The 288,358-nt window shown below is 37.9% G+C and overlaps 2 protein-coding genes across 2 annotated transcripts; one reads left to right on the forward strand and one right to left on the reverse strand.

The window, feature by feature from the left end:
* The first annotated feature begins 56,168 nt into the window (after nucleotides 1-56,168).
* LOC145986587 (ATP-dependent chromatin remodeler Mi-2-like) lies at nucleotides 56,169-183,640 on the forward strand. The gene is made up of 37 exons (XM_083120765.1): nucleotides 56,169-56,381; nucleotides 60,120-60,217; nucleotides 62,875-63,003; nucleotides 65,283-65,406; nucleotides 69,307-69,452; nucleotides 70,560-70,829; nucleotides 87,076-87,279; nucleotides 88,706-88,905; nucleotides 94,148-94,271; nucleotides 94,759-94,968; nucleotides 95,904-96,064; nucleotides 97,282-97,456; nucleotides 98,618-98,712; nucleotides 106,464-106,633; nucleotides 110,771-110,856; nucleotides 111,316-111,630; nucleotides 118,058-118,297; nucleotides 118,706-118,828; nucleotides 124,660-124,847; nucleotides 126,310-126,486; nucleotides 134,431-134,554; nucleotides 138,357-138,545; nucleotides 138,832-138,987; nucleotides 141,483-141,629; nucleotides 142,723-142,813; nucleotides 143,821-143,862; nucleotides 148,236-148,336; nucleotides 154,656-154,747; nucleotides 158,333-158,519; nucleotides 159,186-159,383; nucleotides 160,843-161,220; nucleotides 162,657-163,390; nucleotides 168,145-168,310; nucleotides 169,822-169,989; nucleotides 172,881-173,064; nucleotides 178,212-178,352; nucleotides 183,042-183,640. Exons 1-36 carry the CDS (start codon nucleotides 56,345-56,347, stop codon nucleotides 178,343-178,345), a joined length of 6,363 nt encoding a protein of 2,120 aa, XP_082976891.1. The 5' UTR covers nucleotides 56,169-56,344; the 3' UTR covers nucleotides 178,346-178,352; nucleotides 183,042-183,640.
* Nucleotides 183,641-207,818: 24,178 nt separating this feature from the next.
* Nucleotides 207,819-280,634, reverse strand: LOC145986588 (uncharacterized). Its single transcript, XM_083120767.1, has 16 exons — nucleotides 280,431-280,634; nucleotides 278,138-278,213; nucleotides 267,812-267,878; nucleotides 265,579-265,678; nucleotides 264,550-264,655; nucleotides 263,046-263,112; nucleotides 257,324-257,423; nucleotides 256,727-256,823; nucleotides 256,370-256,464; nucleotides 253,085-253,178; nucleotides 251,268-251,334; nucleotides 247,139-247,238; nucleotides 246,409-246,496; nucleotides 241,337-241,464; nucleotides 210,958-211,114; nucleotides 207,819-210,195 (listed from the first exon to the last, which is right to left on the reverse strand). Exons 1-16 carry the CDS (start codon nucleotides 280,590-280,592, stop codon nucleotides 210,050-210,052), a joined length of 1,650 nt encoding a protein of 549 aa, XP_082976893.1. The 5' UTR covers nucleotides 280,593-280,634; the 3' UTR covers nucleotides 207,819-210,049.
* Between the last annotated feature and the right edge of the window lie 7,724 nt (nucleotides 280,635-288,358).

Here is a 288,358-nt window from a genome sequence, read left to right on the forward strand (position 1 = left end):
TTTGTTGTCACATATTTTACAACTAGCTACAAAAATTTACATGATGCAGCAGCCAAGAGACATATATTGGCCAATCTCAGTGGGCACATATTGCATAGTGGTTCAGCTACAATTTTAATCCTAGCTTACCGAGGGGGAGGGGGGCTTGCAATCCAACCACCTCTTATTTTTTAGATTTTTCAACTGTTTGAAAATAAATTACATGGTTCCCTGGAATGTTCCCAATATTTCTGTATTACTTCTGCTCATAAAAACATAAATGTAATGCAATTAGGAGGCAACATGCACTTGGTGGACATATCATGTGCAATCTTTGAATGCGTCTCATTCCAGATACTCATGCCAGTGACAGTGTACAATTAGTTGGTAATGATGGTAATTATTGTAATAATTATATTTAATAAACAACTGCACTTCTACAAACAAAAAATCATTAATAAAAATGTCATGGGTTTTGAGAGTTTTAGGGAATGATAAAATATATGACACACTCATGTAATAATTTATTATATTTTATTCATGATATTAATTTCTGTAATTATTATAATTAATAAATAACTAGCCATATAAAGGGTGTTTCATAAAGTGCGCAGTTTTTGAAAATGCAATAACTCAGCCAAAATTGCATGAAAGTTGAAGTTTTGTTTTTTATTATTTTACACATTCACTACGATTTAATAATTCAAAAGTCAAAAGTGTCCGGCATATGCCTGTGTGCGATTTAAGAGTGAAAAATTATGTCTGGCATATGACCACCTCCGTTTCGTAAGCAGGCAGTAACTCGATCTGTGAAGTTCACCATGACTCTTGTGCAGACGACTCTGTCGATTGAACCAATTACCCGTTAGATTTCCCTCTTCAATTCGGGGATTGTTTGAGGTTTGTTCATGTACACTTGTGACTTCACATAACCCCATAAAAAGAAATCACAAGGGGTGAGGTCACAAGACCTCGGAGGCCACTCCTGGTCACCACGAAGTGAGATCATGCGCCCTGGAAACTTTTCTTGCAGTAAGGTTATTGTTTCGTAGGATGAGTGACAGGTAGCCCCATCCTGCTGAAACCACATACTCATGGTATCCAGTTCATCCAGAGCAGGCCACACAAAATTTCTGATCATGTTCCGATAACTTGGACCGTTTACCGTAACTGCATTTTCGTTCCCATCTTCAAAAAAAAAGGGGCCAATCACACCTCCTGACCAAAATTTCAAACAAGCCCCGAATTGAAGAGGGAAATCCAACAGGTAATTGGTTCATTCAACAGAGACGTCTGCTCAAGAGTCATGGTGAACTTCACAGATAGAGTTACTGCTTGCTTACAAAACATAGGTGGACATATGCCAGACATCATTTTTCACTTTTAAATCGCATACGGGCATATGCCGGACACTTTTCACTTTAAAATTATTAAATCGTAGTGAATGTTTAAAATAATAAAAACAAAATGCCAACTTTCATGCAATTTTAGCAGAGTTATTGCATTTTCAAAAACTGCGCACTTTATGAAACACCCATTATAATCAGCAAAGGAAGCAGTGATTCAATAATAAAATGGTTTCAATGTGACAACTCCCCTACCATTCGTTGCTTTGGTCTGAATGTTCTTCTCTATACTTAACAAGATTATTAGCTATTTCATCTGAGATTAAGATTTAGTTTAGCCTGCAAATCAGAGAGAACAATTTGCAAGTACTGTTGTTGGAAAAAGGCCAGCTTTTTATATAAGATACCTTTCATAATAATAAATGGACCTCTGGAGTGGAATAAAGTAAATGCTCTTGCCTTGTAATAACCTCAATGGAGGCAGAGTGCTTCAGATCTAATTTCAAACTGTAGGTCCAGTCCCGATCTCTTAAATATTTTTTTGGCCATTTGCAGTCAGTCTTATTTGCTTCTGCTTCAGTTTTAATGCCAGTGCATTTCAACAAACGGTCCGTTGCACCCAGGGGTTGACAACTAATTTAAATCTAATTTCATATTTGACAGCAAGCCTATACAGAATTGAACTATTTATTACTCTTTATGATTATGCCATAGTTTATATATTAATATTGAATATTCATTGAAAGTGCATGTTAATTTACACAAACTTTAAAGATCAGAAATGTATTTATGAATGAAATTCTTGGGATCAGGGCATCGACTTATAAGAAATAAATTTAGTGGGCTGTGATCTCAAAGGTCAGAACCACTGCAACAAGTAGCAAAATTACATCACTAGTTGATCCGTGTCCAGGTTTAGCCGCCATTTAAACAAATTATACATTATGTACTGGAAAGCCAGAATACAAATGTATTTTACTGAACACAAACATTAATGTAAAGAGATTTCATACTAGATTCTCAAAAGATAGAGCAGTATATTATTTTTTGCTTCATGTAAATGATCCTATAACAAATTCAATCATTGAAAATCATATCATACTATTAGTTATATTAAAAACACATACAAAACTACTCTAGTTATGTGAATAGTTTTATACTACATAGATATATTTAATAAGCCTACCGAAATATGAAGATGACAGTCTGAAAGAGCAGCCCATTCAAAAAAAAAAACAGCTTTTTTAAAAACACTGTTTATATCTAGCTACGAATTTCATATTGTAAATTGTATTTTATATTTAGAAATGAGTGCCTATTTTACAGTACGGAGATATACGAAAACCATGCAACAGGAAAAGTACTGCCAACTCCTGCATTTTCATTGATTTGAGACACTTTTGTGAAAAAGCTCAACCAAAAGAAGCTACGGAGAAAAAAACAACTTGTTTTTTCCCCAAAAAGCCAGTTTTTCCAACCACTTCCAAACATGGAATGACAGTTAATTTTTACATTTATATCAAAACTTTTACAGCAATTCCTTCAATCAAACATCTCAAACTCTCTCTGCCACATCTAAGGGCGTAGGGGGTGCTTGCGAAAATGTTTTTTTAATGGATTTTTATGCTTGCCATATGGAGGGAAAAAGTTTCAGCAAGTTTTCTTGCTATATATGCCTTTAGCAAGCTGTCTGGTGGGAGGAACAATGGCTGATGGGAGCAATGGCAGATATCTATATCTTGCTGATACCAATGTTCTCACTGTAAATCAAGCAGAATGTGACGGTAGATTACACTTTAAAACTAGCACAACCACAAGCCCGGCAAATATCTAATTTGTGGTTAGGTTTCTGTAACTGCAGTGTAAATATGTTAATCTGAATCAGTGTATTGCTTTTCATGACTTTTGTGAGTAAAAAAATGCAAATTATCCCAGTTTCCATTACATCATTATAACTTACTTGTTTTTGTTTTTTTTGTTGTTTCTGAGTTCGACCTGCACACGCCACTTCTGCCATATTAAACACCTCTTGCTATAGCATTTGGCCAGTGTTGGTTAACAGTTCCTAAAAGAAGAAATTTTATGAATTAAAGCAGTAGTAATTTATTTCTATTTAAATTCGATTTCTGATGTGGATGAGTAGTCAAATAAATTACTTATGAATTAACATGTGAAATGCTCGGAAGTGCATAGAAGACAAATTGCAGAAACAATAGCGCAACCTTGGACATTGGGTATATTCTACCCCAGCCCGAACATAACCATTCCATGCAACAGTCAGTAATGAACTGACATGATTATTTTGATGGGCAACTGATAGTGGAATTAATGTAGAGTATAAAAAGGGTAGTGGTGGAACCTACCCCACATCCAAGGTTGGAGTTAATGTTTCATTTCTCCCATAACATTGCAATTGAACATTCATCCCCCCACCAACCGTGGGACCATTATTACCATTACAGCAAATTACTTTTCCCCCCACAATTTTATAATGGAAAATTATTCATCCTTGTAGCATTTTATAATAGTAGGATTCAATTGTCTGGAATGGAACAGCAGCATTTATCAATCGTAGCACCCTTTTCATGGACTTTCAATTCACCCAGCACTAAAATTGTTGCTTGAGAATAAGAACAATATTAGGTGTATTTTTTTCATTATTTTATTATAAGAGGCATGTTCCTGGCTATGATGTTTATATAACTACATATTAACCATTCAGTACCACGAAGGTCCACCTAACTAGCAGACTCACATTTTCATTTGGTTGACAACCCCCAACCCCTCTCATACAAAAAATATTCTCCTCTCCTCGATTGCTGACCTTCCTTCGAACAATTTGGTTTGATTTTAACCACATGTCTATGTATGCAGGGCATCTCAAGCCTCACCAGAAATAAGTCATACCTCCATCCTCAAAAGACTGGAGATCAAGGGGAAAAAAATGAGAAGAGAACATACTTTTTTAAAACAGTTATGGCTTGGCTCTCAAAATGTATATCACAAAATTTAAAAACAGGTACTGCCAGACACAATGAAAGGAAAACATGTATTCTCTGCTTACAAGTGATAAGCCTAACTGAGTAACTTAACGACTGGTGCAAGTAAAGAATAAATAAAATTAGAAATTAAGTTTTGACACAGAAAAAAATACCCAAGTGGTGATTAATGGTGAAAATATTGGAAAAGCAGACTAAATGTCTAGTGATATGGTCATTCCAAATTTTTAGAGTGGTGCTTACTTAACCCATGCACATAACTGCTTAACCTGATAAGCAGCATGGAAACTAATAATACAACACAATCTCTTATGAATTAGGGCCTCCCCGATGGCGCAGTGGTAGCGTTGTCACCTTGTAATCAAGGGGTCCCGGGTTCGATACCCGGTGGAGGCACAAGTGGTTCGGAACCCACTTTAAACTGTAGGTCCAGTTCCGATTAGCCTTACTGTGCATAAAGTGGACTTAAAACAACAAATCAAATCAAATCTTTCTCTTATGAATTAGTGTGTGTCTCGTAACAAACATTCCTCATATTACAATGAATAATGAGACCAGATTAAATAATAATAATAATAATAATAAAAGCATTAGCTTCATCACCTGGCACAGTTGGTCACTGTAATAGGAACGACTGAAGATGACCGGACCCTTCTCCGATTTTCTTCATATTTGGCATACTCACTAATTGAGGCCTCTTAATCACGAATCTGAAGTTAAAAGTTGTTGGAAATGTCTAGAAATTGCAAAATAAGCGAAAACAAGGCGTTAGTTTTTGGAATGAAAACAGTCTATATTCGCAAAATTTTTTGTTTCACAAGCAAATATATATATATTCCTGATACTACTACGACATGAAATTTTAACTATGTTTGCCTAACATAACCACATTAACCAATTGTCAATGGTTTGTGGGGCTAGCATCATCAATGGTTCACAATTATTTTGCAATTTCTAGATCCTGATACTACCATGACACGAAATTTTAACTAGGTTTGCCTAACCTAACTGCAACTAACCTAACCACACGTCAATGGTTCGCAATTATTTTGCAATTTCTAGACGTTTCTGACAAATTTTAACTCCAGATTCGTCATTAGCAGACCTCAATTAGTAAGTATGCCAAATATGAAGAAAATCGGAGAGGGGTCAGGTCATCTTCAGTCATACCCTGTAATAATATACAACCAGTCACAGCACTGTCATGGCATGCTGTATCTTTCAGAGGGCTATGGTAGCCAGTACCATGTCTGTTTTGTCTATAATTGTATACTTAAATGTAAACAGAATTTTGATTAAGTGTGTCATGTACATTTTGCGTTATCAACGGCTAATTTATTATTGCCACCAAAAGAGCTGAAGGAACAAGAATCGAGATTCAAAAATAATTTACAATTTTACTTCGTACATGTTGTAGATCCCATCCATATTTAAAACAAAGGCTGATTGCATAAGTTTGCAAGAATGTGAAAATTATATTTTTGCAAGCAATGTAATCAAAAATAGAGTTGGGAAAAACAGCTTGGAGACATGTGCGAACATGTAACAAAAAATATTTTTGGGCCATTTATACAGTATGTATAAACCTGACCTGCCTAACCTACTGACGTATGCATCCAATAGCAGAAATAACCTAAACTTGGCTTACCTATACTATTCACATATTTATTTCTGCTATAGATAGGATGCACACATGAGTAGGTTAGGCAGCTCAGGTTTATGCATACATAAGGGCAAAAAAGGTTTTTGTTACATGTCAGCACATATCTCGAAGCAGGCATAGCTGTTGCTATCTACTCATCTAGCCAGTGTGTAAAATTAAAAAAAACTGCATGACAATGGTGCTGCCCTCAATTTACACATTGTAACAATATCGCAGAATGAATTAGTTGAAATGTGAATATTTTTAGATAGAGGCTGGGAACGTAACAACTTATATGGTACAAGGTATTCTACACCTCTTCACTATACACAGGAAAGATAGAAAATTTTATTTTTCAAAGAATAGGGTAAGTTTTGTGCAAAATTTAGGGGGGGGGGGGGTTGTACTGTAATGCACCTGATGAGAATAGCATATGGAATTGCGGTACTACTTTACTATACCGGAGACACCTATCAATGATTTATTTCGCAATCTTTTACATTGCTTACATTTACGTACTCTTCTGCATTGCGGAACATTTCTTTAGGTGAAATAATGAATTTATAACGAAAATAATGTATATTTCTTACATTAACGAGTACTTACTGTTGTTCCTTATTTCCGGCAAACCATCCACGGGTAGCCCGAAAAGCCACTGATGTTAGCCCAAAAATTCACGATAGCCCCACGAACCATCACGGGGACGAGGTATGCCTACTAGGTTAGGTTAGGCCTGTTAGGTTAGGATCCATTAGCACTCTTTTTGTTCAATTTAGCATATATGGACAACATTGTGGCGGCAGCAGCAATAGTACATCGGAAATAGATTTTCGTAGAAAACCACATGCATTAGCATTAAAATGGAACAAAACTACATTCCCGAACATCAACAAGGCTACAGAAAATGATTTGCGTAAGTACTTTCTCCTGTAAATTTGAAGAAATCTGTCTCCGGTATAGTCAAGTGTTACCGGAATTGCTATCACAACAGCCCTAAACCTGGCCTGCCTAACCTAACAAATGCATTTAGGAATGTAATACCCCTTCATACCTACATCACGGGCATTGTAAAGTATTTAAGGAAGAATTTTAATGCTAACAGCCCTAAATTTGCTGCCTAACCTAACAATGAAAGCATTTAGGTCTGTAATAATTATTCATACCAACGTCAAGTGACATTAGCAGCAGCAGCAGTCCACAACGGAACACTTTGCAGTATTCTTCCACGTTATTTTATTTGTGTGCGCTGGAAATGATCACTGCAATAGTGGTACTATTGTCCCTCTGTACCCCAAAAGAAAGTGAAATATCTTGCATTGTTTATGAAGATTTTGTTGTTTATGAACGTTTTCAGTTGATTTTAGCTCTCCAAAATGTGTTATTGTGAAGTAAAGTAAGTTTGTTCCCTTAGCATGTTACTTTACTGTGAAGCAGAACAGCCCGAAGGCTTCACGCAAGTGAATATAGCACCCAAAACGACTTTCCTCAAAAGCAGCTATAATTTTACGTAGTTAGGTTAGGATTGTTAGGTTTGGTACTGATAGTCATTTTCGGCGCGTTCTTTCGCTATTTTGGTGTACATACAGTTTTTACAAACAAAAAAAGGCGAAAATACTTAGAAATTGAAGATTTTAACTTACGTGTGCCATTCTATGGTATCAAATATATCCGTTATTTGTGCTTTCCTAACGCTGGAACCACTTTTACATTACATAAAACATTGAAATCTGTCGATTAAAAAAATTTTGATGTAATTCTCGAGGGGTCCAGTGGGTAAACGGTCCCGCGATAGTCAGCCACGCTCGGCAGAACGATAACAAACGTTACATGCATGATTACGTTGCACGTAGAAATAGGAAATAAATTACACGGTACGTGAGTAATTTTGTGTGTGTGTATATATATTTTTTAATATATGTATGTTCACACACACCACTTTAATTTCACAATAAAAGTAACATACTTTTCGCACTGATCTGAAACTGACTGTTTCCAATCATGGAGGAAGCAGAATTAATTATAGTAGGCTATATTTAATTTCTTAAATGTTTGGAATTCTGTATTTTCGTCGTAAAGAAGACTACTGTTAAAAAAATAAATATTAATACACTTACCTCTGCCTTTATAAAGACGATTGTCCAATGTAACGAAACTCAAACCACGCTACTCTGCGTTTGCCTTCGTCGGTGCGCTGCGTCGTTCAACTTCTTTGGCGCAGTGGATGATGGGAAGCAACGAGGCAGCTATCGCACGTAACTACGCCGATAGTTCCCTGTGCAAGATGTAACGAGCTCCAAAAACGAAAGCACCACGCAACGTTAAAGCAACCACGACAGGGAAACTTTGAAGTATGTTATGTAAATGAGACTTCGTAACCTTTCAGAAACATGATTCTGACTTCGTGTGCTGTATGGGAAGCGCCTGCGGATTTGTATTCAGCATGAGGGTGGGCATATTGAACATTTGCTGTGACCAATGTTTTGTACCATAACTTTTGTACCACACCAGATAGGTTCAATGTCTTTACGGAAATGAATTCCTGAGAAAATTTCAATGTATTTTGATATGCCGCATGACCCCCTTTCCATTTGAAAATTTTGACTTGGATCCAAGATGGCGGCCACATTCATTGAACGAACAAAGAGAGACTTCAGACATGGAAAAAGAGAGACGTGTCGCTTGCAAACAAACCATCAGAAATAAATGAGACCTTCCGAACCGAAGCGACACGCCAAGCTGCACGTGTCGCTGCGACTGGGCCGTTTTTTTAATACAGTCCATCGTGTCACCTCGTCCTGTTGGTGACGCATGCACGGTTAATTTTCTTGCTTCAGACTGGAGGAGTCCGTGTCGCTTGTGGCCTCAAATAATGGGGTTTTCAGATGTAATGTACACGCGACTCCGACTCATGTCCCGTCGGAACGAACAAGCCAACGTTTACACCTGCCTTAGCGGAAAGACAGGCCGCACAGCACAAGCCAGGATTGGTGAAATCCTCAAAGCGGATTCTCTTTATTCAGACCGAACCGTCAAGCAACACGTGGCGCTTGGAAGCGAACCCTCAGAAATCAATGCAATTTTTTGAAATAATGCGACACGGCAAGCTGCATGTGTCACTCAGAATGGTCCGTTTTCCCAATAGCGTTTATCGTGTTGCCTCGGTCTCTTTGTAGCGCATGCGCGTGAATGTTTGCTTTTTGGGAAAATTTATACTGAAATGTGGCACGCGGAATGTGTAGCTTAAAGATTTCACCAATCGAAGGCACGCTAGTGCGACCTGTCACGCCTCTATGGTGTGAAACATTGCTGTTGATAGTCTCGTTTCCAAGCGGCATGTGTCGCGCGAGCACCAGAGAATTCACACCAGAGTGGCAATCGACAAGCGACACGACATTTCGCTTGAGGATTTGACCAATGCAGCCTTGTGCGGTCTGTCTTGCCGCTAAGACAGGTACAAACGTTGACTTGCTCGTTCGGACGCGACAGTACATTAGATATGAAAACTGCATTATTTGAGGCCACAAGCGACACGAGCCCCCTTCAGTCTGATGCAAAAAAATTAACCGTGCATGCACCACCAACAAACCGAGGCGACACAATGGACTGTATTAAGAAAACGGCCCAGTCCGAGCGGCACGTACAGCTTGGCGCGTCGCTTCGGTTCGGAAGGTCTAATTTATTTCTGATGGTGCAGCTTGTGATGTCGCTACAGTGTGAAACGTTTGCTATTGTTTGGGTCGTTCCCAAGCGACATGCGTCGCCTGTCGCTTCGGTGTGAATTCTCACCAAAGAAAAATATTCACCTCAGATGCGCGAACAACACACCGAAGCGACACTATGTATGGTATTGGGAAAATAATCCAGTCCGAGTGACACTTATCGCATGTCGCCTGTCGCTTCGGTTTGAATGCTTCCATTGAATGAACGCGCTCCTTCTTTTGTCGCCTATCGCTTGATGTTTCGGTCCGAAATCTACCTATAATTTCGACTTAGTCTTACATATTCGCGATTAAAATTATCCGATATGCCATCTGGTGAGATTTTCAGGAACTACTCCACGTAGGACACCTCGCTGCACTTCGCCGTGTTGAAGTCGTTCAAAGCATGGGGAACATGCGAAAAAGTAGCGTATGCTGTTCATTTTTTGCTCTAAATCGTTTTGTGGTTCAGAACAAGCGAAAAGTTTACGTGTGTTTTCCACCCCGTGGAATCAACAAAATGAAATGTTTAAATAAATCAGAGAAAACAACTGATTGAGAAGATTGGCATAACTGAAATGCGACAAGGAAATTAAGAAGAATGTACGAGTCTGTTCACTCTATTTTCCGAAATAATCTTTCCGAAAGATGATTTTATTGTCATGAAAGTAAGTTTTAAATTGTTCTTTATGAATATAACATTTTTTTCGAAAACAATATATTATGCATGTAATTTGGAACAGGTGCAAGTCGATTAAGTGCAAAGATGAAAATAGTTTGAGAATTAATTAATGTCCGTAATCATAAAGGTAAGTCAGAAAAACATAATTGACATGCTAATGTTGCTGTTTCATTCAGTATGTTGATTTTCAGTAAAGACTGAAAATAGCCTCAATGAAATTGTTGTTATTGTTATTATTATTATCATTATCCAGTGTTGTTATTAATCCAGCTTGCCTCTTTGGGGGAAAAACTGTAACAGCATGTTTTCATTTATTTCCTCCCAACCTTTGCAATACAGGCGAATTACTTTATTTTCAAATCATTTCTGAGAGCCCCATTTAGGCAGTTACAACCGAGGTGATGTGCAGATGAAACAGCACAGCTTTGGAAAACCAGTGCGTATAGCCTACATTAGTTTCGTGTGCGTTTTCCGTGCTATTTTTATTATCTTAATTAAATGCTCCACTCTCAGCACAGCTTCACCTCCGTTATAATTCCTGGAATTCACATCGAGTAGTGGGATTGGTGGTATTATAAACCCGAGAAAGTATGAACCCCCCTCAAACAGATTTGCTTACACTTAAAACAAGCTCAACATGAGCATATGAGCTTTTTGCTCAAGTGTGGAACCCCCTCTAATCCAAGATTTTTGTAAAAATGCCCTCGGGAATTTCTCGGGAAAGTATGACCCCCCTCAGATTGATGAGGCTATACTTATAAAAGGCACTTCTGTGAGATTGTTGTCCATAAATTTGTTAAAAATATGCCCCTCTTGATATTTTTTTTGGCCACACTTAAAACTAGGCCAAGATACACATACATACACACATACACACACATATTTATTTCCAGTTTAAGTTTAATTGGACCCCAGGTTCAATCTAATATTAAAACAATGCAATTCTTCTAGAATTGCTCCGTGACTCTCTCATTTCTTACATCATAAACATATGATTTTTCACCTATGAGAATAACACTACATATGGTGTCATCAGGTAAAGCCTCATGGAATTCACAGATAATTTTAATGTTTGTTCTGTCATTCACCACAACTTGTTTCCTTTTTGAAGTGTTGATGACAAACATGGGCCTCTGTGCTTTGAATTCATCTGGTGTGTAATACATGTCAGTATTGCCAGTGGTGACCCGTTTGAAGGATGTAAATGCCTCATATAATTTGAGGAAATCATTCTTGGACATGTCTAAATTGTAATTTTCTCTAGGAAATACCTCATTTCTGCCATTTTTAAGATATATGTTCTTGATGTTGCAGTTATCAAATTTGCTTGAATTTTTTTCCTGATTGTTGTGTCTTCCAGTCTGAAACAATACTACTACAAAATCAGGCATGTCATATTGTATACTGGAGAATGAATTTGTAGCATCAAACTCATAATATGTACCAGATGCGGGCTTCTGTACACATTGATATGTATAAAATTGCAGAGGAACCTGTGGATTTTTTATTATATCAGCTTTGTATTTAAGAGCATAACTGGCCTCATACTCAACAACAGGGATTCTTAACTCCATAGTCTGAATAATGCATTTGCCTGCATCTGGTAGGGTATTAGGCAGAGCTTCTCCTGTAGAGTTTAATGTGCTGTACCTCATCAAGGCATTATTATCATTTGCAGCTCTTCTAAATGTAATTCTTAACCCACCCTTCCACATAATATCTTTGTAATCTGAGAAGAATCCTGGCAATAGGCGCATAGGGAACAGCACAGTGTGGTTCTTAGATAATATCTTATCACCAGCCTCAAATCCCCCGATTTTGTAGTAAGAAGCCTCGGTTTTGGATAATTTTAATGTGGCCAAAGCTGTGGAGGTAATGCCGGGATAATCTATTCTGTTTATAACAACACCATGCTTTCTGATCTCAATTTCAGAGAATAGATGTGGCACAAAATTGTCTACAAGTCTTATATTTGAATTTGCCGGATAATCTGTTCCATCGAGCTTTACAACATCAAATTTGATGTATAAATCTGCTCTGTGAGGGTGTATAAATCCATCCCCTACATCAAGATCAACCTCAATTTCTGTGTTGGGTTGATTTAAATTTGCAAATGTCCTCCTGTTTGGGGGGAATGATTGTAGCTCATAACTCTCAATATTTTCCATTTTCTTCTTGTATGTATTTTTATTTAAATGTTAATCTCTATGATTGCAGTTGTTGTGGCTCCAGCAAAATCAACTAATTCTTCTTTTTCATTAGTGACCATCAATTCAATGTAATCTATTCTATTATGGCACACAGGAAAATATAATGTTGGGGATGGATTGTAGATGATGGGCTCCATGAATTCAGAATTAGGTTTGAATGTTGCAATGATGCCTGTTTGTTTGTGAGTGCCTATGCCATTTGATTTGGTGATCATACCCTCTGCTATATTGCAGTGAATATTTAGAGTCTCTATGGCTAAGAATTTGGGTATATTCATAGCAGTGTGTTTGATGCCTGGTTCAAGTTTTGTGTTGTTCTCAAAGCCTAACAGCTCTCCTATGGTACTCAGATCCACTGTTTCTGTAGCAGATACAATTTCTACTCTGTGAGTGACAGAATTTTGACTTAAAACTATACCTCTGGGTAATTGAGCATTTAGAGTGGACAGATTATACTGCCCTGGAGTGATGACAATTTTTTCATCCCCTATTGCAATTGTGTTGTTGTGGTGTGTAATATTTGGGATCAGGTACATGCCATAAAATGCCCTGAGAGCTATTGTTTTGGGATATACAATGTCATCATGTAATTTGAGTTTCAATATTGAATTTTGGCTGGTGAGATGAAATACCCCCATGATGTTTCAGATACCACAAGGCTTTTTGAAAATCTTCAATTGATGGTTTATTTATTTGAGACATGTATCTAAGAACTGATAAACACAAATGTCCACAATTAACATCTTTGAAGTTTTGAACACGGGCATTATTGTAATAAAGATTAGATGAATTTAGATATTTTATTAAATTTTCAGGTGGAACACCTCCAAATGAATCAAACACAAATGCCTCATTTTTTAAATATTTAAGATAACAGATCCAGTGAGTGCCCTGATTTTTGTACTCATCCAAATTAACAATGCCACACTCTTTGTTGAGTGGTTGTTCTGGTAAAGAATCAGACATGTACACACCTCTAAAATGTTTGTTGCCCAGTGGCCTGATTAAAGCTTCAATATCTTGGTTTGTAAGCGGCTCTTGTTTTTTTAAAACTTATTCATGGCTCTCTTAACACCTTTGCCCTGTTTCTCCATTGCCAGGTTATGGCGCCTCTGCTCATCTAATTCTGCCCTATTCTTCTTGGCATCTATTACTGTTTTTGCTATGGCGGCTGATCCCCCGGCCAAGCTCCCCACAGCCCCGAGAGCAGCTAAGATGGCAGGGATGGTAAATATGAATCCCCCCACATGTGATTTTTTTCTTGATTGCTGTAATTTTTTTAATTGGGGGGTACTAAGCAACAATTTCATACCATGGCCCTTGGCAATACAAGAATTTTTTTTCTTCCGCTGCTTTTTGGTCAAGAGACTGTCAATAGTTTTAAGAGATTTGAGACCTGCATAAGGTATTTGATACATAACACCCTTGGCCTTCATTGTAGGTTTATTATATACATATTCACAACCCCCACCCCAGTTTTTGTTTGGTGCTCATAGCTATGGTGGTTCCCAATGCTGCTATTTTTTCACTCAAAGAAGCATCTTTGCTTACAAATCTGCCAAATGCAGCCTCTTCTAATTTCTTATCTGCAACATGTCTCTTGTCAAGATCAGAATGTGTGTTGTATGCAATATCATGGTCTCTACAAGCAGCATCTAAAGGATTAACACCAGGATCACCTCTGTTTAATCTATGATCCAATTTTGTACCTGGACCACAATATTGATAGCCTGGAATGTGCAGTTCAAATGGCAGCTTGTTTATAATGTCATTAACAAGCCCCCGGCCCTCAGAAATATTCCAAAATTTAGGTGGTAGAGTATTAATAATTTTTATAAGATATCCAATCCCCTTAGTGTCATTCACTATAAAATTAGACAATTTGGTGCTTATCATGTCCATAATTCCAACCTTTTCATTGTAAAAATTGTGGTTGCCAGCATTTTCCTCCCCAGCTATCACCAATAACCTATCTACAAGTTTCCTGACATCATCAACCCAGACAAATTCTTTGGGCAGGGTGTTGTATTGTTTGATTCCACTGCCAGTCTTGATTTGTGACCATATGGGCTTGATTAAATTATTGTATTTTGCCCCACTGCTAGACTTGACTCTTTTTTGTGTGGGATCATTGTTCTGGTATAGAGCATCTGATTTTATTAATATTTCTTTGTAATCCTCATAATCTTGATCTGTATAGCTGCCAGGCCTTTTCCTAGTCATCAGTTCCCACAATCCAGGTGTGCCGGTGTACTTAACAAAAGCACCTTTTTCTCCAAGTCGAGATTCTGAATATACAATTATATCATCCCCCATAAATGTTACTCTGAAATTGCCAATTCTATGTATGATGCTACCATCAAGCTCTGTGTCAGCATATAAGCCAAAAACCTCATCTTTATTGTCTTTAGGTGTGGTTAAATATTTTTGAGCAAGAAGACCCAATTCAATAGGATCCTGACTAGCCTCAATTCTTCTAGGAGCAATAGGACTAGGTGTATGAATACTGGAAAGTGGGGTGAATGGATAATCTAATATGTTCCTAGCAGCTACAGGTACAAGCTCTGTGAGCAAATTTTGATTTTGCTCTGTAACAGTTTTGATATTTTTACCTAAATTATTAATAGCATCAATTACAGGCTGTTCTGTTTGTTTGTGTTTTTCATAAATTCCACGGTTCTCTGATTTCCATCCCTTAAATCTTTTTACAAGATAATCTCTTAATTTAAGATCATCAATCATTGGCCTTTTCATGGTTATTTATTTATGTTTCAATGTCTAAAAAATTGTTAATTTTATTTCTGTATTTGCCACTATTGGGTGTTCTTGTCATATCAATTGTGACAAACCCATAACTGTCCTGGTTCCAGCACTTGCTGCAAAACTTGGAAAAATCATTGTAGCTCAGGTCCCCACCTACATATTCATCATGTATGTGTTTGAGGTTGGTATGGTCTTGATGAAATACACATATAAAATTGCTGTTGTCCCGGATCAGTTGCTTGGGTATTTTTGAAAAAGTCTGTGCCAGGTAGAAGCAATCAATGTTTTTGTGTCGGCCCTGTGTAAAAAAGTTTCTAACCTTGTTTTGATTATCCAGTATAATGTCATCAAAAACAACAACAGAATTATCGAGACATTCATGAAGTGGCTTAACATCTGGTTCAAAAGTGGCAATATCCAATCCATCATATAGCTTCATCAGCTGCTGATATTTTAATTGTTCCAAGCTCTTAGAGAAGATATACAAGTGCCTGTTTTTCCAGTCTAACCAGTTGGGTGCCAATAAAAAATTATCAACCATTAGTGTAGTTTTACCACAAGCAGATGGCCCAACAATAAGACACCTAATATTATCAGGTAGCAATTTTCCATTTCTCTTATTCTGTTGTTCAGGTTCTGGCAGCCTCTTTATAACATCCCAGGTGCTCATATTATTATTTTGTTTGCATCGATCCAGCTGTGTTCTGGAAGTCCTAGCCATTTGACAAGTAACTTGTTGCCTTTTCTGCGGATAATTTTTTCTATGAGATAAGTGTCAGGCTGTTTAGTTTTGCTGAGCTCTTGTTCATAGAACCTGCCTTTGAGAATTTCTCCTCGGTGATCCTTTATTATATATGTGTTAAGGGTCCCGGGTTTAACTTGAACCACTGTAAATAATTCACTGCTCCAGTTTCTTGTAAAGCCTCTCTTGAATAAGTGCTTATATTTGCTGATTCTTACTTGATCACCCACCCTGTATTTGGCCTTTCTTGTTGTTGGCCGATATTTAGGATAATAAACAGTTCTGATCAATTTTTGCTCATCAGATGAAGTTACTTCAGAGGGTTTCATGTTGATTGTGGAATGGACAGAATTGTTATATTTATGTAGAAGTTCTGGAAGAATATTAATCCATTTATAATTACCTTGAAGTGTAAATTGTTTATACATAAGATTTTTTAAGGTTCTGTTGAATCTCTCTACAATTGAGGCCTTGAGGTCACTGTAACTCGAATAATGTTGTATTGCCTGGCTTTTAATAAATTGTTGAAACACTGAATTATAAAATTCTTTGCCATTATCTGTTTGCAAATAGCGCGGGGATCTTCCACTCTGATTGATGATTGTTCTGATGGCTTCTGTAACACATTTTCCAGTCTTGGATTTGAGTGGCACAGCCCAGGCAAATTTTGAAAATGTGTCTATTACAGTGAGTAGATACTTGTAGCCCTTGTTGATTTTGTCTAAGTTTTTCAACTGTCCACTTGCCATTTCAATCAAGTCGCTTTGCCATAAATCATCTATGCTTTTTGTGACTACTGGGAGTCTCTTAAAATTATGTCGGGCTTGTCTGTGTAATTCATCAACAATAATTTTTCTAGACATAATATGTAAACAAGAATATTGCAACTATGGGGTGTTCAGCAGCTGATACTGCAGGATTTTCTAAATATAATTTGTCCCCTATTTGTATTTTAAATTCCAAAGAGCCATCATCTTCAGTATAGGCTGTTTCTAATGTATTGGGGTCTGTAAAATCCTCTAATTCTACACTGGTGATTTTCACTTTGTTATCAGCATTTGTTATTGATAAGGTGGGGTAGTGGTGTGCCTGTGGTTGAAGCCAATATTTGATCTTGATTGGTCTCAATGTGCCCCCAACAAAAAATTGGTAATAAAATTGTGCAGGGGACAGCATATATATTTTGCCACCTGGTGTAAATGGTGAATCATATTCTTTGTTGGGGATGCTGTACAATTCAAGAATTACTGTATGTTTAGGATTTTCAATTATGCCTGTTATTTCTTTTTCTGCTGTGAGCAATCTACTTGTTACAGATTCAAGGTGCTCATTGATAGTTCTAACAACATCATCATGGCCCGGCTTGATCTTTATGTCCACAACAAGTTTCTTGTATTGTTGCACAATTTCTTGTAGCTGGGTGGCAAAAACAGACAGAGCATTTGCTTGATTGGATTCCATGGTCCCTAGCTGTTGCTTGATATTAGCAACAATTTGTTGCAAATTTTCAACAATTGCCAATTTTGAATTTTGAGCTGTAAGATCATGGACCTGCCTTCTGATATCCTCAAACAGGGCATGCAGTTCATTAATATGTTGATTGGTTGGAAGAGTGGCCACTGTCTGTGTGAGATGTTTGATCTCTGCCTGGATATTCTTGATATCTTCTGATTTTAATATCCTATTCACTGCTCTCTTAATATTTTTAAGTTCCTGTGATGTAGGAAGATTTGACACTGTATTTTGCAAAGATTCAAGTGCCAATTTCACAGTGTTTAATTCAGATGCATCGGCCACATTTTGCATAGCATTTTGGAGCAGGGCTATATCTGCCTGAGAGGGTGTGGATTGTTGTAAAATTTCAAGTTTTGTTTGGATATCATCTATCAAGTGATGAAAATGAGATAGTTCAGATTCAGTGTTGAGGTTTTCAAGCTTTGTGATTTGTTGCTGGACACTGATGAGGGTATCTACAATCCCAGGCAATCTGGATTCAAGTACATTTGCCAAATCACTTTGCACTGCTGCTATGGTACCTTCAAGATGGGTTATGGAACTTTGAATTTTTCCAAAATCTTCATATGTTTCAAGTTGCAGCTTAATATTTGCTACACTCCGAGTTATTGCATTTAAAGCATCAGAAGATGGCAAATTGTTCATAAAATTTTCAAGTGTCTCAATTTTTTCTTTAACCTCGGCTATGGCATTGTTCAGAGGGTCCAGATTAGGTATTTGGAGTGACTGAATCTGTTCCTTTAGAGTGGAAATCACGAGATCAAAATCTTCTTGTGATTTTATGCTTTTGACAATTGTTTGGAGTTGTGCCTGGACATTATTTATCTGCTCTTCCAATTGCTGTTTCAATTGCTCAGAGTTGTTAGCCTGGGTCTTAAATTTGGCTAGAAGAGCTGCAACAGCTTCTTCTAAACTTTGAAAATTATCCAATGTAGCCAGGTCAGTATATTTCTGAAGCAGCAATTTGAGTTCAGAATCAATTTTAAGAAGAGGGTCCATGCATTGTGATTGCAAATTTGTAATTTCTAATTGAAGACTGGCATTGAGTGTTGTTTGTAAAGCTTGTAAATCACTTCTTAATTTCTTGACTCTGACATCAAGCATCAGAATCTCATCACTGTGATCTTCATGTCTTGTATGGCCAAAAATATCATTAGGCATTTTGTTTAGTAGTTATTTATTATAGAGTATCTGATTCTTAATTCTATAAAAAAGGGTATAAGCTTATCATAAGATCCAGGGACCTCAATATATAAGCAGTCACCAGCAGAAACAGTATAAACAGTGCCAGAAACCATGTTTGAATGCTTAATTCTGTAAATATTTTTCCCTACTGAAATTTTAACATCACCCTCAGGGGTTGTAATAAATTGTAATTGCCCACCTACAGGTAATTGGTAATGATTTAAATTATTGTTAAATATGTACAATATTTTGCCTGTTTCATCATCAACATCTGTAAATATGCTGTTCAGATGAATAATTAACAAGCCACTCAGTTTAGACAGCATATCAGAAGAGGGTTGTGGTGTTGGCAGGTCCATAATACCTTGTTTTTTAAACCCAAATAAGTTCATAGGCATGTTTATTTATTTCAAATCATGCTCTGTAATTGGGCATTGATTCCCATTTTTCAAATCACAATGACCCCATGGTAAAGTATGTATGCCACATGATAAAATGCATCTCTTATCATCATGTGGGTCCAGAGCCACTTTTCTTACAATATTTGAAGTCAATAAGTGATCCACACTCTGGATTCTGGATTCTGATGTTTTGATTAAATTCTGGGATTTGATGCAATTTTTATAATCTTCAAATTGGAGCTCTTTTTCAACAGTTACTCTGCCAATGCCCTTGGCCTTTTTGACAACAGCACTACATGTTTTAAAACTGTACATCTTGGCACTTAACCCAGCAAATTCCACAATAACATCACCAAGTGTCTCCTCTTTTAACTTGCCAGGCACTTTTTTGTTGTGGTGTTGTTGAATCTCTTTATGTTCACTGGTATCAAAGTATTGAAACAATTCAGGCTGTGCCATATCTTGATAAACATTTTCTGTTTTAATATCAAGAATAAAACTATCCGTGTCCATGTATATCAGTTTTACTCTATCACCATAAAAAGGTTTGAACACATCATAATACAATATTAACATATGTAATTTGGACAATTCCAATATTGCAGCCCCTACATAAATAGGTTTATCAAACTTAATCTTTGTTTTTTTCATGTTGAAAAGTGCCATATTTTCATCATAAATTCTTCTGTAATTGAAATTAGGCTTTGCAACCAATTTTTTGCTCAGGCTGGGGTCAGTAATTATTTTAACATCGGTATGTTTTCTGACATTTTCAATAGTTTTGCCATACACAGAATTGACCATCAATTTAAACAAGGCCTTATCAAATTGGCTCTTTGCAGATGTTCGAAGCTCTGTATTTGTATCAATGCATGGTTTCAACCATTTTGAGTGCCTAAACCTCAAAACTTTTCTAACTTTGGTCACTTGAACACCATGTTTCATCAGGAACTGGAGGTTCTTGTAATATATGACATAGCCCTGTTTTGACTCCAGTGTCATCATGAGCTTCTTCTGTTTAGAGCCAGGTGAGCACTGAACCTCAGGAATTGGGGGCAGATCAGAAAATTTTTTGTGGAATTTTTTTGGAATTATCAGATCAACCTCTAAGATTAGGCCATATTCACGGTCATCATAGTTCTGAAGATCCTCAATATTGAAATCTTCGACCCATTCAAGCCCTGCATATGGCAGTTTATCCATCATGGCATGACCATAGAGGCTGTTGGCATCTACATACACTATATAATTTGATGGCCGTGCTGGATTATAATCACGCATATATTTGTTATTTGCTCTGGCATATCTCTGAGAACATTGCACCATGCCTCCTCTTATACCTTGCTCCATAAACAGATACATATTTTGATCTGGGATCAGATCCAATTGCTTTTTGGTGTTTAAAAACATTGCAGCCCATGCTAGGCCCGGGGCACTGAAAAAATACACTGGGTCCAGTCCATAATTTTGCATAGAAGATTTTCTGAATGTCTGCATTATATCTGCTAAGATGGTCACATCAAGTTTCAAATATGCCATGTGATAATCACCAAATGTCTGGCATTTTAAATTGTTAAACATCAATTGGGCATGGTGATAATCTTCATCAGTGATTCCAGATCCTCTGATTTTGCTGTAAAACTCTTCTTGTGGTGGCAAAGAACATTCATCAAATTTAGAAAAATCTGTAACATAATCATATGGATATACACCCTTCCGCCTAATTAATTCCAGGTCCTGATTTGGAAACAATGCACGTGTGATTTTGAATTGATCATCAGATAATTGAGTGGCCAGTGTAGCCAGGCTAGCCGATAAAATTCTGTAAGAATCAAGAAATCTTATGTGAATAGGAACACCATTAACTTTAATTATTTTGCTAATAGATATATATTTTTCATCATTTTCTGCTAAAATATTTAAATTCTGCTTCTCAAACCCCTCGTACCTGATCAAATGATGGAAATCATAATTGGATGCTCCATGGCAAAATATGGGGACAAATCTTGGTCTCTTGATCTTAATATTACAGCTATTACACAGGGCCATTAAGAATTTACCATCTGTATGAGAATGGTGTTTCACCTTGATATTTGTATCTGAAAATTCAGAATCACATACCGGGCATTTTTCTGCATTGTTGAAATCTTCAATCTGTTTCTCTGTTAAAGGCAACATGGGTTTTGATTTTAATAAAATATTAGATGCTATGTCACGGCACTCATTTTCTATTCTATGTGCAAATATTTTGATGGCATCTGGCCCCATGTATGAACATTCTTTAGTAACAACACCATCCTGTACAACCACATAACAAAAGCTGGAAGGTTCATGTAGCTGGTATGGTGTAATTGAAGATTCTTCAGGATCTGGATTGCAGGATGCAAGAGATTTGAGGATTGATTCAAAATCACAGACAATATATGCTGGGTGTTCCAACAAGGCTTCAAACTTTTTGAATTTGCAATTCTCACTTGGATTTGGCATCACCATATGAACAGGTTTATGATTGCCACAATATTTCAGATGCTCAATTAACTTGTTTTTTGCAATTTCTGCATTTTCTTCCCGAACCCCATTTACCATTTTCCTGCCATCAAATACACATAAACATCTTCTGCACAACTTGAATATTATATTGGATTTGTCTAGTTGTGCTCTCACTAAAGCTTCAAGATTATGTATCAGAGTGTAATGATATTTGCCATCCCCTTCAATTAAGAGCAAATCAATTGGAATAGCAGTTTCATCATCAATTGCACTGATTCTGAGAGGTTCTATCGGGCAATTGCCAGTGGAACAAATAAATACATTAATAGATAATTGTTTGCCATTGATATGCCTGGCCCTTTTTTCAAATTTATCAATATTCTGAACAGACATTGGATATTCTAAACCCTCCATTGCATCGTCAAAAATATGTTCATGTTGTTTGTAATAATTTATTCTCTCAGGATGCCTTGAAACTGGATACAAAGCAGCTAATATACACCACAAAAAGCATTTCAGGTCGGTATTTTCTATATTAACCACGGCTCTTCTGTTTTTAATATTATCAGGTAATGGCAAATATGTAGAACCTTGTAATGGGCTGAATTCAGAAATATTAACATATAACCTGTGTGAAGAACCGCATAGGCTCCATCCAGACTCTTTTGCAGCAAATTCAGAGTGTTTAATGTTCAATTGATCTATCAACCTGCTTATTATTGTGTCTGAATTTGCATTTGAATATACCGGTACAGTTTCTGTTATGTGGGGCTGTGTAAATTTTGTGCCGTTTGGCTTCTTATATTGTGTATACAATTTGAGGGACAGCTTATAAGAGCCATTTTGTGCATTTAGAATTGCATGCAGATCAGAATTTATACTGTTCAAAAAATTGTTAATACTGCATCTTGGCTCTGATACAAACCGATAATCTCTTAATTGGGCATTAAAACTGCTATGGATAGGTGGTGCATAGCGTGGCTGCTTTGCTGCTCTGGCATTAAGAGGTGCTTCATGCTTTCTTTTCACACCAGATGTGGATGGTTGTGGGGGCAATGTTGATGACTGTGCAGAACAAGTATTTTTATGTGTATATGTGAAATATTCCATGCTGTATTTTCTATTGCATTTGGGGCAAATTTTTGTGGAAGTTCTGTATTTGTCCGGGTTACAAATCTTTTGGTGCTTGGCCCAATTGGGGCTGGATATATTCTTATTGCATTGATTACAATATTTTTGATTCGGCATTTTTTCTTGTTGTTTATTATATACAATTTCCTGGGATTCAAATCAAAACTTTATACTGAATAAAAAATATCAGTTGGGTTCAGCACTGTGCTTTGTGTGTGTGTATGTGTGTATGTATGTGTGTGTGTTAATATTTTTGGCTTTGGTATTTATATAAAATTTCCTGGGTTTTAAATCTAATCTCTATGCTTAATCAGTTGGGTTCAGTACAGACAAAAAAACTGCATAGCTCTATGTCAATTAGTTCTTGAGATATTGTATTTAGGAACCACTTTGGCCCCCCTGCCAAAAATTGGCTTTTATTGCATCAGTGTATATTGTTTCTATGATCAAAATTCTATGCTTAATAAAAAATATCAGTTGGGTTCAGTACAGACAAAAAAACTGCATAGCTCTATGTCAATTAGTTCTTGAGATTTTGTATTTAGGAACCACTTTGCCCCCCTGCCAAAAATTTGGCTTTTGTATCAATATATATTGTTTCTATGACCTTACTTGGGTTATTCCGCCAAATTATATGCTTCAATTCTCCTATACTTTGGTGGAGCCTGTTCAGGTTCTGCCCCCCACTTGTGGGTTCCATTGCCGATCCAGCAATGGTGAAGAATCTGCACTGTGCCCTGGCTTATATAGATTTACAGAGCCAATAGGAGCCCTGCTTATTTAAACCAATCAGAAAACACCACATCAGCACATTATGTCATAAGCATTTAATCAATTAATAATGCAATAGAACTGGACCGGGAAGTAAATATGTATGGATGTGGGTATGGGTGGGGGTAGGTATAGGTGTGTGGGTGTGGGGGTGGGGGTGGGTATGGGTGTGTGGGGGTGGGGGTGTGTGGGGGTGGGGGTGCATCTTGACCTAGTTTTAAGTGCTGTGTTCAAAATAAAAATATAGTGGCTGGTAGCTATATCCAAGCCCTATTATAATTTTTGTTTCTCTATTCTGTCACTAATTTTGATCCTAGGATAATTATATTTATGGGGGTGATTCTGCATAGCTGGAGTATTTTCTCCTGTGCGTACCTCCCGTTTCTCTGCTGGGTGTATATGCAATCAGCACTGCAGTGCCATGCCCTGGCGCTCGCAAGAACTAATCCATCAAGGCAATAGAGCAGCCCCAAGTATTGATCGTACTACAATGCTCCCCCATCCTACAGCTCCGGCGGGAAAAACCGATGCTCATAGCTCCAGCGGGAATTTGAGGAACTAATGTATTGAACCGATGCTGATAGCTCCATGCGGGAATCTGAGGAAGTAATGTATTGAACCGATGCTCATAGCTCCATGCGAGAATCTGAGGAACTAATGTATTGATCTGGTACTTTGCAGGAGCTGCTAATAGAATTGCTGAAGGCAATCAATATATTGATTTCCAGAAGCTTGGGAACTGGGTCAGTTGAGAATCCATATATTGATTCCCAGGCTGGTTGAGAATTGCCCGGCCTGTGTTAATATAAGCCGAAGCTAAGTTTTCCCATATGCATGACTTACTGCTCGGCCCCCCGAGCAACATACTGAAATTTTGGAAAAAATCAATAATTTTATTTCTCTGATATCTTCGGAACCATGAATCCTAGAGACATGGGGTTTGTTGCTTTGGCATGGGCATGAAGAGATGCAACTTTTTGATCTCTATAAATTTTTCAAAATATCTTGTTGTTCTCTAGATCTTGAATAACTTGCCTATTTTTCAAGATAGGTGCATGGGGGTTGCATATTTGAAATCTAGAGGCTGTTTAGAAGTTTTGTTAAAAAATCGATAATTTCTTTAAATTTGAGATTTTTCAGAAACTATCAATACTGGAGACTTGAAATTTTGTAGACATATTCTAGGCATAATTCTCTATATTTTATGTCTCTATAATTTTCCTTATATATGCAATATTTAAGCTGCAAATCTCTGATTTATGTCTGTTCTATAAATAGAATTTTCTGAAAAATGCAATATTAACAAAGTTGTTAATATCTTCGGAACCATGAATGCTAGAGACATGGGGCTTGGTGATTTCTCATAGGCATTTCAAGATGCAACTTTTTGATCTCTATAATTTTTCAAAAATCTCTTGCCATTCTCTAGATCTTGAATAACTTGCCTATTTTTCTTGAATAACTCGCCTATATCATACAATATCATGAAGAGCATATTTTTAACAAATTTATGGACAACAATCTCACAGAAGTGCCTTTTATAAGTATAGCCTCATCAATCTGAGGGGGGTCATACTTTCCCGAGAAATTCCCGAGGGCATTTTTACAAAAATCTTGGATTAGAGGGGGTTCCACACTTGAGCAAAAAGCTCATATGCTCATGTTGAGCTTGTTTTAAGTGTAAGCAAATCTGTTTGAGGGGGGTTCATACTTTCTCGGGTTTATAATACCACCAATCCCACTACTACATCGCATTCGCAATACTTAAATATAGTCTCGTAATTTCGTCGGGAAAATTAAGGCTGCTTGTTATGTTTCTTTATGTTTAAATCGTCAGAAACTCGAAGCTCTTAGTAACTAGTTTTGACGAAGAAACAAAGAGATCTATACCTTTTTATGTACTGGGGCGTGTTCATTTACCATATGTAATGCTACGTAGAGCGGCCATATTGGAAGCGACACTAGCGCTCAGGTGGTAATTTTATTCGCGAATTGAGGTGGCGTAAATTGTGTTATTAAATCGTATTAAGCCTTTGTACGTACATACAAGTAGCTCATATTTTTATATAATAATGTTTTGTGATGCATTTACGAGTGTAGGAGTTTTAATGCAATTCCTATTTTGATTATATTATTATTTGATTAAACTCTTTCTGATATACTGACGTAGCATTACATATGGTAAATGAACATAAAGGTCTAGATCTCTTTGTTTTTTCGTCAAAACTAGTTACTAAGAGCTTCGAGTTATTGTTTCTGACGATTTAAACATAAAGAAACATAACAAGCAGCTTTAATTTTCCCGACGAAATTCCCTCTCACCGAATGTTAACAAATAGACGCAACAGCCGTGTGGCACATCCCAACATGGCGGCCGCCGCAAGCTATTTTGGCTTCAGCTGAAGTCACACACGCTCTTTCTATACCTTCTACACTCTAAGGACAGTAACCATAGGCATGATAATATTGTTACTATTTCTACTATTCAAGTTTTATAAATTGCCTGAACACACCCTACAAAAATTTCTGGTGACGCCTATGATATTGATATTAGTGGCTATGGTGCAACGTTAGAAGTAAACATGCGACTTACCATTCGCCGTCTTCACCTGGAAGAGCTCCTCGGTCGTCAAAATGTATTTAGGTCGCCATCTTGAAACCACAACTGTACCAGGACGGGAAGCAACTTGAATCGAGCTGCCCATGACCTAACTGCACACGAAGTTGTACATTGTCTGTTGGAAAAAGAACACAGAGCTAACGTATGATGTAAGAGTAATTTCTACTGTGGAATTTGTTTCGGAATTTTTACGAGTGAACATGTGTCGTGTAGTGTATGCATAATAAATATTAAATATCACCCACACTCTTGTGGCTCATACAAACAGACAGCCGGCCTTAGATGGGCAACTCGGCCACTCGCATGAGGCTCCGTGTTTCATGCGGCCCGCGCCAAATGAAAATAAATATTTCTGCGCGTTTTATTACGAGTTTAGAGGACATTGGTGGCTTTCAATCAAGGCGGATTGATACAAATAGCGATTTAAATCACTTTAAAGAAATATTTTATAGAATAATGTGCATACGGATTTTGTAAATATCAGAATCGCTTTTGGTGAAAGTACATAAGTCTCGTAATTATTTAATGGTGTTTATTAGGCTCTAAAAGAAAAAAAGAACGGAAACAAAATATATATACTGATTTGGTGCAGTTCATACGAAAGGAATATGTTTGCTGTAAACACACTTAAATTTCTATTGATTAAAAAGTCAATAATTTTTATAGGCAAAAATAGCAAAAATGTTGTGTACAATAATATACAAATACTATTCATGTTAAACCGTAAATATTGTCTTTATCATGAAACTGTAAATAAACGTGGTAGCTGATATTTCGCTATGGAAATGTAATATGTTTGCTGTCAACACACTTAAACTTCTCTTGATTAAAAATTCAACAATTTTTATAGGCAAAAATAGCAAAAAAAAATTGGGTAAAATAATATACAAATACTATTCATGTTAAACCGTAAATAGTGTCTTTATCATTAAACTGTAAATAAACATGGAACCTGATATTTCGCAAACTATCATACAGCTACAAAAACTGCAAAAAAAGGTTAAGTTAGAATTACATAGTAAATCCAGAATGTCTTATTTTCCGTGGAAGAAAAGTTACTGAAATTATTATGGTTTCATTAACATCTTCAACAAACATTTCCATGATAGGTTAATTATACATTATCAGAAACAGAAAATGTATATTTACAAATATTTTATTTTTATTTGCTTTAATCATACTATTCAAATATGGTCGTTTACCAGAAAACCCTTTCTATAAAAAAACATGTATCTGTATGTATGGTGCAAAAACCAAACAATCAATTTTAAGCATGTTTTTTTCTTTTAAAAAATGGAATTAAATAAAAAAATATTTAAATTTTAAAAAATCATCAAAAATGTTTTTTTTTAAATAAAAAGAGTGATTTTTTATCAACCCTGCTTTCAACTAAGCAATAAATCTAATATTTCCTGACTTCATGGATAGTTTTAGCATAGGGGAAGGTCGGTGGGTATCGGAGAAGAGTCTTTTCAATGTCATGTAACTGGTGTGCCCACTGAATGAAGAGAGGTGGGGCTTCGCCATGTTGGAAGTAGACGCCGTGCCGTTTGTGAGCTGTGGTAAATTAAATTTATATTTCTGGCTGCGCGGAGATAATTTCAACGACTAGTAACTTCATCTGAAGTAAGCGTAACTAGGATTTTGGTTTATTATTACAAACATTACCTATTTTTCTGTAAGACGTATGCTTAAACTTTTGTTTGCATATTATGATGTTATAGTGTATTATGTTGTGTACAGATGTAAAAACCGAAGAATAAGATATTACATCAACTCCATCAAAATAATTAATGCTCAATTTATTCATTTATTAATTCATTAGTTGATTTATTCTGTATCCAAAAATTAATTGTTTCTAGCGGGCGGAAGTCGAAAGCTACCTTTTTGCTTCAACGCGTCAAGGGCAATCTGTAGCTGTGAAGGTGGCGACAGCCAGAAAAAAATGAATGGGATGGCAGAGTTGGGGCGAGGATATTTTCTATAACTGCGCGCTGGCCTGTTACGGTGTACGAGATGTCCCGTCTTACCAGGGGTAGGATGTGGGGAAGGTCGATGGATCTGCTTGGCAGTCAAGGTAGACCATCTTTGGCAGTCCTACAGGCCAAGTCTGATGGTCCCGCTGACCAACAACAGGGGCTGTCCTCCCACATTATGAATTGGTTAGGCTAATGCATATATTCCGTAAAGCAACGACAGCTGGAGGAAAGCAGCTATTGAAATACTGCGACGTGGAAGGCAACTGAAAACCACCACATTATCTTTCTCCAGGATATCAAGATCTTGTGATGGCGTTCTCACGAGCAAAACATGCTGGAAGTAATTCGGATCTCCCAGGGGAGGGGGGAGGCTGTCGAGAGGACACATCAAAGACGACAACACCACCGTAACATTACGTTTTCACCTCATTACCATACAAATAAGCATATTTGGACTAGCAGAGTATTTATTTATCTAAATTTTCTTCCTTGCGGGGGGCGTTCCACCAGAAAGAAAATCCTGAATACGTGCCTGAAACTCGTTGATCAGAGCTAATGAAGGATTGGAGTAGACTCAGTAACCTCAAATGATAAGGACTGGGTCAACCAAGATATTCAAATCTCAGATCAATATCCTTACTCTATCTTAAACATGGTCAAACTGCAAAGTGCAAACTACACTATATTATAACTACTAAATTTCACAAACCTTATTATTCGCTCATTCAGTCATTATTCCTTACACTCTTGTTCCAAATGTATGTAAGAAACCATACTATGATAAAACTGCATTTTCCTCACTAAAGCAAGCACGTATGAACCTTGGAAGTGCTTGTATGAAGACAAGTGAGATTAAAAGCGCAGATAAACTAAACAACATTAATGGCACTACCGGAGATTGCCATTTTTCCTCCCCGTGCATAGTGGTGAACACGAGGAAGATATTACGATTAAAAGCATTGATAAAAAAAAACATCATCAAAATAGAAAGCTTTATGAAGTCTCATGTCAGCTGTTATACGTTTGTTTGAGGTAGTACAATATTGGTTACCCTGCATAGTATACAAAGTGACCACAAAATGGGCGTACCCCCCTCACCTTTATTTTCGACACTACGGTGGTTGTGGTTGAATGTTTGATATGGACACATAACTGAGAGTGAGAGTCCACAACTTCGGTATGGAGACAAGGCGTCTTTCACAGCTGCCCGTAACTCTTGTGTTGTGCGTTACCGATTATTTCAGACAAGGACGTATTGGAGGGGTCCATGGGGTTCGCCCCCCCGAAAGATTTATCAAATACTAAAACTAAAAAAATTAAAAATATATTCGTCTAGCTGTTGTTGTGTAATTTCCTCTGAACTTATTGTAAGACAAGGATTATATTGGGATCATACGGCTTTGAATGACAGGAAGTACGTATTTAGGGGATCCGGATCCCCGATCCCCCCCGAAAGATTTATTAAGTACGAAAATTAATTATGAAAATATACTCGTTTAGCATTTGTTGTAATTTACTCTGAACTTATTGGAAGACAAGGATTATATTGGGATCATAAGGCTTTGAAGGACAGGAAGGACGTATTTTAGGGGGTCCAGGGGTCTGGATCCCCCGAAAAACTTACCAAGTACTAAAATTAAGTAATGAAAATATTAGCATTTGTTGCATAATTGATGGTTATTACTTTCCTCTGAACTCTTTACAAGGCAAGGTCGAATCATACGGCTTTGAATGACATTACAAAGAAGATTTATGTACACTACTTCTCAAAATAATATCCATAGAATTTTAATCAGAAACTTACTTTTCTCCAACTACATGTAACATCATTTTTGTTATTCGATAAATATTCAATTATTCATTTATTTGACATTAATTTCATTTGCCAGGGTACTTGTTTATGTAAATTATTCCGATCTTAACTGCAAGTAAGCTACGTATTGAATATGCATTCGCACTCTTATATCTCTATTCTTATACAGTCTTTTTACCTAATCGTCTAATAATAATGTATTGTTGAGTGTCATGGACGAAAACAACTCGTCCGCTATTTATCCCCACCCCATTTCCTTTGTACAGTCTTGGACAATGCTGGGTTGTAACGACCCTATTGAAGAAGCACTGAAGCAAGCCCTCGGTGTCTGACCACCAAGCGCCTTGTGAGTAGACAACCCAAACAGCATTGCAATTCTGCGGCTTGTATACCAGTCACGGGTATACATCACTGTAAATTGAGTAGTGATGCCTAAGAGAAATACGAGATGAAGATTGTTGGAAGTAATGTCTCGTGTTCTCGACATGGAATAATTCTCGGTCCAAGTTACGTTCCATTATTTAATGTTGTTTGGTAACGAACCTGACGGACTGGGTTTATATTTTCACCCCTTGCAATACACTAAGTTCTATATTTTACAGTTATATTAATGTTTTGAACGAAAATAATACCTAGAACAACATCCAACACACGTTCACACCACTCTTGTCACACACATGCACGTGAAAACGCACACACAAAGCTAAGTTTTAACTTCCAAGTGAATGTCCAAATGACAGTAAACGGAGAAGCATGATGTGCGAAGCATGTGATATTTCACAGAATGAATGCGTCTATTTTTGACACACGTGGTTTCTATTAATAGAGAATGAGACAATTATCAGAAATTAAGATGCATTTGCTTTTTCATGTGCTGAGGAAGGAAACAAAATGACTGGAAAAAAGAAAATGTAGTGCTATTGATAGTGTGTTGGTTAGCGTGCAGAGCTTTCATCAGCGAGGCCTGGGTTCGATCCCCACCATGGGCAAATTTTTTTATTATTTTCTTGCAGTGAACAAGTTTATTATTTTGTTTTCTAGGCATTTTAACGAAAGGATACACATCAAATTTAATATTTTAATCTGTCCTTTCATTCTTCTAATACGTTCTCTATCACAAGGGATATAGAGATTCTCTATCTTGGCCAAGGATATTTTCTCAATAGTTCCGTAGCTACGATTCTCCAGTCCCTTCCACCCATTTATTTATTTACTTTCTTCATATCTACTCACGAAATACCATGAATCTAACGAAAAGACACAGATATAGTTAGAACAAGAAACACACCTCGCATCGAAGGTTCCAGGTTTGAGTTCTGGATTTATTGCGAGGGTGGATTATTCCTGTGTGTTTATTTATCATCTTCGTCTAAAAAACATTTCTCACTATTCCCGTGCTTAACTTAGGGAGAGACCAAAGCTACTCAAATAACAAAAGTACAGAAAAAGCAAGACACACCTGGCTACGCATGTTACACCTTGGGAATTAGCAATCTGAAAATAAACTTTCGTTTTGGTGGACTACTTTCAAAATCTTTTCGTGTTGTCTCGTTTGGAGTGTTGGCTAGCGTGTCGGACTTGCGTGCGGGCAACCTGAGTTCGAGCCCAGCAGAAGGTAACTTTTTTTTTTTTTTTTTTTTTGTCAAATTTCATCCAACCTTATTTATAAAACTCAGATTTCTTTAAAACCTTTTGAATTACATGCCACTTCGTATGTTAGTAATCTGAAAGCAGCAAAGATGAACATTTCTTGTTCCGAAGCGACGATGTATTTGTGTATAAGTTAAAAGACACAGTTATTTATTAGCGAAAAGCATGCAGCCACGTTATAATTGAGATCATAGTTGTCAGTGCTAATATGGCAATAGCTACATTATGTCAACACACCAACTTAACGTTCCCCGTAAAATGATTACCTTTCCACGTTTCAAAATCGTGAGTGCTGTCTAAAGTAAATACTTTGATACTTGCGTTTGCATGTTGGAATCCAAAGTAATACGATTTTCTTTCCCAGCAAATGACATTGAAACCATTAATAACTGTTTTTGCAATGTGATATTGATATCATATATTGAAAGATTAAAAATGGAGAATTTCTCTTAAACCAACTTATAAATACTACTGATGTGAAGCGTAAGATGACGATCAGAAAGCCTGAATGTTGCATTGAAAACTGCAGAGAACCATGACTGGCTTATGAACAGCGAAAAGTTTTTCTATGCTTCAATGGGATTTTAGATATTACTATAAATAAACAAGGGAGAAGAACACAGGTTGGTTTGATGAACTAATTTGTAAACTAAAGAAACAAAATACGTTCACGATTTAATATGTCATTCAATTTCAGGCACATTCCACCAACTGAAAGAGTATTTTCAAAATTAATAATATTTGGATAACCGACAAATCCAAACTTGACGTTGAGCCCGTAAAGCACTTGATAATTACAGAAATATACGTAATTTTACTTGAGCATGCCCTTAATTTTGTGTCTTGATTGTGGAAATAATGTGTTGCAACGAGCAGTAGTATGTTTTAGAGAGTGTTTAGAATCTATTGTGTACTGCATGAGAATACTGAAGTCATTCTTAGTTTCCTAATCAAATAAAAATTATTTATTGTAATCTTTGGTGACGGAGGAACAGTGTGGGAGGGAGACCAGCAGCCGGTAGGTAAGCCAAGGCCCTCACGGGCTGTAGAGCTATGGGTTATTATTAATCTTTGGTGACGGAGGAACAGTGTGGGAGGGAGACCAGCAGTCGGTAGGTAAGCCAAGGCCCTCACGGGCTGTAGAGCTATGGGTTATTATTATTATAATCTTTAAATAGGAAAGCCTTTGTTTCTTTGCAGCTGTTAATGATAGAAATCCAATTGCAAACAAGTTACCAAATTAACAAATATTTCTCTTACATATTTGTGCTATGTGCTCGTATGCTTTATACAGGATGAGGAAGGAAGCAGATTGTTCTTGGGTAACCTGTCCTGCTTTTGTCAGAAAACCTGATCAGCATACTGAACCAAGCCATCATACGAGATACGACTTCAATAATAAGATCCGTTTCTACGGCCAACTAATTCCAAAAAGGGTAATAAAATTGTCAGTGTGAGGAGACTGAGAAATAAATGCCTCCCATATTACATTATACTCTGTATGCCTAGTGTGGGTTGCCTGTCCCTAAAGAATAAGCTGAAGACAAACCTCTGTCGATTGTAACGCGTGTAAAGTCTGTTCCAGCTTACAAATCACATGAAATACCTTCGCTCGCTTCAGTGTGCTGCACAAGGCCATTTTCGACTGATAACCAGACACCACGTGACTCCGCGGCCAACCGACAGCACCCCAGAGAACATTCTGTAACTTTGCGAGGTTCCTTCGCATCCTTGATAAAGCGCATGCGTGTAGTCCAGGCACATTTTGCATAACTGGGTAACTAGCAGTGAGTTTGGATTCTGGATATTTTTTGAACTCTGAGAAAAGTAATGATGTGCAGAAAAAACATTTTTTTCTGTATGTTTTGATTGTGTGCTCAAATGTTGCAGTAAACATATCTCCTTGACACACAACAACAATTACATTAGTCAGTCACTCCCGAAAAAAAGCGCTTCAATGTTTGGAAACTTGAAGAACATTTCTCACTATTCCCGTGATTAACTTAGGGAGATGCCAAAGCTACTCAAATAACAAAAGTACAGAAAACGCAAGACACACCTGGCTACGCATGTTACACCTTGGGAATTAGCAATCTGAAAATAAACTTTCGTTTTGGTGGACTACTTTCAAAATAGTTTCGTATTGTTTTGTTTGGAGTGTTGGCTAGCGTGTCGGACTTGCGTGCGGGCAACCTAAGTTCGAGCCCAGCAGAAGGTAACTTTTTTTTTGTCAAATTTCATCCAACCTTATTTATAAAATTCAGATTTCTTTAAAACCTTTTGAATTACATGCCACTTCGTATGTTAGTAATCTGAAAGCAGCAAAGATGAAAAGTAATACGATTTTTTTATTATTCCCAGAAAATGACAATGAAACAATTAATAACGGTTTTTGCAATGTGATATTGATATCATATATTAAAATACTAAAAATGGAGAATTTCGCTTAAACCAACTTATAAATAATCATATCCTGATGTAAGATGCACGATCAGAAAGCCTGAATGTTGCATTCAAAACTGCAGAGGACTAACTAACTAACTAACTCTCTAGGCTTTTTAAACCCGAAGGTTCATGGCTGCAGCAACACAGGCTTTCCATCTGTCCCTATCCTGAGCAATATATATATATATATATATATATATATATATATATATATATATATATATATATATATATATATATATATATACTCTTTTCCTTCCCTACAAATTTCCTTTAGGTCCAACTGAACGTAGTCCCTCCATCTTCGTCTTGGCCTTCCTACAGGGCTCTTACCATCAGGTGCCACATGGCCTGCCCACCTAAGTCTTCTTCATTTCATTATTCTAATATTTAATAATATCTGGACATGAAAACAAATTATGTAACCTTCTCCACTCACTTGTCTCCTCATCCCTTTTAGGTCCAAATATTTTCCTAAGGATCTTATTTTCAAATACTCTCAATTTATGTTCCTCTTTCAATGTAAGGGACCAAGTTTCACACCCATATAATACTACAGGCAAAATTACTGTTTTGTATATTTTAACTTTTAGTTTCTTAGATATTAAACGAGAAGACAAAAAAAGTTTATGAAGAGAAAAGTAACATGCATTTCCTGAATTAAGCCTATTTTTTATTTCCTCTTTAATATAATTTTCACTTGTTAATATTACTCCTAAGTATTTGAATTTGGAAACTGGTTCAAGCGAGTTGTTATCAATAATTAGATTTTGATTATTATTATTATTATTATTGGTTTCCGCTTGTGAGCATATATTTAGTTTTCTCTTTGTTAAGTTCCAAACCTATCTCTTTAGCAGTTTTGAAAAATATTTTAGCATTATTCTTAATTGTATTTATATCATCCCCTAATAAGTCTACAGCATCTGCATATGCTAACAACTGAGTCACACAATTTAATTTAGTCCTTTGTCCTTTTATCTTCCTAACAGCATATTTTAAGGCAAAATTAAAGAGCAATGGAGATAATGCATCTCCTTATTTTAATCCATCATGAATTGTAAATTTGTCAGACATTAATACCCACACGAATTTTAATTCCTGTTTCACTAACAAGCTTCTTAGGTATTCCAAACTCGACTAATATATTATATAATTTATCTCTTTTGACCGAATCATATGCTTTTTTGAAATCAATGAATAGCTGATGGACATTTTGATTATATTCCCACTTTTTCTCAAGTGTCTATCTGATGTGAAAAAATTGATGTGTAGTTGATCTGTCACGTTTAATGTAATTACATAAACTGCACTTACTACACAAAACTGCAGAGAACAATGCATTATTTTTTATTTTTTTATAATGCATGACTTATGAATTGTGAAATTATTTTTTTTACTATAGTAGGAATTTAGTTATTAATATAAATAAACAAGAGAGAAGAATTAATGATGAAATAAAATTGTAAACTAAAATAAAATATCTAAGTTTCTCAGGAAAAAGCACACAAGTCACAAACTGCGAATATCTGTTGATTCCATCTAAGAAGGAGAGGCTTCGGTTTGGGACGGGACTTTGTATAGTGGTAGGGTACCCTGTAGCTTTTTTTTATTAATGAATTAAAGGAATACACCTACTCGTCAGTATCCCCAGTTCTTCACATTTTTCTCAGTTGTCATACATGTCAATTTTCTCTATGTTCTCTTTATTCTCATTGGGACAAACACAAACATCCATGCCCGAAAAGAGTATTGATAATATCGCACGTTAGCCAGCAATTTCCGAGGAAAAGTTTGATACCCGGTTTATACGCGAGTGGTTGGGATCCCACATAAACTAGAGATCCAATCCGGTATAAGCTTTCTTACTGTGCATAAAGTGGACTTAAAAGAAGAAAAAATCCAAGGAAAAGCGCTTGAAGGTTTCAATGCTTTCCAAGTGCCTTGATGAGGAGTTGCTATAGTAGCGAATAAGTATCACGTCCCGAAGGTTATGGGTTCGATTCCCGTTCTACTTCCCAATTTTATTTTAATAACTCGAGCAACAAATGTTTGCATTTTATTTAATAATTTATTGAAATAAAGGTGAAATATATTTTTACTTAATTTTTGATGGAAATCTCTATTTTACCGTTTTCAATTTCATTTATGGAAATATTTTTTTAAGATACGAGGGTCACTGTAGGTTCGAATCCGGCTCTGGTCGGAATTTATTCGGCCTACGTATAGGGCCGGTGGCAACCCACCATCGTGAGGAAATTGGGAAGGTCCGAGTGAGTGAGCGTAACCCGATCGAGAAGACCTGCAACGGCTGAGGGTTCGTCGGGCTGATCCCCCGACACTCCAATACTGGTCTAAGATCTCCACGCTACAACAGGTGACGGAGGAACAGTGTGGGAGGGAGACCAGCAGTCGGTAGGTAAGCCAAGGCCCTCATCGGGCTGTAGAGCTAGTGGGTTATGGTTATGTTACGAGGGTCACTATTTATATTTTGAGCCTTGGCAACACTGATTGAAGTTAGGCGCGATTTGACGTTTGCACGGAATCGTCTGGCATTATTGACCATAACGTACTTCAAATGTTTTGTCAATAGCTTCATTTGTGTTGTTTATGTTGCCTTGGAGATTGCGCGACAACAATAAAATGGAATTAACTCGTGAACATTTTCGTGCGATGACTTTTTACGATTTTCGACGTGGATTATCAAGACAAGAGTGCATCGATCAACTTACTTCCACATTTGGCGATGAAGCCCCATCCTTTGACACTGTGAAACGCTGGTATAACGAATTTAATCGTGGCCGCCATTCGCTCACCGACGAGATTCGCGAAGGTCGTCCAAAATCAGTTGTTGTTCAAGAAAACATTGATGCTGTGCAAAACCTAATACTGCAAGATCATCATGTGACATACTGTGAGACTGAGGCAACCATAGGCATTACTTCCACCAGCATATATAAAATATTACATGATCATTTAGCTGTGAGAAAGGTATGTTCTTGTTGGATCCCACACAATTTGACAAAAACTCCAAAAGACGCTCGCGTTAATTGGTGCAAACAAATGCTCAATAAATACAATCGTGGTGCTTCAAAAGACGTATATAAGATTGTAACAGGTGACGAATCATGGATATATGCATATGAGCCGGAACGTAAACAGCAGTCGACTGTATGGGTGTTTCAAGATGAACCCAATCCAACAAAAGTTGTTCGCGCTCGAAGCACATCGAAACAAATGGTTGCCTGTTTTTTCGGAAAACTGGTCATGTGGCAACTGTGCCTTTAGAGGAACGTAGAACGGTCAACTCTCAATGGTACGCAACAATTTGTTTGCCAGAGGTCTTCGGTCAAATACGGAAAATAAACAAACGCCGTCGGATCATTCATCATCAAGACAATGCCAGCTGTCACACATCTCGTCTAATAACCGACTTTATGAACAGTCAAAAAATCGAATTAATGGGTCATCCGCCGTACAGTCCTGATTTGGAACCCAATGACTTCTTCTTGTTCCCGAATGTCAAGAATAAATTGCGTGGACAACGATTTTCGTCGGCGGAAGACGCCGTTGATGCGTTCAAAAACCATATTATGGAGGTGTTTCAAGAAGATTGGAAAAACTGCTTTGACAAATGGTTCGAACGAATGCAAAAGTGTATTGACCATAAAGGAGAATACTTCGAAAAACAATAAAGCATTTTTCAATGCCAAATTCCTGTTTTTTCATTGTTAGGTTCAAAATATAAATATTGGGCCTCCCCGATGGTGCAGTGGTAGCGTCCTCGCCTTGTAATCAAGGGGTCCCGGGTTCGATACCCGGTGGAGGCACAAGTGGTTCGGATTCCACTTTAAACTGTAGGTCCAGTCCCGATTAGCCTTACTGTGCATAAAGTGGACTTAAAACACCAACTCAAACCAAAATATAAATAGTGCCCCTCGTAGTTTTCCAATTTTCTCATCATTTTACAAACATTTACATATTAAATTGTCCACGTTTTTTATTCAAAAAATGTTATCCTGGTGAAAAGTATACATTTCTTTCGAGAAAATGAACCAGGAATAAATATAATTCTATTCGCAACTAATTATCGTAAAAGTTTGGAAAACAAAATTCAATTCGAAATTCAACAATTCGCAAAGCAAATAAAATAAGAATGTGTGTAATAAATAAAATGAAATAATTAGTTGCTTGCGTTAAGAAAAAAAATTGGAGGCAATCAAATGGAATCGAACCAAGCACCTTCTGCGTGCCAAACTAACACGCTACCACCACACCACCGGGCCTTCTGACAAACGGACAATATATTCGTCTCGTGAGTACTGCTTGATAAGTTTCCAAACATTGAAGCGCTTTTTTTCGGGAGTGACTGACTAATGTAATTGTTGTTGTGTGTCAAGGAGATATGTTTACTGCAACATTTGAGCACACAATCAAAACATACAGAAAAAAATGTTTTTTCTGCACATCATTACTTTTCTCAGAGTTCAAAAAATATCCAGAATCCAAACTCACTGCTAGTTACCCAGTTATGCAAAATGTGCCTGGACTACACGCATGCGCTTTATCAAGGATGCGAAGGAACCTCGCAAAGTTACAGAATGTTCTCTGGGGTGCTGTCGGTTGGCCGCGGAGTCACGTGGTGTCTGGTTATCAGTCGAAAATGACCTTGTGCAGCACACTGAAGCGAGCGAAGGTATTTCATGTGATTTGTAAGCTGGAACAGACTTTACACGCGTTACAATCGACAGAGGTTTGTCTTCAGCTTATTCTTTAGGGACAGGCAACCCACACTAGGCATACAGAGTATAATGTAATATGGGAGGCATTTATTTCTCAGTCTCCTCACACTGACAATTTTATTACCCTTTTTGGAATTAGTTGGCCGTAGAAACGGATCTTATTATTGAAGTCGTATCTCGTATGATGGCTTGGTTCAGTATGCTGATCAGGTTTTCTGACAAAAGCAGGACAGGTTACCCAAGAACAATCTGCTTCCTTCCTCATCCTGTATAAAGCATACGAGCACATAGCACAAATATGTAAGAGAAATATTTGTTAATTTGGTAACTTGTTTGCAATTGGATTTCTATCATTAACAGCTGCAAAGAAACAAAGGCTTTCCTATTTAAAGATTATAATAATAATAACCCATAGCTCTACAGCCCGTGAGGGCCTTGGCTTACCTACCGACTGCTGGTCTCCCTCCCACACTGTTCCTCCGTCACCAAAGATTAATAATAACCCATAGCTCTACAGCCCGTGAGGGCCTTGGCTTACCTACCGGCTGCTGGTCTCCCTCCCACACTGTTCCTCCGTCACCAAAGATTACAATAAATAATTTTTATTTGATTAGGAAACTAAGAATGACTTCAGTATTCTCATGCAGTACACAATAGATTCTAAACACTCTCTAAAACATACTACTGCTCGTTGCAACACATTATTTCCACAATCAAGACACAAAATTAAGGGCATGCTCAAGTAAAATTACGTATATTTCTGTAATTATCAAGTGCTTTACGGGCTCAACGTCAAGTTTGGATTTGTCGGTTATCCAAATATTATTAATTTTGAAAATACTCTTTCAGTTGGTGGAATGTGCCTGAAATTGAATGACATATTAAATCGTGAACGTATTTTGTTTCTTTAGTTTACAAATTAGTTCATCAAACCAACCTGTGTTCTTCTCCCTTGTTTATTTATAGTAATATCTAAAATCCCATTGAAGCATAGAAAAACTTTTCGCTGTTCATAAGCCAGTCATGGTTCTCTGCAGTTTTCAATGCAACATTCAGGCTTTCTGATCGTCATCTTACGCTTCACATCAGTAGTATTTATAAGTTGGTTTAAGAGAAATTCTCCATTTTTAATCTTTCAATATATGATATCAATATCACATTGCAAAAACAGTTATTAATGGTTTCAATGTCATTTGCTGGGAAAGAAAATCGTATTACTTTGGATTCCAACATGCAAACGCAAGTATCAAAGTATTTACTTTAGACAGCACTCACGATTTTGAAACGTGGAAAGGTAATCATTTTACGGGGAACGTTAAGTTGGTGTGTTGACATAATGTAGCTATTGCCATATTAGCACTGACAACTATGATCTCAATTATAACGTGGCTGCATGCTTTTCGCTAATAAATAACTGTGTCTTTTAACTTATACACAAATACATCGTCGCTTCGGAACAAGAAATGTTCATCTTTGCTGCTTTCAGATTACTAACATACGAAGTGGCATGTAATTCAAAAGGTTTTAAAGAAATCTGAGTTTTATAAATAAGGTTGGATGAAATTTGACAAAAAAAAAAAAAAAAAAAAAAGTTACCTTCTGCTGGGCTCGAACTCAGGTTGCCCGCACGCAAGTCCGACACGCTAGCCAACACTCCAAACGAGACAACACGAAAAGATTTTGAAAGTAGTCCACCAAAACGAAAGTTTATTTTCAGATTGCTAATTCCCAAGGTGTAACATGCGTAGCCAGGTGTGTCTTGCTTTTTCTGTACTTTTGTTATTTGAGTAGCTTTGGTCTCTCCCTAAGTTAAGCACGGGAATAGTGAGAAATGTTTTTTAGACGAAGATGATAAATAAATACACAGGAATAATCCACCCTCGCAATAAATCCAGAACTCAAACCTGGAACCTTCGATGCGAGGTGTGTTTCTTGTTCTAACTATATCTGTGTCTTTTCGTTAGATTCATGGTATTTCGTGAGTAGATATGAAGAAAGTAAATAAATAAATGGGTGGAAGGGACTGGAGAATCGTAGCTACGGAACTATTGAGAAAATATCCTTGGCCAAGATAGAGAATCTCTATATCCCTTGTGATAGAGAACGTATTAGAAGAATGAAAGGACAGATTAAAATATTAAATTTGATGTGTATCCTTTCGTTAAAATGCCTAGAAAACAAAATAATAAACTTGTTCACTGCAAGAAAATAATAAAAAAATTTGCCCATGGTGGGGATCGAACCCAGGCCTCGCTGATGAAAGCTCTGCACGCTAACCAACACACTATCAATAGCACTACATTTTCTTTTTTCCAGTCATTTTGTTTCCTTCCTCAGCACATGAAAAAGCAAATGCATCTTAATTTCTGATAATTGTCTCATTCTCTATTAATAGAAACCACGTGTGTCAAAAATAGACGCATTCATTCTGTGAAATATCACATGCTTCGCACATCATGCTTCTCCGTTTACTGTCATTTGGACATTCACTTGGAAGTTAAAACTTAGCTTTGTGTGTGCGTTTTCACGTGCATGTGTGTGACAAGAGTGGTGTGAACGTGTGTTGGATGTTGTTCTAGGTATTATTTTCGTTCAAAACATTAATATAACTGTAAAATATAGAACTTAGTGTATTGCAAGGGGTGAAAATATAAACCCAGTCCGTCAGGTTCGTTACCAAACAACATTAAATAATGGAACGTAACTTGGACCGAGAATTATTCCATGTCGAGAACACGAGACATTACTTCCAACAATCTTCATCTCGTATTTCTCTTAGGCATCACTACTCAATTTACAGTGATGTATACCCGTGACTGGTATACAAGCCGCAGAATTGCAATGCTGTTTGGGTTGTCTACTCACAAGGCGCTTGGTGGTCAGACACCGAGGGCTTGCTTCAGTGCTTCTTCAATAGGGTCGTTACAACCCAGCATTGTCCAAGACTGTACTGGGTGAGTCTGTTAAAAGAGGCCCCTTGGAAAATGTGCTCCTTGCATGTAGGCAACCCTGGTACACCGAAGAGAAGAGCGGGGTAGAGAACAATCCAGGATATCGGTTCCAAGCAGTTTCGACAACATGAATAGAGGCCTGCATAGTTTGGCTTTGGCTACCTGCTGTCCGCTTGCCCGCAAGAACAGGTATACCTGATCTCCGGCCCACGGCAACGAGTCGACTTGCGTCTTTACCCGGGTTCTTCGTCTTCAAGGCGCTCTGAGCTTACAAGGTAACTGGGCATTCAACAAGACCCGGGCGCCTGCAAAACCTGCTGAAAGGAAACAGCCATCCGGCAGCGTGTTGCTCCAGGCTAGGGATGGCCAAACGGATCCGGATCCGAAAAATCCGGATCCATTCGGATCCGGATCCGGATCCAAAAGTTACGGATCTGGATCCGGATCCGAAAATTCCGGATCCGGATCCGGATCTGAAAGTTTCGGATCTGGATCCGGATCCGAGAGTTCCGGATCCGCGGATCCGGATCCGAAAGTTCCGGATCTGGATCCGGATCCGAGAGTTCCGGATCCGCGGATCCGGATCCGGGTCTGAAAGTTTCGGATCTGGATCCGGATCCGAGAGTTCCGGATCCGCGGATCCGGATCCGGATCTGAAAGTTTCGGATCTGGATCTGGATCCGATAATTTCGTATCCGGGTCCGAAAGTTTCGGATCTGGATCCGGATCCGAAAATCCGGATCCGGATCCGAGAGTTTCGTATCTCAATCCCATTATAATATTACCACACCTTAGTCCTACAAGAATTTTTTTTCAAGTGTTGTTCCTAAAATACTTTGCTACGCATCGGCTAACACACTCGTGCACAAATGTCCGAAGTGATTTTGTAAATGCCATTGAAACGAATATGTATTCATTCGAATGTATTGGAAATGAAAACACACATAAATGTGAGACATTCCATTCCAGGATGAAACCTTTAACACATATAACAAGATAGAAATGTTATACAAAAATTATACAATTGTTCTACAGTTACAGTTTTACAAATTAAAATAAAACATTATAATATATGCAGTGTTAAATAATTACAAAGTGTAAGACTAACAAGGGAGGTTATCTAAAGGTCCCACTCCGATTTCCATGAAACTTGGCAGTATAGTGGGGCCCAAAGGAAGAATTACGTGTTTTTTTGTTTCAGCTAAAAAACGGTTTTAGGGGGCAAAACCCCCTCAAATGTCAAGATGAGGACAAATTGAAGTGAGGATCTGACCCTGTGTCCCCCTCCGATTTCCATCATACTTGGCAGGTGTGTGTATAAACGGGCCCAAATGAAGAAATACGTGTTTTTTTTGTTTCAGCTAAAAAACTGTTTTAGGGGGCAAAACCCCCTCAAATGTCAAGATGAGGACAAATTGAAGTGAGGATCTGACCCCTGTGTCTTTCCGATTTCCATGAAACTTGGCAGGTGTATAGTGGGGCCCAATGGAAGAAATACGTGTTTTTTTGTTTCAGATAAAAAACGGTTTTAGGGGGCAAAACCCCCTCAAATGTCAAGATGAGGACAAATTGAAGTGAGGATCTGACCCCTGTGTCCCTCCCATTTCCATAAAACTTGGCAGGTGTATAGTGGGGCCCAATGGAAGAAATGAGTGTTTTTTTTGTTTCAGCTAAGAAACGGTTTTAGGGGGCAAAACCCCCTCAAATGCCAAGATGAGGACAAATTGAAGTGAGGATCGGACCCCTGTGTCCCCTTCCGATTTCCATGATACTTGGTAGGTGTGTGTATAAACGGACCCAAATGAAGAAATACGTGTTTTTTTTTTGTTTCGGCTAAAAAACGATTTTAGGGGGCAACCCCCCTCAAATGTCAATATGAGGACAAATTTAAGTGGGCATTTGATTTGTGTGTCCCACTCCGATTTCCATGAAACTTGGCAGGTGTATAGTGGGGCCCAAAGGAAGAAATACATGTTTTTTTTTTTTTGTTGTTTCAGCTAAAAAACGATTTTACAGTGCGAAACCCACTGAATTGTCAAGATGAGGACAAATTGAAGTGGGAAGATGAGGACAAATTGAAGTGGGGATCTGACCCCTGAGTTCCCCTCCGATTTCCATGAAACGTGGCAGGTGTATAGAGGGGCCCGAAGGAAGAATTACGTGTTTTTTTGTTTGAGCTAAAAACTGTTTCAGGGGGCAAAATCCCCTCAAATGTCAAGATGAGGACAAATTGAAGTAAGGATCTGACCCCTGTGTTCCCCTCCGATTTTCATGAAACTTCGCAGGTGTATAGAGGGGCCCAAAGGAAGAAATACGTGTTTTTTGTTTCGGTTAAAATACTGTTTTAGGGGGCAAAACCCGCCTCAAATGTCAAGATTAGGACAAATTGCCGTGGGAATCATCTGACCCCTGTGTCCCCCTCCGATTCCCATGAAATTTGACAGGTGTATAGAGAGGCCGTATGCCCCCTGTTTCTTCCTATGCCATATTTACGTGGTTTCGGGGACAGATCCCCACTTCAATTTCTCCTCATCTTGACATTTGAGGGGGGGGGCTCTATACACCTGCCAAGTTTCATGGAAATCCCTAGTAAGTAAGTGCATTAATTAATTACAAATCGCGCACGCGAGCACACACACTATATATATATGTGTGTATGTATATTATATATATATGTATATTAGCAGGTAACAATATGTTATAAGCACATTCTTACTTTCCAAAGAAGCGCATGTGGGATGGCAAAACGGATCCGGATCCGAAAATTCCGGATCCGGATCCAAAAGTACCGGATCCGGATCCGAAAGTACCTGATCCGGATCTGAAAGTACCGGATCCGAAAGTTTTGGATCCGGATCCGAAAATTCTGGATCCGGATCCGAAAGTTCTGAATCCGGATCCGAAAGTTTTGGATCCGGATCCGAAAGTTCTGGATCCGGATCCGGATTCGGATCCGAATCTGAAAATTCCGGATCCGGATCCGAAAGTTCTGGATCCGGATCTGAAAATTCCGGATCCGCGGATCCGGATCCGAAAGTTCTGGATCCGGATCCGGATCTGAAAATTCCGGATCCGCAGATCCGGATCCGAAAAATTTTAGGATCCGGATCCTAAGGATCCGGAACCAACCGGATCCGGATTTCGGATCCGCCAGGATCCGGATCTGGCCACCCCTACTCCAGGCCACGTGGACAGCTGCAACCAGTGTTGCCTACTTACGTAGCTCCTAAATCCTACGAAGTCATAGGAGGAGCTCTGTCTTCCAAGAAGAATTTATATACTTAGCGATTTCAGTTCAGCGTAAGCAGTTTTTATCTTATTGTCAGGAAATGCACGCAATATTACAGCTTCATTTATCTAAATGAATGATCGAGCAAACAAAAATCTCCTCACTGAAAACTAATTGTTTTTCATTGTATGGTGCCTTAACCAGGCACGCAGTGGTGAACCAGAGGGGGCAGGGGGCATTGCTCATCAACCTTGGACGGAAATTAAGTCTAGCGGAGGGGCAAGGGTGGGGTCAAACATTAAAGAACAAGAAAAAACAGGCTAGCAGAATTTAAGAATAGCAAGGCTAAAGGGTACTCAAGATGGAATTAGTTTTCATATTTTTCTTTCATTTTCCTTCCAGACGGCCAAGGGCACCTGCAGAGGGGGAACGGAGGGGTAATTGCAACACCTTGATTTGAAATTTTATGAAAGTAGAAATATATTATAATATATTATACAGTCTCATCAAGTTCAATGCCTTAGGTAGGGGGTAGCGGGAGTCGGCCCTGGGCGCCGAACGATTTAAGTGAGAAAAGTTTTAAAACAGAGAATGCCATGGCGGCCCGTGATATTATTTGCTATTAATGATCACATCACCCCCACTCACGACCGGATCAAGAAAGTGTGGGGCGTTACCCCCACACCCCCTATACGCCTTCATGGCGTGGTGCTAAGCACAGGGGAGCACTTTACCTTTTTTTAATGTTGGTTTGTTATAGATGCTTGAATTGATTATGTAATGTATTTAAATAATATATATACTTTAATGAAACTTTGTGTACACAATTTAGTGTTAGCATATGTATTTGTTATTTTACGTTGCTCCATGTGAAGAGAAAATATTGTAGATGGAAATTTTACATGTCATATGTATGTACATTCGGAATGCATTTATCATGTACTTTCTGTCTTTCAAAAACAGTTTGTGTGCTTGTTTTCCATTATTAGCTAATGTGAAATTGACGTGTTAAAAAAATATTTCTAATCCTCTGTTTCAACACAAATGCGTGAGAACCGACTTCTACCCCCTTTTTGCATGATTTATGAGGATGATAATGCCTTTGATGCTACTTTATTACTATTATTGTTATGGTTGTTGTTGACACGTTTATCCAGGTACTTGCCCCTCCCCCAAACGAGGGTAACAGCAATGTCCCTGACCCCTGGCTGGCTACGGCCCTGATGTTTGCAGTAGAACAGTGTGTTGTTCGACTCGCGACCTCAGCGTCGAACGTGACATGTTTCAGTCCTGCGCTATATCCCTATAAATATATTGGTTGTTTACGACATATACTTATGGATCCTGTGCCACGAAAACCTATTTCAATGTGTGTGTGTGTGGGGGGGGGGGGGGTAGCAACATTCGTAAATCTCATTTCATTGGCGATGTGGCTTACGAAGCTTTGAGTTCCCTTTCTAAGTAGTGAAAATCTATTGCAGTTGGCAACGCTGCAGACAGATGTGCGTCCGGTGCAGTTTCTACTAGAAGCAACTACGTCATGCAGAGGGAGGGGCGTGCAGTTGATTGAATGAACGCACTGAGACCTACTAGGTATCTTAAGACTGCGGGTACCCGACGGGTTTTCAATACCTGCCAAGAACGATCTGGGCAGATGGGCAGGCAAGGTGCTGGTTGATTTGTTGTTTTAAGTCCACTTTATGCACAGTAAGGCTAATCGGGACTGGACCTACAGTTTAAAGTGGGATCCGAACCACTAGGTGCCTCCACCGGGTATCGAACCCGGGAACCCTTGATTACAAGGCGACGACGCTACCACTGCACCATCGGGGAGGCCCCACAGGCAAGGTGCTCAAGGGAGGGTGTTGCGCAGGGTGCATGGCATTTCAGGAGCGATGACATAGAGGGATTGAAAAGAAAGTGTCTAGTAGGGACCTTGAGGCAGTTGAGTGCAGTTGAGCGGCGAGGAAGGTTGTGAGTGTGCTTCGGTCGGTCAGCATGGTATTAACGGTGCAGGAGCGTATCTTTGTTGTCGAGATGTGTGTAAGCTTCAATTCTTGGAAACAGTGTGCAGATTTGTTTACGACGGAGTTCGCTGTGAATGCAGTTCCAACGAAGGTCCCAACCGAATCAGTAATGCAAACACTGATTGCAAAATGGCGGGAAACCGGATCCGTGCTGAATAAGCCAAAAGTGCGTCCAAAGACTGTCCGCAGTGAGGCAAAGATGGGCGACGCAGCGCAGCTAATGATACGCAGTCCAAGAAAATCATCTCGGTGTTTGGCACAACAGTTGCAGGTGTCCCAGTCAACCGCTATGCGGATCCTGAAGCAGGACTTGAACTTGCAGACATTCAAAGTTACTGTGATGCATCAGGTGAGGGTCATGTGACAATCCACACGTGTTCACGGAGGTTCCACTGCACGCCCAGAAACTCGGTGTCTGGTGTGCCGTGTCGTCACGCCGCATCATCCCCGTGTTCTTCCATGAGACTGTGAACTCGGCTGCTTACATCACTAACATATTCAACGTGTATGTTGAACAACTGACTGAAGATGAGCGAAGGAACGCTTACTTTAAACAGGATGGAGCCACGGCGCATACAGCACGTGCATTGAGCCAGTGTTCCCGCCTGATCGCATCATCAGGCGTGGCACGAACCAACCTTGGCCACCTCGTTTTCCAGATTTATCACCCTGTGATTTCTTCTTGTGGGGAGCTCTAAAGGGACAGGTGTACGAGGGTCACTATTTATATTTTGAGCCTTGGCAACACTGATTGAAGTTAGGCGTGATTTGACGTTTGCACGGAATCGTCTGGCATTATTGACCATAACGTACTTCAAATGTTTTGTCAATAGCTTCATTTGTGTTGTTTATGTTGCCTTGGAGATTGCGCGACAACAATAAAATGGAATTAACTCGTGAACATTTTCGTGCGATGACTTTTTACGATTTTCGACGTGGATTATCAAGACAAGAGTGCATCGATCAACTTACTTCCACATTTGGCGATGAAGCCCCATCCTTTGACACTGTGAAACGCTGGTATAACGAATTTAATCGTGGCCGCCATTCGCTCACCGAGGAGATTCGCGAAGGTCGTCCAAAATCAGTTGTTGTTCAAGAAAACATTGATGCTGTGCAAAACCTAATACTGCAAGATCATCATGTGACATACTGTGAGACTGAGGCAACCATAGGCATTACTTCCACCAGCATATATAAAATATTACATGATCATTTAGCTGTGAGAAAGGTATGTTCTTGTTGGATCCCACACAATTTGACAAAAACTCCAAAAGACGCTCGCGTTAATTGGTGCAAACAAATGCTCAATAAATACAATCGTGGTGCTTCAAAAGACGTATATAAGATTGTAACAGGTGACGAATCATGGATATATGCATATGAGCCGGAACGTAAACAGCAGTCGACTGTATGGGTGTTTCAAGATGAACCCAATCCAACAAAAGTTGTTCGCGCTCGAAGCACATCGAAACAAATGGTCGCCTGTTTTTTTCGGGAAAACTGGTCATGTGGAAACTGTGCCTTTAGAGGAACGTAGAACGGTCAACTCTGAATGGTACACAACAATTTGTTTGCCAGAGGTCTTCGGTCAAATACGGAAAACAAACAAACGCCGTCGGATCATTCTTCATCAAGACAATGCCAGCTGTCACACATCTCGTCTAACAACCGACTTTATGAACAGTCAAAAAATCGAATTGATGGGTCATCTGCCGTACAGTCCTGATTTGGCACCCAATGACTTCTTCTTGTTCCCGAATGTCAAGAATAAATTGCGTGGACAACGATTTTCGTCGGCGGAAGACGCCGTTGATGCGTTCAAAAACCATATTATGGAGGTGTCTCAAGAAGATTGGAAAAACTGCTTTGACAAATGGTTCGAACGCATGCAAAAGTGTATTGACCATAAAGGAGAATACTTCGAAAAACAATAAGCAGTTTTCAATGCCAAATTCCTGTTTTTTCATTGTTAGGTTCAAAATATAAATAGTGACCCTCGTATAGCAACCAACAACCCTCACACACTCGAAGAACTCCAGAACAACATTATCACAGCTATCCAGGCCATCCCACAGGATGTCCTTGCCCGTGCTTTTCAGAGCATATGGTATCGTCTGCACACGTGCCTCGAGGTCAACGGAGGACATTTCCAGCACTTTCTCTAGGTAGGTTGTTGTCACACTGTACTGTATTTAAAGAAGAGATGTTTCATTCATTTACGTTTATGTCAAGTTGTCTAAACTGCTTGGCACCGATATCCTGGACTGTTCTCTGCCCCGCTCTTCTCTTCGATTTACCAAGGTTGCCTACATGCAAGGAGCACATTTTCCACGGGGCCTCTTTTAACAGACTCAGCCGGTACTTCGACGTTAACGAAGTTAACGCGTGGACTATATACATATGTACATATCTCATTCTTTGTTTTGGCGCGTGAAAGATTATGTTCTTTGTGTGCCTCGGAAGGAAGGTCTAGTATTTTGACTGCTGAAATATTTTTTTTTGCTGTGGTATTGAATTATTCAGGTAATTATTTGTCTTTTAAAGTTCTTTACTGTCTTATGATATAGTTTTGTCTCTCGTAGAGTATTTTGTAGCCAAAATCTCTGCAATCCAAAATTTGTACCACCACGCAGTAAAGGTTGTAACTGCTGTGTCAACAGAGTTGCTGAAATTCATTTTAACGTCGATATTTATCATGTTTCTTGTGTTTACAATTTATGTACCCTAAAAACACGAGTTATCTTTCTATCAATAGTAAACTCATTTAATTATTATATGGTGATATAGAGGGAGAATTACAGCATACAATTCAGAATACGTATTAGTTACAGCGCACACAAACTCATAGTTTCTGTTCAGAATGAGGTTAAAACTACTTCCATTATAAAATCATGCAACTTTTCTTGCAATGTTTAATGGTAAAAAAGGTAAAAAGGTAAAGTGCTCCCCTGTGCATAGCACCACGCCATGAAGGCGTATAGGGGGTGTGGGCATAACGCCCCACACTTTCTTGATCCGGTCGTGAGTGGGGGTGATGTGATCAGCATCACGCCCCTGACCGCCTTTACCCCCCAGGGTTTCCCCCAGGTACCCATGTTATTCGACACTGGGTGGGCGCCGGGGCCGCTTCCATCGTTAGAAAAGTTCCCGGATTTGAACCGGCCGGGGATCGAACCCGGGACCTTTAGCATGGTAGTCAGACGCGTTACCGACTGAGCCACCTGGTAAATGCTAAAATTATATGTAAATTGATCGGCTGAAGTACAGTCGGGAGCAAAAAGATTTGTTGGCTGACAAATTGATTATTTGCGACTGATCTGAGGTAGTGAGCTCAAAAAGGCAACAGGTAGATAGGTTCAGTGATACCAGTGCACATAACTTGCGAATTGGATTCTCATTTGCTCAAAACAAAATTGAGAAAGTTCACTTTATCTGGAAACAGCTTTCCTTTCTCCCTACTGGAGAGAGTTGCTTGTAGCTTTGTAAATACAAATCACGCTTTCTTTGTTGTATTGTTTACAGCACAATTATTCATTGGCTTACATAAGAAAATGAATTCGTGAGGAAAGTTATTAAATATGTACATTTTGTACCATTTCTTGAAAGATGACGACAAATATCTTTAATAAATTTTATTTTATTTTATTTCAGCATTCCTCATGAAGCGTTATAAATCTTCATTGTCTACAAAAGATATTGCGAGCGCCCTTGAAGATATCCCTTCTGATGGCTCATCTGTTGATACCGATACTGATGAGAGTCCTGATGATCCAGAATTCCCGGAACCGTCCATGTAACCAACAATTGAGAGCTCTGATTCAAGTGATTGTGAAGGAGAAATCCAACCCTCTGTAAAAGCCAAGGATTGCACAAAAGTCCCAGTCACAAATCATCAGTTGGATCCAACACCTGGACTATCTAATTATCAAATCAAATAGGATAAACACCACCGTCCAAACCAGCCACAATTGTTTTCTTCTGAAAGTGGTCCTAGTGATTGTGTAAAAGAATTCTGTGATCCGTCACCATATGCATTGTTTCAAGCTCTAATTTCAGATGACATTATTGATGAAATTGTTTTTCAAACTAATTTGTATGCCGAACAGAAATATTTGCAAAGTAACAAACCATATACTGCAACAACAAAAGAGGAAATGAAAACCTTCATTGAATTAATATCCTCATGGGAATAAAGCCCCTCCCGGGTTATAGAGACTATTGGTGTTCAGCTCCTGACTTACACGACAGTTACATAAGTAATCTCATGACAGTAAAACGTTTTGATTGGTTCTTATCAAAGTTACACTTGAATGATAACAATGCAATGCCGCCCAGAGGGAATTCAAGGTGCGTTCATTCATATCCAAACTTGCTGAAAACTTCAAAAAAGCCTTTTCTCCACATGAAGTTGTTGCTGTAGACGAGTCCATGATTAAATTCAAAGGAAGGTCCTCAATTGAACAGAACACGCCAAAAAAACATTCAAGAGAGGGTACAAATTGTGGGTATTGGCCGATAAATCAGGTTACATGTACTAATTTGAAATCTATACTGGAAAGAGGGATGACGTCGTGGAACGTCAACTAGGAGCAAGAGTCGTGAAAAACCTTGTTGCAAACCTACACCATAAAGACCACAAGCTTTATGTTGACAATTATTTTACAAGTGTACATCCTCTAGAAGATTTGAAAGTGAATGGTGTGCATGCTTGTGGCACAGTAAACCCTTCCAGAAAGAACCTTCAAATTCTTAAATTCGATAAGGACATGAAAAGAGGTGAATATGACTGGGCTACAAGTAACACAGGCCTGGCCATGATGAAATGGAAAGACAAATGAAGTGTCCATATACTTTCAAACTTCCATGATCCAACAGAAACATCTGAAGTAGTCAGAAAGGAAAAAGATGGGATAGAGATTAAAGTCGCTTGCCCTAAAGCACTATCTGATTATAAAAGCAATAAGAACTGTGTTGACAAGTTCGAACAGCTGAAAGGAGCCTCCGAAATTGATAGGAAGAGTAAAAAATGGTGGCACCGTATATTTTGGTATTTTATTGATGCAAGTGTTGTAAATGCTTATGTAATACACAATGAGTTGAGGCTCACAGAAATGAGCCTCAAAAACTTCAGAAGAGAGGTATCCAGAGACCTTGTGAGTTCAGCCCTGTCAGGACCTGCAACCAAGAAAAGAAAATCCACCAGCGTTATAGAAATAAGGGAAAAGAAGCCTTATGTACATGGACGCCTTCAAAACTCAGCTCATCAGCCAGGAAGATCAAGAAGAAGATGTGCAGCATGTAGTACCAAGAAACATCAAGTACGCACTGTATGGAAATGTTCTACATGAAATATTCCTGTGTGCCTCGGGAAAAAAAGTAGTGTTTTCAAGACACCACTCACGTTGAAGTGTGGTGGTAGTACAATATATGAACCACCACCATAGCGCAATAACTGTTACACAAATGTGCAAAATTTGCAAATCGTATGTAAACTTACAATATTCTAACATACAATTTGTAATATAATATTAATAATTTGAAAATATTAAATCTGTGGCCATTAAGAATATATATTTTTCATTTTCTGGCGTGGGCATGAAAGACTTAATTAATATGTGCCCTCGAAATTTAATGTTTATAAATAATTTATCGCATAATCATAGAGAATATCAGTTCAATTTTATCTAGGCTTGTTGACAAATATAATGTATGGTTCAAACTAGTTGGCAAGGATTGGATTTAATGGAATAAATTAATTTGGTAAGTGCTGATTTTCATTGGGCATGGGCGTGACTTGGGACCTAACTTTGGGGGGACAAAAACGATTTTGGGGCTTAACTTTGGGAGGAAGGGGTAGAATCCAGTGGCGGAGCGTGACCTTTCCAACAGTGTAAGCCTATCATGATTATTTCCCGTTGTGCTTATTTTTGGGCTGACATGGTTAGTGATTTATCCACACACATCGACCCCCCCATTTTTTCAGAACACTTCCCTGGAATTTTTCACCTTATTAAAAATTCTGGATAAATCCCTGGTATTGGTGTTTTCTTTGCTAGGCTGTGTATCTCCTACATTTCAACTGATAATTAAGTCAGTCTTATTCCTATCACAATGACTAACGTAACGATAAAAAAATCTACAAAGTTAGATAAAATGAATAATAATAATAATAATAAAGAAACGAAAACAGAAGGAAACAGAAAAGTGCTGAATACTTTTTACAACCGCATAACCAAGTATCAGGTTCGTACCCTGAATCACAAAATCGGCGCACTTTATTTTTCGTTTCTGTTACTATGCCTGCTAGAGAAGGAAGGGGTTGGCCTACCTACATCCACAAGTTTCTTCTTGGCAGCAAAATCCTTGCTGGATAACGGCGTCTTCAACAAGTTATCCACCCCACGGCACAATCACACTCATTTTATTCCATAATGCACTTCACTATCACACCACAGCACAGGACCCACAGTCCGCTTTCAATAGGTGGAATTCGCAAAATCATTACCTCGACAACAAGAACGGCGAAACAAAAAGAAACCAGATCCAAAATTGGTCACTGCTCAAAGCAGAGATCTTTCGGACTGTGAAGGGAATATCCCTTTCGGATATAAATAAATTCCCTCTCTTGCCCTAAAATTTCCTATATTTAGTAAAAAAATAAATACAATATTACTTATAAAAGAAATGCTCACTAATTGTAGGAACATATCCAGAAATGTCTATCAAAGGGCATGTAAGTGCTTCCTTAGGATACTGTAAAAGCAAATCTAGCATCTAAAAGACCATAAACAGGCTTTTTGAACGCTGTTCGAAGAGTGTTTGAATTGCAGACTACGTAATTAATAATATTTGGTTCACATTTGACATGTGTTGTAAAATTGGTTCAATCTTCAGCTTTCATTAACATTTATTTCTTTATTTATTTATTTTTGCACTTTTTAGCTCAATTATTACCAGCTGAGTTCATACATAAACGGAAAACAGAGATCTTAATATTTCTGAGATGTTTATGCTCTCCTACAAGTTAAAAACAGAAACAAGAATTTAGCACATCAATGTGTATCTAGTTTTCCCGTATCCCGCTCATTTTTAGGTTTCTCCTTTTTCCCCTTCCTGTTAGGTTTTTGCTTCAGAATTCCCTGTTCCTGGGAAAAACCTCCTCGAAGCACCACCGGCTCAAATTTCCTTTGCAGTCTACCATTCATACCCGACAACGCTGGAGCCCCTTCTCTTGCAGGACCTGTGTCTCGCTGGCGCGTATTCAGTGAAGCCAACCCAAGCATAATGGTGCTAAATCTCGCACAAGTTTAAAAAGTCGTTTGTAAGTTGGGGATATAAATAAAACAAGAGGGTCACTTTTCGTTGTGGTTGAATTTTCTCAAACTTTTCACGTATAACGTCGAACCCATGCCGTTGGTTGAACCATTCGAATTTATATTTATGTTTTTGTTATAAATTAATATTAATAATATGAAAATCACAGAACAATTTAGTAATATGTAGCATAATTTTGGAGTTTAAACGACACCATGGATGTCCAGAAGGAGCAAGGCAAGGAGACACTTCCTGAAAAATGAATGTCAACCATTTTCACACATACAATTTCATTTCAGTCACATCAAATTGTTAATTATTGTAAGGGCGTTGCAGATATTTTGAGAAGGGAAATATACCTAGTTTACCCCAACCCCTGAAAAAAAAAATGCTTAATCCTTCCTGGTGGAAAGAAATACTGCGGACGTCCATGAACAACACTTTTTCTAAACATGAGGTTTGCAACGCTGCTGTAAACCTGTGGCCGTAGGTTTACAAACCTAGGGTTTCGGCCGCTCTTCTCCCTATATTCCTCGCTCTTCTCCATCCAGATAAGGTAGGCACTGCTCCTTCGCGGTCAGAAATTTGTAACGCAACATTCAGACGGCTTACAACTTTCCGCAAGCAGAAGGCGGGGTTCCCATGTGCCTGCCCCCTGGTGCTGAAGTGTTTCAATCTAATAAACAGGATCTCGAAGAATGGTATCGGGCCGAGTTGAACTTTGACGTTTTTACGAATTTTGCCATATAATTACATACATTTTACTAGAACTAATAAAGTGTAAGCCCGGCTTACATGGACGCTCCGCGCCTGGTAGAATCCAACTTGGAACTTAACTAGGGGGGTTGAATGAAACTTGGGACTTAACTTTAGGGGGCAGAATCTAGAGATTTGACTTGGGGGCAGAATCAAACTTGGGACTTAACTTGGGGGAGGAAGGGGGAGCAGAATAAAACTTTGGACTTAACTTGGGGACCAGAATCAAACTTGGGACTTAACTTTGAGGGTCAGAAAAAACAGCTTTGGGGGCATAAGCAAACTTGGCACTTAACTTGGGGAGGGGGCAGAATTAATAAGTGTTCCCATAAAAATAGCGTTCAAAACTATTTTGCTTAATAGCTTACATTTGAACAATCATAAAAAATACACTTCAATACTTTGCTACTCAGGTCCCAAGAAGTTAAAAAAGTATCATTATGTTTTAAATTTAGTAGCCTGAAATTTTGGGAGGGACAAGTGCCCTCTTGCCCCCGCCAAGTTACGCCTATGTGGATTGGCATGTTCCAGTTCGGCCACCAAAAAATTCAAATTAATCAGAATATTTCCACTTCAATATTTTTGTTAATGAAAATCGCTACGCAAACTAAATTGACCGTGGTGCCCTTCTTCAATTTCCAAATTTGGAGCCGAAAAGCAACGCGCTTTGAACTTTTTCCGCCTCGACGGGAAATGGTGAATATTTCCCGTCCCGAATATCGGGATTTAAAAAAATCCCGTCCCAACCAAAAACATTCTGTCCCGCACACCCAATATTTTTTTTTTAAATGTAATTATAATGTATTTATTTCTTGAGGAATTTGGAAGTGGCAGAAAGTGCCTTGCTGCCCAAGTCGGCGCCTATGCTTTTGCACCCCCCCCCCTCCCCTCTAATCAGAGGGTCTGCTCACACCTATGGCCTATGGTCTGTACCGTTTGCACTACGTTCTGGAGCGGTGTAGCGTTTGTTGAATCTTCTTTTTCCTTGCACCAGCCTGACACCGGGGTACAACTGCAGTACACCGAGTGTCAAAAAGTGCAGCGAACTAGACGGGGCTTATATATCTTTGTACGAGTTGAGTTGGCAATACTGATGCACAGTGTGTAAATGCTATGGGGTTAAGCGCCAGCTAGTGTTGTTTCTGATTTGGCGCATTTTAGTGATGTAAAGAGAATATTTTTTTTGTAAAATCCGTCCATTCTGGTTTCTACTTATTCAAAGTACTATTCTCTAGGGTGAAGTCTATAATTGTACTAAATTATGGCTTCAGACGAACAAGAAGAGGAATCTTTTGCCGGTAAGTCGAGGTTGTCATTTTCTGAAAAAGATTTTACCATGCTATAGGCAATTTTTTTTTTTTTGTTATTGCTGTGTCCTTTGGAATCTTAATTTTCAACATTATTACATTATTATTCAACTTGACTGTGCATTCCATTATTAAAGAAATGCATGTCCTGATTAATTTTATATTCCTTGACAAGTTAAATATTCCATTATTTGAAGGAAGATTTGTTACGGTAATGTGCACTAAACATTGACATTCGCTGCCATTGCGCCACGAATATACCAATTTGAAGCCTATAAGGCAGTTAGTACTATGTGCTTTCCTGTATCTTGTTGGTTAATGGAAGCATTGAAACCGTAGAGAATAGTAAGAATTACGTTTTAGACTGTATTTGTCAGACCTCATACTAGTTCAGTGTATACTCATTTTTCCCCCAGAAAGTCCACCTCGCAGCAAGTTGGCGGTTTCTTTGTGGAAAAGGGAGTGAATGGGATGGGGTAAGAAGGAAACGATAGTTAACAGTTTCCAGTACATGACCCAATACAATAAAAACTGAATTCACAACATGGCTATGGATGTTCGTTTATTTAACGTATAATGGGGGAAAAAAATAAACTTGAGTTGGCAGGGAAGGGGGTTACCTCAAACCTAACTGTATTTCTTATGGTAATAGGTTGATATAGATTATACTTTGGTAAAATTTTAGTATCCGCAAAACGCATTTCTTCAATTTTACAGGAGAAATTACTTACCGAACTGACTTCCCGTACACTTTCGTGGAAGTGTTTTTTCCCATCGCTTAATTTATATCGCCGGTAAATCATCTATTTTTGAAGAGTAATGTCTTTCCAATGCACGAAAGCTGTTGCCTCTATGTCCTTCTACTACGTGAAACAAATGCTGCGTGCTTTCGATGATGTAACCCTCGGTCAGTGTTTCCAACCACGCCGTTTTTTTTGCAAGAACATGACTAACCTTGCCGTGCATGGTTCGTGGGGCTATCCATGAATGGTTCATGGGGCTATCCGTGCATGGTTCGTGGGGTTTTCAAACCCGGAAAAAAATACAAAATCAGTAACACGAAAGTAGGTATTTTTCGGTGAAGAAGGTTGGAAACACTGCACACCCAGTGTTCATGGACAACGTTAGTCAAGATTTGCTCGCCATATTGTGTGTAACACAACCGGAAAATGAACGAACAATAATTACTCGATATGTGGAAAATTGTCGTGAAAAAAATGAAATCCCACCTTCAAGAATCCTTAGCAATGCAGAATATGTAAGTACCAATGTGAAAAATAAGAAAATAAAGGAATTTCAGACGTTGGGCGGATACTAAAGTTTTACTGTCAATCACTATTTTCATTATATATTTATTCCACATCCTATATTGTTTGACAGAGTGGAATTCTGTTGACTCAAAGCAGGTGTTGACCTCTACTTATTGTCCTGGAATGGTATCATTTGAAACTTCTTCAGTATGCACTAAAGTCCCGGAATTGGGTGGGTAAGCAGAAATGATTAAGACTATATTTCTACTTAAATGTGTGAACGTAATTTTATTTGAAATACTCCCTCTCAATACAAGAATGATCTAGTTACAAGATTATGCTGCAGAGACCTTTGACTTCATGATATCCCATAGACGTGGGCAAGGGGGGGGGGGGGGGCAAAAGCCTTTATGAAAGTTCAGTCAGGAAAGAAAAACCTCATTTTATCTCACTGTTTTTTAGTTAGTTGGGTATATGTATATACATACATTATATATATATATATATATATATATATATATATATATATATATATATATATAATGCAGCAAGAGTCTGAAGTACTTAGTAGTTATAACTTCTCTCTCTGGTAATTTACAATGCATTACAGAAAACAACAAAATTGCGAGCAAGAAAATTATTAGATCCAAATTTTTGCAAATTGAAAACAATATTGATTTAATATGGCTCAAAAATTTTCACTGGGCACAATCTTTTACAATTTTTTTTATTTAGATTGTTCGGCGAGGCCTGATAGCTATGGCTCTGAACTTTACAAGATTGTAAGAAAATCAGAGATTGCGAATGAAGTGAGGAAGACATATTTATGAAATGTATTTTTATTTGTATAAAATTTGATACCGGGGGTGGGGGCAATTGCCCCTCTGTTTCACCCTGCATGTGTTCTTGCACGTCTGAAAGAAATAATGCAAGGAAGACATGAAAACTATTTGCATCTTGAGTAACTTTTTGTCCTGCTACTAGTATTGCTATCTTTTACCTCAATGTTTGCCCCCCTAGAATTGAATTGAATCCAAGGTTGGAAAGAGGCAATGCCCATTGATCCCCTATGGTTGCACCACAGCACCCCCATCCCCCATAGTTGCTTTGAACTTTAATTGGCTTAAAAATACTTAATTTTCTTTAATTAAGAGTATAATATCGTTTTATAATGGCGATAAGAATCCACTCCACTAAATCCACTCCTCATATGTCCATACACTCCTTGCCCACCGAGCAATTCACTCCATCCACAGTCAATAGATTTAATATACCCCCACCAACGATAAATGAACTACCGATTAAGCCCGGTGAAAGTACAATAATGTAGGAGGCACATGAAGACCTCCCCCTTAGAAATCGAATGTCCACCTAAAAGTATATATTTCACACGTATAATTTGATTTCCGTCATAGTAATTTACATTAATGTGATAATTTTAAGTTCAAGTAGTGTTTTTTAAGGGGCAACACTATTATTGGGGTATTATGCCCATGGAAAAATTCACTGTTTGCCTCTCCGTAAAAAAAAATCTGCGAACATCCATGATTATGGAGGCAATTGCCCTCTCCCCCCCTCCCTGTGTGCACGCCTATGCGATATCCCTGGTCAGTGTACTTGCCGAAAACAGTTAGCACTAATGCTACTTTTATTTCTCTTTGTTTGCAGTGCAGAATTTCCGTTAAGGTTCTTTTCCATTGTATAGTAAGCTGCTTACTGTAGGTAATCAGTACTCGGGTGCCTATCTGTTCAGTCTGCATATAAAATAAAGTTTCGACATTGTGACATAGCAACTTAGTTCATTGTGACACTGAAAAGGAATGTAAGTTTAATGATAAATTTCCAAGTGAATCTTTGTTTATTGAGAATTGTAAAGAATATGATAATGAGATCATCCATAATAATTATGGTGTACATACATACTATATTATCGGGTTCAAAAACCCCCAATCCGTGGCATCCTGGATTTTCACTTTCGAAATATAGCTAGCAAGACTAGAGTATAGACCTGTCAATGTTGCAGTTGATGGGAAAGTTGATAATTGGATTATGGTGACCTGCCATGTACCTGCGAGAAAGTGGAAATTTTGAATGATTTATGAAGCTTGTTTCTTCATACTATGCTTATTATTTTTTTTAGGAGCTTGTGAAGATGTTATAGTAAAGAAATGAGTGATATTTGAAGGTGAGGCTGGTTTTGTGTAATATTGACACATAAAGTGAAGTCTCTATTTCTAAATGTTCACAGTTCAAGCCTAAATGCTATTCTCAGAAAAAAAGGTTTTTGCCTTAAAATACAGGTTTATTATTAGAGAAGTGAAAGTGGGAAAGTTTGGCCGTTTTCTTCTTCCAGCCTCTCATATTGCAGTTATGGAAATTTCCTTTGTAAAATCTCCATATGTCATTTCTGAAGAACAAGTAGTGTGGGCCAAGCTTAAATATAATTTGTGATGTTGAAACAAAGGCTTGTGTCTTTCAGGAGACGAGGAAGATCAAGAGGAATTAGAGGATGAGGATGTTCCACAGCAACGGCAAGATGATGATGAGTTCAGTCCAGAGTCTGAGGAAGCCCCCCAGGTAAGTACTTAATGCACATAATGGTGCTTCTCTCTAAACTGCTGCAAGTAATTTAATTTTCCCAGTCTTCTCAATATAAATGCTTGAGTGCCACCTTGGTTTTTGTACAGTTCAGCATTAACATGTTGCTTCTCTGATGACTGTTGATCAGTTTAACTTACCCTGTAGTGTGAAATCACTTGGTGGCCTTGATTTGATCCGCACAGTCCTTTGTTGCTTCAGGCTAATTGAGGAGGCCAATCTTTGAATTGTCCTACAACCTACACTCAACCGAGATTAAAAGAACCGTGGCAAATTTGTAAACTAAAGTGAATAGCAATTTGTTTTCTCCTCTTGCTCCCCCGTTGTTAGTGCTTCCATGTTGCCATGTGTATGGCTTCTCAACCTTGCTTTCTTGTCAAAAAGATTCAACACTGTTAAATGCTACATCTCTACTTTGCTGTGTACGCTTTGCACATTTTGGCAAGGCAAAGGCATGATTACATGATAAAACAGCTGATTGTGTTGCCCATGCTCCCTCTAATTGTTTGAGATTGAAAATTTGACGACAGCTTCACAGGAGTTTTCTCATCTTGATTAATCTGTAGTTTCTTATTTGGGAAACAAATATGCTCTTCTTATGCAAAAAATAAAATATGCGTTTATTGCAAAAATTGCTGATTCATACAAACACGCATGTACAGTCATGGACACTTTTGGGTTGTAACAATCTTATTAACTTTCAGTGTGATCATTACAACCCAGAAGTGTCCATGACTGTACATACAGACATAGATATGGATTAATTTACTTACATGTTTGTCAAACTACCTAACAAATTAATTATTTAAAAAAAAAATCATTTTCAATAAAAATATGCGGTACTAGCCTAGTTTACTATCCACAAACAGATTTCTTAATTTTTACAGAAGAAACTACTTGCGGTAATAAGTTCCTGTAGCATTGTTGAACATCTGGAAGGTGTTTTCTGTCATGTGGGAATGTGTCATAAATTCATTATTTTTGTTGAAAATTAATTCTCCGATGCACAGTAGCCTTTGGCGTGTACACATTCGTAGATTATCGTGCCTCGTGCTTGTGTTTTGTAGATTTTCATTGGGGATGCAGTGTTTCCAACCACACCATTGTTTTCCAAAAAGATGACGTGTCATGGATGCATGGTGAAATTCATACATGGTGTGGAAAACCATTGACGGATAGCCCCACGAACCATTTCCGGCAAGGTTAGGTTAGGCAAGCATAGTTAAAATTTTGTGTACGCGCCATATTGTGTCTTAGGCAAGCGAAAAAACTAAAAGAAAGAAGTACTCGTAATGTGAAAAATTGAAACTACTTTCATAAAAAAAAACATGAATACACCTTAAAGAATGTTCCGCAAAGCACATAGGTAAGTATGAATGTTAAAAATGACTAAACAAAGAAGTTACATGTGTTTGTGGATAGTAAATTTTTACCAAATATGCATGCGATTACAATAATGAAAAGAAAAAGTCTCTGGTCTTGAAAACCGATGGTACTTATGTGTGGATCACGAATTGCCCACAGAAAAATCAGTTCAACACCCTCTTGAGACACACAGTAGTTCGGATCCCAGTCCTGGTTAGCCTATCTATGTGTAAAGTGGAATTAAACAAAATCTCACTGACCCATAAGAAAAGCTGCTTGGCAGGCGCTGACCTTCAGGGAGTTGTTGCACCATGGACTTTAGTTTACTAATATGTTGTTTGGTAAATACATTATAGTTCGAGGCACATATTTTTGGTAAATGAAAAAGCAAAATTTCGGTACAAAAACAGTCGATTTCAGGTTCAAAAGCGGTAAATAAAATAAAATTTCGCTGTTATAACTGAAAAAGCGGTATATAAAATTACATTTTAGTTTTAAAAATGTGAATATAATCCCAAATTTGATTTTAAAACTGCACTTACTACACAAAATACATATTCCTTCTAATAGCACATTTATGTTTTTATCGTAATATTAAGTTTATTCCTGTATAAAGGGGTTCATTTTTTTTCTCAAATATTTACATCAGAATTAATCAATTTTCCGTGAATTGCATAACTCTCAGTATAATTCTGACCTCAGAAAGTGTCACGTCGGTAAATAAACTCTAAATTTCGTGTTTAAGAGTCTATTTCGCATTTTGCAGTTCATTTTGCATTATTTTGTGACAAAACAGGGTAGGAAAAAGCATCTTACAGCTTTCAGAAACATGAAAAATTAACATTACAATGTGTTATTTCACATTTTGTGTTTTCGTCAAAAGCGAAATATGCATGCCTCTAATTATAGTAATTCTTGGATAGGCATGTATAGGAATTAGTCAAGTACAACTGAATCTCTTTGCACTAGTATGTACTTAACTTCTGCAACTTTTGTTAGTTTGAACAAGGACATACTCTTGTCTTACATGCAAGTAACAATATTTTTTCTTATCTTTCTTAAAATATGAAGAACACACATCTTATTGTTTGTGACTTAATACCCTCTCAGGATCCAACTGAGAATTTTATGCATGATTAAATATATATAATTTCGAATATCCACAAAATAAATATTATTGTGTGATTGATATGTTATTGAAGCAAGTCAATCTTCATAATTTAAAACTCTATTCTGTTACATGGGTTAAGTTTTCAATATGAAATTTTCAGGATAATGACGATGATGATTATGAACCAGAAGATGGGAGAAGAAAAAGAAGAGGGAAGAAAAGAAAAGCTAAAACTGAAGAGAGGCGAGGGAAGCGGAAAAGAAAGAAGAAGAAGATGGATAGTGGAGATGTAAGTATACACATGTTTCACACTAATATTTATTTCTAAATATAATTTTGCTCAGAAAGTAATAATAGATTTGCAAAATTGTGGCATGTATACTGGGCAATGGGGCATTTCATTAATTTGAGAGCAAAGTGAGTAGAGAATGTGCTCATGAGAGAAGAGATGATCAATATCATAAGAATAATGATACAAGTAGGAAATTGACCTATTTTCAAGTAGCATATGTCACTGCATAATAGTTGTGCCCTATTTTTTCAGACCAAAAATTGGTTTCTATAGCCTTTCATCCCATAATTGTCAAATTGGTGCATCAGATAACAAAACCAATGATAGTGGTGCAGAATCTTCAAACACAGAAGATTACATTTTGTAACTTCATTGTTCACAACACTGTAGTAAATTTTCTCAAGTGTAATATTTCGACTATAATGCACAAATCAATAATAACAATTTATGTGTTAATCTTTTTCAGACCAGAAAAATGTTTGCTAAACTTTCACGAATAAATGATGTGCATCCATTTGGACAAGTAAAACTTGTAACAGTTGTAACATATATTCATGCGTATTGCATCCTAATCTTGCATCCAAGACTTAGCAATAAAGGATTTTTATGTACTGGTAATACCAGCACAATATTTTTCAGAAAGAAGTTTCTTATAATGGCTGCACCCCACTTTTTTCAAAAAGAAAGAAAAGGCATAAAATGTGTGACAATTATGCAGTGAAATATGATATTCACATATAATTAATGGACTGATTTCAATGCTTCTCATATTGAACGGATTCTGATTTACATGATTACTTAATAGAAAAATACAATATAGGAGGTTTGGTTGTTTATTATAAATATCCTTAGGTATATTGCACTGCTACAGCAACATTGCCATCTATTTATAAGAAGCAATAAAGTTATAAGTTTAGAAACCCTTAGTAAAAAACAGAGCTAGTCCCTCCCACTCCTCAGGAGAACAATAAAACACTGTATTGAATTAAACTTTGTTGCAAAGCTATATCTGCAGGTCCTCAGGTCTAAATTTGGAACTAATAAATTGAACATAACAATATGTTTGTTTGTACTTTTTTGTTCCTTGAAAATGAGGAGATTATTTTATAGTACCATGAAAATTCCTGTTATTGAATTAAGGCAACTTGGGGAAGCTGAATATTTCAAATTTCATTATTTGCCTTTTGGAACTTGTTAACTATATCCTGTTCCGGATAACTATCTCTGGAGCAAGGCCGTGCATAGCAGCAGAGAAGGGGATGGGAGAATCGAGTGGGCAGAGCGAAGCAGTATATGCTGCTCGAAGGCTGGTAACTGCAATCAGTTTCCTCTCCCTTCATGCAATACCGTTCTCCCTTGCATGTTCGTTGGTGGAGTCTTCTTGCATCATTACGTGCGCAAAGACTTGTTTTTGTTCACTTGCTCCTGAGATAGGCGGGACAGGGTATAGTTAGACATGAACATTTTTGTGTTCTTGAAAATCAACTGTGTATTCGTATGGGCTGCATACTGAATTCTCCCATTTACAATATTTTATACTAATGTGCTTGTGATGACAGTGCAGAATTACTACACCTTTCACCGTTTTTTTTTTTTTATTCTGTATGGGTATAATGGAGTGTAGGTGCTTCACTAATGTAGCTTTCCATAGGTCACAATTTGCTTTCAGTAATTCCTCAATCACCCCAGGTTTGTGTACAGTAAACTTGCAAATAGACAGTTGACTGATGATACATATCTTTAACAAATGCTCATCTACAAAGATGAGCAAGAACTTTTATTGTCATGATTATAATAATGTTTTTTTTTTTACATTGTTCTTCTTATTTATTAGTTCAGAACTCGTTACAAGGTATCCAAATTGAAATGCCCTAATGGCAACTGTCTGTATCCAAATGAATTATACATCAATTAATATACATAGTCATTAAGTTTCTGTGAGCAAAGTAGTAATTAGTACATTTAGCACTTTTCTACATGCTTCCCATGGAAGATGTCCAGCCGATACTCGATTCCCTGCCAGATTGCCTGTAGCAGGTGTGGTGTGGCTGTCTGAATGGCAAATGAAATCCTTTCAAGAAGCTGTTCCATAATGTCACTGGTTGAATACACTTGATGCACAGGTAGGCTAATCGGGGCTGGAATCTGAACCTCTCTGTCCCTCCACTGCGCCATCGGGCAGGCCTTATTCTGTTCATCATTGCATATGTTAATTTCTTTTCTCCTTTGCACTTGAATGTCCAATGAATCATTCCGTTTGCCTTTTTTTGTGACAGGAGAGTGACTTTGATGACGACGGAGAGAATGACTCTGATTTTGCAAGGACTTCAAAGAGAGGGCGCAAAGGTGGTAGAAGCCAAAAACAGCAGCCAGCACCACCTCCACAAGATGCCAACTCAGGTACATACATATATATACAGGGTGTCATTTTAATGGCGCCCACGGACCACAGATTCGTATAGAGGATATCAAGACAAACAACTTTTCTCAGTAACATTTTTCTCGTTGGTGCATAATTTCCGCGCTACAGCCGTTCAAAAAAGACCGTTTTGCCGCCTGGATGTTGGCAACCCAACACAACATTTGATCGTATCTGTGATGTCATTTCCTGTGGCGAAACAGCGCACGGCAGGGTTGCAAGGAACACGAAAAATTTTGTGAAAATTTACAAACTACCAATGACATGATTAAGTGTAAAACGAAGCGAGAAACGCGTCCAGTAGACCGAACATCATAGCCTACCAGCCAGAAGGTCAGCAGTCATCTCAGGGGAAGTGGGAAGTGAATCAACGATATGTGAAATGGTAAAAACGTATTCAAAATGAAGTGTCAATTTCGGATTTTGTCTCAGCCTACATGTCAAATATCAACAACAATACATTTTATTGGACTTACAGCTTACATGTGACTGTTTGCACCCAGTTACATGAAAAATATTTGCAAATCTCGTTGCAAGGTTGGTATCTACAGGTTTGTGTCCAGATGCCTTGTGGTACTTTTGTGCTGATACCGGAAGTATCCGAGGTTCACGTTGTTACATTACGGCTAAAACACGTACAACCACAGTAACAATCTAATTATGAATCAGTAGCGAATATACTGTCCTGTTCACAGTTGCAAACTATTACATTACATGTATATCCGGTGCATAGATAAACACAGTCGTCGGAGAGCTTGGAGCGTGTATTACTATTACTTATATTCCTGTTTTTTCAACCATTTTTGTCACTTGCCTCATAATGCACTGAATATACATTACATTATGTGTTTCTTACCTTTGGAATTTTGAGTTCTTTCATTTCTAGTATTTTGTCATCTGTTCAGTGTGTCACAGAAAACTAGTATCAGAAGGACGAAGTGGATAGACTAAATTGTAGATGCCAACTTGGTAACTAGATTTTCAAATATTTGACATGTAAGCTGAGACAAAATCCGATATGACCACTTCCACTTGAATTCTGTTTTCTTTCTACCAGTTTTCGTGTAGTTTGTTTACTTCCTGTTAGGTTAAAGAACGTGTGTTCTCGTTTTCTTTTACGGTACATAATGTGGCTGATTGTAGCTATGTCATTTTTCACAGAATATGTGTGTTCCTGGCAACCCTGGAACGCATCGCTTCACGACGGGATATAACGTCACAAATGCAATCAAATGTTGTGTGTGGTTGCCAGCATTCAGGCGGCAAAACGGGCTTTTTTGAACGACTGTAGCGCCGAAATGATGCATCAACGAGAAAAATGTTACTGAGAAATGTTGTTTGTTTTGATGTCCTCTATACTTTTCCGTGGTCCGTGGGCGCCATTAAAATGACACCCTGTATAATCGCTACTAGGAGTATGATTTTTATGACTTAAAATAAAATGCAATGTAAATTATAATTAAAATTAATATTGTATGATTTTTCTTGTATGTACGCATTGCTTGCATTGTAGAATTATTTCTCTAGTAGTGTACAGTTATTGCAAGCATAAAAACACAGTTTTTCGTTGACGTTTCAGGAACCATTGTTATAAATGTATCTTTAATCCAACTAAAAATAAATGTGTGATGAAGGGAGTGTGTGTTCTCCTAAAATGTCTCAACGAAAAACTGTATTTTTATGCTTGTAATAACTGTAGACTACAAGAAAAATAATATTGTATGGTCGTGAAAGAATATTATTTGCTCTATTAATGGTGATCTATGATTACCATGAAACACACACAGAAAGAAAGTATCCCCTAAAAACAATATAAATTTCTAATTTGTCATAGTTTGTTTTAATCCACTATTTTTTTTAAAAAAAGAAATCCAAATGTGTATCAGTGCAAATTTGGGATCTTCTTACATGAATCATGTTGGTTCTCTTTATGAGCCCTGATGGGCAATGCACAAACACTGTGCAAAGAAGAAAATTACAATTGAACCTGGATTTTGGATTTTCCTGTATAATTAGGGGCATGCATATTTCGTTTTTGACGAAAAAACGAAATTTGAAAAAACACATTGTAGTGTTAATTTTTCATGTTTTTGAAAGATGTGAGGTGCATTTTGTGACCATATTTTGTCACGAAATAATGCGAAATGAACTGCAAAAAGCGAAATTAACTCTTAAACACGAAATTCAGGGTTTATTCACCGACGTGACACCTTCCGAGGTCTGAATTATCCTGAGAGTTATGCAATTCCCGGAAAATTGATTAATTCTGCTGTTAATATTGGAGAAGCAAAAATGGACCCCTTTATACAGAAATAAACTTAATACTCTGATAACTACATAAATGTGCTATTAGAAGTGAAATGTTAATTCTGTGGAATAAGTGTAGTTTTTAATTCAAATTTAGGATTATTTTCACAATTTTAAAACCAATATGTCTTTTTATATACCACTTTTCATCCATTTTTTCACCGCTATAACACCGATATTTTATTTTATTTACCGCTTTTGAACCCGAAATTGACTCAGTTTTTGTACCGAAATTTTGCCTTTTTATTTACCAAAAATATGTGCCTCTATGTATAATACATTTACTCTTCATGATCCCAATAGAGGAATGTCTAAAATATTTTCAGACCTTACATTTTAAGTTTATTCACTGTCTAGCTGCGCTGTGTCTAGGATTTTCAATTGGTTTCATGGTTAATTTAACACGAAAATGGACGTTAATGACTTAGGGAGTGAAATTTAGGGAGTGTTGGAAAATTTGCAGGTTTGTTGAGTATCTGTGCGCGTGTATAAATCCCTTAAATTGATGACACACAAGTGTTTGCGGCGATAACTTTTCAGCAGGTGAAATGGACTTTGCACAATGCTTGCTTCAGAAGACAACCACTCCTTCTTCGGAAGGAAAACGAAGGAGGTAGGGGGGTTAAGAGGTAGGATCGGGGCTAAAAATAACTCGTGCACTTCATTGTGCATGTTGTCAACCCTGTCGAAAATAACTGGGCCTCCCTGATGGCCTTGTAATCAAGGGGTCACGGGTTCGATGCCCGGTGGAGGCACAAGTGGTTCGGATCCCACTTTAAACTGGAGGTCCAGTCCCGATTAGCCTTACTGTGCATAAAGTGGACTTAAAACAACAAATCAACCAATCTGTCGAAAATAGCTCGTCCACTTCATTGTAAGTGTTGCCAACCCTTGTCGAAAAAAACTCATGCACTTGTTTTTTTTTCCTTCGGATGGCAAAAGGCATTAGGAACAAAACAAATATTGAATTATAATGTAGACATGTGGTTTCAAATAGGACATAGAATTTGTTCCTGTCCCATGTCTCAACAGGGAGGGGCAAAATTTTGTCTTTCTTTTTTCAATTTTCACATTTGAAGCCACGAATAATAACAAATACATACAGATAGCAACACTTCGTTTTTTCTATGTCAAATTACATTTTATTCTTAGTAAAACATTTCTTGTTTCACTAAATTATCTGCCCATAGGAAGGACTATAAAGATTTTTGCTAATCCTTACATAACTCGTTTAAATGGCCTGGGACAGAGGTAAAAACTGCATAAGTGCCATGGGATTGTAAAGGTTAATGGTCTTTGTGACCAAGGATTTCTTCCATTCTCTTTAGGCTATTTTACTTTAATTTTCTATCTGTTAGGTTAATCACGATGATGAGAATGATCACATAGATGATGTGAAGAACACAATGCCTTACCCAGGTTTCAACTGCTATTCACCACCAAGCCAGCACTATTTGATACTTTGTTTCTGTAATGTGCGATTAAATGTGATTGGTGCAAGCTGCCTTTTACTGTGTGTGTCATAAACATTTTGAGTTTCACTCGTAAAAATTAATCTCCTTTATTGTAAACAGGTATGCCAACCATAGAGGAGGTGTGCAACACTTTTGGACTCCAGGATGTAGAGATAGACTATTCGGAAGCTGATTTCCAGAATCTCACCACATACAAACTTTTCCAGCAGCATGTTAGACCTTTACTGCATAAGGAGAACCCAAAGGTAAAGCAGGAACATTGGAGTGAAGTTGTTGATGACTGTGAATTTGTAGCAGAGAAATTATATTTTCTTTTAGGTACCAGTCACAGAAATTTCTTAAAACATAAGTTTCAGTTCTAAAAGAGACTTATAATCATTTGTTTTAGGGGTAGTGATTCACTACCTGTTTCGTGGATATAATATAATATAAAAATCAATCAGATCCAATCATAACTATATCCATGAGTTCCAATGTGCACAGATTGCTACATTCATTTTCACTTTGTAATTAATCAGTCGGTGTCTACAGCACTTTGAGATTAGCTTAATTCCAGTAGAGTGTGTGTACTGACTGAGAATTGTGCCAAAATTTTTGACACCAGGAATTTTACATGAATTTTCTTCATATTGCAACACCAAACTAAATCCTATGAAATCTACTTGTAAAGACTGTAATGCACATTTTTCAGTTATTTAACTTTTCTCCTTAGGTTGATATTGATAAGTTGATATAGCTAAAGATCCAAGAGTTGTTTCTGGTGGAAAAGCAAGAGAGCACAAATCAATCCTTATTTTGTTAGTGCTTGAGGAACATTGAATTTACAGTATCTACTAGTAACAGACACAGCAAGTAACATCATATGTTATGTTGCCAGCTCATTTTGAAAACTGTTGTTACAATGCACCAATGTACACTCCTGTTCACATAAAGTGCACATTTTATACAGGTGGACAATTATGTGAAGTACATGCCACTTTATCTGAACAGGAGTGTACAAATAATGATTTCTTGAACTACTTGTGACATTTATTTCTGCAGTTGTTCATGTCCATAAGTTATTTGTGTAATTTTTGAGATGTACAAGGAACTAACTATTCATAAATATGTAGTGTAAATGTTAAAACCAATAATTTTTACTATAATTTATTAATATTTTTAACCTCTAATTTTTGGAAAATTCACATTGAAAGCTTGGAATTATACTTGAATTTTATTGGTCTTGGAGTGTGTGTGTGATTTGATTTTTGCAGTAACTATATTGATACAGGCACTGGTCCAGCCCTAACGTAAGCAAACGTAAGCAATGGGTTGTATTGTCACATGGTTACTTAAACTATTTTCTTTTGTAGGTGCCAATGTCTAAGCTGATGATGCTTGTGGCTGCCAAGTGGCGTGATTTTTCTGCTTCTAATCCCAACACACAGCCAGATTCTTCTGTGGAGTCTGACTATGGTTCAAGAAGTAGCAGGGCTCGAGTGATCAGGGATGACTCTGAGGATGAAGATGAAAGAGAAGAAATGGAAGAGAAGTCAAGGAAGAAGAAAGGCCGAAAGAAGGGAAAGAAGGCAAAGGTCCCAACGTTGAGGATCAAGTTAGGGAAGAGGAGGAGAGGAAGTTCGGTAAGTGCATTGACATTTATATTTAGCTTTGAGTATGCAGGTAGATGAGAAGTTACAAATAAGCAAACAGCTTATATTCTGAGTGTACCAGGGTGTCTACTCTCTGGGAATTCCTTGAGTTCCTGAAACTTTTGCTGCTGGAAATTGTGCGCGATTTCTACATGAGTTTTCTTGACAAACAATAAAAATCCATTTAGTAATCAAATATGTGAATATTGACAAGTAGAACCTGCAAGCAATATTTTATTCAAAGATTTATTACTTGTTTATGTTAATTGTAGAAGGATTTTCCTTTGAACGTGCCAGAGGCACATATTTATGGTGAATGAAAGATGATGATTTCAGTACGAAAAGTGGGCACATTTTGGGATCAAAAGTGCTATATACAATGGCATTTTGGTGTTAAAATGGTGAATATCCATAAATTTGATCTAAAAACTACACTTATTGAACAAAATAAAGTTTTTGTTCCAATAGCAATACAGTGGAACCCAAATTTTACATTTTCAGGGGCCTGTAAATAAAAAACGTAAAAAGCGGGAAAGCATAGGGGAGGGGTGAAACTCAAGTGTCGGTAAGAAACGACTTCGCAATCGACTTTTAGGGGTATATTGTATATACAAAAATAATTCAAGACGGGTAAAGAAGTATGATTATGAATTTCTAAGGGAAGAAGCACAACCTGTTTTTTTAGACGTCATAATAGGTTGATTGTTATGTTATCAGTGATGTGCCCAGGATTTTGGATAGGGTGGGTGGGCAGGGGTTACATATACTTTTTTAAGTCAGCCCTCATTTTGCATCTTTCCTGCCTTTGACGTTCTTGTTTTTCTTTAAATACTGGGCCAAAGTGGGGTTATGGCCCCCATCTACCCTTCCCCTGGGCATGCCACTGATTGTCAATCGACGATTTATTGTTGGATTTAGCAGTGTTGCAGAGGGCAAACACCCCTTCCATCAATAGTTTTCCCGTAAATAATGTGTTTCCATTTTTTTTTGTCCCCCTCCACGTTTAATATTTTTTAGGGATGGGACCGATTAATCGGTACTCTATCGGTATCGGCCGATATAGGCATATCGGTGTATCGGTAAAATTACCGATTATTTTACCGATCCGACATATCGATAAATATCTTATAATTTGGTGCAAAATTCTGCCATTTTGTTGTAATTTTTATGGATAATTTCCATGCTCTTCTTTCTAAAAAGTAAATGTCTAAATATTTAGGTTCTCTTGCACTGCAGTCACCTCAAAACACACATTTATTAAGGAGATCAATGAACATTTCAGGTTCTTCAAGGATCATTTCTAATTTTATATCTGATCGGTAGAATATCGGTTATCGGTATCGGTAAATTTTATATTGGTACTTTATCGGTATCGGCCAAAATTTCATATCGGCCCATCCCTAATATTTTTCGATTTATCTTCAGCACGTGAATGGTTCCCAAGAAAAGTATTGAGTATATTATTATTAGCATCGTGTGCATTTCCTTCCTGCACTGTTCTGTGTGTTCAAGATGCTTATCAGAAGGCAAAACAAGAAAAAAAATTAAGCTTGTCTTTTAACTCGTCATTTTGTGTCTGGTGCTCCTGTTTCGTAATCTTCAAAAGCAAAACAACCTTCTGAGGCGAGATTCAAAACAATGCTGTTCTTCTTCACTTTATGATGGATGAGTCATTACTCTGGAGCCAAGAGACAAAACACTGGCACCAGCTGCTCGTTGTCCGCAGACACCACTCTGACCGGCGATAATGGGAGGGGAAGTGAAGACGAACAGGTGGTGGAGCTGCTCGCTGCCTGCAGACACCACTCTGACTGGCAATAATGGGAGGGAGGGGAAGTGAAGACTAATAGGTGGTGGAGTGGCTCTAATGCAGTTGTTGAACGAAAGTCTGATCAGAAGTGTGCTCATTCCTGGCCAAGTTGCAGAAAAAAAGAAGGAGGGGAGATCGCTACTGAAACATTTTTTTAGATGCCAAAGGAAAGGAGCCCGTGTGCTCACACGAGAAAGAAAATCGTAGTCGAAACAATTAGCAACGGACCCCCCCCCCCCCTTTTGCTGATAGATAAAGGGGAGAAGTCACTCAGACAACAAAACACTGTTTTGGCAATTTTTTTGACCGGCACAGTTGGGAAACTGGAGTTGCAACATACGTAAGATCGACATCAACTTTTGAGGGAAACCTAAATGACAATGAATTAAGCGGGTTGACGATCTTTAGTTGGCCTATGCAGCTTTGATTATCTGTAACAGTTTTCCTTTTTTTTATGAAGTTCTACAGGGCACAAAGAACACGCTTTTAATGAAAGTGGTTACCGAAAGTTGTCGGCTACCAGTCCACAAGTTGCTCGCTCACGGGAAATTGCTGTATCTTGAGCTCAGAGCTAGACAGATGGGTGAGACTTCCAGATGCCACACGTCTTGTATTTTGGAACATTCGTGGGATCTTATCTCGCATTTCTCATCTAGCACTGGTCAATATTTCCAAGGTGGCGCATTCAGCGGGTAAAGAGCTTGACCTCCCATGCACATTGACAAAGAATGTCAATGTTCAGTGTGCAATTCGGGCTGCTTCCCTTGAGTTGTCAGCAGCTCTTAGGACAAGGAAACATGTCAAGGTCAAGTTAAAATAAGGTCCAAGCTCTCTCCACATTCGATCTTCTCTTGTCGACTTACACAGGTGTCTACTTCGAATTAAGCGAAACCAGTTTTGCGGAAGGGTCTTGTAAACAACTTCGTATTAAAAATTATCCGTATTTCGATTTATCCATACTGAAATACATTATAAATCCTATCTTATCGGCTGGGGAATGGGAAGAACTTCGGATTAAAGGGTACTTCGTATTAACCAATATCGTAATCACAAATCTGCATTGGTGAACGTTATAAAAATTGGCAAGTGCATGCTCCCAACCTCAAATTTACTGCAACACTAGTATTGCAATGAAATTAACGCCACTCTCTGTCCTGTCTGTTTAAACTCCTGAGAGATGATCATTAATCTCTCACTGAGTAAGGTTAATGTCCAATATTATGAAATAAAATACTAATAATAAATACGTAAATATTTTGATATCATATTTATTCGAATCATTCAATCATAAAAGCAAATTACTTTCTTCAAGATTAGACTTTTCTCTGCTAGCCCTGCTAAATTTTCACTTTCCATCTACTGATTTATACGAGGGGTAGCCAGAAAGTAATTTCCAATTAGTACGGACATTGATTTTTCGCAAACGCCAAAACCGTGAAAAATGGTAATTGCTGCGAAGTTATGTTTAGGAATGTGCAGTGATGTCTGAACACATTTTTCGCCTATTCGAAATATCGAAATAATGCGAATTTTGCATAAAATGCAAATTGTTGGCGTTTTTAGCCATATTTTTTAAAGAAATGTCCTAAAACAACGAAAAATTCCATGAAATCCAACATTCTTGTCTTTTCTAGGCCATGTTTGTGTACATAGAACATGCAAATTTCCCAAAATTTTACTCAAGAGTAAACTATAGAGTTATACGTACGTGGAATAATTCCGACAGCTACATTAAATCATGTATTTCCCGTGATTTTTTGAACTTCTATCAAAACCATTTGCATCACAGAGCAAAGTGGCAGGGTTCTAACAGGAGATCGAGTGCGTATCTACCCTCACACGGGAGCCACATCTTCGTATTTGTTGCAGGAGATATGATTTGAATTACCAAGCTAAGTGTGCACCATCGGCATTTGTCGAGCGAGTAATAATGGAGCTGAGTCGTTAGGGCGTCTGACTACTGTGCGAGAGAACCGGGATGTTTTCCACCTATTCAAACTGCTCCGGTGCCCACCGAGCATCATATGAAGCTGGTACCTGGTACTTTGAGGGATAATGGTAGCCAGGAGCATGGTGCTGATCACATCACCCCCACCTTCAGCCGTGATCAAGAAAGTGTGGGGCCCTAACTCCACACCCTTATACACCTTCATGGAAAAGTGCAGGGGAGCACTTTACTTTTACTTCCTCAAAAATCTGTTCCAACATATCAAACTGTCACGAAAATATATAGAAGAGGTGTAAGCCATGTGACTTACAATTTGAAACAGTAGTTTAAAAACACCATGAAGGTATAATTTCAGATATTTGCCAGAAAATGCGCTAAAATGAAAATGTGAATTTTGGGAAAAATAACACCGTACCTATAGTAAAAAATAAAAAATAAGAAAATACACCAATTTGAAAAAAAAAATAACAAGATATCAAGGTCCCTACCGATTAGGCATAAATAAAACAAGAATAACAGTTGTAATTTATTGCATTAGTAACAGTGAGTCCTACCCTAATTTTCGGCATAATCACCACCGTTGTTCTGGCATTTGTCATAGCATGGCACTAAATGTTCTATGTCCATGGTATATGTGTCTGACAGCAAAGACTGGAACTATCTCTACTGCAGTGTAGCTGTCAAATCCTTGCTCTTCCAGAAACCTCTTCAGTTAAACAAAGAGATTGAAGTCGGTACATTCAAGGCTAGGGCTGTACAGGGAGTTGTCCAAGATCTCTCACCTGAAGTGATGCAAAGGGGCCACGTGTACTCAGCTGTATGGGTTGTGCACATTCGATTGGCCTTCCGTGAATTGTCTGCACCATCGTCTGACCATACTATCACTCATGACGTCCAGTCTGCACACCTCACACAATTGCTGGTAGCTCGGTGCCAAATTCTGATATAGGCTACAATGCAGTTGGTGGGAGACTGTACGAGAGCTGCAATCTTTAACCTAGAACTGTCCTAAAACGGCTGCATTGCAACTGTACCAGATTACAGCTGCATGCCACTTCTTCCTTCCTGCATGTGTGTGTGTCGCTCTCCGGCCACTAGTGCTGCGTATAGGCACCATTGGAGCTTTTTCAGGATGCCCCTCCTATATGAACTTTCAGAAGCTTTTATTATTAGAGTTTTAATGTGTGGTTAGCTAAATCAGGTACCTATACAGTGCAATTCTATAAATTCCTTGCATAACTGCATGTTGTCAGTTTCACAGTACTTCACTTGGATATACTGTACTGAAGCAGAAATCTCATTGATAATGTAAGGAAATATGACACTTTATTTTGTTCGATTCAATTGTTTCACTTATATGCAAGAGTTAAGTTATTTGCTTTACAGAGAAGAGAGAAGTAGCTTTATGCATTGAAAAATGAGTTCGCACTCATGGTTTTTGCAAGCAGAGGGTTCCAAACTCAGTGGAAATATCAACATATAATACCGAGAATGTATAAGGAGACTGATAAATTACAGAAAGAATTTCTTAATCAATTACTCTTCACTCTTATCTCATTTAGTCGTAACTTTAAAAATAATCAAGTATTTTATTTTAAATTTACTGCGTATGACAAAATCCCATAATCCTTCCCTAGCTTGTGAATTGTAATAATTTTCCAAATTCACTATTTTGCAGTTTGAATTCAAATCCTAGAGAATAGAGAAATTAAGTCAATTTCATAGAAGATAATATTGGTACTTAACAAAACCATACGTGGATCTGTATGAGTTTATTATTTCCATTTGCAAAAACATCGATTTAGTTTAGTTTGTAATTGTCAGGGAAAAATGTAAATTTTGTCCTGGAAAACCTGGAAAAGTCAGGGAATTTCATTTCTGCTTGTTTGTAGCCACCCTGTTAATTGTACACCACAGAGGAAAGGAGAAGGGACGATAGGTTTTTCCCTTTATGCTAATTGGTTCCCTTTATACTAATTGGTTGCCTCTTCCAATGGAGGCAGAAATACTTGGTACTTGTTATTAATAATTTACCATACCCAGCTGATATCATAGGGACATGAGGATGGCAAACGCCCCCCCTTCCAGGAAACGAGAAAATGTGAAGTTCCCCGTGCTCTTAGCAGCATGCTGGGATGCATATATAGGGGGTATGTGGGAGATGGTGTGATCAGCACCATGCTCTGGCCACCTTTACCACCCATTCTTTGATCTCGGCCAATTTGGAGGTGATGTGATCAGCACCATGATTGGGCAGTTTTACCCTCCAGGGTTGCCTCAAGGTACCCATTTATTTGAGGCTAGGTGAGTTCCAGAGCCGCTTTTTGAGGCAGCTTAGATCACCCACCCTGGGAATCACACCCAGGTCTCCAGTGTGGCAGTCAGACACCCTACCGACTAGGCGACCACTGCTCCCCACTGAATGAGAAAAAGTACATAAATATATGCTTTTTTGGCCCATATAAGCATTTTAATGGTATTTAGATGTGCACTAAATTTTACAGCTCCCAGAGAATATTGCCACACCCCTTGTTTATCCACTCATTTTTCCCGACACCGTCACTGTACAACACGCGAGTCACGTAATCCTCATAAAAGAAACTGTTCTCTGCCCTATGCAGAATACGTGTGTCCAAACTTCGCCCCCCTCCTCCCCCAAACAATTGATTTGACATGAATATTTTTCTGTCTGTGAGTACAATATCTATCATCTGCCCATAGAATAAAAGAATCACTTTAACTTGTGCATTTTCAGCTTCATTCTGATGACCAAATGACATGGCATTCGTGAAAAAACCTCAGATTGAAAATAATTTAGTGAAATATAGACTAGATCAAATTGTATTTCTTTAGGAATCTAAACAACTTCCCATTAAAGAAGAAGTGCAGTTCTTATTCAGTATCGAATAGCAGAGGTTGGCAAACTCTTCTTATTTTTTCCCATTACAACGCTGCAGACAAAAAGAAAGGAAAAGTTTTCACAAACTTTAAACCTTTTCGCTTTTCTTTTTCGTTCCGGTCAACTAAGAAGGATTCCGTAAGTCTGTGTGGGCAAAGAAGCGAATGGTGATCGAGTCCTGTTGCCAATTTTACACTCGGAGGAGTCCTGTTGTCAATTTTCCACTCGGAGGGGAAGGGTGAACTTCTGTTTTGTGTAAATTCTAAGGAAGGCACCATTTAGCGAGAATTGGTTTGGCAACAGTGCGCTTGTTGTGTGATCCTGAGGCAGAAGAATCGGCCCATTGTATCTTTACCGAGAATGCAAAAAGTGCATTTTTCCCTTCCTGTCTGTCAAGGAAGATGCTACAAATAAAAGTCGTACACCCCCCCCCCCCCCATCCCTTCCACTGCATAAGACATCATCATGGCTCGGAAAATATATAAAGTGGAAAACGGGAGTTAGAGCGAACGTAGGATCGAGGTGAACATCCTATTATTTAACCTGGCCGGGGCCTGACTGGATGAATGTATTAAGCGGGAAAACGTACAGTCCGGGAACATAAAATCGGGGTTTCACTGTATATATATTTATCAGACCATCAAGTTTATTCCTGTGTAAAGGAGCCCATTTTTGCTTCTCAAATATTTTCAGCAGAATTGATCAGTTTTCCGTGATTTGTATAACACAGGATAATTCAGACATCAGAAAGTGTGACGTCGGTAAATAAACTCGAAATTTCGTGTTTGAGTTTATTTTGCAGTTCATTTCATAACAAAACATGGTAGGAAAATACATCTCACTCCTTTCAAAAACTTGAAAAATGAACATTACAATGTGTTTTTTCTCCTTTTGTGTTTCCGTCAAAAACGAAATATGCATGCCTTTATAACCACCCTGCCTGAAGCTATCAAACACATTTCGGGTTATACCAATAAAAAAAATACAGTTGATGTAAGATATATGTAATAGCTCGCTTTCATACAGCATACACTTACATTTCTGCAAACGCACAAGCAACACCTCGAAGCAACCTTGCACGTAGCTGGCTTCGTACCGAACTATTTCCTTCACTTGACACTGGTACAAACGAAACAGGTAACCTCTCGCGCATGCGCGATACACAAAATCCTGTACGACAGGAAATGGTCATACATTCCTCTCCTTCAATGAAAAATTTCACGAAGGGAGTAAGTGAAATTTTACACTTTTGACATCTTCCATGAATAGTTATTACATGTATAAGTTCTAAATGTTTCACACTTAGGTAATTCAAAATAAAATTAAATTTCCATGATACACAAAAAATAACTCAAATTTTTGTTTCTTAATTTTTAAAGATGATTGATTAATTCATCAAAAGAATTCAAGTCTTGTATCAACCCAAAAATAAATCATGATTATCATTATAACAAATATCTGTGTTTACAAACAAAATATCAAAATATGTAGAATACATATCTGCATACAACATATTTATCTATACTTTCATTTGAATAAATGCTTGTATAACTCTGCGTTTAACTTTTCTAATTGTTTTAAATAATAATCTCTCTTCTCACTTGAACATTTCCATATTCTCAAGTTATCACTATGATGATTATCACTAATATTACCAGTTTTTAAGTCTATTAACTTGAAGATATTAGTTGCTTTGTTGCAAACTACTAAATATGGACCTTCATAAATTTCACAATATTTTTTGATACGATTCCCTAGAAGATTACTAAGGTAGTGAGTTTTGATAAATACTAAATCTAAAACTTTAATCTCAGCTCTATTTTCTTGCCTTACATTATATCTTTCATTCCTTTTCTTTTTTGTCTCTAAGTCCTTAACAGAAGTTATATATAATTTATTTTTCCATTGTGGAACTTCATTGAGGGGTACTTGAAAGTGATTCAGAGTACATGATTCCAGATTTCTATTAAGTTGTAATTCAGATGGAGCATACCCTAAACAAGTATGTATGCTATCATTGAGTAAACTCACAATTATATCAATATACTTGGGCCAATCTTGATGTTTTTCTTTACAAAATACACACATTAGTCTGTTTAGTTCACAATGACTGCGTTCAACCAAATTAGAATTTGGATGGTACATAGGAGTGTATGTTAACTTAATACCTATGTTAGTCAAAGTATTTACATATTTCTTAGAATGGAACACTGCAGCATTATCGCTTACTAACTTATGTGGAATACCAAAGTGTCTTATATATCCTTCTAAGAGGACTTTCACAATGCTATCAGCTGTACTAGATCTCATTGGATAGGCAAATAAATACCTTGTATTAGCATCCTGCAATGTTAACAAAAACCTTTCTCCTTTTGAGCTTCTAACCAAAGGCCCTTGAATATCTAAAAATAAAACAGTTTCACCTCTGTTATAATGTAACTGAAAAGTTCCTTTAGGCGGATGCCTGTTTGGTTTTGTTTTCATACAAATTTCACAGTCTTTAACATAACTCAAAATATCTTTTCTCATACGAGGCCAATAATAAATTTTCCTCATTCTTCTAAGAACTTTATCACCACCAAAGTGGCCCATGTTATCATGATAATTTCTTAATAATACAGAAATCAAAGATTGAGGTATACATATCTTCCATGAATTTTCAAAATGAAAATCTCTCATTAACAAAACTCCATTACATATTTTATAATATTTCTTCCAATTTCTACTTTGTCTTGGCAAATTCATATTCAAACCTTCAGAATTGTTTAAATAATTAATGATAGGTTGAAACACTTCATCATTACATTGTTCTTGCACCAGTATTTCTACTGGTATATCCAAAATTTCATTTCTCAAGACCATATTATTGTTAACATGAACCAAAACAGGTTCAGATCCTTCAAAATGTCTTGATAATAGATCTGCGAGATCATTATCAGAACCTCTACAATATTCCACTGTAAATTGGTATTTCTGAAGCTGGAGAGACCATCGCAACAAACGAGGGTTCCAATTCTTTGAGTGATTTAACCAAATAAGACATTTGTGGTCACATACTATTATGAATTCTCTTCCTAGAAGATATTGGCTACATTTTTCTATACAGAATAATAGACTTAGACACTCTAGTTCTGTTATGGTGTAATGCCTCTCATGATTTCTTAATGTACGACTCATGTAACTTATTACCCTTTTTTCACCATCAACAATTTGAAATAAATAACCTCCAACGCCAAGTAAGGAGGCGTCTCTTTGGACATAAAATCTTTGATGAATATCTGGATGGAAAAGTTTAACATCATTTGAAATTGCTTCTTTCAGTAAATCAAAACTTCTTTGTTCTTTCTCTGTCCACACCCACTTCTTGCCTTTTCTTAATAATTCATACAAGGGAGTACATATAACAGCAAGATTTGGAATAAATTTCCTCATCCATGAGAAACTACCAATGATTTTTTGGAGTGTTTTTATATTTTTTGGAGCTGGAAGATCAAGAATATCTCTTACTCTTTCGGGGTTTACATGAATACCAGTTCTATCAATAATATGACCTAAGTACAGTAATCTTTCTTTACAAAAATATGTCTTTTTCAGGCGTATAGTCATACCAGATTCTTGCAATTTGCAAAATACTTCTCTTAAATGCTTAAGATGAGCTTCAAATGTACTACTACGAACACATAAATCGTCAACATATATTATTACATTATCAGAGAGTGTATCTCCAAGCACTCTACTCATTGCCATGGTGAAAGCCTGCACACCATTGCAAGTACCAAACACAAGTATTTTATATTGATATTGTTTCCCCTCAAAAGAGAATGCAGTATATTTTCTTGATTTTTCAGAGAGTAATACCTGATGGAATCCAGCTGACATATCAATCAGAGTAACATAAGGTTTATCCATAAATCCTTGAACTGCATCTTCAATATTTATAGGTCTAATCTGGCTAATCTTCTGATGCTTATTAATATTACAAAAATCTGTACATATGCGTATACTTTTATCTGCCTTAAGTACTACCACAAGAGGATTAAGATATGGGGAATCACACTGTTCAATAATATTCCATTCCAATAACTTATTGATATAATCACGTACAGCTTGTCTGTAGTGATATGGTATAGGATAAGGTTTCGTAACAAGAGGTTCATCTGTATTAAGTTCTATGTCATGTATGTATTTATTACAATGACCTGGTTTATCATCAAATAAACTTTGAAATTCTACTAGTAAATCAAATAATTTCTCCTTTTCATTGTCAGTTAAAATCTCTCTTGCAAAGTCTTATTCCTTAAATCACTAATACTAGCAACTGTTTCACTCATTTCAGATTTTGTCATTATTCTGAGGCAATCATTTTCTAAATTATTTTCAGATTCAACATAAGTGCATGAAATTGGAATTAACTTAACTAAATGTGAACTTTCTTCTGAATTAAACATCATAGCATTATCTCTGAAGTCAATCTGAGCTTCTATACTATATAAAAAGTCTAAACCTAACAACACATCAACTGATAAATCTCTTACAACAACAAACTGGATTAGAAAATCAATGTTATCCATTTCAAGATTTACACAGAATTTACCTAACACCTTTTGCTTTCTTTTACCAGTATAATCAAGTAAAATTATGTCTCCTACAAGATCAAGTGTAGGACTCTTTACTTCAGACGTTATTTCTCTCCATCTTTTCTCTGACATAAGCGAAATTTCACATCCAGTATCCAATAAACATCTATTCTTTACTCCATTAATGTTCGCAAAAAGAAATGTAGTACCTTTTATCTTATTTCTTAAATTCACAGGTAACACCATATTACTTGAGTTATACTGTGCTTCATTTTCCAATATATCCTCGTAAAAATCAATATCTATCGTACATACAGTTTTCAATTGAGCTTCACTCATCTTCGGTTTAGATATTACATTACAAACCTCCTTTACATGAGTTTCAATGTCAGAATTAATTACAGACACAACACCATTGTCTTCATCTATGCTACTATGTGTCGTCGTAACAGTAGACTCGCATCTTAGTTTAAAGGTTGTGATTGCATGAACAAAGGTTCATTCGCTCTAGGCGAAGAATCTACATTTCTGTTTCTGTGTCTTCAGAACAAGATCTCAGTCCACTAATTTGAGAATTTCCTAATACAGACTCTCTCATAAATCTACTATGACTATTATTACTAACTTGAATATTGTTATACGGTACTGTATTTGTACTACTATTTCGATAACTAGTTCCACTTGCAATTCTCTCATTACTATCATGTCTAATAATGTCATCATTACTAACATCGTAACTATATCTACTTCTTCTACTTATATTTGAATCATTCCCACTTCTATTAGGTAGTCTATAACTTGATTGAGGATGGTTAGGTCCTTGAACCCATGACCTTTGTCTTACATTCCCATTTCGGTTAGACATGTTTTGATCTCTATCAACATTGCCACTATTTTCATTCACGTAATTTCTTTGAAAAGAGTTTGTTATAGGTAGTTTATTCCTAACTGTATCACCTTGTACAATTTTCACTTGTCTTACACCTACAAATCTACCATCTCTTTTTGTTTCTTGTTCATACCCTGTATATAATGCTTCATGTCTAGCTACAAGCTCAGCTGCTACATTCAAACTTATGTATGGCTGATTTAAAATAGCTTCTTTTACTTTTACAGGTAACTGTTGAGCTACTAGAATTATCTTTTGTTGATCACTCATATCAGGCTGTATTGTGTTGAACAGATTAATCTGAGACCAAAAGTAACTCAAAAGAGACTGTTTGAACTCTTTAGAATACCTTTTACACAAAATATTAGCCAAAAGAGTCGATTTCCATGAAGAACTCTCGAATACATTTAAAAACATAAGCTTAAATTCATCATAACCACATATTTGTGCTTTCTCTTGTAAGTACCAGTTTTTAGCAACTCCTTCTAATAACAATGGAATGTATCTCATGTATTCATTTCTCGACACATTCAACATTTCAAACCTATCTTCCACTTCCTGTAGGAACTGGGAAGCTAAATAATCGGTTCTTGTTGCATTAAACTTAGGAAATCTATCTACATCAGAATATTTTAATATTCCTTGCTTTAATTTTTTTTCTGACCTTCTAAGCCTTTGTTCTGAATCACTATCAGAACTATTATACTCTGTTACATTTACTTTACTTAACCTACTATCACGTTTACTTTCAGTGTTTTTGCCATATGGAAATCCTACATTTATATCAGCCTTATCTTTATTCCCTTTCACTTTTGCTTGATATTCAGAACCTGAAGAAATACTTTCAGGATTATATTCCTTTTCAACATAATTTTGTTTTTTTCTGTACGTAATATGTTCAGATACTTTACTCGGAAAAGATACCTTATTTTCATTCTTAGATTTCGATAAAGAACTTACATCTATTCTGGATTCTCTATCTACGTATGTGTTACAAGGAACATTCATACTAGACGAAATGTTATTTAAACTAAGTTTCAACATGCCTATTTCATTGCTCAAATCTCTTAATTGATATTCCATGCCAACGCATTTCCCTTCTATTACGTCAATTTTATGTGTAATATCAGAAATTTGCTGAACACAGCCTTTTACAGTAGTATCACATTCTGTAATTTTACATTTGGTAGACTGCACACTTTGATTCAAATCTTGAAAAGTATGACCTACTTTTGTATTTAATTCGTTCAATTCTTTAGCAAGATCTTGTAAACGAACATCATAATTATCTGACCTTACTTTTAATTCTTTCGCACTATATTCATTACTCTTAACAAGATCGAACAAACTAGCAAACTTAGCCTGATCTTTATCCATTGCTTTCTTTATTTCAACAAACACAGTTTCGTTTTGCTTTACTTGATTGTCAAAAACTTCTCGTAATTTAAAGTTTTGTGCATTGCAATTATCCGCAATCTCATTAATTTTACCTTCTAAATGATTACGTAATTCTAAAACTTGTTGTTTGAACACACCTGTACATTCTTTCATATTTGCTTTATCGTCGGCTATTTTCTTTTCTATTCTATTTTCCAACGACACAAAATCTTCTTGAAGTAACTCAACCTTTGCATTCAGGTTACATTCAATCCTCACTATTTCACTTTTTACGACATCACTTTCTTGCTTCAACGAGATTTCAACTTTACACACACTTGAATTAATTCTTTCTTCAACGTGTTTGGTTTGCTGGATTAACTCCTTACCTTGTTCTCGTAATTGTCCCTGCATCTCGTTGCTCTGCTCTTGTAGTTTTTCGAACATAAGAGTTTCCATTTGCTTTAAAAGCTGCTCCATTTCTTTCGCCTTTCCTGACATGATTACTGCACTGTAACGTCTTCGCACACAGCTGGCGAGGAAAAAAACTGAATCGCAAAGGTCACGTGGTCGCTACACTGCCAGTCGCTCTCTATCTTAACAGTCCATACGCGCTGAGTAATGCTCGTTCGTTTCGAGTCCCTGTGACGGGTACGCCAAGCTTTGTATAACCACCCTGCCTGAAGCTATCAAACACATTTCGGGTTATACAAATAAAAAAAATACAGTTGAAGTAAGATATATGTAATAGCTCGCTTTCATGCAGCATACACTTACATTTCTGCAAACGCACAAGCAACACCTCGAAGCAACCTTGCACGTAGCTGGCTTCGTACCGAACTATTTCCTTCACTTGACACTGGTACAAACGAAACAGGTAACCTCTCGCTCATGCGCGATACACAAAATCCTGTACGACACTCTAACACTGTAGATGGTATTTCATTTCTGTGGCAGAGTGCATTAAGTGGTTGATTTTCGATGTTGCCACTGCAGTTCTTCAAGTCTCAGTTACTACTGTTAGACTGCCATTTCTTGTGATATGTTTTGCTTATACATGCTAATAATGAAGAAAATGTGAGAACAAGTATTCTTGAGTTACCAGCAAGGTTAAGTTGGAATTCACTTAATGCCAATTGACCCTGTCTGGTAACCCAAAAAAAGGTTTGAATCGCATCTCCAGGAGATCTACAATTATACATTTTTGCCTCCCAATAATGAAATAAAAAAATTGAAGAACAAGCATTTTTGAAATTTTACACAAAAATTGTGATTCAGCAAGTCAATATGGCCACTACAATAAGCAAAAGTGAATGGAAAATCCAGTATGTAATGCTGTTACAAAGCCAAATTGAAAATAGTTAATGTGTCTTGAAGAAAAAACATTAAAAATGTGTAATGTACCTATTGGAAAAGTACTGCATCACTTTTACTGGAGAGGTTTCTGGTCATTTGGATGTGCCATCAGCTCTATGGATGCTGTCACTTGATATTTGTTGCGAAGGATAACGAAAGACCAGTCTTCCATGACATTGCTTGCATTCCTACACTTTGGAAGAAAATCTTAAAAAGGGCAAGGGAGTGAAAACATGTAAATATCAGAAAATTTTGGAAATCAGGTATCTGCCACCACCCCCTCACTGGCCTGTTTACAGGCCTTCTTTTTTATTTTAAGAATGTCAATTTTTGTTAAAAAAATATAAATTCTTTTTTAAAATATTATTCCATGTGCTATCATTAAATTATAACTTACCCACATACATACAACTAGTGCATTGTGTGATCTGCTTGAAAGTTACATCGATCTGTATTAACTAAGGTTGGGCTGCTACGAATCTATTGGTATCAGCCAGTAATTTTCTGGAATATGATACCTAGTGGAGTCAGTGAAATGCCATGTGACACTTTAGCTCTTGCGGAATACACAGGATCATATATCAGCCATGAAATTTAAACTAATATTTTCTGATACCAATACCACTGAAAAGTGCAAACTAGATGGTATTTTCCCTCAAATGGAATCCCGTGAGAGCCTTCTCAGATATTTTAACCTAGCAACTCTTGACAACAGATGCATCATGCACCAGCTCATTTTCCTCCACAAAATCCTAAATAATCACATTGAAGCTCCCTTTGCCCTGTCACAGCTCTATTTCTACGTCCCCTCAAGTTAAGACCAAAAAAGCTACTCTTCAGCCTCCGCAACGAAGTAGAACCAATCCACTGGCAATATCCCCAATTTGGAACATGGCAAAACATTTAACAATATCATTAAAAGTGAAAACAGTGTGGACTTATTTTGCTCAACTCCAATATTGAACAGGAAAATATTAAAATTACATAAATTGTGATAAGATCTGTAAGTTTGTTAAATGTGTTTTCTGTCTATATATTATATTACATTGATCTGTGCAATTAATCAATAATGTTCTCAACTTTTGCATAATGAACGCAATAACTGGGTAATATACCTGTTGCGTTCAATTTCTGAAATATTTAAATAACAGCTGGTGCAACTGCATCAGTATCAGCTCAGCTCTAATTGCCATGCATTTTATTGAATTTTTTATGGTGAATTTTCTTGGAAAATGGTTTAAGTGTACACATCGATTGAGAAAATTGCATGTGTATATTTCTAATTTCTCTGTTCCCAATTGAGACATGATTCATTTGAGGCCATTGGATATTGAAATAAATATTGAAGTATTTTTGCAATTTATTCTTTCTTGTTCCACAGGAAGAATCCAGTTTCAGTGGCAGGGATTCGGATGCAGAGTTCGAGCAGATGCTGCAAGAGGCAGAGGAGGTTTCAAAGAAAGACCTGGAGAATGAACCCCCGCCAAGGAGGAAAGCAAAAACAAAGATTGGGGGGAAGAAGAAAAAGAAGAAGACAAAGACTACTTCAAAATACCCCGGTGCGGAAGGAGCCGATGGATATGAGGTAAGTTCTCTATACAACTATGTTATCATCAAATACAGGTAGATCAGTTGTCAATAACTCTGCTGATAATTCTAGTGATCTCTATTGGAATGGGGTCTCCCCGATGGCGCAGTGGTAGCGTCGTCCCCCGGGTTCGATACCCGGTGGAGCCACATAGTGGTTCGGATCTCACTTAAAACTGTAGGTCCAGTCTCGATTAGCCTTACTGTGCATAAAGTGGACTTAAAACACCAAATCAATCAATCAATCAATCTATTGGATTAGTTTTCTCATGGAAAACCTTTTGCAGTTGCCTGATTACAAACAGTAAATCTTTTTCTCTTTGTCAGTTATTTTATGTTGCTTATCTACCCCGTGCGCTAATTGCAATGATGAAATGGATAGTGGGAGAAACAAAATGAGAGAGACACCCATGACTTATGCAGGGTTTGAAACTGTAATTCCTGGCTTCGTGGTGTGCGACACTGAACGCATTAAATAAAAAGGTGAACCCATGTATTATTCTCAGAAGATTTGCACTTTTTTACCAGATTTTAGAAAACAATTTTGGTGTCCGTAAATTGTAAATTTCTGCTTTATTAATGTCAGTTAAATTGTCATATTGTCCATATCTAATATCCATTAACTTACTCTTTCCATTTCTAGAAGAAGAAAATAATACAAAGTTGTCTCATATATTCTTTTATGATCTGTGTTGTTTCAGGTTACGCACATTAAAAAAATATGTATGTGAAGAAAATGCTATTTATGTAACTAACTGCATGCTCCAGTCAGTAGGATGGCTTGACTGCCATGCGGGAGACCCATGTTTGATTTACAGGGTGGGGATTTTTCTGATATATCTCCCTGGATAGAGCAGCTCTGGAGCTTACCCAGCCTGGGTGCTTTTAGGGGAAGGGGGCAGGGGTAAAGATGTCTGTGAATCACATCATCTCTAGAATGGCTAGATCGTGAATGCATTGGAACCCATAACACCTGTGTCCCTTCTTGACATAGTGCGATGCATATGAATTAGCTTGGTTGTTAAATTTTATTTATGTATCTATTTGCATTGTATGAGCCCGGTGGTCTAGTTGGAATGGCATCTGACTGCCATGCAGGAGACACCCGGGTTCGGTTTCCAGGGTGTGTGATCTGAGGCTGTAATTTTTCAGGCCTTGTCCCTGCATAAAGCAGCTCTGGGGCTCACCCAGCCTCAAATCAATGGGTACCTTGGGGGGGGGGGGGTTAAAAAAGGTGGCCGGAGCATGGTGCTGATCGCATCACCTCCAAAGTGGCGGAGATCATGAATATGTGGAACCCTACCACTACATTCCGTAAATGCACCTTCATGGCACATTGCAATGTGCACAGGGAACTTTACCTATTTGCATGGCTTTCTTGTTGGTTGTATGTGTGCAAGTATTAATGGAGATAACAATTCCAGACTGACCACCAAGATTACTGTGAAGTGTGCCAGCAAGGAGGGGAGATCATTCTTTGCGACACGTGCCCACGAGCTTATCACTTGGTCTGTTTAGACCCGGAGCTAGAAGAGACACCTGAAGGAAAGTGGTCCTGCCCTCATTGTGAGGGTGAAGGAGTACAGGAGGAGGAGGAGGATAATGACCATATGGAATTCTGCAGGTGAGTGAGCGTATTTATCCTTTGGCAGGATAAACTGCATTGCATATGTTGTCTATTGTGATAGTGGAAATGATTTTGACTTGATTAGCACAGATCAGGATTTCCATAAAACGCTGGTATTCACATTTTATTTTTTTTCTCAGCGACAGAGAAACTTTACTGACACTATAAATTTGTTCCTACACTACACAATCCATATCGGTTCAGTCATGGAGAGTATAAAACCCATATCTAACCTAAGTTAATTTCTATCGCCATTCCTTTAAATGTAACCTCTTGCATTTATCACATTTAGGCCAAGCGAGTGATAACCATCTGAGAGATGAATGAGAAATAACTACATCACCCAATTCAATCTAGAGGTTCTTGGTTCGATCCCAAACGCAGCATGGGAGTTGCGTTACGAATTCATCCCATGTGTCTAATGACAGTGATTTTTCCAGATTCCACAAATTATATGAGAATTATTAGCACTAAGTGTTAAACTTAAATTTTACATCGATGTGAAAAATTATCTGCAAGTAGACTTCATTGTAAAAACGACCATGAAAATTTCAGAAATTGCCAGTGTGACTGTAAATGTAACACAACTACTATTGATCCAATATTTCATATTTGGCATGCACTTGAAAAAATGTAGAAATTTTATCATAATATCTATCAATTATTTGTTTGACTGTAATAAACCACATAATTCCATTAAATAAATTAGACATTTGTTCAGTTTGGAATAACTGCATGCAGGTAACTGTACATCTGATAAATTAAAAACAGGTGATTTTTGCGTAAGACTTTTTCCAATGCACAATTTTTGTACCATGACATTCATATTTTGTCTAGCTTACCAAGCACCTAGAGCTGTGGGGGTCTAGTCAGTAGGACAGCTGACTGCCACGTGGGAGATCTGGGTTCTATTCACAGGGTGAATGATGTAAAGTTGGAATTTTTCTGGCCTTGTTCATGCATGAAGTGGCTTTGGGTTCACCCAGCCTCAAATCAATGGGTACCTGGGTGCAACCCTGGAGAGTAAAGGTGGTTGGAGCATGGTACTGATCACATCACCTCCAAAATGGAAGAGATCAAGAACATATGGGGCCGTACCCCCACATCCCCTAAATGTGCCTTCATGTCATGGTGCTATGTGCATGGGGAACTTTACCTTTTTTCACCTTTTGCCAAACACCTTTGACTTGACACTTTCTTCCCATAGAATGCCCTCCAACTTCCTTGGCAAGATACTTCCGGAGAGACTTGAAAGGCTGTTATTGTGTTTTGAGCTCCTATCACTGGAGGGAACCTCATCTTGACATGGTCCAGAAAGAAGTGGCCAGCTGCATGTCAATTTTGCAAGTGGAGAAACTTCAGTGCCAGGATCTCCAAATGGTGAAAAGCAAGGCGAGCAGCCTTGTCAAGCCACCCTGGAAATGTATTGCTGAGGAAATGGGAGGATATTCTACAGAAAGATGATGGCATTGAGTCAATTGTACTTGGCATGCTGGAAAAAAAACAAATTTTATTGTAGAAAAATGATGCCTTGGTACGAGTCTTAAGCATGAATTGAGTGATTGGCAGGTTGAAGCATCAAGAGATGGCATGACATTGAATGAGTAGGAATTTCTTGATAGGTGAAGGATATTAATTAATATTGTGAACAGCTTTGGTTACAATGTTCAAGAATCTGCAATGCTATTAGTAGGAATCAGTAAAGAGACTGGTATTGGTATCAGTTCAAAGTGGCATTGGCCCAGCCTCATGTTTTTTTTACTTAGCCCTTTTGGCCCTCCTTGCTTTTATCCATTATATATATATATATATATATATACACTAATGAAGGAGACAGTAAACACTTACCACACGAAGAGAAATTATTCTATATTTCGCGATCTATGTCGCATTGTCAAGTTGAAGAAGAAAGATCGGCGTTACTAAGCGAAGAGGCACAGAATACTGACCGTAGCATCTCTACGGTCAGTGTTGCCAGAAACAGTTGATAGATGACGAGAAGTACTTTCACCAGTGTTTACTGTAAGGTGGGTGGGTAATTTTTGGGAGGAGAGGAAAGGGTTACTGGTTGGCTAGGTTGAGTCCGGGGGGTATAGTGGCGTGCGTGCCTGTTATGTAGGCCCTTTCCCAGCGCCTGCGGAAAGATGTGTCAGAGCGGGGGGGTAAAAGATGGATGATGGCAACACGGAAGCAGTTGTTGAAGGTGGTGTTATGGCTGTTGGTGTGGATGGCAACAGTGAAATTGGAGTTTTGGGTGGAGGAACGGTGATTATTAATCCTTAGGTTCAAGGGGGTGGAGGTTTCGCCTATGTAGAAGTTGCCGCAGATTTGGCAAATGAGCGTGTAAATTAAGTTGGATGAGTGGCAGGTGCCCTTAGGGTGAAGGGTGAACTCGCCTGCCGCTGTGGGGATCAGGAGGGTGGGGGAGGTGATGAGTATGGGGCAGGTCTTGCATCTGGGTTTGTTGCACCTGTGAGCTGGGGGGAGTGGTGTGGATGGGGTGGGAGTGTTTCGGACCAAGATGTTTTGGAGGTTGGGGGGGCGACGGAAGACGACCCTGGGTTTATCCCGAAAGATGTCCCTGGTATCAGGATCACTGTGCAGGATGGGGAGGAGGGAGTGGAGGGTATGTCTGATTTTCGTAATATGGGGGTGGTATTGGGTGATCAGGGTTGGAGGGTTGGTTTTAGGTTGTTTGGTGCGGTTGTGGGAGTTGGCTCTGGTGATTTGTTTGTTGATGAGGGATAGCCACGGTTGGTTAGGGCTTGGTGCAGGCGTAGGTTGTAGTTTTGGCGGGATGAGGGGGATGAGTTGAGGCACTGGCCTCTGAGGGCAAGGGAGAATGGGATGGCTTTTTTGGTGTGGTAGGGGTGTGAGCTGGAGTAGTGGAGATACTGGAGGTGGTTGGTCGGTTTAATATGTATGGAAGTTTCCAAGTGGTCTCCCGCAATGTGGATGTCCACATCAAGGAAGGTCACTTGGTCTTTTGAGTGGAACCAGGTGAATTTGAGGGTGGTGAAGTCGTTAAGTTGGTTTAGGAATGTAGTGAGGGAGGGTTCGCCATGTGTCCAGAGGAGAAAAATGTCATCTATGAATCTGAGCCAGAGGAGTGGTTTCAGTTGCTGGGAGTCAAGGAATTCCTGTTCCAGCCTGCCCATGAACAGGTTGGCATAAGAGGGGGCCATGCGGGTACCCATGGCTGTGCCACGTATCTGCAGGTAATGTTGATCACCGAAGCAGAAGTTGTTGCAGGTAAGTACAAGGTTGGCTAGTTGTATCAGGAAGTGAGTGCTGGGATTGTGGGGTTTAGGTCGGCAGTTAAGGAATGATTCTGTGGCACGGAGGCCATGGGCATGGGGAATATTAGTGTAGAGGGATGTGACGTCAACAGTTGTGAGGATGGTGTTGGGTGGTAGGGGTGGTAAGTTTTGGATGATGTTAAGGAAGTGGTTGGTGTCACGGAGGTAGGAGGGCAGGGCTTGGACGAGGGGTTGGAGGTGAGAGTCTAGAAAGGCTGAAATGCGTTCAGTGGGTGAATTGTAGCTGGACACAATGGGTCTCCCGGGGTTGTTCGGTTTGTGAATTTTCGGGAGGAGGTAGAAAGTGGGGGTGCGGGGGTTGTCAGGTATGAGTGAGGAGATGGTGGAATTGGATAGGCCTTCAGGGGGTCCTCGGGAGAGGACAAAATCCCGAATTTTGTCAAGGTGTGTGGTAGATGAATCAACCGTGGTGGGCTTGTAGGTTGATGAATCAGAGAGTTGACGGGAGGCTTCCGCCACGTAGTCAGAGGAGTTCATGACTACTGTGGTGGACCCTTTGTCGGCAGGGAGGATTTTGATGTCCGGGTTGTTGCGGAGGGACCGGAGGGCTTGGTGCTGGGCTGGGGTTAGGTTGTGGTGGGAAGAGGAGTTTTGGAGGTATGTACTGTCAGAAACATTGTTCACAACAGAGGTGATGTATCTTTCAAGAGGGTGGTTGTTGGGAAGGGAGGGGGGATCATGGGGGGAGGGGGGGCAGAATTGGAGGAGACTGGGATGTATGTCTGAGGGATTAGCATTGGAGGGGGGATTCTTGGCCCAAAAATACGTCCACCTAAGTCTGCGGGCGAAGGTTTGTATGTCAAATAGTAGCCGGAAGTTGTTAGGGGTGGCGGCTGGGGAGAAGGTAAGACCTTTGGAAAGAACGTCAATTTCGGTGGTTGTGAGGTTGTGGTTGGAAAGGTTCAAGACGGAGGTGCAGTCAGTGGGTGGAGGGGGGTGAGGAGTGTCAGTGTGCTGGGGGCATCTTTTGTCCGAGGACTGGTGCTCTTCTGTGATGTGGTGGGAGGGGGGGCATGGTTAGAGATGGTAGGTTGGGGTGGAGTGGGTAGAGGTAAGGGTGGATCTGGAAGCAAGGGACATGCAGTTTTGTGGTGGTGTTGTGGTGGGAGGGGGAGGGGGAGGGTGCATCCTGCATTCAGGGCTTGTCGGCAGAGAATGGAAAGTTTTTGCAGGTGTTTCTGGTTGAGGTTGTGGGCTATGGATTGGGAAAGGTTCCAGAGTGTGTTGATTTGGTTGTTGTTGTTGCCTGGGGTCAGTAGGAGGATTTTGGTGAGGGACTGGATGGAAATCGAGAGTTCTCGAGTCCGGTGGAGCTGTGATTTGTACATGGTTAGGGTTAGTTCGGCAGCAAAAGTTCTCGCTAGGGGGCGAATATTGGGTTGAATATCGGGGGGCATGGCTGAGAAAGGGAGTTTGGGCGTCAGGCTTTTGGGAGTTAGGCCTAATAAGAGGCATGAATGTAAAAAACGTGTGTGACAAACAGATTTGGTGAAGGAAATAATGAGTGACCGGAGTCGGGAGAGTTGGCGTGAGTTGTACACAAAAGGGTTCATATCCAAAAAGGAACAAAAACACAGGAATAGGATCAGAAAAGGTGCCAGAAGGGCGGATAAACACTAATGAAGAAGGAGACAGTAAACACTTACCACACGAAGAGAAATTATTCTATATTTCGCGATCTATGTCGCATTGTCAAGTTGAAGAAGAAAGATCGGCGTTACTAAGCGAAGAGGCACAGAATACTGACCGTAGCGTCTCTACGGTCAGTGTTGCCAGAAACAGTTGATAGATGACGAGAAGTACTTTCACCAGTGTTTACTGTTTACTGTTATATATATATATATATATATATATATATATATATATATATATATATATATATATATCTTTATTTATTTTTTTTGCTTGGTTTATTTCAGGATATGCAAGGATGGCGGAGAGTTATTGTGTTGCGATTCGTGCCCATCAGCTTATCACACATTCTGCCTGAATCCTCCACTTACAGATATACCCAATGGAGACTGGAAGTGTCCTAGGTGCTCAGTAAGTATTCAGCTTTTTTTTTTTAAGGTGTTATCATGTTTGTATGTTTATCATGGAATTATTATTTTTTGTTTGTTTTAATTTCAAAATTAGATGTTTTAATATAATTGCAAAATTGGAACTTATGTGATTCCACTTTCAACTGATAATGGTAACTCTTAGTTTCTGGTACTTTTCCCCTGAATATCACACCAACATTGTCTAATGTTTATCATCAGTCTTGAAGCATCAAAGTAACAGCAAAACCAGATTTCAGAATAGGACAACATATAAACAATATTTTGTGGAGAAAATGATCACTGAAGGTGTTTAAGCCTACCAACATGGCATGAAATACCATCATTTTTTATGCTGTGTTATTTTATTGGTTGCTTGCAGATATGTCAAGCACATATAAATAAGGCAAATTACATAGGAAGTTTTGTTTTGAATTTTTTTTAATGTTATGAAACAATAATAGACTATAATGAAATGCTTTGTTTCTCAGGCGAAACCTCTTGCGGGGAAAGTGGCAAGGATTCTGACATGGAGATGGGTCCAGCCGAAAGATGGGAAAGAAAAGTCAGATGAGTCGAAGGAGAATGAACAGCCTTCGACATCGACAAGTAAGAAAGCACAGCCAAAGAGGCAAAGGGAGTTCTTCGTCAAATGGCACGACAAATCTTACTGGCATTGCTCATGGATCTCTGAACTCCAGGTAATTATTCTCTAGTGATCACAGTAAACTACATTCTTTTACTGATTTATTTATATTGACAATGCATTATTTATAAAATATTATGCATAGCTTTATGAATCACTAGGACCACATATTTATGGTGAATAAAAGATCAAGATATTGGTACAAAAACTGGGAACATTTCGGCATTGAAAGTGGTATATAAAGTGACATTTCGGTGTTAAAATGGTGAACGTAGCCCTAAATTTGATTAAAAAATTACTTATTGCACAAAATAAACATTTCCCTTCTAATGGCACATTTATGTAGTTATCAGAGTATTAACTTTATTCCTGTGTAAAGGAGTTCATTTTTGCTCTTCTAATATTTACAGCAAAATTAATAAATTTTTCCATCAGTTGCAAACTCTCAGGATAATTCAGACTTCAGAAAGTGCTGTGTCTGTACATAAACTAAAAAAATCTTGGTGATTTTTCAAATACCAGTAACTGTAACAAGAGTTTTTTTAAAAAAAATTAACTGAAAGTTATACATAATTTAAAGTTTCCATTTATTTTGCAACGATATTTTGTGAAAAATTGTACTTTTTATTCATATCACTATTCTGACGTGATTCTTGAATATTTGAAGGAAAGAACTGGTAAATTGATGCTTATAATTTAAGATGAATGCTCACCCACTAATGTTAATACATATTTTAAACAACTTTTAATTGTTACAATTTTCAAACATTGATATTGGTATTATTGTTGCCCCATGAAAGCTAATCAGCCTTTAAAATCTTGATCTCTACCAAATATTGACCTGAGACTATTTGCAGTTTAGGTGAAATGTCTAACCATTGTAATTATTTATATGCTAATTATGTATCAGTATTGTGATTATATGTGTTATTGTTGCAAATACATGTTGGAGGAAATCTGTAATTATTAATGAATTTATTTATTTTCTAGTTTGACGTGTTCCATTCAATAATGTACAGATGCTATGTGAGAAAGTATGATATGGAAGAACCTCCAAAATTAGAAGACCAACTGGATGAAATGGATATACGCATGAAGAAGATCAGAGCAGCAAATGTGGATGAACAGGATTTGGAGGAAAGGTTCTACAGGTAAGTAATAAGTTATGTATGCCCAGAGAAGACAGTTTATTATTTAATTTACCAAAGATTGTTTCAAGCTGTGACATTATTATTGTAAATACATAAACTCCATTTTTACTTCTGATTGTTGGAGCCACATATTTATGGTTTGGCACAAAACCATTTGGGATCAAAAGTGGTATATAAAATGGAATTTTGGTGTTTAAATGGTGAATAAAATCTTAAATGTGATCTAAAAACTATAATTAAGGTACTCACGTTTTCCGCAAAGCTGTTTTACATTATTTTCTATTAATTTCGGTAGCCACTGCCACCATCCTCGTTGGAATTTGTTGTGTTGTTGCTTGGCACATTTCAACAACAACGAATTCCAACGAGAATGGTGGCAGTGTCTCTCATTCCCATAGTATGAATAAAAACTATACTTAGTACACAAAATTAACATTAACATAGAGTATTAGGTTTATTCCTGTGTAATGAAGTCCATTTTTGCTTCTCAAATATTTACAGCAGAATTAATAAATTTTCCATGATTTGCATAACTTGCAGGATAATTCAGACCTCAAAAGGTGTCATGTGTCTAAATAAACTCTAAATTTCGTGTTTGAGTTTATTTCGCATTTTGTTGTTCATTTTGCATCATTTCGTGACAAGACATTGTAGCAAAATACATGTCACACCTTTTTCAAAATCATGAAAAATGAACATTACAATGTGTTATTTCAAATTTCGTGTTTCCATCAAAGAAGAAATATACATGCCCATACTGATTGTTCACTCAACTATTCCCAGTTTACAAGTTATATGTTCAACCAAACTTCAAGTGTATTTTTACATATAAAGGCCACTAAGTGTGAAAACTCCTTTCCAGAAAAAGTACAGATGAATCAAACATTCTAACATGGAAACAATTGTGAATTTGCCATGTTGAATTCAGAGAACATACACAAACATACAGAGACTGACATTTACTATTTAGTAATGATTCAATAAAAACATGTATCTCGGAACATATCTGACCCATGTTATGTTCCAAATTCTAAAACCAGTCTTGGTATATACTCTGTACCATGAAGCATTTGGTGGAATTACCTTTTGATACAGCTTATCTATCAAATATTGTAAGGGTTAACAGAAGTGTTGCTTCACTGTAGTTTTTGTTCTGAGGGTTGTACCTCTGTTTTTCTTTTACAGCATATAAAATACATTTTTTTTTCCTTTTCTAGGTGGGGAGTGAAACCAGAGTGGCTGATAATACACAGGATATTGAATCACAAATCGCTGAGTAATGGACGCACAAGATATCTTGTGAAGTGGAGGGATTTGCCATATGACCAGGCAACTTGGGAATACAGTGATGAGGATATTGTAGGATTCAAGAATGCAATTGATTATTATCACGTACTTATCACCAATTTTCTTTTGTTTGCTCTTATAATTCTAGGGGTGTTCAGGAAAAAGCACTCATGTCAATAAATACAATTTTACAGCAGACAGTCTTTACGTTTATTCTTTTAAAAGCAAACATTACAGACATGATATACACATTAGATCATGACTGTTTAGAATCTTTACACATGCCCAATATAAAATTATATTCATGTTAAGGGGAATAAACAACGTGGTTGATAATATAAGAAGAAGAAAGCAACAGAAAATTACAGTTTCCGACTTAAGTGCCTTTTCCCAAACACCCTAGAATTTTTCTTAACTTTCCCAGAATCAATATATTCTAACAATTTAGATTATAATAATACAGGCTGGCCACAAAAAACTATACCCAAACTAAATGAGGAGTGTTAGTTGGTTTGGGCAAGTCCATCTGTAAATTACATGTTAAAATGTAACAGTAACAATTTTTAATCCTTCATGTATTATTTTCTTCCAAGTGTTGAGCCTAATTCTGACAACGTTTTCGTATTTGTATTTTTTTATCGTACGTTGCTTTTTTGCCACTTTTGGCTAATTGTGACAATGAGAATGAATGATGATTGGATGAAATTGATGAAGGATCACTTACAGAAAACACCTATGCCCTGGTTGAGACTCAAACCTGAGAACTTCTGTGGAAAGATCAGAACTTGACAACTTAATTATGCTCAGCCACTGACTTCTTCTTTTTTTTTTGTTACCTGATACTCAGTGGGTGAGTGTTTGCCACAGCATACTAAGATTCCAGGGGTCTCAGGTTCAAATCCCAGCCGAGGCATGGGTATTCTTTGGTAAGTGTCCCTTCATCAATGTCATCATATCATTGTGATTAGCCTAAAGTGGAAGAAAAGCAACACTAAATAACACAACTCAAATCAAATCAAAACCTGATACTTGTAAGAAAATTAAAATTCATAGGTTAGTGGCAAAGAAGTAGTAGAGCATCATTATCATCATTAGTATTGAATGTAACATGCTGCATTTCTGACCAAGGAAAAGTCTTTCATCTGTATAACAAAATCTCAGTGAGCCTATTTAGAGGTAACGTCCTGATTTCTCTCTACTGGTGGTATAGTACATTTTGCCTCTGACTTATGAAGATGTAATTGCTATTTTATTTTTCCTTTTCAGGAGTTACGTTCTGATTATTCATACAAGAGGTCAAAGAAGGGCAAAGGGAAGAGGTCGAAAACAAGGGAGCTTCAGGATGATGATGATGATAGACCGTGAGTGTAATTTTCCTAATTTGAAAATATGTACAGATGAATGAATGCAATTGTTTTGGGGGGGGGGTCATAATCTAAGTGCTGTCCTGAAGTTAGGATGAGGATTTATACACAAATGCATCTTTTTAATGAAATTACGTGTTTAAAAAGATATTTGTTTTCTTATGCATTTTAACAGAAATGAAGTAAATGAAACTACATTTGTGTTACATACTTTGGCAGTTTTTGCCATGAATACAGGAAAACCTCGTTAATACGAAGTTCAAGGGACCAAAAAATGTCAACTTTGTATTAAACGACTTCGAGTTACCCAAACTTTTCAAGATGGCGCCTGTTTTCAGGTGTAAATAAAGTAGAGTATAAATTACCACCACAAAGGATGTTTTATACTTGGTGGTAGCTCAGAAAATAAGCTTTATATGTACTATGTAATAATATTGTACGTTTTAAAGAAAGCGTAAAAAATGTTACACATAATGAGAACACTGGGCTTAACGCGGACAAAAAGATTCCAAGGAGACGGTTAACACCATTTATCCTGGCTAGTTATACAACCGGTTATGCACGGGATGCATGTTGTGGCAAAAAGTCTTTTAAAAATGGTATTTTCTTTTAATTGTGCAAAGTCATTGCTCTTCCACAAAATTCTTACAATTTTTGTTCATAAGAAACCCGTTTGCACGGAGACCTACAGAAAGGAAAACAATCTCGTTTATTGCAAGAAGTGAAACTCGGAAGAATCTTGACAGTAGTCACACTGGCGCGAGCAAGAGACGGGAGATAATCAGACAGAATGAATATTGGATTTTATGTGCGTTCACTAGAACATTGTCTGTTACAGGATTAACTGGTAAGAGAAGATTCTCTTGGGAGAGAACACAACCTTTCCCTGGCACAAAACAAAACAAAAAAATCGGGGCTGTAAATTTCGTTTTGGTTCGGCTGTCTAAAACACATCGTAAAAAAAGTCAGCTATTCTTTGCTTCAGTTAACTTCATATTCCCCCCCCCGCTTTGCAGGGATCAGTTCAACCTCTTCCTCAACTTCCATTGTAATCCACTCTGAAAAAGTAAACACACAACTTGCGATCAGTTTTCACTGAATGTGTATCCTACGACACATTAAACAGTGCCGCACTCGATAATCACTCTGGTTTGGATCCCACTTTAAACTGTATATATAGTCCCGCTTAGCTCATCAGCATAAAATGAACTAAAAACAAGCTTTACGAAACTTGTGTATTTTCAGATTAATCGACAAATTTATTGTAGGTTTCAGGAGTATTCTGGAGGTCAACAAACACTCGCTCCGCCTAAACTTTTCCTCTCTTCCTCTCGTATTCGTACATTGAGCATTGCGTTTTTTTTTTGTTTTGTTTTAACAGCAGCACGCTAATGTTTCTGAAGAAAAGTGGGGAATATATGGCTTTACGAGATTCGAAACAATGATGCTTATTCCTTTGCACTGGATGAGTCATTGAAATTATCGGCAAGCGACAGCTTTCCAGACGCTAGACTAAACACTGGCGCCAGCTGCAGCGTAAACCCAATGAGACCGGCTGGAAGTTAGAGCAGCATGTGGCAGAAGGGAAATCATGGGCATTTTAAAGATAACGCAGTTGTCGAAGACCGAACTTTTATCAGCAGTGTTCCTTGCATTACGTTTAACCATGCAACAGACAATAATACGGGCAATATTTCCTATCCAGACAGCTGCATTCAAACAAGAAAAAGGGACCTGAATTCTGCAATTATCACATCTCCATGCACACCAGTGGCGGATAATGAGCTGTTGTAGGAGAAGGAAGGGGGTCACTTTTCTTTTACTTATCATGCGGTTTTTGTTCGTTTTGAGAAGGTATTCAGAACTGTTTGCTTTTTTTTAGTCGCCAAAGGAAAGGAGCCCGTGTGCGCACACGTGCAAGAAAATCATTTCCGAAACAATTAGCAACGGACCTACCCCCCCCCCCCCCCCCCATTTGCTGATAGATAAAGGGGAGAAGTCACTCAGACAACAAAACACTGTTTTGGCAAATTTTATGACCGGCACAGTTGGGAAACTTATGAAGCGGAAAACTGGAGTTGCAACATACGTAAGATCGACGTCAACTTTTGCTGGAAACCTAGATGACAATGCATTAAGCGGGTTGACGATCTTTAGTTGGCCTATGCGGCTTTGATTATCTGCAACAGTTTCTATTTTTTTTTATGAAGTTCTACAGGGCACAAGAACACGCTTTTAATGAAAGTAGTTACCGGAAGTTGTCGGCTACCAGGCCAAAAGTTCCTCGCTCACGGGAAATTGCTGTATCTTGAGCACAGAGCTAGACAGATGGGTGAGACTTCCAGGCGCCACGCGTCTTATATTTTGGAACATTCGTGCGATCTTATCTCGCATTTCTCATCTAGCACTGATGAATATTTGCAAGGTGGCTCTTTCAGCGGGGAAAGAGCTTGACCTCCTATGCACATTAACAAAGAATGTCAATGTCCAGTGGGCATTTCAGGCTGCTTCCCTCTAGTTGTCAGCAGCTCTTAGGACAAGGAAACATGTCAAGGTCAAGTTAAAATAACGTCCAAGCTCTCTCCACATTTGATCTTCTCTTGTCGACTTACGCAGGTGTCTACTTCGAATTAAGCGAAACCAGTTTTGTGGAAGGGTCTTGTAAACAACTTCGTATTAAAAATTATCCGTATTTCAATTTATCCGTACTGAAATACATTATAAATCCTATCTTATTGGCTGGGGAATGGGAAGAACTTCGTATTAACGAGGTTTTCCTGTATGTATTTTCTTTAATTTTGCATATAAAGTGCATATTGTTGACAGTTTGTCAGGATTGTTACTTCTTTTAGCCAAATATAAGATTTTCGAAATTTGAAACTAGTTTGTGTAACTCTCAGACCTCAAGGTACCAGACCGGAGACGTGGGCCTTTTAACATGGGCCAACTTGATGCCAAAATTTCGAAGCCTATCATGGAAGGCGACCTTAGGTTCATATTTCATTTGTAACAAATATTTTGAAGATTCTGCACCACACAAGATTGCATTTTTTAAGTGTACTAAGAAGGATATAACTTTACATATTCTTCTCCACAAGTGAGTACAAATAATTTCTTCATAAAAATGAAAACACAAATAAGCATATTTCGTCCCTTCCTTTACCGACGAAATAAGCGTAACTGTACTTTATGATTCTGATTCTAATTGTGCAAGTGAATGTTCGTGCAGATACACGAGTGTAATACATACAATAACGATTGTCATGAGGACAAATAATATTCAAACTGAATGGAGATAATACGTGATAATAGTTTTATTATTCAATATAGAATGAAGAATAGCTGGCCACAGCAATTTCTACGTTGATAAAAAACGTATTATATTGTAGTTACAGTTAATTCTTTGTAGCTATTTTAAAGTGGTTTTTTTTTGTTTTTTTTTTGGAACGAACTTATATTTCTAAAAGGACTATTATTTATCAATTATTCGCTGTGGTTGACCGAATCTTGAAACATTGTAACCAATACTCTATTTCAGTACAAAGCAGATTTTGTACATACATTAAAGATGAAGCAAAATTTATACATCAATTTTTGGACAAGATATTAATTATCCATACATTGAAACTACGATATTTTATTGCTACACAATGTGCAGTGTTATTACTACTTTATTATTTCTAATAAAGTTTTGATATTTGAATCTAGGAGTTTATGTAAATGTTCCTTAATCCCTGTGCTCAAGAAGTCTTCTTCAGAGCTAGGTGCCAGGAAACCACCTAATAGCAATTGTGCATACTACAGTGTGTTTCAAAAGTCCCACAACTAAAACTTTGAAGATTGGTATTATGAAAACCGAAGAAATATTTACACCATGTTTTCTGTTTTATAAAGCCTCATCCATTGAAATATTTTTCAATGCTTAAAATTATCAGTTTACGCCATACAGAAAATTAGATAAATTAATAACCGGCAGAAGGCAGCATTAAAATTTTTCCAAAAAATCACTTTTGAGAGAAAAATATGAAGAAATTATCAAAGGATCATAATTAGATGACTGATGCCATGTCAATCTGTCGTTTGCGACCAATATTGGTCATGTGCAGCATTTGATGGATTTTTGACTACCGATTTTATGGGCTTTGTGAAAAAGTGCCATCTTTTGGGATGTATCTCCGTAGATGACGACACTAGCAGGTCGAAATTTGGTCAGACGCATGCAACATGTGCTTAAATATTGGCCGTACATTTGCATGAAAAATCAAAATCATAATTTTGCACTGAAATTTGACTTTTAAGTGCATATTTCTACGCACCCTGCCATTCCAACCCAGCTGACTGACCTTTTTACGAAATGGTAAGGATAGGTCATAAATGCAACTACTACACATCCGATTTGGTCAAGGCTTTATGTTCCTTTTAATCCTTATGTCTACTTTTTATTATTATTATTATTACAATTACAATTATTACATTAGATGTTCCGATTAAATCACTAATCATGTAGGCTATCACTGGTTTAATAAATTTGTTAGCATTTATCCAAATAAAAGCAATTACATTATTGTAAAAACATTGTTAATTTGCTGAAAACATCTGGATTTTCAACATTAAATACCAACTCTTAACCATTTTTGGGATGATTTGCTGGTGTTTGACTAGTCATAAAACAGTTGCTTTGTGAGGTACAGCAGTGCTGGCTGAGCAACAGAACGTGTTTTATCGATTTTTAGGACCCCGGTTTTAAGAGGTCTCACGGGAAATGGGGAACTTTTTTAAAACTGGATTTTTTAACTGGTGGTTTTTAGATGGGAATATTGGCAGTGATTATTTTAAGTGTTCCTTAACCCAACCTCTAACCTAATCCTTTTTAACACTTCATGACACGGCGTAATAATTAGTGCCTAGAGAAAATAACAACCTGAAGAAGGGGGCAGTTGTACCCCAAAACGTTGTTTTCAAAACTTCATACTCACTCACGTAAGTAAGTCCAATTTTATACTAATTATATAGTGAGTAACACGCACTACACGTACATATGTTAGGGAGGCTTTGAAATATGTTTCAAAAAGCAAGTGTACAACATATGATGAAGGAAGCAGTAAAGAGCATACAGTTTGCTAGATGGTGAGAAAAAAGTATTGAAACAGGGAAGTTTAATACAGGACACTGTATAAACTTGGAAATTCTTTGCATGGTACAAAATTTAGCTTTCTGTCTGATATCACTGTCCAACAAAATTGAAGTTTTTGTCTGTTAAAAGAAAAGTTGGGGGTGATTCTAATTGAATTTGATGTGCTGATTTCAAATCTAATTACAGAATTTTTCCATCACCCATGAAGTTTGAGTAACAGGGTACATACAAAATATCAGATACATACAAGTCTTATATAGCCTCATAGTGATACGATGCAATATTATTTACAATGGCATATCTAGAATGTCTTCGAACTTGATTTTAGGCTGTACTTTGCTTGAGGAACATCTCTTTTTAGTGTCCAGCAATAATCTGCCAACATATTTGGAGTCCATTTTTCCTGGTAGCACCTTTCCATTTCACCAATTTCCTGGTGGAAATGTTCTCCATGTTCGTCGCTCATTGTCCCAATGTTTTGCGGGAAGAAATCGAGGTGGGAGTCTAAAAAGTGTATCTTCAGAGACATATTACACCCCAGAGCATGATAGTTCTGAATCAAATTACTGACAAGTTCTCTGTAATTTTCTGACTTGTAGTTTCCGAGGAAATTTATGCGAACTTCCTTGAAAGATTGCCAAGCAGCCAATTCCAGCTCATTTAGGATCTTTTCAAAATCATTGTCTTTCATTAGTCTCCTGATTTGAGGGCCAACAAATATTCCCTCTTTTAGTTTCGCCTCAGTAATTTGCGGAAACTTCTCTTTGAGGAACATAAATCCACTACCCTCACGGTCCATTCCTTTTACAAAATTCTTCATCAGACCAAGCTTTATGTGGAGAGGAGGCAGTAAGATTTTGTCTGTACTTACAAGTGGTGGATGAACAACATTCTTCTGTCCTGCGATGAGTGACTCTCTCTTCGGCCAGTTCCTTTTAACATAATGATTTTTTCTATCTCTGCTATCCCATTTACACAGGAAACAGCAACATTTGGTGTAACCTAGTTGCAATCCTAAGAGGAAAGCAATAACTTTTAAATCTCCACATATCTGCCAAGAGTATTTACAGTACTAGATATTTGTTAATAATAGTTTCATGTTTTCATAACGTTCCTTCATGCCATAGGAATATGCTACGGGAATACTTGGATATTTATTTCCATTGTGCAGTAGCACTCCTTTCAAACTTGTTTTCGGAGAGTCTAAACACAAACGCCATTCTTCACTTTTATGGACATCACCTAGTGACACTAATAGACCATCGATGTTACAACAGAAAACAAGGTCCTTATCTTCAGCATACATGTCTAAAAACTTAACTCTAGATCTCGAACTAAAACGTTAAGATCCTCTTGAGTTATTAAGGATCACGATTATTATGCAATTCACTAAATTTGTTAAAAACACTTTCACTTTCTTCCGTTATACTTATGTCATCTGGTGGAGCAGGTATGGGAACTCCAGGTCCATGAGGCACCAGTCGAGTTGCTGATTCTAGTGATGGATATTTTACTGTATGCCTTGATTTAGAATTTATACCAGATATATTTGTCAAGCAAAAATAGCAGTCTGTTATATGATCCTTAGGTTCCCTCAATATCATAGGAACTCCAAAAGGCATATGACGAGAACCTTTCAGCCAACCACTCGAAAGCGTTACACAGTTCGCACAACATATATCAGGGGCCCATTTCTTGTTTTCGTCTATCTTATTGCCGGATCCTGTGGCCGAGAGGTTAGGGCATCGCGCTACTACACCAAGGGTCCCGGGTTCGAAACCCGCTCAGGCTTGGTTGTTTGTGAATGTCCATTCATTTTCATCACTCGTACCCATCTTTGCAAATTAGCCATGTAAAACGCGAAGTAAAATAAACTCAATCAATCAATCAAAAATCGTCTATCTTATTGTCAAAGTACCACTCATAAGCTCTTTTTACACGAGGAGTAAATGTTCTCCTATTTGCTTTTAAGGTCAACTCAGCACAGATATAACAGAAATTGTTCATGTCGTTTACGCAACTTCTTGACATGATTCTGTCTTTGCTTCAAAACACTCACTGGAACTGAAAAACACTCAGGAAAAGCTTCTTTCCTCCAGACAACTTGCTACTGATATGAGAAGTAGATATGACAGTTAAATCACAGCATTGTGTTGAAAAGATAATTATTGTCAAATTTTTCAGTTGGATTGTTTAACTAGTTTAATTATCATTCATGCAGACATCAATGGCCTAAAGTTACTAGTGTATTGTTGGAGCAAAGACATAAAAAAACATTAAATATTACCTACCAATCAGCTTATTATGGACTGCATGATGCAATAATAATGCAGAATTATATTTTTATTGTTACAAAAAAAATGGTGGGTGATTGACAATTTCTGACTTCATTTTCGGAATCAGCAGGTGGCAAAACATAAAGAACCGTTGAAATTTTACTTTTAACAAAACCATTGTTGGACAGTGTATTTATCTTGGATTGTTTCCTTGTGAAGATATTTTTTTATTATTAATTTCAACTGTGTGAAGATGAAGATATTTTATAATAATGGGGGGGGGGAATATTAGAGATAGGATGATAAAGTCAAGTCACTCGAAATGTTCTGTCTTGCAGCTGTAGGTACACACCACCACCAGATAAGCCAATTTCAGATTTGAAGAAGAAATTATCCAAACAGCCTGATTATGTAGATGCTACAGGAATGGCTCTACACGACTACCAGTTGGAAGGATTGAATTGGCTTCGATACTCCTGGGATCAGGGTATTGACACTATCCTTGCAGGTTTGTGTAACCTCTAATTCGTCCCGAGGGAAATTACGAGATCATATGTGATTACACCAAAAGTATATGTATCACGCAATCAATGGTTCTTAAGTTCAATTCAAAATAGCAAATGTTTCCATATCTCATGTCTCCTGCTATGTGCTATAGCACCATTTGAGGTGCCAAATGATACTAGCAAGTTAAAAACCACCAAGAAAATACACAGCAGTCAGAAACAGCATCTTACTTTTAGCAGCATTACTGCACTTTGCATCAGTAGCAATGATTTATTTAAAAATTGTAGCTGTGCTATGTATGACAGCATTTTTTGATCAATTAAATGAATATTCATCCCATGGCTTTACTGTTATTCCATGATAAATTGTTCATGGGATTGTTCACCAAATGACTAGAAGGGCATGTGGCCTCTGTGGCAAGGTGGCGAGTACAACATGCTAAAAAATCAGAGATCGCAATTGTAAACCCTGGTAAAGGCATGGATGTATCATTGTGTTTGTCCCTTCATCCATTTTATCAGTTAATCATTCATCCTCATCTTCATGATAAACCGGGGGAAACAATGATAGTTGTGCCAAATGTAATTTTTCAATTGGTACATGTTGTTCCTCTATGAGGGAACAGTTTGACTTATTGCCACTTCACAAATAACTTTTCATATTATATACACAAGGTATTTCCAAAATAAGTGTTCAATACTGATTGATGTTTTCTTAGCTTAGATATTTTTTATGTTTTGTTGTACTGCTGGAGGTAGATTATGGTATATAATATTGTTTACATTATTTTTAGTTCATTTATTTTTATTTACTTAAAGTTTCAGATACAGTGCTAAAAGACATTTTATACTGAAACCATGCAACAAGAAAACAAAAATAACAACAAAACAAGACAATACAAGATGGCAGAGAAAAAAATGTTACACACATTCTTAGTAGGGATGTGACGAAGCTGAAAATTTACCGATGCCGATGTACTCACCGATAATTTTTGGAACCGATGCCGATATTTAACCGATTCCGATACATAAGATTATTTTCAGCATGACAAAAATAAATTTGCTATGTACATTTGTATTGCATATCATATGTATATGCATACATATATATTCTCAAGAGATGTGAATGTACATTTGCATCTACAAAAGGTGGTTATGTGAACCTTTAAGAAGAACATGGATTCTCAAGATTTTACATTAGTACACAAGCAGTTCTTTCAAATGCAAAATGAATTCCTGTTCTTAAATTTACTGCTGCCAGATTCAACTTCAGAGTTTTGGAAGCACTTCAGAAAGTAACCTACTTCTTCTCTTATCGCAAATCGGTTCAGTTTATCGCAAATCTGTTCAGCAACACTGAACACTCAATCACTGAATACTGACGCTGCAGGTATGCCCAAGTATTTTCTCAGAACTTGCTTAAGGTTTGAATACTCATTTTTGAATTTCCAATACAACAGCAGATCCTGGTTCAGCAATGTACTGTTTTATTTCCGATTTTGAGTTAGGTTGATCCTCTGAATGAGAGTTTGCAATACTTTTATTACAAAAACTCTACAATAATGATGAATCATAACCTAATTTTCATTAAATCTTACAAAACTAAAATATAAAACTTATTAGAAGGTAAAACTCTAGTATAATCTGTACCGGATTAAATATCGGATTTTTGCCGATGCCGATATGTCAAAATGCCGATTTTCATACATCTGTAATTGGCTTCGGCACTTCCCTAATTCTTAGCAATTGTCGGAAACTGCATTCTAACAAGAAAATATCAATATTAAAGGCAAGTTATTATATATGGGGATTAGCCTATAGTAAAAGAGACCGCTGTAGAAGAGAGAGCCTTGTAGCGGGAATGTGATAGAGCTTTACGTTGCGGGTGATTTTATGTAAAAATTTAATATCTGCTAGTTCGTGATGAGTGTGTGGTGACTGGATATTCAAAGTGGACATAATATCTGTCTTATGGAGGTGTCTGAGAGAAGATATTCTAGGGCGAACTTTCGTTGTCCAAATTCTAAGGCAGGCACCATTTAGCGAGAATCAGTTTGGCAACAGTGCACTTGTTGTCTGATTCTGAAGCATAAGAATCTGCCCATTGTATCTACCGGGAATGCAAGTAGTGCCGTTTTCCCTTCCTGTCCGTCAAGGAAGGTGCGACAAATGCAAACAAATTCTAGGGCAAGCAATGGTGAAGAATAGAATACCTTCTCTCAGACAACTCCATAAAACAGATATTATTTGAATGACAAGGGTAATACAGTTAAACCCCGATTTTACGTTTTTCAGGGGCCCGTAAATGAAAAACGTAAAATGTGGGAAACGTAAAAAGCGGGAAAGCATAAGGGAGGGGTGAAACTCAAGTGTCAGTAAGAAATGAGTACACAATCGACTTTTTATGGGTAGCTATATTATGTCAAAAATTGTTTAACAACGGGATAGAAGTATTAGTATGAATTTCTAAGGAAAAAGCAAGACCTGCTGTGAAAGTCAATGATGGATTAACGGGACCCACTTTCGTAGGGTAGGAACGGTGGATGACTGCTTCTAACTGCCGCCTATTATGTTCAGTTGATGCGTTTCATTGTGTGGGATCTCCATTTACTCTGTAAACTGGCAATTAGTTGCCAGTTTTTGAGTTAAGTCAAGATGGCGGATGGTAGACGGAGTAAGTTTCTTCACTCCTCAAGTTTAGCCTGTGTTATTGTAGTGTTTTGTGCCATTTGTGTCTTTCAACGTCATGAAACTGTGAAGTCACACCCTGGCTCATCATTGTGGGCTAGGGATCCTGTGATCACCAACTGGGTACTTGGTTACAAAAGTTACTTTGTTCCTGCAATTCAAATCGTTCCCAAGCTCTCTGCAGCTATGTCTCAGCTGCCGGTACAAGGGAACCTGTACCTCGAGGTAAGTCAACAACCCTTGCCAGCTACTGTCACTTCCTGTGCCTCACGCTCCTGTGTGGTGATGTTCATCTGAATCCCGGGGCGCTCCAACGAAATGCTATCTCCCTTTCAGTTTATTTCCAAAATGCTCAAAGCATTAAAAATCCTATAGCGGAGGTTAGCAAACCCTTCTTATTTTTTTCTTCTATTCCAACGCCGCAAACAAGAAGAAAGGAAAAGTTCAGAGACAAGCCCCCTTCTTGCTTTTCTTTTTTGTTCCCATCAACTAGGAAGAATTCTGTAAATCTGTGTGGGCAAAGAAGCAAATGATGATGGCGTCCTGTTGTCAATTTTCCATTCTTGAGTGGGGAGGGCGAACTTTCGTTGTCCAAATTCTAAGGGAGGCACCATTTAGCGAGAATCGGTTTGGCAATAGTGCACTTGTTGTCTGATCCTGAAGCATAAGAATCTGCCCATTGTATCTACCGGGAGTGCAAGTAGTTCCGTTTTCCCTTCCTGTCCGTCAAGGAAGGTGTGACAAATGCAAACTGTGCTCCCCCCCTCCCCCCCACCTTTCACTGAACTATGCCTCTTCGCTCCCTCCTCTCACATGAAAACCTAACATCTGGAAGTTCAAGGTCGTGTGGTGAATGAAACAGCTTGGAAAGCAAGAAAAAGGAGGGAGAACTCTCGTGGTCAACAGAACAGGTTTCTGCCAAATTTTAAGACAAGGTCATGGCTCGGAAAACATGTAAAGCGTTAATCGGGAGTTAGAATGAACGTAAGATCGAGGTGAAAGTCCTATTATTTAACATGACCTTTTGCCAGGGCCTGACTGGATGAACATATTAAGTGGGAAAACTTATAATGTGGGAACGTAAAATCGGGGTTTCACTGTATTTTGATTTATATATTATGATTATATGATAATTACATAGCAAATGAAATGCTCAATTAATATAGCTGTATTCTACAGACACAGCTAAAACAAAATATCAAAGATGTGCTGAAGTTTTGTATAATTTTTTTAGTAAGTGTACATTTCTCAGTTGGAGTCGAATAATATGTCTTCCAATTGAAGCTGCTCCAGAGAGGGAAGAGGGAGTTGTGATCCCAGTTTCATCGGTCTTAAATACTGATTGAACTTGAAAGTAGTATGTTAATATGAGCAGTAAATTGTTTATTATATTACTGGAGAAAACCTCTAATTTATGGCATGTGATTTAATATTTAATTTTCTTCTTACAGATGAAATGGGTTTGGGTAAAACAATTCAAACCATTATATTCTTGTATTCTCTATACAGAGAAGGCCACTGTAAAGGTCCTTTCTTGGTAAGTAGAATTTTTAAGTCTGGTATTTACATGAATATAAAGAATAAATGAATAAATACTATATTAATAGGTGACATTTAATCTGTTATTTACCTGAATATAAAGAATAAATATGAATAAATACTATATTAACAGGTGACATTTGAGGGATTTTTTATTATAATAAAGTCAAATGAATTATCACCAAGCAATTGCTATCTTCAACATTTGTTTCTTTGTTTATAATATACACTTCAGCAGTAGTACACATAAAATACAGGATTTATTTATTTTCATAAGGCTGATAGACAAAAAAACATAAAATAGTAGTTACAATTCGAGCTGCTTTGATGGGTGGTTGTCAATGATTTTTAAAACTTGCATTTTCTTCTCCATGCATTTGTTGCATGTGACTGGTCAGATGTTAAAAATGTTCAAGGAAAAGTAGTGCAAAGTATTAATTGAATTTTCCTGCTGCAGGTTAGTGCACCACTGTCTACAATAATCAACTGGGAGCGTGAGTTTGAAACGTGGGCACCTGATTTCTATGTTGTGACGTATGTAGGACAGAAGGAATCTAGAATAGTAATAAGAGAGCATGAGATGTCATTCGAAGAGGGAGCCGTTAAACATTGTGGAGGAAGGGCATCGAAAGTGAGGTCTCAGAACCTCAAGTTCCATGTTCTCCTCACAAGTTATGAGCTTATCTCTATAGATGCAGCCTGCCTTGGATCCATTGACTGGGCTGTTCTTGTTGTAGATGAAGCACACAGGTTGAAAAATAACCAATCAAAGGTATGTATCTGAATTAAAGTTTTCTTTTTATTAGTGTTGTAATGGTACAGTCAAACCCCGATTTTACGTTCTTCCGGGGCCCGTAAATAAGAACTTAAAATGCAGGAAACTTAAAAAGCAGGAAAGCATAAGGGAGAGGTGAAATAAAAATGTCAGAAAGAAGTGACTACACAATGACTTTTTAAGGGATATATTGTGCCATAAATTGTTTAGCAACGGGAAAGAAGTATGATTATGAATGTCTAAGGAAAAAAAACAAGACCTGCTGTGAAATTCAATGACAGCTTAACGGAGGACCCACTATCGAGGGTAGGGGATGACTTCTTTTAACTGCCGCCTATTAGGTATATAGCTGGATGTCAAGCATCTTTATATACAGTAATCAGTGTTCTGAAGACATGCAGAATGGTTCAGATCCCACTTTGAGTTGCGTATGTATCCAGTCTCAATCAGCTTGGACGTCACAATAAATTATCAATGATGCACGCAGGATTTTCGAAAGGGTGAGGGTCGGATTACATATACTTTTTATAGTAGTCAGCCCTCACTTTACCATCTTTTCCTGCCTATGACGTTCTTCTTCTTCTTTTTTTTATTTTTATAATTACTGTCCAAAGGGGGAGGTATCACCCCATCAACTCCCCTTGGGGATACCACTGATTGTTATTTACATCCATATTAATCAACGATTTATTATTGGATTTAGAATTCTTGCAGAAGGCCAACAACCCTTCCACCAGTAGTTTCCCCGTAAATAATGTGTTAACTTTCTTTTTTTCTTCTTCCCGTCAACGTTGAATAGTGCGTGATTTATTTTCAGGGCGTGAATGGTTGTGAAGAAAAGTGGCAATTATATTATTCTTAGCATCATGTGCGTTTTCTTCCTGCACTGCTCTGTGTTCAAGGTGTGTCTGAAGGCAGAAGAAGGAAAAAAGTAGCTTTTTTAATTCTTGCTTTGTGTCTGGTGCTCGTGTTTCCTAATCGTCAAAGCAAAACAACCTTCTGAGACGGGATTCAAAACAGTGCCATTTTTCTACCCAGCAAATTGAACGAGTCATAGCTATGGAGCCATGAGACGAAACATTGGTGCTGGATACCAGCTGCCCGCTGCTCGCAGACACCCCTCTGACGGGTTTGTAATGGGAGGGACGGTAAAACTGAGAGGTGGTGGAGCGGTGCCAATGCCTTCTTATCAGAAGTGTGCTCATTCCCGCCTGGCCACGTTGCAGAAAGAAAGAAGGAAGGTGGAGGCAGGGAACGATCACTGCCTGACTCTCTCCCATGCTGTCATATCAGTGCTTCAGATGGGTACATATGATCTGCGATAGGAGCCAAATTTCCGACACGGGGCATTAAGGAATGAGAAACGGGCTGAATCATTCAATAACTGTGCACAGTTGCATGTTAATGAACTGTTGTGAGGCGAAGAAGTTTTTTTTTTTTTTTTTTTTTTGGTGGTAGTAGTAGTACGCTATGCTCGTTCAATGCTTGTATTCAGGTTCAAGTGCAACTGCGTAATTTTAGATGTGTGAGGAAAGGAGAAGAGAGATCGCTTTTCGTGTTAGGGTACTCACTTCCATACGAGCAAGAAAATCGAGACAGAAATATTTGGCACAATTCAGGAATTACAAGACTAGTGATGATACCATTGGGGGCATCAGAAAGCAACCCCACCCCCTTCAAATGAGAAAAAGGCGAAGGTAAAGTTTCCCATGTACTTTGCACCATGGTGTGATGCATATATATGTATAGTGGGGGATGTTGGAGATGTGATCAGCACCATGCTTTGGCTGCATTTACCCCACATATTCTTAAATCTCAGCCATTTTGAAGGTGATGTGATCAGTACCATGCTTGGGCAGCCTTTACCCCCCAAGGTTGCCCCAGGTACAAATTTATTTGAGGCTGGTTGAGCTCCAGAGCTGCTTTATGTGGCAGCTCAGATCACCCACCCTGGGAATCAAACCCAGGAATCTTGGCACTCAGACGCCCTACCAACTAGGCCACCACAGCTGCCCAGCAAAGTCAATAAATATATGCTCTTTTAGCCCAAATATGCATTTTAATGGCATTTAGATGTGCACTAAATTTGGCTGCTCTCCAAAAATATTGCCGCACCCCTCGTTTATTCACTCATTTTTCCTGGCCCCATCAGTGTACAACACACGAGTCACGTAATATGCATAGAGAAACATTCTCTGCCTCACGTAGAATACATTTGTCAGACTTCACCCCCCACACAATTGATTTGTCAAGAATATTTTTCCGTGAATGTGTAAAATATTCCCCTATTTGCCCATAGAAAAAAAGAATCACTTTAGCTTGTGTGTTTTCAGCTTCATTCAGATAACAAATGATATAGCATTCATGAAAAAACTTCAGATTAAAAATAATCGAACTAGATCCACTCATATTTCCTTAGGAATCTAAATGATTTTCCATTGAAGAAAGAGTGCAGTTGCTAACCTGTATGGCAAATCCTTTAATTTTTTACCATGTCCAACGCTGCAAACAAGAAAGGATTTTTTTTTTCAAACAGCTCCCCCCCTTCTTTTTTTCATTCCCATCAACTAAGAAGGATTTCATAAATGTGTGGGCAAAGATGCGAATGATGATGGTCCTGTTGTCAATTTTCTGCTTGCGTTTTTGTGGAGGGGAATGGCGAACAAAGACACCTCAGTCACACACATTGTGTCCAAATTCTAGGGAAGGCAGCATTTGGCGAGAATCAGTTTGACAACAGTGCGCTTGTTGTCTGATCCTGAGGCAGAAGGATCGGCCCATTTCATCTTCATGGGGACTGTAAGAAGTGCCGTTTTCCCTTTCTGTCAATCAAGGAATGTAGGACAAATGCGACTTGTGCACCTCCTTCCCCCCCCCCCCCAGGAACCATGCCTCTTCCCATCCTCGCATGAAAAATGTAACATCTGGAAGTTCAAGGTCGTGGGGTGAATGAAACCACTGCGAAAGCAAGAAAAAAGAGGGAAAAGTTCCCTGGCCAACAGACCAGCCTCCTGGCAAATTTTACATCAAATCTCGTTGGAAAACATATAAAGTGGGAAACGGAAGTTAGAGCAAACGTAAGATCGAGCTGAAGGACCTATTTTTTAACTTAGCCTTTTGCCGGGACTGCCACATCTTTTTCCCTTGTCTCGTCTATCAGCAGCCAGCCCTCCTCTGGGTATGGTCACTGCATTGCCCAGTGACATGTATCTGAGAGAGGAATGATGATAAGAACGTTAAAAAACAAAGGGCTGAACCTAATTTTCGCCACTCAAAAAATACTGAAGGGAGCAAGGGAAGAACGCCCACCTGTGCCACCATCCCCCTGTCCTGTTTCAGGGGCTGGAGTGAGAGTGGCAAGATGCTTGGCAACTCCGAACCAGCCCTCCTTTGTCGGTGTGCACTACACCCCTAGATTTATTGCTGTGGTTACTCTCTGATGGGAGACATGGAGGACGTTTAAGTATGGCAACAAGAATATCAGTATTAGTGGTATTGGAAAGTATCAGTCCAAATTTATTCATTGTTACCTGTCGATACTTTTACAACACTTTTGGGAGTCTTTAAGTATTTGTAAATTATGCAAAAATCATATTTTTCATTAGTTTTCACCAGTATTGTGTGATTGTTTTGTTTGTGTGTGTGTGTGATTAATTATAAAAAAGGAAAGTTAAAAATTGTACTTACGTATGTGAGTATAGTGCTCTTATTGTAGAACGACGTTTCAGAGATTGACTATCTCTTTCCTCAGGTTCGTATAAAAAAAACAAAAACTAAGTACTTGGCATAGTACTGCGTCAGAAATGTAATATGAGGATTGTGGTTAAGGGTTGGTTAGGGTACATTTAAAATATTAAGTTTTTGCTATTGCAAGTACGTAAAAACCAGGTCGTTCCCTAAAAAAACTATAGTAGACCCATTCACAGGTAAAAAAGTTTAAAAAGTTAAAAATCTAAAAAACCTGCATAAATCTCAATGCAACCTGCAGGTTTGGCCTTTCCTACCCAACTGTGCTTATCTATCCACATGAAGGTCAATTCTCCACGAATGTTTCCCCTCCCCCTAATTTTCTCGTTTCCCCTTATTACGTCATAAATCCAACGTGAATTCACGTTCCTCTCTTGCAGCTTGCATAACTTCCGGAGTGACGTGGAAACCGATATTGGGTTTAATCTTCCAGGCTTTATCCCATTTTTTGAGGAAATTGATCCACCCTTCTTCCAAATTTCCTTCGTCCCTATTAAGATTATTCTTCCCCCCCCTACAAATACTCGCCGTTTCATACACGTTTCTTCCTAATTTCCTCCCCTCTTTTCTGATTATCTCTTTTTTTGCGATTCCATGCCCACTTTCCAAAATGTGTTCTGAGAGACCCGTTTTGGGAACTTTTTCCCTTATGTCCTTTTCATGCTCGCTCCATCTTTTACCCATATTTCGGCCCGTCTGTCCTATGTACTCCTTCCCGCATTGGCATTCTATTCGATAAACCCCCTTCTGTTTTTCCGGTATTTCCCTAGTTGTCTTCCCTTTCTTATAATCGGTGAAGTATTTTTCTACATTCTTAGGTGCTTTCATCCCGCAAACGATTCCATAATCTCTCGTTATTTTTCCGATTTTTTCCGATACGGATTGATGGTAAGGGATGCCAACATACTTTACCCTCCTATTTTCGGTTTTTTCCCCTTCTTTTTGATCCCCTTCTTTCCTAATAATTTTCCGTGCTCTCACCGCTATCTTATCCATTTCTCTATTTGTGTATCCGTTTTTTAATCCTGTTTTTCTTATCCACCGAATTTCGTTGTCTTTTTCTTTTCCATTATTGCATAGTCTACCGGCCCTAATAAAAAAGTTAAGGAATACGTTTTTCTTTGTTATTTCGGGGTGCGCCGATTCCTTGTTAATATATAAGTTCCCCGATAGGGGTTTATGATGTACTCCTGTTCTAATCCTATTCCCTTCTTTCAAGATACTAAGATGGGATGTGAATGGGTCTACTATAGTTTTTTTAGGGAACGACCTGGTTTTTACGTACTTGTAATAGCAAAAACTTAATATTTTAAATGTACCCTAACCAACCCTTAACCACAATCCTCATATTACATTTCTGACGCAGTACTATGCCAAGTACTTAGTTTTTGTTTTTTTTATACGAACCTGAGGAAAGAGATAGTCAATCTCTGAAACGTCGTTCTACAATAAGAGCACTATACTCACATACGTAAGTACAATTTTTAACTTTCCTTTTTTATATTCTGGATTTGTGAGTAACACGCGACAAACCTAAAAAATGCTGTGTGATTAATTGACAGTTACTTTAATATTCTGATGTAATTCGTTGAATATTCTAATAAATTGATTGGTATAATTGCAATATAATCCTTATGTACTAATATTTTGAACAACTTTTTTTACAATTTCCAAGCATTAGTGTATTTGTGAGAATGGGCATTGGTATCAGTTGAAAGTGATAGCAGCTTAGCTCTAATTCATATATATAAAAGTGACAAAAAAAATGCACATAATTTGAATGTATATAAGAAAAAATCATGCATGAAAATGAACAGTTGCATACAGCACTTCAAGAATGCAGCAACACCAGAACTTTTTGACTAATGTATGTGAATCTTTAACGTTATCAGAAATTCTTTCATTGAATAACAATTTATCTACTTGGATTATAAATGCCATATCACCCGGTACTGGACAATATTGGTTGGAATTGAATCACTAATACCAGCTGATACTTTTATGGATTGATTTGCTTTATTTTACTTCGCTTTTTGTGCCACTTTTGGCTAATTTGCGAAGATGGGGATGAGTGATGATATGATGAAATTGATGAATGGACACTCACAAACATCCATGCCCAGGTCAGGATTCGAACCCGGGACCTCTGGCATCGTAGCGCACGTGCTAACCACTCTGCCACGGGTGCCGGCGATACTTTTATGGAGTCCAAGTGTTTGGAGAATTCACAAAAATGCCAGTTGACACTTTAGCAATCTAAATATCCTGGAAATTATGCAAAAATGCTAAGGTTATTGGCAGTGGTATAGGCTCAGCCCTATTTTTAAGACTAATTTGTATTTAATTGAAAACAATTACATTCACGGATTTTACATTGTCCTGCTCTATGCATTTTACAGTATTTTTAGGATTTAATTTTCCCGTACTATAATTTTAGCATCAGTCGAATAATAATGTGTAACATTTTTAAAAATACTCACTTTAATTTCTTAAGAAATAAAACAATCTGATATATTTGTGGTTATTTAATTTGTTCAAGAAAGTGAATATGCTGATGTTCTGTATACAGTGTTTGCTATTTTACATCTAGTGTTACATTTTGATTTAGGTATGTGTAAATAGAAATATTTTCCATGTAGCATTCACAATTTCTAACAAGGTGATTCCTTTGTTGTAGTTTTTCAGAGTCCTAAAGAGTTACTTGATCCAGTACAAGCTTCTGCTGACAGGAACACCCCTGCAAAACAACTTGGAAGAGCTGTTCCATCTTCTGAATTTCCTGTGTGCGGAGAAATTCAACAACCTGTCGTTGTTCCAGAATGAGTTCACAGATCTATCCAAGGAGGAGCAGGTGAAGAAACTTCATGACTTACTGGGACCTCACATGCTCAGGAGACTGAAAGCAGATGTGCTCAGGGTATGTTTTCATCATCCAGTTCAATCCAGTTAAAGTAACTTTGTTAATGAAAAAGTGGTGATATTTTGACATGGACTGAAAACTTTTTCGATTTCTGTTGAGTCTGCAAAATTGTCATTTTGCAATGTGAGTAAACCTGTGATATTTAAATACTTTGTTCAATGTACGAAAGCACTGAATTTTATGTATATTATTTGTTTAATCTGTTCCTCTCTTAGGCTTACATGATTTAGATTGGTCATCTTGTCATTTGATGTGTCCAAGAGACACAAGTATGAAGCTCTGAGCAACTAACATACATATGGTACCTAGTTGAAAATTAAATTTTGTAATTCTGAAGTTGCAAAAAATAAATATATACAAAAAATGTTAATCATGCTGTAAACAATATCCTATTATTATTTACAGGACATGCCCTCAAAATCTGAAGTAATTGTACGTGTGGAGCTGTCGCCTATGCAGAAGAAATTCTACAAGTATATTCTTACCAAGAATTTTGAAGGCCTGAATTCAAAAGGAGGCGGGCAACATGTGGGTATATTTTTAATCTTTCTCTTATTCTCTCTCGCTCATTCACAAATGGAGAGATAAAAAGTCCTTAAAAACTCAAACATTATTCATTTGACTTTGAAGCGTAAAAATCTTTGGGTTCCAAACAAACACTTGGTTGTGAATTTTGACAGTGGGTCATGGAAACTGATATACAACTAAAATATTTTTCAACAAGCAACACTGAATTATTATGTTATATAGTAATTGTATTTTAGCTATGCCTGTGCCATGGGTATAAAAACAAAGATTATAAAAATTAATATTTTTCACTACACTTATAAATGTTTGCCAATATGAATTAATTAGGGCTGAGCCGATACCGATGCCGATACTCTCACCGATACCCACCAATACTGATGCCGATACCGATACTTGTATAATTCCAAATTTAAAATAACGAAGGTTATATTATATATATAAATTATACTCTATGTGATCAAAAGTATCCGGACACACCGCGAAACGTTTGTTTATCATAGAGGGCGACACAGTACTGCCATCTACCGCATGGAACACATAGTAAGGAACTCAGTAGTCTGCAGACAGTGTGAGACAGCAGTATGGGATGGTCTGAGGAACTCGCAGACTTTCAACGTGGTCAGTTGGTTGGGTGCCACTTGTGTAGGAAGTCTGTGTGTGAGATTTCCACCCTCCTAAACATTCCTCTGTCCACTGTTTCCCATGTTATAGTGAAGGGATGTGTACAACCCAAAAGCGTGCAGGCCAACCTCCCATGTTGACCTCCAGAGACCATCGAGTGTTGAAGAGGGTCGTACAGCATTATCGTCAATCATCCATCGCCACCATCACACAGAATTCCGAACTGCATCAGGATCTACCCCAAGCACCATTACTGTTTGGCGCAAGGTGCGGCAACTTGGTTTCCATGGCCAAGCAGCTGCCCATCAAACATCACACAGACAAATGCCAAACGCCGCCTCGTGTGGTGCAAGGAGCATCGAAACTGGATCATAGAACAGTGGAAAACCGTTGTGTGGAGTGATGAATCACAGTACACAATGTGTCGATCCGATTGTAGGGTGTGGATGAGGTGAATGCCTGGTGAACGACATCTACCAGCCTGTATAGTGCCGACAGTGAAATTCGGAGGTGGTGGGTATGACAATATAAATAATACATTGCCATAACAACATTTCAAAAAGGTTAGGCTAAGTTCAAAGTTCTACATTTGTGCAATATTTATAATAAGTTAGTCATAACAGTTATATTTGACTGGCAATATGAAAAACAAATATCTTCAATCATGTGTGTTCTTTCAGACAACAAAGATATGATATATTCAAATTTATAATTAAATTTATTCAAATTGTGTACATTTGCATTGGCTTCAAGATTTATATACAAAGGTCAACTCTTTAAAATTGTTCAATGTTCAATGTGATGTCATACTTGGTATTTTGTATCAACATTCAAAAAATGGTAATTGTGATCAATAGATAAGTATATTGTAATATACATAATAAAATAGCTATAACAGAGCAAATATGTACATTTACAACACAAACATTCAAGCTGTTAAGCACTTAGGGACAAAAATATAAAACAAAAAGAATTGAAGATTGCACATACTAAAAAATCTGGCTTGAACTAGTGGCTCTGATACTAGTTGTCTGTGACTTTGTGAGAGCTCAAGATGGAACAAAGATAAGTACAAATTTAGCATTATGGAATGGGGATATATTTGTAGAATAATTGTTGCTTTTAAAGCATTAAACTTGGCAATGTGATAATAACTTGGATGCTAAAGTTACATAGAAGCCTTTTGTGATTTGAATGAACTTTGATCATGATATAATCTGATAAAGATTCGAAAGTTGTGGAATGACACTGATATGTATAATAGAGGCCATGTTGAATTGGAAGCAGTGAATAAGTATCTGTTTTCATCTGGCTTAAGGGGCTGGCTTGTGAATGTTACGGTTCCTCAAATGAGTGCTTGGAGGAAGGTCGCATAGAGTGACACTTATATGTTCTACGTTTGGAGGTGATTTGAGAAGATGATGAATTTCGAAAACTGAAGCTCAGAATTGTAGATACAAAGACTGGCTTTATCCTGGAAGGAGATAACAAAGATATATATATATATATATTTTCTTATGTATAGCATTGATATCTTATAAATATTCTTGTAAACAAAGGCATAATTTGATGCTATTGTAATTTTTGTTGTTTCTAGTTTTTTCTTTCATTTTTATCAATATAATAATTATAAAGTTATCAGTATATGTAAATTTAAATTTCCTTTCCAATATAGCACCATAGCTACTACCTATTGTGCTGATACTGAGTTTGAATTATACTGACTTACATTGTTAAAGTGGGGTTACAGTGTGGTCATGTTTCTTCTGGAGGTGGCTTGGCCCCCTTGTTGCTTTACATGGCAATGTCACGGCACAAGCTTACGTTGAGCTTTCATGCTGCCTACCGTCAAAGACCAGTTCGGTGATGATCATTGTGTCTTTCAACACGACCGAGTACCCGTCCATACTGCAGGGCTTGTAGGGGAGTGGTTTGACGACAACAACGTCCCACTAATGGACTGGCCTGCGCAGAGTCCTAATTTGTAATCCATAGAACATCTCTGGGATGTTTTGGAATGCCGACTTCGTGCTAGACCACACCTATCCACATCAATACCTCTTCTCATTTTGGCGCTCTGCGAGGAATGGGCTGCCATTCCTCAGGAAACCTTCCGGCACCTGATTGAAAGTATGCCTGTGAGAGTGAACACTGTCATCAAGGCTAAGGGTGGGCTAACACTGTATTGACTACCAGTGTTTCCGATGGAGAGTTGCCCAAACTTGAACTTTATTTTTAGGTGGGTGTCCGGATACTTCTGATCACATAGAGTATGTGTGTGTCTGTGTAATTATTATTATTACATTATATCAGTCGATTGACTTCAGTACAGTGATATTCCGAAGTGACTTTGCTTTTGATATACTTTCGGCAAATGATTTCTAAGAAAAATTAAATGGATTGTTCTATCGCTTGGCGTGGGAGGAAATCCAAACCCATCACTACACTTTCCAGAAACAAACTGTCGTCATCTGTCGTTCAATGAAAATTATTCCCCTGCCGCGTTCCTTGTGCCGAAACATGCCTGCTGAAATCCAGTCGGGACAAACAAAAGTCTAAAAGTTGGAAAGGAAAAGAGGGATTAGCCCAGGTATTTGAATTTCCAGGAAAATTCTATGTGCAGTGGAACCCCGATTTTATGTTCCTCGGTTTTACATTTTCCCGTATTATACATTCAATATTCACGGTCCTAATAGACCAAAATGGTATAAAATTTTCCTCGATTTTACATTTTCCCCCATTTTAAGTTTTTTCAGCTTGGTCCCCTGAAAAACATAAAATCGAGGTTCCACTGTACTATGTCTGAGACACGTCCACCACTTTCGTGGGCGATGACCTTTTTGACTGCGGGAGGTCACTAAAGAGAGGGATGTCCGCAGACACCAAAGAAAGTGGAAGGATTACCAACAAGTGCATCCTTGGCGTTTGGGACCTCATTGGGGTTATTGTTACACAAGACCGCACCTGTATGAACAAAGCGTGGTAGACTTCAGAAGCAGCTAACTCCTATGGGGATAATTTCACGTTACGCTTGATTTGCCAGATACTTGACCGCGAGTCTTATCTGCGTACAGATACACTGCTCCACAAAACTTAAGCAACTCGAACGAAATAGGACTAAATGAAAAGAAAATGTCAATTCACCAAGTTTAATGAACATAAGGAAGGTACAGATGCACAATGCAACACAAATGAACACCAATAATGCAGATATGGTGTACAGGGTGGCCAGAAAGTTCAGTACCACTATAACCCTACATGAAAAGCTGGAATCGGAGAAGGCACAGGCTGTCAATACGGTGTGTGACAACCTCGAACAGACACACAGGGACGACATCTGGCCTCCATGCTGCGATCAGAGTGGTTATCAAGTCTTGAGAGAAAGACGGGGCCATTCCTCTAAGAGAGCTGTCCGCAGTTCAGGAATTGTTCATGGTGGTGGATTGCACTGCGCTATTCTTCGCCCAAGAGCATCCCAAACATACTCGGTTGGATTAAAGTCCAGCGAGTATGCAGGCAATTCAATACGGGTAATGTCTTCTGTCTCCTGATAATCGGACACAAGATGTGCACGGTGTGGGCGAGCATTGTCATCCATAAAGAGGAAGTCCGGACCAAATGCTCCACGGAAATTGCAAACATGTGAATGGAGAATTTCTTCCTGATAACGTTGTGCCGTCAAAGTTCCATGTTCCACAATATGGAGGTCCGTTTTCCCATCCAGCATGATACCACCTCACGCTATGATGGAACCACCTCAAAAGTCCTTTCAACAATGAAGTTAGGGTGATATTGTGTTCCTGGCTCTCTCCACACGACTATCCGACCAGAATCAGACGGCAGGCTGTATTGAGACTCATCAGAGAACATTAGTCATGCCCACTGGTCTTCTCCACATTCAACATGTTACTGACACCATGTGTATCGCGCACGTTTATGCTCCCGTTTCAATGGCACACACAGCCCAGGCCTCCTGGCATACGGTCCTACTTTATTCAGCCTCCTACGAACAGTTTCACGACTAACACGTCGTCCCGTAGTTTGAAACAAATTATTTGCCAGTTGAGAGCAGGACTCTTGGTTGCTACATCTGGCAATGATTGTGAGAAACCGGTCATCAGCTGCTGATGTCGTCCTCGAATGGCCTCCTCCACGACGTCTAGTGACAGTAGGACCATTTTGGAAGCAAAGCCACAGCCTTGATAAGACACTTTTACTCACATTGAATTCACGTGCCACTTCCACTTGGGACTAACCCATTTCCAGTCGTCCAATTATTCGACCTCGGTCAACGTCACTCAAATGATGTCTATGATTCATTTCAAGGTGTCTACACTTGATATCCCATGCACGAACCACCAATTCACAGCATGAGGACTGGGACAATACTAGGCTGTGGTTTTCACTGGCAGGCACAAGATGTTAATCTTTGTTTATAAGGTGCTGCTCACACGTTATAGAGGGCACTTGAACTGTCTGTGCTTGTTTATGTTTCTACATGTCTCATACAAGTGTTGAATGGGCACCACATGTCACCTACTCCACGTTGTACAGAGTTGCTTGAGTTTTGTGGAGCAGTGTATTTGTGTCATGCACTTGCTGTTCCCGGGAAACTTGAGTACAGGTTTATTTTAACAAAGGTAAAAGGTGAACAAAACTTTGAAATGGGGAAAGACAATTGGTTCGGCCGCACCTCTAGTGACTCAAAAACAATGGTATTGGTTAGTATCTGTGCAAAAATATCAACAGATACCGATACATCGGTATTGGTTCAGCCCTAGAATTAATATTAGCATTTTTAATTATTACTGAATCATGTATATTTGTGGAAAAGTTTAAACAGTAAATCTATAAAATTAACAAAGACTTTTTAAATCTAATTAGAAAATAAATTAATGGTTGTTAACAATTAAGAAAGCTAAGAAATATTTTTGAAATCTATGGAAATACAATGGAAACATGAAAAATTTTGTGTAAAGTTTGGTCTTAATGTGGCTCTTGTATTTACAGTAACAGTGATTTAATTTGAATTAATTGTGTTGATTGATTTTTATGCATTGCAGTATTAAGGACATTCAAGAGAGAAACATTTCCCCTTTATTGGCATTTTGATAAAATATCTGCCATGTATGGGAATATCCTATGTAAGCTTGGGCCCAAGTATATGAATTTTCTCTGTTATTTCTATTTCAACGCATCTGTTTTTACAGGTATCTCTACTGAACATATTTATGGACCTAAGGAAGTGCTGCAACCACCCATATTTGTTTCCCTCTGCAGCTGAAGAGGCCCCTCTCACTCAAAGTGGCATTTATGAAATCACTGCCCTGACCAAGGCATCAGGGAAGCTGGTGCTCCTCTCAAAGATGCTGAAGAAGTTAAAGGAGCAGGGACATAGGTGAGAGAGAGACTTATTCTTTGTATTTTCTGAAGTGATTATTGTGTTGTTTTTTTGTTTATCAATTTTGTGCATGGTAGGCTAATTGGAACTGGTCCTCCACCGAAACACCTAAACTGCAATGTGCCAGCCTTAGCCACTAAACCAGAGATCGCCAAAGTGTCATTCACAAGGTACCAGTAGATATGCAGATATTTTTAATGGCTCATCAGGGTTGTTACACATCTGTAAAACCTGGAGAACAGGGAAATGTCCGGGAATTTGCCAATCATCTTGAATTTACGTGCATTTTGGAATCTGCAAGAGAAAAAGTTGCAAAATGAATAAGTGATTAATTTCCACTTCCAGATTCAATTCTTGTAATTCCATTTCTCAAAAAGATTCAATTCAGAAACTTGTTCCTCTCATCCTTATGATTCTCAGTCTGGTACAATTATGGTTCCTCTTAATTTTGGTTCTTTGACTTATATATTTAATTTTCACTTTTCCATACTAGGTTTTAGAGAGAATATCAAAGTAAAAGTTGTAGTCCAGCTATACTGATTAATAACCAAAGTGGGTTGACCTACTTTTGTGCATGTAGAATGAAATTTGCTTTAGAAAAATATGGTGAAAGTGAATATTCTTAATAATTAACAGACCTGTATGTTTAATTGAAGAATGCAAGGTTCAGAAGTAAAAAATCATGACAATAAGCATGTCTGGGAGAAAAAAACAACATTTTTGGACTGGAAATGTCAGGGAATTTCATAATCAAAAGATCGTAGCAACCCTGCTCATCAATTGGTGGGCTATAGCAGTGATCATTGGAAACTTTTGCAATGTCACGTCTTGATGCTGATTTCACCTCCACCATAGGCATATTTCAAGAAGCAATAACTTCACTTAATGCAGTTGTATTTTGGTCAGAGTATGTCCAGAATTTTTGTAATGGTCAGTCCCATGTTTTGCCATTCTCTTCATTCGATGTTCTTGTAGGAATGCTGGTCCACAGGGAGTTCTGACATCTACCAATCTTCCCTCGCTCCTCTTGCGCATGCCAATGGGTACAGATGTTTGTGTATTGTTACTACTTGTGATTGAAGATGCATTGTTTTATTGCAAAACAGTACTGACAACAATTTATATAACCGATGTGTATGTTAAGTTTCGTTCAATGCTAATATATGTACATTTTTATGCATAAACTCTTTAAAGGTATTTTCCATTTCATGGACCAACAATGCTCATGCTGAATAGGGGTACAAAAATTATACCATGTGGTACAGAAAATACCAATACTGGAAATCATTAAAAAAAAGCCAAATCAATATCAGGTAGAACACGTGAGATAACAGGAACTGAAATATATCAATTTTTGTAGGCTCTCGATTATTCCATGCAACAAATGTACATACTGATATAAATTTGCCATCCTGGAAAGAGTTAACATTAATTAATCTTGATTCCCATCTGCTTCCAGAGTCCTAATATTCTCCCAGATGACAAGAATGCTTAATGTTTTGGAGGATTTCATTGAAGGTGAAGGCTACAAGTATGAGAGGATTGATGGAAACATAACTGGAGCATTAAGGCAAGAGGCTATAGACAGATTCAATGCACCAAATGCTCCCCAGTTTGTCTTCCTTTTGTCAACCAGGTGAGTAACACTGAATAAGATAGGTCATTTGTGGGCTCATATTTCTTGCAAGTAACGATTTATGATCTCTGCTATTTGGAATACTGTATGTTGTATGTAACAAATCAGCTTCCTTATTGATGTGATTAATCTGGATAGGCAAAAAAAAAAAACATGCGATAATGTAAGGGACATTTCACACTGAAGCGACACACAACACACAGGATTTCACCAATTGAACTTGAATTGTGCAGTCTGTTATGCCATTATGGTGTAAAACTTTGCTGTTGATTGGCTCATTCCCAAGTGAGATTTGTCTCATGTTGCTTGTTGCTTCAGCCTGAAACCTCCCTAAAATGCATATACATATGCGACATTTCAATATGTGATTCTTATTTCATTGCACAGTAGTACATAAAATAGTGGCTAGTTTGGAGGGTAAACATTAGAGACCTGCATATAGCACACAACATTGTTTTATTCACAATAATTGTGTAATTTGAAATAGGCAGCTTAAGTACCTATACTAGCTATACACCTCCATTAGCATTAACAAGTGTGGTCAATGTCAGTGCCAGTCTGGAAGAAACCTGACTCTAGAAACAAAGTCCTACGTTTTGGTAGGGTTTCTCACCTTGCTTTCCACCATTTTCTCTTTGCATATCTTGTTTGTTTTTTATGCATTTATTATAGTTCTGTTCATGAAATGTACTCTTTCTTTGCATTATATTTGTGGGGTAATAATCAGAAAAAGCTGAAAAACAAATACTGTTATGTGACTGTTACGAAACCAAAAGAGTCATAAAACAAAATTTGCTGGACTGATATCAATTTGTCAAATACCCAACATAAAGTAATTTGACCAATAAGCCTAAACATTCTTGGATAAAATGCCAAAAAATATTTTTAATAAAACATAATTATATTGATGTGGCTACTTGGGAAACTACACATGCTACAAAGATGAAATTTTGTGTAATGAAATGGAATTCAAATGCTAATTAATTATCACGTAAATTATCCTCAGTAGGAGTTTGTAAAAAAAAAATTAAAAATTTACCAGGGGATGCGTGAACGTACAGATTAGTACCAATTAGTGGAGCATATTGCGGTTATGTAGTAATTGCAGTTCCAACTTGTTGTCACTTAGGAACATGATAATATCTGTAAATTTTGAAGTCAACTGTTTAGCATTTGCATCTTAGAAGAACCTTTTGTTAGGCATTCTTAACCCATTTGTCATTTCATATTTTGATTGCACGTATTGTTTGAATTTTCAAACTCAAGAAGGATTTTATTGTGGGAATTATGTCAAACAGTGATGTGAATTGTGTGTGAATTATTTTCACATACCTGAAAAATTAATAGTAACAGGAAATAATTCTAAACAGTGTGAACTTAAATGTTCTGAAACATTTTAAGATACCTTTAATTGTTTGTACTTGCTTAATTATTGGTACAGATGTTCTCCTTAGCAGCAAGCACTGACATTTTATTTTATACTGTTTTTACTCATGTATAATGCGCACTTTTTTCCCAAATTTTTGCACCCAAAAACTTTGGTGCGTATTATGCACGGATTTTTTTTTTCATGTTTACGGAACCCTATCATGTTATATATCATTGTAAAGCTTGAATTCTGTAGTTTCTGAATTTGGCAACAGTATTTCATTCAAGATGGCGACACTAATGTGAATGCAGTTGAAATAAACTCGTCACAAAATGAAGGAACGTTCTGATTTTTGTGGTACTTTGGATGAAAAAAAAGATAAGGAGAAAGAAAATAATAATTAAAATGTATTACTGGCCAAATAGTATGACATATATGGATTGTGTAAATGCCTTGATGAAAGAAATCTTGGCCTGCCTACTGCTAGTTTGACAGTACTGAGCGTTACGTCAGTCATGGAAAAAGTATATATTTTGAAGGTTTTTTTTTTTTAGAAAAAGTAAAGAGAAAATGAGCAAAACCACGCATAATAATTTAAAGGCCATTATACACGATTTTTCACTTTGTAATATAATGTTCTGTGGCACAAGAAAAGCAGTGCTGTTTTGGCAGACTTCGAGGATGCACCTCCCATCACATGGGATGTGTATCAGCGATATTTGTTGGATGAGAAATAACAGAAAATAACTTCTCGAGCACTGCAAATCCATAATGTAATTTTGATCTTCCTCCCTACTATTACAGAATAAATAAGGTGGTTAAAGAGTGAAAGCTTTGGGATGCTAAACACAGTGGAGGGAGAGGGGAGGTGGCTTGCATTGGTGACTTACTGTTTACACAAGAGGATATTCTCCTCTTGGTCCACATAGCAACAGGTGACTCATTGAATAGGTATGATGTCACTAGCTCTTGATTGGCATAGCAACAGCTTTATGACCTACAACTAAGAAATCCATTTCTTGAACATGGATTATACTGCGCATTATACACGAGATAATTTTTTTTTGTGCATTATACACGCACGCACATTATACACGCGTAAATACGGTATATATTTATGGAAATCTATTTGTTGTCGGACTTTGATTTATGCTATTGTGGATCTAACATATGCTGTAAACGAGAAAATAATGCCACTTATAACAGCTTCCTTACTTTGTATTAACACAAGTATCAATGTATGCTAATGTGTACAAGATTATACAGGAAAACCTTGTTAATACGAAGTTCAAGGGATCAAGAAAATGTCAACTTTGAATTAAACGACTTTGAGTTATCCAAACTTTTCAAGATGGCACCTGTTTTTCAGGTGTATATAAAGTAGAGTATAAATTACCCCCACAATGGATGTTTTATACTTGGTAGTAGCTCAGAAAAATAAGCTTTATGTGTGCTATATAATAATATTGTAAGTTTTAAAGAAAGTGTAAAAAATGTTACACAAAATGAGGTCACGTGAGCTTACGTGGACATAAAGATTCCAAGGTACGGTAACACCATTTATCCTGCATAATTATACAACCTGTTATGCACAGGATGCATGTTGTGGGAAGGAAAATAGAACATGAAATAGTTTTCACCAAAAAAGTATTTTAAAAAACTATATTTTCTTTCAGTTGTGAACAGTCGTTGCCCTTCCACGAAATTCTTACAATTCTAGTTCATAAGAAACCCGTTTGCACAGAGACCTATGGAAAAGAAAACAACCTCTCGTTTATTGCAAAAGACTGGGATAATCGGACAGAATGAATATTGCATTTTATGTGGGTTCACTAGAACATTGTTCGTTACAGGATTAACTGTCAAGATAAGATTCTCTTGGGAGACAACACCACCTTTCTCGGCACCCAGGAGAAAAAAACAACAACTCCAGGCTGTAAATTTCATTCTGGTTCAGCTATCTAAAACACATCGTAAAAAAAGTCACGTTTTCTTTGCTTCAGTCAACTTCACATTCACCCCCCCCTCCCCCTTTCCAGGGAGCAATCCAGACTTCCTCAACTTGCATTGTAATCCATCCTGAAAGAGGAAACATGCAACTTGCGATCTGTTTCCACTGAATGTGCATCCTAGGACACATTAAACAGCACCGCACTAGATAATCACTCTGGTTTGGATTCCACTTTATACTGTATATTTAGTCCCGATTAGCTCATCAGCTAAAATGAACTCAAAACACTTACGCATTTTCAGATATAAAAATGGGTAACCGTTATTCACTCTCATGTTAATTGACAATTTATTGTTGGATTTAGGAATACAGTCAAACCCCGATTTTACATTGCCGGAATCTTAAAAAGCGGAAAAGCATAAGGAAGGGGCGAAACGCAAGTGTCTGTAAGAAAGGACTACACAATTGACTTTTTAGGAGATATATTGTGTCAAAAATTATTTAACAATGGGAAAGAAGTATGATAATTAATTTCTAAGGAAAAAAAGGAAGACTTGAAAGTCAATGACTGATTAACGGGACCCACTTTCGAGTGTAGGGACGGTGGATGACTGCTTCTATCTGCTACATGCATCTGATTGTGTGAGATCTCAGTTTACTCTGTAAACTGGTAATTAGTTGCTAAATTAGAAGTCCCGTGTAATTGGGGGGGGGGTGATCATTTATAACTGGGCACGAAGCATCTTTATATACTGTAATCAAAGTGTCCTGAAGATATGCAGAATGGTTCAAATTCCACTTTGAGCTGCATATGTATCCAGTCCCGATCAGCCCAACAGCATGAAGTGAAAAAAAACAAGCTTTGTCAAACTTATGCATGTTTAGACGTCGCAATAAATTATCAGTGACGTGTGCAGGATTTTTGAAAGGGTATATAGGGTTACCTATACTTTTTATAGTAGTCAGTCCTCACTTTGCAATCTTTTCCTGCATTTGACATTTTTTTAGAAATACTGGGCAGAGGGAAAGGGGGCTTATGACCACCATCAACCCCTTTTGGGCACACCACTGATTGTTAATTGACGATTTATTATTGGAATTAGAAGTCTTGCAGAGGGCAAACACCCCTTCCACCAATAGTTTCCTCTTAAATAATGTGTTTCCTTTTTCTTTCTTTTTTTTGTCGTCCCGTCAACGTTTAATATTGCGTGATTTATTTTCAGCATGTGAATCGTTCCGATAATGGGGATTATATTATTCATAGCATCATGTGCATTTCCTTCCTGCAGTGCTTTGTTTGTTCAAGGTGTTTATCAAATGGAAGAACAAGAAGAAGAAAAAATAGGTTGTCTTTTTTTTTTTAACTCCTCACTGGTATCTGGTGCTCGTGTTTCCTATTGTCAAAGCAAAATAACCTTTGAGGCAAGATTCAAAACAAGGCCATTTTTCTACCCTTTAGAATGAATTAAGTCATTGCTCTGGAGCCTCGAGACAAAACATTGGTGCCTGTTGCCAGCTGCCTGCTGCTCGCAGACACCCGTCCGACCGGTTTGTAAGGGGAGGAAGGGGAAGGGGGAGACAAACGGGAGGTGGAGGGGCGACAATGCAGTTGAACAAGTCTTATCAGAAGTGTGCTCATTTCGGGCCAAAGTTGCAGGAAGAAAGGAGGAGGGAAGGGGGACAAAGATCACTGACGAGATGCTCTCCCATGCTGTCTGTCAATGCTTTCGACATATGAGCAAGATATCCGAGGCCGGACATTAAAGAAAGAAAAGGGTTGAATCTTTCAATTACTGCATAGTTTTGCACAGTGGCAGATTAATGAGCTTCTGGGGGGGGGGGGATGAGCTTTATTATTTTTATTTTTACTGGCCATATGCTATGTTCATTGAATGTCCATATTCAGGTTCAAAAAGCAGAGGAAAGGAGATGGGAGATCGCTTATTGCCATTATGTTAATTGGTTAAGATGTCTTGTATAAGGGGCTCTCACTTCCACACGAGTAAGAAAATCAGGGCAAAAATACTTAGCACTTGTCAGTAATTACAAGACTATATGTCAAATCACAAACCCTGAGACCTTCTGTAAACAAAACCACCTGCATGCAGAAAGCATTGCAAACTCATAGAAGTAAAATAATCCACACGAAAATCCAGCGTTGTTACAGGATTCATTACGTAAGGTAAAACAATGGCCAATTTGTAGTATGGGATACGCTGCCGCAAATGACGTCTCACTTTAAACCCAATGCTCTTTCTTTTTCTACTTATTGCTTCACCTTTATGGTTAACTCTTTGCACCAGTAATCATTTCCCATAAATTTGGCTTCTTTCTTGCATGTGAATTGAATATATTTTACTTGCATTTTTTTAGACAAAATGATATAACATGGTAATGTATATTTCTAAGGATGATATAGATAGGAGTGTATTTGAAATTTGTTTGTAGATTTTATGTAAATTGTATCTTATGTAAATATAATATATAATGGGCATAAACAGCCATATGCATTGCTGTAAGTCCAATAAATATATTGATGATGATGATCAAAACAAGACAAAAAGTTCGTAAATTTATTGCGGTTGGAAACTTTGACAAGCATCCTAATAACGATTTTGTTCCACCAAATATAGTGCACTTCGTAAAATAACTTGGTGACATGGCAAGGAAAGATAGGTGTGAACATTTTGTAGTAATATGCATTGTAACTTTCAATGAGCTTAGAGATTCGTGTACATAATGATATTTTATAACATTGGTTATTTTCTAAAAATAATCATGTGAACAGCAAGGAAGTAGTGCAACTTAGTAATATTGCCTGACTTATCCTTAGAAAAATAACATTGAGAGTTCTATGCGTGCGGGAAAGTCTCCGTGTTCTCCGAACTTGTTTTCAAAACACCAGCAAGGACAGCCTTTGAAAAGGGGGTGAGAAACAGATTCTACTCAATATTTATGTAACGTTCTGTCAGTGGTATCCTGAGAAACCAGTAAATGAAGTGGTTAAGTTCGTATCCCAGTGCAGTGGTGTGTCAGTGTCTGCAGTTTTAAGGGTTATGAAAGAGAGAATGACCGGGAGAGTAACATTGTATGCGGCTGCATATTCGTCTTATGTTTTGAGAGCGGGTTCTCACATTCAGAGGCTCTTATATAAAATGAATAAGTGCGGCGAACTATGAGTGTAACAGCAGATGATTGCGGTCATGAATCAGCTGACGCGGAGTGATACATCGAATCGGTGAGACCGTTTGTTTACAGAAGGTCTCAGGGTTTTTGATTTACACCTTAGTGATGATGCCATAGGGGGCATGAGAAAGCAAGTGTGCCCCCCCCCCCCTTGCAAATGAGAAAAGGGTGAAGGTAGTTCCACATGCAATTTGCACCATGCTGTGATGCACATATATATAGAGGGGGATGTGTGAGATGGTGTGATCAGCACCATGCTCGAGCTGCTTTTACCCCACATATTCTTAGATTTTTGCCAATTTGAAGGTGATCTAATCAGCACCATGCTTGGGCAGCCCCCTTGCTATTTTGGCCCAAATACGCATTTAGATGTGCACTAAATTTGGCTGCTCTCAGAAAATATTGCCGGCGCACCTCTCGTTTATTCATGCATTTTTCCTGGTCCCATCACTTTACAACATATGAGTTACGCAATGTGCATAGAGAAAATATTCTTTGCCTCACGTAGAAGAATCATTTTTTCCCACTTCGCCCCCCCCCCTCGCCCCACACAATAGATTTGACACAAATATTTGTCTGTCAGTGAGTAAAATATCGCCCTATTTGCCCATAGAAAAACAAATGATCAATTTACCTTGTGCATTTTCAGCTTCATTCTGATAACCAAATGATATAGCGTCTGTGAAAAAACTTCAGATTAAAAATAATCGAACTAGATCCAATCATATTTCCTTAGGAATCTAAATGAATTGCCATTGAAGAAAAAGTGCTTTTTCCCGAAATTTTGGAATTTTGGGGGTTCTCCCCCCTACCACATATACGCCGAATGTGCATAAATTTTATATAGTCTGAATCTCTGGTTTATTCCGCGTACAACGGTATATCATTCATCTCTCTAGGGCAGTTAGCCTCCGATCTACACTCATTTAATTGAAACTGCATTTTGCTCAAAATCGGCTCAGGTACCTGTGAAAATGGCCTTGGGCTCCAAAAGGTTAAACAACTTCGTAATCAAAATTATCCATATTTCGATTTATCCATACTGAAATACATTATAAATCCTATCTTATCGACTGGGAAATGGGAAGAACGTTGGATTAAAGGGTACTTCATATTTAACCAATATCGTATTAACGAGGTTTTCCTGTATCTGTAACTCCAAGTATTTGTGAACAAGTGCAACCATACTCCCCCCAGAACCCGAAATCTCAGGTTTCTCGGGGGCTTTGCGCACGGTGTTCTTGAACCTTGCGCATCGCTGGATGGCATCATGTTAATCTAGAGTGGATTGGTCCTAGAAGTTACCTAGTACTAAGAATGGTTTGTGCTGGGAAATACATTTTATTTAAGAAAAGTAATGCTATAATTAAGAATGTCATTTCATAGTAATATTTTTGAATTGTGCTTTTTAATGGCTGTGTTTAATGCTTTTTTCCAGAGCTGGTGGTCTTGGGATAAACTTGGCAACAGCTGACACAGTTATAATTTTTGACTCTGATTGGAATCCTCATAATGATATTCAAGCTTTCTCTCGTGCTCATCGTATAGGACAAGCAAGGAAGGTATGCTTGATTATATGTACGGATGGTACAGATTAATCAGTACTCTATCGGTATGGGCTGATATAGGCATATCTGTATATCGGAAAAAATACCGATTATTTTACCTATCTGATGTATATATAAATATCTTATAGTTTAGTGCAAAATTCTATGATTTTGTTATAATTTTTATGGATAATCTCCATGTCCTACTTTTTTGAAAAGTAAATGTCTAAATATGCAACTTCTTTTGCACTTCAGTCACATCGAAACACACATTATTAAGGAGGTCAATGAACCACTCAGGTTATTCAAGGACCATTTGGAATTTTATATCAAATCAGTAGATTATCTGTTATTGATAAATTTTATATCGGTACTTTATCTGTATCAGCTAAATTTTCATATCAGCCCATCCCTACTGCTTACCTACTGATATTAGTGCCAATACTCTTAATGATTCCCACGAATAACGATAGTTGAAAATTCTAACAATTCAGAGCAGTAATCAACACGGTCAATTATAAGATGATGTAAGTGAGTTACTAAATTATTTCTGCAAAACTTACTTGTAAATGTTCGATTAATTTTTCTCATGATCTTTTCTAAAGCTATATTGAACAACATCTCCTTGTCTCAAACCTTGGTTCACTGCAAATTCTCTTGTGAGCTCTCCTTCAATCTTCACCTTGTATTTAGTACCCCCTTGGCGTCATTCTGGTTAATCTTATTAGCTTGCTTGGGATCCCTAGCTCCTTCATTGCCTCATACAATTTTACTTGTATGATACTGTCATATGCCTGCTTAAAGTCTATAAATAACTGATGAATATTAATGTTATATTCATAACATTTCTCCATTATCTGCCTAACCATGAAGATTTGATCTGTAGTGGATCTAACCTCACTGATAATCCCCTATTATTCCTTCAGTGAGTTGTGATAATCTTGCCGCTAGGATCTTTGCAAGCACTTTGTATATTACGCTTAGTAGGGCTATACCTCTATAGTTCTCACAGCAGGTTTTATCGTCTTTATATGTATAGGACAGATTATTGCCATACTATTGATCGGGCATCTGTTCATATTCCCATATATCTATCAGATAACAATTTGTGTATATATTTATTAGTTGGTTTCCTCTGTTCTTAACCATCTCAGCAGTGATATTATCTATCCCTGGGGCTTTGTTATTCTTAATAGCTGTTGTCACTTCTTCTAGTGTTGGAGATGCTCCGGTTTCGTCATCATGTCCTCTTCTGGGTACTCCTCTCCATCACTCAATTCTAGATCTTGGGACCCATCTTCCACATTAAGTATCTGACTGAAGTATTCTGCCCATCTCTCTAAGATCTAATTTTTACCCTATTAGGTTTCATACTTGGTCTTTACAGAAAGCTGTCTTCGGTTGGAAGCCTTTCCTTATATCCTTCACCCTCATGTACATTTTCCTTACTTGCTGATTACTATTATATTCTTCAAGTTCCTCAATCCAGTCTGCCTCAAAGTACCGTTTCTTTCTCCTGCACACTCTGTCTTCTTCTTTTTAGTCTATATTGTTCTGTGTTATACCTGGTTTTTCTATTAAACATTCTGTTTCATGCCTAATTTCTTTATTGCTGTTCTACACTCCTCATCAAACGATTCGGATCTTTGTCTTCTCTCCCAGCACTTCCTGTGCTGTTTCATGTAGTATCTTCTTAATTATACTCCATTTCCCTTCGATACTTTTGCTTTCCCACCTTTGACTTCTTTGCTCAAGTTGGTTGCCTACCATTAAACGAAAATGGTTGGCAATTGCTTCATCTCTTTTTAACTTCTCATCATCACACCTTGAGGTCACCTTCCCTCTTCTTCCATCCCTATATGTGGCTATTCACTCTCTGTATTTAATGCGATCTAAATAATGGTCCGAATCACTGTCTGCTCCTCGACAGCTATCTACTTGTAGTATATCAGAGGCATGTCTTCTATCAGCACATGGTGGTCAATTTTGTTTTGTGTTACACCATCGGGTAAGCACCATGTTATTTTCCTCACATTCTTCCTTTGATGCCAGGTGCGTCTAATTTACTATTAAGTTACACATAGGCAGATCTATCAGTCTCAGACCATTATCAATTGAAAATTCATGCAAACTTTCCTTTCCTATAGTGTTGTAATGCTTATTCACGTCCGACATTGGCATTAAAATTTCCCATTATTATTTTAATGTCATGTTTTGGTATACGATCTATTACCTGTTCCAACTGCTGGTAGAATCCATCTTTTTCATCATCTTCTGCCTCTTCCGTTGGGGCATATACACATAGTACTAAGGTAATGTTGAAGAACCTGGCTTTCATTCTCAATGTACATAGTCTCTGATTTATTGTTGTGAAGTTTTTTTACTACAGTTTTATATTTATTGCTTAGTAGGGATTCTGTGCCACCTCTTGTACTTCCACTGCTTTCACTATACATTAATGTATAATCCCCAGTAGGTAACATTCCATTTCCTTGCCACTTGATCTCCTGCAATGCTGCTGCTTTATTCTGTATTTTTCCATTTCCTCCTTTAGGTTTTACAGTGCACCTGGTTTACTTAATGTTCTAACATCCATGTGGCCATGTAGATATCATTCTTCCGTTTACGTAGTCCTTTACCATGCCTGTATCTTTCCATAGAATCCATCCATCTAATATTGTTTCTGAGTTCCGTAACAATGTTTGTTTTATGGGATAGGGTCGTTAACCCCATTCTCAACCTCCAACCTGGAGGACCAGGTAATTTGTTATCGAAGTTTTCTTTCTCTAAGCCTTTGGAGAGCCAACTCCAATCACTGCAAGTCAGCAGAGTCTGGTTTTGTTCCGCTCTGGGTATTTTATTCCCCAGGTACCCACCATATCTGGTGAGCATTCCCTTATCTGTCACCTAGGGAGGTGCCCGTTAGGAGACCAGCAACTCTGCTCGGGACTACAGTGTGTTGCTTGAATATATTCAGTGAATTTGTGAATCAATTAACAGATGGCAGATTAATGGAAGGTTACTTTTCAGTAAGATGGTACAATGTGCCAGATATCCATTGCAGTTATGAGGGAAATTGAAAGTTATTCCAATGACAGATTAAATTTGAAGAATCTTGTGACTGCCAAGATCACCAGACCTGACACGATCTGATTTTTTCTTGTGGAGTTAACTACACCAATAAGCCATGAACAATTGGTGAGCATGGCATGACATGATCAGCAGAAGGTTGCTGCCATTACCGATGTCACACTAGCACATACCGTCACCAATTTTCAGATTCTCATACAAAAGTGCTTGGATGCTGAGAGACACTTCCAACATATGTTCTAGCATGCTGTAAGCAGACAGTGTTTTGTAATATATACAATAAGTACATGTTAGTTTTCATAGTGTACTACACAAAGAATTAAAAGATTATTGAGGAATGGTTGGTTTTCCTGGTGAGAGAATTACCCTGTTCTTAAAATTGTTATATTCTGCAAATATTGGTGTCTGTGGGTATCAGTACAAGTATTGCTATTGTTCAAAAGTTGTATAAGCTCAGTGCTAGTTGTAATATATGTTGCATGTGCCTGGAGATTTTTCAATTAGAACCCAAGACTTTGTTAACTTAATGTGATAAAAAAGTTGTTTGAATATTTTTGCAAAGCTACTGGGTTGAATCACAATTTAACTTAGAATTTTTGTGAAGGATAATCTATTTAAACAATTTACGAAAGAAAAACTCTGTAACGTTATAATTGCATTTACAGCTAAGTAGAAACTCGTCAGAGAGAGTTAATAATTTCTTGCATTTGTTTTTAATACTCTGTAGGTGATGATCTATCGGTTTGTGACAAGGAACTCTGTAGAAGAAAGAGTGACGCAGGTAGCCAAGAGGAAGATGATGCTGACCCATTTGGTCGTGAGACCTGGAATGGGAGGTAGGGCTCCGAACCTGACAAAACAAGAGTTGGATGACATTCTTCGGTTTGGTACAGAGGAGCTCTTCAAAGAGGAAGAGGTTTGTTGTTCCCCCTTTTTTCTTGTTTACCAAATACAGTATTATGATGGATATTTTGATAATTTGCATGGCAGATAAATAAATATCAACATCAGTATTTGTGAATTTCATATAAAAACTTGTATGTTATCTTGATGCAATTAATAAGATATTGCAATCTTGAATCAATGTAATGTGACTTAATATCTCAGAATAGAATGAAGCATATCAGAATTATTCAGTGTTATGTAAATTGTACTCAGTTTGTCTCATTATATGGAAATTTAAATGTTACTCTCAATTTCAGGGCAAGGAGGATGAAGCCATCCATTATGATGACAAAGCTATTGAGGGGCTGCTGGATAGATCAAAGGAGGGTATTGAGCAGAAAGAAAACTGGGCCAACGAGTACCTGTCGTCCTTCAAGGTTGCTAATTATGTCACCAAGGAAGGGAAAGATGCTGTAAGTATAGGAATATGGCAATTCTCAGTCTGTTAAAATTGCGAGGCATACTGAAAGTAATGAGTAACAATTTTTCATGAACAGTTTTGGTTTTAAAGAAAAACATACTACATCATAATCTACAGACTTTTCTTTACTTTTCAACAAAGTCTCCATTTCTTTGTACATATTTTCCCCACCTTTCTGGAAGCTTGAAAATACCCTTACGGTAGAACTCTGTTCCACCTGCTCGCAGACACTGACACACTGCTTTCTGTATGTCCTCCGTCGTCTAATAACATTGGCCTCATAACTGTTCCTTTACAAAACCAAACAGATGCAATGCCGGCACCCTCCTACTAAAAATCATCGCCTTCATTGCGATATCTCTAAAGAAGTTCTTTACCGGTGGTGTTTTTTTTCCTGCACTTTGTGGTCCATTTATTGATAGGACCCAGCGGCAACCAATTTTTCGATAGCCTAACCTTGCAATCATTTCCTGCACTGCACTGTGTCCTATCTCAAGTAATGCTGCAATTGTATCCACAGTCACCTGTCTTGTCTTCTTTAATGATGATGTCAACCCTTTCCATGTTGCGTTCTACATAGGCAGTTCGTGCGCGACCACTCAGAGGCTGATCTTGGATTCTTGTGTTTCTATCTTTAAAATATTTTACCCATCTTCTAACACTGCTAGCACCCATGGATACATCTCCATATGCGCGCTGACGCCTATTCTGATTTTTAGCAGCAGGAATTCCCTATGTTAACAAGGATTTCAATCACAGCTATTTTGAAACAACTGGTGCTCATGCGATCAAAGCTAATGACATCATGCTACCTCGACGCATTCAGTAAAGTCTGTATTTTGAGATGATTTACTTCATTTGTGTTTATTGATGGATCCTGATTTTTTAAAAATTGTTGCCCCTCGTATATGGGTTTTTTCATGGTATCAAATTATTGTCATACAATAATTTTCTACACTCAAGTATGTATTACACTTTTATGCTTGAAACTGGACCTTGATAGTTGCAGTTTGCTTCCTAGCGCATACGAATTAGTTGATGACAAAACAGACTACAAATTTCGAGTAAGAGAATAATGAACCACTTTGAAAGGTCTGAAAATTCTAGTTGCATTTTGCAACTTGCGACCACTAAAGACTTGGAAGGACCTCTGTACTCAAAGCTGTTTACCCTGCATAGACTAGCAAGAAACCTTCTGTGACAATACTTGACACTACTGCAGGATGTCTTGAATGCTTTCATGACTTGCATGGCTGATACAGCTGACCGCTCAGGAGAAGATCCCGGCAGGAGTGAAGTGACGTGGTGACAGGCGACTCCACTATTAGGTTTGGAAGAGTGCACCCTGAGTAGGAAACACATGCTGGCCTCGCTGTAACAGGTGCAGCAATGCCAGTCATTCTCGTTGCCGTATATTCTTTTTGAATTTCTTTGAAATACAGGCTAAATAATGTACAGGATAAGCAATACAAAACTATTCTGGACACTGAAAGAAATAATTAACAACCTGTTTCTGCAGACACAAATCAACTTTCTGAAATGACACACTGCAGCAGAAAACTTTCTGCTACCCCTAAAATGTGCAAATGGACCGGTCCTTTCCTTTACCCATGCACCCAGTCTCCCCTTGTTTGAGGATCTTCTCGTGAGCTTACTGCTGTACCTGTTTCTCTGAATTGGCTAATCAATTGATGTGATTTTGCATTTCCATTGGATATGGGTGGCCTGCCCAGGTCTCCGCTTATCTGTCATAGTGTCGTGCCCCTCTCTTGTATCATATGCAGTCTGTTGTATAACTTTTCTGGGAAAAGATGCAGGTAACTTATTTTCATACTGTGTATAATCATAAACAGTAAATCCAATTTCTAATAACTTTCTGTGTGCACTTTATTCAGTCTTGGGAATTGACTCCTATCATGTTTTTATGTATATATTTCTAATTATTATTATTATTATTATTATTGAAGTTATTGCTCTGTGAATATTGCAACTGGGAAAGGGGGAGTGGGTGTTGTAGGATCCTGAAATGTTTGTACCAGATTATTAAATATGTTTTCTCTACGTTTTCTGCACTATGTGTCAGAAATTTCTTAGAAATGTCAGGTTGGATTCCATAAATTCAAAATTAATCAGTTTAGGAATTGATAGCATGTAGAACTGGATATTTTCAGACACCCTGTCCTGAAAATTTCCTGAATTTGTTGGGAAATGGTGATAATTTTCCATCCCTTCAGTATTGTATTTGAGAGTTGGATATTGGAACCAGGATTGAAGATTTGGATATCAGATCCAGGATTTGGGATATGGATCTATAGGTGTCTGATAATTTTGGATCTGCATAATTTTAATTTTAATCCTGGAACCAATATCCTGGTATCCTACCTGAACGTAAAGTGGACTTAACAGACTTTGACATCTTTTTCTGAAGTTTCATGATGCGCATGTATATTGCTCTTGAATAGATTTTATTTGTGCTTTCTGCAACAGGAGGAGGAGCTGAACACTGAGATAATCAAGCAGGATGCAGAGAACACAGAACCAGATTACTGGGTGAAACTTCTGAGACACCATTATGAACATCATCAAGAAGAAGTGGCCAAAACGCTTGGTAAAGGAAAACGTATCCGGAAACAGGTTTGTTCACTAATAATACCCTTATAAACCACAGTTGGTATTAGAACATAATTCATAAACACATATTTGTGGTGAATAGAGATATTGACTACATTTCAGGTTGAAAATCAGTATATAAAAATTGCATTTTAGTATTATAATGCTGAATAAAATCTCAAATTTGATTTAAAAACTATAATTTTTACACCAAATAGAAACTTCCATTCCACTTTTGTAACTTTTGCTTATGTGAAATGAAGGGAATACTTTAGGTTTTTCTGGCAACATGGAGTCTGGCAATATAGAGTAGCATGTAGAAAAGTCTCTGTTTAAAATTAATACTGCATGTTGGTGGCTCCAAATAGCTATTGTAGCACTTAAGAAAGTCCAGTTTTTTTTTAATATTTGAAAATAAATTAAAATATTTTATTTCTGATGTTGATGCATATAAGCGAATTCATAATTGAACACTTCTTTTACAAGAAATGCTACAAAACCTAAAAAAAAAACCATTGTTTTATTTTTATAGCTTATCTACCACTTTTGTTATCTTGGCACAAAAATGTGAGGGGGGATTGATTGATTTTATTATTAAAGAATAAACATCATGTGGCCCCAAGAAGGTATTGGAGCTCTATTAAATTAGTTTTGCAGAGAATTAGACCTATAATTTTCTTGCTTTCTTCGCTGTCAATGAGTATGTAACAATAAACCTAATTAATCCATCTTAGGGTGTTTGTTTGCATTAATTATCTAATGCCTCTTACATTTTATTTATTTTTGTGAGGGAGTGGTTAATGCTGTGGTTTAGGTTCCATGTAAAATTGTAGGTTTAGCTTCAGCTGACATAATGTGCTTAAGTAGGACTTAATGTTGTTATTAAATTTATGTGAAATTTTGTCAGTCCAAAATAATCTGTGTAAATAATTTATCTCAAGGGGATGATGTGCTATCCTCCCCCTTTTTTTTGGTGGAGATCCTTCCTATACTTTGCGGGAGGGTAGGTACTCTGTCTTGAGTCTTGATCCCCTGGGATTTACTGTATTTGGAAATCATTTCTCAAAATTTTATGTTTTTGTAAAATGTTAATTTATGGGTTTCTGTTTTGCTGCAGGTGAACTATATTGATGCTGTTGATGCAAGAGACGATGCAACATGGCAGGAGACTGTAGAGGACTACAACTCTGACTTCTCTGCTCCATCTGGTAAGTAGTTTTCTGCTTTCATTTCCTGACAGTGTAATGATGATTATCTTGCTCAAGCTTCGTTAATTGTCCACTGCATAATATTTTCAGTTGTCCACCAGGTACTTTTCCATAGCTGCCAATCACTTACTGAATGCTATTGAAGACATTGAAACAAGAAGTGGACCCATGTTTCTCCTCTACCTTCATTGTTGTCAGGTGCAGAACATTCCATCCAGATGCTTGGTTACTGTTTGTTCAGTGCTGCTTTTCTGTGCTCTCAGCTTGCAAGTTTTAGTTCAGTCCCATGTGTGATATTTCTATGGGCTTTAAGCTTACATGCTTAATACACATTTTAAGTGATTTTGAAATATAGAGAAAATACATTTTGTATGGTTCGTTACAATGCATTTTTGCACATGACTACTTGATTTTTTTTGTTTTAGTGTAAATTCTGGCTTATCACAACAACAATGGTGAATGGTGGTTAGAAGAAATTGATGAAGGAACACTCAGAAAATAAGATTCCTTTCTACAATATACTGTTGAGGGAGCAAAAATAGGGAAAGCAATAATAATAATAATAATAATAATAATATAGAACCAAACAATGCAATTTTAGGCAAGATTATGCAAGATAGGCATTTATGTGTGTTATAAGAGACCATTTTCAGATTTGAAACAACATTAAATGAATTTAAAACATTAAAAGCATATTTTTTTTAATTCCAACGAATAAAAAGGTAAATAGGCAAAAATCTGCACCCTGTACATGTGCTGGATGAGCTTTATTGGGGTTAACCTTGGATCGGGATGTTAATGTATCTACTGGATAGTCCTATATGGATTTAATTTTAAATGACAAGAGGATACAAATGCTTAAATACAGGGGGGGAAGGACATACTTTGTTTCTCATTTCAGTCACAAATTCTCATTTTGTTTACCTGTTGAGTGTTTGTACACAACCAAGCCTTTAGAGGAGGAAGAGCTTTTTTAAGAAATACTGTGTTTTTCTCTTTTGTTACAGATGATGATAAGGAAGACGATGACTTTGATGAAAAGACAGATGGTAAGTTGCTGTTGCTAAATTTTGTATTTTGTCCTTACTAACCCAACTGCAAATTGAATATGTTTGAAGAAATAGAATAAACAGACAACTTTCACTTATAGCATTAATGAAAAAAAGATAAATCTGTTTTGTGCATCATATGATCAAGTGTAGGAAATTCATAAACAGTAACAATTTTTAAGATTGCATTAATTCTCAAGGTTCTTAATGTAGATACTGTCATGTGCAGGGGCCGAGTATGACAGGGATATGTATGCAAGACTATATTTTAATTTGCTTTCTATACTTTCAAAAATTGAAAAGTAATTTTCATGTGTTGCAAGTCTGCTTGCTGCCCTTACAGCTTTTCTGCCCCAGAAGGGTCTCAGTCTTCCCCCTCTTTTCTCTTTTTGCACAAGCAGAAGGGCATGCTAGTTGGTCTCCTCTCTTTTCCACTTATCACATGCTCTATTCACAGGTTCAAAATGTGACACTGGTAAATGAATAGTGATGTTCTGGTGCAGATGAAGTGGGTGATGGGGACAGAAAAAGAACCATTTATATAAAAGTTCGCACTCTCCCACAAAGTCATTGAATTGTGAACCATATTATTTCTTGAGCCTTTGCAACATGGTAACCAAAGAGAACTTGTTAATGTGTGCATGTGTAAATATATATATATATATATATATATATAATGGATAAAAGCAAGGAGGGCCAAAAGGGCTAAGTAAAAATCAAATAAGGTAAAAGGAAACACTCACCGGACAGTAGGAAATTTTGAATTTTCCTACTGTCCGGTGAGTGTTTCCTTTTACCTTATTTGATTTATATATATATATATATATATATACAAATAATGAAGGAGACAGTAAACACTTACCACACGAATAGAAATAATTCAATATTTCGCGATCTGAGTCGCATTTTCGAGACGGTAGAAAAAAGATCGACGACACTTTGAGTAGAGGCACAGAATACTGACCGTAGCGTCTCTACGGTCAGTGTTGCCAGAAATAGTTGAAAGGAAACACGAAATACTTTAGCCAGTGTTTACTGTCAGGTGGGTGGGTAGTTTCGGGGAGGAGAGGAAAGAGTTACTGGTTGGCTAGGTTGAGTCCGGGGGGTATAGTGGCGTGCATGCCTGCTATATAGGCCCTTTCCCATCGCCTACGGAAAGATGTGTCAGAGCGGGGGGGTAAAAGGTGGATGATGGCAACACGGAAGCAGTTATTGAAGGTAGTGTTATGGCTGTTGGTGTGGATGGCAACTGTGAAATCGGAGTTTTGGGTGGAGGAACGGTGATTATTTATCCTTAGATTCAAGGGGGTGGAGGTTTCGCCTAGGTAGAAGTTGCCGCAGATTTGACAGATGAGGGTGTAAATTAGGTTAGATGAGTGGCAGGTGCCCTTAGGGTGAAGGGTGAACTCACCTGCCGCTGTAGGGATCAGGAGGGTGGGGGAGGTGATGAGTATGGGGCAGGTCTTGCATCTGGGTTTATTGCACCTGTGGGCTGGGGGAAGGGGTGCGGAAGGGGTGGGGGTGTTTCGGACCAAGATGTTTTGGAGGTTGGGGGGGCGACGGAAGACGACCCTGGGTTTTTCCCGAAAGATGTCTCTGGTCTCAGGATCGCTGTGCAGGATGGGGAGGAGGGAGTGGAGGGTATGTCTGATTTTCGTAATGTGAGGGTGGTATTGGGTGATCAGAGTTGGAGGGTTGGTTTTGGGTTGTTTGGTGCGGTTGTGGGAGTTAGCTCTAGTGATTTGTTTGTTGATGAGGGTGGAGGGGTAGCCACGGTTGGTTAGGGCTTGGTGCAGGCGTAGGTTGTAGTTTTGGCGGGATGAGGGGGATGAGTTGAGGCGCTGGCCTCTGAGGGCTAGGGAAAATGGGATGGCTTTTTTGGTGTGGTAGGGGTGTGAGCTGGAGTAGTGGAGATACTGGAGGTGGTTGGTTGGTTTGATATGTATGGATGTTTCCAAGTGGTCTCCCACAATGTGGATGTCCACATCGAGGAAGGTCACTTGGTCTTTGGAGTGGAACCAGGTGAATTTGAGGGTGCTGAACTCATTGAGTCGGTTTAGGAATGTTGTGAGGGAGGGTTCGCCATGTGTCCAGAGGAGAAAAATGTCATCAATGAATCTTAGCCAGAGGAGTGGTTTCAGTTGCTGGGAGTCAAGGAATTCCTGTTCCAGCCTGCCCATGAACAGGTTGGCATAAGAGGGGCCCATGCGGGTACCCATAGCTGTGCCACGTATCTGCAGGTAATGTTGGTCACCGAAGCAGAAGTTGTTGCAGGTAAGTGCAAGGTTGGCTAGTTGAATCAGGAAGTGAGTGCTGGGATTGTGGGGTTTGGGTCGGCTGTTAAGGAATGATTCCGTGGCACGGAGGCCATGGGCATGGGGAATATTGGTGTAAAGGGATGTGACATCAACTGTTGTGAGGATGGTGTTGGGTGGTAGGGATGGTAAATTTTGGATGATGTTGAGGAGGTGGTTGGTGTCACGGAGGTAGGAGGGCAGGGCTTGGACGAGGGGTTGGAGGTGAGAGTCTAGGAAGGCTGAAATGCGTTCAGTGGGTGAATTGTAGCTGGACACAATGGGTCTCCCGGGGTTGTTAGGTTTGTGAATTTTCGGGAGGAGGTAGAAAGTGGGGGTGCGGGGGTTGTCAGGTATGAGTGAGGAGATGGTGGAATTGGATAGGCCTTCAGGGGGTCCTCGGGAGAGGACAAAATCCCGAATTTTGTCTAGGTGTGTGGTAGATGAATCAACCGTGGTGGGCTTGTAGGTCGATGAATCAGAGAGTTGACGGGAGGCTTCCGCCACGTAGTCAGAGGAGTTCATGACTACTGTGGTGGACCCTTTATCAGCGGGGAGGATTTTGATGTCTGGGTTGTTGCGGAGGGACCGGAGGGCTTGGTGCTGGGCTGGGGTTAGATTGTGGTGGGAAGAGGGGTTTTGGAGGTATGTACTGTCGGAAACATTGTTGACAACAGAGGTGATGTATCTTTCGAGGGGGTGGTTGTTGGGGAGGGAGGGGGGATCATGGGGGGAAGGGGGGCAGAATTGGAGGAGACTGGGATGTATGTCAGAAGGATTAGCTTTGGAGGGGGGATTCTTGGCCCAAAAGTATGTCCACCTAAGTCTGCGGGCGAAAGTTTGTATGTCAAATAATAGCCGGAAATTGTTAGGGGTGGAGGCTGGGGAGAAGGTAAGACCTTTGGAAAGTACGTCAATTTCGGTGGTGGTGAGGTTGTGGTTGGAAAGGTTCAAGATGGAGGTGCAGTCAGTGGGTGGTTGGGGGTGAGGAATGTCAGTATGCTGGGGGGATCTTTTGTCCGAGGACTGGTGCTCTGCTGTGGTGTGGTGGGAGGGAGGGGCAGGGTTAGAGATGGTAGGTTGGGGTGGAGTGGGTAGCGGCAAGGGTGGGTCTGGAAGTAAGGGACATGTGGTTTTGTGTTGGTGTTGTGGTGGGAGGGGGAGGGGGAGGGTGCATCCTGCATTCAGGGCTTGTCTGCAGAGAATGGAAAGTTTTTGCAGGTGTTTTTGGTTCAGGTTGTGGGCAATATATATATATAAACACACACACACACTCACTCACTCACTCTAATGATGAAGGAGACAGTAAACACTTACCACACGAAGAGAAATTATTCTATATTTCGCGATCTATGTCGCATTTTCAAGTTGAAGAAAAAAGATCGGCGTTACTAAGCGAAGAGGCGCCGGGACCGCTTCCATCGTTAGAAAAGTTCCCGAATTTGAACCGGCCGGGGATCGAACCCGGGACGAGCATGGTAGTCTGACGCATTACCGACTGAGCCACCGCGGCCACCAATCTACTCCATGTGACGCCGATCTTTCTTCCTTCTACCTTGAAAATGCGACTCAGATCACGAAATATAGAATATTTCTCTTCGTGTGGTAAGTGTTTACTGTCTCCTTCATCATTTGTATTTATCCGCCCTTCTGGCACCTTTTCTGGTCCTATTCCTGTGTATATATATATATATATCTACGAAACTTCCTACTTTATTTAGCTGCAAAAAAATTAAAGGCATATCCTAGAAGTAAGTTGTGAGTTGGGAAGTAGATTTTGGGAACACACTGTGGCTCAGATAATATTATGGAGATTTACATTTGTATTGATGCACAAGCTTTAAAAGTGTGTCATTACTATTTTGATCATTAGCATGGTTATATGATGGAGATGGGGGGAAGATGAGATATTTTGGAGAAGTATACGTAATTTCAAAGTCTGTGCTGAAAGAAACTGGGCATTCAGGCTAATACCACAAAATCAGTGTGGAGGGTTAAGGGTTAGGTGAGGAATGCCAACTCAGTAAGAGAGAGAGATCAGGGGATCATTTCGGACTTTATGACTACATCTAATTTCAGTGACAGAGCCTGGCCGCAGAGGCCGAAGGAGAGGTGATCGCAAGGACGAGAAGGAACGACCTTTGCCTCCTTTGCTGGCTCGTGTTGGTGGAAACATAGAGGTAGGCACTCACTTTTTCATTCATTCGTGAATATGAAGATAACAGGTATCATTAATGTCATTGGCAGATCAGTGAAGTTTGAAGTAACAGGATAAATTACAAGATTACCATGTAAATAACTGACTTTGGGGGCTCATTCCTAGCAGGTGTTCATGTATGCACAGTGAAGAAAAATTAAGTGCTTACATGGAATTAACGAAACCCAGGTGTAAATTCCTGATTTTGTCCCATTATCGCAAACAATCCAAATAACTATGAAAATTAGGTATGGACCAGTGTAAAAATTTTCCCGATACCCATATAAAATTTACCAATACTGAAAACTGATATTCTTCTGGTTCCACATGAATTGGTTAGTAACTTCCCTAATAAATGTATGTTACCAAGAGACTGCAATGGGTCTTACCTTTGAAAAAAGGAACTGCATATTTGGACATATGGATTATATCTTTATATTTATGAAAAATAATAATGAAACAGCAAATATTTGCATTACATCAAGGACTTTTTGTAGACATGCCAGATTGATAAAATTGTTGGTAATTTTACATCGGCTGATACTAATTAATCTGTCACACCTCTAGTAAAAGTGAAGCGATGATATACCATGAATGGTAGCCTTTCAATGCCTGTGTTTCAATAATTCCGTATAAACACTAAATTTCTCCTGGTTGTACTTGTATTATGCACAGCATTTGTTTGTATATGCAACTAAAATATTTTTTGTGTTTACATTAATATAGTGAAACAAATCTAATTATTGAATTACTATTTCGTGTGGATAAGGACAAATACATGAAAACATGCTATGGTTTTTAGATTAGTTCAGCATATTGTTTGTTTATTATTGATCAATTTTTTTGTGTGTTACAACTCGTGACAAACCTTCTTGAAGTGGAACAAGCAGGATTTTCATGGAATCCGCTTCCCTGACTGTCCTCTCCTTACATATGCAACTCCTAGTTTGCCGGCAGACTCGCTCAGTTAGCATGCGTGCACTTGTGTTAGTGGTCATGACTAACATGGACAGAGTGTTGATAGAAACATGTGATAATTGTAATTGCAATTTGCAAATAGGAATTTTCAAAGTTGAAGCGAAATTTCAGGAGCCCTTGCATTTATCAAAATGTTAGAACTTGATTCTTTTTGTCTACTTTGTAGATGTAGTCTGGTGACCACTTCCCATTCCATTGTACAGTCACGGATGCTTCTGGGTTGTAATGAGTCCATTTCAAAAAGCTAATGGGAGTGTTACAACCCAGAAGTGTCAGTGACTACAAGTTCAACTGGTAAAATAAAACAAAATGCCAATAAAATATGTGTGTATATTTGTCAAAATATTTCAATTAATTGATTATACAGGTTTAGAGTTAATGTTGATAACAGAGATTTTATTGTGGGGAGTGTTTGATTGTTGAAAGCCTCAAAAGTAACACCAATTTCTTCCAGTTTAGAATAACTGCTTATTTCACTTGTAATGTGGTTATAAATTGTTTAACCCATCCGCATACCTAGTCGTCGAATCGACGGGTTCCCAATTTTGATCACGCAGTTTCTTTTTCTGTCAATAGATAGCAGGGATTGTATGATCTTTCGAATCTATGACGTGTATGTTTGTGCTGCTAAGTTTTTCATACCATTTCATGCGTGTTTCGTTCAGTAATTTCTCATGCAAACAAACCTTCATTTGTTAAGTCTTGCAAACATGAATGTCATAGAAGATTCTGCGATTGAAAAGTTGTGCCTGTGCCAGGAAAAAAACGAAAGGTTGAGGAATGGAAATGAACAGATATGTGTGATCAAAACTATTAGGCGAGTTTCTATTTATTTGTCAAGTAAACTGCATATGTGCATACTTATTACTGTACTTTCACTTCAATATATAAAATTTTCACATAAATTGCTTGGATAGTTTTCAATATATTTAACATCTTGTCTTGTTGTGCAACCATCACGGGAGATGGCCAAATTTAAATGGTATTTCATGGCAAAAAATTTGCCATGTAAATGGTATGCGAATGGGTTAATTGTAGTAAAATTGGCAAGCAGTGCATGCTATTAAGAGGAAATAGCTGAGAATAGCTGTTAATTTGATGAAAGGAATATTTAACTCCTGAAATACTGTAGTTCTTAATACCCACCAATCCTTTATGTTTTACTTCTATTTTCTCTATGTTATTAGCTGGACATTTGTGTTTAGTACATAAAGAAATGAAGGAGTTTATGCCAAAGAGTGTTTGTCTAGAGGCAAAACAAACATGTGAGCATAGACTCTATAGCAATTGTACTGAGGCACTGCTTGTGTTGCAGGTGGAAGTTTTGGAGTGGTGACCCCTGTGGGTCACTGACAAAGGCGCTTCCAAACAGTCTTTATTTTTACAATTTATATTCCTCTCCTGTTGCTAATGGCCACTAAGAGAAATCGTTAAAAAGATCAAAGATCAATTACGTGTGTGAGTACGAAATGTCGATCAAAACGTTTCAGAATTCCAGACTGCCTCCTCCTCCTTCAGGTTGATCCGTATTCTTAGACACCTGACATGGTGTCACGTTAAGAAAGTGTTAGTTGAGGATACAGGTAAAAGGTTATGGTAAAAAACACTTATGGAAAAGACCCCACTTTGTAGCTGTAAAAGCCTTCACACTAATAAAACTCATATCTAAAACCATGCATTTCCTAATCTAAAAACACTTAAGGGTCATTCCATGTCAAATCAGACAGGAGTTGACTCTCATAGTCACCGATTTTGATGATATTTGGTACACAGCTTTGCTTTGCTCCAAAACCGATACCTGTGAAGGGATTTTGCTGAAATATGATTATTACGAATTATATGAGGGTTGTTCAAAATGTCATTTTTGAGCAACATGCTCTTTTCAATTAAGTATATCTCGGGACGTTCTTGAACTCGTTGTAAAGAGGAAAGATGGTTGCATATTATGAGATGATCAAATGTTGAATCTTAGTAAAATTTGAACACTGTTCATTTCAAGTTTGAACAGTTCAAAACACCTCCCCCCATCGATTTTTCTCATTTTTGGATATTTTTAACTACCATCCTTCCACTTCATACTGAGTAACTTTTATCGAGGTGTTTTTTGATATAAGGGAGAAAAATGAGATGAAATTTGTCCTGCATCAGCAATGAACTGAGCTGCAGCATCCTTATGATGAGACTTTTCATTTGTGTCGCGCTAAGGGATATATATACTTACTGCTCAGGGACAGATGATATGCCACTTGATAATTGGCTTCATTTTGTGCTGTTATTGCAAATTTATACGTTACTGTTTCCATATTTTTAGCCGCTTTCATGGGGACGTGAAAACTTCTGTGTTAGCCAAAAAAAATGATGGGGGAAAAACGACGAATGTCGGGAATGTTTTGGAAAAAAATCAATACTTATAATTCTTTATGAGAATAATTGTGAGATAGAAGCACTTAAGGGTCTTTTTGCCACTTTTTTGCCTCGCACTATGACCTTTTAATGTTAAGTCTTGTCTAATAAGAAAATTAACTGCCCTTTCCCCCATCCCCCAAGGTTCGGCACGCAATCAATCGCCGCTATTAGTTAGCAGTCTTAAAAATATTCCCGAATTATATGGAAACAGTAACATATAAATTTGCAATAACAGCACAAAATAAAGCCAATTATCAAGTGGAATATCATCTGTCCCTGACCAGTAAGTATATATATCTTTTAGTACGACACAAATGAAAAGCCTCATCATAAGGACGCTGCAGCTCTATTCATTGCTGATGCAGGACAAATTTCAATCTCATTTTTCTCCCTTATATCAAAAAACACCTCGATGAAACTTTCTCAGTATGAAGAGGAAGGATGGTAGTTAAAAATATCCAAAAATGAGAAAAATCGATGGGGGGGGGGGGGTGTTTTGAGCTGTTCAAACTTGAAATTTGAACAGTTTTTTTTTTACTAAGTTTCAACATTTGATCATCTCATAATATGCAACCATCTTTCCTCTTTCCAACGAGCTCAAGAACGCGTATGTACCTTCGTTCGTTGAAAAGAGCATGTTGCTCAAAAATGACATTTTGAACAACCCTCATATAATTCGTAATAATCATATTTCAGCAAAATCCGTAGGTATCGGTTTTGGAACAAAGCAAAGCTGTGTACCAAATTTCATCAAAATCGGTGACTATGCGAGTCAACTCCTGCCTGTTTTGACATGGAATGACCCTTAAAAGAAACGTCCTAAGCGACTGTTAGATGCCACCTGGCCAGTGCTTGGGAGAAGCGAATGTGCAGCGTATGCTCAACACTGAGAAGGAAGCTACCTTCCCCCCCGTAGTTTGCCCCTCTTGAAACTGGTGCGTCACCAGTCCAAGGTGAACTCAATTTCCACCTCGGCAGCCCTCTTGACCTCGGATGTAACATGGAAACCCATCTTGGCGTTATTATTTACGGCTTTATCTCATTTTTGAAAAATTCAATCCATCAGTCTTCTAAATTGCCATTATCTGTGCACTTTCCTAACATTTTAAGCTGCAATACTCTTTTCTGTTGTAGTCCGCTAATACTTAGGGGTTGATATCCCCATTTTAAATAAAAGTGCATAAGGAAAGCGTATGGACAAGTAGAAAGGCTTAACCGTGAATGTTATCAGTTACATTTAGAAATTTGAGGACGACTGGATGAAATAACATGGAAGATGCATCGAAGAGCGACATTTTAGGACTTGAAAAGGGGAAGGCTAAAGATATCGACACAATTAGGAAGAAATCTGCCAAATTGGGAATTAACAAAAGGGTAAATGGGGAAAGAGTGGAGGCAGGGGTATGGTGAAAACAAGGTTATTGTTTTGAATTTAACAAAACATGAACCTCCTAAAACTTGGATGTAAATTATGAAAATGGGACACAAATTCGCCATCAAAGATGAAACCTTTGAGAAAGAGGAATTTATTATTGCCACTGAAAAGATTGTGGGGAGGTTAGACGAAAAAGATAACAAGACTACAGTTAGGCAAAAAGTACGCGATATTATTGACGAACAAATGCATAAATGCGTCAGGGATCAATGCTCATCTAAGAGTACTAATAGGACCCAGAGGGAGGTAAAAGGCAATAAACTTAGGGAATGCTTGCATAAAGTGAAAAAATGGGTTAAAGACATCAGTTTGTATTTAATCAGGTCTGACAAGGAAAATAAAATGGTGATAATTGAAAAAGAAGAATATCATAACAAATTGGAGGATAGTTTTAGGAATAACGATTACGAAGAAATTAAAGGGAATCCTACCAATAAGATTAAGAATGATGTCAAAAAAAGCATTGAAACCAGCATTACACTCGGTAGCGTGGAAAAAAAGAAACTCCTTAAGGGCGTGAAGGAAGGGAATATCCCCATTGCATTCAGCATACCAAAGACACATAAAGAGGGGTGCCTCTTAAACCCATTATCCCCATGTACGAACATCCAGGCTACGGTTTAACCAAAGAGTTGATTAAGAGGATGGGGAAAATTAATGTAGACACCCAATTTAGTGTTAAAAACTCCATTAGGGTAAAAGAGTCCATTGAAAAATTAGTTATTGGTGAAATGGACATGATCAGTAGCTTTGACGTAATTAATCTGTATCCCAGCGTACCCCAGGAAAAAACCATGGACTGCTTCCAAAGATGGTTGTTAGATAACTGCGTTGGAATTTTGGTGGTGTGGGAGTATGTCAGATGTTTTTTCCTGGTAACAGGATATAATTACTTTTATGTAAATGACAAGATCTTCCGACAGAAATAAGGGTTGGCTATGGGCAACCCTATATCAGGTCTTGTGGCCAATATCTTTATGCACTACGTTAAAAAAACTGCTTTAGAATGAGTAGGGGAGGGGTTGAAATATTATGGGAGGTATGTTGACGACATTCTCATAATCGGGGACGAATACGAATTTGACAAGGTTTTTACCGAATTAGGAAAACAAGTTAACAGAATCAGCTTTACCAGGGAAAACCTAGTTGACGGGGGGATCAACTTTTTGGACCTGTGTCTTAACAAAACTGACAAACGGATTATAACAGGGGTTTTTCATAAACCTTTGGCAGGCGACTTGTACCTCCACAAGAAATCCGAACACTCCAATAGGATAAAGTCAAAATGTTTTCCTTAATTTTTTCATCCGAGCTGCTATATTTTATCACTTAACGGCTCCTGAATGTATTAAAAATTGTTTACAAATGTGAACAAACAAACTTGAATGATATTGATAGCATGGAAAGATGCCAGTAGCTGCAAATTTTCACATTGACTTGTTGAGTGCAGAATGTAACATTGGTATCTGAATTTTATTTGTAGGTTCTTGGGTTCAATGCTCGCCAGAGGAAAGCTTTTCTCAATGCCATCATGCGATATGGAATGCCTCCGCAAGATGCTTTCAATTCACAGTGGTAAGTAACACCAATCTGAAACACAGGAGTGAATTGCTGACTGCTTTGATGCTTCTATAAGTGATTGTCCCACAGGGAAGTGTGTGTGTGTGTCTGCCTGTATCAACTGAGAGTCAGTTTAAGAAGCTATGGTTTATCTGTTGACATTGACAACACATTTTTATTGTATGGTAAAAGTCTGTGTTGCTCTTCTTTATTTCCAAACCAATTAATTTTGAAAGGCAGCTGGATTCTTTATTGTGGGTTATGTGGTGTAACTTACTATAATGAATGCAGTGAACCTTTGAAACAAACCTTGAGCTTATCATGACCAATTTCTTGGATTTTCCTTCATTACTGCTGACGTGTTAGTGCGTTTCTAAGACCTGGATTTTTATGTAGGCCAAACAAGAGAAATATGAGGAATAAATTACTGAAATGTAGAAAAAATAGGGAAATATATTCAAATATGTAATAATAATTTTTCATAATTTTCAAACATTTCCCTCATTGCTGTGCTATTTTTTAATGTTCATTGTACAGAGGGCCCATAAAAACCCTCCTTGATTCCAAATAGTTGTAAAATGAAAAATTTATTGGAATATTCTTTCACCTTTGTGGCTACAGTTTCATCGACTTATAAAGTTTCATGTGGTATCAGTTGATTACATACACTCGTTACTCGGCAAACATCGATGCAATAATGTAGCTCAGACCAGACACTCCGTAGCATACCCGGCGTGATTGAGTTTACAGCTTCATTGATGCATTCCTGCAGATCATCCAAACTGTAGGTAGTGGAGGTATGTACACTCTCTGTCTTTCACGTACCCTCAGAGGAAAATGTCAGGTCCGGTGATCTCGGAGTCCACTTGAGGAATGCCTGGTGTAACGTCCTGACAAAAATATAATCAAGAGACCGGGATGTATTTTAATTTAAAAATAGCAGATTGCACAAATTACTTTGTTGAAGGTTAGTGCCGTACTGTAGCTCGTTACGAACTTCATTGCTAAGGGGCCAAGACTTCAAAATCAAACTCAGTTAATGCAGACCTGTAAAAAAGGCTGCAACATGGGAAACGTCCCAATCTCGTAGAAGACAAGCACAAAAAGGTCATCAATTTTTCATTCACTTTTCAAAGATTCATTAACACTTGCTAACTACAAAATATAACTAACTACTGAATCATCACCGAAGATCAAAATTGATACCACCATTATTGTATACAGTATGTCAACTGCATTAAAGGATAGGTATAAAAACACAATTGTTACTGTGTCCGTAGTTCCAGCTTCATGGTAAAGCATCTAACATGGCACAAGCCCCAGAAGGAAACGTAGACACAGTACACACACAACCTCGATTTCTGCAGTGTGATTTTCATGACTTAAAATAAGATTGAGTGAAGGTACGGAGATGTGTCTATCACAGTCGGATAAAAATTACCAAATTTTTAAAGAGGAATAATATTTTGTGTATTCGTCCTGCGAATATGTCAGCAATACTCACCGCAAATAGAAGAAATGGCACAAATACCATATTTCATACAAAAATATGTAACAAGAAATATGTAACAGGGTGAGTCATAAGTCTCCATACAAGTGGTGAAAACGGTGACTAATGTTTATTTTCTTTTTACAAATGGGATTATATTATGCTACAGTTAAAGGATATGGTCCACATGTCTCCCTTCCATGTCCAATAACAATGCTAGGGGCTCTAACCAATTTTGACAAAAACGTGACAATGTTTCTCCTGTGACTTGATTGCAAGCTTGTGTGATTCTCCTTTTAAGATGGTCAACATTACGGATTTTCTTCTGGTACACAATCGATTTCAGGTGTCCCCAAAGGTAAAAATCCATGGCGACCTGGGTGGCCACTCCACTGGACCATGTTGACCCATCCAATGCCCAGGAAACTGCTGGTTCGACCATTCAATGCTGTAATGCTGTAGTGCCCCGTCGTGCTGGAAGAATTCAGGGAAGTCCCCACTTTCGTCCAGAATTGACATGAAGATGTCATTTTTCAACATGTTGAGATAACTCGTCGCGTTGAGGTTTCCCTCAATGAAAAAAGGACCAACAATCCTGTTACCCCAAATCCCACACCACACCATGAATTTTGCAGTCAGACATCCAATGTGGATTGCTATGCGTCCAGTACCTGACATTTTGCATCTTCACTTCACCAGTGACATAAAAATTAGCCTCATCTGAAAAAAGAATGGAAGTAACAAAACCAGGAACGTTCTCGTTCATGTTCAGTGCACTTTCAGAGAACTCTGCTCTACGGTCGGGATCGTCCTCTGTAAGATGTTGCAAGAGCTGCACCTCGTATGGGTGCCACTTGTTCACTTGCAAAATGCGCATGACACTGCTTTGGCTGATAACAATTTCCGCAGAGAGGCATCGGGTTCCCTTTGTCAGACTCCTGGTCATCGCTGTCAGCACCCTCCTTTCATCTGTTGCTGTCTTTGGTCTTCCAGGCCTGCTTTCATCAGTGACGGAACCTGTCCTTCTGAATTTCTTGATAAGTTTGGCCACGGTGTCATAGGTTATCTGCGTTCTGTGGGTTGCATTGAATATACATGCTACATGACGGATTGTACCACTCCCAGCCAACAGAATGATGTCAATCCGTTCTTCCTTCGTTAGTGGCATCTCTTTTTCATTGGTTCACCTGCCTGAAAAGGAACAATAAACATTAGTCACCGTTTTCACCATTTGTATCGAAATGTATGACTCACCCTATATTATTGTTAATAGTGTAATTTATGGTATGTGTCTCTGTGAAATTATTTAAAAATGAAGGCCCTAGTCATTTGATTATGATGTCACATTCTGTCATTAAATCACTTGGATTGTGTCCTATAGTTAAAATAAAGGTGTACCATTCTTCCTTTTATTAATTTCACCTGTTTACTCCCATCCTCTTAATCGCCATCAAGATTTCATTTGCACATTCCATACATTAAAGAACTGTGTTCACTGCAGATGTAGAGTGAACAGTGGATGCATTTTCTTCCTTTTTCTGATTCACATTCTTCATTGCCCAAAAGGTGTCATCTTTCTTTTTCAGATTGCCTTCCAGTTCTTTATCACGTTCCTCCTCCTCCTTGATGCTTTCAAGAAGCCGATGAATTCGATCCTCTTCTTCCGGTTTCATAATGATTCAGGAAAATCCAATAAAGATCTATTGTTAAATCTATAACATGAGAAAGCACGCTCGGTCAAAAACACCGCAGAAGAAACTGAACTGTGCCTTTACAATGTTAGAAGGCCACAGTTCAAATTGTTAGCTGGCCAGTGCGTCTCCCACATGCCCAGCATGGATAAGGTGGGGGAAACCAAACCAAAGGCAAGCAAAGAAAGAAATTTGAGGCCAAATCCCAGTCATGCATGTTCTTCCGGGTTAAAAGCAAATTCCAGTTTGGTGCTTATTTGCATCATTGGTAAGGAGAAGATTAATCGGTTCAGAAGAAAATAAGAGCAAAATGGAAAAACAGACACTGTTTTTACTGTAACATTTTGTGAAAAACATTTTTTTATTAATCATTAGATTTTCAACAGTTATCACTGGACTTCAGGAATATTTTATTTTCAGGCTGGTGCGTGATTTGCGAGGCAAGTCAGAGAAGCAGTTCAAAGCATATGTTTCACTGTTCATGAGGCACCTGTGTGAGCCAGGAGCCGACAGTGCGGAAGCCTTCTCAGATGGAGTTCCGAGGGAAGGACTGAGCAGGCAGCATGTGCTTACACGAGTGGGTGTTATGTCTCTTATTAGGAAAAAAGTGAGTGGTGCCAACTTGAATGGTAACAATTTATTCAGAATATTTAGAAATATTAATGGATAAGTTATTTACTAGAGCTGAGCTATCTGTCAGTAGCACTGGGTCACAAGGTCTGCTCAAATGCCACACAACCTGGAAATTATGCAATATGTGTAATTTTAATTAATATTACACCAACATTCTATGGCAAAAGAAGATTTCATAATTATGTGGCATTTATTGACATTTCAGATTTCTTATGTATTATATTGAATATTTGAAAGTGACAATGTCATATATAGATCAAGTGAAAAAACTTATATAAATGCCTTTTTGAGCGTTATTCGCTTGAGTGAAGAAGCTCTCAATTCCGTACACTAACTAGCATCGTCCATGCAAATTATTTGGCACGCGAGCAAAATGCTCTACCTGCAGCATGCTGCCTATCAATTCTTCATGTAGGAAGTGCCATAAAACACATGCTCGTAGAAACTCAACACTGCTACTATGTTGAGTGTGTAATATATGCTACTAGCCTCATGAATGACGGCATTTGGTTTGGCACTTGCGTGCAATTACTAGTACAAAATTTATATTCATGATTAATAATTTTAAAACATCACTTGAGCATGCACATTTTCAAATTTGTTGCCTGTTGTCATTGCATCCTTTCATTTTCTGTTGTAGGTGCAGGAATTTGAACACATGAATGGCTACTACAGTATGCCAGAGATGGTCCAGAAGCCAGTGGATCCCCTTGGTCAAGAGAAGAACAAAGAAGCAAAGAGTAATGCTACAAGCCAAGCCTCCACACCAGCAATAAGTGCTGCAGCCAGTCCTGCACTTCCAGTTAAAGACACAGAAAAGAAGGAGAAAGATAAAGACGTGAGTATGTTTTTACAAGTTTTGATACAAAAACAGCATATTTCTCATTGATGAAGAATGGTGTGTAAGGGTGAGATATCATTGTAATAGTGATGAATAAAATTTGAATTTCAATTTTGATTTAAAAACTAGTGTCTTATGTACAAAATTAAATTTTGTATTCTAATAGCATATTTGTAACCTTCAACCATGTGAAATGTAAGGAAGTGAAAACTACCATGGTGTCTTAGAATTACGACTCTATGTGGAAAATCTCTGCTTAAAGTGAATGTTTGATAGAGAGCTCCATTGAATCTTGTAACGCTAAATAAAAGTTCTAGTAAAGATTTGTTTAGTTGTTGAAGGTTTGTAAGATGTAACAGAATGATTTTTCGGCAATTGTTTTTGTAAAAAAAACTTATAATGCAGAAAACAGAAGTTAGGTCAAGCACAAGATCAAGATAAACATACTGTTATTTAGTATGCTGTTTTGCTAGCATCTAGATGGCTGACCATATTAAGTGGAAAAATGAAAATTGTGTGCATGTATAATTGGGGTTCCTGTATTTATAGTACATGAACAGAATTTCTACAGCATTTTTACTTTTACCATTTTGAAAATAGCATTGTATTTCTGGTCAGTAAATTGTCTGCTTTGTTACAACTTTATTCATAAAGAGCATAACTTGTGGCATGGCCACCACCAAACATGGACATTTCACTCACACAAAGAACATACAAAATAAATATACAAAAGATTCTGTACTTACATATCAGCCAAACTCGAAAGATACACTTTTTTACCTAGGGGCCACACACTTTTCCTAACCACTCACCACATGCCGATACCAGATACTTAAGGGGCGCACAACACGAAGGATGTGTGTATTTTCGTGGGAATTTTGATGTAATAGAGGCTTTTGGGGACTGATTGATGCACTTGCGACATTTTTCGACATTTCTGTGTATGTAGAGACTAAAAGTTCAGAGAAAGTTGTTGTAAACCAGGAATTGAGAGAAGTTTTGGGGCTAAAATATGCTTTTGTTCATTTTTTTTTCCACCCTGCACGATACCCCTCCCCCTCCTGCGTTTCTTCAGGTACATGGTGTATTTCTTTCAACCACAAAAACATGCCAAAGGACCATGCTCTCTTGTGTTAAAGTCGTATTCATCTCCGACATTATGTTACCAACTTACAGCTATTCAAAGTTCAAGGGACACGACTTTGTGGACACTCTGTATAAAATTCTCAATTTCTATAATTAATTTATTTTCTATAAATTGTTTTCATATATTCATTCATTGTTTCTTCTCTGAGTGTCCTTACTGATAACGTAGTGGTTAATATTGTCTACTTGTCATCTCAGGTTTAATTCTCAACGGAGGCACATTGCTGAGTGATTCAGATCCTCCTCTGAACTGAATGCCTAGTCCTGGTTAGATAATCTAAACTAAACTGTGACTTTTAATTTTAAATAGGCAAATGAATCAATGACAGAAGATAAGGCCAAGAAAGAAGATTCTGCGGTAGACAAAAAGAAAGAAGAAAGTGAAGAAAAGAAAACAGAAGAGAAGTCTGAAAAACTTGAGAAAGAGGACAAAGAATCTAAAACAGAAGAAAAGAATGAAGCAAAGGAAGAAGATAAGGGAAAGGAAACTAAAGAAGAGAAAGCAGAACCAATGGAGGTTGATCCACTAGCCATGGATGCTCCAAAAGTTGAAGTGAAGAAGGAAGTGAAAGATGAAAAGTCAGAGGCTGATGATGAAAAGACAGCAGAAAAGAAAGATGCAGTAAAAGAAGAGCAGTCAAAGGAAACCATCATAGAAGAGAAGTCTGCTGAAAAGGAAAAGAAAGAGGTATGTTTTGCCTTCTTCATTGTTTGTTTGTTATATATTTTGCACATACAAAATTGATAAAATGTAGGGAGACTAGATGCCTAACTGTTTGCAGCTGAGGCCTTGCCAGTGGCATAGTGGTAATGTTCGATAAACCACCAGCAAAAATAAATTTGTTCAGCTGAAGACTAGAGAATAGGTGCTCTCTCAAAATGTTGTGTTAGAATAAGTGTAGTTAAAATCACTAGACACTGGATAATTCCAGTTAAGGCTCATTTTGTGTTGAATTTCTCGAAGTGTAACCAAAGTGAGAGTTGATTCACTCTAAGAGCAAAAAGATATCAGCCAGTTGCTATCCATCACAAGAAACATGTTTAAAGATCACATGGTGCAATCAGTGCCCAGCTCTATATGCAGACGCCCCCCCCCCCCTTTCCCCAACAAACTGCTCAAACCATAAAGAATAAGCACTCTCTTAATACTTTCATCTGTAGTGATTATACAAGGCTTGTCCAGAAAGTAAAGATACAAACCAAAAATAAGATATAAAAGAAATGTATTGCTCGTAACTAAAGTTACACTTGATACACTCATACAGAGGCTATTTCTCCACATAAGTGCCACCATTGTCCAAACATTTGTTCAGATGCGAAACAAGTTTTTTTATCCCTGAATCATAGAAATCCGCCGCCTGCATCTGGAACCAAGTTGTGACTTCTTCCCTGACTTTATCGTCATCGGCAAAGTGTTTTCCACCAAGCTTTACTTGGGGTACAGGAACAGGTGGTAGTTGCTGGGTGCAAGGTCGGGGCTGTATGGTGGATGGGGAAGGACATAAAAGAAATAATTCGTTTCCAATTCTTGCAAACTCGTGGGGTGGAGAAAGTTTTAAAACCAGCATTACTATCATGCTGGGCTGTTTTTGGGCCAGATGATTACAGATTTCTTGGGAAAGACTGGTAAAGGTTGCTGTGGAATTTGTTTTATCTACATTCAAGCGGGGGAGAGAGGGTTGTGGATTAAACAATTTCTTCTTGTACTCTTCCCTTCTGTATCTTTGCATGTGGAAGTTGGGATCGACCAATACTGCAGCCACTTATTTTTATTACATATGACAGAGATTAATGGGCATCATAGCATAAACAGGAGCCAGCCAGATGGGCGTTATTTTAATAACTGTATTTGCGTATCTTTTTACATCACTTTTTCCCTCTCCAGGTAACCCAAATGACAAGAATGAATAGTAGTGTTTACATGAAATGAGTATGACTTGGTAACTATCCTTTATTTTAAACTGGAATTATACAAATATTAGTATCGGTGGGAATCTGTGAAAGTATTGGCATTGGTATCGGTTCAAAGTGGTATCAGCTCAGCCCTAGTTTCATTTGATCGTGTAATGATGCATCTTTGTAAATAATCGTGTGTAAGTTTTTTAATTTCTAAACTAATTCCAGGATGAAAAGAAAACATCAAATAAAGAGAAGGCAAAGGAAGGAAGCAAGGAAGAAGCAGTCAAAGAGGATACCAAGGAGGAAATAAAAGAAAGTAAAAAGGAGAAGGAGGATGAAAAGGTAAAAGAGGACAAGGAAGAAAAGGTGAAAGAGGACAAGGAAGAAAAGGTGAAAGAAGAGAAAGAAGAAAAGGTGAAAGAGGAGAAGGAAGAAAAGGTAAAAGAGGAGAAGGAAGAAAAGGTAAAAGAGGACAAGGAATGTAAAGAGAAACAGGACAAGGAAGAAAAAGAGGAAACAAAGAAGGATGATGAAAAAGAGAAAAACAAGGAAGAAAAGGTGAAAGAGGGCAAGGAAGAAAAGGTAAAAGAGGACAAGGAAGAAAATGTGAAAGAGGAGAAGGAAGAAAAGGTAAAAGAGGACAAGGAAGGTAAAGAGAAAGAGGACAAGGAGGAAAAAGAGGAAACAAAGAAGGATGATGAAAAGGAGAAAAACAAGGAAGAAAAGGATAAGGAAGAAGTAAAAGAAAAGAAGCTTGAAGAGAAGGAAAGCAAGAAAGAGGAAACTAAGGTAGAAGGAAAAGAGAAAGAAACTGGAAAGGACAAAGAGAAGAAGAAGAATAAATCAACAGAATTCATTTTTAATATAGCAGATGGAGGCTTCACAGAGCTCCACACTTTGTGGCTGAATGAAGAGAAGGCTGCAGTACCTGGTAGGGAGTTTGAAATTTGGCACAGGAGGTGAGTTTATTTACTACTTCTTTAAAGTTCCATTAATACAATTCAACTGTGAAGTTTAACTGTTTTAGTTTAATTTTTATCTGCTTTTATTTCATTTACATCTTTGTACAATTAGTACTTGTATTATTTTAACAGTGTCCATTTTTATGATCATGACTAGGGAACGGAAGTTGATGAAATGTCATCTTCTTTCTGACATCTCGGACACGATGCCCATTAAATATACACAATATTACACTTCGTCTAAAACCCAAAAAGGTTATTTTAAAGTGCATTTTTTGCCAGTTTCACTCCCTTAATCGCTCTTACTGTAGATACATGTCCATGTACATTATTCAATCCCTTCTTTTTTAATGTTTGTCTTTTTCCCCGATTTTCGGCATTTTTCGCAATATTCGGTGTATTGTTTCATCATATTTTGTCACTTCTTTCATTTTGGTAATATTCTTGAGTCTTTTCACCAAGGTGAACATAGGCCTATGTATATCTCGCAGGATTGCAATTTACGAGGAGAGAAATGTTGAACTGGTGACGCTGTTGTGTCGGGGGAAACCACCAGGTGTCCGTCTGGGGCAAACTCTGATATTTCAAACAATTTCTGATGTTAAAAATTACTAGGGATGGGACCGATTAATCGGTACTCTATCGGTATCGGCTGATATAGGCATATCATTGTATCGGTAAAATTACCGATTATTTTACCCATCCAATATATCGATAAATATCTGATAATTTAGTGCAAAATTCTGTCATTTTGTTGTATTTTTTATGGATAATCTCCATGCCCTAATTTCTAAAAAAAGTAAATGTCTTAATATGCAATTTCTTTTTCACCGCAGTCACCTTGAAACACATTTATTAAGGATGTCAATGAACCTTTAAGGTTCTTCAAGGACAATTTCATATCTGCCCATCCCTAAAAATTACCTTTCGGACATACTTTTCCTGGGGGAGGGGGGAGGGGGGCATGTCTATGAACCTTTTCCTGGATGCGTCCCTGATTTTGTTTTCCCTATGGTGCCTTTTTTTAAAAAAGTAAGATTGCATTTTGTGTTGGATTAAGATATCATTTGGGTGTAGCATTTCAAATTTGATGGTCTGTTCGACCTTTAATTTCTTACATGATCCGAGTTCAAACCGGCGTGAGCCAGGTTGGTTTCTATCTCTTAATATTTAAAGTGTTTTAGTACGAAAGGACCAAATTCTTATATTATATATAATATGTATTGATTAATAATTATTACTATTATGGCAGAGAAGTGCATTGAATTTAGAATTCAAAAATGAAGATAACTTTCTTTTTTTAGTAGATGATATTAGACTTACTTATTGAAATTACTTCTTTTATTATTTTGGTTGTATGTATTTTAATTAGAGTTGCTTTTTTTACTTTATTTGAGCGTAGGGTTTTAGGTTATATCCAAATTCGTAGGGGGCCTAATCGGGTTGGAATTTGTGGTGTTTTTCACCCTTTTGCTGATGCAGTTTAATTTCATATTCATTTCAATTTTTAACCTGAAACTAACCAATTTAATTGTCATTTTTTGCATTTTTTATGTCATTTTTTCCCATTTTTTTAGGACATTCTGTAGGTCATATACAGTCAACTCTCGATTCTACGACCCCGGGTATAACGACCCTCTCGAAGTAACGACCCTTTTCCCGGGAACCGTGAAAAATTTAGAAAAAAATGAGAAAAAATTGGAAAAATTTGGAAAAAAAAAGTTGAAAATTGAAGGAAATCACCCGAAAAATGCATTGTTTTTTCCTCCACTCATTCCCTTTACGAGCGCTCTACCGCTCACAATTAGGTCTGAACTAAAAATAGACACCACCACACCATGCTTGAGTGATATCCAATAGCACTTGACCTCTGCCCTCCCCTCCCTCGAGCGCACCAATGTTACCCCGCACCCGACAGCCGCTACCCAACGTGCCAGGCTTGTTTTGCCAGGCTTGCTCTTGGATACACGAGAAAAGAAGATCGAATGTGCTTGGATGTTATTTTAAATCAACTTGACTTGTTTCCTTGTCCTAAGAACTGCTTAAAACTCGCGGAGGAAGGGGGGGAGCAGCCTGAAATGACTGCTGGACTTGCAGACTTTGCCAATGTGTATGGCAGGTCAAGCTCTTTCATCGATAAATACACCACCTTGAGAGATAAGAAAGATCGCAGGAATGTTCAAAAATACAGATGCGTGGCGCCTGGAAGTCTGGCCCATCTGTCCAGCTCTGACCTAGAGTTCAGCAGGTTCCCGTGAGTGAGCAACTCTCGGCCTTGTAGACGACAACTTCCGGTAACAGCTTTCATTCAAAAAGTGTTCTTTGTTCCCTGCAACACTTCATAAAAAAAAGAAAGTTTTAGAGATAATCAAAACCATATTGCTGAACTAAAGATCGTCAAGCCGCTTAATGCGTTGTCATTCATTTTTCCACAAAAGTTTACTTCGATCTTACGTGCATCATAACTCCCGTTTCCCACTTCATACGTTTTTCTAATTGTGTCGATGTCGTAAAATCTGCCAAAAAGTGTTCCGTTGGCTGACTGACTTCTCCCTCTTTTCCTGTCATCAAACGTAGGGGGGGGGGGGGGGGGGGTGCGATGCAGATTGTTTCAGCCCCGATTTTGTTGCTGATGCGGGTTGATTACAGGCGAGGGTGGAAAAAGACCCACCCCTCTTCCTTTCCTTTGACGTCTAAAATGGGGCAACCAGTTCTGGATATATTCTTGAAACAAACAAAAACCATAGAACAAGTAATAAAAAAAAGTGACCGAACTCCCTTTCCCCAGCTTATTCTCCGCCACTGGTGTGCACGGCAATGTTGATAATTGCAGAACTGTTTTTTTCTTTTTTAATGCTGTTGTCTGCATAGGAAATATTGCCCCTATTATTGTCTGTTGCATGGTAAAACGTAAAGCAAGGGTCATTTCTTTCTTCTTTACACTGTTGTTAAAAGTTCCGTCTTCGACAGTTGCGTTCTCTTTAAAATGCTGGGATTTTTCTCTTCCGCCACCTGTTGCTCGAACTTCCAGCCGGTCTCCTTGTTTTTACGATGCATCTGGCGCCAGTGTTTTGTCTAGCGTCTGCAAAGCTCTTGCTTGCCGATAACAGCGATGACTCATTCAGCGTGAAGGAAAAAGTTATTGTTTTGAATCTCGCAAAGCTGTTTTGATTTGACGATAACAAAATTCGATCTCCAGAAAGGAAAACAAGAGTTAAAATAACTTCATGTTCTGCGCCTTCTGATAAGCAAATCTGTAAATTTAATTTGCATCCGCTTTTTTTCAGAACCATTCATATGGAGGAAAAAAAAAAGAGTTCAATGTAGGAATGGTCACTGAGACCGATTAAAAAGACATTATGCAAGGGGAAAATGTTTGGAGGGGGGTGTTTGACATCGATAATACTCCTAAATCCAACATTCAATCATCCATTAACCTGAGAGCAAATAACAATCTACCATTTTGATATGTGAAAATGCGCAGTTTCATAAAGCTTGTTTTCAGTTCATTTTATGCTGATGGGCTAATCGGGACTAAATATACAGTTTAAAGTGAAATTCAATTCCAAACCCGAATGATTATTGATTATCGACTGCCACGCTGTTTAATGACGTGTCCTAGAATACGCATTGGGTGAAAACAGATCGCAAGTTGCGCGTTTCCTTTATCACGCTGGATTACAATGCAAGTCAAGGAAGGAGTTTCGACTGCTCCCTTGAATGGGGAAAGAGGGTGAATGAAGTTGGTTGAAGCAAAGAAAAGTGACTTTTTTTATGATGTATTTTACACAGCCGAACCAGAAGGAAAATTACAGCCCTGCCTTTATTTTTTTTTTTTGTCTGGTACCTAGAGAGGTTGTGTTGTTTCTCCCGAGAGATCTAATCTTACCAGTTAATCTTGTAACAGACAATGCTCCAGTGAACCTGTATAAAATCCAACATTCATTCTGCCCGATTATCTCCCGACTTTTGCTGGCATCAGTCTGACTGGTGTCAAGATTCTTCGAGTTTCGCTTGCAATAAGCGAGAGATTGTTTTCCTTTCCATTGGTCTCAGTGCAAATGGGTTTCTCATGAACTAGAATTGTAAGAATTTCCTGGAAAAGCAACGTCTGTGCACAATTGAAACAAAGTAACATTATTTTAAATTCTCGTTTGTGAAAACTTTTTCGTGTTCTATTTTCCTTCTCACAACACGCATCCTGTGCATAACAGGTTGTATAACTACCAGGATAAATGGTGTTACCATCTCCTAGGCATCTTTCTGTCCGTTTCAGCTCCCTTTAAGCTGAAAATTGGTGCAAATTCCAATAACAACCCCTTCGAAATAACGACCCTTTTCCCGGGAACTGTGAAAGGTCGTTGAATCGAGAGTTGACTGTACCTATATTTTTTAGGTCATCAACTTCCGCTCTCTAATCATGACTTAAGCACTGTTGATTGTGAAAAATATTTTAATAAGAGTATCAATTTCAGTGATACTCTATAACTACCATATTTACGCATGTATAACCTGCACCTTGGTTTTAATAAGGAAAAGTGGCCAAAAATAACATCTCACATTTAACATATAGCTCAATTTAGGTTCAAGAAATGGTTTTCTAAGTTGTTGGTCATAAAACTATTGATATGTGGTCCCGTTGTGCATGTACAATGTATCTAACACTCATGGTCAGCCTTTTTCGTGTGTATGACATCCTGTTGTTTATTATGATCAGTACTTTGTATGTCAGAGGGTATATTTTGTTGCAGGCATGACTACTGGCTGTTGGCAGGTATTGTGACCCATGGCTATGCTAGGTGGCAGGACATCCAGAATGATACGAGATTCTCAGTCATCAATGAACCTTTCAAGATGGATGTCGGGAAAGGAAATTTCCTAGAAATAAAAAATAAGTTCTTGGCAAGGAGGTTTAAGGTAGGTTTTCATCTCAGTGCAAGACATTTGTGTTACAGGTTTTAAGGCAGTTGAAAGAAAGAAAAGGTCATACATTATCAATCTTTGCATGAACTGTTTTTGTTATTCAGTCTAATTTTTATATGTGAAGTAAAAGAAAATTTATATTATTGCACACTGTAGAATAAATGAAAGGAAACATGCTTCACAAAGTATCTAAAGATATCTGTTTGGCGGTTACACAGAGATAGATAATTCATTCTCATGAGTTCACGTTTCATTTTTCTGTGCACTTTTTGTTCACGATCAATTTCGCCACCTGTCTCGTGGCTTCGTCAGCATGTACTCATTAGAATGAATTATGCTTCACAAAGTTAGTCAAAATTGTATTAAAACATCCCTTTTGTCAGTTTCCATATTGACAAGGGCTGATGGTATATCCCAATGTCAGTGATATACATGTGTATGTATGTGAAAGTTATTTGTTCAAATTTATGGAATTTATTTTATGGGTGGGTGGCTCCTTCCATTTGGAGCTCATAGTTTCTGGTCTCCACACTAAACAAAAATTTATGTCCATAAGTGATATTTGTAGGGCTGAGCCAATGCTGATTCATTGGAATTGGCCGATACTAGTGACATTGGTTGGAATTTATTTATCATTGATACCAGCCAATACTTTTGTGGCATTTTGGGTTTGCATGCATGCCATGCTGTGCAGTACTTTTGCGGAGTCTAATTATCCTAGAAATTATGCAAAATTCGAAGTTTGTTTTTATTTTTCATAAGTTTTGTGAGAAAAGTGGGTTTTGTGATTACACATGTAATTTAATATTTTGATGTGATTCTTGAATATTTTAAAGCAAAACTTTTGGGAAATTGATGCACAATAGGGATAGGCCAGTATGAAAATTTGGCTATCATACCTTAACTCGTCACAAAGTTTTCACTCTAAAATATTTTTATACCGAATTCAGATTGCTGTGAAACTTTTTTTTTTTAAAAAAAGAATCGTAAATGGTTAGGTCCTACTTTTTGTGTAACAATGGGAAATTCTTTTCTACAAATAAAGAAGTTACATTTTAAATTCATTGTGTGGACAAACTATATTTCAGTTTGATGTTCTGGTTAGCTAAGTATACTGACCTCACACATGCTCATCATGGACACTAATTGCCCTAATGATCTGGTCTGGAAAAGCCAGCAAATTTTGTTTTTATGGAAAATTTTACACACCCTGCATTGTCTGGGTTAGCCCTAGGGTATCATATCATGGAATTCATATTTCATTATGTTTCGTGTGGCATAGCTCTGTGTTGTATATAAACACGAGACAAAATTGTGTGTGATTTAATAGAATTTAGACAAGAGACAAAATTATGTGATTTCGTAGATTTTATTTTCTCTGCTTGAATTGAGATAAAAAAATAGATAGCAAAAGTTCAGGTAATCAGTAATCAGCTAAGTTGCTTTGTAAGAATACTATCCACTGTCAAGTGTTAATCATGAGTGACATTTTTATTGTATTGCAGCTTTTGGAGCAAGCCCTTGTGATAGAGGAACAGCTGCAGAGAGCTGCTTATTTGAACTTAACCCAGGATCCTAACCACTCATCTCGCACTGGGGAAGATGACTCCCAACAGCCATCAGCAAAGGAAAATATCACAGGCAACAAACCTTCAAGTGCTGTGCTACGGAAGGTAAAGATAATTGTTTTTTGCATTGCAGTGATATTAGTACATATTATGGTGTCTTTGTTGGTTGAAACTGTGCTTATATTGTCTTGGTTCTCTGTTATTGAATGTTTGTGAGTTTTCTTTAAGTGACATGAGCCCAAAATAAGTATTAGGAATTGGCGGATATGAAAAATAAATGACTAAAAATTTAATGATACTGACATTCTACCGATCCAATAAGAACTTGCAAATTTTCTATGAAGAACATACATTTTTCATTAACTTCTTTACACTGAAGTGCCAAAAGTCATGGGATACCTACCTAATAATGAGTGGGACCCCTTCGAGCACGGCAAAGTGCAGCAATTCGACGTGGCAAGGATGCAACAAGTTGCTGGTAGTCTGCTGGAGGGTTGTGCAGCCATGCAGTCTCGATTGCCGTCCACAATTTGATCATTGTTGCAGGTGGAGGATCCTGGGCACGATCCTGGACATCCCACATGTGCTTGGTAGGGTTCATGTCCGGCGATCTAGGAGGCCAATTCATGCGTTGGAAGATGCCAGAATGGTCCTCAAACCAGTCGCTCACCATTGCGGCCTGGTGAGATGGTGCATTGTCATCCTGGAAAATCCCGTTGTTGGCAAGGTACATTAAGTTCAGGAAGGGTTGGAGATGGTCACCAAGCAGCTGAACATAGTGATGAGCGTTCATTGTCTGGTTCACAAGGACCAGAGGACCCAAACCATGCCAAGTAGACATGCCCCACACCATGATAGAGCCACCACCAGCTTGCACAGTGCCTTGTTGACAACTTGGGTCCATGGCTTCATGGGGTCTGCACCACACCCGGACCCTACCATCCACGTGTACCAATTGGAAATGTGACTCATCTGACCACGCAACATGTTGCCAGACCTCTAAGGCCCAATGCACATGTTCCAGAGCAAATGTGCATCGCCGTCGCTGATGGGCAGCGGTTAGTAGCGGCACACATGTTGGTCTTCAGCTGCGATGCCCCATGGAGACCAAATTGTGTTGCAGTGACCTCTGAGACACGTTCCTGGGACATCCTGCATTGCTTCCTGCTGTCAGATCATGCACTGTTGCTTGTCTGTTTGCACGGATGAGTCTGTCCAGATGTCGCGGTCATTCGTCACTTGTGGGTGGCCACTGCGTTGTCCCTGATGGGTCGTAATGCCTCCAATGCAGTACTCATGGTCCACCCTTGACACTCTGGAGCGAGAAAAGTTCAGAGTCCGGACCCGTTGCCATCACCATGTTACACGACATTTCACTGCACTCACAGAAGTCTACCTGACAACAATGCAACAGTTAGTTTGACTGGTTAGCTGCGATGTTACAGCACCATCAACTAGTTCCCTCCCGCTATCCCATGACTTTCGGCACTTCAGTGTATTTGCTGCATGTAACCATGTAACTTCAATAGATTTTTGCTTTAGGAAAAAGTAACTAATTATTCTGACATTTACTTTGCCAAACTAGGCATATAAATATAAGGGTAACCGCCAGATTTTCACCCGACACTTCCAAATGCCAAGAAGTGATGTGGAATAGACCTGGAAGGTCAAACATAGTCCCAATCAACATTGGTTATCTATGTCCAGTGTTCTGGAAGACCCTGGCTCCCAATGTAGAACTCTGAGAAACATGATCCAAAGAAGTACTCAAGTGTGGTGTGAACCTCGACTAGGCTGTCCAGTGAATGTAACAGATAGTAAGATCGTAATTGGATGGTACAATGTCTGTGAAATAAGGTGGATGCATCAGTACCAGTATTTCCCAAGCAAAGTGGAGATGTCACAGATGACTTTAGCCACTTGTGTCCTAGTGTGTATCTGCTAAGTAGAGGACACCCTTACAAGTCACATTTTTCAGTTCTTTTGATGCCATATCATGCTGAAGGCATGACTCTGACCCAAGTTCCCGGGCACCATAGCCCGATAGTCTAATCGCTTCATAAAAAGGGCTTGAGTATGAAAGAAGCTGGAAAGAGCTTCCTTCAAGCAAATGACCCCTGTGATTTTGAGCGGATGTAAAAATCCGTTGATACCAATTCTTTCGGACTCGCAGGGAAAATAAGCAAACACAGCTTTACTCGGAAAACTCAGTTACCGAGAGACGTGGTCTTTCAACGGCCGAAAGTTCGAATTTCATATAAATAGCTCGGAAGAACATTTCTCACCCCAGTTGTTATTAAAAATCTATCGCGAGAACAGTTCTTGTCATCCCCAGTTGTGGGTTGAGTATGATTGTTACGTAAAGTGTTACCACTGGGAGCAGGCGCTAGCGAAGTTTTATTTCAGGACCATGTCGTCACTCGTCATATCAGGATGTAAAGATTCTACAAGATCTTCAAGCTACAGAAAACCAGAGGTAAAACGAACATTTCTTTATCCCCATTCTTATATTATCTTAACCCTGCCAGACCAGTCAACCATCGAAGTGTTTAACTCTAAAGTTTGAGTGTTGTTATTATTTCATAGGGCCAAGTCCCCCTTTACTTGGTTACGTGTTACCGTTATTTCTCTACGTGTACCTCTCCCTGCTAATACCTCTAGTCCAAGGCTCTCACATAGCCTGAGGTTTGATCCCCTAAATCTCGTTAGAGAGATTAGACGATGCTATGAATGGTTTCAGTTGTTTTTGGAATGAGTTCATGTGATGCTAACCAATGATGATGGTGCCATGTAGTATTGTGATCCCACTTCTCTTCATATGTCAGCACTGCCCAGAAAGGGATCCTTCTCCAGATATAACAGGAAGCACAGGTCGCTTTCTGAGCTGTATGATTTGTTGTAAACATTTTATTTTATCTGCATGGTGTTTATGACAGGTACATCTTTTATTCTGTTTTATGAATGTGAATATAATAATGTGTTTGTATGCCTTGCAGGTGCTGACCCAGCTAGAGGAATTACTTGCAGACATGAAGTCCGACGTAAGCAGATTGCCTGCAACACTTGCACGGATACCACCTGTGGCACAACGTCTACAGATGTCAGAGCGCTCAATATTGTCTCGACTTGCAGCAACCACATCAGGTAGTTCGTCTGCCACTCCAGCTTCATCTCCCGCAAGTAAGTCATTCTCATTTGTGCAAATAGAGAATGATTTGTTAACATTTCAAATTGATATGGTCTATGTCATCAAGCCTTGCATTAAAAAAATATCCCCTTGCCTACGGAAGTCTACCATTTACATCGTGAAAGAACTGGAAGACTAAAGAGGGATATGAAGTAGACACGCATTTTCCAGTTACCCTGTGAAGATTTTTATTAACAAAAGAAGGGTACATTATAGGTGTCCAAGACAGTTTGCAGAACTCAAATCTATCACGGTCTTCTTCACTGGGGTGTTACTTGTGAATATGCAAGATCCGAACAGTTTATTATTGTCGAACACATTTTCTTGATAAATGCCGTATAAATGCTGTATGCTTCATCTGTGTTAGTTCTGAGGCATCCAGAATGTGACTTATCATTGTTTGGTGCTTTGGATGCTATGCATGGAAGTATTGAAGCAGCATCAACATGTTAAAAGGTCATGGTTTATAATAAGTTATTGTGTGCAATATGGTTGATGAGTATTAACACGTTCACTGCTGATCTAAATTTGAATACTCACCCCAGGTGCTGAATTTTTTGTTTTCCACATTATGTACTTTTATGGTTCCTTGTAGTTACTAGACAACATAAAACACTTTTTTTTTGTTATGGAAGTCATCATAAACAAATATGGCGGTGGATGCCTTTCGGCGCCATTAGCGCACAGCATCAAATTTCCTTGCTCTGTGCTGAAGACACCGAAAGGCGCCCACTGATACTTTTGCTTTTATCTACATTCACAACATTCAATTCTGAGGGAGTTGTTAAAAATTATTATTTATTATGTTATACAATGTTATACAAATAATTGCTTTCATTTTTAGAGATAAAAATTTTACATATTTATTACTTGTACATACAGCAAACAAAATATTGGTACATCAAAACTTCCACGTATTCTTTACGTGACATACAGTCATTATTTTCAAATCATTACTTTACTTGTTTGTGATAATTATAAAAACATGGATGCAAACACAGTCCAGGAGTACCAGGACAGATTACACAGTTGTAAATAGTGTCGGTTCTCTTTCCATTTTTCTTGCATTCCCGACATTTCTTCCGCAGTGTTCTTCCCTTTGGTCCTTGCTGACACTTTGTTGGTAGATGATCTGATTTTCTTGAAGGAGTTGGAAGAACTACCGGTCTGGCTGATTTGAAGGACAGCAAGTGTCTAATTATAACCAATCTGAAATCATATAGGTTCATTGTTTTGTTTACAGTGTATTTGTTGTGGAGGTGGAAAGCATTTAGAACCATAAGCTGTACATAGTGAACAAACAGTTTTTTATACCACCTTATTGCCTTGCGATCACTTGGGTAGTAAGCCATCATTTGGTCCTGTCTGTCTACTCCCAACATGTATCAATTGTACTGTACAATCGGAAGTGGTTTCATGTGTTGTTCATTTCTTTTATTTATGATCTCAACTAATTCATTTGGAAATTCTGTAGATATATAAAGCACTTCTCTTTTATCGTGCCACTTGCCGATCATGATGCCTCCATCAGAGTATTTCCCTGTGCTTTCCCCCTTTTTGAGTTTCCCACTTGTGACTGTCTGTGGGTTGTTTGTTAGCCCTAAGGGTACCTGTGGAATAAGTTTTTTTCTCCAGGAGAACCTGGTATAGTTCATGACTGTTGTAGAAGTTGTCCATTGTATAATTTTCCCTCCATGAGATGCAGGACTACTTTACTGGAGTGGCCCTTTCCACCTAGTTCATCATATGCACCACTGTATACAAAAGTCTTTAGTACAAGGCCATCAGGTTCTGTCAGTACATATATTTTAATACCATATTTATGTCTTTTACCTTTTATGTACTGCCTAAAGAAAAGCCTACCACGCCACAGAAGCATTGCTTCATCTAAGCTGAGTTCCTTTCCTGGATAGTATACCGAGTGCATCTTATTGTTAAAATGGTCTAACACTGATCTTATTTTGTATAAACGATCATCAGGTTCAGGCTCATCAGAACGAGGATTTCTGCAGAAATGTATACAGCGCAGTATGATCAAAAATCTGTCTCTGCTCATAAATTGAGGAAAACAACTCAAGAATAAGGTATCAACTTTCCAATAGTCCTGTAAACAAGGCATAGTGACTGTCCCAGTATGTACAAGAAGACCATAAAAATAATTTTAGTTCTACCACAGTCAAGTCCCTCCACATTGAAATATGTGAATTAACCTTCATACCTTCTGAAAGAAATATCTCTTCAGCATATTTGTTTGTATATCTGACAATTTCCTCAAGAAACAAATCATCAAGCAATAATTGGAAATAATCACATGGGCTATTGTTACCAGGCAGAGGAACTAGAAGCACATTACCTTTAGTAAAATGAATTAGCCTTAGACATGAAGGATCATCAGTCCAAATGGTCGTGTCTGCTTCGTTTGAATAGGCATCACTAGCACCTTCTGTTGCAGATTCACTTTCTGATGAGCCATGCTCACTATCAACACACAAAACACCATCATTTTCAGTCATTTCACTTTCATCACTAGAATGTTCAAATAAATCACTCGAACCTACAGATATATTATCCAGTTCACTAATCGTCATGCTCTCGATATCAATATTTTTAGCCCTTGATGAAGTAAGAGGCCGATTCATTTCTCCACATCTTTCACGATTCATTTTCTGCAGTACTCCGCAACGAATGCAACAATGAACTAAATCTGAACTTCATCTACCGCCACATTCAGTACGACAATGGCTGCAGTAAAACTGGCGGGCTGATCTCCCGCCAAAATCAACTCTGCACGAAGCGAACGCGAAGCACCAATCGGCATCCAACGCATATCGGGAGAAATCACCCAGACGCCGATCGGCGCTTTCAGCAGTGAACGTGTTAAATCACTTCAAGATTCCAATCAGATCCGTTATTATGAAGACAACAATAAATCCAGCATGGCTTCATGTGTTCACACGTGATAATCATCAACTGATTTATTCAGTCAGAACCTTTGCAAGCATTGTGCAGCTACTGCTTTCCCATGCAATGTGGAATCTCATTGGGGACGTTGACTAAAATCATTTGCACTGTGATGTGGAAGTCTCTATCCTTTGTAGTTCATCACTGGTTAAATTGTATCAAGTGACTCATTCCCCATTTTAAAATTTTGAATGCAAGAAGCGGATTGTCCAATTTACCCACCCAAGGTATAGAATTTCTTTATTGTGCCCAATTTTTCTTGGCATAACCTACTTCAATTTTACAAGGTGTTTAGCAATTTTTGACTCGTTCTGGAAATAGTATTGATTGGGGAGAAATTAGAACCAAAGAAATGGAACTACATATAAATGTTTCCAAGTGCATAACAGACTTTCATGGACTGACAAAATTTTATCCAATACTGATGAAGTGCCAATATAAAATAATATTTGGCATATCACATTACCCCTTTCTATTTCTAATTAAAATTAACCCACATTCCTAGTTCTCCCAAACTGGTTTCAGCTTTTCATCTGAGAAATTCATGTGCGTTCACTTCTGTCATCAACTTACCTGCCACCTTGACCCTGACCTGTACATTTGGAAAATGCCTCTGAGTTTTGTGAATGAGGTTCAATTTCTCGGCCTCATTTTCGATAAGAAACTAACCTGGCAACCTCACCTTCACCAGTTAAATTTCTCATGTCTCAGAGTTCTCAACTTTCTATGCATTTTAGCTCAGATGTCTTGGAGTGCTGATAGGTCGGTACTGCTCCTCTGGTACCGTTTACTTATGAGGTCTAAGCTTGATTATGGATGAATTGTATATTTGTCTGCCTGCCCTTCTCGCCTTTGCATCCTAGACACTGTCAATCCTGCTGGTATTTGTGTATGTTCCAGTGCTTTCCATACCAGTCCCATCACCAGTTTGTATGTAGAGACATCTGAGCCGTCTATACTGAATTAAATCCTTCATCTTCGCTTGATGCCCTCACATCTGTCATATGACACTGTCTCCAACAAAAGAAGGCTGGCTCTGTACTGGCTACATCTTCGTGCTACTAGACCATTTGGTCTTCATGCAGATGAGATCCTGTCAACACTTGGTGTTGATAGTGATCTGCCTGGCGTCCCTCTACTCATACCGCCTCTCCCAACTTCAGAGTTTCCTGCACCTTCGATTGGCTTGTTTTTAACTGCCCTCCAAAAGGCAGAAACACCAATGGTCGAATACCAACAGAGATTTTTAAAGCTTTGATCTCAGTACCCCAATTTTAATGTCTTTTGCATTTAATGGCATTCCTTGTCCCTTTCCTCTCGTCGAGAAGAAGTTCTTCTCACTCGACTGCATTTTGGACACAGTCGTCTAACACGTAGTCACATGCTGCAAGGGCTGAACCATCCCATATGTCATGTTTGTAACATCATTTTAAGTATTCGGCATATTCTTGTTGAATGTACCAAATATGCTTTCTGCAGGCAGACTTTTAATCTTCCTAGCAGTTTGTCATCCCTTTTTGGGAGATAACGACAGAGTTTTATCAAATGTTTTTAACTGTTTGCGAAGAGACGAACTCTTCCACTGTCTGTGAGAGAGCTTTTAGTTGATTCTTACTTTTTAATGTGTCGTGTTTGTCTTGTGCAGGTTTTTTTACAACCTTACACTGTTTTTTCCCAAAAAGCTTTTGACACCCCTTGTTTTAAATTTTTAAGTAAGAATTTAGTTTTTGACAGAAAAAGAAAATTGAGATTAAAGGTGTGCTGTACATTTTCCTACCATATTTTAACATGAAATGATGCATACTGAAGTGCAAAATAAACTCTTAAACTTCCATATTACGAGAAACTTTAGGCATGGTAAGGTATTAATTTGTACATGCAATGTACGAGGAGAAGTTGGTAAATAGGTCACATACTAATGTGGGATAGCTGAAAATAGTATTGAGTAGTTTTTAAAGGTGTAACTAGGTGGCATCTCAATCTAGCTTGATGATATTCAGTTAGCAGTTTGTAGAAAGCAGACGCACGCATGGGTATCTCAGCTTAAAAATGGTGACTGTTCTCCAGTAGTGTACGTTAGAAGAGCAGTGTAGGGTTGTGCATTTTTTGTGGGCCAAAGGATATTCATAAAGAAATGTTTCCTGTTTACAGTGAGATAAATTGCTTTCTTTTTCCCTAGGTATAATGAACAACCCATTCCCTGCAGCATTTAAGGAAGGACAACTACCTGGGTCATTTGCTGGGACCAACTTTGCAAATTTTAGGCCTCAGTACTCTGTTCCAGGCCAGCCACAGGTTCCTGACATGAAATGAAGTCAAGGTGAGTGTTCTTTAATTTTATTTTCTCTTCCAGGAGATATGATTGCTTTACCTGTCAGTTTTCCTCCATATAGGACCACCTTACTGTGGCAAGAACAGCTGTCATTCTAATCTCTATATCATCCCTCAGATCATTGTAGTTTTTTACTCAGCTAAGGTCCTTAGGTCTTCATGTTTTTGTGTAGTTTTTACATTTTAAACCTGTTGTCCAAGGGATGACCTTGTTCAAAGCCAACCTTTCCATGTTGTACACCTAGGAACTGCACGCATGAAGCCCTGATGCCTGGACCCACAACCAACACAATCATCTGTGTCTTTGTGCTGAGTGCAATTTCCTAGGCTCAGCTTTTATAAATTTCATAGTGAATTTTAGAAGTAGATATCTCAATTTTTCTTGATGTGGATATGAACTTTTATCTATGAGGTAGTGATATTATTTCTTGGATATGTTTTTTTAATAAAGATGTCAGTTTTTATTAATGGATCAGCCAATACCAGTGAAATTAGTATCAGAAAGCATCTGTTCAAATTTAATCACTGATACTGGCTGACACGTATCAGTCCAGGTGTTTTGAAAGGTCCATGACACTTTTGCAGTATCTAAATATTCTGCAAAATTTTTGGGTGGCCCTCGTGATTTATATATAAATAAACAATATAATAATAATCAATAAACTAACTAACTCTAGCCTTCTTAAACCCGAAGGTTCATGGCTGCAGCAACACAGGCCTTCCATCTGTCCCTATCTTGAGCAAAATCTATATACTCTTTCCCATCCCTACCGATTTCCTTTAGGTCCATCTCAACGTTGTCCCTCCATCTTCGTCTTGGCCTTCCTACAGGTCTCTTACCATCTGGTTTCCCAACCTCCCATTCGTGCCACATGGCCTGCCCACCTAAGTCTTCTTGATTTAATTATTCTAATAATATCTGGACATGAATACAAATTATGTAGTTCTAAATTATGTAACCTTCTCCACTCACCTGTCTCCTCATCCCTTTTAGGTCCAAATATTTTCCTAAGGATCTTATTTTCAAATACTCTCAATTTATGTTCCTCTTTCAATGTAAGGGACCAAGTTTCACACCCATATAATACTACAGGCAAAATTACTGTTTTGTATATTTTAACTTTTAGTTTCTTAGATATTAAACGAGAAGACAAAAGTTTATGAAGAGAGAAGTAACATGCATTTCCTGAATTAAACCTACTTTTTATTTCCTCTTTAATATAATTTTCATTTGTTAATATTACTCCTAAGTATTTGAATTTGGAAACTGGTTCAAACGAGTTGTTATCAATAATTAGATTTTGATTATTACCTAATACTTGGTTTCGGCCTGTAAACATATATTTAGTTTTCTCTTTGTTAACTTCCAAACCTATCTCTTTAGCAGTTTTGAAAAATATTTTAGCATTATTCTTAATTGTATTCACATCATCCCCCAGTAAGTCTACATCATCTGCATTTTCTAACAACTGAGTCACACCATTTAATTTTAGTCCTCCTTTAGTTTCTCTTACCTTCCTTACAGCATATTCTAAGGCAAAATTAAAGAGCAATGGAGGTAATGCATCTTCTTGTTTTAACCCATCATGAATTGTAAATTTGTCAGACATATTATTACCCACACGAATTTTACTTTCTGTTTCACTGGTGCATATTTTTATCATACTAACAAGCTTCTTAGGTACTCCAAACTCTACTAATATATTATATAATGTATCTCTTTTGACCGAATCATATGCTTTTTTTAAATCAATGAATAGCTGATGGACATTTTGATTATATTCCCACTTTTTTTCAAGTGTCTGTCTGATGTGAAAAATTTGATCTGTAGTTGATCTGTTACGTTTAAATCCACATTGATAATCACCTATAATTTCATTAGCATATGGGGTTAGTCTTGTTAAAATAATGTTAGACAATATTTTGTATGTTGTTGAGAGTAGAGAAATTCCACGGTAATTATTGCAGTTCATTTTATCACCTTTTTTAAACACAGGAACAATTATGGATTCTTTCCATTGTTGAGGGATTTCTTCTTTATTCCATAGTAAACAAATTAATTTATGAATTTGACATATTAATGAATTTCCACCATATTTAATTAACTCAGCTGGTATTAAATCAATGCCAGGTGCTTTGTTATTCTTTAGCCTTTTAATAGCATCTTTAACTTCAGTCAAGTTAGGTTCTGGAACTAAAGGTTCTGCTGTGTGGACTTCATTTACTTCTGATTTATCTCCTACATGGACATTTAAAAGATCATTAAAGTAGTTCTTCCATCTATTTAGAATATCGCTTGGGTCAGTTAGAAAGTCACCGTCTTTATATTTTTTCAAGTTTACTTTAGGTTGCCACCCCTTTCTAAATTCATTTACACCTTTATATAAATCTCTGATATTTTTATTTTTGCTGTTTGTTTCAATTTCGTTAATTTTGCTTTTCAAGTAATATCTTTTTTTACTTCTAAACGTGCGGTTAACTTCTCGCTTTATCCTTTTGATGCCCAAGCCCTTTTTCAATAGTAAGCCTCGGTTGCCCAAGCCGATTTTGAGCAAAATGCAGAGTTTCAATTAAATGAGAGGTTATTCTATTATAATTGCTTAGATTTGTATCATCCGAGTTATTTAACCACCTAAGTCTAGCCTGATTTCTTATTTCTATTAGATTATGACATTCATTATCAAACCATGGCTTACTTTTTCTTGGTTTATGGTATCCTATACTTTCTTTAGCTGCTGATTCTATTGCATTACGTATGTGCTCCCAATTCTTATTTACGTCTGTTTCATTTATATTTTCATCATCATTTAAATCCTGCAAAACATCAAATCTATTTGACAGTTTAATTTGGTAATCTTTCTTAATTCTTTCATCAGCAAACTTTCCTGTATCAAATTTTATAACTTTTAGATTTTGTTGCTTATGATTTATCACTGAGAGTCTTTCTCTTAATTTAGCAATTACTAAATAATGGTCACTGGCACAGTCAGCACCTCTATGTGTACGAACGTCAATTATACTAGTATGCCTTCTCTTATCAATGAGAATATGATCTATCTAATTATGAGTTTTACCATCTGGAGAAGACCAGGCATATTTATGGATATCTTTATGTTTAAAAGTGGTACTTTTCACAATTAAATTCTTTGAGGTTGCAAAAGTAATCAATCTTATACCATTATCATTACTTAATTCATGAAGACTTTCTTTACCAATCTTGGGTTTAAATGTGTCTTCTTTGCCAATCTGTGCATTACAGTCACCTAACAGAATTTTCATATCATACTGAGAAAATTTATCAAAGATCTGTTCTAACTCTGCATAAAAATCATATTTAGTATTATCATCTTTATCTTCCATTGGTGCATGTATGTTTATTAAAATAATTTTACACCACCTACCCTGTAAAACTGCATATGATATCCTATCATTAATAAATTCTACTGTTTTAAGAGCCGAGATAATTCTATTATTTATGAAAAAGCCTGTTCCAAAATTATGATTTTTCAGTACCACCATAGAAAAAAGTATAATTTTTAGTTTTACAATTCCCTTCTCCTCGCCACCTAACTTCCTGGACAGCTACTACATCTAATTTATACTTCACTATCTCATTAACTGTACACTGAAATGCCCCAGGCCGGTAAAGGCTCAGAACATTCCAGGTGCCTAATTTAATATCCTTATTCCTAACGTAGATCTTATCCTTAGTCCCAAAGTAGTCCCCACCCGGAGATCCGAATGGGGGACTATTTTACCTCCGGAATATTTTACCTTGGGAACATCCATGGCCTTATATTTCTGTTTCTTGACATGTCTTTTTACAGTGCAGAGTTGTCAGCTCTACGCCTAACCCCCAATATGAATGGAGGAACTGAAACTATAGCAATTTTATTTTTTAACAATATGATCACTGACACCGTCACTCCAGCAAATTCTTCTGTTAATATGGTCATTGACATTCCTAGCGCAACTAAATTCTTCTCTTAATTATGTAAATTGACATTGCCATTAGAGTAAATTCTTGCTTAAATATGCTCCTGGGCATTGCCACAATAGGAAATACCTCCGCTACTAAGCTGACAGTATCACTACAGCAAATTCTTCCTTTATGAGCTCATTGACATTGCCACTTGTGACCGATTACTTTGGGTCATGTAAAATAACGCACACGTAGGACGAAAGGGTGATTACGAGGAACAGGAATAGTGCGTAGGAAGAGTGTTGGATTTCAGTGAGCGTGTTTTGCATAGTGTCGCAATAGAAGCTGTAGCTAGGCGGGTAAGAGCTTGAATGCTATTGGTTAACATTACATGGTGTGATTATGCTAAGTCCAATCACAGCTTTAGAGTTGCAATGGATAATCAATAATAATAGGAAATACAAGAGGGTGAACCAGTTTAATTTTTATGCATTTGGCAAGGAAGTTTTTGTGCCGGTAGAGAGAGTGCACCAAAAGCTCTACTAGATTCTGAGTTAACATGCTCTGCCCAAGTGGTTGAGTGAGAAGGGCAGATGCACATTGTTTACTTTGACCTTAGGGAGGCTAGATTTATCTATTTTGCTCAGAATTCAATGGATTTCATTTCTGAAGGCAAGTTTGTGTTTATCCCAACACAAAACAACACAGGCCATGTTTAGATACCTGGAAGATCTGCATTATTCTCTCTCATTTCAGTTACTACTTGAAGTAAATACAGTGACTTTGAAGAGTATAGAAGATGTGCAGAAGATACTTCTTGGGACGACTGTATGACATAGAAGAAAAATGATCTCGTCCCTAGATGCATGTAGTTCCTGTGTAACATTATTTTGCTCTGCAGGGGCTGGAAACTTTGAGTTACATCTAAGATGGAAAAACCCAAGTTGAAGAAAGTACCATGAACTTTGGAAATATTTTATAAGTTGTCTCTGTACTTCATCTCCTGTCATGTACCTTCTGTACTACAGTGTTGTTTTTCTTTTGGCTGTAGTTGGTCATATAAGATGTAATAGTTTTATTTAATCATGTAAGACAGTTTATTTAATTAAAAAAATAAAGTATTAAAATTTCATGCTCGTGAAACAAATATGTGGTGTTCTTTTATGTAATCACGTGTCTTTTCTCATCATTCCTGGTGTATTAGAATTGTTTTTATTATATCATTAGCAGTCACGTGAATGGTTTCGTCATTTGGATAAAAATGTATGGAACAGTGTATTTTGTACAACTATTACAGTGCAGTAAGATTATTTGTATTTCATTGTCATCTCAAATAAAAATAATAGTAGTAGTAATTGCGTTGTTAACTTACTTACCAACAAAACTAAATACATGTTCTCTATTTTGCTCACTCTCAAAAAGTTTTAAGTAAAAGTGAAAGTAAAAAATTGTGTTAGGTGAATGTTGGAAAAAGCCCCACAATAATGTTAACAATTCTTGTAGATACAAATACTGATAATAGAATGTTGTAGAATTGAAATATCATAATGCAGGTGTGCCATTTCTGTACTAGAGTGTTAATTGAAAATACAGTTTGTCCGTACAGTTTTGATTCAAAATTAGTGAAAAATGTGATTCCCTTAATGTGTTCAGGGTTGCTACGCATCTGGAAAACCGGGAAATGTCAGGGAATTTGGCTTGTTGGGGAAAAATCAGGGAATTTTGCAGTTCGTCTGGAATTCATATGCATTTTGGAGTCTCCAAGAGAAAAAGTTGCCAAATGAACAAGCAGTTGACTTCCATTTCTGGATTCTGTTCTTGTGATTCCACTCCCAAAAAATATTCAGTTTCCTTTCATTCTTATGATTCTCAGTCTTGTGCAAAATTATGGTTCCTTCGAATTTCTGTAATAAATTTTCACTTTTATAAAACTAGATATTAGAAAGAATATCAATGCAAAACTTGCAGTCCAGATATCTGATTGGTAACTAAAGTACATTGACAATATGATCATAATTATCAGAAAGGTTGGTGAAGATGAAGTTATAGTCTATTATTTTATAGATCTTTGTCTTGGCATTTCCTATAGAATTCCTATATGCAACAAAAATTCCTCCAGATGCTGGGTACTTATAAATGTAAGCAAAAAAGCAGCATTTTCTACGACACTATAAATCTGCCAGAAAATGAAAAATTGTGTATGGTTTATGAACTTTTTGTGTTTTTATATTGTAGAGATCATTTATGGTGAAATAATGTACCTGTGTTACCCTGAAGGCTAGATGCACGTGATTGTAGCACCCAATACATTTGATGCCGATTGTAATTTTACATTTTACTCTTTGAATTTTCACGTGTTCTTGTGTGTGTAGAATGAAATTTACTAGAAAGAAGTTGTGAAAGTGAATATTCATAATAATTATCCAATTATATATTAATTTGAAAAACACAAGGTTCAAAAGCAAAAATCATGATGATAAACATGTCGTGAAAAGTTTCATTTTTGGACTGGAAAACCTGGAAAAGTCAGGGAATTTCATAATCAAAAACTCGTAGCTAGCCTGTGTGTTGGACACACACACTCCAAGAATGTAACAACCAGTATCACTTATTAATTCAAACTACTTTCTGGCACCAATACAGCTGTATGTATGAATTTATTACTCCATATAAACCATATACATTGGTATTTGGAGGGTTCAGTACAGTTCATATAAAAAATATAATTACAAAGTTTCTATAATTTACAATCTAGATATTCACTAACGATATAATATTTGTTATTAACTAATGTTTTTTTTTTTTTTTTTTTTTAAATTTGTTTTTGAAACTTGTCACACTTGCTGCTTTTATATAATTTGGTAAAGGGTTGAATGTCATCTGTTCGGGTCCTTCTTGAACTAACGTTAGTCTGGTGAAGTGTGGCTTTAGAAGCTGTTTATTTCGGGTGTTATATGTATGTTCTATTGAACTTGTAGCATAATATTTTTTCTCGCATATAATGACATTTCATATATATACAGTGAAGGGAGGGTTTTCTTTTCTCGATCCCGCACATCCCTACTAAATTCTAGCGCCATCATCGAGAAATGGCTGAACTGCATAGTACAATTCAGAATGTCGGCCCGAGGAAGAGGGGCTTGGGGGGCGCGACCCCCGAATTTCAATTTAAAAAAAAGTCTGGAGTTTGCCCCCTCTTCTCCCGTTATTTTGGGAGAAGGCGTGAACTTTAGTATTCTCTTCATAGAATGGACGTTTCCAAAGAGAATGAAACATGTTTCATGTTTTTGGGTGCCATACAAGTTGAATAATAAGCCAAAATGTGAAACTCTGTTTTTTTACGAAAAATAGGTAATTTGCATTTTTGGAGGAAAATTTGTTATAACTCGGGCACTATAGGAGCAATCTACTTCGGATAAGTTTTGTTTTGCATCTACAACATCATAGCATGCAACTGTGTACAATATTGAACGCTGGACCGAGGAAGGGGGCTTGGGGGCACGACCCCCGAATTTCAATGATAAAAACAATCTGGAGTTTGCCCCTTCTTCCCCCGCTATTTTGGGGAGAGCGCAAACTTTAGTGTTCTTTTCATAGAATGGACATATCTCAAGAGAACGTAACATGTTTCATGTTCTTGGGTGCCATACAAATTGAATAATAAGCCAAAATGTGATTTTTTTTACGAAAAATAGGTAATTTGCATTTTTGGAGGTAAATTGTTATAACTCTGGCACTATGGGAGCAATCTACTTCGGATAAGGTTTGTTTTTCAGATAGAACATTAGCGCATGCAATATGTACAATTCAGAATGCCGGACCGAGGAAGAGGGGCTTGGGGGGAGCGACCCCCGAATTTCAATGAAAAAAAACAAAAATCTGGAGTTTTCCCCCTCTTCTCCCGCTATTTGGGGAGAAGGCGTAAACCTTAGTATTCTCTTCAAAGAATGGAGGTTTCCAAAGAGAATGAAACATGTTTCATGTTTTTGGGTGCCATACAAGTTGAATAATAAGCCAAAATGTGAAACTCTGTTTTTTACGAAAAATTGGTAATTTGCATATTGCTCAAAAAATTGTTATAACTCGGGCACTATGGGAGAAATCTACTTCGGATAAGTATTATTTTGCAGCTAAAACACCAGAGTATGCAACCATGTAGAATTAAGAACGCCGAACCGAGGAAGGGGGATTTGGGGGCATGGCCCCCGAATTTCAATGAAAAAAACATAAAAATCTGGAGTTTGGCCCCTCTTCTCCCGCTATTTAGGAAGAAGGTGCGAACTTTAGTGTTCTTTTCAAGGAATGGACATTGTTCAAGAGAACGTAACATGTTTCATGATCTTGGGTGCCATACAAGTTGAATAATAAGCCAAAATGTTATTTATTTTTTATTTATTTTTTGCGAAAAATAGGTATTTTGCATTTTTGGAGGAAAATTGTTATAACTCTGGCACTATGCACTATGGGAGCAATCTACTTCGGATAAGTTTTGTTTTGCAGCTAAAACATCATAGCATGCAACCGTGTATAATTCAGAACGCCGAACCGAGAAAGGAGGGTTTGGGGGCGTGACAACCGAATTTCAATGAAAAAAAAACATAAAAATCTGGAGTTTGCCCCCTTTTATCCCGCTATTTTGGGGAGAAGGTGCAAACCTTAGTATTCTCTTCAAAGAATGGACGTTTCAAAAGAGATTGAAACATGTTTCATGTTCCTGGGTGCCATACAAGTTGAATAATGAACCCAATGTGAAACTCTGTTCGGAAATGTGGCATGGATATGTTGCGGAGAGGGGGGGGGGAGGAGGAGGAGGAGGTTGGTCATCAATATGAATTTCCCAGGCTTGCTCCAGACCTGTGTCAGAGTTCCACCCAAATATAAGAGTATGAAGGTCCAAAAAGTACATTCATTTTGTAATCAGCACCATGATACCATACGGTATCATCGGGCGAGTACGACCTTACGGGGAGCAAAGGTTAAGCCTCTAAATATTACGTTAAAAATGCATTGAATTATCATTTTTTTTTCTTGTCCATATGGGAATAGAAAGGGGACTTGTCAACAGATGGAGGGGATAAGAGCAGGTGGCACCGTCCAATAGTTGTCGGACGTCCTAGTAAGGCATTTTGTTGGGCAAACTGAAGGAACATGGAAACAAATAGGTTCCATTGATACATACGATTTTTGTCAAATATCGCCACCCGACAAAGTATCTCACTACAACATGCGACAGAAATTGCATGGACTTTAACATCCAACAAAAATCGAATGCATAAACAAGAAGAACTTTAGACTGCAAATATGCTGCTGGAATTTTATTACTCTTCTGGCTCATTTCACCTTATTTAATGTAGCAGTGCTTAGAAGGTTTTCTTTCATCATCCTGACGTATTACTTGTTTCGCACAAGTTAACATACGTTTACAATGACATTGCACTATTCTTAGATATCAAGAAGAATCCAACCAAATGGGATATAGAATACTATCACGAAAAAGTGAAACTTAAATCTGCATTGGTGAACGTTATAAAAATTGGCAAGTGCATGCTCCCAACTTCAAATTTACTGCAACACCATGGACGTCCGCAGGATTTTTTTCAGGGAGGGGCAAGGAAGGTATTTTTTTCCAGGGGGGGGAAACAAGGCACATTTTCTCCAAAAATAGTGTTGTTCCCTAAAAAAACATTGCTTAAATTTGAATTTATGGTTCATAACACACATTATTGTGGCTAAAATGAAATTACATGTGTGAAATACATAATTTTTGGTTGACTTTCATTTTCCGGGGGGGGGGGGGGGCAAGGCTCCCCCTTGCCCCCCCTTCAGGACGCCCATGTGCAACACTAATATTGCAATGAAATCAACGTCACTCTCTGTCCTGTCTGTTTAAACTCATGAGAGATGGTCATTAATCTCTCGCTGATTAAGGTTAATGTCCAATATTATGAAATAAAATACTAATAATAAATACGTACATATTTTAATATATTTACTTGAATCATTCAATCATAAAAGCAAATCACTTTCTTCAAGAATTGACTTTTCTCTGCCAGCCCTGCTAAATTTTCACTTTCCATCTACTGATTTATACGAGGGATAGCCAGAAAGTAATTTCCAATTAGTAGGGACATTGATTTTTCGCAAACGCGAAAACCGTGAAAAATGGTAATTGCTGCGAAGTTATGTTTAGGAATGTGCAGTGATGTCTGGAAACATTTTTCGCCCGTTCGAAATATCGAAATAATGCGAATTTGGCATAAAATGCAAATTGTTGGTGTTTTAATCTATTTTTTTTAAAGAAATGTCCTAAAACAAGGAAAAATTCCATGAAATCCAACATTCTTGTCTTCTAGGCTATGTTTGTGTACATAGAACATGCAAGTTTTCCAACATTTTACTCAAGAGTAAACTATAGAGTTATACGTACATGGAATAATTCCGACAGCCACATTAAATCATGTATTTCCCACGAATTTTTCAACTTCTATCAAAACTATTGGCATCACAGAGCAAAGTGGCAGGGTTCTAACAGGAGATCGAGTGCGTATCTACCGTCACACGGGAGCCACATCTTCGTATTTGTTGCACGAGATATGTTTTGAATTACCAAGCTAAGTGTGCACCATCGGCATTTGTCGAGCGAGTAATAATGGAGCTCAGTCGTTAGGGCGTCTGACTACTATGCGAGAGACCCGGGGTTGATCCCCTGCGGTGGAGAACCGGGATGGTTTCCACCTATTCAAACTGCTCCTGCACCCACCCAGCATCATATGAAGCTGGTACCTTGAGGAAACTTTGAGGGATAAAGGTAGCCAGGAGCGTGGTGGTGATCACATCACCCCTACCTTCAGCCGTGATCAAGAAAGTGTGGGGCCCTAACTCCATACCCCTACTATACACCTTCATGGAAAAGTGCACGGGAGCACTTTACTTTTACTTCCTCAAAAATCTGTTCCAACATATCAAACTGTCACGAAAATACGTAGATCATGTGACCTACAACTTAAAATAATAGTTTAAAAGCACAATTGAGTATTATGTTTCGGTATATTTGGCAGATAAATGTTCTAAATCAAAAACGCGAATTTTGGGAAATGTAACACTAACAAGTCAAAAAAAGATAATGCCAATTTTTGGTGCCATGATATATCTGTATCTGTCACGTGAGATTGATTGATTTTAATTTTTTGGGTGCGTCGCCACTTATGGTCATTATGCACCCTTCAGTATATCAGGAGAAAATTCCATTATCTATAATCCTTACCTTAAAATTAAAAAAGGGGTATGGAGAGTAACTTTCCCAAACTCTCACAAAGAGGCGTAAGCCATGTGACTTACAATTTGAAACAGTAGTTTAAAAACACCATGAAGGTATAATTTCAGATATTTGCCAGAAAATGTGAATTTTGGTAAAAATAACACAGAATAGTAAAAAATAAGAAAATACACCAATTTTTTAAAAAATAACAAAATATCAAGGTCCCTACCGATTAGGCATAAATAAAACAAGAATATCAGTTGTAATTTATTGCATTAGTAACAGTGAGTCCTAACCTAATTTTCGGCATAATCACCACCGTTGTTCTGGCATTTGTCGTAGCATGGCACTAAATTTTGTATGCCCATGTTATATGTGTCTGACAGCAAAGACTGGAACTATCTCTACTGCAGTGTAGCTGTCAAATCCTTGCCCTGCCAGAATCTTCGGTTAAACAAAGAGATAGAAGTCGGTACATGCAAGGTCAGGGCTGTACAGGGAGTGTTCCAAGATCACTCACCCGAAGTGATGCAAAGTACCCATGTGTATGGGGTATGTGCACATTCGACATTCGATTGGCCTTCCGTGAATTGTCTGCACCATCATCTGACCTTACTATCACTCACGATGTCCGGTCTGCACACCTCACACGATTGCTGGTGGCTCTGTGCCAAATTCTGAGCGTGCAATGTAGGCTACATCGCAGTCGGTGGGAGACTGTATGAGAGCTGCAATCTTTAACCTAGAACTGTCCTAAAACGGCTGCATTGCAACTGTACTAGATTACAGAAACATGCCACTTCTTCCTGCCTGCATGTGTGTGTGTTGCTCTCCGACCACTAGTGCTGCATATAGGCACCATTGCAGCTTTTTTCAGGATGCCCCTTGTATATGAACTTTCAGAAGCTTTTGTTATTAGTGTGTTCCTGTTTTAATGTGTGGTTAGCTAAATCAGGTACCTGTACAATGCAATTCTATAAATTCCTTGCATTCAATTTCTAATTCCTACATACCCTTTTCGTCAGCATTAATGGTATAACTGCATGTTGTCAGTTTCACAGTACTTCACTTGGATATACTGTACTGAAGCAGAAATCCCATTGATAATGTAAGGAAATATGACACTGCATTTTGTTCGATTCAATTGTTTCACTTATATGCAAGAGTTAAGTTGTTTGCTTTACAGAGAAGAGAGAAGTAGCTTTATGCTTTGAAAAATGAGTCTGCACTCATGGTTCTTGCAAGCAGAGGGTTCCAAACCTCAGTGGAAATATCAACATATAATACCGAGAATGTATGAGGAGATGGATAAATTACAAATTGTATTTCTTAATCAATCACTCTTCGCTTATCTCATTTAGTCGTAACTTTAAAAATAATCAAGTATTTTATTTTAAACTTACTGCATATGACAAAATTCCGTAATCCTTCCCTAGCTTGTGAATTGTAATAATTTTCCAAATTCACTATTTTGCAGTTTGAATTCAAATCGTAGAGAATAGAGAAATTAAGTCAATTTCATAGAAGGTAATATTGGTACTTAACAAAACCATACGTAGATCTTTGTGAGTGTATTATTTCTATTTGCAAAAACATCGATTTAGTTTAGTTTGTAATTGTCAGGGAAAAATGTAAATTTTGTCCTGGAAAACCTGGAAAAGTCAGGGAATTTCATTTCTGCTTGTTTGTAGCCACCCTGGTATTACTTAGAGAGCATTGTAAGGTTTAAAGGTGGCAACAGGTGTGCTGCGTAGAGATTTACGTAATTAAGGTGATGCCCCTGAGGGGAAGTTGGGATAGGTACATATTGTAAGAGTCGCATCCAGAAAGTAAGTTTCCCTATTTTTTTAAAAAAAACAACAACACAGTTTCAGGAAACCATTTATAGGAAACAGGTACAGCAAAGGTTCAGCTATTTTTCAACATAGCAACCACCAGAATTGAGACACTTGTCGTATCATGGTATCAACTTTTGGATCCCACTGTCGGAGAACTCTGCCGCCTGTGAATGGAACCAGCATGTGACAGACGTCTTCAGCTCTTCGTCGTTGCCAAAATGCTCACCGGAGGACAGGAATTTCTTGAGGTGCAAGAAAACGTGAAAATCGCTGGGAGCCAGATCAGGACTGTAAGCTGGATGATCAAACAACTCCCAGCCAAATTCCGTCAAAACAGCTGCTGTGCGCCGAGCCGTATGTGGACGAGCATTGTCATGGAGGAGCACAACACCTGCAGTAAGCATGCCACGCCTCTTGTTTTGAATGGCACGTCGCAATTTCCTTAGTGTTGCACAATAATGGTCAGCATTCACCGTTTCACCTCTGGGGAGGAAGTCAATGAGCAAAATGCCCTTCCTGTCCCAAAACACGGTGCACATCACTTTCTGTACCGACAGCATCTGTTTGAATTTCTTCTTGACCGGAGATCCACTATGCCGCCAATGCATTGACTGCTGCTTGGTTTCCGGGGTGAAGTGCGAAATCCACGTCTCATCGCCCGTGACGATCCTGTCGAGGAAATCATCGCCGTCATCATGGTACCGTTGCAGGAATGTCAGTGCTGCTCCTGAACGTTTCATTTTGTGTTCGGGTGTCATGTTTTTTGGCACCCACCTGGCACAATTTTTTGAACAGCAGGCGCTGCGTGACAATCTGATGCAACACGGATCACGATATCTGCGGAAAAAGGCTACTCAACTCCGTAATCGTGAAGCGACGGTTCTCTACGATGTGCTGCCGCACCAGCTCAACCAGATCATCAGTGATGAGGGATGGACGCCCACTGCGCTCTTCATCATGGACACTTTGACGACCTTCCGAAAACTGCCGACACCAGCGACGCACCATCTGCTTACTCATAATGTTCGGCCCATAGACCTCACAGAGCTGACGATGAATGTCAATTGGCGCAATGCTTTGTGCATTCAGGAACTTTATCACCGAATCTCGCATTCGGCGGGAGAAGGAATACGAGCTTCCATTTCGGACCACTGCTGCCTCGCTACTGGCATGCGGCGGGAGAAGGAATACGAGCTTCCACTTCGGACCACTGCTGCCTCGCTACTGGCGCCGGGCGGGATCTGTCCACCTGGCATATGATTGATACGTCTTAGCTCTGCTGCGCATGCGCAATTTACACGGCTCTTTATGTTTACTTTCACGGGAAAAAAAATAGGGAAACTTACTTTCTGGATGCGCCTCGTATTAGGTAAAGGGCTAACTGTTCTTAACTGAATTGATTAGGAAATTTTGGTGGGAGGATGCTTAATGGCTAGGTATTTAGGTTGGGTGTTGAAAATGGAAGGTCTTGAAGTTCTAGAAGATCTGACGGATTACCTTGTGAAGACTAGGTCCTCTCGTGTGGAACAGTCACACGTCCAAGTAGTGACCAGGCACGACACGGCTTGACTTTTAAAATGTACTGTTATTGTAATCTTGGCATCCTGTATGTTCTTCTTGCGAGTGGTACCTGTCCAATGAAGTTGATTGTGGGATTCTGGTGGTGAGGCTGGGATGTCCAGAATTTTGTTCGTTCCCTCATCATGAAATCAAAAAGTGTTTCCAGGTCGAGGTCGTCGTGGATTTGAATGTCCCTGGTAAATCTGTCGGCGCCGTATATTATGTGTAGCATTCTGTTTTGGACAGATTGCAGCCTGCTGATGTTATAGTTCGCCACGTGTCCCCAACTACGCATGCATATGTGATAAAGGTGCAGATGACGATCTTGTAGATTGCTATTCTGGTGTGAAGTGGAAGTACTTGGCTTCGTAGTATTGGATATAGGCTTCCCAATCGTTAAGATCCTTTGTTTGCTGTGTCCCAGATGTGCTGCCTAAAGGTGAGCCCTTTGTCCAGAATGACACCAAGGTACCAGGCAGAGTTCTCAAGGGGGATTGTTCGTTGGTTCAGTCGTAGCCATGGACGAAAGTGTTTTGTTCTTCTGGTGAAGAGGACTGCAGTGTTCTTTTCTGCGTTGACTCGAATTCTGCATTTCATTGTCCACTCTTCATACTGCTGCAAATATCGCTGCATGTACATCTCGCAATATGTAGCATTTACGCTGGTGGTGAAAATCGCTGTGTCGTCTGTGTAGACAGCTGTCATGGCCGTATGTGAGGTTGGCATGCCTGTGGTGTAGAGAGCATATAGCAGTGGCGAGAGTATAGAGCCTTGTAGAACCCCAGCTCTTATGGGCCGTGGCGTTGAAGTGGCACTGTTGAATTTGACCAGCAGACGTCTATGATGCAGAAATGAGTGCAGCAGTCTCAGGTCCCTCTCTGGAAAGCCCTGTCGGTGTAGTTTGTAAAGTAGTCCATCATGTCACACTTGATTGAAAGCTTTTTCAATATGAAGGAAAACTCCCAGGGTGAAAGCACAACGGTTGAATTTGTCCACTACTCTCATCAGCTGGGTGACTGTGCTGTGTCGAGGGCAGAATCCGTGTTGAGTCTGTCCTTGAGGAGGCTTTCAAATATTTTTCCTAGATGGCTGAGCAAACTAATTGGACGGTAGTTAACTGGAAAGAGGCGAGATTTCCCTCCTTTCAGAATGGTGCAGACTGGCAATATGGTTTTTGAACGCATCAACGGCATCTTCCGCCGACGAAAATCGTTGTCCACGCAATTTATTCTTGACATTCGGGAACAAGAAGAAGTCATTGGGTGCCAAATCAGGACTGTACGGCCGATGACCCATCAATTCGATTTTTTGACTGTTCATAAAGTCAGTTGTTAGACGAGATGTGTGACAGCTGGCATTGTCTTGATGAAGAATGATCCAACGGCGTTTGTTTGTTTTCCGTATTTGACTGAAGACCTCTGGCAAACAAATTGTTGTGTACCATTCAGAGTTGACCGTTCTACGTTCCTCTAAAGGCACAGTTGCCACATGACCAGTTTTCCCGAAAAAACAGGCAACCATTTGTTTCGATGTGCTTCGAGCGCGAACAACTTTTGTTGGATTGGGTTCATCTTGAAACACCCATACAGTCGACTGCTGTTTACGTTCCGGCTCATATGCATATATCCATGATTCGTCACCTGTTACAATCTTATATACGTCTTTTGAAGCACCACAATTGTATTTATTGAGCATTTGTTTGCACCAATTGACGCGAGCGTCTTTTTGAGTTTTTGTCAAATTGTGTGGGATCCAACGAGAACATACCTTTCTCACAGCTAAATGATCATGTAATATTTTATATATGCTGGTGGAACTAATGCCTATGGTTGCCTCAATCTCACAGTATGTCACATGACAATCTTGCAGTATTAGGTTTTGCACAGCATCAATGTTTTCTTGAACAACAACTGATTTTGGACGACCTTCGCGAATCTCGTCGGTGAGCGAATGGCGGCCACGATTAAATTCGTTATACCAGCGTTTCACAGTGGCAAAGGATGGGGCTTCATAGCCAATTGTGGAAGTAAGTTGATCGATGCACTCTTGTCTTGATAATCCACGTCGAAAATCGTAAAAAATCATCGCACGAAAATGTTCACGAGTTCATTCCATTTTGTTGTTGTGGCGCAATCTCCAAGGCAACATAAACAACACAAATCAAGCTATTGACAAAACATTTGAAGTACGTTATGGTCAATAATGTCAGACGATTCCGTGCAAACGTCAAATTGCGCCTAACTTCAATCAGTGTTGCCAAGGCTCAAAATATAAATAGTGGCCCTCGTATATGCGAGTTATGTAGACCACCATTTTGCGGGTACCTTGGCGAAGGTCGGCAGGAGATATCTGGTCGAGCGCTGGTGCTCGTTTGACGTTTGTACAAGAGAAAGCTCTTCCGGTGCTGGCAATGGAACTGGTATTTGGCCTTCCAGGAAGAAGTCTTCGGCCCATATTTCGACTTCATCGATGACCTCATCATCGTACGGCCAAGCGTTGGGTGACATTTTGCTCCTCGTAGATGATAGCGAATTCTTCCGTTTGTTGATTTTGTTTGAAGGTCATCCCTCTGGCTGTGTGTAGCACCGGGTTGGATGTCCTCTCTCTTTTTCCCTGAAGATTTCTAGAAAGTTTCCAGAATTTGGAAGGATGTGGATGTGGTGTCGTCCCGTTTGTGAACCGTTACCCTGGTGAGGTGATTTCTGATTTTCTGCATTGTCTTATTGTAGAGTAGACGGAAGTGAGGTATTCTAGTGTTCTGGAAACGTCTATGTGCCCATCTTTTAACTTTAAGTAGGATGTTGAGATGCGGGTCTGCAACAGCAAGGTGTTCATCTGGTGTCCGAAAAGTGGTGGAACTTCTTTTGGCAGTTGTAATGGCAGCCGTGTAAATGCGGGAAAGCATACATTGGGCAGATGGGTAGGACAATAGAACAGCACTGTAAAGAACACCAAAGCAACATCAAGTACTTCGACCATGAAAAGTCGGGACTAGCAGAACATTCAATCAACGAAGGACATAGACCAGATTTCAGCAACACAGAAATCATAGCCAAAACTTCAAACTACTGGTACCGCATTATCAAGGAAGCAATAGCCATTCATGAGGAAAAAGAAAATCTTAATTGGGATACGGGGCTCAAACTGGACTTAGCTTGGTTAGCGTTAGTTAACCAAAAGCACGCACCCAGCAGATGCACCACCCAATTGGTCCACCATCTTCACCGGGATCCCCCCTCCACGAACCTATATACACCGGGTTGACGCTCAGAACTGCACTTCTACCCTGAAGATGAGAGTGACGTTAGCTCTCGAAAGCTTTAAATCTTTTCTGCAACTGACCTGGTCGATAGCCCGAGATAACCTTTTTATCATTCGTCTCCAGGAAAGCTTCAAGACTTACTTCAAGTACCTCTACGGGGAGAAATTCTACATCGCATCCGCAGATTTGAGGATTTACGGATCAAGAAAGGGAAGCTACTCTCAAGCCTAGCTTTCTTACTTCGATGTAGAGACAAGAACCTTTTTATCATTCGTCTCCAGGAAAGCTTTAAGACTTACTTCAAGTACCTCTACGGGGAGGAAATTCTACATCACATCAGCAGATTTGAGGATTTACGGATCAAGAAAGGGAAGCTACTCTCAAGCCTAGCTTTCTTACTTCGATGTAGAGACAAGAACGTCATCTTGATCTTCGCTACACTAAAATAGCCCATCAAGAACATTGCGACCAACAAGATACTAAGATGCACCAGCATGGTGCTGGAAGGATACAGTCCACATGCCGTGAACTTGAGCACACCGATAGAAATCTACTACACAGCCACCTGGAAATCACCGCCTCTGTATCTCCAATGGATTGGGAATGGATCGACTCCACCACCAGAGCCTGCATGGAACTACAAACGAACCAGACTACCACAAAACAAACAAGGAAATTCAGCCATCTAGCAGCCAGCCTACCAACAGCCAAGCCAGCCGACCAGAACACCAACCACACCGTGGTCAACCTAATGGACAGGACTTTGGATGTGCCACAATATCTATCCTTTCAAAGTTTTTAAACTTTGCTGCAGCACCTAAAAACATCCCCCTCAGGGACATAATCAGTAGTATGGAGCAGACTGTAAAAGATCTTCCCAACAAGACCGCTCAAGACATACATCGAGAAACATATGTGGCCCTAAAAAGGGCCAGTCCACCTAGACCTAACATTTCACCAGCAGAGAAAGCCACACTGAAGGCACTAAAAGAAGACAAGGACATCCTCATATTACCAGCAGACAAAGGAAACTCATCAGTTATTCTCCAGACTGCAGACTATGACAAGAAAATTTCAGAACTTCTAGCAGACTTCACATACAAGAAACTTCCCCGAGATCCCACAGCAGCAGTTGAAAGAAAGACCAGAGCACTTCTGAAGAAAACATCATTGCCGAAACCCATTCAGGACAAATTGACACCGGGTGGAACAATTCCACCACGACTGTACGGACTGCCAAAAATACACAAGACCGCAGTGCCATTAAGACCAATCGTCAGCGCTTTTGGATGCCCAACATACAGACTCGCCAAATTCCTGACAGCCCAGCTTCAACCTTAAAATAGGCAAATGTGAACATCATGTGACAAACTCCACTGAATTCATCAAAATGCTGCAGCAGATCAGAACATCACCATATGACATGTTAGTCAGCTTTGATGTAGTGTCACTCTTTCCCAAAGTGCCTCTTCAAGATTCACTGGGATTACTAGAACGCCACTTCACACCAGAAATCATCAGTCTGTTCAAACACGCACTGACCTCTGACTACCTACTTCAGCTACGGTGGACAGTAACTACGAGCAAACCGATGGTGTGGCAATGGGTTCCCCATTCTTGCCTGCCATAGCCAATTTTTTCATGGAAAACTTTGAGCAACAAGCTCTGCGCACAGCTCCGTTGAAACCCACTGCCTTCTACAGATTTGTGGACGACACCTTCATCGTCTGGCTGCATGGCAAAGAAACTCTTCAGCCATTCTTAGACCACCTAAACAATCAACACCCATATATCAAGTTCACCATGGAGACAGAAGAATAACAGTATGCCGTTCCTAGATATTCTCATCAAACGCAAGCCAGACGGATCCTTGGGAGACAGTGTATATCGGAAACAGACTCTCACCGATTTATATCTCAATGCCAGCAGTTTTCATCACCCATCTCAACGAGCTACAGTAAGTACCCTCTACTTTATTTCCCGGGCCAATGCCATCAGCGATGCGGAGCATCTATCAGAAGAATTACAGCATCTTCGCATGACTTTCAAACTGAACGGGTACTCGGAACACAACATCAACAAAACATTAAAACGAGTACTGTCCAAGAAGACCAGGACATCAGGGAATTTGGACACATCAGGGGACACGGACACTCCAGGGGACCCGGACAAAGCTGACCTGAAGATAGCCATCCTTCCTTACACAGGAAATCTCTCCGGAGTAATAAGTCGAATCCACCTCTGAAGATCAGAAGCCTACTACGTAACCCCAAGGACAAGTTAGGACTCAAAACACTGGGAGTCTACCGGATTACCTGTAAATGCAGGAAAGCATACATTGGGCAGATGGGTAGGACAATAGAACAGTACTGTAAAGAACACCAAAGCAACATCAAGTACTTCCACCCTGAAAAGTTGGGACTAGCAGAACATTCAATCAACGAGGGACGTGGACCAGATTTCAGCAACACAGAAATCAAAGCCAAAAATTCAAACTACTGGTACCGCATTATCAAGGAAGCAATAGCCATTCATGAGGAAAAAGATAATCTTAATCGCGACATGGGGCTCGAACTGGACCCAGCTTGGTTAGCATTAGTTAACCAGAAGCATGCACCCAGCAGATGCACCACCCGATTGGTCCGCAATCTTCATTGGGACCCCCCCATGAACCTATATACACCGGGTTGGTGCTCAGAACTCCACTTCTACCCTGAAATGAGAGAATGACGTTAGCTCTCGAAAGCTTTAAATCTTTTCCGCAACTCACCTGATCGATAGCCCGAGAGAACCTTTTTATCATTCGTTGCCAGAAAAGCTTCAAGACTTATTTTAATTAATAGTTGCTTCCAGCGCCATCATTGGGAAATGGCTGAACTACTTAAAAATTATTTACCTCCCACTGGGAAATGATACATACCTCCAAAAGGAGGTACATTATTTGTAGTTCTGCTACTTCCCGATGATGGCGCTGAAATCAAATATACTAAAATCTCACTTTTAAGATAAAGGATCCAATCTTTCTCAGAGGAGGTTAATCTGTAGTTCAGCCATTTCTGATTGATGGCGCTAAAATCAAACAAATTAAAATCACGCTTCTAAAATGGAGGTATATCCAAATCCTTTGGTGGTTAATAATGTGTAGTTCAGCTATTTCACGATGTGGTGCTGAAACAAACTATATTAAAATCACGCGTTGAACATCGAGGCATCCTAAATTTTTTCCAATGAAGGTAAATAATCTGTAGATCAGCAATTTTCCGATGATGGAGCTAGAATCAAAATATAGTAAAATCACGCTTTGAACACGGAGTTATCCAATCTTTTTTAAAGGGAGGTAAATAATCTGTAGTTCTGCCCTGGTTCTGTCATTTCCCAATGATGAAAATGCCCTCCAGAAATATTAAACAAAAAGTTATGCTGGATAATCATTCATGTGGTGGATCAAGTTGAAAAGTCTCTAGTTATGGTAATGATAATAAATTTCTACTCCCTCTGTCCCATAATTATAGTCCGGTATGCCAAAATGGTAGTACAGGAATTACAGACAAAGAGGCAGATGGAAAGCACACGGATGAGGAGAGGCACAGTAGATCAGTCTTCAAGATTGTGAAGAGGAACAACGTGACCTTATCGCAATGAGCAAGAAATACCGCCCAGACGATTACCAAAAGGAGGCATTGGGTTGCAACATACCGGTGTGGCACTGTATGGCAACCAGTCTAGCAAGGCACGCTGCAAATCGTTAGTAGATCAATCCTTCAGTGAGTACGTGTGAGAAGAACAGCCATGAACACACAACCCATGATAGGAAGCGAACCCACGAACAACTGTGAAGAATCCTTGCCATCTGGAGGGAGGGGGGTGACACTGTCTACTGAAGACTGGGTTCTTTCCTGGGTGTTAAGGGTGGGCACTGGACGACACACTTGGAGATGAGGTGCGGAGATGGGGCACTGGGGCCAAATAGTGAAGACTCTAAAGGGGGGGGGGGGCATCGTCTTGAAGATCCTAGAATGGCCGAAGGACGAGGGCTGCAACGTGAATCACTGAAGTGTGATGAGGGCACTGGGGCGTTGCTGGTCACGAAACTGATGACTCTTGCGGGGAGGGGGCATCTGGTAAGTAATGGTCATCCCCATTATAAAAGCTGATGGGGGTTCGGGGGAACTCCGCTCTCTAAACTGATGAATCTTGATGGGGGTTCTGGTGAGGGCTGCCCACTAACACTGATGACTTCTATAAGGTGCTGATCCCTAATTATTATGAGTCGTTGGGGTTGGGGTGCACTGCTGTAGACGAACCACTTCTGGTGATCGCGGGCCACAAGAAAACTGGTGCTTGCGTCTCAGGAACGTGATGATCACGAAGACGAAAAGTCCCAGGGGGGGGGATGATGCACTTCTGAAAGGTGCTGCTCACAAAGATGAAAAGTCTGGGGGGTGGAGTGCACTGTAGGACTCGAACAACGTCTGGTGATCACGCGTCGCAGGAATGGTAGTTCCAGTAGGGAGGGGGTGAACCTCTGGAAGATTCTGATCCGGAACATGATGATTCCTGGGGATGCTGGATGCATCTGTTGCGATCTCTGCTTCAAACTGCAGCAACAGTCCTTGCTGGGTTGAGATGAACGGTGTGAAAAGTTAGGGTAAGGGGCAGCTGAAAAATGAAAAGGAAAACCAGACCAGATTGTTTTAAAAAAAGGAGGGGGTAAACTGAAACGTTACTTCTTGAATAAATCCAAAATATCGCGATTGAAGTGAAAATCTAGGAAATGTAAAAAAAATTGCAATAAAACGCAAGATATATATGGGGGGTTAAGTTAAGAAGTTATGCTTTAAGATAAGCAATTGCAAACGCAAGGCACTAGCCCAAAGGTTATTCGTTAAGATGGGGACGGGTGACCGTGGCTAGAACGATAATAATAATAATAATAATAATAATAATAAAAATAATAAATTGATAAAGGACGTTATTTTCCCGAGGGTGGTGATGAACTTGCAAAAATTAAATGTCCCGTCCTCTGTAGTCAACGTTGAGGGCATTGGAGGGGGGAAGTAATTACTTTAGTGTACCAGGGGTAATAAATTGACTAAAAAAAACAAAGATGGCGTAAATGCGAATAAAAGGGGGTTCGAAAATGAATCAAAAACACAAGGGCAATAAGGTATTGCATATGGCCTATCACGGCGGCGTAAAAGCTATGAGTAGTAAGATTTGTTGCGATTAGGCAAAGGTATCGGTTCAAGCGATGATTTATTTTGAGAATGTAACCGATTGTAGGGCCCAGTACAGGCGAGCGTACACAATAAACAAAGGAAAATGTAATTAATATTCATAAGATGATGCCCCTTAAAAAAAACTATTAGGGAATACATTTCTGTAACTTTGTTCTAAAACGCGAGAATTTATTGTGGTTGAATTGAAAGCATAAGTGGAATATATGAATTACAGGTATTAAATTAAATGTGCCGAGAATTAAAATAAGGAAAATAATTGGCTGCTTGCCACTAGAAGGGAGTGTGGAAGTTATAAATAAATGAAACATAATTGAAACGGTACCGCCGAAAGGCGGATATAGTCGTCGTGGTTAGCGAAGGTAACCGTTTTCTTACTTACTTTTCGGGCCAAAACCAAAATACAAGATTGCGTTCATTATATAAATTCCAGATAATATTAGCAACGGAATGATGTATTTGTAATTTATCTAATACATTGCATAGTATTGGGATGTAAACAGACTCATAGGCTTTCTCAATGCCTGTAAACAGGCTAAAACAATAATGTTTAGTGGTCCGGTCTAGCGTTTTCACCTTACTTTGGGTGGGTTTGCGAATGGTTTGATTGATTGATATAGTTTATTTTACTTCGCGTTTTGTGCCTCTTGGCTAATTTGCGAAGATGGGGATGAGTGATGAAATGATGAAATTGATGAATGGACATTCACAAACAACCAAGCCCGACCGGGATTTGAACCCGGATCCCTTGGCGTCGCAGCGCGATGTGCTAACCACTCGGCCACAGGGTCGGGCGGTTTGCGAATGGAATTAAATTTGTGCCAGATGGAGCATATGCTATCGCTGCAATCTAATGTATTGCAAAACTTTTGCCATGCTGCTCTCTTCGCCTGGAGGTAAGTTTTTTTTGCTTTCGCTTGTAGGCGTTTTAGTTCAATCACATTTTCTCAGGTGTGGTGTCGTTCATATTTTTAGAGTTGTTGTCATCTCCAGACTTTAATAGTTTCGCAGTCTCGCGTCCACCAAATTATGGAAGGATATCTGGCTGGGGTACAAAAGCGGGTACGAGTAGCACTGTGGTCCATAGCGACCATAATCATTTCGATGAGATTGGAGTAAACTAGGTTGATATTTCGGAATGATAGAATTGGCATATGTATCCGTGAGAACGTGGCTTTGAACGCTTCCCAGTTAGTGGAAGCTTTATTCCATCGCCGTACTGGGGGAGTCTGGCTGTTAGCCAAGCCTTGGGGTCGGAGATTGTGACGATGCCTGATAAAGAGAATGTGTGTGTGATCGCTGCCCCATAAGTCTGCGTCTTTATGCCATGCGAACTGAGGGAATATTTCCGGAGATGTTATCGTCAGGTCGATGCAGGATGGGTTATTTCCGTTGAGAGGGTAATGTGTGGGCGTGCCATCGTTACAGAGAATGAGGTTGTGTGGGCGTGCCATCGTTACAGAGAATGAGGTTATTCTCAGTGATCCATGTGTCAATTGCATTACGTAGTCTGTCGTTACGTCTGTCCCACCACGTTGAGTGGTGTCCATTAAAGTCACCTAAAAGGACAATAGGTCCGGGAACGTGTTGTACCATTTCTTGAAGGTCTCTTGCTCGTATGCGTTGGGAGTTTGTATTGGAAGGGATGTATATCGCTATGACTGTGAATGTTCGTAGGAATATAGAAACATGGATAGCTACTATTTCTGCTTGGAAATCTTGTTTTAATCTTATGTCATTCGGAATACGGACTTCTGTATGTTGAATTTTTTCGTGTACGAATATTACCGTTCCCCTATTAGTCGTTGGTGTACCGTATATATTATAATGCGCAATACGATATTTTTCGCATTTGGTACCTTTAACTTCCTGTAAACAGAGTATTTGGGGTTGATATTTGGCAATTAAGTATAGTATTTCAAGTTTTCTCGCTGAGAATCTATTAACATTCCATTGTACTATTATTTCCATTTCCGGTATCTATCGGAAACCTTGTTCTGTCAATGCGTGGATTCCATAAAAGCCAGGAGATTAGATGTTAGAGATTGTATTTGTTTGATGAGTTGAATGCGACGGTTTTTGTTCTCTGTTTCCCGCACCGCGTCCCATAAATTGGGAATAATGTCTAGGATCGAGTTGTAAATAAGATTGTGCTCTATTGTTATATGCGCTGAGGTTGAGTTATTCGAGAACACATTTGTTGGGGGCCGAACAGAATTCACTCTATCTATCTTTCTCTTACTTGTCAAAGCAGCGGGCCGAGCATTGTGTCCTATCGGTTTGGAATAATTGCTTTCTGTGTCGGAGGTGGGACTGGAGGTCATGATTAGCACTTCATCGTTGTCATACCAGTTCCTGCTAGTGTTCGTTTTGCGGGGTTTATGATCGTCTTTTCTTCTTGTTTGGGATGAACGATGTCTATTGGTTCGCCTTGGCGGTTTAATGGCATCAGGAGGGGAATTATATTCTAATACTGGTTCTTCCCTTGTGAGCACCGATTGCATATGATTCAATATCTGATAGTTATTGACTGTTTGTGTCAAATGGGGCAAGTCAAGTCTAGTGTTGTCCACCGAACGTTCCGACCTTGGAAGACGTAATGGGGGGAAATTAGCACCTGTAAATCTTGGGCAGAGAACTTCCTTCCTGGTGCGATTGGGAATAAAGATCCCTTGTAGTTTGTTTTTTGCCTCGTGGTATGAAATGTTCTCTTCAGCCATTTTGTTTTGTATGGCTGATTGAAGTCTACGTCGGGGGCAATTTTTTGATAAAGAGGAATGGGGTTCTTTGCAGTTAATACACGAGGGTGAACTGTCGCACTGGTCTTCATGTTTATCTTTGGCACAATTGGCAGACATGGGTTTCGAACGGCACTGTTTCTGGTGGTGCGAATAACGCCAACATTGGGAACATTGCAATACTGCTCTTGTTCGAGGTGTTATTTCATGTATTTGGCTATTAATGATGATTTTCTCAGGTATTTGGTTCCTGCGGAAGGTAACACAGAAAAGTTTTGTTCGAACGAGGTCGAAAGTCTCATCTTCTCGCCAGATCTTTTTCGGCAAGAGTTTGACTGTGAGAACCCTGATTGGGCTTTCTATACCTTCCAATGCATCTTGTTCGGAGGTATCATGTTCGATACCAAATACCAGACCCTCCCTTTGTACTAATGAATGTGGCACCCGCCATTGAACCAGCATTTCCCGATGTAAAGCAGTCTGCAGCATGAAATTATTAGCAGCCCTTGCTGTTTTGAATGTTACCCGGACCCGGTTGATACCACATTGTTCTACCAAGTTGACTGTCACATTTTTTTCCTGAGAATGTTTCCGACGCTACCTGCGGCAAGTCTTTTCGCGTTTTTCTCAATACCGTCCAGGAGGACGACATATGGTTCCGACATGTCTTTGTCGTACCAGTATTCGGGAAGAGTGGGTTGAATTTCGGAAATAGTGTCTCCACGGGGAACTTTGTCTGGCTGGATCGATTCCTCCATTCATCCCGGTGGCATTTTTGGGTGTTTTTGTCCGCACTTGTGTTATGTGGTTAGTCTTGGTTGGCGATGAGAGTTGTTCTATTGTGTCCATGTCGGTGTCCGGGGATTCGTTCCCGTCCATGGCCGTTCAGGCCGGCTACTCGGGTGAAGGTATACGTATCACTGTTCTATTAAACCACGCGGTATGTGTTCCTATACAATACCTGTTCACTACACTATCACTTGGTAGCAAAATTGCGAGAACTAGTTCAACGTGTAACCACTGCGCGAGGATCTGCGTACACACGTCTTGATCCTGTCAAGATTCCAGTTGAACTCCATTCTTAATAAGGTTCTTTCTACTTATCTTCATTCAGTAAACAAAGCGCTCCTATCAGTGGTGCAAGAACGTTTATCATTTAGGGCATAGGCGTGCACACAGGGAGGCATGGGGTTGCCCCCCCCCCCCTAATCATGGATGCATAGGCGATTAATATGTACCAACAGATTTGCGCCTCTCTGCAGAACTGATTAAGGGAGCCCTTTATAAATCATGCTTCATAATGATTCCCTTTAGTTTCCAGTATGCAAGATTTTTATGCACAAAGGAATCTAACGAGAATCCAACAACACCATTGTGTTGTGTTATGGAAGAAAAATCAAATTAATTAAATAATAATGGTTACATATTATCTACACTTTGATGAATTGTGTAAAAATTTGTAATACATTTTTTTGTACTTGCTAAAACATTAAAACATGGGTCCCTTAGTCCACCACGGAATCTATTTCCTTCAAAGGAGAGACAGACAATGTTTGTCTACTGGTTACTTTAACCATTTTGCAAAATATTGTGTGAATTGTATTACATTATAGTTGAAATGCATGTAATGACACCTGACAAACAAATAGGAATCCCTTGATTGATCAATGAGTTCTTGGATTACGGTGTCATCATTAATATTTCATAGAAATAAATTGTTTTAATATGGCGCAAATAATTTTACAGGACACCATGGCATTCTCCTTAACATTTTTTTTCATATAGATCGTTTGGCTCCCAGGGCCGACTCCCGCCGCCCCATAGCTATGGCTCTGAACTTGGAATATAAGAATAGAAGGGAATGCGAGCAAAGCGAGCAAGAGAATTTTAAGAAATGTATTTTTATTTGAATAATATTTGAAATCTAGGGGATGGCAATTGCCCCTCTGTCCCCCTTGCAAGTGTCTTTTGCCATCTGGAAGAAGAATGCAAGAAACACGTAAAAACTAATTCCATCATAAGTATCCAATTGTCCTGCTATTCTTAGATTCTCCTAGTCTTGTTTTTTTACTTCAATGTTTGCCTCCCCTACAATGGATTTCCATCCAATGGCAGGTGGGGGACAATGCCCCTGCCCCCTGTGGTTGCGGCACTGTTTATGAGTGTATCTTCATCAATTTCACGTCATCACTCATTGTTGCGATTAGCTACGTGACAGAAAAGCAAAGGAAAGTAACAAAAATTAAATATCCACTCCCTCTCTCTACTACATGAATCACTATTACCAAAAGGTAGACTTCGGAAACAAAAATTTAAGCAGTTCCAAGTTCATAGCAACACACCCAACAAAACATCCGAACAAATTAGGCGCCTTTAATACAAGACTACTCAAAATGTCGCAACTGTTCTAGATACTGAAAATTGCAAAATCATTTCCCGAAGTTTGAATCTGGAAGGGAATTTTCCTCCCAATCCTGATACGACATTATACGGAATCTCATACACCCTAATAATGATGGATTGATTTGGTGTTTTAAGTTTATTTTATGAACAGTAAGGCTAATCGGGACTGGACCTACAGTTTAAAGTGGGATCCGAACCACTATGCGTCTCCACCGGGTATCGAACCCGGGACCCCTTGATTACAAGGCGACGACGCTACCACTGTGCCATCGGGGAGGCCTATATACACCCTAATAAATCACAAAATCAATAAGTGTCTTTGTTATGTTGCTAGAGTAACACATGATATAATTGTAAAGATTAGTGAGAATTCTAGGTAGGAATGTGTTCTGCAGTTTTCACAGAGGGGGGGGGGCAAGGCAGGCAACTGCCCCCCCCTCTAGCTACAGGCCTGGGGGTACTGTACCCCCCTTCAAAAATTTAGGTGGGTGCAATGTACCCCTGTAACTCCCCCCCCTCAGTTCCTGCGCCACTGGCTCCTATCACATTCAAGGATTATGTTTGCAATTGTTTTCATTAGTTTATTTCTTCTTCATTGTTGGGCAATTCCATGTGTGATAGAATTACCTTTTGGATAGCTATGTAATTACATATTTCCCTCTTATGATTACATATATAGTACAATATGTGACTTGTCGTGCTATATGTACTGACACAATGTAGTACAACTTCAAGCTTGCAAAAAATGTAAATTATTTGGATGTACTAGGCAGATAATTGTGTTTAACATCCATCTGATGGAATTACCTTCATGTAAACCTTCTTTGCAGGTGCATACTGACATTTTCCAATTTCTGTGAATTATGAACTTTTGTCTGAAATATTAATATTGGGAAAAATAGTTCAAAGCATGCTCATCATGCCAGGACATGAAAACAGATTTTTTTTGTACTCTGACACTTATTACTATCATCCCAAATAGTATGTGACGGAATTACCATTTGTCCAACTACGCTATACACATGTAATTGTGATTGATTGATTGAGTTAGTGTTTTAAGTTCACTTTATGCACAATAAAACTAATCGGGACTGGACCTAAAGTTTAAAGTGAGATCCGAACCACTATGTGCCTCCATCGGCTATCGAACCCGGGACCCGTTGATTACAAGAAGATTACCATACCACAATGCCATCGGGGTATTTAATTGGGTTGTTTTCAAAATAATATAATGCAGTCCAACTGAAAATTGGTTTTAATGATCAAAACTGTAATACAGTATTGGTCTTCTGAACAATGCAATAACAATATGATAAAATATTTAGTATCAGGTAACAAAGAATCAAAAGGTAAACTAAAATTCTCACTTTTTTTAAACGAAATCTACATATTTGGAAACTATATTGGCATAATTGCTTGGATAGGTCTAAGTTTAAAGTACTGGACTGTCAAAAACATATCGAACACACTGTTCAAAAACTAACAATACTGTTTGTTGGGATCTTGGTCAAGATGTGTTAAACAATCTCCTTCAGACAACTGGCAAAGAAATTCCATTCCATGAGAGTCAAGCTAAATAATGTTTCTGAGAATACTATTGTATATTTTCAAACAGGTATCACAACGAATTCCAACAAGGATGGTGGCAGTGGCTACTGAAAATAATAGAAAATAATGTAAAACAGCTTCGCGGAAAACGTGAGTATCTTAATTAGGTATCTTTGGTTGAAGTGGCTACCTGAGAAGAATTTAACACCTTGGATTGCAGGGTACAATGAAAATACTTCCTGCAAAAGCAACTCCAAAAATCAATGACAGCAAATTGTATGGCGAGATAGCACTTGAAGAGCCTCCTTGATGGTCTCTATTGCTGCTTGTAGTGTCCGAAGCACCTTTGATCATAATAATTTTCTTCCTTCTCTGCCTACTTCTGCATTGACATTAATCTGCTGTCTTAGCCATTATACTCCAGAAACATTGCAGATCAAAGTGAAAATGAGTTAGCAATATGTAGATAATAGATAACATTAAGATACCTCAGAAATACCACTTGGAGCAATTCCCAGGTATCACTGGTAATTCCATCACACACAGCTGGTAATTCCGTAACAGTGATGTACAGCCATTCCATGAACATTGCTGCACATGTGTGTTACACATGTGAGTAGTACCAAAATGTACCTTTGCCTTATGTATTAAAAGACGTGTATATCTCAGTTTACATACAAACAATAACATAGTGAAATATACCAATTTGTTCTTCTAGGGCACATTAATCTTACCGTACTATCATATTAGTTCCTTCTTACCATATACGGTGAGTTCATGAATCGTTAAAATGAGCAATTAACATATCATGCCATGTATATTGTGGCCATCTTGAAAAATACTGTTTCTAACCACCTGCCGTATTGTTTTTAATGAAACAACGGCATGTTCCATTAACTACAAGTATAACTCTTGTATGATATCATCTTCATTTTTATGTATAAAGCTTTTCAGTTTTTGGACTGGAGGTTGACATTTCCGTGGAATTGCCCTGTTATTTTCTTTCAGAAATAGAATAAGGATTAGAGGCTAGAAATTTTCATTAAGTAGCAGACACAACAGGCTATATTTATGAAGTCATATTTACGGCACTTATCAGACTTGCATAATTAATGAAGTAAACTTGGTAAGGATTTTTTTATGAGTGACAAAGTACATACACATTTGTAAATTTACTTTAAAATATCTATATATTTTTCAGTGTTCGAGATTAAGGAGAGCCAATGGCAGGGTTCTTTCCAGAGATTGAGGCAATCAAGGTTCTTTGAAAGAAAAGAAAAAATTCGCTTCCCCATAGCTTGAAATTGAAATGTACTTAAAGACTTGATTCAGACCAATCCCCTACCATATTTCATATGAGGTAACAAATTAATTTGTATTAAAACTAACTTAATCAACACTTTCTTAACAACAATAATCCACTTTAATTTGCATATCATGTTTAATTCTAAATTTACATTTTGTTGTTCTTTTTTACTGTTAATTTTATTATGGTTTTTGACACTCTCCTTTTCATGTGAAAATTCACCCATTATATTGGTATCAAAAACTGCACCATCGAAATTAAAAATCGGTTACTATTATTTTGATCTTCCATGCACGTATAAACAGAGTTTTTGTCTTGAGAAAAAAGTTACGGTGCTCTTTACAGTTGATTTGCTATGGTAACATGAAACTTGTAAGATTAATCACAAGAAATACAAAAATACTGTGATATTTTCACACATAATCACACTTTAGTCCACACGTTTCTACATTTTTTGTTAACACATACGATTATTAGTTTTTATCTATGGAAAAGTTGCAATACTGTATACCATTGCATACTACTAGATAAAAAGTACTGCCTATAAAATATATTACATATTTCCTGTTTACATTATAGTGAAACATTCTATTCACATATTCATAAATATCTATTCAACAATTTGGCAGTTGCCCAGCTAGTTTGCATGTCCTGCAGCACGCTTTAGAATAATATTCATGCGAGCATGAATTCAACCGAACAACAAGATCACATTTGGAATCTGCCAGACCGTCAGTGCAATTTGTGGGAATAGCTTTATCTGTAAAAGAATAAATTGAGATCAGAATGCACATACATATTTTTATTTCATTCATTCGAGAATTGTATATTTGTACTTGTGTGATAGAAATATTCCGTAAAATAATTAATGAAAACTTGACTGAATTACAAACTTGAAACTGAAGGGAATCTGAAGTAAGTCTTGAAGAGAATCTATTTTCATGGATATTTTTAGGTCCAAGGCACAAGAAAACATCCCTACATTACAATCTCCACACTTCAAGCATTGCTTATTATGGCAGTGACAGTGTCTCAAAGAAGCAGGGGGCGAATGTCCCCTACTGCTCCAAGCAAGCAAAAAAAAAATAATAAGTACATGAATCCATTTGTAGCCAAAAAATGAATATTTGAATTTTTGGTATAATGTTTTGGTGAATACTAATGTGACTGTCACAAAGAGAATGTCCCCCTTCTCTGCCTCTGAACTCACTTTTTTGTGCATACCCGCAACACTTCCCAGCAAGCAAAAAAATCTCAATTACCTAACATATGCATTTTTACATGACATTTAATGGTATATTAAATGTAACTGCCTCCCCCCAAGCATCCCTCACCCCACCGTCTCTCCTATATATTTTTCTGCACCGTCACTGCATTATGGATATGTTGGATAGATAATTTAACGAAAAGTTACACGAAATGAGTATGTCTGCCCATTCTGTTAGGCTGTCTCATAAGAGTATGTATGAGTCTAATTTTCTGACCATTTCTATTACTACTTATTGACTCTTAGCCAACTTACCTGGAACTGTAACACATTGAACAGCCAGTTTCAAATCATATTTGTTCGCAAATCCCATTCGATAGTTGTCGATGTAGCCAACATCCCACCTCACTTCGACCCATCCATGCTCTGTCACATTTTTTTCAACTGTTCCCTCTCTTGGGGGGTTTCCATCCTTTAGGAAAGAAAATGTGTTGTCTTACTATTTGTTTATGAAAGGAGTAAACACATTTGTAAAGATTTGCAATAAAGAGGAATAAAAAGTATGAATAAAAGTACAATTGCATCATGTAATTTAAACTAACCTTAAATATGAAGTCCCATTTTAATTCTGAGCTCAAAATCCTGGCAGTATTTTCAAGCAGAGTAAAGTATACAAATATGGAATGCATTTATATCTTTGTCATAACTAATTAAAAATTAAGCTAAAAGATAAAAATCACTTTCACTATCATTTACTTAGACTAGGAAGTTTTAATGTAGTACTGAGTTTAAATAAAAAAACATAGAAGTGTTAAAAAAAAATTATGAAAAATATGGATGTGTAGCTTTTTGAAAGTGACATGAGTAGTTTGATACGTTCAAGGCAATTAGACACGTCGTATTATTATACTATTAATATTAACTTAATAATACTCAGCGGTGAACGATGAGACTTGGTGAAGTACACAGACTCCTCTCAGGTACAGGGATAGAGTTAGGCAAAGACAATATCCACAGCACAGAGAAATAAAACCACATTACTGCAGTATGTATAAACTGAAAGGTTTTATTCTTTATTTATTGCAATTATAATGCAAATATACTTGAGACGAAGGCGAGGACTTCGCTTTGTCGATGAATTGACTAAACTAAAACGCATAAACTCAATGCGTGGCTATCGGCAAGCCTATGATCACATAGACCTAGCTTGCGCCCCGAACTACCACACCAAGAGATATGCAATGATAACTGAGCCAATATTTGCTCTTTAGCCTTTCATTTCCAAATTAATCCTTAGGCTAGCTTTATTATTTAACGTAGAATGGTTGCAGTATTGTGCATGTCATCAATGCATGGCTATCGGCGTACCTATGATCACATAGGCCTAGCTTGCGCCCCAAACTACCATACCAAGATGTATGCACAACAGCGAGGAGTTCTTTTTAATTTTAAAAGCTTGTCGATCCGTGGCGAAAAAGTGTGATGATTCTTACGCGATATCCTCATTTTTATACTATTTTCGAGAACACAGATTCAAGTACAGATTGAATTGAATTGAATTGAAAAGTCTTTTTATTTACTACAGAGCGATATTCAGCATTGGGCTGCTCTACCACCTAACTCTGGTGATTAAAAGTTACAATACATATATTTATAATACTGAAATCAAATATATAACATAACATGAATGAATTTGACATAAATGAAAAATAATAAAATTATAAGAGAATACAATGACAGATACATTAACACACACACACACACATGCACGCACACACACGTGTACATACGCAATTTCCAAATCGATACTAAAATAGCTTGCACACAGGTTGAAATATTCGTTGTGTCAGATAAGTGTTTGCAAAATACATGGTTTTACTTTACTTGATTCCTGTTGCTTAGTCGTACGAGCTAATGCTCAATTGTTGTATTTGCAATAAAAATAATACGACTTGTTCTTTTAAGTTATTGGGTGTTGTTGCAAAAGAAACATAATCGGGAAGAGCATTCCAAACCTTTGCAGACCAGAGAGAGATAAGGAGCCTTCGAAACTGACAGCAGAGTGCGGGGAATGTCGATTTTTCGCCGACCTCTAGTATTGTATGGATGTATGGAATTTCTAAATGTCAGTTTCTCGTGTAGATAACTAGGTGTTTGCAATTTTAATACCTTATATATTGTAGAACGCTGATGCAGAAGACGTCGCCTAGACATGTTAAGGATTTTGTATGTATTGAGCAAGGGTAGGATGTGCTGATTTCTCCTGATCGAGAGAACATAATGAATGCAAGAATTCTGTATTTTTTGTATTCTGTTCAATATTTTACGTTGTAAATTCGTGCCATACACCACATCACAGTAATCAAAAATAGGATATATTAGAGTTTCGATGAGATATAATTGTGTTTCTCTAGTGAAAAAGTCTCTCTTCCTGTAGAGTGATCTCATTATTGTTAGTGCTTTTGTGCGTTGCACTGAGATATGCGCTGACCAGGAAAAATTTGGATAAAAAATAAGGCCTACGTTTTTAACTGTTGATGCATAAATTAGGTTTTGGTTTTTAATTTTGATGTTAATTGTATCATAATTTACTATTTCAAGATAAAAGTTAGAGCCTAAAATTGTATATACGCATTTATTCTGGTTAATTGTGAGTCCATTTGCAGTGAGCCACTTGTTAAGGGCATGTAAATCATTGTTTAGATTATCTATCTTGTCATTGTTTAGATTACCTATCTTGTTTAACAAATCCGATGGTGATGACGATATCATCAACTGCGTATCATCCGCGTAACAATGTATATTACAATGGCTGATGGTGTTTGATATATCAGCGACGTATAAGGTGTATAAAAGGGGGGCCAGAATGGAACTCCTCCGTTTAATGTTATCGGTGATGATCCGGTGTCGGCAGGGTAAAAAACTCTGTCTTCTTTCGTGTAGATAAGATTGGAACCAGTTTATTACAGGCTTCGAAAAACTGTAGTATTTCATTTTTGCTAGGAGAAGGTTATGATTGACAAGATCGAAAGCTTTAGAAAGGTCTAATAATACTAGTATAGTTAGTTTTTTATCGTTAATTGAACGTAAAATATTTTCCGCGACAGATAACAATGCCGTGGTTGTACTATGAGAAGTACGGAAACCTGATTGAGAATCAGGTAGGATTTTATATTTTGCAATGTAATCTTTTAATTGTATAGATACTATCTTTTCTGTGACTTTTGAAAATATTGATAGAACGCTGATTGGTCTTAAATCGCTTAGAGAGGTTAACGTCTGCTTTTTGGGGAGCGGAATAACTCAAGCTTCTTTCCATGCATTTGGAAATTGGCCGGTTTTCAGAGAAAAATTTATAGTATGTGTGAGTGCCGGAAGTATGAAGGGAGGGGCCTGTTTAAGCATTTCGCACGTAATGTTGTCCACTCCTGCAGCATTTGATCGAATGCTGTACACTGCCTTTTCAACCTCAGAATCTTGAACCTGGCGAAAGGATAATTCATTTGCATCATTTCGGAAGCAGTTCTCCAAGAAATACTTGCACTCTTTTGCAATAATGGCATTGTCTCGAGGAACACTGTCGTAGACATTTGCAAAATGTTTATTAATTTCAGAGGGACTGCTCAGGTGAGGCGGAAGTTCTTCCGCGTTCCGTTTGCTACCGATGCCAATTGTTTTCAGGCTTTATCCCTGGGTTTTGCACAATGCAGTGACACGCTCGTCAAGCAGTGGTCTGAAGTTCCGATTGGGCTAGCGATTTCGAAAGAAGATACAATGTTGGGGTTGTCAACAATTATTAAATCTAACAATGTTTCAGAAGATTCTGTTATTCTAGTGGGTTTATCAATCAATTGTGTTAAACTATACGATTTAATAATATCTTTAAGAAACAGGGTCTCCGCTTTTTGTGTGCTGAGCATGTCGCAATTAAAATCACCTAGCATAAGGAAAGTGTCTACACTGGCATAGTTATCTGTAATAATTTCTTCCATGACGGCGAGATTTGTATAGGCTACATTCGGTGGACGGTAAAACGTGCAAATACCAAGTTTTAAGTCATTTACACTAACTATCATGCTAATATATTCAATATCATTGGCTTCGGATGGTCGGAAGTCTGCGAATTTTACTGCCAGCGCCGAGCGGGTAAATATGGCAATGCCCCCGCCTTCTTTCTTGTTTCTGTCGTTACGGAAAACCGAGTAACCGGGGATGTTGATTTCGTTCGTCCCGTCTGCGCTACAGAGCCAAGTTTTCATTATTATTACGATATCGTAAGCACGTTGGCGTACCACGAGCCTCAGTTAGTCTATCTTCGGGATTAAAGAACGAACGTTTGTATGTGCTATGCTGAGGTCGGATAAATTTGGCAACCTCTGCATCCGAACCAGGGTGTCGTGGGTCTTTGACCGAGTAACGAGGGTTGAGACTGTTTGATGGTCAGGCGGGTAGGGGTGGCTCTCTCTCATGACGTTTTCACCCATTCTTGAAAGAAAAAGGCGCTACTGTTTCTCCTTCCCTCCCCTCTCTCTGCGGCTGATCGGAATACATAGCTGTAGGGACATTCTTTGATCGAAAAAGCGAACAATATATCAAGGCAAGCACTTACCTGACTTACATGAAAATTTTTAAGACACACATCTAGGTTATTTCTTCTCTTCATCGGGTGGAGACGAGTACACAAACAATGTCACACAATCACACACACATTTACACACACTATTGCTTGAGACGAAGACACAAACACATAATATTTTAATGGCAAAATAGAATTAAAGATATTTAGATTATTAGTTTTCATGGTTTTTGTAGAATACTCTTCCTACGAGCGACATAGGAGGCACTTGCTGCTGTCCCAGAGTTGTTGTTTTTTTTTTGTTTTTTTTTTCCGCGTATTACGGCTTGATTGTTTTACAGGTTTGATAGTTGTCTACACGATGTGACATAGTGTTTCGTGTTACCTTTCCTGATCACTATTTCCCCATCTTCCGTGTACACCTGTTTGAGACCGAACTTCTCGATGGCCTTCCTGAGAATCTGTAGCCATTCACTGGAGAGATCTTCTCTTATGGAGATTCCAGAGTTTTTTAGTTTTCTTTTGTTCCTGAAAACTAGCGACCTTGACCTGTAATTTGTAAATTTCACGATGATGCCTCTGTGCGACCTGGGAGACTTCGGTCCTACCCTGTGCGTACGGCATAAATCACCGTTGCTTACATGAACCCCTAAATGCTCCTCAAAAAGAGACAGAGCGATGTTGTCGGTACTTTCCCCTTCGGTCTCTGGAATTCCAAAGATTTGTATACTATTTCTTCTTTGGTATTGTTCCAGATCCTCGTGTTTTTTCTTGCAAATTTCAGATATTTTCGTCTCTGTCTGCGAGTTCCTCGCAAAGAGAGTTGACTTCTTCCGAATTGAACTTCATCGTTTCTGTCAAACGATCCACCACAGCTTTTGTGATCGATTCAATTATGGAATCTGTGATCAGTTTTAGCACTTCTGGGGTTTGCACCGCTGATTTCACTTGCTCGCAGATCTCTCTGACGAAGGCCGCTGTGTCCTGCAGGGGTGACTGACCTCCAGCTGCTGCTGATGCTCCGCATTTTCTGGGCGCCATGGCTGCTGCTTTGTTCGTGTTCACAAGCGAGAGAAACTATTCAATATTTCGTTAGAGTGACTGGAGTGGGAAAGTATATCTATACAGAAATCGTTCACACCATGGACGTCCACAGGATTTTTTCCAGGGAGGGGCAAGAAAGGTATTTTTTCCAGGGGGGGCAACATGGCATATTTTCCCCAATAATTGTGTTCATCCCTCAAAAAACATTTCTTAAATTTGAATTTATCACGTTCGTGCAATAATTAACACACATTATTGTGGCTGAAATTAAATTATATGTGTGAAATATGTAATATTAGGTTGACTTTCGTTTTCCAGGGGGGGCCACGGCCCCCCCTTGCCCCCCTTACGGACGCCCATGGTTCACACTATCACTTACGAATCAGTTTCTATGAAACAACACCGCTTATCCTCTTTACACCTGCCTTTGTATAACGAAATTCTGGGAGCGCAACTTACACACGTTCACTCGGCCATGTGACAATTCTTTCTAAATGATGATCACTCACTATCTACAAAAGGATACTATCCACAAAACTGACATCTACACATGTTTAGAAATACAAATTCACATAGTGCACTCTCACAAACATGAAGATACATTAAACTACTCATAATAGAGCATAAAATACAATAAACATTAAACAAAAGTTATACATTAAAATAAGTTGCAATATTACATATAATAACACAACATTTAAGTGTCCTTTCTTAAAGTATAATATATCAGTAACATATTTTAAAGTTGTGACGTTACATAAAAATATGGATCATATCATCTGCCCCTTCCTTTCGGAAACTAAGTTTCAGGAAGGAAGTTATCTACCTGGAGGAAACTTAGTTTTAAAGTACAAACTCTTTCTTCTTATCCTCCGAAAAATGCACTAGTTTTAGGTTATCCATGTTAACCTTACCATATAATTCTTTAGTCTTTGGAATTAACAATGTCACAACATTATTTCCCACTTTGTCCACTAGATAAGGTCCTATCCACAACATAAATAACTTTTGAATGGTCCTAACTAGTGACGAGCTTAAGAAATGGTTTTTAACCATCACAAAGTTTCCAACTGTCACTGTCTTGGTGTTTCCCTTCTGTTTTAAATCCTTCGACAGCTTCTTCTTCTCCCTGACTTGGGCTAAGAATAATTTGGACTTCCAATCCGGTTGGGCTTCTTCCCGTTCGGGCCAATTGAAATGTGTTAGGATCTCTCTGGGTATAGGATGATTGAAGAATAGTTCAGCAGGCGAATATCCAGTGGTCTCGGAAATAGAATAATTAATCAGCAAAACGACTGAAGGCATATGTTACCATCAGGCTCACCAAAATTTAAGGAGCTTATACAAGATGAATATCATGGCACAGTAACATCTCATTGTTTCACTTTATCAGTTCTTCATTCAGGAGCTTTCATTAGGCTATAGGTATGGGATATGGAGATCGATACACAGGTTCTGTGGTGGTGAGTTCAATCTCACACTGGAAGTTTTTAATAGTACCTGGTCTCTCGGAAAATACATCTCTATGCTTCAATAAGACTTCTTTCAATTTGCTTCTACCCCTTTCACATAAAGTCTCATTCGCATTGACCTTCTGAAGAATGTCGTCAGGACTAGCCATCCACTGATCGACATGGGAATCTTCATGAACTTTTCTTACATATGTCCCTGTCGAAGATCCATTATTCACGAGGTCCTGCTCTACCGGAACTCCGTCTACGGTGAGGGATAACTTCTCGTGCTGTAGGTCAATTCCTGCTTCATATTTCCTGAGGAATGGGTAGCCCAAAATAAAGTCAGCTTCGAGACCTTTCAAGACAAACATGTCCTCTAATAAATTTCTTCCAGCAATCTCTACATATACTTGTCTACATCCCACAACTCTAGTTTTGTTTCTCCCAGTGAAATCAGTCAGCCTAACATCTGGACATGTTTGTAACTGCAATGATGGCAGCTTCTCTTTAATCTTCTTCCAAATGGCGTAGCTCATGAGATTACATTCGCTGCCAGTGTCCAGAACACAAATAAAATCGCCGCCTGTTACAGTTGCTTTAATTAACGGAGCCCTGGGTAAATTTTCCTTTCTAACTGCCTGTTGTAGTGCTCTATCTAAACTTTGTTCTCCTTCATTGAGAGTCAGCACAACAAAAATATGATTATCTTCACTATTTATAACGCTGTCATCTGTTCCCAGAGAAGTCCAAGATTTTAGCCCAACCGTGATCGGGAACGAAGAATTCACGTTGGGCGACTGGCTAAATCTGACTGCATACCACTCGGATTAGCACTAGTCGATGGTGCCCAACAAAAGTATCTTGTTATGTCGACGCTTTGACATTGCTCGTTCATCAAACGTGAAGCAGAAGGTTCAAATGGAGGCGCCGTCGCTCTGAAGTTACTGGGTTCAGAGGCGTTACGTGAAGAGTCACGGGAATGGTCTTCTGGATCAGATCTGGAACGACGCGGCCCACGTGCGTAGTTGTTCCTGCCATCCCTTCTAGGAGGATTACGTCGTCTGTTGTAATTGGAATATCCATTCTTCTGGTTCTGCATAACTTGTCTGACTCTGGGTTTTTGGTTTCCAATTCTATTTTGTCTAGGAGCATTTCCCTGACCTGCACCTTCTCTATTCCACACCGGCTTCCAACTGTCTTGCTCCTCAAGCACCTTGAATCTTTTAAAAAAATCAGCAAGCTGTCGTACAGTTAGAGGAGAATTAGCCAAACTCAAACTGCGGGCTCTATATGGAAGCTGGGAGATGATTAAGTTCACTATCTCGGGTTCTACATAACGGGCAGACAGATTGCGGTAGGCTGAGTAAATGTACCAAGCGTATTCCTCCATAGTCATACCAGACTCCTTTGAATATCTGCGAGATCTCACTGCCATCAGCTGCCTCTCTTTGGCCTCTTCAGAAGCATATTGCTTGCGAAAACAGCGGCAGAAATCAGAATAGGACCTGAATTCCAACTGATTTGCTCGAAACCAATGCTCAGCCTGGCCTTTCAATAACCGAGGAATAATTTCCAATCGATATTCGTATGGAACTTGCATTAAATCAAAGTTTATATTAAGTTCTTTTAAAAACTGTTCAGCATTCTGGGCTTCCAGGTCTCCCTTGAACTTGGATAAGGAATTAAGGTCTGCCATCCTTGGGGTTCCTGTCGTTGCTGATCGCTGAGTTCGCGGTGGTGACTCATCCGACCCGCTTGTCACATTTCCATGCCTTTGTGTTCGCTTCCTGATATTGATACTGAGAGTCAGAGCTGGTGCTGGAAGAGGAGGAACTGCGATCTTTCTTCCTTTCTATACGTTTCCTCTTTGCCCCTTCTTCATAAGGACGATACCGTGCCCTGCGAGATTCACGCTCTCTGTAACCTCTATCATCGCCCAAAAGACTAAAGGTAGGTGGAACTGCAAAGGCCACTTCATTAGCTCTTCAATCAGCAGTACCTCGTGGGCGACAGACTTGTTTGTCTTCCCTAGTTCTCTCTCTGCCGGCTCTGTACATCGCTTCTTTTAGTTCAATGTTCATGGTTGGCAACACTGCACTCTCAGTAACTGCAGACGGATGACCAGCTGCTCGAGATCCAGTTTCTGTTTCCGTTTGCCGGGTAATGTGCATGGTCTCTAACTGATTCGTAAGTTGTTCTACTTGAGTCCTTATTTCCTCAACATCCTTGCTTCTTTGAGACACAACTACTGAAATCTGACTAACATTTTCTTGGACGTCAGCCCGGAACTGTATTTTGTCAGTCTCGGCCTCGGCCAACATCTGTTCTATTGTCAGCTGTTTTTCAATAATCCTATTGCACTCTCCAGTAATTCTCGAGTTAATATCCTACCTTTCAAATACACAGCATACTTCTCAACTCCAAAGATTATGGCCAAACATTCTAACTCATGGATGGAGTAATGGCGTTCGTTTTCCTTCAGTTTTCGGCTTGCATACTGAATGACCTTCCTCTCTTCACCATCCATTTGGAAAAGAATACTACTCAATCCTTTCCCAGAAGCATCGCATTGGATACAGAATTCCTGTTCAAAATCAGGCTGTGCTAATTCAGCATCTCTTACAAGTTCATTCTTCAGTAGCTGGAAACTTTGTTCTTCCTCGTCTCCCCAAATCCAACGTTGATTTTTACCTAACAGCTTGGTGAGCGGTTCAGATTTAGCTGCAAAATTTTCAATGAATTTCCGCCTCCAGTTGACGAGGCCAAGAAATTTCCGAACATCCTTTCTAGTTTTAGGTTTAGGAAATAATTTAACGGCTGAATTTTTGTCTGGTTGGATTTTGATAGCATCTCCAGAAACAATGTGACCCAAGTAGGTAATTTCCTTTTTGACAAATTCACATTTTCGCAGCTTTACAGTCATCCCCACTTCTTGGAGTCGCTGCAACACTTCGTCCAGATGTTCGAGATGCTTGGAGAGTTCTTTGTCGAAAATCAGCAAGTCATCCATATATTGAGTTAGATACTCTTCGGTTTCAGGACCAAATACAGCATGCATGGCAGCTATGAAAATTGACACAGCACTAGAGATACCAAAAGGCATTCGAGCAAACATCCACTGACGTCCTTTATAGGAGAAGGCAGTACATGGTTGGCAGTCAGTTTTTACAGGGATCTGTAAATATCCAGAAGCCAGATCCAGATTTGTAAAATAACGAGCGCCTTTAAATTTTTGTAAGGCATCCGAAATGGGCTCAACTGAATTTCGTGGAACACGTACAATTTTATTCAAATTTCTGAAGTCAATGCACTGTACCGTCAGGCTTGTCGACTACAATTAAAGGGTTCAAGTAAGGGGAATTACAAGGCATTATAACACCCCATTGTCTCCACTTTTCTAATTCTTCCTCCAGGAGTTTCCTTTTTGCTATAGGTATGGGATATGGAGATCGATACACAGGTTCTGTGGTGGTGAGTTCAATCTCACACTGGAAGTTTTTAATAGTACCTGGTCTCTCGGAAAATACATCTCTATGCTTCAATAAGACTTCTTTCAATTTGCTTCTACCCCTTTCACATAAAGTCTCATTCACATTGACCTTCTGAAGAATGTCGTCAGGACTAGCCGTCCACTGATCGACATGGGAATCTTCACGAACATTTCTTACATACGTCCCTTTCGAAGATCCATTATTCACGAGGTCCTGCTCTACCGGAACTCCGTCTACGGTGAGGGATAACTTCTCGCGCTGTAGGTCAATTCCTGCTTCATATTTCCTGAGGAATGGGTAGCCCAAAATAAAGTCAGCTTCGAGACCCTTCAAGACAAACATGTCCTCCAATAAATTTCTTCCAGCAATCTCCAGATATACTTGTCTACATCCTACAACTCTAGTTTTGTTTCTCCCAGTGAAATCAGCCAGCCTAACATCTGGACATGTTTGTAACTGTAATGATGGCAGCTTCTCTTTAATCTTCTTCCAAATGGCGTAGCTCATGAGATTACATTCGCTGCCAGTGTCCAGAACACAAATAAAATCGACGCCGGTTACAGTTGCTTTAATTAACGGAGCCCTGGGTAAATTTTCCTTTCTGCCTGCCTGTTGTAGTGTTCTATCTAAACTTTGTTCTCCCTCATTGAGAGTCAGCACAACAAAAAGATGATTATCTTCACTATTTACATCGCTGTCATCGGTTTTCAGAGAAGTCCAAGATTTTAGCCCAACCGTGATCGGGAACGAAGAATTCACGTTGGGCGACTGGCTAAATCCGACTGCATACCACTCGGATTAGCACTAGTCGATGGTGCCCAACAAAAGTCTCTGGTTATGTCGACGCTTTGACGTTGCTCGTTCGTCAAACGTGAAGCAGAAGGTTCAAACGGAGGCGCCGTCGCTCTGAAATTACTGGGTTCAGAGGCGTTACGTGAAGAGTCACGGGAATGGTCTTCTGGATCAGATCTGGAACGACGCGGCCCACGTGCGTAGTTGTTCCTGCCATCCCTTCTAGGAGGATTACGTCGTCTGTTGTAATTGGAATATCCATTCCTCTGGTTCTGCATAACTTGTCTGACTCTGGGTTGTTGGTTTCCAATTCTATTTTGTCTGGGAGCATTTCCCTGGCCTGCACCTTCCCTATTCCACACAGGCTTCCAACTGTCCTGCTCTTCAAGCACCTCTAACCTTTTCAGAAAGTCGGCTAGCTGCCGTACAGTTTGAGGAGAATTAGCTAGACTCAGACTGCGAGCTCTATATGGAAGCTGGGAGATGATTAAATTGACAATCTCAGGTTCTATGTAATGGGCAGACAGATTGCAGTAGGCTGAGTAAATAGACCAGGCATATTCCTCCATGCTCATACCGGACTGCTTTAAGTATCGGCGAGATCTCACTGCTGTCAGCTGCCTCTCTTTGGCCTCTTCTGAAGCATATTGTTTGTGAAAACGACGGCAGAAATCAGAATAGGACTTGAACTCTAACTGGTTTGCTCGAAACCAATGCTCAGCCTGGCCCTTGAAAAGCCGAGGAATAATTTCCAATCGGTATTCGTATGGAATCTGCATTAAATCAAAATTGATATTAAGTTCTTTTAAGTATTGCTCACCATTCTGGGCTTCCAGGTCTCCCTTGAACTTCGACAAGGAATTAAGGTCTGCCATCCTTGGAGTTCCAGTCATTGCTGATCGCTGAGTTGTTGGCGGCGACTCATCTGGCCCGTTCCTTGAATTTCCATGCCTTCGTGTTTGCTTCCTGATTTTTGCTTGATACTGAGAGTCAGAGCTGGTGCTGGAAGAGGAGGAACTGTGATCTTTCTTCCTTTCTAGACGTTTCCTCTTTGTCCTTTCTTCATAAAGACTGTGTCGGGCCCTGCGAGATTCACGCTCTCTGTAACCTCTGTCATCGCCCGAAAGACTAAAGGTAGGTGGAACAGCAGATGCCACTTCATTAGCTCTTGAATCAGCAGTAACTCGTGGGCGACAGACTTGTTTGTCTTCTCTAGTTCTCTCTCCACCGGCTCTGTCCATCGCTTCATTTAGTTCAATGTTCATGGTTGGCAACGCTGCACTCTCAGCAACTGCAGACGGATGACCAGCTGCTCGAGATCCAGTTTCTGTTTCCGTTTGCCGGGTAATCTGCATGGTCTCTAACTGATTCGTAAGTTGTTCTACTTGAGTTTTTATTTCCTCAACGTCCTTGCTTCTTTGAGACACAATTACTGAAATCTGACTAATATTTTCTTGGACCTCAGCCCGGAACTGTATTTTGTCAGTCTCGGCCTCGGTCAATATGTGTTCCATCGTCAGCTGTTTTTCAATAATCTTATTACACTCCTCAGTGAATCTCGAATTAATATCCTCTACATCGATGCGAACACTTTCCGTGGCTTTATTAACATCGGCTGTCAAGCTACGCCGGAACTCATCAAAGTCTATCTCCCTAGCCTGCCGGATTTCCTCAGAGAATCACGCCCTACTTTCCTCGTTCTCAGACTTCAGTTGTTGAATCTCACAGGCCATCTCGCCTATTTCAGCTCTTAATACTTTCATAGATTCATCGTGCTGCTTACCGATATCATCCTTTAGCAACGCACATTGTCTGAGGATATCTTCCTTTAATATGTCAGATTGTCTACAGATATCAGCCTTCAGTGCTTCAGACTGTTTGCAGATATCAGCTTTCAGTGCTTCAGACTGTTTACACATATCAGCCTGCAATGTTTCAGACTGTTTGCAGATATCAGCTTTCAAGCTGGTAATGGAATCAGCTTGCTGTTTAATATCAGCCTGCAGTGTTTCAGACTGTTTGCTAATATCATTGCTAATATCAGCCTGTAATTTTTCCATACTTTCGACTTGTTGCTTGCTAATTCCTTCAATCATGGCTTTTAATGCTTTGAACATATTTAATGGATCAGATGAACTATCCGTAGACAATGATTCACAATCTTTACAAACCAAATCGGTAGCATCATGGCTTTCAGTTCGAATATCTAAGCTACAACATTCATAATGTAGAAGCCTTGTACATTTCTTTCTTTATTAATGGCCCGACAACAATCAGGAACATTAAGCTCTGAACTTGAAGCAAGATTTTTATTTGCGCTACGCAAATGCTTCTTTTCCATTTAGAAAAGAAATAGCTCTGTGCTTTTCTACAACTATGAAAGTTCAGTGTTCTTGCACAATTAATCTCAACTTTAAACAATTGTCTTGCCCTTGTATCTTATACACTACAATATCGAGCCAACACGTTGAGCTGCCACTTGATACGTTCAAGGCAATAGACACGTCGTATTATTATACTATTAATATTAACTTAATAATACTCAGCGGTGAATGATGAGACTTGGTGAAGTACACAGACTCCTCTCAGGTACAGGGATAGTGTTAGGCAAAGACAATATTCACAGCACAGAGAAATAAAACCACATTACTGCAGTATGTATAAACTGAAAGGTTTTATTCTTTATTTATTGCAATTATAATGCAAATATACTTGAGACGAAGGCAAGGACTTCGCTTTGTCGATGAATTGACTCAACTAAAAAGCATAAACTCAATGCGTGGCTATCGGCAAGCCTATGATCACATAGACCTAGCTTGCGCCCCGAACTACCACACCAAGAGATATGCAATGATAACTGAGCCAATATTTGCTCTTTAGCCTTTCATTTCCAAATTAATCCTTAGGCTAGCTTTATTATTTAACGTAGAATGGTTGCAGTATTGTGCATATCATCAATGCATGGCTAACGGCGTACCTATGATCACATAGGCCTAGCTTGCGCCCCAAACTACCATACCAAGATGTATGCACAACACCGAGGAGTTCTTTTTAATTTTAAAAGCTTCGTTGATCTGTGGCGAAAAAGTGTGATGATTCTTACGCAATATCCTCACTTTTATACTATTTTCGAGAACACAGATTCAAGTACAGATAAATCACTCACTATCAACAAAACTGACATCTACACATGTTTAGAAATACAAATTCACATAGTGCACTCTTGCAAACATGAAGATACATTAAACTACTCATAATAGAGCATAAAATACAATAAACATTAAACAAAAGTTATACATTAAAACAAGTTGCAATATTACATATAACAACACAACATTTAAGTGTCCTTTCATAAAAGTATAATATATCAGTAACATATTTTAAAGTTGTGACGTCACATAAAAATATGAATCATATCAAGTTAATGGTAAGCTTTCGGGTGGAATCGATAACTAATTAACCGATTGGAAAAGATTGATAATTGATCAATAACCAATTAATTAATTACCTGCACAGTGAGTGATTGACGTAAGTTAATTTTATAATAAACCTAATCAATGGATCGATCGATTGGCAGGTGTTTGATTGGTGATTAATACAGGTAACATAAGGTAATGGTATAGCCATGTTTCACCTACATTACAAACTATTGATTTGTGGCTTCGAGCAGCCATGATTGAGGCCAGTTCTTGTACACATATATAACACAGTGCAACAAATTTGAACTTTTTGTCTTGCCACGAGATGAAAGAAAGTGTTCTTTACTAAATCAAATATGCTGATTACAAAAATGAAATCAGAAATGTTCCATTACGTACCAATTTTTCTGGAGAAGATATGCCACATGTACCACTTAGCCTATATTTCATATAGTTAGCAGTATATTGTAATTCATGAAGAACAAAGTAGCAACTTTCGAGACACTTGGAAACTACTCCATTACAATACAGGAGGAACCTGTAGCTGGATAAAATACAGATCAGGGAACAAAATTAATTGTTTGTATTACAAAACATAAAAAAATGTACGAGAAAGCTGCAAAAAGCTTGAAATGTATTTACAAGTTAGAAACATGTTCTGGAAACTTTCCGTTTGTGGGTGGATGGTGAAACTTCTTGTAGGAGTGTCCAGCAGTAATCTGCCAAAAGGTTTGGTGACCACCTTCCCTAATATCGTCTTTCCATGGCAGCGATATCTTGGTGAAATCGCTCACCATGTTCGTCACTCACATCTCCAAGATTAGGCGGGAAAAAATCCAAATGAGAATGCAGGAAATGTATTTTCAAAGACATGTTGCACCCCATAGCCTTGTAACAGTCCAGCATGTGTTCCGTCAGTTCCCTGTAATTGTCAGACCTGATGTTACCCAAGAAATTGTTGCATACATCTTTGAAGGCAAGCCAAGCTGCCTTCTCAGTACTGTCAGCAACTCTTCAAAGGTTATGTCTTTCATCAAGTCACGAATCTGAGGTCCAATGAAAATACCTTCTTTAATTTTTGCATTACTAATCGCAGGAAATTTGGACAGTAAAAATTGAAAACCCTTGCCATCTTTGGCCATTGCTTTCACAAAATTCTTCATGAAGCCCAATTTCAGATGGAGCGGTGGTAACAGCACACTGTCTTTGTCAATACATTTTTTCACCCAGATTGAAGCTATCTCTCGAAGGCCACTGTTTCACTACATAATGGGTCTTTCTGTGCCCTACTGTCCCAGTAACACAAGAAACAGCAATATTTTGTGTAACCAGTCTGCATTCCCAGCACAACCCCAGGACTTTGAGATCAACACAGATTTTCCATTTGTGGTTTGAATAGCCAATATACTTCAGAAGTAGTTTCATTTTCTCCTAGGTTTCTTTTAACTGAATGGAATGGGCCACTGGTATCGAAAGTTTCTCGTTTCTGTTATGCAAAAGAACAGCTTTGAGACTACTTTTTGAGGAATCTATGAATAGGCGCCATTCTTCCGGATTGTGAATCATTCCAAATTCTGTAAGCAGTGCCCATTTATGTCATTACAATATACCAGACACACTGCCATTGAGAAAAAAGTGGAAAGACCAAGCTGTCATTTACGGAAATATATACTAGTGTTTGGTTGTAGCAGGTTTTTTTCTTGAAGATGAGACCCAAGCAATTCTGCTTGCCTTTTTGAAATACTTAGATCTCTTACTTCAATTCTGCCTGTGACAATGGCTGTGGTTGGGGCTGTGATTTAGATGGCGTGTAATCAAGATCTTAGTGATCTATGGTTGGTCACTACCATCGTCTGTTTCATCTTCCAGTGTCCATTCCACTGGTGGTTTTGGAACTGGGAGAGAATCAGAATGCGGAACTGGGCGCATTGCAGATTCCAAATTTGGATATGAAACTGTGTGTTTTGATTTACTTGAGATTCCTGTTACTTTCGTTAAACAAAAGTAGCAATCTTTTATGTGGTCTCTAGGTTCCCTCCACAACTGTGGTATGGCAAATGGCATAAATGGGTGGTTTCCATGCAACCAACCTCTTAAATAGCAAGAGCAACGTGAGCAACAGTTCTGTGGTGCCCAACACTTACCCTAATCTACCTTTCATTCAAAATACAACTCGTACGCCTTTTTGACGAGCGGGGAAATGGGATGTTTTTGGGACTTCGTCGTAAACTCGCCTCACACATAACAGAAAAGGTTTGGCGAATTAACACACTTCCTAGACATCGCTGAACACAAGAAACACGCGGACACACATAAACAGTATTCTTCACATTAGGAGTTTTGCACGACACGCACTGCAGGAACAGACACTGAGTGATCCCACTAGCAACTGACTGATGCAAATAACTACAACTCCACTATACCTCAACCAAGTGGCTATCTATCTCTTACCTCTCCACCCCTCTCCTATGCAGTGTCGAGCCCTAGTAACAGACTGTGCTGATAAGCGCCGCGACAAAAATAACATGCAGTCGTGCGCTGATAAAATTGCATTTCCTGAGAAAAGTTTAGGTGATAGGGAAAAACGGTTTTCACTATCGTCATTAGGGCACTGAACTCCATAGGAATCACATGTTTTTGTTCTGCGGCAATTTTCATTGTCGCACAGTGTAATTCACACAGGCAGGCAGGGGACACTAACACAGACATGCATGATTTAAAATAAACGTGCAGTTGGTGCAAATGTGACAAATGCTAGATGGTGGATATTCCATTGCAAATGACAAATAAAATTGGCCACAAACATGGCAGCTATGTGCATCCTGACATCACATGAAATCCCACCTATAGGTAAACATAATAGTAAGGATGTATGAGCAAGTGATTGATTGATAGGTGACTGTGAGATGAATATTCAACAGGTGATCAATGGAGTGACTAGTGATTGATCGATCTATGGATAGGTGATTGAATGAGTGAGAGGTGATTGATAGGAGAACATGTAAGAAGTTGATGGTGATAAACATGCAGAGCTGGTCACATGACAGATATGAGGAAGTAGTCCTAATTAATGAGAGTGTGGGTTGTGTAAGAGTCATGGGAGTGTCAACATGCAGATGTGTTGCAGCTGTGGAAGTTCCCTGCAAGTATGGGAAGTTCAATAGATGTCGAGGCGTGGACAACTGCGATGATCTGTGGGCAGAGCTGCAGCTGTCCGACATAGCTAATTATGAGTGGGAATCTGGTGTCACGTACACAAACTGCGTTGCTATTCTTTGAAATAAAGGACCATAGATGGCAGCAGGTAAGAGGAACAATGGTTATAAAAGATGCTGCATAAATCAGTTTGGAAAGTGGGTAAGAGATGGCACCACCCAGGAGAACTTATACGATTGTAAATAGAGATAACGGAAAGAGCAGATGTGATGAAATAACAAATGTATATATTAATACTAATTATAAGGAAATAAATAAATAAGTTTAACATAATAACAGGATATAAATAAGGAGAAAAGGGGAATTATCATTTAGTAATGGCATAAGCGATTAATATACAAAAGTAACGAAGTCGAATTGCAATTTCGATTTGGTGTCTATTACAGTTCCCACGAACTGAGAGTTTCGTGCGGCTTTTGGGTTGTTTTCCCAAGGTGTAGCGCCATTTCTCGGCAGCACCCAAGCACATTTGGAAGCGCATACATTGTAGCTCCAAGTTAAGGTTAGCGCCGGCTAGACGGCGATCTTTAACTAACCCCTTTCTCTTTGTTTATTTGGAAGATCGATATTTACGTCAATCGGTATAAAGGGATGCCAAAGAAACGAGGAAAGAGAGGAGGTAGAAAAACAAGAGAATCAATTTTGGCAAGACGAGTAAGGGAAGGAGATCCACAGACAAATGATCCACAGACAAAGAATAATCCAGACAGCAAGGATATAAAGTGTTCCTTAGAAAAATCAAGGAACGAAACAAAAGATGTAAATAAAAAGTAACAAAAGGATGAGGAATAAACATGTAAATATATAGAAGAAGGAATATTAGCGATTATAAGAAGAAGAAACCTTATTAATTGCAAGAAGAAGACAATTTAATTATTAAATACAAGGAGAAGAAGATTCATTAATTATAAGAAGAAGAGGCCATAAGAAGAAGATGCCATACTGATTATAAGAAGGAAAGGCCATAAGAAGAAGATGCCATATTGATTAGAAGAAGAAGAGGCCATAAGAAGAAGATGCCATATTGATTATAAGAAGAAGAAGTCCGAAGAAGATTGGTTAGTATTAATAAAAAATAAAAATAGAAGATAATTACTGTATGAAAAGACTTCAAAAGTTATTTAATATTTGTACATAATTAATCAAGAATATAGTACGAATTGTACCCTCAGTAGTGGGTTAAATCTGTTGTTTCTTTCCATATATTTTGTAGCGTAAGTAACCCTGATCTGTGCCCCGAGGTATCTCATTGTCTCTCCCCTGTGCTAAGCTGGTAGGTGTTTACGCGAGGGACGTGGCACCGTTTAATGGCGACCAACGTGAGGGGCTCGATACAGACCAGAGGTTGAAATGACGCGAAGAATAAGAATTTGGAAAGATAAGTAAAGCAAAAATGGAAGAAGGAAAATATATATGTTGTGGCGAAGAAGGAAATAAGGAAGAAATAATACAGTGTAAGATATGTGAAGAAATGAAACACTGGTTATGTAAAGGAATCCGGAAAGAAAAATATGAGAAGATATGTGAAAGGGGAGAAGGGTATGAATGCAAGGAATGCAGGAAAGTAAAGTTAAAGGAAGGAAAGAAAGAAGAACAAAATACGATGGAGATGTTGATGAAAATGATGATGGAAATAAAAGAAAGTCAAGATCACAACAGCAGAAGGTTAGAAGAGAACAGCAAAGAAGTTAAAGAAAGGTTGGAAGAAAATAATCGAAAAATAGAAGAGAACAGCAAAGAAGTTAAAGAAAGGTTGGAAGAAAATAATCGGAAAATAGAAGAGGTAGTAGAAGTGTGCGAAGAAAACAGGAAAGCATTTGAGAGAAAGATAGAAGAAATGATGAGGATGTCAGATGAGAGACATGAAGAGACTAATAGAAAGATCGAAAAGGAAGCTTCAAGAGTGAATGAAGAATGCCAGCAGAGGAGTACAGGTTTAGAAAACAAAATTTGGGCAAATAAGAAGCAGATAGATATTAACATCTCCAAAATAGATGCAGTAGAAAATAGAGTAGAAGAGATGAAAATTGTGACAGAAGAAACAATAGTAAAAGAAACTTTGAAATTCAGAGAAATGATAATTAGAGAAAGACAAGAAGTTAGGTAAGAATTAGAGGAGAGTAATAACAAAATACAAACCCTCGAAAGTAAGATCGACAAAGGAAAGAAAGAGAATAAAGTACAATGGAGAGGAATAATCCCTAAAATAGAGGATATGAGAATAGAAGATAAACCAATAGGTTTCAATCGAGAAAGAAATGATGGAAAAGAAGAACATGAAAAGAGGAGAATAAAAAAGGAAAGCAGTAGCGATGAATCGACTACAGAGGAGGAAATAAAGCATAAAAGGAATAATCAGAGGAAGAAAAGGAAATGGAGAAGTAGTGAAGAAGGGAGCGACAATGGAAGATGGTTGGACAAAGTAAATGGAAGTAATTTGGAAGAGGGAAGATATAAGACAAGAATCCCTAAGCCTAATGAATTACAACACTTGCCCAAGTTTAATGGAAATATATCTGACAAGTGTCCACGAAAATTCCTGAAGGAACTAACAACTAACGTGAAGCTAATGAGAATACCAGGAAATATGATACTAGACTCAATCGAAGGATGTTTTGGAAAGTCTGCGGCAGGCTGGTATCAGTTAAATCAGCACAAGTTTGGAACATTCGAAGAGTTTAGTAAAAGATTTTTGGAATATTATTGTAGTGAGGAAATTAAGGAAAGGCAATTGGAGACATTGAAAAGAAAATATATAGATTGGTCCAAGGTTGAGAGTTTGGAAGCACACACATGGGAAACATTAAGGAGTTTTAGAAATCTGAATGAAAAATGGAATGAGGAAGAGTTGGTTAGACAAGTGATACAAACACTACCAATATGGACGCAAAGAACGGTGGCCGTAGTAAAGATAAGGAAGGTGGAAGACTTGATTGACTACCTCAGAACAGATGACATGCTGAAAAGGACGCAAAGGTCATGGGATAAAGAAAAGGAAGGTAGATATTATCCTAAGAGGCATCATCCTGAAGAGGAACAACGTCCAGAGCAGAAATTCTGGAAACAAGAATTCGGGATTAGGAACATAGAAGTTAGAAAATGCATATAGATGGCAGCAGATAAATGAGGATTCGAGGAATGTGGAATCGGTCGAGAGGCTAAACTTGTAGAGCTCTCGCAGCAACTCCCAGGTGTGAGAGCAAAGGAAAATGATGAATATATGAAGGGAGAACATAAGATAAATGAAGAAGGAATTCTGAAGTAATTTTTAATTGCAGAGCCGAGTTTTGAAAACTTAAAACCTGGAAGATCATTGTATGTGGAAGCAGAAATAATTGAAATTAAAGTTAAATGCTTGATCGATTGTGGGAGTGTCGTCGAAGTGATGAGCTATAAATGTTGGCAGAGAATTAAAGAGAAATACCCACAAGCAAAATTAGACGCTTCTGAAAAAGACAAAGTCAGATTAGTTATGGCTGCGGGAAATGAAGAATACAAAATTCAGGGCACGGTACGCATCATGATGAGCATCAGAGGAGCTAATTTCGAAGTAAAATTTTTGGTGATAAAGGGTTTGAGGTGTGATATAATCCTAGGAGTACCTTTCTTAGAAAATTACAATGGGCACATACATATAAAAGAAAAACGGCTAAATCTAGAATCAATGGAGAACATGAAAGTAGATATCCCTATGGAAGATGAAATAAAAGGTTCCGAGAGCGAAATAGGCATTAGGAAGCAAAGTCTTGTATATCAGAAACATGATGCAGTGTATAAGAAGAAAGACTACGATGATATAATTAAAAATGAAAATGTAAAAGGTGAATATGAAAAAGAGGTCGAAATAGAAGACCATAAATACAACGCATCGAAAGAAGAAATACAAGCCAAAGTGAATGAGTGTCATTGGATCTCGGAAAATGAAAAAAAAAGATTTAAGATATATTTTGTTGAGACATAGGGGAATATTTAGCCAACGCCCAGGAGTGACGGATGTATACACCTATAGGATTGAGGTAGACACAGCGAGTCTAATAGTGTCAAAGCAATATCCTATACCCTTTGCAAAGAGAGAAGCGGTAGAAAAGGAATTGAAGAAATGGTTAAGTTGGGGGATAATAGAGAACTCTAATAGCGTACACGTAAGCCCAATGCACGTGGTAGATAAACCAGACGGAGGAGTGAGGCCCGTACTGGATTTAAGGGACCTAAATAAACACGTGCTACTTCCCAGAAATCAAGTAGAGAGAATAAATGAATTACTACACACTTTTTCAGGCAGCATATACTTCACATCATTTGATATGACTCTGGGATATTTTCAAGTAGAAATAGAAGAAGAGTCTAGGAAATATACAGCGTTTCGATATGGGTCAAGATTATTTCAATTTAGAAGGCTTCCATATGGTTTAAATTTGTCAGTATCAGCTTTTATGACGGCTCTAAATAGAATATTTAGTATAGAAACAAGAGAATGGCTTGCTATATATGTGGATGATATGTGTATACATACAAAAGATTGGGAGACACACATAGAAAAAATAGATTGGGTATTAAGCAAATTGGCAGAAGCAGGATTAACTGTCAAACTGGAGAAATGCTCTTTTGCAAGGAAGGAAATACGTTTCCTAGATCATATAGTATCTGGAGGTGAAATAAAGATGTGCCCAGACAAAAATGACGCAATAAGCAAGTTCCCAAGGCCAAACACAAGGAAACAACTTCAAAGATTCCTGGGAGTATGTAATTGGCGATCGAAATTTATACACAATTTCCCAAGCAAAGCCAAGCCATTGTACGAACTTCTAAGAAAACATATAAAATGGAAATGGGAAGGAGACGAAGAGGAGGCTTTCCAAAGACTTAAGCAAGACCTTATACAAGCGCCAGCCATAAGCCAACCTGATTTTGGGAAAATGTTCTTTTTAGGCATAGATGCATCGAACATTGGATTGGGAGCATACCTATTTCAGAGAAATGACTCCAACGAAGAGAATGTGATACAATATGCTAGCAGAAGCTTGAAGAACTTCGAAAGAGCATATACTATAAGTGAGCTAGAGTGTTTGGCGATAATATTTGGAATAGAAAGGTTCTCTGCATATCTGAAAGGCAGAAGATTCAAGGTGGTATGTGATCACAAGAGTCTAGTTTGGTTAAATTCTGCAAGACAGTGGAATGCAAGGCTTACGAGATGGGCAATATTACTGCAACAGTACAGTTTCGATGTTATAGATATAAAAGGAAAGGTAAACCATGTTGCAGATACTCTAAGTAGAGCACCTTTAAAGAGAAATCAGGAACCAGAGGAAGTGATTAGGCTAGAAATCAAAGCTATCGCTGAGGAAGAAGTAAATGGTATTAAAGAAGAGGAATGGTGAGTTGGAACAGATGAATGTTGAAGAAAATTTTTCCTTGCATACGAAACTTCTCAGAAGGAAAAAAATTACCCAGAGGAGGGGAATTTTGTGTCACGTACACAAACTGCGTTATTATTCTTTGAAATAAAGGACCATAGATGGCAGCAGGTAAGAGGAACAACGGTTATAAAAGATGCTGCATAAATCAGTTTGGAAAGTGGGTAAGAGATGGCACCACCCAGGAGAACTTATACGATTGTAAATAGAGATAACGGAAAGAGCAGATGTGATGAAATAACGATTGTATATATTAATACTAATTATAAGGAAATAAATAAATAAGTTTAACATAATAACAGGATATAAATAAGGAGAAAAGGGGAATTATCATTCAGTAATGGCATAAGCGATTAATATACAAAAGTAACGAAGTCGAATTGCAATTTCGATTTGGTGTCTATTACAGTTCCCATGAACTGAGAGTTTCGTGCAGCTTTTGGGTTGTTTTCCCCAGGTGTAGCGCCATTTCTCGGCAGTACCCAAGCACATTTGGAAGCGCATACATTGTAGCTCCAAGTTAAGGTTAGCGCCGGCTAGGCGGCGATCTTTAACTAACCCCTTTCTCTTTGTTTATTTGGAAGATCGATATTTACGTCAATCGGTATAAAGGGATGCCAAAGAAACGAGGAAAGAGAGGAGGTAGAAAAACAAGAGAATCTATTTTGGCAAGACGAGTAAGGGAAGGAGGAGAAATAATACAACCTCCAATCATCAATTATGATCCACTGGGTATTTTGCACGACGTTTCTAAACAAGAACGTGGATATAAGTTGCAGCACATAGATATACATACTATCCCAGGGAATGTATACAAAGATATAAAGGGAAGCTCATTTAATGATCCACAGACAAAGAATAATCCAGACAGCAAGGATATAAAATGTTCCTTAGAAAAATCAAGGAACAAAACAAAAGATGTAAATAAAAAGTAACAAAAGGATGAGGAATAAACATGTAAATATATAGAAGAAGGAATATTAGCGATTATAAGAAGAAGAAACCTTATTAATTGCAAGAAGAAGACAATTTAATTATTAAATATAAGGAGAAGATTCATTAATTATAAGAAGAAGAGGCCATAAGAAGAAGATGCCATACTGATTATAAGAAGGAAAGGCCATAAGAAGAAGATGCCATATTGATTATAAGAAGAAGAGGCCATAAGAAGAAGATGCCATAAGAAGAAGATGCCATATTGATTATAAGAAGAAGAAGTCCGAAGAAGATTGGTTAGAATTAATAAAAAATAAAAATAGAAGATAATTACTGTATGAAAAGACTTCAAAAGTTATTTAATATTTGTACATAATTAATCAAGAATATAGTACGAATTGTACCCTCAGTAGTGGGTTAAATCTGTTGTTTCTTTCCATATATTTTGTAGCGTTAGTAACCCTGATCTGTGCCCCGAGGTATCTCATTGTCTCTCCCCTGTGCTAAGCTGGTAGGTGTTTACGCGAGGGACGTGGCAGTGGTAAGGTTGACAAATGGTTGAACCTTGAACAGGATGCAGCCAATGTAGGTCAGAGTGTCAGGTTGCTAGGAGATGCGATCGATACTGTGAGAAGAGACACAACTGGTGGTCTTGGAACCCAAACAAGTCTCAACACATTTTTCTGGGTGTAGTTATCTGGCAGGTGGAATAGGAGAGTTTCCCACACTGGTATCGACAGCAGCTGCATATATTGGAGCAGAAAAAGTGAGAATCCAGAAGGTATAAAAGTGTGAAGTCGAAGCTGCAGAGACATTGACAGAGATATCGCCTTTCAATTCGAAAGGTCAGTGAGTATTGGGTAGTACTGAAGAATGATTGTTGGTGAAGTATTTGAAAGAGGAAACTGAAGTTTGAATATGTGTAATTGAAGGGAGAACATGTGGATAGATTGATTGAGTTTGTGTTTAAGTCCACTTTATGCACAGGCAGGTTAATCGGGACTGGACCCACAGTTTAAAGTGGTATCCAAACCACTATGTGCCTCCACCAGGATTCGAACCCAGGAACCTTTGCAAATGTTATGGAAAGAGAACCTGTGAGTAAGTGAAGGTATTTGGAAAAAGTGACTCTACATCGCTCGATCCACTGTCCTTGTAAAAATATGGAACTAATCGATTATCTGCATTTCGGGTACAGTCGGTATCATTGTGCTAATGGTAGGTGTAGTCAGCATAGAATGAATATGGTTCGTCAGGAAGGCAAGATGTTGTTTATACCTATGGAATACAGGTTGAGACTACCTACTAGTTATTTTTGCGTGCATTGTAAACAGTTTAGTTACAAAAGTACTCGCAACCATACAACCTGTTTTGCCTTCAACGATGGACGTGAATGTAATTTCAGAGGAGAATATTAGTTATACATTTATTTATTTTGTTTTTGTTGTAGGTTGTTGTGAGGTTCTATCTGTCTATGTGTGTACGTGATGAGTTCTGAACAAGAATGGATACTTTTTTGCATGGATGTGGAATACAAGATGCAGGATGAGGTGTTAATAAGCATGGAGTGTAGGGATGGACATGTTGATATGTCATTTGTACCATGTATTGTTGTGGTTAGTGATTTTGTGCAGAGAAACGGCAACGAAATGTGTGAGTTATCTCTTTCTCACAAACATCTTGCACAGTATTTTCATTTCAGTTTTATGACTCAGGATATGTCGGTGATAAGAGAATTGTAGGAAAAAGTGGAGAGGGGGGGAGGCTGTTTATTGGAATATCCGGTCGACAGAAAATAATATACGTGTGAAGAGAGGGCGAAAATTCAGTTGGGGAAGCGATATAGTTTGACTGTACCTTTCGGGAGTTATATCATATAGCTGGATATGTTTGTATTAGGAAAAGTGGAACGGCATGTAATTGCTTGCTACGGGGCATATCAAAATTACTAAAATGTGGACACAGGCAGGATGGATACAGTGAACGTGGCCACCAAGACTGCAAATCTGGAATGTATGTATGGAGTGTATAGGGATAGTTCGTAGGTACAATTAACCACAGATCGAAATCTTGTGAGTCTGTTAGCAATGATTGTGGGCAAGGGTTTACCTATTCTTGAGTTTATGCACTGTCTCTTTCACATACGTGGACAGATACAAGCTGGAGAAGATGTGGTGAGGAAGAAACTAGTCTAACAACCTATTTTTCTGCCTGGACAGAGGAGGGGCAAAAAACCGAAAAGCAGCAGCAGCAGAAGAAAACAAGATGGAGGAGAAAGAGGGCCAGGGTGAGAGCAACAGTAGGAGAAAGCAAGAGTTGGTGCTATTGGAGGACAGAAAGGAGGGTATGTTATTCCCAGGAGCATCTGACCTGTTTGACTGCTAAGAAAAAACATGGTGAGTATAAAATGGATGAAAGAAATATACTTACCAGGTGTAGATGGGGGTGATGTAAAGATGTGTGCATTCAGCCGGACATGTACACCGCCCTGCCGATAATTTATGTGCGGGGCTGAGAGAATGGATTGACAATAGGTAAATAGGAAGGTGATCCTGCAGAATAACAGGAAAACGGTTAAGAGGTGGGAACACGAGGGTAGTGTGGAGGGGAGAAAGGAGGAGAGGATAAATGGGGAGATGGAGGAGGAGAGGTAGATAGAGGGTGTGGGATGGGATTAGGAGGATACCCCCAGATAATAAGCCTAGTGTTTGGCACATAGCAGGTGATCATGGGTCATGCAGTTATAACAAGAAATGTTATAATGAACATATTTGTATGTACTTATTTTAGTGTACTTCAATAATTCACGTTTACTTTTGGTAAATTTCATCAAAGCTGCCACACTACGTTTATCATTCTGTTGGTGGACTTTCTAGTTATAATCTTGTACACGAAAAGACAACAGTGTAAGGAACGGTTAAAGGAATGATTCATATAATCGGTTCACATACCATACGGGATTACGGTTTCCGGGCCGATTCTGGACAGAAAAAATGTTGTGTTGATTATGTGAGTAATGTGATATTCTAATAAGTAGATTTAAGTGAAAACTCTAACTTAACGAGTGAATTTGAAGCAGCGGAGTTCGAAACATTGAACTTATTACGGCGAATCGAAGAGCGGACTCGTTTGTTGACGAACGGGTAAAAGATCGATTCAGTAGGTTCGTTCGTCCGGGAAAAGGAAGATGGAAAGCCCATAAGGTTTGTTCGGACAAGAATATCAAGGAATATCCGAACATCTGGAAATTTGCCATGCAATCCATATGGCGTAAATGATCCATAAAGGTTCAGGAAACATAGAACGCAAAGAATATCAGTTCACCAAGTAAGGATACAGCCGATATTTGATGACTTTGTTGTGCAAGTGATCTACGGATCGTGGTTCGAGCATTGGCTGTAAGTACCAAACTTTATATATTAAGTGCACCCAGACGTCTGTAGGAATAACTGCATTAAAGATTTCTACTTCGCAAAATATGCTAGCATTCGTGTGCGTCGTTAATGGCCATTAATCTGTATGCATCGCACCGTTAGTTTGAGCGGGAAAGCAGCGCGTGGGGTAGCCATATTGGCGTAAAAATACAGCTGATCAGCAATTGCAAACTGTAAATCGTTAAACGTAAATATTCGTTGAATATTCTACTTAATGCACACAATTCATATTATTACTATGTTGTCAGAGTTTTGTTAGCTGAACGAGGGTAAAACATTGTGCTGCATATAGATATAACTATGCCTGCTGTAAGCACGAAAAGTTGAAGTTTTGTAGAAGTGTTTCAATATTGAATACACGATCTATTAAGGACTAAATAATTAATGTAGGTTCAAGCGAGGTATAAACAAAGTTCTGTTATTGAATTTCTTTAATAATATCCACAAAAGTAATCGATAGAATTTGTCGAATTAATTGTGCTGGATTATTAGGTCATGAGATGACAGCCTAAAACAGCTGATTCATTGTATCACATTTTCTTTTGTTATTTTAGTCACAGGGAGTAATAATTTTCTTCAAGTTGAATGAAACAATATGTAACCTGCTATAGGGCACAGTAGGTAAATTGAATGCCATAAGTACTGAAAATTAGTTTATTGGTTTATTTTCTCTCTAGTAATAATAAAATGTATTAATATCTCATTTCATTGTGTTGACATTTATCAAAACAAAGGCTCCTTCTGTGCATTATGAATATACATATATGAATTAATGTAAATGTTGCTTTTCAGGAAGAAGTTCATTTTGTGCTGGTCACTTAAGTATGAATAATGCCCAGTAATATTTTGACAGTTGGGTTATCAATTAGGTCAGGCTAAAGGGTTATGTTCACTGAAGTTCAGATCTTAATCTATGCACACAGCCTCCCTTGGTAACTTTTCTTGAGGCCCAGTCTTCTGTACATCAGCTGATATTAACACAAGCGAGTCAGGTCCAAGAGAGAGGGTAAAATTGTATGGTGAATCAAAATTTTATCAATTGGAATGGGAATTGTTGTTTACTATTCAGTTTTTCATGAACCGTAAATAGTATGCGAGTTATTCAGTTTCACATATAGGGTGAACTGATGTAAATTGGCACTTCAATCACAGAAAATACAATTTCAGTTGGGTGTAACTTACTTGTTTCTCTATCAATTTCATGTAATTGAATGAAGTGAACATGTATGCAAATTTTTACTTTATTGCTTAGTATGCCTATTGATACGTAATCCTGTAGATTACCAGAGTAATGGGTACATTGAAATTGTGGGCAGAATTAAACTAATTTCAGTGTTCATCTAAATGGGATTGTTTGTAATGTGGTAGTTTCCATTTAGCATACCTATTCATCAAGGCGACGAAACTCCCATAGTGTGTACTGGCACACGTTGAGTACGTCACACAGTGAACAATGCTGTCCCGGTCCTCCACACAGACATTGTTGTGTGTTACGGTGTTAGGACAACACCCTGGAAAATGACCCTGGAATTGGTCACATATTGTGTGTTCACGGGGTAGGTAGTGGACGGTGCCGTTCCGGTTCATCAGACAGATGTTGTACAACACAATCTTATCCCCGACCTCGACAGGTTCTAGGAGAAGGGTTACCGCTGTCGGGACTTGGGAACAGTAAATGTGGAATGTGCTAAATAATGTGGTAATAAGAAAATTTAAAAAATGTGTTGATTTATTAATAATAGTGAATAATAGTTTTCATTGTAGCCATCAGTACTGGCATCGTTTCTGGGAAACTCTTGCATACCATCGTCGACCCCGTCACAAAGTGTTGCATCTAAAAAAAAAAGTGACTCTTGAGATATTTCATCTACGTGTAGTATATGGTGATCCACACAATCTGGCGGTTATATTAAGTTTTTTAGAGTTTGTCAAAGTGTAGTATCTCAACCTTTTGTGAAAAAGTTATTGTCACAAACTGTCGTATCTTGAGTTATGTCCCTTTGTGAAGAAAATTTTCCAGCACAAACTGAGATACGACTGCTTGGCCCCTTGTTTGTAAAGACAATTTTTCTCAATGGAAAGTAAATCTTTTTTATGTTGACCAAATTGTTGCAAGTAAAAGGTTTTTACTTTGTCGGAAATCGAAAACTAAACCCCAAAAACCTTTACAGCCATAACAGTTGTACTTATGTTCATTGTTTACAGAGAGCTATTGACAGCAGCACCGACAGCAGCACACCTAGTGGCGATTTAGGAAAAAACAACAGAAACGCGCCAAGAAACAACACAACGAATTCCAACGAGGAAGGTGTCAGTGGTTACCGAAATTAATAGAAAATAATGTAAAACATCTTCGCGGAAAACGTGAGTACCTTAATTATCTATTACCGCGTCTCTCATTCCCATACTATGAAAGTTATTTGTGTGTTCACAAATTCCAGGAAACTGCACATGTTGTAAAAGATGATTTGCTAACTACACTTTCTCGGTATACAAGTACTAAAGGCTGTAATTCTTGCAAATGGTATGAAGTATTCATCACCTTATCAGCATCTGTAATCCAAAGAGAAAAATGGGAAGGGGCAGAAGACATGAAGATGAATTTATCAGTAATTACAACTTATTATAAAATATGTTCAATCCTGATAAGGAAGTAAAATTAATTATCACTATACACTATTTATATTAGATATTATAGGATTTCTGGGGCTTCAACCTCCCGGGGCTAAAGTGTACACCCAATATCCACCATTGGTTACGATACAAAATAAGCTTTTGTGTTATCTGCACTGGCAATGGATCTACAATGATTTTCACTGCTCTTAAACACCATAAAATATATAAAATTACACAATACACTGTGGCATTGTTATTTGTCTAAGTTTTATTCCTAATGTAATATTTGAAATACTTACTTGGTCGCCCCACATCCAATCCTTGCCTCGCACAACTCGAGATCCTACTGTCAATCTTTCTGCTAGTTCCTGTCCAGTTAGAGCATCTGTAGTAGTCTGATTATCAATGGAATTTATTGGCTTGGAGTCTTTAACATATTAGAAAATTTGATATCAACAATTTTGCTTGTAATGATTAATTTAACTAATCATCATTAATTAAATTAACCATAATCTGTACATACAATAGAAACGGTTATGATATGAGAAAATTATGCTGAAAAATATCAGGCGTATTGCAAGATTTGGTTATTTTAGAATGTTTGAAATTTGATCGTTCATAATTATTTTATTTATTATTTAAATCAAATATAGCCTATTTTCCTTATATCTTATCTTGTCCATGTATTCATGTCTTTGGCAACATATTTGTTCAATTTTTATTTTATATTCTATTGTATTGAAATTAATTTAAATTCTTTTTCTACAACTCAACAGCAATATATTTTCATAGAGCATGATTCAATATAACTACCACTTTTTTAAGTCACTAAAACATTCAACATAATAACACAACAATAATATATATATATATATATATATATATATATATATATATATATATATATATATATATATATATATATATATATATATATATATATAAATCAAAGAAGGTAAAAGGAAACACCGATGATGCTATGAAATTAGCGAAAATTTTGAATTTTTCTACTGTCCGGTGAGTGTTTCCTTTTACCTTCTTTGATTTTTACTTAGCCCTTTTGGCCCTCCTTGCTTTTATCCTATATATATATATATATATATATATATATATATATATATATATATATATATATATATACACACATACACACACACACATAATAGGAGAATGAGTTGTCATTACCAGTGTCTCATCAAAAGTAATGAGCAACGTTTTTTTTCTAAATTATTATGTTGAATTATTGAAAAACCAAGCACATAAACTTAATCTGCAGACTTTTGTTGAAATTTCCAAATAATCCCCACTTATTTGTCCCAGAATCAGTTTGGCGATATCAATCCAGTCTCCAGTTGTAGAAATTATTTTCAGAAGGCTTGAACATGCATCCTTACTTCAAATGGCTTTACATGTGTAAATAACACACTGGTAAACAAAATTGCATAAATCCAGGAACCTAAGACTACCAAGAAACCATTCTACCACACAACAATGTACAGGTAACATAATTAAATACTATCGGATTGAAAATCATGAATACTTGAGTTTAAACTCAATTAAAAATTAACCAGTAAACCTACATAAAAACGAGTTTCATCAAAATTTTGCTTATCGAATAATGCAATAAGCTTTGATAACCAATTTTTTTCAAGTATGCCTTCAATTCTTTATCGTCGTGAGAACAACAACCATTCTCGTTGAAATTCTATAAATAAAAAACTTGCTAAATCTTGATAAAATTTAAATACAGTGTATGTAGAAATGTTTTAAATACAATTCTTAAATTTTAGATATTTTAAATTAGCCAAGAAAACATCCTTCTGAATTTTCTGAAAAAACTTTTCTTCAGTACTGGATAGTCCTAAAAGTATGAACTTGTTTTTATTTTTTAAAGCTCTTTGCAGCTGTTGATAAAAACCCATTATCAATGTCAATTCACATTGCGAAACTGAATTTATACAGATTATTATTCAATGGAGTAAAGATGTGTGTTAAATGTGGCAACACTGCACATGCTGTTATACAGCGATGTCTGTTGAACTGTGGAAACTGCAGGCTGTCCCTGCATGCGGTGTTGCCACGTTCCACACACGTTGGATAAAGATCTGTATAACACTGTTTTCGCAATGTGAATTGTTAATGACAATGGGTTTTAAAAACAGCTGCAAAGAGTTTCAAAACAAGACTAGATCGTATTTGTAGGTCAATTTAATACTAAGTGGTTTGAGTTTGTTTTATAAATCCACTTTATGCACAGAAAGGCTAATAGGGACTGGACCTACAGTTTAAAGTGGGATATGGACCCTTATGTGCCCCCACCAGGTATTGAACACAGGACTCCTTGAACACAAGGTGATGACGTTAGCACTGTGCTATCGGGGAGGCCCTATTTAATACTAAGATTAAGTTGCTTCACAAAATTCACAGCAACATACACAGGCTGTCCAAAAAGTAGCGGGACTGATTGTTTCTAGCCAAGGGGAAGGGGTGAAGGGTGGCCTCCATGGGCAGGGACATTGGTGCAGGATGTCAGGTATACGATGTGACCTGGCTAAGTTGCCTCTTTGTCTTTGCAGAGTGTGGATCATGCCCGGAGTGAGTAGTTGTTTTGTGGTGTCGTCAGGAATCAAGATGCAGCACACGATTGAACAACGGCATGCGATCAAGTTTTGTGATAAACTGAAAATTTCTGGTGCTGAGACTCTTGCCATGATCCGTGAAGCCTATGGGGAGGATACCATGTCCAGAACACGAGTCTTAAAGTGGCACAAGAAGTTTAAAGAAGGAAAGGGGGGGGACGTCAGGGACAAGTAATGTGCAAGATGTTCATTAACAAGCCAAAATGAGGAAAATGTGGCAAAAGTGAAAGAACTCTTGGACTCTGATCGACGTCTTAGTGTTAGAATGATAGCGGAAACATAGAATTTACTGAAATCCAGTGTGCATTCAATTGTGTCAGACAATTTGAAGATGAGGAAAGTGTGTGCCAAATTGGTTCCAAAGGTTTTGTCCGGACAACAGAAGGAAACCCGTATGTCGATTTATAACAAACTGTTGGAATGTGTGGAGCTTGATCCTGATTTTTTGGACAATGTGATAACCGGTGATGAGACATGGGTATCCGAGTATGATCCCAAGACGAAAAGACAAACTGCTGAGTGCCACACAAGCAACTCACCTCACCCAAAAAAGGCCCGCATGAGCAAATCAAAAGTGAAATCAATGCTCATCATCTTCTTTGACTCAAAGAGCGTAGTCCACAGGGAGTTTGTACCTGCCAGACGAACAGTGAACGGTCAATTTTACATCGAAGTGCTCGAGCGTTTGAGGTTAAGGGTCCGTTGCATCCGAAGGGAGATCGTTCATACCTGGATTCTCCACCATGACAATGCGCCGAGTCACATGTCACTATGCGTAAGGGAGTTTCTAGCATAGCACAATGTGGTAATGCTGCCTCAGCCTTCCTAGAGTCCAGACCTGGCCCTGCCTGACTTTTCTCTTCCCTCGGCTGAAATGGAACCTGAAAGGATATCATTATGGGACAATGGAAAGAGTGCAAGCAGCTTTGATGCAGTGCCTGAAGGAGATTCTGGTTACAGACTCCCAGGGAGTGTATCAAGCATGACAGGAGCACTGGCAACGTTGTATTGATGCAGAAGGATCTTATTTTGAAGAATTTTAACCCATTGTACATATATCTGCAATATATTTTTTTCCTGAATGTAGTCCCGATAAAATATCTGAAAATTAAAGAATTGCCTGCACTGTATTTAAATTTATAGAATTTAAAAGAGAGTGGTCATTTGGAAAGTTAAAACAGAACACCTTTTTGTTCTCATGACGATAAAAAATAAAAGGCATGCTAAAAAAATTGGTTGCCATATCTTAATGTAGAACTGAATGAGCTAAATATTTTATATAACTCACTTTCATGTAGGTCTAATGGTTAATTTTCAATTGGAGTTCAAACTAGACTATCCATAATTTTTAATCCGATATTAGAAACTGTATTCTCATGAAACAGATTTTGTTCAAGAATAATTTGGCGTTACTCTGCAATATGGTGTATTGCAGACACGTCAGATAAAATTACATAGATACTACCTAAGAGAAAATTCAAGGAAACTTCCTTGATCTGTCTTCGTCATTTGATGTAATAAAAGATCATCACTTGAATGTGTCAAGATAAAAATGAAAATACCATATATTGTTAAATCAGTTGATGCATTTAAAGCAAGCATTTGAAATACTTCAAATTCTATGATGAGCTTCTGTGTGTGTGTTCTGCATGTAGGCCTGCAGTAGCCGTGGATCCAGAGGGAGTGTGTTAGGATTGATCACCCCTCCCAACTGCTAGGTTGTTGGACATATTATTATACCTAATATTTGTATATATGTATATTTGAAGACTCAACGTTCTGTTCTTTATCACAAAGCCTAACAGGTTCAAGAATATGTTAAAACTTTGATTTAAGCCCACTTTATACTCACCACAAGTTAATAGGAACTGGTGCTACAGTTTTCATTTGAATCTGATCCACTGTGCAATATGCCTTTTGAAAGAATAGGTTTTGGTTTCTCTGTTTATTTGCTTTACTTCTCATATTTTATCTTTCAGTTTGCAGTATAAATGGGAGGAATTATGATAATGACATGCAATAATAGCCATCTATTCCAGCCCTATACCCTGTCCCACCTATCTCTGGAGCAAGGCCACCCATAGTGACAGAGAAGGGGGGGGGGGGCATCAAGTGGGCAGAGCAAAGCAGTACACACTGCTGGGAGACTGGAAAATGCAGTTGCTTTCACCCATCCACACAATACCGTTCGTTAATGTGTTCATTGGTGGATTGCAGAGACTTGTTTTCATTCGTCTGTTCCAGACATATCTGGGAAAGAGTGCAGGCCCCTATTTTTACAAAACAACAATCTATAGAACATGTATGTTAGCTTGGTTCTAACGTCCTCGCCTTGTAATCAAGAGGTGGGTTTGCGTATTCCCAATTTAAACTGTAGGTCCATCTCGATAAGTCTATCTGCATATAAATCGAACTTATAATCAAAACCAAACTCAAAAACCAAACTCAAGCAATTGCAGATGAATATTGATTCTTGGTGAGGTGAGGTATCCAACCGAAATTCTCTCCTCTCAACTGTAAGTTCTGGATCCACCACTGACCTGCAGTTACACATAGCAAGAAGTAAAACCATTGCAGGTACATATAATTTACAATCAAATATATCAGGGTAATAAATTATTAAGCCTAATAAAATAACATATTTTTCTATCTACCGCATTAAATGCAGATTTTTAAACACAATCTAACCAAAACATTTTTATAAAATAAATAAGTTAATATGTTATATTTACCGAGCTGTTTCAAGTCGTTTATTTCCATTGTAAGATTTTGAATTAATCTATCAAAATCTGCTGGGCAATTATTGGACTTTGAGGCTACCTGAAAAGCATCGAATAAACTATAAGGTAATTTGTAAGTCAATGTAGTATTTTATAAAGTAAAGATAGTTTGATATAAAAATATAAGTAACAGATAGTCCTGTTTCATTTTGACCTCTCTTGAGAGTATTATAACCAATTATCTTTTTGTTCTCATGTAAAATACTAGATAAAAAAAACTTTAAATGAATAAAATCCAAAAGAGATGAATATCATGTGAAATAAATTAGTATGGAGATTGGAAAAATGCAGGCTCGACCAGGAGTCGAAGCCAGTGGAGGAGTAATGGCACAGTATGCCAGAGACCCAGGTTTGAGCCCTGGTTGAGCCTGCATTTTTCCCTGAAAATTCTACAAAGTACATCTCTTGTGTGCACCTGATATAATGAAAGTAAATTAGGTATTAATTTCCTCTATTTTCTATCAATTCAGTTTTCTTGGAACAAATTTAATAAATCATTTTTACAAGCACAAATTTATAAAGGAATTAGCTCAGTTTTATTAGTGATGATGTTATGAGTTTTCTTCATAAAAAATATTATGATGTAAATCTACAAGTATAATAGTGTGATCATTGATTTCTTTAATGTAGACTTTATTTATTTATTTTTAAAGGGACTACATAAAAAAATGCACTTTCTTACCTCTATAGCTTTAACGTCAAATTTAACTTCGTCCAAATTTGTTGCTATAACTGTCAGATGTCTAATGAGAGTTTGTAACTCCTGCTGCTGATCTCTTGAGCTTCAAACAAAAGTAAAGTGAAATTAAAAAGTGCGCCATAACAAAACGTGGAGTTTTAAAGCCAAAGTACGGTAACATAATTACTCACACAGATGGGTAAGTTACTTAAATAATAAAAGAAAGCAACGTGCTAAACTTACCGACAACATATTTTATATCTGGCTCCAAGATTTTTATCCAGGTTGGGGGAGGGGGAGCAAGCAATGACCCCCACCCCAAAAGCATTATTTCAGATTGAAATTAATGCGTTCCTGGGTGTCGGGTTTGCAGATGCATGTTGCATCCATCCAACTTTCAGGGGAGATTTCTTTTTCCTTTTCTCCACTTTTTTTATGGAAATATTGACACCTTATTAAATTAGTACTAACTAACTAACTAACTCTCTAGCCTTCTTAAACCCGAAGGTTCATGGCTGCAGCAACACAGGCCTTCCATCTTTCCCTATCTTGAGCAAGATCTATATACTCTTTTCCATCCCTACCGATTTCCCTTAGGTCCATCTCAACGTTGTCCCTCCATCTTCGTCTTGGCCTTCCTACAGGTCTCTTACCATCAGGTTTCCCAACAAGAATCCTGTAAACTCCTCTTTCCTCTCCCATTCGTGCCACATGGCCTGCCCACCTAAGTCTTCTGGATTTAATTATTCTAATAATATCTGTACATGAATACAAATTATGTAGTTCTAAATTATGTAACCTTCTCCACTCACCTGTCTCCTCATCCCTTTTAGGTCCAAAGATTTTCCTAAGGATCTTATTTTCAAATACTCTCAATTTATGTTCCTCTTTCAATGTAAGGGACCAAGTTTCACATCCATATAATACTACAGGCAAAATTACTGTTTTGTATATTTTAACTTTTAGTTTCTTAGATATTAAACGAGAAGACAAAAGTTTACGAAGAGAGATGTAACATGCATTTCCTGAATTAAGCCTACTTTTTATTTCCTCTTTAATATAATTTTCATTTGTTAATATTACTCCTAAGTATTTGAATTTGGAAACTGGTTCAAACGAGTTGTTATCAATAATTAGATTTTGATTATTACCTAACACTTGGTTTCGGCCTGTAAGCATATTTTTAGTTTTCTCTTTGTTAACTTCCAAACCTATCTCTTTAGCAGTTTTGAAAAATATTTTAGCATTATTCTTAATTGTATTCACATCATCCCCCAGTAAGTCTACATCATCTGCATATGCTAACAACTGAGTCACACCATTTAATTTTAGTCCTTCTTTAGTTTCTTTTACCTTCCTAACAGCATATTCTAAGGCAAAATTAAAGAGCAATGGAGATAATGCATCTCCTTGTTTTAACCCATCATGAATTGTAAATTAGTCAGATATATTAATACCCACACGAATTTTACTTTCTGTTTCACTGGTGCATATTTTTATCATACTAACAAGCTTCTTAGGTATTCCAAACTCTACTAATATATTTTAAATCACAAATTGCACGAAAAGAAGAAAGAGGCAAGAGAAGTAGTAAAGGAGGAAAGAAGAAAGTGGATGTAAGAATTGGCCAAAGTGCTACAAGAGGTCGATGAGAACAAGAAAGTATGGATTAGCAAGAGAAAGGAGAAGAGAAAGAGGAGATAGCTGCAACCTAAGGGATGCAAGGGGAAATGTTGTAGAAGAGGATGAAGAAATAAGGAGAATGTGGAGAAATCATTTCGAGAAATTGCTGAACGTGATAAAAGGAAATGAACTTGAAGAAGTGAAGGAAAAAGAAAACAGGAAGGGAAAAATGAATCTCACATGGAAAGAAGTGGAGGAAGCACTGAAGAGAGGTAGAGCACCTGGAGTATTTGAAGTATTATACTAAGGGCAGAAGTGATTGGTGTGCAGTGGCTGCACAGTGTTGAAAAAAGTGTGGCAAGAGAGTGAAGTGTCAAGAGATTGAACAAAGTGACTAATAGTTCCCATATTCAAGAAGGGTAACAGAAAGGAATGTAAAAACTACAGAGGAATAACACTTATGTGCCACTCAGCAAAGGTGTATGAGAAAATATTAGAATTTTGAATTGTGCTTCAGCACTGAGGCTATATTGCACACGTCACACTATAAGGGGTCCAGCCCTTTATCATAACAAAAATAAAAGCATGTCTGAAAACTAAAATTACCTTACCTTGGTTAAAAGCTAAGGCTAAAAAGGGTCCTCAGCACAAATAAGGACAAAACACAGGACGACACAGAATTATACTATCCATGGGTGCAGTCGCCAGAGCCTCGTTAGTCTGCAGTCCAGGGTCTACTACGTGTGAGTGAGGTTGACTATTGGGTGCACTACATGAAAGGAGCACCCCTTACACCCCGAGAAAATATTAGATAAATGAGTAAGGGAAGTAACAGAGCTGAACATGAGAGAGGAACAGCGTGGATTTAGAAGAGGCAGATCAACAGTAGATCTGATATTCACCATAAGGCAAATACAGGAAAGGCACTATACTATGAGTATGGAAATGATTTGATTATGGCATTCCTAGATATAGAAAAGGCATATGATAGCATGGGCAGAACAAAGATTTGGAAGGCTCTAAGAGAGAGTGGAGTCGAGGAAGAGATAGTGTGTAGAGTGCAGAGCACATACAAGGTCAACCAGAGCTGTGTAAAAATACACCAGTGGGAAGAACAGAGTGGACTAAAATAGGGAAGTGCTTTTTCCCCACTGCTCTTCATAATTACAATGGATGCAATTAACGAAGAGGTGGGGAAGAAGATAGGAGAGGAAGAGATGAAGGGCATGTTGTTCGCTGATGACCTAGTAATATGGGGAAACTGGGAAGAAGAAGTACAGAGACAGCTTGATAGTTGGAATGAGGAAATTACAAGGGCAGGAATGAAATTCAGTTCTGAAAAAAGTAAGGTGATAACAACAACAAGAAACACAGCTGGAAATGAACCAAGAATAAACATGGACACGTAAGAGTTGAAGGTAGTGGACATCTTCAAATATCTATGAAGCATAATTGAGAGAAGTGGAAGAATAGATGATGAGGTAAACAGAAGAGGACAAATGAGTGGTGGACTATATCAAAGTGTTTGAAGATTAATATGGAACAGAAATGTACCTATGAAATGCAAGAAGGTAATATATAACACATACTATGTGCCAATAATTACGTACGAAACAAAGACTTGGACGATACAGAGAGACAAAAGACAGATGCAGGCAGTGGAGATGAAATTTTTAAGGAGTATATTGGGGAAGACTAGAAGGGATAGAATAAGGAATAAGGAAATCCGACAGACAGTGGGTGTGTTGAAACTTCAGGATAGAATAGATCAGGCACAGATGAGATGGTTTGGACATCTGAAGAGGATGGATGCAGAAAGACTACGAGTAAGAGCTTACAATGCACAAGGAGTGGGAATAAGGCCAAGGGAGACCAAGATGTCGGTGGAAAGAGCAGATAGTGGAGTGTTAGGAGAAGAGGACAAGATTAGAACACCATGGAAAGAGATGAGTGGTGAAGACCAGGTAAAAATGGACAGGCTTGACTTCTATGCTGACCCAGCCAGAGACAGGAAACAGCAAAGGATGATGATGATGACCAGACCCTAAAATTTCTCTTGCTTGTTCGCTTGCATACTACTCACAGTGTACAAGGAAGCTCCTTTGTCAGACAAGATGGTATAATGATAGTAACTTGATACAATCCAGCAAATTTTTAGTTAAAACCACTACACATATATTTCTAAAATAGCTATTCTACGGAGGAAACATATGTCACAAAAAGTGCAAAAATACGATGTTTACAGGGACAATGATTGTTAATGCCAGTTGGCAAAGTGTTGTCCCTGTGTATGTGAAAGTTTTCTTAATATCAGAGATTTTGAGCCACCAACAAAATGTGGTTTATGATTTATTTCTTGTGGGCATTATTGACTAAAATTAAAGAACTAATGAGAAAAACAAAACAAAAAAGTTTAGCTTGTGTTCTACGTAAGCACTATTTTATTATATTGAGAAGTTTTCTAGTAAATTAATCCCAAATTAATAGTTACTGATGTGGAAACAAATACCTTAATGATTGTTTCACAGCCACTATTTCATTCCGGATCTCACTAATTTCCGCTTTCACTCCCTCATCTAGAAAGTAAAATTAAAAATCTCACAAAACAATGTTCTCAAAAGTCACACCACACCCTGTTTCTCTCTCTCTCTCTCACTCACTCACTCACCAACATACACATACATACTGGAATTATACATTGAATAGGTTAGATAAATAGGTTTTCATGTGTAGCCCTCACCATGATTTAAAACTACAGAAAGTATCATTTTTAGCCAATCATGTAAAGTTTCTTCTCACTTTGTTTGAAAGTTTGGGGAAAAGTAGCCTGCCATTTAACAAAATTTTTACTGGAAAATGTATACAAAATTAGAAAATATTAATCAATTACCTAATTAACGAGACTGTCTTTTCTTATTCTTAAGTTACTGGACAGTTGTGTTTAAGGGTGTGTACAACAACACAAATTGTTTAGTTGAGACAGGAAACTTAAAATCCTAACACTGGAGTTGGGAAATTCTCGCCTTTTTTCCAGCAGGAAATGTTCAGGGATTCTCTAAATCTACATACTATTTCTCTCTGAAGTGATTCTTTTCTCATTTCTGGAATGACAACTGCTATTTTGAAGAAATTCCTCATCTTTGCATCTTTTCTAACAAAAAAAATAATAACATGAGAATTCACGGTGAAAGAACTGAACCAGATTGTAGCTTTAGATTCCTGAGATGTATCATGAGCAGTGTGGTCAGGAAGTCAAACTGTAATAGCAATGGCGAAACCTTTAAAGCAAGAAGTGACTTTGTTCACCTTGAATAAAGAAATGGGCATAGAATAACTAACAAAGTGCTTGGTGTGGAGTATAGAAATGTGAACGCTAGGAAGAAGTGTGGAAAACTGCAAGAAGCTTTAGAAATGTGGTGGTGAAAAATGAAGTGTGTGAAATGGAGGAAGTAAGATATGAGAATGTGCTAGAAAGACTTGAAAGAAGAGAGATACTGGGAATGATCAAGAAGAGATGAAGACATTGGGTGGGATATGACTAAGAAGGAACTACTTGCTAAAAGAGCTGAAAGGGATGATTAATGGAAAAAGGATTCGGGGAAGAAGAAAATATCAGGTGACAGATGATAGATACTAAATGGATCATATTCAGAAATGCAAGGTGCTAGATTGGAAAGATTGTCCGTTGTTGGAAAGAATAATGAATGAATCAATGAGCCATTTATTCTCATTATACTGTACTAAATATTCGAATGTTCAACATAGTTTAAAATCGAGAATAACAAACCACCATTTGTGTGTTATTACTTATTTGTGCTCTCATTGTGTGTTGAATTTGCCTTGATATCCTGGCAGGATTATCTTTGAAGTAGTGGAATCTTTCACTTTAGTTATTCCACCAGCATTGCATGCGTGTGTTTAATTTCTAGAACTGCAAACATATTTGAATATTAGGAATCCCCCATATGACTTTATTCATTCTTGTCACTAGCTATACTTTACAGCTTTCTTATATTGTAAATTTCGGTAATTTTTTTTTTAAACATTTCCATTGTTCCTGATGCTACATTGCCTTTGGACCAGCTTCTGAAGTGGAAATTGTTAGGCAAAGTAGTTTGCTAGAACTTTGGGGCAGAATTGGATTGGGGGTTGGATTTTTTAATAGTGCATTACAAGTTAACAGGTGGAGGCTGCTTCAAACAAATCTTGCTAGCTAGGAAGATGGTGTAACCCCACTTACTCCACTTTGAATACTGCTTTGAACTGGCATTCATTCACATATAATAATATTGTAACTTAATACATAAAATAAATTCAATACCGTACCACTGCTTAACAGTCCATTTTTGACATCTTCGTGCAAGTCACCAATTCTTGCCATCAGATCTTTGTAAGCACCTTCCGTTTTTGCTTTATCATCCTGAAACACATCAGAAGAATACTATAATGCAAAGAATTCAAATTTGTTCAAAATACATATTTAAAATCAGAATACAAGAATATAATCCAAATATTAGCACAGTTCACAATAGAGATGAAATTTGATTCGAAGATAGGAAAGATTACTTTGCACCTAATTGCACTTCAGCAAATGCAATTATGTGTCATAGTTGTCAAGTCTGACTGACACGCGGGAGAGAGAAGTTAGTTTCCTGGGTGTTCTCAGACTGGAAATTTTTCCCGTTACTGTCCTTTAATATCTGGCTCTGGAATTCACTCATCCTCTCATCAATAAGAACTAGGGAAGATGGATGAAAGTGCCTGGAGAATTGTGTTGCAACATCACCTCCACTGTGGGAAACACGAAAGAACACAGGGAGAGGAAGAATAGAGGAAAACCTTTTGAACCTAACTCCTCATGAACCACCTAGAGATTTGATGAAAATCATGGAAAAGGGACAGAATTTTCCATAAAGAGTGAAAACGTTGAAAAGGAAGAATTCATTGTAGCAACCGAAAAGATTGTGGGGAGCTTGGATGACAGAGAGGACAAAATGGAGGTGAGGCAAAAAATACAGGATATAATTGAACAACAGGTAAATAATGAAATGGTCAAAAGAATGGGAATTAAGAATAGAGATTCAAAGCAAAAGAGTAAAGGCAAAAATCTTAGAGAAAGCTTGCGTAGGGTAAAAAATGGGTAAAGGATAGAGGGGTATACTTAATCAGATCGGATAAAGAGAACAAAATGGGAATAATGGGGAGGGCGGAATATCATCGAAAGTTGACAATGAGCTTTGAGAGTGACAATTTTGAGGAAATCACGGGAAACCATATTAACAAAATTAAAAATGAAGTCAGAAAAGGGATCGAAACCAGTATTACATTAGGAAGGGGGAAAGAAACTTATAAAATACGTCAAAGAGGGTGGGATTTCAACAGCTTTCGGTATACCCAAGACACATAAAATACGTGTCCCCTTGAGATTCATAATCCCAACATATGAACATCCAGATTACGGGTTAGCCAAAGTCTTAGTGAACAGGATTAATAAAGTGAACGATTCCACACATTTCAGTGTCAAAAACTCATTGGAAGTTAAGAAATTAATTGAGAACATAGAAATTGAGAAAGAGGGTGAAATTAGTAGCTCTGACGTGGTCAATTTGTATCCAAGTGTACCCAGAGGGAAAGCAGCCGATTGTCTACAGAGATGGCTATTAGAAAAAGGTGTTGATATATTAATAGCTTGGGAATATGTTAGATGGTTTACACTGGTAACTGGATATAACTTTTTCTATGTGAATGCTCGGATTTATAGGCAGAAAGAAGGGCAACCTGGTTTCCGGTATTGTAGCCAGCATCTTCATGTACTACCTATATAGAAAAGGCGGCTCTGTTGCAAATGGGGGTTAATATCAAATTTTACGGGAGGTACGTTGATGATATACTAATTATAGGAAAGAAAGGAGAGCTTGATAATGTTTTTGAAGAGTTAGGAAAACGAGACCCATGGATTAAATTCCAGGGAAAACCTTATAGACGATAGAATTTATTATTTGGATCTTAGTATTACAAAATTGGATAAGGGAATAAAGACAGGTGTGTACCATAAACCGTTAGCAGGGGACATGTACATAAATAAAAAATCAGAATATCCTGGGAAAATAAAAACAAATGTTTTTATTAATTTCTTCATTAGAGCAGGAAGATTATGCAACACAGAGGATGAAAAAGAAAAGTAAGTAGAATGGATTATGGAGGTGGGAAGAAAGAATGGGTTCACCAAACATGAATTGAATAGGATAGTTGGGAAAGCACAGAAAATTATCAAAAGAGAGACAAACATAGAGACGAATGAGAAAAACAGGAAAGAGGAAGAAAAAGTAAGGGGATAGTTAGTTTTGTTGGGATCCCATACTTCAAAGGGGTATCGGAGAAAATTGAAAAAAACAGTAAGGTGTGGGATGAAGGATCCCTGGAATTTGGAAAAAAACATTTTACAGATTATAAAAAGGGGGATAACAGGAAAGGAAACCCGAGGGATTTAAAGGTGTATATAGAATTATATATGAATGTGGAAAAGAGTATAGAGGACAGACGGGTAGAAGCATGCATGTAAGATGGGGCGAACATGATGATGACATTAGAGAAGGGGTCCCCAAAACAGGGCTATTGGAGCATATAATCAGGAGCGGGCATAAAATTATCAAGAGGGAGGTTATCAGAAAAGAAAGGAATGAATTGAATAGAAATGTTTACGAGGCTGCAAATATTTGCATGGGGAGAAATGTAAAACTTAATCGGGATGATGGTAATTTGGAAGAGGGATGGGTGAGGCTTTTTAAAAAGTGGGACAAAGCAACGAAAAAAGAACCTTACATTGGATTCCATGGTACTCCAGAAGTCGTCAGAGCTGCCGGTGTAGAACGTGAGTTCGCGCTGGAATGGTGACATAAATGGAGGGGAGAGTAGGAAAGGGATAGAGGGGAAGTAGCTTTCACCTCTTCTCCGATTGAAGTTGTTTCACCAGTGCCAGCTGTGCAATCGTGCGTGTTTTTATCTTTTTATGAGTTCCTGTTTCTAAGGGATCTTAATGGATACGGGTGTTTTCGGTTTTAATGCATCTTTAAAGTGAGGATTTTTAAATTGAAATATGTTAAGGGCAGTTTTTAAGTGTTTTTAACCCAACCCTCTACCTAATCCTCATATTACACTTTACAATGCAGCATTATGTTTTAGTGCTTAGAAAGAATTATGAACCTGATGCAGTTGTACCCTGAAACGTAATTCTTCAACAATTGCATACTCACTTACGTAAGTAGTTCTTTAAACTAATGTTATACTATTTTTAGTATTGTTTATATTAACTTTTCAATAGTAACAGAAGTAGATTTTTATGAGTATGTAGTAATTAATACCATAATTTTGAAATCAAGAGCCTAGGGCAGATTGCAGATAATCTGATCTTTTTTTAAATTGTAAGTTAGTTTCATAACATCACAGCCAAAACTGATTTACAACAAATGTAGGTGTAGTTATTCAATTGTTGAAAGCAAGCATTTTACAAACATATGCAATTAACTTCAGAATACTTTTTACTAAATTAATATTTTTGTGTTACATTGTTTCATATTTCAGTCCTTAGAATTCTAAAAAATGTATACTTACAGTGAAAATTCTTATGCCATCCCGAACTTGATTTAGAGTATGTTGCATATCTACAATATCAGTTTTGATACCAAGGCTCGTATTAACTCCTACCACTGAAATATAAAGTTGTGAGGTCAAGTCTGCATTCATCACAAATAATAATTATCAGTCAGTAGAAAAAATTAAATAGGGAGCTGTAATAGGAAACATCTCAGCATATTCTACAAAATTCATATTATGCACTCCAATTTTATCAAGTGCTGGGCACTTCTAGGTTGCCAATACTTCTATATTCATGAGTGGAACATGCTATTTCGATGATCTTACCAATATTGATATACAAATAGTTACAGTAAAAGAAACACTATAGCCTACCATTGCTTTCAGACTGAAATGCTACAAGTGCTTTTACTTCATTCAACTCAGCAATGATGTTCTGGGCAGAAGGATTCTGTGCAGGTTGGGAATCATTCTGAAATGATAATGATTAATAATGATGTCAATTGTGACAAATATGTTAAACGTCTTATTGAAGGAAGTTAGATGAGCAAGGGTTGAGGAAGAATGCATGCTCTAGGATAAGAACTGCAGAACCACCAAATCATTTACAAACATATTTTGATTTTGCATGGATATTTAGTTGTATTGTACAGCTTACAAAACATAAATATGTATCAATAGATTTTCCTAGACAATGAATTCCATGTGCTAGATTGAATCAATCTATCCGGCGTTCATGCTCTCGATTCTCCTGATAGTAATATCAATTTCATGTAAAGATAAATTACTTATTTAGATGTTTAAGATGTAATCACTTACTATGGCTATAATTCATGTGTGATATTTTATTCAGTTGGTTAAATATCTTCACGAAAGCTTTAGTAAAATGCTTCTATAAAAATCTCCCAAATTTCATCTAAGAAATCAACATGCAAATTTATAATATGTATGTATGCATCTACTGAAACATACCCTTAGTTTCCTTATATCTTCACGAATATCATCTGTTGTAATTCTCAAATTGACCAATTCCATACCCACAGTGTTTAAGTACTTCTGAGGATTGTTTGAACTTGAAACAAAATAAAATGTAGATGTGAAATATTGTGATTAACACAGTAGAACATATATAATTACAGGTTTCAAATAATACATATCCAGTAATGAATCTTTAGTAAATATAAATCTCTATTAATATCATAGAAAGTATACATAGTTAAGTAATATAAATGTGGAAGACAATGTACCATACTTTCAACTTAATTTATTTTATATTAATTGATAATTCATGTCAAATATCTTCTCATTCTGATTTAATTTTTGCAATATACTCGTATTATGATGAATTTGTGTCATAACTACTCTCCTGGAAGGAGAAATTATTTTTATGTTCAAAACATTTAGTAATCAAATTAATTAGAAATTGTTGGTGAACTAATCTGATGATTTGGTTTGCTCATCTGTTGTGAATATACACGTAATTAAGAGATTTCACCACTGGCATGCTGTCTCAATATAAATTACTAAAATTCAGCATTTTATGTAACGAATTACACGCTTGCACAAAGATGAATTGCATAAAGAAATTAAAATACATAAAAAACAAATTTGTATTTTCATAAGTACTGTGAAATTTTGTATTTTATATTAATTACCTATATTTTGCCTGTATGCGTTGAATTGATTACTATATCTCATCAATCAGTCTGCAGACTTTCATGATGTTGCCTATAGAATAAATATAAAGTATGTCATTAGATCTAACAGATCCCGTGAAACCCCAAATTTTTAACACAACTTGTCCATAGCTTTATAAAAGGGATTTTTCACTCTGTGTAAATTCAGTTGGCAACACTAGTTTATCTGTAGTTTTACTCTGAACTAAAGTGTGTTTGCAGTCTGTTAGACTCCATCATGTAGTTAGTTATTGATATTTAATTTTGTAAACACTGTAGACTATACCGTAGTTTCTTCAATGATTGTCCCTTGTGAAGCAAAGCTTTACTTCAAGCATTACTGCATAACAATGGTTTTGAATGGCCTATCAAACTGCAAATATTCTGCATGGCAATAGTGTAAGTGAGAAGAAAGGTGATGAAACTTTTCTTGGTGCAGAGGCTTATCTAGGGTGAGTGTCAATACCAGGTTGAGCAAACAAGTCAGAAGAAATTATGTCTGTTCAAGAAAATTATGAGAAAATTTGAAAAGATGAATTTGAGAAACGAAAGTAAAAGTAAAAGATAAAAGAAAAACATTGCTTCTGAATGTCTGTTGTTAGCTAACTAACTAACTAACTAACTCCCTAGCCTTCTTAAACCCGAAGGTTCATGGCTGCAGCAACACAGGCCTTCCATCTGTCCCTATCTTGAGCAAGTTCTATATACTCTTTTCCATCCCTACCGATTTCCCTTAGGTCCATCTCAATGTTGTCCCTCCATTTTCATCTTGGTCTTCCTACAGGTCACTTATCATCAGGTTACCCAACAAGCATCCTGTAAACTCCTCTTTCCTCTCCCATTCGTGCCACATGGCCTGCCCACCTAAGTCTTCTTGATTTAATTATTCTAACAATATATGGACATGAATACAAATTATGTAGTTCTAAATTATGTAACCTTCTCCACTCACCTGTCTCCTCATCCCTTTTAGGTCCAAAGATTTTCCTAAGGATCTTATTTTCAAATACTCTCAATTTATGTTCCTCTTTCAATGTAAGGGACCAAGTTTCACATCCATATAATACTACAGGCAAAATTACTGTTTTGTATATTTTAACTTTTAGTTTCTTAGATATTAAACGAGAAGACAAAAGTTTATGAAGAGAGAAGTAACATGCATTTCCTGAATTAAGCCTACTTTTTATTTCCTCTTTAATATAATTTTCATTTGTTAATATTACTCCTAAGTATTTGAATTTGGAAACTGGTTCAAATGAGTTGCTATCAATAATTAGATTTTGATTATTATGTAACACTTGGTTTCGGCCTGTAAGCATATATTTAGTTTTCTTTGTTAACTTCCAAACCTATCTCTTTAGCAGTTTTGAAAAATATTTTAGCATTATTCTTTATTGTATTCACATCATCCCCCAGTAAGTCTACATCATCTGCATATGCTAACAACTGAGTCACACCATTTAATTTTAGTCCTTCTTTAGTTTCTTTTACCTTCCTAACAGCATATTCTAAGGCAAAATTACAGAGCATTGGAGATAATACATCTCATTGTTTTAACCCATCATGAATTGTAAATTTGTCAGACATATTAATACCCACACGAATTTTACTTTGTTTCACTGGTGCATATTTTTATCTTACTAACAAGCTTCTTAGGTATTCCAAACTCTACTAATATATTATATAATTTATCTCTTTTGACCGAATCATATGCTTTTTTGAAATCAATGAATAGCTGATGGACATTTTGATTATATTCCCACTTTTTTTCAAGTGTCTGTCTGATGTGAAAAATTTGATCTGTAGTTGATCTGTTACGTTTAAATCCACATTGATAATCACCTATAATTTCATTAGCATATGGGGTTAGTCTTGTTAAAAGAATGTTAGATAATATTTTATATGTTGTTGAGAGTAGAGAAATTCCACAGTAATTATTGCAGTTCATTTTATCACCTTTTTTAAACACAGGAACAATTATGGATTCTTTCCACTGTTGAGGGATTTCTTCTTTATTCCATATTAAAGAAATTAATTTATGAATTTGACATATTAATGAATTTCCACCATATTTAATCAACTCAGCTGGTATTAAATCAATGCCAGGTGCTTTGTTATTCTTTAGCCTTTTAATAGCATCTTTAACTTCAGTCAAGTTAGGTTCTGGAACTAAAGGTTCTGCTGTGTGCACTTCATTTACTTCTGATTTATCTCCTACATGGACATTTAAAAGGTCATTAAAGTAGTTCTTCCATCTATTTAGAATATCGCTTGGGTCAGCTAGAAAATCACCGTTTTTATCTTTTATCAAGTTTACTTTAGGTTGCCACCCCTTTCTAAACTCATTTACACCTTTATATAAATCTCTGATATTTTTATTTTTGATGTTTGTTTCAATTTCGTTAATTTTGCTTTTCACGTAATCTCTTTTTTTACTTCTAAACGTGCGGTTAACTTCTCACTTTATTCTATTATAATTGTTTAGATTTGTATCATCAGTTATATTTAACCACCTAAGTCTAGTCTGATTTCTTATTTCTATTAGATTATGACATTCATTATCAAACCATGGCTTACTTTTTCTCGGTTTATGGTATCCTATACTTTCTTTAGCTGCTGATTCTATTGCATTACGTATGTGCTCGAAATATTCTTATTTACGTCTGTTTCATTTATATTTTCATCATCATTTAAATCCTGCAAAACATCAAATCTATTTGACAGTTTAATTTGGTAATCTTTCTTAATTCTTTCATCAGTAAACTTTCCTGTATCAAATTTTATAACTTTTAGATTTTGTTGCTTATGATTTATCACTGAGAGTCTTTCTCTTAATTTAGCAATTACTAAATAATGGTCACTGGCACAGTCAGCACCTCTATGTGTACAAACGTCAATTATACTAGTATGCCTTCTCTTATCAATGAGAATATGATCTATCTGATTATGGGTTTTACCATCTGGAGAAGACCAGGTATATTTATGGATATCTTTATGTTTAAAAGTGGTACTTTTCACAATTAAATTCTTTGAGGTTGCAAAAGTAATCAATCTTATACCATTATCATTACTTAATTCATGAAGACTTTCTTTACCAATCGTGGGTTTAAATGTCTCTTCTTTGCCAATCTGTGCATTACAGTCACCTAACAGAATTTTCATATCATACTGAGAAAATTTATAAAAGACCTGTTCTAACTCTGTATAAAAATCATCTTTAGTATTATCATCTTTATCTTCCGTTGGTGCATGTATGTTTATTAAAATAATTTTACACCACCTACCCTGTAAAACTGCATATGATATCCTATCATTAATAAATTCTACTGTTTTAAGAGCTGCGATAATTCTATTATTTATGAAAAAGCCTGTTCCAAAATTATGATTTTCAGTACCACCATAGAAAAAAGTACAATTTTTAGTTTTACAATTCCCTTCTCCTGGCCACCTAACTTCCTGGACAGCTACTACATCTAATTTATATTTAACTATCTCATTAACTGTACACTGAAATGCCCCAGGCCGGTAAAGGCTCAGAACATTCCAGGTGCCTAATTTAATATCCTCATTCCTAATGTAGATCTTATCCTTAGTCCAGGGACCTCCCAAAGTAGTCCCCACCCGGAGATCCGAACGGGGGACTATTTTACCTCCGGAATATTTTACCTTGGGAACATCCATGGCCTTATATTGCTGTTTCTTGACATTATTTTTTTACAGTGCAGAGTTGTCAGCTCTACGCCTAACCCCCAATATGAATGGAGGAACTACTACACAAGACAAACACAAACACATTAGACAGCACAATTACTACACAAGACGAACACAAACACAAACACATTAGACAGCACAACTACTACACAAGACACACACAAAGTGGAAACATACAGTCACCTAACAGAATTTTCATATCATACTGAGAAAATTTATTAGACCTGTTCTAACTCTGTTGTTAGCAGCGTGAATAATACAAGACTATACTGATGAACTGGTGCAGCATCTGTGTGTACTCAGCTCTTCGAGTGATCGTCTGCTTTCTTGTTTTCTGGAAGTTTCTAGAAGAATCATATACTTTTTCTTCGGCTGCATTTCTTTTGGTTGCCAATATTCTGGTACTGGTAACATCCCATTGTAACATAAAAACACTTTTACGAAGTTTGGTCTCGCCCGTAAACGATTTGAGACAGACAAAGAAGGAGGTTTATTGATTTATATTGAGTGATTGTTTAGCATTAGGTAAACATTATGAAGTTTTTGAAAGTGAAGTGAGGTTTGTTAAATTATATAGGATTGCATTTCACATTTAGAAACATATCTATAAAAGTGGAGCTGAAGGATGGAAATGACAAAGCTTGGAGGCAAATGAATCCGAAAAATCCAGCAAGTGTTTTCAAAGCAACTTTAAAGGAGTCCGGAACAAATACATCAAGAAATTCGACATGCCCAATGTCCGATGTGTCTCTACATGCTACGTTAGATTATGATGGTGGATCAAGTTCAAATGAGTCACAGGAGGTAACCAAGTTGTTGTTAGAGTAGTTTGATGGAGTAGGTAACGAAATCAACAGAAGAACCAGCAGAGGTACTAAAGGTAACGTCGATCTCATTAAAGAGCCTGAATCTAAGGCTACAGCTGTGATTCCAGAAGTGAATGAACAGCATGACATTGACAAGAATACAGGAAAATCACTATCACCTAACTGTTCTATTGCTTTATTAGGGCTCCAAATAATTATATATATCCTTATAAAATTATGATCATTCGTAATTTTTAATTTTTATTATTCGTACAAAATTATTGTCTTATATCTTGTTACCTCTATATTCCTCATGGCATGTATTTTTAGGAATTTTCACTTTTCTTTGAAAAGAATCAGGCCGATTTCTCTAACAGACACACAAAATTTGATGTTTACATTAAAAACACAAGTTGATTTAAATAAAGCTTTTCTTTGCAATATATGATTTGATACATTCATCATAATTTAATAAAATACATAGACCATACTTCAACCTACCTTAATGTAGATTTTATTTCAGTGACCTTATTGTCTAAGGTATCCAATTTTATACCTGTGTCGATCTCTGAAATATAAAACAATTCTATAATTGATTTTTCTCATATCCTTCGAAAACAATATTTTAATATCTATCATAGTTAAAAAATTGTATTTAGGATAATGTCATGGATATCGCATGTATTGGAAAATGAGAAAACTTGAATCTATGTGTTTATATTCATAAATGCACAAATCTCACACACACATGCTTGCATACATAAATACATAAAGCATTTAAGTGCTTATTTGACCTAACAACTCAACAATTAATCCCACCTTTTCTGTACACATTTTCTATTTTGATATGTAACATTTCAACCTTCTAGCAAGGTCTTCTTCAGACTCTGCACCAAGTACAAATGTAACAAGGTACAAAACAGGACGATATTTATACACAAAAATACCCCCCTCATTGGGTCTTCTACAATTTTCATGTCTTCTACACAATGAACTGGAATGGGGGACTGAAGATAAACAAAGAATGGAAGAAGGTGTTAGAAAGAGTTGAAAGGACAAGAGAGAAAGAGGAGAGCAGAAGGAAGAAGAATGAAGGTAAAAGAGCGTGAGATAAAGAGTCCAACCACATTCACTTTCAGGTGAAAGTACAGTTGACAAGGGAAAGCCACCTGCTAGAATGTTACAGAACAACTTTCTAATAGTCTGGAGGGGGGTATTTTTGTGTATAAATATTGTCCTGTTTTGTACCTTGTTACATTTGTACTTGGTGCAGAGTCTGAAGAACACCTTGCTAGAAGGTTGAAACGTTACGTTTAGTTTATGTTTTATAATAAAATAAAGTTCTGCCTTGGTCAGCATATTGAGTTTTTCTAAATTGTTAATTCTGCTTAATAGTACAAATTATAGCATATAGATAAAATCTCCCACTACCTGGAGATGTATTGTTGCCGCGAGGGGGCTGAGCAGAGTATGATAGCATCTATGTTGCCTTAAAATTTTTGTGCCATGTCGTTCTTGTTTTGACTATTTTATTTATTTATGATTATTGTTTGTCGTGACTTTTGAACTAAATTGTTCTGACAGGACATCCTCCTGCTCAAGACCTTTACAAATTTGGGTTCTCTTTACATGGTCATAGTTACATAAGCCAGGAAATATGGCAATATTTCAATAGTTTCATGGCTACGTAAGGCCTACTAAACTATTGATATCTAGATAGCATCGAATTCAAACAACACAAAGGTTCACATGAATGCTTCAGTAGAAATTCTAAGCAGATGCAATTTTCCATAATTTGGTATATCATAGTGTTTTTTGAAAAGAGAGGAAAATTAAAAATGTTGTGTAAATTTCCATTTTTAGCCTTACCTACACCTATCTATATTGAATTTCTTAACTTCAGTTGATGAGGAGTTAATTCAAAATTCATACTGCTTTGGTAGAAGATTCTGGAGAAAAGGAGTTTGTATATTTATTATTAAATGAAATAATCAATACATCTTACCATTCTTCTCAAATCCTTTCCTTACAAAGTTTTTCAGGTGATCAAATTCTTGGTGAATATCATGTGCTTGGACACAGGCCTGTGGTGAATTTGGTGCAAAAGTTCCCTTAAAATAGAACTTGAATTGTAATCTTGAACTGTCACAAAAAAGTGGCAAGATTATTAGCAATTATAATAAATTTTCAACACCCATGATGTAAATCGTATGATTCTAGGTAACAGTCTAGTGACAAATAATAAAAACACATATTTAAAGAAAACAATGTGAGTCCTCACCAAAGGATTTTGTTAAACAAATATGATCATGTATCCTTACAAAAAGTAAAGAGCATTTAACTTCTACACGAAGTATTTCTGAGTTTCAATAGATCAGTAACTGTAGTGGTATCCTATTTTTTTAATGTGCGTTAAACTGTCAAAGTTAATTAATTTGTGAATATTTATGGCATTTCATTAACCTCAATATAATAATTTTTACTTCATTCAAAGTAACTAGTAAGATCAACTTAAATAATTAAATCACTCCACAAGTAAACAACTACCTCTATCTCTTAAGACATCAAAATACAATATGTAACATAAGAAGAGGACTCGTGCGTATCCAATTGGTTATGCGCCTCGCCTTCGGTGTGAGAGGTACCGGGCTCTCTTACCGGTGGAAGTGCCCAAATTGACGTAGCATCATGACAACAATTGGGGGCTACTTGAAAAGAAGTAGCTGGCTCGGTTCTCGAAATCCATAAAAGAGCTCGTTGGGACTTGATGTGCCGACCACATGTCACCCAAATTAAAATCCTTTCAGTATAAGTTGAATATTAGCAAACAATAATAGCAAATTATTGTATTTTCGAATTATTTTTGAAGCAAAAGTGCAAGCACTTATTACGATATAAAATACACTAATTTAAAAACAAAATCTGGATATTAATTTAAATTATGTTACAAGTCAAATTGTATGTATCTTTTCCTACAGCTTATACACGAGTTCTTTGAAGAATTTAATAATTTTTAAAGCATGTTTATACTCACTCTTAATTCTCTCACATCTTGTCCAAGCTGATTAACAGTTTGAGTTAAAAGTGCTACCTCCACTGGCACGGAAGAAGGCTGTTGTTGTTGGATGATTACACTTGGGAAGAAGTTCATTTAGTTAGTATTCATCACAGAGTAGAAAAATGAATTAAAACAAACTACTCACATACGGTCAAAGATGCAGCTATATAAACACTCCACTCACTGCCTTCCCCCTGAAGATATGCATAAGACATAATGCAAATCTTAATAATGATATCAGTGTTGTGAGAAAGATAATTTAATTTAGTGTACTCTAGAGCAAGCGAATCGTAAGCTACTACAAGTTGTTTTTTCCTTTGTTTTTTTTTAAAAATTTGCATTATGAAACTCATAAGAAGTAGGTAGTTCATATGAACTAGCATGTACTGTGTTGTGTAAAGGTCGAAGTTGAGAATTTCTACAATGTAATTTGATTGTGAGTGTGTAGTATATACCTTGCCTTGTGTCTTCTTTTGGTTTCTACTCTTCTACATGATCCGTAACAATGAGCCATGGGTTCCCCGTGAGGTACTGTGGTGCAGCCCATCAGACCCCAGATGAGAACTTGGGCTACAGATTATCCTAATTGTGTACAAGCACTGTCATTCCATTTATTAATAGTGCACATACCTATGTTGAACCAAATTGTCCTTTTACAGTAGATCTTTTTTTTAAAAGTATGTATTAGCGTGTACACAAACACTAAAATTCTTTCTAAAAATGTTTCAAATTTTGGCAGGATAATCTAGTAACTATGAGTTGCTTTTAAATATTTATACAGTGGACTCTGTTTAATTCAAACTTGGATAATTTGAATTACTTTGTAATTCAAGCAGAAGTTTATTCCCCTTGAAATCATCTTAAATGACATATGTGTTGGTTAATTCAAATGTGTTTCATGTCCCCTTAAAGCAAGCGTGTCCACAGAGGAGGCCAGGGGGACACTTGTCCCCCCATGAGATAAAAAGACTATATATAATTCAAATTTTGAAGTTGTGGCTTGAAACCATGGATGAGAAGTGCCTGAAAGAGAGCACATTATGTGCTATGCAAATTATTCTAGTGCTGGGGATGCTTTATGAGAATTCTGTTAACTGGGGGAAAGCATCAGCCCACATTTCCGCATTTGAAAAACTGCTGCTCCCCTCCCCCCCAGTGAAAAATCTTGCAGGCAGCCTTACCTTGGAGTTCAAATTAAAAAGAATCCACTGTATTAAGATATTTTGATGTGAATTCACTTCTTTTCAACACAAAGCTTTGTTGTGGTGTTAATAATTACATTTGTTTATAAAAAAGTAAAGTGTCCCCCTGTGCACAACACCACGCCATGAAGGCATATAGGGGGTGTGGGGGTAATGCCCCACACTTTCTTGATCTGGTCGTGAGTGGGGGTGATGTGATCAGCATCACGCCCCTGACTGCCTTTACCCCCCCCCCCCCCCAGGTACCCATGTTATTCGATGCTGGGTAGGTGCCGGGGCTGTTTCCATCGTTAGAAAAGTTCCCGGATTTGAACCGGCCGGGGATCGAACCCGGGACCTTTAGCATGGTAGTCAGACGCGTTACCGACTGAGCCACCGCAGCCACATTTGTTTATGGTATTTTTAAACGACTGAGCATTTGCCACAGCCTCTCGTTGAGCAGAGGAAGGGTCTGCCAGAGCCTCTTGCCGAGCAGAGCAAGAGTCTGATCAGGTCTGTGCTCGGTTGTCTTTTCGACTCCAGTTTTTTGCTGGAGCTGAGCCACAACAACTCAGCAAGCATCAAATAGAAGGGTTTGAATCCCAGCCTAGGCATGGGTTTCTTTGTTGATGCCCTTCCATAAATTTCATCATATAATCAATCACCTTCATCGTCAAGATTAGCCAAAAGTGTCAGAAAAACAAAGCTAAATAGAAAAAAAGAGGAACAAAAGAGGAAGGGGGTAGTGTTACATTGGTGCGAGTGTTGTACCAGGTATGTGAACATTGATTCTTTTTTTGTTGTTGTGGGATTTGGGCGTAGCAGCAGCATTCTACGTAAATGTACATACGACACAAGAAAGTTTCAAATTATACTTCTCTCTATTCATGATATGCATACATCAATATGGAATATTAAATACATGAAATTCCATAATTTAATTCTATGAAACTGTTTTTAAATTAACTAACAGCAATTGAATGTCAATATCAATAAACTTTAGCAAACAAGTAGCATTATGATATTACCTTAATGCTGATGCTATTTCAGTAAGCTTATCTCGAAGAACACCTATTTCTGAACGAACTCCCGCCTCTGAAATATATAAAGTAGCTCAATCTAAATAGAAAACTAGCACATAATGAAAAAAACTTCAAATGTATGGAGACCACATTTAGTTAAATAGAAAAGGAGAATATTCAAGGCTTTAATATTTTGTGTGAACATTTATCAACCGAGTTATGGTAACTGCTGCATTAATATTAATAGTTAGGTTATATAAATTTAGAAGTATGAAATAATTTACTTGAATAGCTTCTCAGTCACTAAATGTTTTTGTTATGTGCCTAGTCAATATTACTTAGTACTTCATTTATAGGTCATACATTGCAGTAAAGGTAAAAAAAGTAAAGGTACTCCTGTGTGTGTGCTCACATGCCATGAGGTATATGGGATGATGTGGAGGTACGGAGCTCGACATATTCTTGACCTCGGACATAGTTAAGATGATGTTTTCATCATCATGATCGACCACCTTTACCCCCCTTCCCCCAAGGGTTTTCCCCAAGGTGCCCATTTATATGAGGTTGAGTGGGCTTCAGTGTGTGCAGAAACAGGGGAAATGACTGGAAAATTTTCTAGTTCAGATCACCTGTCCCAGGATTTGAACACGGGTCTTCTGCATGGTAGCCAGATGCTCTACTGAATGAGCCACTGCGGCTTCAAGAAGCTTCAAATATAGGGGAGACCACATTTAGTTAAATAGAAAAACTAACATCACAGTGCACTATAAGATGCATATGGTAGTTTCATGCATGTATTAAGGCCTGTGTATGTAATGTTAGTTTTTAAAAGTAAGTAACTGATTTACAGTTACTTTGCCCAAAACGTAACTCAGTTACAGTTACTACTCCTGTAATACTTTCTTTTTAGGGACGATATAATTCCTATAACATGTTTCATACTTGAATTGCAAGCAGGCAGTTTATTTTTCTCAATGATGTCCATCAGTTAATGACAATAATTTTCATTATATTATAAATAACCTCATGTTATTGAAACAAAAAGTATATAGGTAAAAAAATTAAAGTACACCAACTGCACTTGAGTAAAAATGAAGGTTAGCATTTTATTTAATTTTTTGTAAATCAAAATTTTGTTCATTAACACACACGAGAAAAATTAAAGAACTTTAATTTCATGAGTTCTATCAGTAACGGCAACTGTAACTACATTACTTTTTGAAATGTATAACTATAACTTAGCTACGCTCTTTCAAGTAACTAGTAATGAAAATTAAACAGTTGATTTTAATGTTAATTTCCCAAAAATTTTGGAAGTAGAGTGTTTAAGAATTTGGTGAGATAACTAACGTCCTTGCAATCGCTAACGATAAAATAACACCCTGAACAAGCTCCTGTTCAACTGTTTCAGAGTGTATTTTGTGGGTTTACCTCTGTATCCAGGACTCCCAGTTTCACTGATACTTCACCACGGATAAATCTCTCAGCTGGTTTTATTAGTCTATTAGAAATATTAGTTGTACTGCCTGATGTTCACTCACCAGTTTTGCTGTGTCAACATCCTTTATGATCTGTTCAGTAATTAAACTAGTCTGTCTTCATTGCCAGTACCTTTAGAGGACGGCTGGTTTCAAATGAAACCACCACCAAGCAGGCCCGTAGATAGCACTGATCCCCAGGGGAAGCTCTTGCTCATGGGTTATCAGGGGGGGCTTTGTAAACAAAGTCCATTTTTGAAAAGTTTAACAGCATTAAATGAAGGTAAATTATGTGTGTCGAGGGTCATTAAGTTAATTTCTACATCTTCTAAAACATCTCTTGAAGTACTAATGACTGCTACTGACATCATCCCTTCCTACACACTCCATGCTATTTTTGATGATACAGATATTTATATCATACAAGTTAAAATGTAAAATACCCCAGCAGAAGCAATAAAACTCTTCTTCGTTCCCAAAACAAGAACAAGAAGAAGAAGAAGAAGATGCAGTAACAAACGTTTGTTTGTGCTCCGCAAATTTGTTTAATTTACTCAGTTTTTGTGTCTATACTGGATATTCCTGTTATAAAACAAATGCAGTAAGTACTGTAGATTATATACATACATAAATCAATCGAAACTAGTAATGTAAATTGATATATTTAATCATTTCTCATCGCTCAATACAATGTAAACAAAGAACAGCAGTTTCAACGACAAGTGTAGTCACATCGTTTATACAGCACGATTGGAGCACAATCGTTCGGCATGAATGCGTGTGCGGTGTGTTCGAAACCTGTTTCGAGGCAAGAACTTTTATCAAAAATACAGTGTAGTAACTGTGTTAATTGGTTTCATACGAAATGTGTTCAGCTGAAAGATGCAGATGTTGAATTTATAAATTCTACGAAACAAGTATGGCGCTGTAAAAATTGTGTAAAGGATAGACGCAGTAGTATATCTCTTGAAAATGTTTCGGAACCAAGTGAAATGAGTCAGCCGTCTATGATGGATGTATACAAACTATTACAAACGCTATCAAAGGAAGTGGAGGAACTAAGGAAGCAAAATAAAGAGACAGAGCGGGAATTAAGCAAATCATTGGATTATGCTCATCAAAAACTGGATGAAAATGTTGATTTAATAAAAAAGCAATCCGAGGCCATCGCCACATGTCTTGGACAGGTAGAACGGCTGCAAGAGGAGAACACTCAACTCAAGAAACAACTTCAGGAGACGCAGTTGCAGCTTGATGAACTTGAACAATACGGGAGAAGAAATACAGTGGAAATTTTCGGCATTCCCGAAAACCCAAATGAAGATCCTTATGAAATTGTGAAAAATGTAGGACGGGCTCTAGATATGCAAGCGGAAAATGAAATGATAGACACTTGCCATAGGTTAAGGAAACTTCCCTATCAAAAATCAGCAGGTATTATTGTCAAGTTTGTAAGGCGGGCAGATAAAGAGAAAATTGTACAAAAACGAAAGGTTAAAAGGAATCTTAATTGTACCCATGTAGGATTTTCTGGTAATGAGAGTGTATATATTAACAAAAGCTTAACAACTCTTCGTAAGACCATATATGGTCAAGCAAGAAAATAAAACGAGAAAAATTATGCATTCTTGTGGGTTGACAGTTCAGGCACGATTAAACTAAGAAAAAGAGGTGACAGGAATGTTTTTGTTTTAAAGACAATTGAAGATATTACTAAATTGGCATGACTCTAAATGGCTTCCCCAAATGACATTTCCATTTACTATCAAAATGTTAGAGGTTTAAATACAAAAACACAAGAGTTTTATGTAAATAATATTGTGAATAGTTACGATATAATTGTTATTACTGAAACGTGGTTAAATAGTGGTGTGTATATAGTAATGAATTGTTTGATGATAACTATAATGTGTTCCGACATGACAGGTTAGAAAATAAGAGGAGGCGTATTAATTGCTACTAAGCATAATATAAGATCTGATAATATTATTCTAGACAATAATATGGATATTTTATGTGTAAAAGTAAACTTAAATAATAGAATATATTATGTAATTGCTGTATACTTCACCCCTTCTTCAACTCTGAATGATTATATCTCTTTCTATGATCTGTACGAAGACTATGAAGAATTGCAAATCAATAACATTATTGTAATTGGTGATTTTAATCTGCCGAAAATTGTAGATTCCAACTATAACCTGCAAACAGGTGGAACTTGTTACAGAAGTTTGGACAATTTCTTGAATCTTTATAACTTACATTCTATTAACAATATTAAAAATCACAATACTAGAACCCTAGATTTAATTCTAACAATTGTACATAACAATATCATCGTAAATAGGGATGAGATGCCTCTTGTCAAGAAAGATCTTCACCATCCGGCTTTAATATTAAATGTGCATTTTAAAATATCAACAAATGTGATGAAACCAAATCCAGTCGAAATTTTAGATTTTAAGAGGGCAAACTTTTTAACATTATACGAAATGTTACGAGACATAAACTGGGCTCCCATTACTAGCATGGGTGAAGTGGAAGAAACTGTAAACTATTTTTATGAAAATGTGAACTCTGTATTTCATAACACTGTACCAAAGAAGAAAGTCCACAGAAAATACAAATACTCTCAGTGGTTTACTGGAGAAATTATTAAAACTTTAAAACTTAAGGAATATCATAGAAAACGCATGAAATAATCAAAGATCTTGGTGTTTTCATTGATTCTGCTTTGACCTTCAAAGAACACATATCATATATGGTAAATAAGGCCTACAGATCATTAGGTTTTGTTATAAGGAATTCTAGAGATTTTAATAATATACATTGTATTACAACTCTATATAATAGCATAGTAAGAAGTAGACTTGAATACGCATCCGTTATTTGGTCTCCAACGTATAGATCGTACGAAAATAGCATAGAAAGAATTCAGAAAAGGTTACTAAGGTATCTCTTTTACAAAAAATATGATATGTCCCCACGACAAAATAACTTGAATTATAATAATCTGCTTGACATATTTGGTTTTAAGAGTCTTAGTAATAGGAGGAAAATATTAGAACAGTTGTACTTGTATAAAACAATTAATGGTGTCTTAGACAACAGCTCCTTTCTCGGTCAAATACAATTCAATATAAGAAAAAATAATCTGCGTAATAGAAATATTCTAACTTCTAAAATTTCAAAAACTCAGAAATATAGAAACTCACCAATAAATAGAATGTGTCACAGTTACAATATCCTTGTTGCAAACAATCAATGTGTGGATTTTTCACTTCCATTTGACAGATATAAAAGAATAATAGATTCAGTGCTATAGAAACTCTGATAGAATATACCTAGGTAGATTGTTTAAAATAAATGTTACCATTTACAGTGTGCAATATTTGTGAATCACCTATAAACCTCTTGCCTAAATGTATGTAGATAAGTATATATATATCTCATGCGTTACATATGTTGTATGTTATATGTATTGTACGTGAATGAATGAATATGTGTTTGTATATTTCCATGTAATTTCTATTGTATTAATCAAACACAGTGTACGCCTTCTGTAATTGGAGGTTCAATCCTCTGTAGAAGTGCAAAGCATAAATAAATAAATAAATAAATAAAACTTTGGATCTGTTGACATTTGACGCACATGTGGAAGGAATGTGGATGATGACATCAAAGTTACATATTTCTGTCAAACGAGAGGCTGCAACTGGGGCAGGGAAGGTACAAATAAAGAACCCCCTATGAAAGAACTTTCTAAAGTCTAGACAATCTTCTAAACACTTGCTGCTGCTTAGACTTCTGCTCATAAACAAGATGAACGAACCAAGTTGTGAACAAAATAATATTATTATATGCTGTCTACATTTACTCTCTTCACCTCAAATAAATTAGAATACAAAATTGTTTTACCTAATGTCAAGGGTGCTGGAGGCAATGCCAGGGGGGACTCAACCCCCCTTCCCCCTTGGCCCCTGCCTGGCTACAGGCCTGCCACCAAGTGGCAGCAATTAACACGTTATTTCTTGAAAGATACACGTTATTATTCAATTATCTCTCTTTTTGTTAATTTATATACATATGAATGTATGACAAAACAACATATGTATTGTTAATATTTTTAACAGTGTCAATTTACCCTCAAAAAATTATGTAATGTAACTTATGAATGAGTATTGCTCTTCAACAACCGCTTCTGATAATATGTTTTACATGTAATAATGAAAACAAAAAAGAAACTTGTGCGATAATTGGTCGTCAAGCATCAGACGTCCAATATTTAAAATGCGTTGCGCTAGGTGATGTCTGGAGGAGAGTGATTTCAGACTCTGGAGCACGTTATGTGTACAAATGAGGATTATCAGCAAACTGTGAACTTCAGCAAAGTCTAGTACCTTTAGAACTATATACAGTTCAGTTGCATAAATTGGGCATACAGGATATAAGACAAAACTGGATCTTTCAGATGAAGCAACAAAGGCACAGGCAACTGATTCGGCCAATTTGGAACCATCCATATAAGAGACAGTTATATTGGGTAACTAACTAACTAACTCCCTAGCCTTCTTAAACCCGAAGGTTCATGGCTGCAGCAACACAGGCCTTCCATCTTTCCCTATCTTGAGCAAGTTCTATATACTCTTTTCCATCTCTACCGATTTCCCTTAGGTCCATATTGGGTACTGTGATAAAAGTAAAAACCGTTGCTGAACATGGGTGTTTCTGCATTTTGGGCAGTGAAAGGTACAGGGAATTTCCTAGTGGCAAGAGATGAAGTGAGAGGAGATTTTCTAGGTAAATTCAAATTTTCTTTATTGAAGGGCGAGGTTCAGCCTGTGGCTGTTTTCCCACCTAACCTCATTTATACATTTACCTGTTGTACATAAACAAAATCATAATAATAATAATAAAAAAAAACAGTCGCAAAGAAAAGAACAAAGACAAATTTTAAAAAAATAAGAAAACACATAAAAAAGAAGAAGAAAACACATTCACACACACACGTACTGAACATTTCTGAGCAGGAGATTCACGCAAGGATATTGACATTAATGTACATGATTATGCTAGTTTTCTGAGGTAAGATAGAACAATGTAAATATTGTAAACATTACAGTATAGTAGTTGAAGGTTTGTCAAGGATTGGCGAGGCTTGTATGCAGTTTAAGCTGTATTGTGTAGTGCTAAGAGTGGGAGCTTGAACAGAGATATCAACACCAAGTGCTGAAAGGATATCATCTGCACAAACACTGAATGGTCTTGTGGTATGAGGATGTAGATTGACAGCACACTGTCACCCTCCTATCATCAGAGACGGTGTGGTAAGATGGGTGGGAAGGCATCAAGCTTAGATGGAGGTAGTAGCTGAGAATAAGTCGTCATCTTTGAAGGCTTCGATGCCTCCACATATAAGCTGACAACTGGACTAGTTCGAAGGCACTGGAATAATGATGAATACCAGGATGATGAACAGTGTCGAGGATGTCAAGATGACAAGGATGGGCATACAACTAGAAAACAAATCCATAATCGAGATTAGACCTGATAAGAGAACAGTGCAGGCGGAAGTGTGTCGTTTTAATCAGGACCCAAGATGTGTGTCTTAGGATGCGAAGTAGGTTTGAGAACTCCGAGACAAGAGAACTTTAGCTGGTGAGGGTGAGATTGTCAGGTAAATTCTTATCTAAAATGAAGCCGAGAAATCAAACCTCATTCACGAAATGCAGAAGCATTCTCCCCACGAACAGGCAAAGTTAAAGTGACAAGTGCATTAGCGACAAAAATGTACGCACACGGACTTCTCTGATGAGAAGATGAAACTGGTTTGGAAGGACCTCTCAATTAAACGGTTTATAGCCAGTTGGAGTTAATGAGAAGCTGATGTGAGAATCCATGAGCGGCAAAAGATCATGAGCTGATCGACATAGAGGGGAGCATGCAGAGAAGTGAGAATGTTTGCCATAACACTTTGACTGTTATGTCATGACACCAAACTGCCACGTTATATCTTAGGCCTTTTGGAGGTCAACCCCCTTTTTGTGGCTTTGTAGAGCCCATCACAGAGGCGCCGACTTGTCAAAATTATTGGGGGGGAGGGGGCTTTTATCACTGAAATAAATGAATGAATGAATGACTAACTCCCTCCCTTTTTCAAAAATAAAAATTACGCCTTCGTATAGCCGTTTTTAAGCAGCTATTATATTCCTCATGCAAATGAACGTGTAATTCCTCATGTAACGTGAAAAAGGTTTAGAAAATGTTTCAAAGTCTCTTTATGTCTTTTGTGTGTGCTCATTGCTCAGACGACCTACTATAACGGCTGGGGATACGTCGGGCTGACCCCCCGACTATTCCAATACTGGTTGAAGATCTCCACGCTTAGAGGTGACGAAGGAAAGTGTGGGAGGGAGACCGGCAGTCGGTAGGTAAGCCAAGGCCCTTCATGGGCTGTCGCGCTAAGGATTATTATTATTATTATGTATTACATTAAGAGGCAAACCTAACAGTTTTATGCCGGCCTTGGTAGCCAAGTGTGTTGGGTGGTTGACTAAACTTGCTTTCATCTGGAGGTCTCAGGTTTAAGACCTGGTGAGGGCATAGGTGTGTTTTAATGTCCGCAACAGACCTGTAAAGAAAGGACATGTGACGGGTGCAAATAACCTTAGTGTTGTCATGCCCATACAAATAATGAATATTTACAATATTTAACAGTTTTATTTAATTATTTACATAGATGCTAACACAAATCGCAGGAAATTAGTATTACTTTTTTTGTTCTTGCTAGAATATTTTACTTTTTAAATTTAATTTTGCAATAATAAAAAAAACACCTTAGCATGTACACTAAGATATAAAGTGACATACACAACAAAAACATATGAACATGATTTAAAAATAAAGCAAAAGTGGCTCTACGCACTGGGTTATTTTTTATGAACTCATTAACGAGCGGTCTCAGATCCAAATTATCAAGCACAGTTTGATATTCTCTCTCTCTCTCTCTCTCACACACACACACACACACACACACACATATGGAGTACGGCTAAGCTGCTTAGTCTCTTCTGTCCCATTGTAGATCTCAAATAAACCTATGTGTTTCAGTAGGCGAAGAGCACTGAATGTCCATTTGGCTGTGGCTGTTGTCACTGGCACAGTGCGGAGGAACATCATGAATTTGGAAACTTCAGGCAGAAGCTCCTGGAGGGTGATGTCTTCCAAAGAAACTTCCTTATGTCACGCATGGTAGTTAGAACCACTTTCTTCTGTTTGGCGAAATCATCAAGCATGGACAGGTGTAAAGAGAGCCTATCGGCATCCAGATCTTGGCGAAAGAATTCTCACGTTTGCTCAAAGTTTGTTGTGCAACTGTTCAGAGCTGAGATGCATTCTTTCTCTACGGCTGTTACTTTTTGTGGTCCTGTAGATTCATGTTTTTGTTTAACACACGATTTTACTGTGTCATACACATTAGTGTATATTGATTTATACAAAAGTGTAGAACTTGTGAGGTTTGGCAGCATCAGGATTTTCAAGTCTCTTAGGGATGTGACTTTGCCGGGGCAATTCTGGCCCATCAACGAGGCAGGGTTTGCCCTCTGTGCATTTCTGCCAGAACTGCTCAAAACCCAATCGCTTTTCTTGAAAGATGTCAGTCAAGTATTTTAGTTTTGATTCCACTTCTGTAGCACCAATGCATGGAGACTGAATCTTACAGTTTACCTCTTCTGTTGGACCCATCACATGGCAGTAGAGGGAGAGAAAGAAAAGATGTCTTGAAATGAAGTATTGTCTCCAGGTACCCGGCACATTTTGATGTTGTGTCAGTAGAATCTTCTTCAGAAAAATTCTCAAAAAAATTGAGAAGGTTTTCATAGTTCTTTAAGATCTGTTGGATACTGGAGGCTCTCAACGTCCACCTATGAGGGCAAAGTGGTCGCAGTCCAATATGGCCAGTCCTCTCGTTCACATCAAAAATATTCCTAAATATTCGCATTCTTTTAGGGGATTCCCTAACAGTCTTTAACATCGTTGGCTAAATTCATTATGTCTCTGATACAGGGCAGGTGACGCAAGCAAGTTCAAGCTATGTGCTGCACAGTGTACATAAATAGCCTGTGGCTGCAGATCTGTAACTAACTTTTGCAGCCCTTTAAATCTTCCCCTCATACAAGAGGCACCATCTAACACTGTCTCCTTAGATTCTGTATGGGTAAGTCCAGATGCACCAGAATGTCTTTTAGAACGTCAAAAAGAGTTTTGGCCTCAGAGTTCGGAATCTCGTAAAAGCCCATGAATTCCTCAAAAATATAAAAATTTTCATTCACAGTTCGAATGCAGAATGTCAATTGTTCATGGATGGATATGTCAAGTTTTGTCAACCATAATAGCAAAAATTCAAGACTTTTAATATTTGCTACCACGGAGCTCAAAATAGATCTCCCTAATATCAATGATCTCATTCTGAATGTCATGTGAGAACATTACAAATGTGTATTTAAAGTTAAGTTCATGTGGCACAATTCAGAGTAAACTTTACAAGAAGAAGCAAAATAATACATTACATCATCTTACGCAAAATTATTTGGGGGGCTCTGCCCCCACATCATTAACATTGGGGGGGGGGGCTCGAGCACCCCCCCTGCCCAAGCCCCATGGAGTTGGCACCTATGGCCCATCATACATATGATTATAAACTTTACCCTTGTATATTTCTGTGGAAGAAATATACAGTACAATCCCATTCTTCTAATATTGCTTGTGATTATAACTTTGAAGTCCAACTCTCAATATACCATGTAATTCTTTTACCAACAAGTGTACTCTGGAAGCATTGAATAAAACTTACCAAACCTGTTCATATTTCTCTCTACTTGGTCTATTCTTGCCTTCACTTCCAGTGATGATATCTCTACCAGTTTCTCCTAGAAATAAAGTGCATTGGACATTAATCACAATTGTCCAGTGACACAGCAAGCATATTACCACAGATAAATGTCTCATTATATGTTTATCTGTGATATTACTAAAACTCCAAGTTAATTAGATGAATACATATATAAAAAAATTAAAGTTATTTATTCCGATCAAACTGCTTGCAATGATCATGTCATCTCTCAAAGTGACCAATACAGTGGCAGCATCCCTGGGTTCCTCCCCCCCCCCCTTCACTCTGGTTGTATGCATCGGATAGACTTCTCCACACGTAAACTCTTCCAGATGTCAGAAAAGCAGTGAAGGTGAACTCATCCGAAAACATGTATTTTAGGTCATTTTATGTCCACAGTTTGCACCCTACTGGCACCAGTCAACCCGATCTTTAGCATTGGTGGTAGTGAATAAGTGTTTTGGTATAGCAACCTTGCCATGGATGTTGGCCTTATGAACTTCTCGACAAATTGTTTTGGTAGAAACAGGTTCAGTCAAGTGTGTATTCAAATTCTGCGGTGGTTTTCCGCTTTTTGGACACAATTCTGTTCAATACCCTGATGTCACTGTAAGAGAGCTTCTGCTTCCCTTGTATGTGGTTCATCCTTCACTCTGGTATGATGCCATGACCCTTAACACCGTAACTCTTCATACCCTACAAATATTCGCAGTCTCTGTTACTGATGCACCAGCAAGACAGGCACCAACACTATGACCTCTTTGGAACTCTGATTATGTCCCCCTTCTATTACGTGAAATCGAATATTTGACGTGCAGTCCAGCTACTACTGTGCCAATGTGACTGGCAGGTACACACCTATGTGCTCAAATGCCCATTATTCTGTGTATGATCAACAAGTGGTGCAGGTGAACCCTCCAGCAGCTTGTTCTATAATCACCAGTGTTTCAGTTTCAATGTCTACCACCTGTATGTAATGTGCAAAATTTATGGGCATAATAGGAGTGGCTGAAGATAAAATTTTCTACCCATTAAGGTGGATTTTTTGACGGCCCCGAATTTCTACCTTGCCACCCCATAAACTTTGCACCACACTTCAATAAATACTAGAAAAAATAATTACCGTAGTTTCAAAACACTTTAAGTGTTACTGTTAAAGAACATGTTTATTGCAGATATGTATTTATTTAATACTTACATAATGATATCAAAATAAAATTAATACCTTGGTTCAAATTGATACTCGATTTTTGCAATATGCGTATGCTGCAGTAATTTTAATTAATTGATTGATTGGCACCCAGGTCACCTGGCTCTTAAGCCACCCCTGTAATAGTACAGGTATATAATGGGCACAGAAATCTCCCCTTCCCTCCCCACGTTTCTTGGACGAAATGCAAGAGCATCAAGGGGAAAATAATCCCCTATTAGTTTGGTAGGCTAGACTACCTAAAAACTCCAGCCTTATAATCATTGCAGACTTAGGTAAGCTGGAGGAGAGGGTTGGGAAACTTGACACAAAAAAAAATTTCTTGCCTTCTTTCTAGTCTGCATAGGTGCACCAAGGGATGAAAAAGCAATGTACATATATGAAATAATAACTATTATTTACATGTTTCTTCCAAAGAATTTTCAAGTATTAATAGAATAATTTCACATGTGGCATTGGTCCAGTTAAGATCATGACAAACAATTTGGACTGTTACTATATTCCACAAAATCATCAACACTAACACTAAAATTTCTGATTTCTTGTGCATTGCCATTATTTCTATATATCATGGTGGAATGTAAAACTTAAGATGAACTTGATCGATTGATTGGTTTACTTAATTTTACTCCGCTTTTGTGCCACTTTTGGCCAAGCATGAATAAATTGTGAACAGTAGTTACAAGAAAAACAATTCTTGGAAAGAAGCTTTTGGACTTTTTGCAAACGCACTGTGTGTTTCAGACTTTCCCCACTTTTTAACTTTTTGTAATCCTGATGGAAATTTACATTGCCATAATCACGATTCTTCACAGCCTCACATACTACTGTTTCAAATAATAAGGACTTGTAACTTGTTCATACCTTGGCACATTGGTAAAATCTTGCAAAATCCGTAAGCCCCCCACCCCCTACCAGGGAGGAGTTTTAAGGAAAGTCATCTTGCAACTATCTCCAATGTTTGAAGTCAGAGCCACAATTTGAAACAAAATATATTCTACTTTATATCTGAACTATCCTCGTATAAGTATGCAATATCCATACCTGATTTTCTATTTTCCTTGCAAAGGTTGGGCATATATCCTGCAAGAGGTTCTCCACATTTTCTATTGATGGGTTATCAATATAACCCAAGCCTTCATCCTCCAAGACCTTATCGGCCACCGAGCTCCCCAGAAGAAACACAAGAAGCAGAAGTAGAGGCATTTTCAAGAGGAGGAAACAATTGGTGCCATCTGACTCCTTCCACTTACAAGTGATAACTGAAGGAAGATAGCTGCCAGAGTGACTGACCCAAGCTTGACCCTATGCCCTGTGGACTACAGATTGCAATAAATATCTGGCCGTACTTTCCTCGTTCGTGTGGTTCAGAGGTTAAATATTATTTACATAAGATAATTAATCCATGACTGACACCAAGGGTAACATATACAGACAATCGGAAGAAAAATTGATAAAGAAATTAAACTAAGAGAGGAACCGCATGTCATTAACCTTGCATAATACTCATCAATTACTCTAAAACATTGAGGATCAAGAAATAACATTCAGAAAACCAAACTAATTCTCTGGTATTTCTACATCCGTACGTTGATTGCTGCAGCAGCAACATTAAGTCTTCCGTTTGTCCCTACCCTATCCATTTGTCCCAATCCAATTTTACCACTTTGCCAATTTCTTTCAGGTTCATCTCAATATTGTCTTTCCACCGTCGTCTTCATCTTCCAAAAAGGCCTATACCTTCAGGTTTCCTAACACAGAATCTACCAACTTTCCTTTGATCTTCCTAGCACACCACATGGCCCTGCTCATTGATTGCAGTATTATAACAATGATATAAACTAATGTAAAAGCATACAATTCTATCTTCAGTTTAGGGCCTCCCCCATGGCGCAGTGGTAGCGTCATTGCCTTGTAATCAAGGGGTCCCGGGTTCGATACCTGGTGGAGGCACAAGTGGTTCGGATCCCACTTTAAACTGTAGGTCCAGTCCCGATTAGCCTTACTGTGCATAAAGTGGACTTAAAACACCAACTCAAACCAAATCTATCTTCAGTTTCTTATTCTATAGCACACTAGTAATATATACAAGGAGCGTATCATATTAAATTACACTATTTTATTCACACACAAACAGATTAGTTACAACTTGGAAGATACATCCACTTTCTCAATATATAGTTTCCCTTCAACGCCACTGGTTTGGCAGCCTCAAACCAGTTTTCTGGAGTGATGAACACACATCAGACAACTGCTTGCAGATCTTCGAAGTCAGCAAAATGATTGCCGTGCAAGGATTTTCTCAAGGCCTTGAACAGATGATACCTTGGGGGGGAGGGGTCGGGGGTACACCAGGGGAATATGGTGGATGTGGCAGCACCTGGAAACCCATCTTTGCCATGGCAGAGGTTGTTGCCTGACTGGCATGGGAACACGTGTTATAGTTTTGCCGAAGTACACCTTTCGCCCACTTCCCTGGTTGCTTCTTTTCAATGCCATGATGCAATCTGCTGAGAATCGCTGCATATGCTGTGCTGTTAATGGAGGTTCCCTGTTCGAGCTAGTTGGTGTGGATGATACTTTCAGTGTCCCAAAAGTGGAGCTGATTTGAAAGTAAAAGAGGTTTTGTGTGTTGAATATTCAAAATACAATCATTTCCTATGCAAATGAGATAGCGAAACAAGGAGTGAAATTGTTCAAATTGCTTCAACTGTTCCACATTAATGAAGATATTTATAAAAAAACTGAAAAGTAATGGTACTGCATTGTAGTACTTGCACCAGAGGTTTCCTAATTGACATCTGCTAAGCTGAAGAATAAAGTAGACTTAAAGACTCAAATTCAACAAGTTTTCAAAATTAGATTATTTTGTGAGGACGCAGAAGGTCCATTCACAGATAGGCCAACTGGGACTCAACCTAGTTTTAGAGTGGAATTCGAACCATTACGTGCCTCCTACTGGAATCAAATTCCAGTTCCCTAATTGCAAGGGGACACCATTACCATTACACAATCAGGGAGGTTACACAACAAAAACCTTGACTAAATTTTCCCAGTCAGTTTTACAGCTTTTTCTTGAACAAGATGTGTAATAGCGACATAGAATAACTATGCATTTGAATACCCTAACCCAGGCCCGTACCCAGGATTTTTTTGAGGGGGGCAGACCCATAGGCAAATTTTAAATAAATTTTCTCATATTATACACTGTGTGTGTGTGTGTATAAAAGAAAGAACAAATGAGGAAGATGATGCTGAAACTATGTTAAAAACTGCTCAAACTGACAAGAATTATGAGGGCTGCTGGAAAAGTTTCTGCAATTAATATGAAAAAAGACATGTGAAATTCTGGGAATGCCTTTATTGTTTTTCAAAGTATTCCCCCTTAAAATCGACACACTTTTGCATACACTCAAACCAATTTTGAAAGCATTTTTAAACTCTGAATGTGATACCTCAGAAATGCGTCAACAACTGTTTCAGGAGACACAAATTGCTTACCACACATCTTATTTTTCATGTGTGGGTACAAAAAGAAGTCATTAGGTGATAAATCAGGTGAGTACAGACAATAAGTCATTAATTCGACATTTTTGCTGGACAAAAAATCAACAGTTTGGTGTGCTGAGTGGGAACTGGCATTGTCGTGGTGAAGAATAATGTGACAATTCATTGATGACCTGTGGCAAACAAATTGTTGTATACCACTCAGCATTTACAGTCCTTCGATCTTCTAAAGCTATTGTTGTCACATGTCCGGTATAACCGAAGAAACAAGCAATCATTTGCTTGGCAGCACTCCTCGAACAAACAACTTTTGTTGGTTTTGGCTCACTTTTAAACACCCAAACAGTGGATTGCTGTTCTCGGGTTTGTATGAATAGATCCAAGTTTCGTCCCCTGTAACGAAGTAGTAAACCAAATTTGACTTGGCTCGGTGGAATCTTTTGAGCATTTCTTTACACCAATTTACACAAGCCTGTTTTTGAGCTTCGGTCAAGTTGTGTGGGATCCAATGGCTTGAAAGTTTCCGTACGTTCAGATGACCATGCACAATCGTATGTATTGCTTTCATGTCAATGTTCAAGAATGCCTGAATTTCACGGTATGTCACATGCCGATATCTCTCAATCATTTCACGCACAGCATCGACATTACTGGCAACAACAGACGTGGATGGACAACCTTCATGAAATTAATCACTGAGAAATGTGCGACCACGTTGGAATTTGGAAAACCAATTGTACACAGTCCTATTGGATGGTGCTTCATCCCCAAAAGCCAAATGAAGTCGCTTGATGCATTGTTTCGGTGTTAAACTACATTTGAAATCATAAAAAAATCATTGACCGAAAGTGTTCACGAGAAATTTCCATTTCTCACACGAAACTACTAAATTCAAACTGCTGTGAAAAATAAACTAATAGGTTTAAACAAACAATCAAAGATAACTTAAACATAAAAAAGGTCTATTCTTCCGATTTTTATAATAGCGGAACACTAGTGCCACTGTTGGTGGTCGTTTGCAGAAACTTTTCCAGCAACCCTTGTATAACTCAAGAATGAATAATTTAGAATATTCTTAAAAACTTGATGTATACTGTTCTAGATATTTAGAAGAAAAGAAAAAGGAAATTTTAGAAATTCTCAAACAGATCCATAAGAGAGAAAGGGAGGAAATAAATTCAAGAAAGTAAATTGGTATTTCTGAAAGGTAGTGCCAGTAAAAGAGATCTGTATTTAAGACAACTAAAGCAATACTAATATATAAATTCTGTACAATTTTGTAAGTAAAAGTAAATGCTTTTGTACCTCACTTATCTACTGATAAGTAATTATGTTATTAAGCAAGTGCAATTATAATTATATTGTACTTAGAAAAATGCACTAAAAATATTTTTTTAATAAACGCTGAAATCAAAGGACTTTTTGATCAGAAATCATAATTGTTGTTCTTTTACTAAACATCAGCATTTGTTTTGCTTAACATAAGTGTTCAAAATACATGGACTCTTTTGTTCTAAATGAATCAGTAAACTGTATTACTCACTGGAAATTAAAGAATTTTTTTTAAATTTGTAAAAGTGTAAATAAGTGAAAGGTATACTTATTACTAAAGTTCTAATACCATGTTAAGATATGATCTGTCTGATTTTTCTTTTTAAAGACCCAAAAATATGTAAAGAGACTAGTATATATGTGTAGGTACGAGGGGTGATTGTAAAGTTTGAGTTAATGTAACTGATACGAGGGTCACTATTTATATTTTGAGCCTAACAATGAAAAAACAGGAATTTGGCATTGAAAACTGCTTTATTGTTTTTCGAAGTATTCTCCTTTATGGTCAATACACTTTTGCATTCGTTCGAAACCATTTGTCAAAGCAGTTTTTCCAATCTTCTTCAGACACCTCCATAATATGGTTTTTGAACGCATCAACGGCGTCTTCCGCTGACGAAAATCGTTGTCCAAGCAATTTATTCTTGACATTCGGGAACAAGAAGAAGTCATTAGGTGCCAAATCAGGATTGTACGGCGGATGACCCATCAATTCGATTTTTTGACTGTTCATAAAGTCGGTTGTTAGACGAGATGTGTGACAGCTGGCATAGTCTTGATGAAGAATCATCTGACGGCGTTTGTTTGTTTTCCGTATTTGACCGAAGACCTCTGGCAAACAAATTGTTGTGTACCATTCAGAGCTGACCGTTCTACGTTCCTCTAAAGGCACAGTTGCCACATGACCAGTTTTCCCGAAAAAAACAGGAGACCATTTGTTTCGATGTGTTTCGAGCGCCAACAACTTTTGTTGGATTGGGTTCATCTTGAAACACCCATACAGTCGACTGCTGTTTACGTTCCGGCTCATATGCATATATCCATGATTCGTCACCTTACACAATCTTATATACGTCTTTTGAAGCACCACGATTGTATTTATTGAGCATTTGTTTGCACCAATTGACGCAATCGTCTTTTTGAGTTTTTGTCAAATTGTGTGGGATCCAACGAGAACATACCTTTCTCACAGCTAAATGATCATGTAATATTTTATATATGCTGGTGGAACTAATGCCTATGGTTGCCTCAATCTCACAGTATGTTACATGACGATCTTGCAGTATTAGGTTTTGCACAGAATCAATGCTTTCTTGAACAACAACTGATTTTGGACGACCTTCACGAATCTCGTCGGTGAGCGAATGGCGGGCACGATTAAGTTCGTTATACCAGCGTTTCACAATGGCAAAGGATGGGGCTACATCGCCAAATGTGGAAGTAAGTTGATCGATGCACTCTTGTCTTCATAATCCACGTCGAAAATCGTAAAAAATCATCGCACGAAAATGTTTACGAGTTGATTCCATTTTATTGTTGTCGCGCAATCTCCAAGGCAACATAAACAACACAAATGAAGCTATTGACAAAACATTTGAAGTACGTTATGGTCAATAATGCCAGACGATTCCGTGCAAACGTCAAATCGCGCCTAACTTCAATCAGTGTTGCCAAGGCTCAAAATATAAATAGTGGCCCTTGTAGCTCCCCAAATTTTGTCCATCTAATGACGTTTTTGGGGGAGAGGGCAGTTGTAACCAATTTTTGTGCCACCCTCCTTGTGCAACAGTGGTTGGCAGTATGTTGTAAGATAAGAAAGGAAAAGAAGGGAGAAAACAGGCAGGCTAGCACCAATGGTTTCTTATTCAGTCTGCATGGAGAACTCGTGCCGAGAAAAGTAATTGCGGTGTACGGCGGAAATTATTATTGTTTTAGTGTTCTTTATCACGTGGACTAGAAACTTTAATACTGTATCTAGTTGCTAGGATACTCTTCAAACTAAGTTACGGTTGTGAAGTAAACTTTTTGAGTGATTGTATTTACAAGAAAGAACTTGTATAAAGTATACTTTGAAGTTAGTGAAAAATGAATCCAGCATTGACGTGGAGTGTAAAGCAAGAAAGAAGAATCTAATGAAGAGGAGTACAGCGAAAGAGATTTCAACATATCAGGAAGTGTTATAGTTGTAGTTTAGTCCTATGTTAACAGTGTTTAGTGTTAGTATGAGTGCATACTAAAGAAGAAGAAGAATATCTGGTACATTCAAAAATTACCTGGAAATGAAGTAGTAGTTTATTAATGAATATAAGCAGCAACTATCTTGTTTATTAATTATTATCTTGAATTGTGTAGTAATGATAAATAACCACAGTTTTGGCTTAATCAATGTTTAGTCAAACCCTGATGTTACGTTCCCGCATTATACGTTTTCCCTGCTTAATACATTTGGGCATCAAGTCACGGAAAAAGGCTATGTTAAATAATAGGTCGTTCAACTCGATCTTACGTTCACTCTAACTCCAGTTTCCCCGCTCTATACGTTTTCCAAGGAGTACTGATGGCGTAAAATTTGCCAGAAGGCTGGTATGTTGGCCAGGCAACTTTTTCCTCCTTTCGCAGCTCTTTCAATCACCCCGCGACCTTGAACTTCCAGAAGTTAGGTTTTTCATGTGAGAGGAGGGAGCGAATAGGCATGGTTCCATGGGGGGGGGGGATATTTTACTCACTGACGGAAAAATATTTTTGTCATATCAATTGTGTGCGGGGAGGGGGGGGGGGCGAAGTTCGGATAAATGTATTATTCTACGTGAGGCAGAGAATGTTTATCTATGCATATTACGTGGCTCGTGTGTTGTACAGTGACCTGGCCAGGAAAAATGAGTGAATAAACTAGGGGTGCAGCAATATTTTCCGAGAGCTGCCAAATTTAGTGCACATCTAAATGCCATTAAAATGCGGGTGACCTAAGCTACCACATAAAGCGGCTCTGGAGCTCACCCAGCCTAAAATAAATTTGTACCTGGGGGCAACCTTGGGGGGGTAAAGGCTGGCCAAGAGTGGTGCGTATCACATCACCTCCAAATTGGCAGAGATCGAAGTATATGTGGGGTAAAGGAAGCCAGAACATGGTGCTGATCACATCATCTCCCACATCCCCTATATATGCATCACGGCATGGTGAAAAAGTGCACGGAGAACTTTATGTTCACCTTTTTCTCATTTGAAGGGGGGGGGGCATTTGTTTCTCACGCCCCCATGGTATCATCACTAGTCTTGTAATTACTGAAAAGTGCTAAGTATTTCTGCCCTGATTCCTTTGCTCGTGTGGAAGTGAACCCCCTTACATGAGACATCTTATCCAATTTTTATAAAGGCGAAACGCGATCTCCCGTCTCCTTTCCACTGATGTCTAAAACTACGCAGTTGCTCTTGAGCCTGAATATGTGCATTCAACGAACATACTCCCATCTTCCACATGAGCTCATTAATCCACCACTATGCACAGCTATGCAGCAATTGAACAATTGAGCATGTTTCTCATTCTTAAATGCCCTGCATCACATATCTTTCTCCTATGTCTGAAGTCAGTGCCGGATCTACAAATCTTGCCCCCCCCCCCCCCACAAAATATTAGCAAAGGTCCCCTCTACCTACCTACTTTCACACACCACACACACACATTATATATATATATATATATAATTGCACATATTATGTGTGTGTGAGACTCTTGATCTCATGTTGACTAAGTCATATACTAGGGCCTACAGGGTTGTTCAAAAGTCCCTTAACACTCCCTATAAAAAGTAAAGGAATTAGGCTTGGTACATGATAGAAACAGATTAGGCTTAGGGGAACCACATTGATATGTTCCAATCAGACGTACGTCATATTGGTGGCTGCCATATTGAATTCAACTTAAAACTTCTAAATGGGAAGGGGTGATGTGCATAAGGGGGGACAAAGGTAAGTAAAGCATACATACTGATTTTTTTCTGTTTGCAGGCGGGGGAGGGGCAACATTTTTTTTTTTTAAGTTGGGACCTAATGCCCTCGAGTTAAACTTTAAAAAATTGTAATATGTAATTATACAACATAATTCTTTACATGTAACTTTGATTATCATATTCAGT

The sequence above is a fragment of the Lepisma saccharinum genome, chromosome 4, assembly GCF_977018435.1.
Source record: "Lepisma saccharinum chromosome 4, izLepSacc3.1, whole genome shotgun sequence".
In the NCBI taxonomy this organism is placed as follows: domain Eukaryota; kingdom Metazoa; phylum Arthropoda; class Insecta; order Zygentoma; family Lepismatidae; genus Lepisma; species Lepisma saccharinum.

Coding starts and splice junctions, on each gene's coding strand:
- LOC145986587 (XM_083120765.1), top strand. CDS start 56,345: ATGGCTTCAGACGAACAAGAAGAGGAATCTTTTGCCG. Junction 141,630..142,722: donor GAAAACGTATCCGGAAACAG/GTTTGTTCACTA, acceptor GTTTTGCTGCAG/GTGAACTATATTGATGCTGT. Junction 148,337..154,655: donor GTGTTGGTGGAAACATAGAG/GTAGGCACTCAC, acceptor TTTTATTTGTAG/GTTCTTGGGTTCAATGCTCG.
- LOC145986588 (XM_083120767.1), bottom strand. CDS start 280,592: ATGCCTCTACTTCTGCTTCTTGTGTTTCTTCTGGGGAGCTCGGTGGCC. Junction 253,179..256,369: donor ATGGCATAAGAATTTTCACT/GTAAGTATACAT, acceptor GATGTGTTTCAG/GATGATAAAGCAAAAACGGA. Junction 247,239..251,267: donor GCTGTGAAACAATCATTAAG/GTATTTGTTTCC, acceptor TTTTGTTTGAAG/CTCAAGAGATCAGCAGCAGG.